Raw genomic sequence first — 288,358 nt, 5'->3', positions numbered from 1 at the left:
GGTGGCAGGCTTTACAAGAGGTCTGGTAAAATTCCGCCTCAAGCACTGGAGTACCCTGAGGATTTAGAAGGATGTGCCAGTCTCAAATACAATTGTGACTGTGCTTCACCCAGTCAGTTTAGGGTGAGTGATGTAGGTATTAGAGGCCAAAGTGGTTTAGGACCTGGGAGTCTTTCTCAGGGTCTGCCCAGTGCAGGACTCTTTTCTACATGGTAGGATGTGACTTCCCCTTTGGCCTCAGGGATGAACATGCAAAAAGAGAAAACAAGGAAGACAGAGCTTCTGGGCTATTGTTCATTAGAAAAGTCAACTTTATATTTCCAAGAAGATTTATCCTGACAGTTTTTCTTTCCCACTGAACTCAAGCCCCTGTCTGGGAGATATGAAGTCCAAATTGGGTCTCAGAGCAGTTTGATCCCTAACAGATGGACTGCTATTCCTCTACACCACCCTGTTCAGTTTCTTGCAGAAAAAGATTCTTGCTCTGACCATTTTGCTGCTGGCCAGAGATGATATTTTGTTCTTAATTTCGGAGTAGCTGCCTTTGGGTGATTCAGGATTGGATGAAGAGGAGAAATGCTGTCAGGCTCCCACTGGAGCATGGTTTGGACAGCCCATTGCTGTGGAGACTGAGGAGCCAGGCAGAGGCAATTGTGGGCAGAAGCAGGGGCTGCATATGTTGGGTGGGAGGGTAAGGGAGTGATCAGGGACAGTGCTTGAGCTTAGGGGTCTTGAGGAATGAAAGGACAGCACAGTAAGTCTGGCCAGATCCTATCTGTGAACTCAAACTAAAGGGAAGGGAATTCACTCTTCCTGAGCCAGGCTCTGTATACATGTCATGCTACTTCACTCTTTGCAGAAAGTTGAGCACCATGAGGACCTGAAGCCAAAGAGACAAAGTCCTGTTCCTGAGGCCACACAGAAGATGTTGGCCTCAAGTTCAAACTTGGGCCTGCTGATTCCAAAACTGGTACTCTGTCTGCCTCCCTAAGCCCTCTGGGTGGAGAAGAGCCCCCTGATCACCTGCCATTCAGAACAATACCAGTGATGTTGTCCTAGGGCACAGAGGACGAAGACTCAGCTCCCTGCTGCCTTTCTGTCATTCAGGGACTAGTCTCTGGCTGTCAGTTTCTGTTGACTCTTCTCCTGGTGCGGAGAAGGCACTGGCACCCCACTCCAGTACTCTTGCCTGGAAAATCCCATGGACGGAGGAGCCTGGTAGACTGCAGTCCATGGGGTCGCACAGAGTTGGACATGACTGAGCGACTTCACTTTCACTTTTCACTTTCATGCATTGGAGAAGGAAATGGCAACCCACTCCAGTGTTCTTGCCTGGAGAACCCCAGGGATGGGGGAGCCTGGTGGGCTGCCGTCTCTGGGGTTGCACAGAGTCAGACATGACTGAAGTGACTTAGCAGCAGCAGCGGCAGCATCTCCTGGTGTTTTTCTGGCAAGCAGCCAACCCATTCATTCCCTATAGTGGGACCACCATAGGGCCATGTAGGTGCCTAGAAAAAGCGAAATCTTCCAGATCAAGGTTCATTGTCAGACTGTTAAATTAAATCCTCCAATACAAGTGATAGCACTTGGCCTGGTTCACCTCGATTTCAGCAATGTGGCCCCCTCTATCTCTCGCTGTGAGTGCTTGAGTTCTGTAGCTCCGGTCCACACAGAGGAATGGTTCACAGACGATGCTGGCCATACTCGAGGGGCATGGAGGGTGTCAGACGTGGACAGGAGTTGGGAACATGGACAGGCAGTCAGGGAGCCACATCCCACAGCCCCAACATGGATGTCAGCCAGATTTTTGGGGTGTCATGACCAGCTCCTGAGACTGAGCCTCCTGTGGGACCCTTCCTTTCCAGCTGGGATCCACCACTTCCATGGGGCATCATCTCTGTAACAAAGGGAGAGTCAACAGGAAAGAGGAAAGGCAGTCCTTGTGAGTCAGATGCTTAAGAAGGGGTGGGAAGCCAGCTTGGGGATTGGGCAAGGCTTTGGAGATGGTGAAGACCCACAGCTGGGTGATCCTGTCCGCTCTGTGGGTGCAGCACAGTTGATTCTCTTGTGGGCCGATTTTCTTTTCTTTCCTTTTTTTTTAAATAGAACACTTCCCCTGCTAATAAGCTAGCAGAGCTCTGTTCCTCTCTTTATAAGAGGGTGCGGATGACGTAGTTCTATCAACACTTCCCTGTGTATTTTCAACTGTAGCTTTTTCATCTCACACCTTGCAGCTACAGATTTATTCTTCATATTCACTCCTCTCCTGCCTCCTTGTTTAAATAGGTGTTTAAATCCTTCTAAAAAGCTCAGCGCAAACCTGCTGCCATTGATGGAGCCCCAGCTATGTGCCAGGGGTCTGTTTAGCATCACATATGCACTTGCCTCATTTAGTCTTCCCAGCAACTTCAGGTGTACATCTCCAGTTCACAAATGAGAAAATAAGCCCAGAGAGGTTCAGCAACTTGCTCAAGGTTGCACAGCTTCTTATAAGTGGTACAACTGGGATTTGAGCTTAGATCTGTCTCGTCCCAAGGACTGTGCTCCAGGCACCCCCTTCTGGCAGTGTCCTCCTCTGTGAGGTTGAGAGGTGGCTCTTCAGGTCTCACTCTAGTATCTGTGATGTTGGTGGAGGGAAAAGGAACCCTACCCGCAGCAGGGGCTCCCAGGGAGTGGCAGGGCCATGTAACTGGGGGCTCCAGGTCTTGGCTTTTGGCAGAAACTCCTCCAAACCTGTTTGATGCTCCAAGCAGGCAGTCAGGGAGCCTCCTGCCCTCCTCAGGGAGGCAGCTGCTATTTCCAGCTCTGTGATGTGAGCAGGCCCCCCAGAGAAATAATTATTGCAAACCTGGCCTTTTCCCCTCTCTGTTCCAGTGACTGCAACTCCTGGCTGTAGCTGGAGGTCTAGATTGCAAGATATGGAAAGAGTTGGGCCCATTTTTCTGGTTACTTCTTGGCAGCGAGTGCTCATGTTTTTACAGCAGCCACAGGCTGCTTCCTGGAGTCTCCTTCCTGGAGACTCTAAGGTGGAAACAAGCAAACTCACCTCTTCCCACTTTCCCGGCCCCGTCAGGCCACTGTCTGGATTTGCTGTGTTCACAGCCTCCCTTCACTGGGCAGTGTCCCTCGTTAGGAGAGGGTGATTTCAAGGCACTCCTGGAAATGTGGTGCAGGTGGGCTCTAGGGCACTTGGCTTGCCTGCCGCCTCTTCAGCTCTGTTATGCTTTGTCTAATTGTGTTTTCTCTGCTGATTTGTCTGAGTAAAGTTTCTCTTCCCCACTTTGTCTGAGGTGCATCTGGTACCCATTTGGCTGGGGAGGGAGCAGAAGCAGGGTTGTTAATTGACTGCTTGGCACAGGGCTGCAAAAAATAAACTCAGGAGAAAAAAAAGGTCTGAGAGCATGGAGAATGTGGTTGGTTGAAGCCCTTGCACAGAGCAGAAATTCCACAACCTCCATCCTCCTATCTAGGTTCTGTCCAGAAACGGGACCCCAAGAAGGCCAAGTAAAGGACTTTGATGTGATCCTGAAAGTGAGTGGCAACTCCGACTTCAGCAGAAGCCCCAAAGGCGGCCCATCATTCTTTCCAGGGCTTCTGGGTAGGTGGCCAGGGTACCACGAGGCTTTGCTTGCCGGGAGGGGAGAAGGAAAGGGCTAGAGAAGATCACCTGTGTCTCTGTTCCTGCTTTCATCTGGTTTGCAGTTGGGCATCTGGTTCTGCAGCAGGAATTTCGGCTCCCGACCCAGGTCTTGTTACAGGACGCCCGATAGAAGCAAAGGTGAAGCAGAAGCACTTGGAATCCCCATTCCTGGCAGGGACCCAGGGCCAGCCCAGCCACAGCGGGGGCCACTCTCAGCCTGCTCACCTGCCTGCTTGTCTGTGTCTGACTTTGAGAGGCCGAAAGGAGCAGGGGTCTCAGAGTCACACAATTTGGGTTTCAAATTGTGTTCCTACTTTGTGTGTGTCCTCTGATAAGTGCCTGTTCATTTTGGAACCTCAGTTCCCATCTGTAAAATGTGACAAATCACACTTTTCTGAAGAGTAAATGAAATGCTTGAAAACATACCTCTCTAAAGACTTCACACATATGACTTCATTTATTCCATACAAACCTAGGAGGAAGTAGTATCATCATCATCACCATCCTGTTTTATGGAGGAGGAAACTGAGGCAGAGACAGGCTGGGACCTGGGACCCACCACTGAATCGCTTGTACCCGGACAAAGTCTTCTCCAGCAGCAGCATACAAAGAAACGAGTTGTTTATTAACTAAGTAGCATCCAATTCTTTGCAACCCCATGGACTGCAGCATGCCAGACTTCCCTGTCCTTCACTATCTCCCGGAGTTTGCTCAAACTCATGTCCATTGAGTCAGTGATGCCATCCAATCATCTCATCCTCTGCCACCTGTTTCTCCTCTTGCCTTCAATCTTTCCCAGGATCAGGGTCTTTTCCAGTGAGTCGGCTCTTTGCATCAAGTGGCCAAAGTATTGGAGCTTCAGTTTCAGCATCAGTCCTTCCAATGAATCTTCAGGGTTCAATTCCTTTAGGATTGACTGGTTTGATCTTTCAGTCCAAGGAACTCTATGAGAGACTAAAGAAACTATAAGGGACTCGTGCAGCTGGGGCAATTATGAGCAATAGGATACAAAAAGGCCACAAACCAATCGCTGTTTCTTAGGTGCCTGAAGCAGAAGCAGGGTACTGCACATGATCCCAGCACACAGCACCACCACGGGGGTGGGCAGACCATCCAAGCTAGCCACCTCCTGCCCCACCCAGGGACCTGGCCCGTGTTACCTTATCTAAGGACCTAAGCAGCTCCTCTCCAGGAGCAAGCAAGGATACCTTTTCCTTGTTGTTGCTCTCTCGTGCTGCTGCATGGACCCCAGTGGAGGTGTGACTGCCTGTTACCAATTTCTATTGAGTGAAGAGTCCGAGGGCCCAGGTCGGTAACAGAGAAGCTAGTAGCTTGTGGTCTCACCACCAGGTAGTGGCAGAGCCCAGACCCCAGGCAGCAGTCACGCCCGGAGCCTGCATCCTGAGGCTGTGCTCTTCTGCCTCTGGGAAAGTGGGGAAGCCCCTGGGGCCTGGGCGGGGAAGGCTCACGCTGAACACTGGCCCTTCTTCTTACTGCCTAGGGGCTGCTGGAGCTGCTCAGGGAGTCATCCTGGCCGCTGTCTACAAGGACAATGATGTGGGGCCAGCAAACCGTTCAAGAACATGAGGAGCCTAGGCTGCTGGCTCAGGAAGGACTCGCGAGGCACCAATACAAGCAAGGTCAGTGGGGAGCCTGAGGGGCAGAAGCAGAAACTGGGGAACTGGGACTGCCCAGCCTGTCCGCTTGTGGATGCTCTTGAAATCCACACCGTCTGCTTCTGATAGGCTCTGAGGAGTCGGGAGATCACTTGCCTTGGTGGTGACAGCTGTGTTCTCCAGGCATCCCCAGATTCGGGGTCCCTCTAGCTGGTTGCTCCTGCCTCAGCCACCTTCATGAGAGTCTCCTCCTCGCCTCTTAGCTTTTACCCCAGGCTGATGCTCTTATACTTCTTGTGCCACTCTAGGGCCCTGTTGCCATGAGGCTTGACTGCAGCTCACCAGCCAGGGAGGGCAGGAGGTGTGTGTCTGAAGCCAGGGCATCCATGGAAGTGACTTTCAGTGCTTTCTTACCCAATAGCTACGGTGAACAGGAGACTCAGCAGTCATGACCTGATAGGAGCAAAATATTGAAGATGAGACCTCACAGGGGATAAAGGTTTTTGTCATGGCCTAAATCCATCAACTTACAACAGCTAAGTGCAGCCAGAGCATGAAGAAAGTGGAAAATGGGTGGGAGAAACAGATGATGAGTATCAGTCATGGCCTTGAGATCAGCTGGGGCAGGGGACCAGCACTTGTTTCACTCACCCACTTGCATTAAAGGTCTGTTAAAGGTCACAGACTTGAATAAAGACTCAGTTGGTATACAGAGTGAAGTAAGCCAGAAACAAAAACACCAATACAGTATACTAACACATATATATGGAATTTAGAAAGATGGTAATGATAACCCTGTATGTGAGACAGCAAAAGAGACACAGATGTATAGAATGGACTTTTGGACTCTATGGGAGAGGGAGAGGGTGGGATGATTTGGGAGAATGGCATTGAAACATGTATACTATCATGTAAGAAATGAATTGCCAGTCTATGTTCGATACAGGATACAGGATGCTTGGGGCTGGTGCACAGGGAAGATCCAGAGAGATGATATGGGGTGGGAGGTGGGAGGGGGGTTCAGGATTGGGAACTCATGTACACCCATGGCGGATTCATGTCAATGTATGGCAAAACCAATACAGTATTGTAAAGCAAAATAAAGTAAAAAAAAAAAAAAAAGACTCAGTTGGACTTAGAGGGTCCCTGACATATACGAGAGGTGCAGGGGACATTCCTGTGCCTTCATTCAAATCCCCTCAGCCTCACTCGCTACCTGGCTGACTGTTTCAGGGACCAGGTCTGTTCAGGCTTCAACACAGCTCAGATCCATGGTAGGGTGACTGTGTCCTGCCCCAGGGCTTCCTGGGGCAGCTATGTGAATGTCAAGTTCACTGAGTGCTCACCCAGGGATAACCAGAGATGTAGGGCAGTTAGTGCTGGGGGCTAACCGTGGCCAATGGAAGACAGGAGCCTGTGGGTAAATGCCTTCCCTTTTCATCCCCTGAACAGAGAAGTCTGAGCGGCTTCCCATCAGGCTCTATGGAAAGTCCCACGGGATGAATCTTCTGTTGTCCGTGGGGATGGTCAATTCAGTCATGGGTCTTTGCCTTTCCCGCTGTTCTGTGTCACTTCTCAGGACCAGTATCTGGACCCCTAATGTCACTTCCCATATAAACTACCTTCAGGGAAGCCTGTGTCTCAGGCACCACTTTAGGGGAACTAGAGCTAAGACAGCTATGTGTAAAGTTGTAAGAGGGAGGGAAAGGTGTGGAACAGTCCTTTCACAGAGTGGAAACATGGGAACATTGGGGAAGTAGCACAAAACTGCCAGATGTGCTGGGGTCCTATTTGAGTGTGTGTGTTCAAGGTGAACCCCCAGCTCCTCTGTATTTTCTACCATAGCTTTGAGTATCTCAGTGTAATCACAAAACACATGGCTATGGATTTAATCTGAAATAGGCTCTTGCCAGATGAATTTGAAGAAAAGAGAAAGGCAGGAAAACTAAGAGAATTCCCAAAGTGGTAGTTATAATGGTAACTCATAGAATTAAGTAGATCAAGGAGGAAAGTGAGAATATAAGGGGAATATATATATATATATATATATATATATATATTTAAAGGTGGGTGGTAGGGTGAGTGGATTGATGTCAGAGAGTGGTGATGACAGAGTTTGGGACACAAGCATGAGAGTGTGGGTTATATGGCATAGGGATTAAAGATTGTTAGAGGTGAGGGGTCATGGGTCTCGGAAGGCAAAGTATTGGATGGGTCACTATTCTACAGGGTTGTTAAGTCACCAAGAATGGTGCCAGGAATGGGGTGGAGAGTGGTATGAACTGGGAGAGTAGGATAGACATATATACACTACCATGTGTTAAATAGATAGCTAATGGGAACCTGCTCTAAAGCACAGGGAGCTCAGCTCAGTGCTCTGTGCTGACCTATAGGAGTGGGATGGTGGAGGGGTGGGAGGGGGGCCTAGGAAGGAGGGGATATATGTGTACTTAAAGCTATTTCACTTTGTTGTACAGCAGAAACTAATGCAACATTGTATAGCAATCATACTTCAAAAAAAAATTGTTACTGGAAAAAAAAGGACAGTAGTTTGGGAGCTAACAGTAGCAAGTCCAGATGGCAGGTCATAAAGTCTGGTATGAATTTCAGAGGACCTGGGGGTTTTGAAGGAGGAAGGAAGATAATTGAATTGCAAGTACAACAGGACACCTCCCCTATCCTTGAGCCCCCTGGGATATAGTCTCCTCTACATCCCCGCACTTAGAAGTGAGAATAGGGGTGGGACCAGAATGAACTCCACTTAAGAGGCTGCAGATGAGGTGGCATTTGCAGGGGACAGCCAAATTTCCATTAGGGCAAGATATGAAGGGACCTTACAAAAAACAATGAAAGATACAGGGTACTTGTTGATGACAGATCCCAAGTGTCAGGGTACAGAGTATGTAAAGGTTGGAAACATGGACAGGGAGTGAGAAACAGATAATACTCACCTTGTATTGTAGGAGTAGGATTATTGCAACTTTGAGAGATAGTTTAATGTAAAGGGGCCAGTAGAATGTTTGGGGAAGATGCTGATGGTGATGCTTATGCTGCTGGTGATGACGGTGATTGTCAAAAGTGTTGAAGTTGAATTATAGAGAATGTGAGAAGAAGCACTGGTCTGGGAGACTGTCTTGCACCTCATTCTGGCTCCACTGTTAGTTAACTGTATGACCTTAGACAATCAATCACATTTTCTCTCTGGGTCGGGATTCCTCCATCTATAAAATAACACGGTTGGACAGCATCACTGGTTGTCATACATACAAAACAGATGATAAGTTTTCTGAAACAACTTTTAAAAAACATGTGTATTTGTTCCTCCTCAGCCCCCATCCCCAAGAGGTTGCATCTCATTTTCTGGGGGCAAAGACCCAGAATGTGTATTTTGGAAAAAGCGCCCCCCTCACCCCCCTACCCCCAGCCCCACTGGGTGATTTAATAAGTGCCCATCCCCCCAGCCCTGTTTTCTTTCTTCAGGGAATTGCTTTGCTGAGAAGCTAGTCTTTTCTCTCCCAAATGTCATCGCTCAGAAAGTGATAGTGAGAAAGATGTGGTTAGTCAGAGCTGGGTCAGGGCGTTTATCAGAGGCACCAGATGCCCTGAGCTCTGCCCTTGGTGGGCAGATGGCCAAGAGCTGGCAGCTTTATTTTTACAGCTTCATTCTTTGGGCCTGTCCCCATTCAAATGCATAAGGATGAGAACTGAATCTCAGCTCAGTTTTGTTGCTGTTTTTGGGGGTTTAATATCACGCCACACCATGCTGTTGACCACCCTAAGCATTGGCTCTGCTTGAGAAGGGTGCCCCTTTGGCCAGTAATTGGGAGAAGCACAGGACATATATGCCCAAAGGCTGGGAGTGAACTCAGCACACTGACTCACCCTATATCCATAGCACCTGGAGATGTACTCAGCACATAGTAGGGACTCAACAGATACTTGTTAATCTGAAATCTAAAGGGGAAAAAAAGGGAGTCAGACATGACTGGCTGACTAACATTACTACTACTACTAAGAAAAAGCAGTAAGAGATCAGAGTAAGCCATTTAGGAGAATTCATTAGTTTTCAACCCCAGGAAAGAGAATGGCTTCAGAGAAGTACAATTTTATGCTGAGTCCAGCTAGCATTAGAGCTGAAGGACAGAATAAAATTTAAATCACTGACTTGCAAAGACTTGAGAGTTGACTATCTATAGACCTTCTCTGAGCAAATGTTTCTAGTAAGAAGAAAAATGATTAAGAAAGTGATCAACAAATAACAAAGAAACCATAGACCTGTAAGATTAATAGTTAAATCTGAAAAAAGTTTTATTTAAAAAAATTTTTTTAAAAATTGAAGTATATACCAGTTGCTTTTATTTTGTTTTGTTTCGTATATGATATTATACATGTTTCAATGCCATTCTCCCAAATCATCCCACCCTCGCCCTCTCCCAGGGAGTCCAAAAGACTGTTCTATACATCTGTGTCTCTTTTGCTGTCTCGCATACAGGGTTATCATTATCATCTTTCTAAATTCCATATATATGCATTAGTATACTGTATTGGTGTTGTTGTTTCTGGCTTACTTCACTCTGTATAATCGGCTCCAGTTTCATCCACCTCATTAGAACTGATTCAAATGTATTCTTTTTAATGGCTGAGTAATACTCCATTGTGTATATGTACCAAAGCTTTCTTATCCATTCATCTGCTGATGGACATCTAGGTTGCTTCCATGTCCTGGCTATTATAAACAGTGCTGCAGTGAACACTGGGGTACATGTGTCTCTTTCAATTCTGGTTTTCTCAGTGTGTATGCCCAGCAGTGGGATTGCTGGGTCATAAGGCAGTTCTATTTGCAGTTTTTTAAGGAATCTCCACACTGTTCTCCATAGTGGCTGTACTAGTTTGCATTCCCACCAACAGTGTAAGAGGGTTCCCTTTTGTCCACACCCTCTCCAGCATTTATTGCTTGTAGACTTTTGGATCGCAGCCATTCTGACTGGTGTGAAATGGTACCTCATTGTGGTTTTGATTTGGATTTCTCTAATAATGAGTGATGTTGAGCATCTTTTCATGTGTGTGTTAGCCATCTGTATGTCTTCTTTGGAGAAATGTCTGTTTAGTCCTTTGGCCCATTTTTTTATTGGGTCGTTTATTTTTCTGGAATTGAGCTGTAGGAGTTGCTTGTATATTTTTGAGATTAGTTGTTTGTCAGTTGCTTCATTTGCTATTATTTTCTCCCATTCAGAAGGCTGTCTTTCACCTTGCTTATAGTTTCCTTTGTTGTGCAGAAGCTTTTAATTTTAATTAGGTCCCATTTGTTTATTTTTGCTTTTATTTCCAATATTCTGGGAGATGGATCATAGAGGATCCTGCTGTGATTTATGTCGGAGAGTGTTATGCCTGTGTTTTCCTCTAGGAGTTTTATAGTTTCTGGTCTTATGTTTAGATCTTTAATCCATTTTGAGTTTATTTTTGTGTATGGTGTTAGAAAGTGTTCTAGTTTCATTCTTTTACAAGTGGTTGACCAGTTTTCCCAGCACCACTTGTTAAAGAGATTGTCTTTTCTTCATTGTATATTCTTGCCTCCTTTGTCAAAGATAAGGTGTCCATAGGTGTGTGGATTTATCTCTGCTCTTTCTATTTTGTTCCATTGGTCTATATTTCTGTCTTTGTGCCAGTACCATACTGTCTTGATGACTGTGGCTTTGACGTAGAGCCTGGAGTCAGGCAGGTTGATTCCTCTAGTTCCATTCTTCTTTCTCAAGATTGCTTTGGCTATTCGAGATTTTTTGTATTTCCATACAAATTCTGAAATTATTTGTTCTAGCTCTGTGAAAAATACCATTGGTAGCTTGATAGGGATTGCATTGAATCTGTAGATTGCTTTGGGTAGTATACTCGTTTTCACTCTATTTATTCATCTGATCCATGAACATGGTATATTTCTCCATCTATTAGTGTCCTCTTTGATTTCTTTCACCAGTGTTTTATAGTTTTCTATAAATAGGTCTTTAGTTTCTTTAGGTAGATATATTCCTGAGTATTTTATTCTTTTCATTGCAATGGTGGATGGAATTGTTTCCTTAATTTCTCTTTCTATTTTCTCATTATTAGTGTATAGGAATGCAAGGGATTTCTGTGTGTTGATTTTATTCCTGCAACTTTACTGTATTCATTGATTAGCTCTAGTAATTTTCTGGTGGAGTCTTTGGGGTTTTCTATGTAGAGGATCATGTCATCTGCAAACAGTGAGAGTTTTACTTCTTCTTTTCCAATTTGGATTCCTTTTATTTCTTTTTCTGCTCTGATTGCTGTGGCCAAAACTTCCAGAACTATGTTGAATAGTAGTGGTGAGAGTGGGCACCCTTGGGCACACTTTAGGGGAAATGCTTTCAATTTTTCACCATTGAGGATGATGTTTGCTGTGGGTTTGTCATATATAGCTTTTATTATGTTGAGGTTTGTTCCTTCTATTCCTGCTTTCTGGAGAGTTTTTATCATAAATGCATGTTGAATTTTGTCAAAGGCTTTGTCTACATCTATTGAGATAATCATATGGCTTTTATTTTTCAATTTGTTAATGTGGTGTATTACACTGATTGATTTGCGGATATTGAAGAATCCTTGCATCCCTGGGATAAAGCCCACTTGGTCATGGTGTATGATCTTTTTAATGTGTTGTTGGATTCTGATTGCTAGAATTTTGTTAAGGATTTTTGCATCAGTGATATTGGCCTGTAGTTTTCTTTTTTTGTGGCATCTTTGTCAGGTTTTGGTATTAGGGTGATGGTGGCCTCATAGAATGAGTTTGGAAGTTTACCTTCCTCTGCAATTTTCTGGAAGAGTTTGAGTAGGATAGGTGTTAGCTCTTCTCTAAATTTTTGTTAGAATTCAGCTGTGAAGCCCTCTGGACCTGGGCTTTTGTTTGCTGGAAGATTTCTGATTACAGTTTCAATTTCTGTGCTTGTGATGGGTCTGTTAAGATTTTCTATTTCTTCCTGGTTCAGTTTTGGAAAGTTGTACTTTTCTAATAATTTGTGCATTTCTTCCAAGTTGTCCATTTTATTGGCATATAATTGCTGATAGTAGTCTCTTGTGATCCTTTGTATTTCTGTGTTGTCTGTTGTGATCTCTCCATTTTCATTTCTAATTTTATTGATTTGATTTTTCTCCCTTTGTTCATTGATGAGTCTGGCTAGTGGTTTGGCAACTTTATTTATCCTTTCAAAGAACCAGCTTTTGGCTTTGTTGATTTTTGCTATGGTCTCTTTTGTTTCTTTTGCATTTATTTCTGCCCTAATTTTTAAGATTTCTTTCTTTCTACTAACCCTGGGGTTCTTTATTTCTTCCTTTTCTAGTTGTTTTAGGTGTATAGTTAGGTTATTTATTTGACTTTTTTCTTGTTTCTTGAGGTATGCCTGTATTGCTATGAACCTTCCCCTTAGCACTGCTTATCCAGTGTCCCACAGGTTTTGGGTTGCTGTGTTTTCATTTTCATTCATTTCTATGCATATTTTGATTTCCTTTTAAATTTATTCTGTGATTTGTTGGTTATTCAGCAGCGTGTTGTTCAGCCTCCATATGTTGGAATTTTTAATAGTTTTTCTCCTGTAATTGACATCTAATCTTACTGCATTGTGGTCAGAAAAGATGCTTGGAATGATTTCAATTTTTTTGAATTTACCAAAGCTAGATTTATGGGCCAGGATGTGATCTATCCTGGGGAAGGTTCCATGTGCACTTGAGAAAAAGGTGAAATTCATTGTTTTGGGGTGAAAAGTCCTATAGATATCAATTAGGTCTAACTGGTCTATTGTATCATTTAAAGTTTGTGTTTCCTTGTTAATTTTCTGTTTAGTTGATCTATCCATAGATGTGAGTGGGATATTAAAGTCTCCCACTATTATTGTGTTATTGTTAATTTCCCCTTTCATACTTGTTAGCATTTGTCTTACATATTGTGGTGCTCCTATGTTGGGTGCATATATATTTATAATTGTTATATCTTCTTCTTGGATTGATCCTTTGATCATTATGTAGTGTCCTTCTTTGTCTCTTTTCACAGCCTGTTTTAAAGTCTATTTTATCTGATATGAGTATTGCTACTCCTGCTTTCTTTTGGTCTCTATTTGCATGGAATATCTTTTTCCAGCCCTTCACTTTCAGTATATGTCCCCTGTTTTGAGGTGGGTCTCTTGTAGACAACATATATAGGGGTCTTGTTTTTGTATCCATTCAGCCAGTCTTTGTCTTTTGGTTGGGGCATTCAACCCATTTACGTTTAAGGTAATTATTGATAAGTATGATCCCATTGCCATTTACTTTATTGTTTTGGGTTCGAGTTTACACACCCTTGTTGTGTTTCCTGTCTAGAGAAGATCCTTTAGGATTGTTGGAGAGCTGGTTTGGTGGTGCTGAATTCTCTCAGCTTTTGCTTGTCTGTAAAGTTTTTGATTTCCCCTTCATATTTGAATGAGATCCTTGCTGGGTACAGTAATCTGGGCTGTAGATTATTTTCTTTCATCACTTTAAGTATGTTCTGCCATTCCCTCCTGGCCTGAAGAGTTCTGTTGTTATCCTTATGGGAATCCCCTTGTGTGTTATTTGTTATTTTTCTCTTGCTGCTTTTAATATTTGTTCTTTGTGTTTGATCTTTGTTAATTTGATTAATATGTGTCTTGGGGTGTTTTGCCTTGGGTTTATCCTATTTGGGACTCTCTGGGTTTCCTGGACTTGGGTGATTATTTCCTTCCCCATTCTAGGTAATTTTTCTACTATTATCTCCTGAAGTATTTTCTTATGGTCTTTCTTTTTGTCTTCTTTTTCTGGGACTCCTATGATTCGAATGTTGGGGCATTTAACATGGTCCTGGAGGTCTCTGAGATTGTCCTCATTTCTTTTAATTCGTTTTCTTTTTTCCTCTCTGATTCATTTATTTCTACTATTCTATCTTCTATTTCACTAATCCTATCTTCTGCCTCTGTTATTCTACTATTTGTTCCCTCCAGAGTGTTTCTGATCTCATTTATTGCATTATTCTTTATATACTGACTCTTTTTTATTTCTTCTAGGTCCTTGTTAAACCTTTCTTGCATCTTCCCAATCCTTGTTTCCAGGCTATTTACCTGTGATTCCATTTTGATTTCAAGATTTTAGATCATTTTCACTATCATTATTTGGAATTCTTTATCAGGTAGATTCTCTATCTCTTCCTCTTTTGTTTGGTTTGGTGGGCATTTATCCTGTTCCTTTACCTGCTGGGTATTCCTCTGTCTCTTCATCCTTTTTATATTGCTGTGTTTGGGGTGGCCTTTCTGTATTCTGGCAGTTTGTGTAGTTCTCTTTATTGTGGAGTTTCCTCGCTGTGGGTGGGGTTGTACGGGTGCCTTGTCAAGGTTTCCTGGTTAGGGAAGCTTGTGTTGGTGTTCTGGTGGGTGGAGCTGGATTTCTTCTCTCTGGAGTGCAATGAAGTGTCCAGTAATGAGTTATGAGATGTCAATGGGTTTGGAGTGACTTTGGGCAGCCTGTATATTGAAGCTCAGGGCTGTGTTCCTGTGTTGCTGGAGAATTTGCGTGGTATGTCTTACTGTGGAATTTGTTGGCCCTTGGGTGGTGCTTGGTTTCAGTGTAGGTATGGAGGCGTTTGATGAGCTCTTGTCAATTAATGTTCCCTGGAGTCAGGAGTTCTCTGGTGTTCTCAGGATTTGGACTTTAGCCTCCCGCTTCTGGTTTTCAGTCTTATTATTACAGTAGCCTCAAGACTTCTCCATCTATACAGCACTGTTGATAAAACATCTAGGTTAAAGATGAAAAGTTCCTCCACAGTGAGGGATACCCAGAGAGGTCGCAGAGTTACATGGAGAAGAGAAGAGGGAGGAGGGAGTTAGAGGTGACCCGAATGAGATGAGGTGGAATCAAAAGAGAGGAGAGCAAGCTAGTCAGTAGTCACTTCCTTATGTGTGCTCCACAGTCTGGGCTGCTCAGAGATGTTCACAGAGTTATACAGAGAAGAGAAAAGGGACAAAGGAGACAGAGGTGGCCAGGAGGATAAAGGAGGGGGGGAATCAAAAGGAGAGAGACAGATCTAGCCAGTAAACAGTTCCCTAAGTGTTCTCCAAAATCACTGCAGATGGTGATTGCAGCCATGAAATTAAAAGATGCTTACTCCTTGGAAGAAAAGTTATGACCAACCTAGACAGCATATTCAGAAGCAGAGACATTACTTTGCTGACTAAGGTCCGTCTAGTCAAGGCTATGGTTTTTCCAGTGGTCATGTATGGATATGAGAGTTGGACTGTGAAGAAGGCTGAGCACCAAAAAATTGATGCTTTTGAAGTGTGGTGTTGGAGAAGACTCTTGAGAGTCCCTTGGACTGCAAGGAGATCCAACCAGTCCATTCTGAAGGAGATCAGCCCTGGGATTTCTTTGGAAGGAATGATGCTAAAGCTGAAACTCCAGTACTTTGGCCACCTCATGCGAAGAGTTGACTCATTGGAAAAGACTCTGATGCTGGGAGGGATTGGGGGCAGGAGGAGAAGGTGTTGACAGAGGATGAGATGGCTGGATGGCATCACTGACTCGTTGGATGTGAGTTTGAGTGAACTCTGGGAGTTGGTGATGGACAGGGAGGCCTGGTGTGCTGTGATTCATGGGGTCGCAAAGAGTCAGACACAACTGAGCGACTGAACTGAACTGAACTGAAGTGTTCTCCACTGTCTGGAACACACAAAGAGATTCACAGAGTTGGGTAGAGAAGAGAAGAGGGAGGGAGGAGATAGAGGTGACCTGGTGGAGAAAAAGGAGAGTCCAAAGGGGGAGAGAGCAGTCAAGCCAGTAAAGTAAAAATGGGTACTGAAGATTGGGTTCTTAAAGGTACAAAATTGATAACAAATACCAAGAAGCAAAGATTAAAAATCTAGAGAAGAGGTTGGATTTTCAAAAATACAACATTAAAGAACAGGAAAAAAGTCACAAAAATTATAAAAATATATATATATGAAGTTTCCTTAAAAAAATAGGATTTCTCTTTTTTAACTTTTTTGCAAAGTAATAGTAGGTTATATAAATGAAAATTAAAGAAGTAATAGAGGTCTTAAAAATTAAAAAAATTTTTAAAAAGATAGTAAAAATAGTAAAAATATATCTAGGACTTTCTCTGGTGTTGTTGTGGGCAGTGTCAGGTCAGTTCATTTTCGGTTAGTTCCTTGGTCCGGCTTATATTTCTCAAGATCTATAGGCCTCTTTCTATGTAGTCGGTACTAACTACAGGGTTTTAATCTATTGCAGCTGTCACTTCCAACATGGTTCCCTCTGTTTAGCTTTTTCTGTTTGCTGGTCTCTTCAGTGTCTGATTTCCGCCCTGACACAAAGGAGGGTGGTGGTGGACACTTTTTTTAGGCTCACTTGTTCAGTCGCACTGTGTGTGGGGAGGAAGGGACGCTGCAAACAAATAACACTGGTGTGTGCTTGCAGTGTCTCAGCCACACTGGGCCCGCCCCCGCTCACAGTGCGTGTGTCCTCCCTGCCCACACTGCTCAGGCTCTGGGTTGCTCCGCCGGGAGCCGTCTGGGGCCTGCCCTGGGCTGCATGCACCTCCCAGGTCTAAGCTGTTCAGGTTCAGGCACTCAGATAGTCCTCAGAGGTGCAGACTCGATTGGGCCTGTGTTTTGTGCCCTTCCCAGGTTTGAGGTGTTTGGCGAACGTGATCACTGTGACTTATTGCCTCCCCCGTCCCTGGCGTTCAGTTTTCTGGGTGTACAACCAGCGCACCTTCCTAGGCAGATGATGACCATCCAGAACCCCAGGAAGTCTTAGCAAAGAAGCCTGCTTGCAGTTTGGTAGATAATGCCTCTCTGGGGCATTGCCCCTTTCCGGCTCTGGCTGCCTATCACCGGAGGGGGATGGCCTGCAGCCGGCTATCTCTGTTCAGTCCTTTGTTCTGTGAGTGGACCAGACCTGACGGTGTCTTCAATTCAGTTCAGTTCAGTCGCTCAATTGTGTCTGACGGTCTTAGGTTAGGGCTTTTCCCGTGGTAGCTATCCTACAGTCTGGTTTGCTAGCCCAAGTTAGTTCCCTCAGATTGCCCTTGGGGTGTTCAGGGCTGGTCCTTACTCTAAGCAATGCAGCCCGTGCCTCCCTGCCCAGCCCGCGCTTGCTAGTGGCGGGTGCAGGCATCTGCACTGCTTCTCTGCTGGGGGAGTTATCGTTGGGCTCATAATCTGTGGGTTTTAATTATTTGTTTATTTTTCCTCCCAGTTACGTTGCCCTCTGAGGTTCCAAGGCTCACCACAGACTCGGCAGTGAGAGTGTTTCCTGGTGTTTGGAAACTTCTCTCTCTTTTTAAGACTCCCTTCCTGGGACGGAGCTCCGTCCCTACCTCTTTTGTCTCTCTTTTTGTCTTTTATATTGTTTCCTACCTCCTTTCGAAGACAATGAGCTGCTTTTCTGGGTGCTTGATGTCCTCTGCCGGCATTCAGAAGTTGTTTTGTGGAATTTACCCAGCGTTTAAATGTTCTTTTGATGAATTTGTTGGGGAGAAAGTGGTCTCCCCGTCCTATTCCTCTGCCATCTTAGGAGTGCCCTCTGAAAAAGTTTTAGATTCAAGGTAAAAATCTTCCCAACCAAGGGACTGAATCCACATCTCCTGAATTGCAGGCAGATTTTCTACTGCTGAGCCACCAGGGAAGCCCTACTATAACTAAACTAAAATTAAAATCCCAAATGATTTCAAGATGGTGGGGTTTGGATGGTATCAAATCACTGGATAACTTTCAGGGAAATTATAGAGATATTAACAAACACCATAAGGTCATAGAAAACATATTTAAATATGTGTTAAAACATAAGAATGATCAACAGCAAAATGGAAATAGGTTATATAATGTCCAAAGTATTGGAGGAAAAAAATTCAAAGTATTTAAAATCATTTAAACATATAGTTTAAACACATAGTTTAAAAAAAGAGAAATGAAGATTTTTTAACAGAGTAGGATACATGGAAAAGTTAAGATTGTAGAAATCCATTCAGTCATATTAGTAATCATGATACTTGTAAATGGATTAAATTTCCCCTATTGAAAAAGTTTCACAGATTGGGTAAAATAAAATCCAGTGTGGGTCATGATATGAAAAGATTGGAAAGCACTACTCCCAGGTGCTACTAGTGGTAAAGAACCTGCCTGCCAATGCAGGAGACATGAGACGTAGGTTGGATCCCTGGGTGGGGAAGATCCCCTGGAAGAGGGCATGGCAACCCATTCCAGTATTTTTGCTTGGAGAATCCCATGAACAGAGGAGACTGGTTGGTTACAATCCATGGGGTTGCAAAGAGTTGGACACTACTGAAGTGACTTAGCATGTGTGCAGCACGCACATACTTTCAGGATATATACCCAGGAGTGAAATTTCTGAGTCAGAGAGTATGTGCTTATTTGGTTTTACTAGATGCTGCCTCATTGCTCTCCAAGTTAACTGTATTAATTACCTTTAGAGTCATATTAGAGTTCCCATTGTCAAATCTCCATATTGTTAGGCTTCAAAATTTTTGCCAGTATATTGGGTATAGATTTTATCTCATTATTGTATTTCATGTTACTTTGCTTACTAATGAGGTTGAGCATCTTTGTATGTGTTTTTTTGCTCTTCAAGTTTATTATTTGAATAGCTTGTTCCTATCATGTGTATACACTTTGGCTTGTTCTTCCTGGTTTGTAGGATTTCTTTATAAATTTGGATAGTAGCCTTTTATTAGTCATATGCATTATAGTATCTTCTCTTTGATTTGTCTTTTCATTTTGTTTATGGTATTTTGGAACTCTACAAGTTTTAAATTTTAATGAAATCAAATTCTATAGATTAGCCTTATTGTGATTTGTTAAAAAGTGCTTTTGTTTCCTAAAGTCATAACCAGATTCCAATAAGCCCAAATTTTACTTCCTTAGGAAAGTCTTCTCCAATCCTTCAAAATAAATCATGTTCCATTGTTACGTGCTGTTAGGATTTTTCTTTTTTTTTTTTTTGGTCATACCACGTGTCATGTGGGAATTTAATTCCCTAATCTGGGATCAGACCCATGCCCCCCACAGTGGAAGTACAGAGTCTTAACCACTTACAGAGAAGTCCCTGTTACATGCTTTTATGATACTGTTTTCTCTCTTTTATTATACTTCTCTCAGCTATAATTATACATTTATTTGCATGATTAAACAAAAGTCTAAAACCTCCACAAGGTAAACTCCACGAGGTCTCAGATCATGCCTTATATTCTCACTTTCATTACAGTATCACCAGAATTTAACATAGTTCCTGTCACATAATACCTGACATTTATTAAGTTCTTGCTATATGCAAGCATTTTTCTAGGGCTTAATATGTACTCATTTAATACTTTGGACAAACAACATGAGGTAGTGACTACATTAGCCACATTTTAATGACATAAAAACTGGGGCACAGAGAAATGAGCTGCATATTCAGTATCTCACAGCTAGTAGAGAGCAGGGCCAGGATTCAACCCCAGGTGGTCTGGTTCCACATCTTCTGCTCTCAACCTTTAACGTATAGGGTAAGATCTCAGCAAATGTTTCCTGGATGAAATGAGTGACAAGTCTACAATTTTAGCATGTTTTTATCAGAAATAGAATTAACATTTTAAAAAGAAAAATAGCATATTTGAATAACAAACTACTGGCTGTATCTTAAAAAGTTATTTTTAACAGAATAACACATATTCTTTCAAATATTCATGGAGCAACAACAAAAATAAATATTAAGAAACTGATTGTATTTAAATAAGTTTCCTGGCTAAATGCAATAATAGTATGAACTAATAACAGAAGGAGGGAAAAAAATACACATTTTTATTATTGTACTTGTACTTCTGAGTATGATTTCCGTAGTTAAATGAGTAAGTATTCTGTGTACAACTCAAACAATTTTGATGTGTACACCTAAGTACTAGGTGTGTGCTCAGTCATGTCCAGCTCTTTGCAACCCCATGGACTATAGTCTGCCAGGTTCTTCTGTCCCTGGAATTTTCTAGGCAAGAATACTGGAGTAGGTTTCCATTTCTTTCTCCAGGGGATCTTCCTGATCCAGGGATTGAACATGCATCTCTTGCAGCTCCTGCAATGACAGGCAAATTCTTTACCACTGTACCACCTGGGAAGCCCATAAGTTCAGTTCAGTTGCTCAGTCATGTCCTAGTCTTTGCAACCCCATGGACTGCAACATGCCAGTTCTCCCTGTCCATCACCAACTCCTGGAGCTTGCTCAAACTCATGTCCATTGAGTCAGTGATGCCATCCAACCATCTCATCCTCTGCTGTCCCCTTCTCCTTTTGCCTTCAATCTTTCCCAGGATCAGGGTCTTTTCCAGTGAGTGAATTCATTGCATCAGATAGCCAAAGTATTGGAGTTTCAGCTTTAGCATCAGTCCTTCCAGTGAATATTCAGGACTGATTTCCTTTAAGATTGACTGGTTTAATCTCCTTGCAGTCCAAGGGACTTTCAAGAATCTTTTCCAACACCACAATTCAAAAGCATCAATTCTTTGGTGCTCAGCTTTTTAATAGTGCAACTCTCACGTCTGTACATGACTACTGGAAAAACCATAGCTTTGACTAGATGGACCTTTGTTGGAAAATTAATGTCTCTGCCTTTTAATATGCTGTCTAGGTTGGTCATAGCTTTTCTTCCAAGGAGCAAGTGTCTTTTAATTTCATGGCTGCAGTCCCCATCTACAGTGATTTTGGAGCCCAAGAAAATAAAATCTGTCGCTGTTTCCATTGTTTCCCCATCTGCTTGCTAGGAAGTGATGGGATTGGATACCATGATCTTCGTCTTTTGAGTGTTGAGTTTTAAGCCAGCTTTTTCAGTCTCCTCTTTCACTTTTACCAAGAGGTTCTTTAGTTGCTCTTCACTTCCTGCCATAACGGTGGTGTCATCTGCATGTCTAAGGTTATTGATATTTCTCTCTGCAGACTTGATCCCAACTTGTGCTTCATCCAGCCCAGCATTTCATATGATGTACTCTGCATATAAGCTAAATAAGCAGGGTGACAATATACAGCTGTGTCGTACTCCATTCCCAGTTTGGAACCTGTCTGTTCCATGTCCAGTTCTAACTGTTGCTTCTTGACCTGCATACAGGTTTCTCAGGAGGCAGGTAAGGTGGTCTGGTATTCCCATCTCTTGAAGAATTTTCCACAGTTTGTTGTGATCTACACAGTCAAAGGCTTTGGTGTAATCAATAAAGCAGAATAAATATATAAATTTTATATATAAATATAAAAAATATATAAAGATGAAAGCCCATAAGTACCCATTATTCAAATGAAGATCTAGAACAGTTCCACCACTCCAAAAGGACTTCTCCCACCCTTTTTCAGCCATTCCTCAACCCAGAGACAATCACTGTCTGTTCTTCTTTTTTAAAAAACTTATTTATTATGTATTTCTGACTGTGCTGGGTCTTCATCGCTGTGCTTGGGCTTTGTCTAGTTGTGGCAAGTGGGAGCTACTCTCTAGCTGTGGTGTGTGGGCTTCTCATTGCAGTGGCTTTCCTTGTTTCGGAGCATGGGTTCTGGGGTGTTTAGGTTTCAGCAGTTGTGGCACAGGGACTTGGTTGCTCTGCAGCATGTGGGATCTTCCCTGACCAGGAATTGAACCCATGTCCCCTGCATTGGCAGGCAGATTCTCAACCATGGGACTATCAGGGAAGTCCCACCATCTGTTCTTGAAGTTGACATAAATGGCATCTTGCTGCATGTACTCTTTTGTGTCTGGCTCTTTTCATTCAACATAATGTTTTTGAGATGCATCCCTGTTGTTAATTGTGTGTAGCAGCAGTTCATTCCTTATTTATTTATTCATTTTCTGTGTAGTGTCTCTTTGTGTGGATATATGACTGTTTGGTAACCTGATTTTCAGTTTGGGGTTATTGTAAATAAAGCTAATATAAACATTTGTGTACAGGATTTTTCTGAACATATGCATTCATTTCTCTTAGTTATGTGGCTAGTAATAAAATCTCTGGTTTGTAGGGTGGGGGTATGTTTAGTTTTATAAGAAACTGCCAGAGACTGTCACTCTTTTCCAAAGTGGTTGTGCCATTTTATATCAATACTTCCATCAGAATATACAAGACTTTTTGTTCACTTTCTTACCAACATTTGATATTTGACATCATATAAGTGACAGCCATTGGGTGGATGTCAAGCGGTATTTTACTGTAGTTTTAATTTGCATTTCTCTGATGACTGCTAATGTTGAATACCTTTAACATGTTTATTGGCCATTCAAATATCTCCTTCTCTGAGTTGCCTGTTCAAATTTTGCCCATTGAATAATAGGTTATCTTTTTAATTTATCTTTGCTATGCTGGATCTTTATTGTTGCACAAGGGTTTTCTCTAGTTGCGGTGCACACACAGGCTTTTCATCGCAGCAGCTTCTCATTGTGGAGCATGGGCTCTGGGGTGTGCCATCTTCAGTAGTTGTGGTACAGGGGGTTAGTTGCTCCACAGCATGTGGGATCTTCCTGGACCAGAGATCAAACCGGTCTCCTTTGCATTGCAAGACAGATTCTTAACGTAACCTTGGCAGAGTGAGTGGAGAGTTAGGACCACTGGGCACCCAGAAAATTCCCAAGATTTTTTTAATGAACTTATGAATCAAGAAGCTAGCTTAAAAAAAAAAAAAGTTAAGGTAACACTCCAAAAAAGCAGAAGGAAAGAATTAATAAACATGCAAAAATGTGGAAGTTAATAGAGTAAATGCAAAATTGAAGCCATTCAATCGTGTCTGACTCTTTGCGACCCCATGGACTGTAGCCCACCAGGCTCCTCTGTCCATGGGATTTTCCAGGCAAAAACACTGGAATGGGTTGCCATTTTCTTCTCCAGGAGATCTTCCCAACCCAGGGATTGAACCCAGGTCTCCTGCAGTGTAGGCAGACGCTTTATCGTCTGAGACACCAGGGCATTAAATGCAAAAAAGAATAACTAATCAAGACTTTACAATTCCAATTATGAAAAAAGGAAGAAATTAATAAAACATTAGAAATAAGAAAGCACATATATTCTGTTAGCAGATTTAAAACATAAAAGCATACCATGCTCAACCTCATTAAATAAATTTGAAAAACTAGATTAAAAAACAGGTGGTTTCCTGTTTTTTACAGGTGGTAAACATAAATTCTAAAATTAAAGAGAGATAAATAATTACACAAACATTTAGCAGTTAGTCAAAGTTAGTCATAAAGCTCAGATCATGAAGGCAGATAATTTGAGGGTTATATCACTTCTTTCCAAACACATAATAAACTTGGAAGCTTGTCAACTCATCTGTGAGGCTTGTATAATGATATACCAAGACTAAACAAAGCTATCATGGGAAAAGAAAACTATAGATCAATCACTGTTATGAACAAAGATATAAAAATCCTAAATAAAACATTACTAAATTAAATCCATTAATATACTAAGTGAATAATACATCTTAACTAAGTGCGGTTTATCTTTGGAATGCCAAGACATTTCAACATGGGAAAATCTATTAATGTTAATTCATTTGATCAAGAATTAAGAGAGAAAAATCATAACATCATCTTGATAGATTAACAAAATTTAATTCAACAAAGACCCATTTACGATTTAAAAAACCACTTAACAAAATAGAAATTAAAACAACCCTATTTTAATAAAGGAAAGAAACCCCTCTACAAACATCATATTCAATGGTGAATCACTAGTTTGAAATCAGAAACAAAGAAGTGCCACCAACACTAGCCTAGCAAATGGAATAAAAGAGTAAAAAAGAAAATATAAATAAAAAAAAGTAAAAAAATAAAAATAAAAATTAAAATTAAAAAAAAATAAAAAAATATAAATATTATAAAAGAAGAGACAGTTATTTTTACTTGCAAATAATATAACTATTTAGAAAATCCATGCAAATCAACTGAAAAATGAATTGAACTAAGAAGATAATTCAGCAAATTGTTCAGATACTATACCCCATTAGTAAGCAACTATGAAAATGCCATGAGAAAAAACGATGACATTTATAAAACTCTAAGCCACCCAGGAATGATGAAATGAAAAATGTTTAAGATGTACCTGGGAGAAACAGAGCTGAAACAATTTCCTAAAGATTTAAGAAAGCTTTACTGAAGAACTTCTCAGACGTCTGTGTAGAGGGAGGTATGATAGGGCCCATGTGGGTGAGATGAGTCCACATTATAATATTTGACCAACAAATTCCTATCAAGATTGTGGGTTTACTTTTTTCTTGGATAGATTTTCCAAAATTGAAAGTAACAATTCCTCCTACCTGTCAAAATAAGATGTTATTTTAACCCTTTACCATGACTAATCCAAGCTGTTGTATTTCCTATAATTTGATTTATAGGTTTTGCAGAACTGAAAGCTAACCCTCAAAATGACCTCAAGCCATTTATTCACTGGACGGTTGAAGTATGTCATACAAGAGTTGTATCTTTTGGAAGGGGACTGCAGGGGTGAAGATGGCTCTTGGCTGATCTTTAGACAGCAGGGAAAGACTGGTATTGGCTGCAACATGATTTGGAAAGACCAGTGATCACAGAGCTGTGGCGTTAACCTCATCTAAGAATGCAGCTAGTTTAGAGGAACATCCATCCTCTGGTCACACGGAGATGTTTTTTCAACATGTCTTGAGCACTGAGATCATGTGCTGCTTTGCTCCTTACAGAGGCAGGCTGGCATCAGGAACTGTAGCTGTCAAGCTCTCTTGGGTTTATATGTGTGTGTGATACATTTGAAAGTGGCCTTGCAGACTAATCAAGACCTAACCTTCATGTCCCAGCTGGGAACTCCAAGAAATCAGGGCACACCTTGAGGGTCAGTTGAAGTGTTGGGGGAGAAACAGTAAAAGAGACTTTCATGTTTAAGATTCTGAAACACTGATAATCAAGCAGCCTGGGTAAAGAGGAGATGCATGATAACCACTAGACAGCACAGTAAAAAGCAGAGATATCGTACATGTATACCTGTGGCTGATTCATGTTTTATGGCAAAAACCATCACAATGTTGTAGGGTAATTATTGTCCTATTAAAATAAATTAATTAATGAAAGTAGAGATTTCACTTTGACAACAAAAGTCCACAGAGTCAAAGCTATGGTTTTTCCAGTAGTCATGTGTGGATGTGAGAGTTGGACCATATAGAAGGCCAGGTGCCGAAGAACTGATGCTTTCAAACTGTGGTGTTGGAGAAGACTCTTCAGAGTTCTTTGAACTGCAAGGAGATCAAAAGAGTCAATCCTAAATGAAATCAACCCTGAATATTCATTGGAAGGACTGATGCTGAAACTGAAGCTGCAATACTTTGGCCACCTGATACAAAGAGCCAACTCACTGGAAAAGACCCTGATCCTGGGAAAGATTGAAGGCAAGAGGAGAAACAGGCAGCAGAGGACGAGATGATTGGATGGCAACACTGACTCAATGGACATGAGTTTGAGCAAACTCTGGGAGACAGTGAAGGACAGGGAAGCTGGTGTGCTGCAGTTCATTGCACAGAATTGGACACAACTTAATGACTGAAGAACAAAAACAAAATGGCAGGTTAGAGACATTTTCCAAGAAGCTGGTAGCTTGTCTTGAGCTGATGAAAAGTCATAAAAATAAATGCCTTTCTAGGGCTGGTATGAGGGCTTCCCCAATGTCTCTAGCAGTAAAGAATCCACCTGCAGTACAGCAAATGCAGGTTCAATTCCTGGGTCAGAAAGATCCCCTGAAGGAGGAAATGGCAACCCACTCCAGTATTCTTGTCTGGAAAATACCATGGGCAGATGAGCCTGGCAGGTTACAGTCCATGGGGTCACAAAGAGTCAGACACAACTGAGCTCATGATGGATGGAGGACTGGTATGACCTGAAAAAAAATTAAAACACCCTACATGTAAAAGTTATGACCAACCTAGATAGCATATTAAAAAGCAGAGATATTACTTTGCCAACAAAGGTCTGTCTAGTCAAGGCTATGGTTTTTCCAGTAGTCATGTATGGATGTGAGAGTTGGACTGTAAAGAAAGCTGAGCACCAAAGAATTGATGCTTTTGAACTGTGGTGTTGGACAAGACTCTTGAGAGTTCCTTGGACTGCAAGGAGATCCAACAAGTCCATTCTAAAGGAGATCAGTCCTAGGTGTTCATTAGAAGGACTGACGCTGAAGCTGAAACTCCAATACTTTGGTCACCTCAGGCGGAGAGTTGACTCACTGGAAAAGACTCTGATGCTGGGAGGGGCAGGAGGAGAAGGGGACGACAGAGGATGAGATGGCTGGATGGCATCACCGACTCGATGGACATGAGTTTGGATAAACTCCGGGAGTTGGTGATGGACAGGGAGGCCTGGCATGCTGCAATTCATGGGGTCGCAAAGAGTGCACGAGTGCAAGAGTGCATGGGGTTGCACTCAGTCAGACATGCACTCAGTCAGACATGCAGTCAGTCAAACATGACTGAGTGACTGAAGTGAGCTGAACATGTAAATTAAAATATTCTAACAACTCCTGATTCCAGGGGAGACCATGGTGGCAGGATGGCTCCCATAAGCTTATTTCTTCAGGTGTCAGTTCATCCAGTGAATGTCCATGGCCTGCCTCCCATATTCCAGCCCCAGTGCATAGTCCAGGTTGATAAGTGTAGAAACCAGGTCCCAGCAGGAACAATTAAAACAGCTTTGGGCATTTGCCCATTTTCACAGCCACCTTGCTCTCCATGGTTAATAGAGACTGAGTGTGGAGTAAGTGACTTCCCGCTGGTGGCAGGAGTCCAGAAGCCACAGCTGATCGCTGCCCTACACTCCACTCCAGTCCTGCCCTAGGGCAAAGCAGGAAATCACCTGCCTGCCTCAGGCCCACGTGGGCATCTGGCAGAGGACACGAGCAGCAGCAGCTGTAAGAGCAGTAGGTTGTTTTCTGGTCTCAGCGCAAAGAACAACAAAATATCCTGTTTGATTAAATTGAGGGAAGCTGGCCAGTTCTGAAACAGGTGGGCTGTTGATTTTGCTTCTTGACAACAATTAACTGAGGTTTTGTATCCTGTTCTCAACACCCCACATTGCTGCCTGGGTCCAGTGTAGCCAACAGTCCTGCCTGACAAAGTTCCTTTGGGGACACCAGGAAGCCCTGCATGAACTCCGCTCCACTTCAGGTTTTGCGTCTGATCTTGAGTTCATTCCTCAGTCAACTTAGGATAATGGCATATATTGTCTGGGCTGGAAGGTACCTCGCATCCTGTGGGGAAGGAGGCTGAATAAGTGAGTTTCAAAATAATGATGATGAGGTCCACGCAACAGAAGTTTGAGCCCATTCTTAGGCTGTTCAGGTTCCTTTTTAGGTGAAAGGAAAACCACAGCAACAACCTCCCAAGTAGGAACTTAAACAGTAACATTCAGGTGCTCAGATATTTGAAAGCCACAATTTAAAAATCATATGTGAAACCAACAGGTTCGGGAGCGATGAGCCTTTTTTTTGAATTCTTGTTTTGCATCTGACCCCCACCTGCTTCACCTCTCCTTGGAATATACATTGTCAGGCTGTTTATCGGGTTTGACATCATGTTTATCTGGCTGCAGCCACTCTGGAGAAGGGAGTGAGTTTTGTTTGTTTGGTGTTTGTTTTTAAGTTCTACATTTCTCTGGAGCATTTGGAAAGGGTACTTGAGTGGAATTCAGTACACATATAAGACTTTTAAAAGTCAGATATCATAGGATGAAAAGGAAGGCTGAAAAAAAGGAAATGCTGTTTGCATAAAACTGACATTCCCTGACTTTGCCAAATTTTGTCCCAGAGGTTAGTAACCCTCTGTTTCAAAACAGGAAAGAAGCTGAATCACAGGGAGTCACCTACACACAGACTTTGCTAGATAATTATCCAGCTGACAGTTCAGAGAGCTTAACAAACCCTACTCTGTGGCCTCTGAAGACTGAGTTCATTATGCCTTAAATAAGAGAAAAAAATTCCCATTGGGATTTTCAGATGTTAGTGCTTTCTTTAAATATGTGGTTTACCTGTTTAAGGACTTGGCAAACAGGATAAAATGTCTTTCTTGACAGTTACATCTCAGGCTTTAATTATTCCTATTTTTGATCTTCTAGCTGTGGATCTAGAATTAAACAGTCTTTCTTTAATGTGGGTAGTTGCTGTTTTAAAAAGCCGTTTTCAACTTGCAGACTTTTTTTTCCCCTGCATGAACGGCTGGGCGGAGAGAGAAAAGAAAGTGCCAACTACGACCTTTTTGTTGTCCTGGGAAGCTGATGGGCAATTATCTGGAAATGTCTGGTGTGTCTTGTGCCACACAGATTGGGAAAAAGTGTGAGGAGTGCACAGCACAGAGGTGCCGTGGGCGAGACAGACACAGGGGCACAGGCAAGGTAGCTTCCTCTACCCATGTCCTTCAGCAGCAGTGACCACGGTCTTTGTTCCCACCTGCTTGGTGGGCTGTGAGGTCAGGAGTTGCAGGTGGGGAGAGCCATTATGTGGGGCTTTGGAATTTTATTTTCATAACTTCTATCCAAATGGCCAGAAAGGACATGTTTACCTAAGAGGATTCTCTTTTAATTCTACTCCTCTGTTGTTTTGGCTTAAAAAAAGATGGCTATTAAGAGGGGACCTGTTAAGAAAAATGAAAACAGTCTCCTGTGTGCCACCCACATTTTGGGAGAGTTAGGAACTTAGCAAAACTGCCTTTTGTTCCCCCATGTTGGGTTCTGGGGTGGGGCTATGCGTGGTGATGGTGAGCTTGGGTCTTTTTAAAAAATTATGCATGTATCTGTTTGCAAAATGTAGATATATATTTCTCTGTATGGAAGTGAGGCAGAGTGGGTATACAGAAATGTGAGTAAACAAGATAGTTCCGGAGAAAGAGGAACCGTCGCAAGAACAGGAAGGACTGAGCTCTCTGGGATCACAATAAACAGGCAGAGAGAGTCTGTAGCATGATGGATTAGCTTGGAGTGGAGAGCTGACTGGGCGGTCTCTATTCCTTCTCTCTTGAGACACGAAAGAACCCTGCTAATGACGAGAGGTTACTGAGGCATGAGAAAGCGATAATAAAGCAGTCAGCCACAGTGTGGCTGTGCTTACTATGTTCCAGATACTGTTCTCAGTGCTTTAGACACCTAAACACTGTGTGCAGTGTTTCATCCCCACAGCAACCCTGTAAAGGAGGAGCTATTATGATCCCCATTTTACGGTTGTAGAAACCGAGGCACAGACAGATTGAGAAACTTGGCTAAAGTCACATACACAGTGAGTGGGAAAGCAGTATTTAAACTTAGGTAGTCTGAGACCAGAGTCCATGGTTGTTATTGTTTAATCGCTAAGTCATGTGCAACACTTTGCAACCCAACGGACTGCAGCCCATCAGGTTCTTCTGTCCATGGGATTTTCCAGGCAAGAACCCTGGAGTGGGTTGTCATTTTCTTCTCCAAGGGATCTTCCCAACCCAGGGGTTGAACCTGGTCTCCTGCTCTGGCAGGCAGATGCTTTCTTTACCCCTGAGCCACCAGGGAAACCCAGAGTTCATGCTGTTAATGACTAAAAGTTTACTGGTAAGAAAAAAATTAGGTAAAACAATAAGTCTAGGTAGGAAATGCTGTGACCAGGACTTGAAGGACATCAGAGTGGGGATGGGAAGTTCCACTAGAGGAACTGGAGGTAGTCAAGGGAAGGAGAGATGGAGGAAAATTTTCTGCATCACTTTTCGGAGCCACCACCTCCCTGAGTCATCAGATCCCCACCACATTCCAAGCTGGATGCGGACTGTCTCGAGGAGCATGTGATATCTAGTGGAATCAAGAGAAAGTAGTCCCTGCTCTCCTGGCCCCAGCTTATTCCCAGGCTGGCATGTGAGGGTGAAAGTGTGTAGGATTTAGAATCTCTAGGGGCTGGACTGTCTGTGCCTGTCAGGCAAGTTGAGGACCCGTCCAAGATGGTTGTGGTTGCTGTTGGTGAAGAGACAGCCGATGATTAACAGGGTTGCCTGCCAGCCATCAGTGGGTCTTCGAGAGAAGCTCAGAGGACTCAACAGCAACCAGTACTGAACTCCAGAACAGGGTCTCCAGCATGACTGAGCAAGGAGTCATCACGAGGCTTTTACCTTCTCTTCTTCATAAAGGTGGATACATGGGCTTGGAGAGGTTCAGTGACTTGCCCACAGCTCTGCAGCTGGCAAACAGCAGAGGCAGGATGAGTGAAGCGATGGCCGTGTCCTCTACCCCATGTGTTCAGCCACAGGTATCACACCAAGACCCTGGCTGTGCCTCTGTGTGTGGAATTATACAACCTCCTCTTTTCTGATTCAGCTGGGGTTCATGTGAATGCCCAACCCCCAGCTAAAAGTTTATTTAGTGTTTCCCATGGGACACTAATAAACATAGGTGTGACTGAAATTATCAGGGCTTTGAGGAGGGCGGCAAAAATGACTCATTTCTCACCTCTGTCTATAATGGCAGAGGTGCTGCTTTGGGACCAAGTGCTGTGAAATCACAGGTGCAAAAATCAGAGCTGTTGGCTCATAGCCAGTGAACTGCTCCATGCCCTTCCTAAACCAGAAGGTTCTGCAGCCCCCAGTCCTTCTTCTAGAGGAGGCATGTAGGTCATATCAAATTTAGTTCCCATGATACCCTGTCCTCAGGGGGGTTTTGAGGTGGGGACAAAGAAAGAAGGGGTTTTGAGTGACACCAAACACAAGAGCTACATATTATTAAACACTTCCTACACATCAACGTCCTTGGCGTGAATTATCTCAGTGGATTAACATACCAACCTGATGAAGTGGGGACTGTTTCTAAAACCCATTTTATGGATGAGGAGACTAAAGCTTAAGTAGATGAAATCAGTTGTTCAAGTTACGCGACCTGAAAGAGCCTCAGAGAATAACCATCAGGAATACTGTCACTCTTCGTTTTGATTGTGTGAGATGACGCATCTGTTGCAATAGGTTGAGTTTAGAATCAAACCTGCTGTCTATGGTCTAAAGGGAAACCTGATGCTGCCCTATTTCTCTGGCCCCTGACCTTGGCCTCTAAGGCCGTGGGAGTCCTGAAGAGGGAGTTCACTCAGCTCCAAGAGGAAGGAAGCCCCTCGTCATTTCCCCAGATGAAGCCTCCTACTTCCCCTCTTTCAAACGGACTTGGAAGAACTCCTGAGTCTGGTCTGGGATTAAGGGTCGTAGGGATAGAAAGAAGTCTTCAGAGCTATATAATTTCAAGTCTGGTCAGGAGGTCTCTGGGAGGAAGATATCCTTAAGCATCAAATCTGAGTGACAGGCTGAAAACTTCAAGGTCTTTCTGTATCAAAGAAAGAAGTTTGTTAACTAGAACTAGAACTGGATGTGCAAGGTGGTCATCTCAGGTGGATTTTCCCTCGGGGTGGGGGGCAAAATTATAGTGCAAAGCATGGGATTCAGCCCACTGTATCTCCCTTTACAACTTGCTTTGGGTTTAGGGCTAAAAGGAAGACAAGCAGCCTCTGAGTTCTTTCTCCAACTGTGGTATAGATTTGGGTTTTGTTTTGAGAGGAGTTAGTGTGTGTGTGTGTGTGTGTGTGTGTGTGTGTGTGTGTGTGTGTGGTGTGTTTTCCTAGCATTATTGATTTCAGAAGAAAGATGATCTTTGGAGATAAATCATTTTATACATTAGTAGAGTCTCTCTGTTTTATAGCTGAGAAAAGTGAAACGAGGGGTTCCTAAGGTCATTCCTTGACTGCTAAAGCTAAGGCTCGAACCCGTGTCTCTTGACCCCGTGTCCAGATCCCAAGACTTGCTTATGTCCAATGGCTCACCCATGCCTTTGAGTGCTAGAGGCCCTTGTCTACCTCAGAGGCATTTGGACAAATTCCTCATGATTCCTATTCTCTGAGGACATAATGTTTAAGCTGTTATAGTACAGTCTTAAAAATAATGTTTGGTGTCACAAAGATGGTCATTTAAACGTCCAATGCTGGAGCTTCCCTGGTGGCTCAGTGGTGGGAAGTCTGCCTGCCAGTGCAGGAGACACTGGTTTGATCCCTAGTCTGGGAAAGTCCTACATGCCGCAGAGAAACTAAGCCTGTTTGTCACAAGTATGGAGCCTGTGCTCTAGAGCTCAGGAGGTGCAACTACTAAAACCCATGCGCCCTAAACCCATGCTCTGAGACAAGAGAAGCCACCACAATGAGAGGCCTGAGCACTGCAACTCGAGAGCAGCCCCCACTCGCCACAACTAGAGAAAAGCCTGAGCAGCAGCAAAGGCCCAGAACAGCCAAAATAAATAAATAAATACAAATTAAGCATCTCATGCCCTGCTTCCCTGAGAACAAAATAGCAACTTTTTTTGTTGTTGCAAATCTTCCCAAAATATTTGTGACCATATTTGTGCCTTAGTAATTAGAGTCTGATGAACATAACACATTTTCACATGATTCAAGATACCACAGTACCTCACGGTCACCATTTTAGAGCTCTCTAAGCACAGCTTGTAAGACACCGCCTAGTTTAACACTTTTAAAGTGATATTTTTGGTCATATCACCTTTTATGTTTACAAAAGTAAACATTAAAATGTCTGATTAATTGAGAAGTTTGGGTTACTTGAATTCTGGTTAATGGAGGTCTTTTTACACTATATGGTCTGCGTCACCCTTGCCCTGCCTGCCTCCTCAGACAAGTTGTGAAGAATATTTCATGGCCTAGAAACTTCTTGAATTTTATAAAAATACCATGCATTCTTCCTAGCCTAGAGCGTGCTCACTGTAAATCAAACAGAAAAGAAGATAAAACACCGAAGTAACTGACACCCAGCCTGGAATAGGAATCCACCTAAACTTCCTGTAGCTTCTCATTTGTTGTCAGTCTAAAGGAATCAGGGCTCTGACCCCTTCTCAGGCCACATCTGCTGTGGTGCCTGTCCTAGTGGCCCTGCCCAGAGAGATGTGAGAACTGCCTGGCATGACTGGTGTGTTTTGAATCTCCAAATGGACAGCCGTTCTGACAGGAGAGATCAGATGCCATCTTTCTCCCTCTGAGGCAATCGGGTTATTCAGTCTGTATAAATGGCACTGCCTCTGCCTGCCTGGATCATCCTCGCAGGGTCTGGTGATTGCCTCATAAATCAGGGCTTTTGTTTGCCTTCCTTTAATCAAACAGAGAAGGAATGATTAAATGTGTTCTTAACGTAATCACCCTTTTCTTTTCGGGCCTAGGGAAACAAGTCTCCCCAAGATATCTGTTGTGTTCATCCAGGCGAGTTTTCAGGGAAGGAACAGCGCACCTGGAAGGGGGAACTGATGATGGGCTGTGTGGGGAGCAATGAGGAAGGCCAGAAACCAAGGTCAGAAAATAAGGCATAGCTGGGTCGCCTGGAAATGGTACGGAAGATTCAAAGGGGCTCCAGCAGGGTCCTCACTCAGGTACTCCTGTAGGACAAAATATAATACAATCCACCTCTGAAGATGTGGAACTGGCAGGTGCTGAGGGCTGACTATGGGCGGTGGCCAGAATCAATGCCCGTGATACCAAGGAACAATTGTATCTATATTCAGTGTGATGGCCTCTTTCTCTCTCACTCTCCACCATTAGTGACTCCTGGTGCTCACAGCCCTAGCTCGTCCTTAATTTTGATTTCTTTAGCTCTACATTTACTTCATGACTCTTCAGAAGTCATTTCTTCTGCCAATAGGAAAGTCTTGTCTGATTCATGGTTCATATTAGTGAGACAGAGAAATTTAATTATTACTTTCTCCTTCTTTATGTTTTCTGAAACAGGGGTCATAGGTAATTGGAAAGGTAATTGGATTTTTTGTGTGTGGCAGGTCTCCAAGCCCTGGTCCAGTGAGTTGTGCAGGAGTATGGATGGAGCGAGATGGTTCAAAAGTACACACCTAAACAGCAAGGGTTTTACGTGGACTGGTTTCTCTTTGAACAGAGCATGGTCCAAGCGGGCACCAACTACCCACCAATACAGCCGGCACTTATAGGCATTTGAGAGTCTTTAGAGCAGCCGTAAGCTCTCCCTAAACTGCTACTCCCACTGGAGACCTGGTTCTGTAGGAGGCTGGAAAAAGCTAGGAGAAGGTGAGAAATATGTCCTTGGCTCTAACAGTTACATATACATTTTGAACTCAAGGGCAAAGCCATAGCCGATATGGCTCTTCTAGAGTGGAAGGAAAAGAGCCACACTCACAACCTAGCGGTCTGCCCTGTGCTCCTGGCTCTTAACCTGGCTCTGGAATCAGATTAAGGCTGTCACCCGCACGTGCGCGTCCAGGCGCTCGCGCATGCGCACACCGGGAGGCCGGGGCAGGCGTGGTGGCAGACTGGAAACTCGCCTGCGGTCTTGGTGGGAAGTCTCCCGGTGCCCCTGTCTTGTCGGCCCGAACCGAGAAGCCGGCAGCAGCTCCTGCCCTTTCGGCCAGACGTGCCTACAGAGCTGCTATTGTTTCCCTCAGGTAACAAATGTCACGGGCCTGGGCCAGCCCAGTTGCTTCCACGCCCATCAAATGAGAAGGGTGCTTTGTTTTAATTGTCACATTTGTTGTTTGGAGGGAGGCTCCGACCACGGAGTTTTCTGGGTGACCTTTCTGTTAGAATTGCATGCAAATGGCCCAGCGAAAGGTTGTGATTGGTCTGGAAAGGTTATCTCCGTTTGTCTAGATGGCTTTCTTCACAAAGGAAGAAAGTTCAGGCAGGGAGCCCAGGGCTGGGGTACAGCGGAGGAGAAAGGTCATCTGGTCTACACCCTTCAGTCCACAGGGCCCTGCCTGCAGGTGGCGGCTTCTGTCGGCTTCCGGCCTCCTACTGGTTTTTTACCTCAGCCTGGAGTAACCCTGAGGCCGAGGCTCCCTGCTGCTGCTCCCCCAGGTTGCCTTTTTTCCTCAGAACAGGCTCTGTTTGAACGGATACAGTACATCCTCCAGTCACCCTGAGCTAGGCCATGTAGAGGAAGCACCCCTCTGAACAATCCAGGCTATTAATAGGTTCTTAAAGAGTTTGTTGAGGGGACAATGTATGAAATCTTCACCCTCCAGACAACTCTATTTAAATAACTACCCTTTCTGAACCAAAAAAAAAAAAAAATTCTCTGGAAACTCAGCTGAGATTAATGTGTTCTTTATTACCGCAGAGCCACCTGATAACCCCTTTCCCCTAATTTCAGACTGACATTGGGAGTGAGATCGATTTTAAATGAGACATACTCAGAGTTTAAGCTGCTGAAGAGAAAGATGTCTGCTAGGATTTATGTGTGGGGAGTGGGGCAGATTTCTTGTCCCACACTGGCCAGTCCCTCCCAGGGAAATCAGACTGTTGACTTTCCTGCTGGGTGGAGGCCTGGAGGCAGCGCAATTAACCTTAGAGGTCGCGTTGGGCGAGGGTGGGAGAACGTGAAGCCAGCGACCGAGGCTGTATGTGAGGGCTAGCAGAGAAGGTTCCAGAGGCATGAGGGGATTGCAGTGCAGGAGTGTGAAGGTCTCATGAATCATGTCAGCTGTTGACCGGGGATTCACAACAAAGCAGCTGCTTGTGCAAGCTGTAGCTCAGTCCTTGGGGAAGCAGGTGGTGAGGGCTGTGTGGGGCATGGCCTGCCCCAACCTGTCTCCATTAGCTGTAATTATACTTGTGACTTGTACTCAGGGACAGCAAGGAGCCATCAAGGCCTGCCGGGACTACCGGAGACCTGCCTTTCTAGCCAGTGGTCAGTCAGCTGTAAAAATGGGCCAGAGTTGGCAACAACAGAAGTTGAGGCCTGAAGCAATTTTTCTTTGAAATCAACTTCTAAATTGCAGGGAGTCCAAATAAATTGACACATTTACTGGTTTGCCAGGCTTTCTCATTCCTGCTTCATTGCCTCAGCCTGGCCATTCCTTGCTAGAGCAGTTCTGGGTGGGGGATGGGGGATGTAGGCGATCTCCTCCGCCAACACTGGAGGCAGCAATGAACTGTTTGGAAGGCTGTCACAGGCTGGGAACTTAGATGACAATTTCTGTGTGCAAGCCCAGTTTCATTACAACATTACTGAGTGCTTTTCAACTTATAAACTGAAAACGTGTTCCACAAAAGAAACCTATAATCTACAGGGGAAAACCCTTGTACACTAAAAAGCAAAGAGGTACCAAGTATTCATTCCAAGGTGAATATGTGTTTTACCACGATGTAGGCTGTCTCTTCAGTCCACCCTCCTAGGGAGAGAAAACCACTTTCTTAGCAGAATTTTCTCATTTACCCAGTTTAAATTCTGGCCTATTTCTCTAATCATAACTGAAATTCACGAACAAAAGAAGGCCCTCATGAGTTTTGATTGGTCACTTAGTATTTACAGTAGCATCTTGGTCACTGGAATTTTGAAGTGCTGGCCTGATTGGGCAGCCTAGAAGCACTTAGGGAGGAGTGGTCATTGGCGGTGACAGTCTCTGCGTGGGTGGACAGCTTAGGGACAGGGCTGCAAGCACAGGCATGGATTCAGAATGCATTTCTGCCACTTGATGGTTGGGCACGGAATGTCATCTAAGACTCAGATTCCTCATCCATCAGTGGGGAAAATAGTAGCTACCTAATGGTTAGTTTAGGCTTGAGTGATGTGACAGCCCCGGTACACTGTAGATGCTTAGTGGGTGTTGGCTCTTTTTCATCATCACTGAGAATCAGCAGGGCCTACTTTCTCTTCCCAGTGCTGGACAAGCTCAGGCAGTGAGGTGGGGGGATCACTTCCTGATATCATCCTTGACATGAGCCCTGGCTTTTTATCCTCCTGGTGGCACAGAGGTAAAGAATCCACCTGCCAATGCAAGAGATGCAGGCAACACAGGGTCAGTCCCTAGGTTGGGAAAATCCCCTGGAGGAAGAAATGATAACCCACTCCAGTAAAATCCCATGGACAGAGAAGCCTGGAGAGCTGCAGTTCCTGGGCTAACAAAGAGTTGGACATGACTAAGCAACTGAGCACCTCCACACAAAGTCGAAAAGCCAGCTGGGTTGGGGTCTCCCCCTATTCCAAATAGGCCCTTTGAACTCTGACTTCTGCTTTTTCTCCCTTTTCCTCCATCTATCTTCATGCCCTGACTGAAGTCTCACCTCCTCTAGGAAGGCTTCCTGAAGTCACTTGTCATGATTTATAGAGTAATTTGTTAGCACTCTTTGTCTCCTTATCAAATGTAATGCCATGACATTAATTAGCTTTTGATGAATCTGTGTCACCTCTTAAACCACCTGGCTACTATTCTGAGGTCATGGGTGGCTCTTTCTCTTTCCTTGCATTTCCCCCTGTACCCAGGTTAGTGTCTGGCTCAAAACAGGTGTTGAGCAAATGCTTGTTTACTCATAGATTGATGTAAAAAAAAAAAAAAAAAGTGGGCTGAAGACTTGTGCAAAGATTAGAGTTTGCCTTGATCATCTCTGGCATTGATTCGTTCAGCCAAATTTGAGAACCTACTAGGCTCAGGCATATGGTGGTGAGCAAAACACAAATAGGAGCTGATGAGAACAAATGCGTTGCACTGGGATTGGTATTTCTTCTACAGGTGTGGGGAAGGGGTGTGGAGGTGGAAGGTCACAGCTCTCTTAGCAAGTATTTCACTTGTTTGTACTGTAGCAACTTAGGAACCTGAAGCTGCAGCACCCCGCCCCCCGGCCATCCTCCCTGCCAAATTCCCTGAGCCACATGGTTCTAGGTGAGCCTTGGCCACAGGAGACATTTTGAGTAAAATTTGGAAGGTGGAGGTTAAGCAGGAGCCACAGTTCTTTTTTTAAAATTTATTTTGTTGAGGTATAGTTTATTTACCATGCGTTAATTTTTACTGTGTATCAAAGTGGTTCCGTTTTATATATATACACATATTCTTTTTCATATTCTTTTCCATTATGGTTTATCACAGGATATTGAGTATCGTTCCCTGTGTTATGTAGCAGGGCCTTGTTTATCCATTCTGTATATAACAGTTTGCATCTGCTAATCCCAGCTCCCAGTCCACCCCCCCTGCCCCTCTCCCTTGGCAACCACAGTCTGTTCTCTATGTCTGAGTCTGTTTCTGTCTCATAGATATGTTCATTTGTGTCGTATTTTAGATTTTATATATATGTGATATCATAATGGCTTTTGTCTTTCTCTTTCTGTCTTATTCCACTTAGTATAATAATCACTAGGTTCATCTATGTTGCTCCAAATGGTATTATTTTGTTCCTTTTTTATGGCTGAGTAGTAGTGCATTGCATATATGTACCATATCTTCTTTATTCACCCCTCTGTTGATGGACATTTAGGTGGTTTTCGTGTCTTGGCTATTGTGAATAGTGCTGCTATGAACACTGGGGTACACGTGTCTTTATGAATGGTAACGTTGTCCAGATACATGCCCAAGGAGTGGGATTGCTGGATCCTACAGCAGCTCTGCTTTTAGTTTTGTGAGGGACCTCCATTCCATTTTCCACAGTGGTGGCGCCAGTTTACATTCCTATGGTAGTGTAGGAGGGTTCCCTTTTCCAGGAGCCACAGTTCTTAAGCCCCGAATGTGGCTACAAGGCAAGAGCAAGGTAGCAGCTTGTATACACCCATGCCGATGTGCTGGCTAACCCAGGAGGTGCGGGGCAGCACCCAGCTCTGCAGATCTTCCCACTCCTACCAGATCTCCTTCAGCCTCTCCAAGGCCTAGGCCAGCTCCGTAGAATCCCCGCTTCTGCAGATCACCAAGAGCACCCAGGTGTCGAGACACAGAGCGGCATCCCCCTGGGGTTCCAGACATCGCATGCTATGTATGCTTAGTCGCTCAGTCATGTGCTATGCTTAGTTGCTCAGTCGTGTCCGACTCTTTGTGACCCCGTAGACGGTAGCCTGCCAGGCTCCTCTGTCCGTGAAAATTCTCCAGGCAAGAATACTGGAGTGGGTCATATGAGTCTCAGTATATTGTAGGTTCCAGTTTGCCCTTGCCGTCATCCACATCTGCTTCCTTTTCCGAGGACGGTCTAGCTGACCCAGAGTAACTGCGGATCCAACACTAGACACAGACGCAGAGGCCGTGCAAATGGCACGACTTCACTGAAGGAGGTCTAACTCCCGCCAACTCTGATATCCAAGTGTAAATCATCTAGAATGGTTCTGCTTCTCCAGCCAAACCCTGCCTGATCCAGTGTCTACAGCGCGTAACATTTGTGGAGCTTCATTGTGTGCAGGTTGGGTGGTCACACTGCGTCTAAGAGAGATTACACGCGAATGATGTGGGGACCCTTCACACCCCAACTTTGGAGGGAGAAACACCTACTACTCCCCCAGCTCCTGGACTATTCAAGCCGGCCTTGGGGTTGATGGAGAGGAGGTAGAATCTGTGCACATGACCACCACTGGAGGAACAACCGGTTCATCACAACATTGGCATGATGGAGATGCAAAGATGCAAAGCAGCTTCGGTGTGTGTGGCTGGAAGTGAGAGAAGCAGCAGCTTGCTTTCAGTTGAGCAGATTATTGCTTGGCTTCTGCCAGCTGGTGGTAGGAAGAGGTACCAGAGAATCCCACTTCCCAGATTTGGGGGATGTGCGTGTGTGCCTTAAGGGACCACAGCCTTACCTGGTCTTTGGATGATATGGGCCAGGGCCGGGTGGGGGCCACACTTGCGTCCCCCTGGTGCAGCCCTAGACCTCCAGCTCTGACATCACATACGGGCCAGCACAACCATCACCCAGCAGCACAGCTGTGGGAATCTAGGGCAGGACAAGATGAGCAGAAACACCCAAATTCAAAGTCAAATACACGACAGTGTACATATTCATGTGCAGAAAACACAGGGACGTGGAGAAGGAAGTGGAGTGGAATAAGGGAGCCTCCCGGGGGGCACACTTTATTATCTAGTGATGAACCGAAGCCTTGCTGTCTGTCACTGTTCAGAGCGCCGTCGTTTTTTTTTAAATCCCTTCCACGCAGCGCTGTGCTATTTTGGGTTCTGTTATTTTTTTCCCCTCTCTCTCACCTCAGTCTGCTTGAGATGCTTGACAAATGAATGTGGAAGAAATGCTTTATTTTCCCCAATTTGGATGAGGGGTTTATTCCAGGGTAGCTGCCTTCTTCTTTGTGTCATCATGCTCTGCCTGGGCGGAAGGTGCCTGCTGAGAGCAGAGCCCATGGTGGTCTGCTCCTGTGGTCTCCTGGCCCAGCTCTGAAGCCCTGTTTGCTAGTGAGAGGCCTTCCTTTAGCCAGGATCCAAGCAGAACAGAAAAGAATGCCAGGTACCCTTTTGCAAAGACCACATACCTCTCCTCTATCTCACACATGGTGTGCCGAAGATTTGTTTAATTTCCCTTTTAAAAAGCAAAACAAGGTCCCATTTGTTTATTTTTGTTTTTTATTTCCATTACTCTGGGAGTTGGGTTCATAGAGGATCTTGCTGCGATTTATGTCAGAGTGTTCTGCCTATGTTTTCTTCTCAGAGTTTTATAGTTTCTGGTCTTGTATTTAGGTCTTTAATTCATTTTGAGTTTGTTTTAGACATGTGAAATAGGTAGCTAGTGGGAAGTTGCTGTATAACATAGGGAGCTCAACCTGGTGCTCTGTGACAACCTAGAGAAGTGGGATGGGGTGGGGGTGGGAGGGAGGTTCAAGAGGGAGGGGACACACGTATGCTTATGGCTGATTCACATTGTTGTACGGCAGAAACCAACACAACATTGTAAAGCAATTAGCCTCCAATTAAAAAAGAAATAAAACACAAAACCAGGGAAAAAAAACCCCCGAAACATGAAACTTGGAACTCTTTTGAGGACAAGAAGGAGATACCAGAGGAAGTAGAAGCACTTGATGTTATCTTCTTACTGCCTGTTCACCTAAGTTAGCTATTTAATCAAATGAACAGTTGAGGGCCTGTGTAAACCAGGAGACCAGTGAGCACCTCATTCATCCCACTCTTTCTCTCACTGCCCTTGCTGGCCAGGCCTCCTCAGTGTCAGGATGGTGGAAACCTGCATCCCTCGTGTACATCCTCTGCTCTGGGTGAGGACCGAGTTGCGGGCTGGCCCTGCTGTTGCTTGACCTCTTGACCTGCGTTGTCCAGGCCAGGGAGGCGCCAGCTCTCCTCAGAGTAAATTGCTGTGCCCAGAACCGTGGGGATGGGGCTGCCCTCAGCAGTGCACCAGAGGCTTCATTACTTGGAGAAGACTATTTTCAGCTGGGGGACAAACCATTAAACTTAAGAAGCTGCCAGCCGTCTCCAGCAGAGCATGCATCTGAGACTCTGGGCACAGGATGTGGCCAGCTTGCGCAGCCATCTGCGGAGATCAAGCCCTTTCTCTCTGGAGCTTGGTGACACTTCACCTTAAAAAGGGAACGGAGCCAATTTGGGGCATCAGCTTGGGCTTCATCTAAGTGTGCTAATAAAAAGTTATGTTTCCCTAGGAGAGTTTGCAGTGACAGCAGAGAGGTGACTGCCTGGGTTTAATACTCCACTGACAGGTGCCTCCAGCCCCCCTCATTTTCCTAGCACCCCCAGGCAGATGCTCCTCCATCCTGCCATTTATATGCTTCTTTATATGGAAATCCTAAAGCCCTGTAAATGGAAGTTAGAGGACTTGGTGAAAATTTCTGAGAGAGCTTCCCTGGTGGCAAGAGTCTGCTCGACAGTGCAGAAGACCTGGGTTCAATTTCTGGTTCGGGAAGATCCCCTGGAGAAGGAAATGGCAACCTACTCCAATATTCTTGCCTGGAGAATCCCATGGACAGAAGAGCCTGGTGAGCCCCAGTCCATGGGGTTGCAGAGAGTTGGACATGATTGAGCAACTAACACTTACGTGGAATCAGACCTAAATGAATCCTATAGTACTTGGAAAATTTATTTTACAGTATACAATACATGGCCTTGTCTCTCTAAACTGTTTTCAGTTCTGCCTCACATAACTCACTTAACTCTTTAGCGGAATGTTTTACCGTTCCTGTGTTTCTTTGTCACTTCCAAGGCCACGTCAACCACATCATTTCTACCTGAAAATCTCCCCTGCTTAGTACCAGTTTTCCAAACTCATCCATTCTTAAATTTGCACACAAATGCCAGATCCTCTGTGAAGCCTTGACTGAGACCCCAGTGCCCCTGTTCCCCACCCAGAGGGGCTCTCTATCTCCTCTGGATTCCCACAGCTTTTTTTTTTTTTTTTGGCCACACCACATGGCATGTGGGACCTTAGTTCCCTGTCCAAGGATTGAACCTGTGCCCCCAGTGGTGGAAACACAGAGTCTCAACCACTGGACCACCGGGGAAGACCCTCCCATAGCTATTTACTGTGACATGTTTTATGTATCCTGTTCATTTATGCATCAGTTAATGGTTGTCTAGCTTCCTGGTATGGTGGTTAAGTATGCGGATTTAAGGGGCTTCCCAGGTGGATCACTGGTGAGGAATCTCCCTGCCAATGCAGGAGCTGTAAGAGATTTGGGTTTGATCCCTGGGTCGGGAAGATCCCCTGCAGGAGGAAATGGCAACCTGCTCCAGTATTCTTGTCTGGAAAATCCCATGGACAGAGGAGCCTGGAGGGCTACAGTCCATAAGATTGCAGAGTCAGGCTCAGCTGAGCAACTGAGCAGACGTGCGTGTGGATTCAGGAGGCAGGTTTTCTGGAAACAAACCTTGGTTGGGGTGTTTGTTGTGTGACTTCGGGCAAATTAACTAGACCTTCTGTGCATCAACTTCTTCATCTATGAGATGGGATAATGATTAAATACTGTATGGGACTGTTGTGCAAATCAATTGAGCAAATCCATGTGGAACAGCAGTGACTGGCAATATTTAGCAATGTTAGCTGTTTATTATTATTAATTGTTACTATTGTTATCATTACGATTCTGTCTTCTTTAAACTTTCTGATGGCAGGGTCCCATCTTGTCTATCTTTCTGCTTCACCACATGACTTTGTATATTGAGACATGTTGATTTACTTTGTATATTGATAATGTTTATTTATAAATAAATAGATGGCCACAGGGGTTTCCCAGGTGGCTCCATGGTAAAGAATCTGCCTGCCAGTGCAGGAGATATGGGTTTGGTCCTTCGGTTGGGAAGATCCCCTGGAGGAAGAAATGGCAACCCACTCCAGTATTCTTGCCTGGAGAATCCTGTGGACAGAGGAGTCTGATGGGCTACAGTCCATGGGGTTGCAAAGAGTCAGACACAACTGAGTGAATGAGCACATATACATGGCCAAAGAATAAATAAGACCGCCATTCTTAGCAAACTGATCCCATTTTCCTTCATTGGTTTTAAGTTATAGGGACTTAATAAAATTGACTTAGGCTTCAGAAGACGGTATTGAGATACTTTGTTAAACATAATACATCAGATGAGCATCCTTTCCATCTCAGTACGTCAGCCCACACTGTTGTCACTCAGAAGCAGTATCAAGAGTCCATAGCCCAAACCAAGACTTCTAGCAATGGACCGTTAAGAAATAACACACTGCTGGGCTGAGGCCTGTCTGCAAGTGCCTGGCATCTGGTGGTATTCCCTGGCCACTATGCAGAGATTGACCCTGGAAAGCCAGAGGTGTGACTAAAAGTAGAATTTGGAGTTTCAGATACATCTGGCATCAGGGAAGGGCCTTGGAGAAGAGCCATGGAACGTTTCTCATACACATAGTGCTCCATTGCTCACTCATGTCTGACTCTTTGTGGCACCATGGACTGTAGCCCACTGGTCTCCTCTGTCTATGGGATTTTCCACATAGGAATATTGGAGTGGGTTGCCATTTCCTACTCCAGGGGATATTCCCGACCTGGGGATTGAACCTGTGTCGCTTGCATCTCCTGCATTGGCAGGATGATTTTTTCCCGCTGAGCCACCTGAGAAGCCCATAGACGTAGTGTAACCCCTAAAATTTTGAGAGGTATCCTCGCACCCTGCTGTCCATAAACCTCACAATCATTTTATAAAAGGACCTGGTGGTGGTTTGCGAAGTCTAGGCCATGCTCGGAGAAGGCAATGGCACCCCACTCCAGTACTCTCACCTGGAAAATCCCGTGGACAGAGGAGCCTGGTAGGCTGCAGTCCAGGCGGTAGCAAAGAGTTGGACATGACTAAGCGACTTCACTTTCACTTTTCACTTTCATGCATTGGAGAAAGAAATGGCAGCCCACTCCAGTGTTCTTGCCTGGAGAATCCCAGGGACGGGGGAGCCTGGTGGGCTGCCATCTATGGGGTGGCACAGAGTCGTACACAACTGAAGCGACTTAGCAGCAGCAGGCCATGCTAGTTTCTGTCCTGCCTGTTTCTGAGATTCTTGAGCAAGTGAGAGAAAATGTAGTGCTAGAAAAGAGAGGATAGAGAGAGAGAAATTGGAGAAAAATAGCCACAGTGGAAATTACCAGGGAGTAGAAGGAGCGATTTCTATTTTGACATCTTTTCCTACTCTTGTGACCACGAATGAAACAATGATGGAAGCTGTCTGAAATGTTGATCAACTGAAAGAAAGTGAGGAATGTGTGTGCCCACACTGGCCCTGCCAGTGGCACCCCACAGATTGCTCTGCAGGGGGCAGAGGTGGCCGGTACCAGGTGAATGTGGGTGATGGAAGTGTCAGGGCAGCTGGGCTATACTGACTAGCTCAGAGTTCTTCTTTCTTGATGAAAAATATGTAATTTTTACAGTGTGTCGAAGCAAATGGGAGAGTGACTATTCACAACTGATGCAGTTTGGCATGCCTAGCATACTTCTCAGTGGCACAAAACTCTGTTGCTCTCAGCTTCATGGAGAGAAGCAGCAGGCGGGAGGGGAGGCACTGTTCCCACTTCATCCTTGTCATGTTGGTGGCTGATGTTTGTTTATTTGAATTCATTCAACTCAACCAAAAAGTCATCTTGGAAGAGCTAGATGGCTGTTCTGAGTTTCTTATAAAACTGTGCAGGAAAGACCAGGTGGATTTGGGAGTCTGACTGGGAAATAAGGAAGAAGAGAAAGTTCTTGAATAAATTAGTCAAGATCCTGCCCAGCAATAGCTTAGACGTGAGAAATGCCACAGAAAATGTCGGTAAGGGATGTGTGTCCCTCGATGAGATGACGTGTCCAGGAGGGGATTCGGATAGAGCCTCAAGCAGCAGCCAGCCACATGCCTCACTTAATCCACTTTCAAACCTGTGAATGCAGTGGATTTCTGTTGAAAGCAAATATGATTAAGTTGGTTTAAATAATTTAAGGACCAAATAAAATCTTCACAGAGTCGATTGAGGTGTGAAGCACAAATGTCTCTTGAGCTGCAGATTAAAGTGGGAGCAGGGCTCGAATCACGGACTCGATGGACATGAGTTTGAGCAAACTCTGGGATATGGTGAAGGACAGGGAAGCCTGGCGTGTTGCAGTCCATGGGGTTGCAAAGAGTCAGACACGACTGAGCGACTGAACAACAGCAACAACAAAGAGCCAGTGTGTGTGATGGAGGAGGTGTGATTCCCCACAGTGTCTGGGGACAGTGAAGCCATGGAGTGTGACTTCCCTTCCTGCACTGGATGGCCGGAGGGGAATTGTGTCAGAACTGAAATGTGTGGGAGTCTGAACACTCCGTGTAACTTCCCTGCGCAGGCCCTCTGCTCCCAGGCTAGGAAGTCAAGGTTAGGCTGTGTTCAGCTTGTGCTGGGAGCTGCCTACTCACAGGTTGGAGGCAGAAAGTCCCACACCATGGCCTGACGTCATCCCAGGAAATAACCTCTTTGACTGCCTGAAACCTCCTGCATCATCTGCGATGCAGTGTTCCCTTCCTGGCCCGAAGCATGGTCACAAAGGACCCCTCTCTGCTTAGCCAAGGGTACACTGGGCTTCTTTGGGACTGGGGACACCCTGGTCACAGTACAACCAAGAGAAGACCCCGGACCTCTGTGGCCTCCTTGCCCATAGTCCAATAGCCACTTACAGGACCCTCAGGAGGTATGGGACAAAGCCGTGGACAGAGTAGCTGAACTGTTTCTGGCTCGTCAGATGACAGAATTACAAAATGGTGGGGCATATGGCAATGTCCATCTGCATTTTATTTTTTAAAGATTTCTTTTCATGTGGACCATTTTCTTAAAGTTATTACTGAATTTGTTTCAGTGTTGCTGCTGTTTGTTTATTATTTTTGGTTGTGCTGGGTCTGTGTTGCGAGATGTGGGCTTTCTCTAGCTGTGGCGAGTGGGCCACTCTGCCTTGCATTGCAGTGGCTTCTTTTGTTGCACCGCGTGGGCTCTAGGGCCCTCAGGAAGTAGCTGTGGCTCCTGAGCTCTAGAGCACAGGCTCAATAGTTGTGGCACATGGGCTCATCTGCTCCATGGCGTGTGGGATCTTCCTGGACCAGGGATCAAGCCTGTGTCCCCTGCATTGGTGGGAAGATTCTTATCCAGTGTACCACCAGGGAAGTCTTTGCTTCTGTTTTTATATTTTGTTTTTTTTTTGGCAGAGGCATGTGGATCTTAGCTCCCTGGCCAGGGATTGAACATGCACGCCTTGCACTGGAAGGTGGAGTCCTAACCGCTAGACCACCAGGGATGTCCCCTCCACCTGCATTTTAGAGGAATTTACCCTGGGACCTGGCAACCCCACTTTTAGGCATCTATAAATTGATACACCTATACATACATTCAGTAGACGCAGAAAGCTGTTCACTGCGATAGTACAATAGCCAAAGATTAGAATCAACTCAAGTATTTATTAATAGGGAACTGGTCAAACAAATACTGGTACATCTGCACAATGGAATACTACATCACGATAAAAAAGAACGAGGTAAATCTGTATGAATCAACATGGAAAGATCTCTAGGATATATTGTAAAGTGAAAAAAAAACCAAGGTGTAGATCAGTATCTGTTGTATACTACTTTCTGTAACAATCGTTTTCTTCATTATCCCCCTCCCAAGCCTTTTTTAAGACATTTTTTTCCTAATTGCCACCGCTATGAAATTTTAATATCATGTATAATCAGTTTATGTGCTGTATGTATATTGTATATCTGTGATTTATACGTAAAAAGAGTAAGAATTTTTCACTTCTGAAAACCAGTTGTCACCTGTTGAGAATGCCTATTCAGTAAGAAAGGCGGGAAATAAATATATGTAACCAACTGGAAGGACACTTAAAAAACAGGTGTGGGCAAGCTTTCTTCAGGTGTTCATTTTCATATTATTTTTGTTTTTGAACTATCTAAATATGTGGCCTGTTCAAAAAATTAAATTGAAAGACATGACTTCATTTTTTATAAAGTGAAACGAACAGTAAAGAACGTCTGAGGAATGGCCAAACAAAACACACAAGCAAGTGGAACGTGCTGCTCCACTGATTGCTCTTCCCTGGACCCTGCAGGGTCCTGCCGGCTGGAGGCTGCCTCTGGCAGAGCCAGCATCCGGTTCCCCCCGGGGACCTCCGCCCCTCAGCAAAGGACTCCTGTCCTCCCAGGGTTAGGGTTCAGCACAAAAGGAGCCCGGGAGTACTCTCTGCTCTCTTTTAAGCGCTGTTTGGGTTAGTCTTTAAGATCATAGCTTCTACTTTAAAAGCATCAGGATGTCTCAGAGCCTTCGACATAGGGGCTGGAAGGAAGCACGCACCTCCTGGCCTTTTGGAGAGAATGGGAAATGAAGGGGGTAATCACTCACACCCTCTCTTCCTCTTGTGGCCCACTAAAGCTCTTGCCAAGAAGGGCCTGGGATGGGGCAACACAGCCCTGGCAGTGAGAGAGGGATAAAAGGGCCACTCTGGTTCCCAGTCTCCGGGACCAAGGCCGGGTCAGCTTCCTCCAACAGTGTGCTTCCTCCTCCCAGAGAGATGGCTCCGGAGGAGGAAAGGCCATGCTTCAGGTTGATTAGGAGACCAGACATTCCACTGAGGGCCTAACAAAACAAAATCCAACAAAAACTTGTGTGTACACTTTAAGGTATCAGCAACTTTCATTTGATTGTATAAGGAGACAAGATGATAAATTCGATTTGTGTGATTGCACCCTTTCCTCTGCTTAAATATCAAACATTGCCATGCATATTTGGAATAACTGGCTGCTGGTGAATGAGTTTTGTTTTTAGATTGCTACAGTAATGTACCTGGAGAAGAGAGTCAGTTCATTTAGGTCAAGTCCTGGCTGTGTCCCTCAGCGTCACTTTCTCCGTTGGTAGAATGAGTATGATAATAATCATATCTGCATGATAATGCTGTTGTAGAGAGTGAACAGTTGATATAAGAATTGTTTTGCAAGAGCAAGATATTGTCATTGTTGACATTGTTATTTCTAGAAGATTGGGGGAGGGTCTTGCTTTTTAGAACTCAGCTGGGGACACTTAAGGGGCTTCCCAGGTAGCTCAGTGGTAAAGAATCTGCATGATAATGCAGGAGATGCAGGAGACATGGGTTCAATCCCTGGGTTGGGAAGATCCCTTGGAGAAGAGAATGGCCACCCACTCCAGTATTCTTGCCAGGATAATCCCCTGGACAGGAGCCTGGTGGGTCAGACATGACTGAGTGATTGAGCACACACAGACATACACACACACACACAGGGTACACTTAACCAACTTGTTGAGCTGAATCGTTGTGCTGAATTCAAATGTCTCTGCTCCACTGAAGGAGATTGTAGATTCTGCCTTCTATAATGTGGATTCATTTCTCAGCATTTTTGGAACCATCGAGTCCACTTACGAGTGGGTGGTTCGGATAGCTAGGGTGTTGTGTGGGAAATGGCAGCTTTTGATGATTTGCCTTATGCCTTCTCACCACATCTCCCTGTGGGGCCTCAGGTTTGTCACTTAACTTTTCTGTTTTGTCTCCTTTCTGTGTCTGAGGGGTTGCTGTTTGAAATACACACAGGGAAACGAATCTGCCTCAGGCCACACCAGTGCTGAGTGCTAGACTATAAATGTTAGAATGCTCCTCTCAGAATTGCGTGGACCCCCAGCACCAGTTTTTATCCTAGTGAATTACCCTCGCACCTGTCCACCTTACTAACATGTATTCCTGGCAGAAGTGGCTGAGCATTTTTTACTTTTAATTTAAAAAAATTGTTATATGCTTATTGTAGATGAAGTTCTAAAACATAAAATGTATGGAGAAAAAGGCATTACTCATAATCCTACTACTTAGAGTTATGCGATGTTAACCTCTAGGCACATAATAATCTATGTATTTGTTTGTATATATGCATGATGTGTATATACATATAGAAATATAGACTATGCATATGTATGTACATATTTATATGCATGGATTTGGGTTTAGACAATTTTGTTTGCTCATTTTTCTTTTGAGGGGCTGCACTGGGTTTTAGTTGCAGCACGTGGGATCTTCGGTCTTCACTGCGGCATTTGGGATCTTTAGTTGTGGCACGTGGGCTCTAGTTCACTGAACAGGGATTGAACCCAGGCTGAGTGCATGGGAGCACGGGACCACCAGGGAAGTCCCTGCTCACCTTACTTTTATACGCAAATGGAATCACAGTGACTCGACTATTGTGTGGTCTACTCTATTCCTTTTCGAAAATTTGATAATATACCGCAAACAACTTTCAATATTAATAAACCTATCGTATACATTATTCTTAGCAGAAGAATAAACTCCCAACTCGCCTTCAAGAAAAAGAGCCAGCAGCAAGTCTCATGTCTAAAAACATAGGGAACCGGTAGGAAAAGTAGTTCTCCACACTCCCTCTTCCTCCAAAAAAGCGGCGTGTGTGCGTTCTCAGTCACTCATTCATGTCTGACTCTTTGCAAACCTGTGGACTGTGGCCTGCCAGGCTCCTCTATCTATGGAATTCTCTAGGCAAGAATACTGGAGTTGCCATTTCCTTCTCCAGGGAATCTTTCTGGCCCAGGGGTCAAATGCATGTCTCCTGCATCGGCAGGTGGATTCGTTACCTCTGACCACCTGGAAGCCATCAAAGAAGCAGGTGACTGCAGTAAGGATGTGCTGAACTGCTGAGAAGAGAGATTTCCTCTAGTACGTGTGAGTCCCATGGGAATGACATGGACCTGAAGCTTTTCTTAACGGCAGACTTTCCCGGGTTTGGGTTCCCAAGTGGGTAGCAGCACGGCCACGATGTGGCAGGGCTCCCGGGCTTGCACTGAATCCCGCCCCCACCCCCTTCCACCCCCAGAGAGTCCTCCTGGTTTCCAAGGACCCTCAGGACATCTCTTCAGGACAGACAGAAGGAGAGGTGTTCCGAGGGCTTTTTTGTGTTTCTATTGCCCAGATCTCCCTGGCTTCTGATTTTTTGTTTGTTTGGAGGTTTTGTTTTTGCACCGAAAATGTTTTCCATCTGGGTACATCCTTGTGCTGTTTTCAGCCAGCTCTTTACCATTCTCCTGTTACCATGTCTGTCCTGGCTAGGGTGGCTGCTGTCGCTGCCGTCTTCTGATAGTTCTTGTTTACCTCAGGGGGTATTCTTTCTTTTAAGACAGGGCTCTGTAGCACACTCAGCTCGGTGCAAACTGCTCCCTTCCTTTCCTGGGGCTAGTCAGGAGCAGAATCCAGCTCTGGGGCTTCTTGGCAGACCGCACTCTCTGTCCCTGAGAAGGCCCCCTGCAGCTACCCCATCCGGTCCATACCTCCTCTATGAGGTAACTGAGTGTGTCCACTCTTGTAGAAACCTGTTTTCTGAGGGAGAAGGGGAACAGTGTTCCATAAGAATCAGGGAGAAAGCCCTGCCCATTTCTGAAGAGGTAAATGCCAATTCCAGAGAGCCATGGCATAGACCCTGTCTGCAGGTAATGCTCCAGGCAGTCGAGAATGGTTCTTGGAGGTTTGGACACAAAGGGCCCTGCTTCTCAGAAAGGAAGAACAGAGGAGGTTTACCTTTCTGGAGCAACAGTTCTTAACTATTTTGGGGTCATTGAAACTGTTCGTCTCTCAGTCATGTCTGACTCTGCAACTCTATGAACCATAGCCTGCCAGGCTCCTCTGTCCACAGGATTCTCCAGGCAAGAATACTGGAGTGGGTGGCTGTTCCCTTCTCCATGGGATTTTCCCAACCCAGAGATCGAACCCAGGTCTCCTGCATTGCAGGCAGATTCTTTACCATCTGAGCCACCAGGGAAGCACTCAAGAAATAAGACCAATAGAGCCTGATAGGGGGCCAGCAGGTGTCCTCCTTGCTATGTACACATACAGTACAGACACACCACAGACAATCTCAGGAAGTTCACGGACCTGCTAACACCCAGTGAAAGGCCTGCTGGGAGTTAAGTCCAGGAAAAGTCTGGTTAGAGCTTTTAGTGGAGGAAACCCAAAGCTGTGGAGAGCGATTCTCCATCCCCAAGCTGAGCAGAAGGCAGAGGCTGTTTTCGGGGTAACTTAGGTTGAGCCCCTCCTGACCTTCCCCCATTGTTTCTTTACAGGGGAAAGTCAACCTCCAGATTTGTGCTTTGCTGGGTATGTAGTACCTTCTCTGTCAGCCCCAGACTCGGCCTGGAGACCATGGCCGAGGCTTCAGGCCCAGCTCTTCCTAAAGAACATCCAGCGGGGCTGGGAGAACAGGCTCTGGATCAACCAGGGTTTACTAACCAGAAGATAAACCCTGCGGCACCAGCTTTGGGTTTGGCCTCTGATAACAGGGACCCCTATTGGCCTTGAAGCTGGTGGACTGATTTATTGTGCCAACTGTGGGAAGCCACTGAGCCCCTCTGCTAGCTGAGAAAGGAGGGCTTCCTGGCATCTGTTTGGATATGTTTTTGGTGGCAGGACAGCCTCGTGGACCCAGGCCCCATTCCTTGGCAAGATGGCTGGTGGTAGTCTTGCTCTGACCCATCCGTCAGACCCCGCACCTGGCTGGAGGCCTGGGACTAGGCCAGTGAGGGTGGCGGTGTTATTACAGGGGTTCTGCTGGTTGAGCCCTTGCTCATGGAGCCCTGTGGGACCAGAGGCAACCTTGGACAAAACTGGAGAACCTGAGGAGTATTTTTCCTCCTCCAGCTTGTTTCAGGGCCACTTCCTTCCGCCACCCCCTTGAAGGTGTGTCCTTCCCGTGAGGTCCCAGAGGTGCCAATTCTGCTTTTGGAGAAGAGCCCAGGTTTTGCACAGCTCCTGCGCTGCTCTCATCTCTTCATCAAAGCATGCCTGTTAATAAAGTCCTTCCTTCAGAGCTGAAAAGCTGCTTTCTCCTTTGAACTTCAGAATGGCCCTGTGAGATGAGCAGACTTATCTCTTGCTCCCTCATTTACAGAGAAAGGACCCAAGATCCTGAGGAAGTGGGGAGTTGGTGTTTATTAAAAAATTTTTTAAAAAATATTTATTTATTTGGCTGTGCCAGGTTGGCATGTAGAATCTAGTTCCCTGATGAGAGATCAAACCCAGGCCCCCTGCTTTTGGGACTGCAGAGTCTTAGCTACTGGACTGCCAGGCAAGTCCCAGGAGCTGGTGTTTTTTGAACAAAGGTGTGACTTCTGTGGAGCCCTGGGTTTGAGGTAAAAAGGATCTGGATTCAAATTAAGGTCCTTTTGCCCGACATTATGCCTGGGGTTGATAGGAAAATTGAAGGGAACTGGTAGCAGGTGTTCAGTCCTGGTGGAAATACTGGCTGTGATCTGTGGAAAGCCCAGGCATCGTGTTTTGTTGTTGACTTGCTCATGTGCCACTCATGTGGCGGCATCTCTTTGGAGCCAGTTTCCATGAATGATGACGCAGTGTGAGGTTGACATAATATGGCCAGGACATTTCCCAGTGTCCTCACACTGAAATGACACAGCTCATTAATTTTGTTCCGATGCTGTTTTAAACAGCCTGAATCCAAAGGGCACTTTCCGTTCTCATTTCCTTGGCAAATCGCTTGGTGCATTTGCCAGGATTTCTTTGGTTACTCTCAGGTATGGGTTAGTGGAGCATTTTAATAGTGCAGCAGACAGAGCCAAACTGAGAATTTCACATTTTCAACATACACGTTTATTTTTTTTAACTTGGAACTCTCCATTAAAGCTTCTTATAAACTCCCGTTTGATGAGTTTGCCGCTGACACACCCACTGTCACTGGCTGCTCCCTGGTCAGTCCTCTGGTCCCTCGCTTTGACTAACAGAGTCAAGTCCCAGATCTCGGCTGCCGGATGTTACAAACACACTCAAATGTCTTAACATAATGACCCAGGGTGCCCAGAAGATGATGCTCTTTCCTCCTGCTATTTCTTCCCTTCCTCACCAACAGCCTGTCTCCCCAGATAGAATTCCAGACAGAAAAGCATCTCTCATCCCACAGCTGGAAGCAACCTCCCTTCCTCAGAAGTCCCTAGTGCTTGTCTTTGTCTTTCATATACCACTTATCACGTTCTCCTTTGAAGAATATTCATTTAATCTCATCCACCTGGATTAGCACCTCTTATAGAAATCTCCTTGGAGGCACATTCCCTCTCAATTCATCTTTGTAGCCCCATGATACCAAGCACAATATCTTTCACAGATTTTCAAATGAATTAGTGCATTGAATGGGTAGATTAAAACCTTTAAGTATGGAAGAAAGTGATAAGAAGTAGCTTGAATTATTGAAAAGTTAGAAAGTAGTTGAGGCCATGCAGTCATATTACTTTCAAGTATATATCTCCAACTAGGCTAATCTAGTCTTGCATCACAGATATCATGAGGGAACCTATTTTAATGAATAATTGAATTATTATTAATATTCTCTGAATTACTAATATTTATATGTACTTGGTGTTTCTGAAATACTTTTCAGGTCTTTAGAAACAGTTCTTTTTCCTGCTAAGTATTTTACTGTTTCTACTTTGAAATCTGGGGCTTCGCTGGTGGCACAGATAGTAAAGAATCCACCTTCTATGCGCGAGACCCGGGTTTGATCCCTGAGTCGAGAAGATTCCCTGGAGAAGGGAATGGCAGCCCACTCCAGTATTCTTGCCTGGTAAATCCCAAGGACAGAGGAGCCTGGCGGGCTACAGTCCATGAGGTCGCAAAGAGTCGGACATGTCTGAGCGACTAAGCACACACACATACCTTGAAATCTAGTTTACACTATTAATTTCTTGTTTGTAGATGTGCATAGATATATTTTAGCTCAACTCCTGTCTGAATGACCAAAATATATTTCTGGGAAACACCAGTCCTGGGAGATGTTCCATGAAAACAACACATTTAGTCGTCTAATACTTTTAGGATATACTGTATCCTGTTCCTTCCTCTGTAAGATTCCTAGCTAGGTACTAGTTCTCCACAGGTACACTGTATTATTGAGTAGGCATCTGCTGTATTCAGTCACCCTTTACTGGAGCCTCCACTGGTGTCAGGCGCCCAGGTAGGGTCTAGGAATGCACAGCAGACTGACACTGTCCCTGCCCTCTGGAGGCACCTTTAAAACAAATCATTGCAAGGCAGGGTGATGAGGGCAATGGTGATATGGAGGCAATGCAAAGTAATAGCCCCCCTGGTCACTCAGAGGGACAGGGTCACTTGTGAACTCCACTCCTGCCCCGATTGTCTACAGTCTCCCTTGCAGCTCGGCTTCTCTGTTCACCACCATCCACACACCCACCTCCTACCACAGGCAAATTTTGGAGGCTTCTATGTCCTCAGCCTCTTCATTCCTTCCTGTTTCTCTGCTCTTATCCAGTAACATATTGGATACCTATTGACCTGGGGAGTTCATTTTTCAGTGTCATATCTTTTTGTCTTTTCATGCCGTTCACGGGGTTCTCAAGGCAAGAATGCTGAAGTGGTTTGCCATCCCCTTCTCCAGTGGACCACGTTTTGTTAGAATTCTCCACCTGACCTGTCCATCTTGGGTGGCCCTACATGGCATGGCTCATAGTTTCATTGAATTAGACAGGCTGTGATCCATGTGATCAGTTTGGTTAGTTTTCTGTGATTGTGGTTTTCCGCTCAGTTGCGGATGTGTGTCTGGTGATGAAAGTAAAGTCCGATTCTGTAAAGAACAGGATTGCATAGGAACCTGGAATGTTAGGTCCATGAATCAAGGTAAATTGAAAGTGATCAAACAGAAGATGGAAAGAGTAAACACTGACATTTTAGGAATCAGTGAACTAAAGTGAACAAGAATGGGTGGATTTAAATCAGATGACTATTCTATCTGTTACGGTGGACAAGAATCCTTTAGAAGCAATGAAGTAGCCCTCATAGTCAAAAAAAGAATCTGAAATGCAGTTCTTGGGTACAATCTCAAAACCAACAGAATGATCTCTGTTTGTTTCCATGGCAAACCATTCAATATCACAGTAATCCAAGTCTGTGCCCCAACCAGTAATGCTGAAGAAGCTGAACGGTTCTGTGAAGACCTACAAGACCTTCTAGAACTAACACCAAAAAAAGGTGTTCTTTTCATCATAGCAGGCTGGAATGCAAAAGTAGGAAGCCAAGTGATACCTGGAGTAACAGGCCAATTTGGCATTGGAGTACAAAATGAAGCAGAGTAACAGAGTTTTGCCAAGAGAACACATGCGTCATAGCAAACACCCTCTTCCAACATATAAGGGATGACTCTACACATGGACATCACCAGGTGTTCAATACTGAAATCAGATTGATTATATCCTTTGCAGCCAAAGATGGAGAAGCTCTCTACAGTCTGCAAAAACAAGACCGGGAACTGACTGTGGCTAAGATCATGAACTCCTTATTGCAAAATTCAGATTTAAATGGAATAAAGTAGGGAAAACTACTAGGCCATTCAGGTATGACCTAAATCAGATCCATTATGATTATACAGTTGAAGTGACAAGTAGATTCAAGGGATTAGGTCTGATAGACAGAGTGCCTGAAGAACTATGGACAGAGATTCATAACAGGAGGCAGTGATCAAAAGCATCCCCAAGAAAAAAAAATGCAAAAAGGCAAAATGGTTGTCTGAGGAGGCCTTCCAAATAGCTGAGAAAGAAGAGAAGCGAAAGGCAAAGGACAAAAGGAAGGACATACTCATCTGAATGTAGAGTTCCAAAAAAGAGCAAGGAGAGATAAGAAAGCCTTCTTTAGCGATCAGTGCAAAGAAATAGAGGAAAACAACAGAATGGGAAAGACTAGATATCTCTTCAAGAAAATCAGAGATACTAAGGGAACATTTCATGCAAAGATGGTCACAATAAATGACAGAAATGGTATCGACCTAGTAGAAGTAGAAGATACTAAGAGGAAGTGACAAGAATACACAGAAGAATTATACAAAAAAGATCTTAATGACCTGGATAACCGTGGTGGTGTGATCACTCACCTAGAGCCAGACATCCTGGAGTGTGAAGTCAAGCGGGCCTTAGGAGGCATCACTATGAACAAAGCAAGTGAAGGTGGCAGAATTCCAGCTGAGCTATTTCAAATCCTAAAAGATGATGCTGTGAAAGTGCTGCACTAAATATGCCAGCAAATTTGCAAAACCCAGCTGTGGCTACAGGACTGGAAAAGATCAGTTTTCATTCCAATCTCAAAGAAAGGCAGTGCCAAAGAATGTTCAAACTACTGCACAATTGCACTCATCTCATATGCTAGCAAAGTAATGCTCAAAATTCACCAAGCTAGGCTTCAGCAGTATGTGAACCAAGAACTTCTAGATGTTCACGCTGGATTTAGAAAAGGCAGAGGAACTAGAGATTAAATTGCCAACATCCATTGGATCATAGAAAAAGCAAGAGAATTCCAATATTTCTGCTTCTTTGACTATGCTAAAGCCTTTGACTGTATGGATCACAACAAACTGGAAAATTCTTCATGAGATAGGAATACCAGACCACCTTATGTACCTCCTGAGAAGTCTGTATGCAGGTCAAAAAGCAACAGTTAGAACCAGACCTGGAAAAATGGACTGGTTCCAAATTGGGAAAGGAGTACATCAAGGTAGTGTATTGTCAACTTGCTTATTTAACTTCTATGCAGAGTACATCATGAGAAATGCTGGGCTGGATGGAGCACAAGCTGGAATCAAGGCTGCAGGGAGAAATATCAATAACCTCAGATATGCAGATGACACCACCCTTATGGCAGAAAGTGAAGAGGAACTAAAGAGCCTCTTGATGAAAGTGAAAGAAGAGAGTGAAAATGGCATCCAGTCCCATCACTTCATGGCAAATGGATGGGGAAAAAATGGCAACTGTGACAGACGATTTTCTTGGGCTCCAAAATCACTGCAGATGGTGACTGAGTCATGAAACTAAAAGGCGCTTGCTCCTTGGAAGAAAAGCTCTGACAAATATAGATAGCATGTTAAAAAGCAGAGACATTACTTCCCAACAAAGGTCTGTATAGTCAAAGCTATGGTTTTCCTAGTAATCATATTTGGGTGTGAGAGTTGGACTATGAAGAAAGCTGAGTGCCGAAGAATTGATGCCTTTGAACTATGGTTCAAGACTCTCAAGGGGACTCTAGAGAGTCTCTTGGACAGCAAGGAGATCAAACCAGTCAATCTTAAAGGAAATCAGTCCTAAATATTCATTGGAAGGACTGATGCTGAAGGTCCAATACTTTGGCCACCTGATGTAAAGAACTGACTCCTTAGAAAAGACCTTGATGCTGGGAAAGATTGAAGGCAGGAGGAGAAGGGGGCGACAGAGGATGAGATGGTTGGATGGCATCACCAACTCAATGGACGTGAGTTTGAGCAAGCTCCAGGAGATGGTGAAGGACAGGGAGGCCTGACGTGCTGCAGTCCATGGGATTGCAAAGAGTTGGACTCGACTGAGCGACTGAACAACAACAACAACAACCCATGTCCTCCCTCTCGAACCTTCCCATCAGGTAGTTTTAGATTAAATTGTATGAAGTTGCCCACAGTCAACCATTTTGTGCCTAGAAATGGCAGTGTCATGTGGTTCAACTCTGTACTTCTCTGTTGGCCTCTTGACCCTCCTTCCGGGTGGGGACGGAGGAGGAGTTTGCACAAGAGCAGCAGAAAGGCTGTCCCATTCAGGCTGCTATCACCCCACCTCCCAGATTAGCTTTTAGTCTTCCCCCTCTTGACCCGAGGCAGTGTCTCCCATCTTCAGCCTCCATCCGCTGTTTCCTCTTAATACCCAGAGCTTATCACTCACAATTTCAACCTGCCACTTCCGGAAGAGACCCCAGAGCAGATCCTCCCTGTCTCCCGAGTTCCAGCCCTGTGTATCCGCTGCTGGAGAGACAAGTACATGTCTCACAGTGGGAGAAAGAATGGGGCAACTGTGTCTACCTGTGATGCCTCCCTCCACCCCTGGGATGAGAGTGGGCACAGAAGTGTGGGTGGACGTATACACCCTTTCCCACTGCTGGAGACATAACTGAGGCCCCTGCCCTCCTTGCTTCTGAAGGGCACCATCTGTACCCTTCATAGAGCTCTCTCCAAGCAACGACTTTCAGCTGGGGACCAATCTCTTTGCAAAGATGGGAAACTGAGGCACCAGTAAAACACCCATCTGGCTGAGCAGACAGGAGTCCTGCTCAAAGCTAGAAGTCAAAAGTATTATCAGCCTGGATTAAAAAACAACAGCAAAGAATGAATTACAAACCAACTCTCTTGGTGGCAATTAGCATGTTATTGGATGTCTACTATGTGCGACACAGTGTGGGTATGTGGGTGTGTGGGTGGGTGGAGGGAGGTCCCAGGGCACAGATGGAGACTGTGAGGCCTCCTCTCCCAGCAGAGGAGATGAGTTCTAGAACCTAGGAGAGAAATCACATTAGACACATCAGGATGCATTTTTGGCTTCAGGGACCTGAGGAGTGAAATATTCTCATATATGTCACGGTCACATTTTATGCTTCCCGTGCTTTTATGAAGATCCTGCATAATTCAGGACAACTTTTCCCATAGCAGCAAATGTGAAGTCAGGGGGCTGTGTTCCAGGAGCACATAAATCTGTAATTACTATGTTGTCCTCTCGCTTTCAAGCTGCCTCCCCACCCCCAGCATTATCTTTAATATTTGGCAGAGCCTTTTCTTGCATTAACAGCATGTCAGAGTGTATGGATGGGTTTTATCATGGCATTTTGCCACATCTAACTTCTCTTGCCAAGATTTTGATTTGGGGGCCCCTATTATCAGCCCCCATTAACATCCCCATTCAGGGCTCTTTTAAGTGGTACTTCTATATCAGATTTTCTTAAGATAATAAATTCTATCAGTAATGATTAATATTACCAAAATAGTCACCAATATACTAACAGACTCTTTCATATATATAAACATTAAGAAGGTTCACAGATTACAGATCCTGAAAAAGCATGGCAGACATTTCTATTGCCTGACATGTGGGAAAAATGCAGATGGTTTCCAAGGGTCTCTGCTGGTCTTAAAATTATGCAGTTCCTGATGGATTTTTTTGGGGGTGGATTCATATTCTGATTTTGTATATAACATGAGACTGTTAAGTCCATACTACTTTATATCACCTGGTTTGGATATTCTGCAATTATGTTGTGATAATTAACTGGGACCCTCTCCTGTGTACCTGACAGTTTTGGCTGGAAATCCTGTAGGCAGAAAGACAGGCCTGAGCAGTGTGAGAGGAGGTGCAGGGGATGTGGGATGCAGGAGAGGCTGGATCTGGGTGACAGCTGATAGCAATGAATGGGAATGAGTTTTCCACCCCGAGTGTACTGCCCTGCAGGTTGGTCACCTCTGTCAGCAAGGAAATGAGAGCTCATTTACTGCCTCTTCAACCCCCATTGGAAAACACCCCAGGGGAAACTCAAGGGGTGTTGATTCCCTGACTAGTTCTTAGGCAGTAGCTCTCAAACAGTGGGCCCCGATCAGTGCCATCAGCACCACCTGGGGGTCTTGTTACAGTGCATATTCCCATCCAGTTCAGCTGCTGGAGCCTGAGCATCTGCATTCCTAACAAGCTCCCAGGGGATGCAGATTCTGCTGGTCCAGGGACCACATTTTGGGTCATAAGGCTGTTGAGGTCTTTTAGGGCACATCAGCTCTGTCCCCTAATACCTCTTCACCCACTTGTGTGTGTGTACTCAGTCACCAAGTCGTGTCCAGCTCTTTGTGACCCCATGGACTGTAGGCCACCAGACTCCTCTGTCCATGGAATTTTCCAGGCAAGAATACTGGAGTGGGTTGCCATTTCCTTCTCCAGGGAATCTTCCTGAACCAGGGATCAAACCTGTGTGTCTTGTGTTTCCTGCATTGGCAGATGGATTATTTATCACTCTGCCACCTTGGGAAGTCCCTTCACTCACTTTTAAGTGCCTAAAATGCACCTTGATTATACAGTTAGAGGAAAGGTTAAACACTGTTGAAGCCACAGTGTCAGTGATGAATTCTTTCACGGGATGCAACGACTGGTTCACCTTTTGCTGGTGGAGTGAGGATGAGGGCCCCAGCTTTGACCTGGGAGAGAGGACAGAGGAAGGAATCTGGAAAGCCAGAATCATATCAGAGACTTGATGGTTCTGCACAGGACGGGCCAAAGGGGTCCTGGGAGCCTCCATCTCTCAGAGCAGCTCTGGCTCCACGCTGCTTCAGCTATATTTATTAGGTCTGACTTTACAGAAAGGGGCTTTGTTTAGGGGGTGAGCTAACTGAAGCATCAAGGTATATGAGGTAGACCTTGTCATCCAGGAGTATAATGTTGGATTTTTAACTGTTTCCAGAACGAGACATAAGCACCCCAACTCTGCACAAATAAGCACTTTCTTATTCCGGACAGAGAGGCGGACAATCCTGAAAGAGCCTGCTTTCTTCTCCAGAAGCCAGAGGTCTCTCATACATGTCAAAATATATTCAGCGTTGGGTGGAAATGACATGACAACTCATTTTCCCATAAAATTCATCTTCACAAAGGACAGCAGGCAATGTGCAAGAGCATGCATGGGATTCCTGAGATTTATTTTTCTTCTTTAAACACACCTTTTACTGTGACTCTGATGATGTGCATACAATAAAAACATTCATTTTAGAAGGCAGAGGAGTCTCTGAACTGTTTCTATTGTGCATTATATTGGTCAGGAGAGAATAAGCTCATTATTCCCATACAGGCAGGAGAGCAGGAAGTGATTAAACCTTTTGATAAGAAGATAAATGATAGGAAATCCATCTGAAAGCCAGTCAGCATTTCCACACGGGGCCAGCACAAAGCCTGCCTTCTGTGTGGGGCAGCCCTCTCCTTCCAGCTGTTGTCCGCCGTTGGCTGTGACCCTCTTTGAGCCCCACACCTGGGGCAGTAGTGGTTCCTGAAAGCAGGACCCGGAGACGTGGGCACGCCCCTGGCCCTTCACTCCTGTCATCCTCAGCACCCTTGGAACCGTTTGCTGTTCAGTGTGTGCTTCCCTGATGCTTGATGCTTCCAGATGTTGGAGATCAGGTCTCACGTGCACAGCCTGGGATACACGGGAACTTGGGAAGATTCGTTAGGTGGATGGACATATAGATGGATAGATGGAAGCTGATCAAACTTTAAAGTGGCCTTCACTGAACGCTTGGCCTTAGGCCAGACTGTTGTATGAATTGGTAACTGAGAGACCATATGTTTGCATCACCTATCCATCTAGGGGGGCATCTCTGGTGGCACTAGTGGTAAAGAACCCAGCCACCAATGCAGGAGACTTAAGAAATGCTGGTTTGACCTCTGGGTGGAGAAGATCCCCTGGAAAAGGGTTTGGCAACCCACTCCAGTATTCTTGCCTGGAGAATCCCATGGATAGAAGAGCCTGGCGGGCTATGGTACATAGGGTCACAAAGAGTGGGACAAGGAAGCGACTTAGCGTGCATGCACCCCTCTAAGGGGCAGGTTTCTTCTTGGGGAGATCAAGGGGCACCCATCTTTCTCAGGGATTTTGCGTGCATGCAATGATTTGCTTTATTTTATTTTTAAATATTTATTTACTTACTTATTTGGCTGTACCGGGTCTTAGTTGTGGCACGTGGGGTCTTTGATCTTTGTTGTGGCATGCAAACTCTTAGTTAGAGTATGCAGAATCTAGTTCCCCAACCAGGGACCAAACCCAGGTTTCCTGTGTTGGGAGCATGGAGTATTAGCCAGTTGACCACCAGGGAAGTCTCTGATTTAAGTGCATCAAAAATTGTATCCACTGATGTCCAGGCTCTTAAATAACATGAACCATCTTCAGTTAGTCTGCTTCAGATGTCATAGCTCACATTCAGGGCCTTGAAGGCACTCTGGACATAGGACCCTCCAACTCTCAGCTGCCTCTCATTTCATCTCAGGTCGTGGCCCAGCAGGGTCTGGACTTCCAGTCCCAGGTTTAACATTCAGGAAGAAAGGAGTCACTGAGAGATTATGGAAATACCACTCCATGGCCCACCTTTCTCCCATTTTTGTGCCTCCGTGCTTCAGGTAAAGCATCGCATGTTTAGAATTAGTGACTTGCCTGACTGCTAGCCAGAATCCACTCATTTAATTGATGCGTCTGAACGTCTGTGTAGCAAAGATAAGGATTAAAAATAGTCTAGGTGTTGTTTCTATGCAAAAAAAAAAAAAAGCTTCCTTTTCTTATGTGCAGGTAAATATAAACAAAAGAAAACTCCAGACTTCCCATTAGACATCCTATTTATGCTCTTGATCTCTTCTGACAAATTAACAGCTCTGTCCCTTCCACAAGCCATATTCATCTCTTCACGTTTGGACCTCACAGTGATGGGTTGACAACTCCCAAGAGCACTGAAGAATACATTTGGCTGTGTTGTCAGAAAGCAAGGAGATCCAACCAGTCCATTCTGAAGGAGATCAGCCCTGGGATTTCTTTGGAGGGAATCATGCTGAAGCTGAAACTCCAGTACTTTGGCCATCCATGCAGAGAGTTGACTCATTGGAAAAGACTCTGATGCTGGGAGGGATTGAGGGCAGGAGGAGAAGGGGACGACAGAGGATGAGATGGCTGGATGGCCTCGCTGACTCGATGGACGTGAGTCTGAGTGAACTCCAGGAGTTGGTGATGGACAGGGAGGCCTGGCATGCTGTGATTCAAGGGGTCGCAAAGAGTCGGACACGACTGAGCGACTGAACTGAACTGAACTGAACTGAACTGATGTGAAAGCAACAGTGCTTTGTAATCCTGAATCAGGAGTTTATCAAATTAGAGCTTTCTCAAGTGTCAGAGTCAATTAGAGGACAAATTATTTTCTGGAACAATACTAATACAATGAGGCCAGTGATCTCATTTGCTGTCTTGTGTGTGAAATGATATTTTTTACATGGATGTATTTTTAACAGGTCCTTCTTGAGTTTTTGGATTACCTATTAATACTAGTGAATTTATTAATTTACCTATTAATACTAGTGAATAATATAAATTTATAAAAAATATAAATTTCAGTGAAATTTCTTTGGACCGACAAAAATCTTTGGTTTAGGAATCAAAACATGTACATTCTGATCCACGCTTTGCCATTTACTTACTAGCTTTCTGTCCAGAGTGAACATCTGTTGTTTTTGCCTGCCCATCACCCATGTCCTCATCTTCAAGTACCAGCAGCTCTTTCTCACTTACCATGTTTTCCCTGGGACTGATCCCAAATCCCAGCCCTGAGGAATGTTCTAGGCCAGGACATTCAGACTTATGGTGATTAGTTCAGCATTGGGCATGCAATTTAAACCAGGTCAATGAAATTCAAGCTGTGACGTCTGTTAGAACTACTCCTTTTCATTGGGATTGCCCAGTTGGTAGAATACTAGAGCTACTGGTGGCCATCTTTGTTCACAGGAAAGCAAATGCATTGTCAAGAAATGGAAAAAACATACATGTTTGGGATAATGTTAATTGAGCACCTAGATACAGCCTTGAAAGGGAAAGTGTTAGTCGCTCAGTCGTGTCTGACTCTTTGCTCCTCTGCCCATGGAATCCTCTAGGCAAGAATACTGGAGGAGGTTGCCATGCCCTTCTCCAGGAGATCTTTCTGACCCAGGGATCGAACTGGGATCTTCCACATTGCAGGCAGATTCTTTACCATCTGAGCCACCAAGGAAGCCCCAGATACAGCCTTACCTGTGCAAATAATGCCTCAGATACAAAAGCTAATAAACGTTCTACATATTTGCCTTTCTCTTTTCCTTCACTCCCTGCTGTCCTTTCCTTCCTTCCTGGCTTGGTTTTTGTCATTTGCAACAAAAAGAACGGTGATTTTAGCAAAGGCCTTAACCCCTTTGGTCTTTACTGTACAACTGATAAATGAAATGAGATTCCCCACCTGTCAATGCAGGAGACATAAACGACAAAGGTTCAATCCCTGGGTTGGGAAGATCCCCTGAAGGAGGGCACAGGAACCTTCTCCAGTACTCTTGCCTGTAGAACCCATGGACAGAGGAGCCTGGTGGGCTATAGTCCATAGGTTTGCACAGAGTTGGACATGGCTGAAGCGACTAAGCACACGTGCTTTTATGACTCAAACATCCATTATAGAGATGGTGAAGCACCTTTGGAAATGGATTTATCCTGGGACACCAACTAAACATTCGGGGACTGGGAAGAGTCAGTGTACCCCAAAACCTTTCTAAGCTCTGGCTCCCGGGAGCAGTGGCTGCATCGTGGCACTGGCCGTCTTATCTGCCCTCCTGGGTTGGTGAATGAGGTGATCGCTCCCACCAAGTCAGACCTGTCCAGGGGGTGAAAACCATTGAAAGCACATGGCTGTCCCTGCAGTATGTGTGACTGGCACATGGACTGACCCAGACTTGGGGGGTGCAGGTAGAAAACAATTTTATTGTTGTTCAGTAACTCAGTCATGTCTGACTTTGCAGCCCCATGGACTGCAACACACCAGGCTCCTTTGTCCTTCACCATCTCCTGGAGTTTGCTCAAACCCACGTCCATTGGGTTGATGATGCCATCTAACCATCTCATCCTCTGTCATCCCCTTCTCCTCCTGCCCCTAATCTTTCCCAGCATCAGGGTCTTTTGCAGTGAGTTTGCTCTTTGCATCAGGTGACGTAAGTATTGGAGCTTCAGCTTTAGCACCAGCCCTTTCTCATTGTTGACTCTCCAGAAACATTCTCTGTACCAATTTTTATCCATCCATGATAAAATTTCTTGTGAATTCCCTGAATGGTCCAGTAGTTAGGACTCTGTGCTTTCACTGCCATGGCCTGAGTTCAATACCTGGTTGGGGAACTGAGATTCTGCAAGCCACATGGTGAGGCCACACACACACAAATTCTGGTCGTTTTAAGAATAGTTACAGTTCAGTAATTAAAAGTACCCAGTCTGCTGTAATAATGAAAAGCAAACTTGACTGAAACAGGAAAGCTCTGTCCTCCCAGCTTAGGTTTGAGCAGTGGGAGATGGATGAAGGTTGGCTGGATTCTCTTCCATCCCCACTGTCCTGTTCGCCTCCTCTTCACTTTACCAGGCTGCTTCTGGCTCCTCCAGAGCCTGGAGAGGGTGGAGAGAGCAGAGATGGGGGTAGGAAAACTCATATTTGGCTGGTGTCACTATAACCCATACTGTTGCCTCTTAGGTAGACAGGTTCCCATCAGGCCTCATGTGGGGTTTATGGGGGGACATTCTTGGGAGCCTTCAACTGCCATGGGTATCACCTTTTCTCCTTCAGCCCCTGTAGTCCACTGGCCCTGTTGGCTCTACTTTCCTTCCAGGTGGCCCATATGGGCTGGGTCTTAGATGTTTTGCTAGGCCAGGTCCCTTCCTGTGGTCCCACATCTCATCCTGGGGAGATGGCCATTGTGGATGTATAGTCAGTTTTCAGGAACCCTCTCTGCTCCACCACCAGGCTGGTTCAGCATGCCTCTGCCTGTGGACTTCTTGAGCAGTGAGCCAGACTTAGCCTCTATCCCCCAAGCATTCCAGGGGACACAGATCAGACTTTCCAAGTGATTTTTTTTGAAGCTGTTATCAGCTGAATTGAAAAGGGAGAAAGCCTCAGCCCTCCTTCACGACCCCAGTGAAGGATGTAGACTTGCAGACTCAGGGCACACTCTCATGCCTCTCCAAAGAAAACCTGGAAGCTTCCTTCACCGCAACCCTCTGGAGTCCTCCAGGTAGATGACGGCTGGTGGACATCTTCACAATGGCCTGCGTAATGGTCGAGCACCCCACTTTGGCCTGGAGCTTCCTTGACTCCTAGTGTTCTCTTATACTTCTCTGCCTCTGGGATCTTAACCAAAACTGAGATGACATAAAGAGCCCCCTGTTAATTTCCTGTCCAGGAACTTCCCTGGTGGTCCAGCGGCTAAGCTTCTATGCTCCCCGTGCAGGAGCCCAGGTTTGATCCCTGGTCAGGGAACTGGATCCCACATGCTACTACTAAGAGTTCACATCTGTAATTAAAGATCCCATGTGCCACAACTAAGACCCAGTGCAGCCAAATAAATAAATAAAATTAAAAATATATTTCCTGTCCATGCCTTGGGGTCACTGTCAGAATTTTCTAGTTCCAAGTCCAAGTGGAATCTTCTTGGTAGAGGGGTCTCCAATCCTATCCTTGGATTCTTCCCCCAAATTATCTCTCTGTCCAGGAATCAGTAGGATCTGGGCCACCGTGGCCCCAGGAGTGAAGGGGGCCCACCTTTGCACAGGACGGTTCATTCTGATTTCTTGCTGCCTTGCTCATTTGGAAGGATTTCAATCACACCTGATGAGTCTTCAAGCACTCTTCCCGATGATTTGCATCATTATTTAGATTCTAACATATATCGCTTATCTGAACACCTTTGTGAGTTAGACTCCTAAAAGGAGACCAGAGAGGTTAAGTACCTCACCCAAGGTCACATCATTGCTCTGACCTCTACACCTTGCTAGCACCCTCTTAAGCTCATTATCATCTGTTAAAAATCCCTCCTCCCATTTTTACACACAGCCTCCGAGATGTCTGCAGATTCATTTTAAACAGAATGCAAACATTTCCAGAATTCATTTCCATTTCCAGCTCTGAGGAGTGTTAACATCGGAGTACTTGGCTGATCATTTTTCCTCTAGCAGCAATAATTGTTTTGAAGAACTTGACACACATTTCACCAGGGCTCAGTGCTACTGGGCGGGCAGGGAGCTGTGAGCAACTGAATTCCAAGAGCTAAATTTACATGGTACGGGTGTCCGGAGAATGAGCTGAACACCCAGGTCCCATTAACAATAATGAGAGGTGTGCATTAAGCTCTTCCTCGTTGCCAGAAATATATCTCATCCTTTGGGGATCTGTTCTGATCCTTGGCCCTTCTGTACACCCAGCCTCCACAGCATTTGCTCTGTAATTTATAAAAGATGTGTGTTGCACCTGGGTGCCTCCGAAAATTTAACATAATTTAAAAGCATTCAACACCAGCCTTAAATTAAATCACCCCAAATCCCTTGCCAGACAAGTATAATTAAACTCAGACCCACACAGGTGAGTCTATTAATACATTTGAGGGATCAGGAGACCTGGGCTGGGTCTAAGACAGGAGCAGTTCCAGAGACTGGAGGGGGGAGGAGGATCGTTGCACAGGTGGTGTGGCATCCTGAGGGCAGATCCCAGAGCTTGGGAGGGCGCCATTGTTCCCAGACACTCTGCACCGCAACAGACACCATCTTACTCATCTGGCTCCGCCCATCAAGGAGAATAGCTTTGACTTCCCACTCAACACCTTCCCACTCAAAACACCAGGCTGGCCTGACCCCAGGCTTCTCAGCAGAGCAGGAGGGTAAAGTAATCAGAGTTTCTCCCAGTACTGGGATCACTTGCTCACTGCGAGGTAGAAGGGTACCCCATGGACAAAGTGCTTGAGCTTAGGAGCTGAATGATCTGCTACTACACCGATAACAACAACACTTTCCACTTTACCATAGATTTTATTTTCTAAAACACTTATTTTTAAACCCAAGTCCCTGGAACCTTGGGTAGCAAGAGTGAGTGAAGTCGCTCAATCGTGTCCAACTCTTTGCGACCCCATGGACTGTAGCCTACCAAGCTCCTCTGTCCATGGGATTTTCCAGGCAATAGTACTGGAGTGGATTGCCGTTTCCTTCTCCAGGGGATCTTCCCGACCCAGGGATTGAACCCCGGTCTCCCGCATTGTAGACAGATGCGTTGCCGTCTGAGCCACCAGGGAAGTCAGGGCAGCATGCACAGTACCACTTTGGGAATTAGAGGGAACTGGTTTGAGTCCTGGCTCTTACTACCCACTAGTGAGTGACCTTCAATAAGTCATGTCACCTCTCAGCTTCATTGTCCTCATCTGTAAGGGGGAAGGGGATAACAGAGTCCACTCTACCATCGCTTCCTTTTTTTTTGAAAGATGTTATCAGTTGGGGAATCTGGATAAAAGGTACACAGGAGTTCTTTCTGTTATTCTTCTTTTTAACTTAGGACTTCATTGTTTATGATAAAATTTATTAAGAAATAAAATATATGTAAATAACATTTTTGAGGACTCAAATACATGTTATTTAATTTTCTTTACCCTTGACCAATATTTTCTTTTTTAATTTTTAACTTTTATTGGAGTATAGTTGCCTTAGTGGCACAGATGGTAAAGAATCTGCCTACAATGCAAGAGACCTGGGTTTGACCCCTGGGTCAAGAAGATCCCCTGTAGAAGGACATGGGAGAAGAATACCCACTTCAGTATTCTTGCCTGGAGATGAGGAACCTGGAGGGCTGTAGTCCATGGGGTTGCAAAAGAGTAGGACACGACTGAGCGACTAACACTTTCACACTTTTGCCTCGACAATGTTGTGTTGGTGTCTGCTTGGGAATCAGTCACATATACATATATCCACTTTGTTTAGATTTCCTTCCCATTAGGTCGCCACAGAGCACCGAGTCGAGCTCCTTGTGCTCTAGGAGTTTCTCATGAGTTACCTATTTTATACACAGTAGTGTGTGTGTGTCACTCCCGATCTCCCAGAGCATCGCACCAGCCCCCTTCCTTGGTATCCGTATGGTTGTCCTTTGCATCTGTGTCTCTTCTGCTTTGGTTCCTCTCTAACATTTTTCCCGATTCCACATATAAGAGATAGTATACAATCTTTGCTTTTCTGACTTCACTCCGTATGGTAGTCTCTAGATCTATCCACATCTCTGCAAATGACGGTGTTTTGGTACTTTTTATGGCTAATTTTCCCTTGCATATATGTACCACATCTTCCTTATCCTTTCCTCCATTGATAGGCATTTAGTTTGATGCTGCAACGAACATTGGAGTGCATGGATCTTTTTGAATTATGGCTTTCTTCAGGTATATGCTCAGGAGTGGGATTGCTGGGTCATACGGTGGATCTTTTTTAGTTTTTTGAGGAACCTCCATACTGTTATCTGTAGTGGTTGTGGCAATTTACATTCCCACTAACAGTGTAGAAGGGTTCCCTCATTTTTATTTTTATTTTTGGCTGTACCGCACGGGATGTAGAACTTCCCCAACCAGGGGTCAAACCTGTGTCCCCTGCTTTGGAAGTGCAGAGTCTTAACCCGTGGACCACCAAGGAAGTCCTGCTGCAGCTTTCTTAACAGACAAACCTGGATGCTGTATTTCCAGAGTTGCCCTACCTCCATGGTGCAAACTGGATAAATTCACATGATGCTGAATCCCTGGCACTTTATCCCAGACTGCAAATCATCTCAATATTCTCTTATTTCCAAATCTAAAAGCAAGGGTGCTCCATAAGCTCCTAAGTAAATATGTCCTTGTGCTCCACTCTAGATGGGATTCTAGAGAAACAGAATCACTCAATTGAGACAATAAAGAAAAAGCCAAATTTAGGACCTGAGCAATCCATGTAATGGCTTTACCTATGTACTTGGTGGGGTTGGAGGCCCCAACTGGGATTGTGCCTTAGAATTGCATAGTCCAGAGTATGTGTGTGTGTGGGTATGTATGTATGTATGTATGTATGTCTCTGTGTATAATACATTATATATATGTGCTGTGCTTAGTCAGTCATGTCTGGCTCTTTTTGACCCTTTGGACTGTAGCCTGCCAGGCCCCTCTGTCCATGGGATTCTCCAGGCAATCCTGGAGTGAACATTATATATATATATATATGCACATGCATTCTCATTAACCTTTTTTATATTGATTACATGTTGAAATGATAATATTTTGAACTTAATCGGTTAGATAAAATATTTATTTAAATTTTACTGACTTCTTTTACATTTTTTTAATATGGCTATCAGAAAGTTAAAAATTACATATATGCTTTGTATTATATCTATACTATCCTGGAGGTATCTTTTGTTGCCGTTGTTAGAGGTAGATACATAGCAACAAGGGGTTTTATTTTTTGGATCCTTGTGTAATTGTTCAGAAACCTCAAAACCCAAACCCCAGTGTGGACATTGCTCTGGGCAACTGGGTCTGGGAGGTATTTCTGTGTCCCCAGTGGCTCAAAGGCTTCCAGCAGTGGAGTCAGAAGTCATCTTCAGCCTGCGTGGTTCACCAACTCCTGTTCATGCGTGTTCTCTCGCCTTCCATGACCAGTGGGCAGCCTCTCTCCAGATTTTGTGTTTATATTCCTGAGAGAAGGGGAAGCATACTGGCCTAGCTAATGTCTCTCTTCTCCATCAGCTCTCATGGTCAGTCCCAACAGCATCCAGCTAGTGTTTGGATTCAGATGAAGCACGGGAAGCAGCTCAGGTGAGGGTCGAACAGCAGAGTGAGAGGAAATCTAGAGAGAGAAGGCCTTTGTTATGTGCTGAGTTTTGAAGTGAAGTGAAAATCGCTCAGTTGTGTCCGACTCTTTGCGACCTCACGGACTGTACAGTCATGGAATTCTCTAGGCAAGAATACTGGAGTGGGTAGCCTTTCCCTTCTCCAGGAGATCTTCCTAACCCAGGGATCAAACCCAGGGATCAAACCCAGGTCTCTTGCATTGCAGGCTGATTCTTTACAAGCTGAGCTGCAAGGGAAGCCTGTGCTGAGTTTTGTTCCCCTTCAAATTCAGACATTAAAATCCTAACCTCCTGAATGTGACTGTATTTGTAGGATCTTTGGAAATGTACTTAATATAAAAAGAGGTCATGAGTTGGGCCCTAATGATTTGCAGCCTAATAAAAGGCTTGGGATGCAGACCTATGAGGGCAAAGATCGTGTGAAGACACAGGAGAAGGTGGTCACTTACAAGTGAAAGCAGGGGGCCTCAGAGGAGACTGACCCTGGTGGCACCTTGATCTCAAATTTCTAGCCCCGAGAGTTGTGAGGAAGTAGGTTTCTGTTGTTTGAGCCACTTCATCTGCAGTACAGTTTTATAGTAGCCCTAGAACACTAAAGTGGAAACAGGGGCAAACTTTATTTTCTTGGGCTCCAAACCACTGCAGTTGGTGACTGCAGTCATGAAATTTAAAGACGCTTGCTCCTGGGAAGAAAAGCTATGACAAACTTAGACAGCATATTAAAAAGCAGAGACCTTACTTTGCCAACAAAGGTCCGTCTAGTCAAAGCTGTGGTTTTTCCAGTAGTCATGTATGGATGTGAGAGTTGGACTATAAAGAAAGCTGAGCGCAGAAGAATCGATACGTTTGAACCGTGGTGTTGGAGAAGACTCTTGAGAGTCCCTTGGACTGCAAGGAGATCCAACCAGTCCATCCTAAAGGAGATCAGTCCTGAATATTCATTGGAAGGACTGATGCTGAAGCTAAAGCTTCAATACTTTGGCCACCTAATGCGAAGAGCCGACTCATTGGAAAAGACCCTGATGCTGGGAAAGATTGAAGGCAGGAGGAGAAGGGGAGAACAGAGGATGAGATGGCTGGATGGTCATTACCGACTCAATGAACATGAATTTGAGCAAGCTCCGGGAGTTGAGCAGACTCCAAACAGAGGAGCCTGGTGTGCTGCAGTCCATGGGGTCGCGAAGAGTCAGACACGATTCAGTGACTGAACAGCAGCAACAAGCAAACTCACACAGCCTCAAAGATGAACTTGCCCCAGGCTCAGGTTTTCTGTCAACTCGGCCTGCCTGGGCTGCAGACTTGTGACTGGTGAAGGCAGCCAAGGAGATTTCCCGACAGGAAGTCAGCCCATCCAGGTGCTCGCGACTCCCTGACTCTGTGGCTGGAGGCACCAGCCGTGGGGGGAGCCCTCCCCTCACCCCCGCTGTGGTGCACTCCAACCAGCCGCTCCTTTCTGCTCTGTTGGCTCCTGGAGGACGAGGTCTGCTTTCCACACCTGCTGCTGTCTTTCCCTCCTGAGTTGGCAGCAGGAAGACAAGGACTTGCCCTGGCTTCTCAGCAGCTGCGAGGCAGCTGTTTTTGCTTTGAAAGTCACCAACCTGGGAGCTCCCAGAACTGCTACCCTCTTCAGTGGAACAGGCCCCGAAAGAACACATGGCAGGACGCCGAGTGCCTGGAGAAAGTGTAGTTGTCATCCAAGGCCTTGAAACTTTTAAAGTGATTCAGCAAAGCTGTGTACCCAAAACTTTATCAATTATGCATCATAAAGAAGTCGTTTAAATGCTCAACGTACTAATTAAATAGTACTTTAATTCATACCAATATGGAGTCATTATGAACCCCACTCCACCCCTTTGCAAAATGCAGAGGCGCGCAGAATGGACAGCCCTTGAGAAGACTTGCCTTTGGAGAAAAATACTCAGGCTGTATTAATGGAACACAGTAGAGAGATGCTTCTTTAAGTCCATTTTCTGTACCTGTTTTTGCCTGTCATCCTGTGATTGCAGAAATCTGCAGCCTGAAATCTCTACTCCTCCTGTCTGCTAAGTTTTTGAGTTCAAGAAAGGGGCAGCTGTTTGGTTCCTGACAGTGTGTGATTTACCTCACTAGCACTGGGCTCTGAAGGTCACACTTGAACCTGGGACATGTGTGGATGTGGCCAGCACCACCCTTCAGAGAGGCTCCACCTTTACCTCCAGAACTTGGGGTTCCTCCAGAACCTATAGCCTTGGATTGTCTCAGGATGCTCCTTATCGCAGCCACTTGCCAGATGCATTGTTATATTGAGAGAAAATGGTTTATGAGAAATCAGAGTGACAGTAATTTAGTTTTTAACAGGGGAAAATTGAAATGCTTCCAGATAAAATTCACTTCCAGTGGTTATCTCGGGAAACTTTTCAGTTTTCTGCTCCATCTTTTGTTAGTGACATTATATTCATTTAAAAAATAATAATAAAGGAGACAAAGCATCTAAATGTCTCCTCTCTACAGTTGAATCACATGCCCCACATCGTGGCTGTGGCAGACCATCCATCCAGACTGCACAGAGTCTGGGATGACATCCAAGCCGTGTGACCCACCAACAGTCTAGCCCATCACTGGGAGTTTGATTGCCAAACCGGCTGGTGTGTTGGAGAGAGCATCCACGAGAGAGAAAATCCAGAATGTAGCCGCTGGCAAAGGAGAGGCCCTGGGCAGAGCCCACTAGGAAGCACAGCCTTGGCTGCGTGTCTTAGCCCAGCATTCTCTGCCCTTGCCTGACCCATCTCCCCTTTTAGGTTCTGCCCTCCAAAGCCAGATGGTGTGAAAGGAGCTGGTTTCCCTGAGAACACAACAGAGTGGCCCTGTCTTTAGGGCTGGAGGGACAGGGGCGAGAGAGTAGAGCTGCAGCTTTCTGCCTGCAAAACCCACATGTCAGTGTCCCGCCAGCCGCCTCCTGGCGGTCCCCTCTCCTTCCTCCCATGGGCTTTCCACGGAAAGGAAGGAGGGGGAGGAACCAGGCAACGAGCAGTCAGTATTTGTCAACCATGAGCCAACTGCTCTATGTGAATTAATCCATCTGAGTTGTCACAAGGACTTGGAGAGATTGGGGTGGTAATCTACATTTTCTTTTTTAAAAACCGTTTGTTCTTGGCTGTGCTGGGTCTCCGTTGCTGCACTGGCTCTTCTCTAGTTGCAGTGAGTAGGGGCTACTCTCTAGTGGCCATGCACAGGCTTCTCATTGTGGTGGCTTCCCTTGTAGTGGAACACAAGTTCTAGGGTCTGTGAGCTTCAGTCATTATGGCACATGGGCTCAGTAGTTGCAGTTCCCAGGCTCTAGAGCAGAGGCTCCATAGTTGTGGTGCACAAGCTTAGTTGTTCTGTGGCATATAGGATCTTCCCGGACCAGGGATTGAACCTGTGTCTCCTGCACTGGCAGGCGGATTCTTTACCACTGAGCCACAAGCCCTCTACCTTTATAAAATGAGGAAACTGGGGCTAATGACCTAAGAAATGAGTCAACTAACATCATGCAGCCAATAAGACAGGTGATCAAGACTTGATTCCAGATTTTCTGATATTGAAATTCAGGCTCCTGGCTTGATTTCTGGTGCATCTTGCAGGGTGAACAACTAGTTCCAAGACTCCAAGTCTATTTTTTTCCCCCAAATTTATTGCTATGGACTGAGTTTCTTTTGCCTAGCTTAGCAATATGTGTAGATTAGAGATGCAGGTACAGGGTCCATAGAATGGAAAACTGGAAGCTGACCACACTAGGCGAGAAAATTGTGGATGCAATAGGTTGTGTGGCTTGGCCATCGTTCCTCCTGTGAACACCGAGCTTGCAGAGTGTAGTCTCCCCGGCTCACCCCCCACTCCTCTTCCACCACAGCACCCAGCACCGTTCTTCATTTAGTACAAGTTTAAAAAGTGTTGAACCACAGTCAGAATAAAGTTGTGAGCAGATGAGCCTTTTATTATGTGCCCCAGTGTGAAGTCTGTATGTGAAGTGTGTACTAGGATCACCTAATCACTAGGGCTCAAAATTGGGTAAGGAGTACATCAAGGCTGTATAGTGTCACCTTGCTTGTTGAATTTCTATGTAGGGTACATCATGTGAAATGCCAGGCTGGATGAAGCTCAAGCTGGAATCAAGATTGCCAGGAGAAATATCAATAACCTCAGATATGCAGATGATACCACCCTAATGGCAGAAAGCAGAGAGGAACTAAAGAACTTCTTGATGAAGGTGAAAGAGGAGAGTGAAAAAGTTGGCTTAAAACAACATTCAAAAAACTAAAATCATGGCATTTGGTTCTGTCACTTCATGGCAAATAGATGGGGAAAAAATGGAAACAGTGGCAGGTTTTATTTTCCTGGGCTCCAAAATCACTGCAGATGGTGACTGCAGTCATGAAATTAAAAGACGCTTGCTCCTTGGAAGAAAAGCTATGACAAATCTAGACAGCATATTAAAAAGCAGAGACATTACTTTGCTGACAGAGGTCCATCTAGTCAAAGCTATGGTTTTTCCAGTGGTCATGTACGGATGTGAGAGTTGGACTGTAAAGACAACTGAGCGCCAAAGTACTGATGCTTCTGACCTGTGGTGTTGGAGAAGACTCTTGAGAGTCCCCTGGACTGCAAGGAGATTGAACCAGTCCATCCTAAAGGAAATCAGCCCTGAATATTCATTGGAAGGATTGATGCTGAAGCTGAAGCTCCAATACTTTGGTCACCTGATGCGAAGAGCTGACTCACTGGAAAAGACCCTGATGGTGGGACAGATTGAGGGCAAGACAAGAAGGGGGCAACAGAGCATCAGATGGTTTGATGGCATCACTCACTTGATGGACATGAGTTTGAGCCAACTCTGGGGAATAGTGAAGAACATGGAAGCCTGGCGTGCTGTAGTTCATGGGGTCGCAAAGAGTCAGACACGACTGAGCAACTGAAAAGAACAGCCACTACTGGGGCACACTTCATCATGCAATTCATTGTTCTTTCCGCAGAGCGGAGAGATTCCTGTAAGCCTAGTAGCCTGGTCACTGTTCTTATGTAGCCAAATGCGACATTTCTCTGCTCTGTGGGGAGGTGGGTGAGGGTTGAAGGCAAGAAAAACAAGACAAAATACTCTGAAGAAATGTGGTCCAGAGAAATAGACTCCTCTGAAGACATTAGAGTGACAACTAAGGGCAGAGTTTGCTAGATGTCTTTCCTTTCTCTGCCACCTTTATGATTTTTGTCATTACAATAGATCACTGAGCTATTATTTATTTTATATTTTGACTTGACTCATTTGTATTTTGGCCACCTCTCAGGCAATCATATCCATCAAATTACTTTCTAGTTATATAGTTTTCTAAAATCTCCTTAAATTAGGATAATTGGAATAAAAAGTATTTGTGTGGCCTTTATAAATCATCCGAGGGCCAGACTATGGCAATCAAGGCCCAAGGGGACCAAGAACGCTTTCCTCCTCTGCATGGGGCTGTCTGTACTTGGGGTCCTGAGAGCTGGAATCTGCCAGCACCCACCCCTCGCCCTGGTGTTAGAAAGGACAGTGACAACACAGGCCCTGAGTGACACTGGGGCAGTGCCTGTCTGTCATGAGAGGTGTGTTTCCTGAGAACCCAGACTGCTCAGTTGTTGCAATGTGAGCAGTAGCCATGCTTCCAGAACCCCAAATCAAGATACATGGTTTGGTCACAAGATAGAATATATATTTTATTATCAGAGTATAATTGCTTTACAACGTTGTGTTAGTTTCTGCGCTACAACAAAGTGAATCAGCTGCATGTATACATATACCCCCTCCCTCTTAGACCTCCCTCCACCCCACCCCCATCCTGCCCCTATAGATCATCACAGAGCTCTGAGCTGAGGTTCCTGTGCTTTAGCAGGTTCCCGCCAGCTATCTATTTTACCCGTGGTAGTGTGTATGTATACATGCATGGGCTTCCCTGGTGGCTCAGAGGTAAAGAATCGCTTGAGATGCAGGAGACCATCTGGAGTGCAGGAGATGAACCCTTCCCTGGGTTGGGAAGGTCCCCTGGAGAAGGAAATGGCTGCCCACTCTAGTATTCTTGCCTGGAGAATTCCATGAGCAGAGGAAACTGATGGTCTACAGTCCAAGGGGATCACTAAGAGTTGGGCACAACTTAACAACTAAACCATCACCACCGCTGTTTTGTCAATCCTAACCTCCCAATTCGCCTCGCGCTTCCCCTCCCCTCCTGAGTCCACATTCTGTTCTCTGCATCTGCATCTCTGTTCCTGCCCTGGAAATAGGTTCATCTGTACCATTTTTCTAGATTCCATACATATGCATTCATATACAATATTTATTCTTTTCTTTCTGATGTACTTCCATCTTTATGGCAGACTCTTGGTCCATCCACATCACTACAAATGACCCAATTTCATTCCTTTTTGTGGCTGAGTAATATCCCATTGGATATATGTACCACATCTTCTTTGTTCATTCACCTGTCAATGGACATCTAGGTTGCTTCCATGTCCTAGCTATTGTAAAAAGTGCTGCAGTGAACATTGGGGTCCATGTGTTTTTTTGAATTATGGTTTTCTCAGGGTGTATGCCCAGGAATGGGATTGCTGGGTCATAGGGTGGTTTTATTCCTAGTTTTTAAAGGAATCTCCATCCTGTTATCTGTAGTGACTGTGTCAGTTTACATTCCCACCAATAGTGCAAAAACATTCTCTTTTCTCCACACCCTCTCCAGCATTTATTAATCATAGACTTTTTGATGATGGCCATTCTAACTGGTGGAGAAGGTGATGGCACCCCACTCCAGAACTCTTGCCTGGAAAATCTCATGGATTGAGGAGCCTGGTAGGCTGAAGTCCATGGGGTCACTAAGAGTCAGACACGACTGAGGGACATCACTTTCACTTTTCACTTTTATGCACTGGAGAAGGAAATGGCAACTCACTCCAGTGTTCTTGCCTGAGAATCCCAGGGATTGAGGGAGCTTGGTGGGCTGCTGTCTGTGGGGTCGCATAGAGTCGGACACGACTGAAGCGACTTAGCAGCATTCTAACTGGCATAAAGTGATACCTCACTGTAGTTTTGATTTGCATTTCTCTAATAATGAATGATATTGAGCATCTTTTCATGTGACTCTTGGCCATCTGTGTGTCTTCTTTTGAGAAATGTCTATTTAGGTCTTCCACCCATTTTTAATTTTTTTATATTGAGCTGCATGAGCTGCTTGTATATTTTGGGATAGAATATTTTTAAATGAAACATTTCCCCAAAATATGGAGAGCGAGGTTGTTGTAGCCACAGTGCTTTTGGAGTGGGGTGGGGTGGCTGCTCTCCTGCTCCTTCATGGGTCTGGTGCTTAGAGTAAAAGTGGACTCACCTGGAGGCAGCTTGTGCCCTTTGCTGCCTTGCTGGGTTTTATGAGCTGGCTTGAATGCAGCTGTACGTTTTCCAAAACTTTAATCCCTTGTATCTTATTACTTGAAACCCTCAGACTCTTTCATGAGCATGCGTTGCTGTGGTCCAAACTAACTGGAGAAAGAAAGAGAGGAGAGAAGGGGGTGGCAAGGCTAGAGATTGACAGAAAGGATGAGAGCAGGTGAACTGATGTGATGTGAGGAGCAGGAGGCCCAGCACTGAGAAGGAAAATAAAGTGGAAGCCCAAGGGTCTCCTACCAGGGCCCTTTTCTGGCCCAGAGAAGGTGGCTGGAAGGCAAAATAAAAGAGCTCCCGCTGGGATGGGGGTCTTTATAATATTTGGGCAGAGAGACCTATTCACCATGTGGTTTTCCTGCCTCAGTCACCTCAGGAAATTTTCTTTGTGTGTGTTGATTGGTTAGGGCTCTTTCTTTAAATTTGGTTAATTTTAATTTATTTATTATCTTTGGCTCTGCCGGGTCTTCACTGCTCCGTGGGCTTTTTTCTAGTTGCAGAGAGCAGGGGCTGCTCTCCAGCTGTGGTGCACGGGCTTCTCGCTGTGGGGGCTGCTCTCGTTGCGGAGCACAGGCTGTAGGGCGTGTGGGCTCAGTAGGTGCAGCTCCTACTCTAGAGCACTGGTTCAAGAGCTGTGGTGCATGGGCTTAGCTTTTCTGTGGTATGTGGGATCTTCCCGGACCAGGAATCGAACCCATGTCTTCAGCACTGGCAAGCAGATTCTTTATCACTGAGCCACCAGGAGAACCCTCATTAGGGCTCTTAATTGCAAGTGACACACGAAACAGCTCAAAGAGTTTTCAGCAAAACTAGAAGGTATTGACTCTTGTAGGCTACACTGCACTTCCTTGGCGGTGCTTCCCTGGTGGCTCAGAGGGCAAAGTGTCTGCCTGCAATGCGGGAGACCGGGGTTCAACCCCTGGGTCGGGAGGATCCCCTGGAGAAGGAAATGGCAACCCCCTCCAGTAATCATGCCTGGAAAATTCCACAGACAGAGGAGCCTGGTAGGCTGCAGTGTATGGGATCGCAAAGAGTCACACACAGCTGAGCAACTTCACTTCTCAGGCTACACTGCACAGGGGTAGGGCTGGTTTTGGGTATGGCTGAGCACAAACCTCAGACAGTGTCCTCAAAACTCAATTTTCCTTTCATTTTCAGCACTATTTACCAAGTTGGCTTCTGTCTTTTTAAAATGCAATTTTTATTTTATACTGGAGTATAGTTGATTTACAGTGTCATGTTAGTTTCAGGTATATAGCAAAGTGATTCAGTTACACGTATACCCATTCTTTTTCAGATTCTTTTCCTATATAGGTTGCATGAGTCGAGTTCCCTGTGTTATACAGTAGGTCCTTGTTGATTATCTGTTTTTGTCTTTATTTTTTGACCATGCCATGTGGCATGCAGGATCTTAATTCCCCGACCCCCTGTATTGGAAGTGCAGAGTCTTAACCACTGGACCAGCAGGGAAGTCTCAGTTATCTATAGATAGTAGTAGTATGTATATATACTATGTATATATACTATGTAGTAGTATGTATATATACTATAACATGTATGTATATGTTAATCCCAAACTCCTAATTTACCTCCTACCTTTCCCCTTTGGGAACCATAAGTCTGTTTTCGAAGTCTGTGGCTCTGTTTCCATTTTGTGAATAAGTCCATTTGCTTTGTCTTGACTTTACACAGTCCTAACATGGCTGCAGGAGCACCGCTGCTGACACCGTGTTTGATTTCCAGAACATATTCGGCTGCAACTCACTCCTCTGCAGCGTTTCAGCAGATCCAGGGTTGTAGGAAGGTCAAAGGCCATTTCTGCCAAACTCAGGCCTAACTGAATCGCAAAGGAAAAAAACTGAAGGGCAACAACCAGGCAATGAATTTGATTCAGAAAGATCTCTTTGGTGGTTTTTACACCTTGATGTACAAAGTAAGTTATTGATTTCCGTCATTAAATTGGGACTTGGATTATCAGATTTCTGCTCAGTGTGTGAAATAGACTTTAAAAAGATAAGGAAAATATTTTTTAAAAAGATAGCCATACAACCGCCCTTTGCAAAGATTGAGACTTTTGGAAGCACTCTCTGCGCCAGACTCACTGTGGCCAAGGACGTCCTTGAAGGCACAGGTGCCCGCTGAACCGGGCTGATTTTTTGGCTCCTCTCTCTGAATTATTTCCCCTTCAGACTTTCTAGTTTTGCTCCATAATGTAACTGACACCATAATCCAAAGGTATGGGTCCAAAAGGAAACCAGAGGGACTTGGTTTAGAATTTCCTGACAGAGAGTACAGAATAACTCAAACTTACCGTTAGACACTGACATTTGTTTCCTCATAGCACCTTTAAAATAAGATCGATATTCTTCATGTATCTGTCTGGAGGAAGGGTCTCAGACAGCCTCCCCAGGTCACCTTCAGCCCTGAGATGATAAACGGCAGCATCCCGTCCCATCCTGGCCTGTGTTCTTCCTTCCCCACGCCCGCTCCTCCTCCATCCTACCTTCTGTACTTGCTGCCCTTCGCAACCACCTCCTCTTCCCTGAACTCGGGCCAAAGCTGACTTGGCTGAGAACCACAGCACTGCTGCCTGTTTACCTTGGAATAATACAAAATAAAAGCTGTGCTGACACTCTTTGAGTTTATGGAGAATTTTCAGTTTTCATGCTTTCTCTCTCATTCGAGTGCCGTAACACTTCCACAAGGAAGGCTGAGGATATGCAAGGGCTCTGGGTCATTGCTGCATCTCAGCCCAGTCCAAACATGGGCCCACAACACCGATAAGCAGATCCTAACCACATGAGTCTGCAATCTGAGAAGTGCTCTGTGGGGCAGGCTCGCCTCTGCTCCACGAGGGATAAGCTGAGACAATTTGATGGGAAGCTGTAGGTTGAATTTCTAAGATGGCTCACTCAGCTGGCTGGCCAAGTGGTGCTGGCCATTCCATTGGGCTTCTCCAGGGGCTAGTTGGATTTCGTCACAGCATGGTGGCTGGGTCCTGAGAATGAGTATCCCAAGAGACATAGAGTGAAATTCTGTTGTGTTTTAAAAGGCCTGGGTTCGGACACTGGAAAAGCAGAATTTGTGCTAGATTCTGCTGGCGCAGCTGTCACAAAGCCCAGATTGCAGGGGAGGCACAGAGGCCTGTGCCTCTCAGTGGGAAGAGTGGTGAGGAACTGGGGGGACATGTTATAAAACTGCCAAGTTGAGATGAGGGAATTGAAGCCCCAAGACATCTAGTGACTTTCTGGAGGTCACTTCAGTAGACACCTTCTGGGGTGCTTGTCCAGTTTGTTACCACCTTGTCTTGAGATTTGCTCTTCATCCTTGTGGTGCCCTCTGAAGCCCTATTCATGCTAGAAAACCAGGGGCCGTAGGAGTTTGCTGGTCTGCGTGAATAGTGTCCTCTGGAGTTTCTCAGTGCCGCCATCCTGAAAGCCCCACTGTGATTTGCTCCCAGGAATTTGGAATTGGGATGCAGACAGATGAGGACTGTAATTGGCAGACAGACCCAGAGTCCTGTCTCTGGGTCAGAGGAAGCCCAAAGCAGGGGCACCCCAATACATGTTCAAGATAGGGGAAGTTACTTCTTTTCTCTGGGCCTCGTCCCTCTGTGAATGATGCTAATGATCTGTGTTGATTCACTGCAGAAGGGAAATGTACAAACTTGGCTCCCCAAAGCACTTTCAATGTCATATTTCCTGTTTTTTTTAATTTTTAACTTGAAGTGTAATTAATTCAAAATGTTGTGTTAGTTGTGGGTATGTAGCAAAGTGATTCAGTTATACATACTTATACATACATATATTGTTGTCTAGTCTCTTAGTCCAGTTCAGTTCAGTCACTCAGTCGTGTCTGACTTTTTGCGACCCCATGAATCACAGCACTCCAGGCCTCCCTGTCCATCACCAAGTCCCAGAGTTCACTCAAACTCACGTCCATCAAGTCCGTGATGCCATCCAGCCATCTCATCCTCTGTTGTTCCCTTCTCCTCCTGCCCCCAATCCCTCCCAACATCATGGTCTTTTTCAGTGAGTCAACTCTTCACATGAGGTGGCCAAAGTACTGGAGTTTCAGCTTTAGCATCATTCCTTCCAAAGAACACCCAGGACTGATCTCCTTCAGAATGGACTGGTTGGATTTCCTTGCAGTCTAAGGGACTCTCAAGAGTCTTCTCCAACACCACAGTTCAAAAGCATCAATTTTTCGGCACTCAGCCTTCTTCACAGTCCAACTCTCACATCCATACATGACCACAGGAAAAACCATAGCCTTGACTAGACGGACCTTTGTTGGCAAAGTAATGTCTCTGCATTTTAATATGCTATCTAGGTTGGTCATAACTTTCCTTCAAAGGAGTAAGTATCTTTTAATTTCATGGCTGCAATCAGCATCTACAGTGATTATGGAGCCCCCCAAAATGAAATCTGACACTGTTTCCACTGTTTCCCCATCTATTTGCCATGAAGTGATGGGACCAGATGCCATGATCTTCGTTTTCTGAATGTTGAGCTTTAAGCCAACTTTTTCACTCTCCTCTTTCACTTTCATCAAGAGGCTTTTTAGTTCCTCTTCACTTTTTGCCATAAGGGTGGTGTTATCTGCATATCTGAGGTTATTGATATTTCTCCTGGCAATCTTGATTCCAGCTTGTGCTTCTTCCAGCCCAGCGTTTCTCATCATGTGCTCTGCATATAAGTTAAATAAGCAGGGTGACAATATACAGCCTTGATGTACTCCTTTTCCTACTTGGAACCAGTCTGTTGTTCCATGTCCAGTTCTAACTGTTGCTTCCTGACCTGCATACAGGTTTCTCAAGAGGCGGGTCAGGTGGTCTGGTTTTCCCATCTCTTTCAGAATTTTCCACAGTTTATTGTGATCCACAAGGCTTTGGCATGATCAATAAAGCAGAAATAGATGTTTTTCTGGAACTCTCTTGCTTTTTCCATGATCCAGCAGATGTTGGCAATTTGATCTCTGTTTCCTTTGCCTTTTCTCAAACCAGCTTGAACATCAGGAAGTTCATGGGTCACGTATTGCTGAAGCCTGGCTTGGAGAATTTTGAGCATTACTTTACTAGCATGTGAGATGAGTGCAATTGTGCGGTAGTTTGAACATTGTTTGGCATTGCCTTTCTTTGGAATTGGGGTGAAAACTGACCTTTTCCAGTCCTGTGCCCACTGCTGAGTTTTCCAAATTTGCTGGCATATTGAGTGCAGCATTTTCACAGCATCATCTTTCAGGATTTGAAATAGCTCTACTGGAATTCCATCATCTCCACTAGCTTTGTTCACAGTGATGCTTTCTAAGGCCCACTTGACTTCACATTCCAGGATGTCTGGCTCTAGGTGAGTGATCTCACCATCATGATTATCTTGGTCATTAAGATCTTTTTTGTACAGTTCTTCTGTGTATTCTTGCCACTTCTTCTTAATATCTTCTGCTTCTGTTAGGTCCATACCATTTCTGTCCTTTATCGAGCCCATCTTTGCATGAAATGTTCCCTTGGTATCTCTAATTTTCTTGAAGAGATCTCTAGTCTTTCCCATTCTGTTGTTTTCCTCTATTTCTTTGCACTGATCAGTGAGGAAGGCTTTCTTATCTCTTCTTGCTAGTCTTTGGAACTCTGCATTCAAATGCTTATATCTTTCCTTTTCTCCTTTGCTTTTCACCTCTCTTCTTTTCACAGCTATTTGTAAGGCCTCCCCAGACAGCCATTTTGCTGTTTTGCATTTCTTTTCCATGGGAATGGTCTTGATCCCTGTCTCCTGTGCAATGTCACGAACCTCTGTCCATAGTTCATCAGGCACTCTATCAGATCTAGCCCTTAAATCTATTTCTCACTTTCACTGTATAATCATAAGGGATTTGATTTAGGTCATACCTGAATGGTCTAGTGGTTTCCCCTACTTTCTTCAATTTAAGTCTGAATTTGGCAATAAGGAGTTCATGATCTGAGCCACAGTCACTTAAATCATGTCCAGTTCTTTGCAATCCCATGAACTGTAGCCTGCCTCTGTAGGCTCCTCTGTCCATGGCATTTCCCAGAGAAGAATACTGAAGTGGGTTGCCATTTCCTTCTCCAGGGGATCTTCCTGGATCAGGGATCAAACCCACACCTCCTGTATTGCAGGTGGATTTTTTACCAGTGCACCACCAGGGAAGCCCATATATATACATACAACATACATGTGTATATATATTATTTTTCAGATTCTTTTTCTTTATTGGTTATTACAAGATATTGAATATAGTCCTCTGTGCTATACAGTAGGACTTTGTTGGTTATCTGTTTTGTATATAATAGTGTGTATATGTTAATCCCAAACTCTTCTTTATCTCTGCTCCCCCATCTCCTTTGGTAACCATAAATTTGTTTTCTAAATCTGTGAATCTATTTCTGTTTTGTAAATAAGTTCATTTGTATTATTTTTTTAGATTCCACATATAATCTGTCTCACATGATATCTATCTTTGTCTGACTTACTTCACTTGTCTTTAGGTTCATCCATATTGCTGCAAATGACATAATTTCATTCATTTTTGTGACTTTGTAATGTTTCATTATATATATATACATATATATATATACATATATATATATACATATATATATACCACATCTTTATTCATTCATCTGTCTATGGACATTTAGGTTGCTTCCGTGTCCTGACAGTTGTAATAGTGCTGCTATGAACATTGGGGTGTATGAGTCTTTTTGAATGAGAGTTCTGCTTGGATATATGCCTAGCAGTGGGGTTATTAGATCATATGATAGCTCTAGTTCTAGTTTTTTAAGGAACCTCCCTACCGCTCTCCATAGTGGCTGCACTGATTTAGATTCCTATAAACATTGTCGTTTCCTGGTATTTTGATTCTCATCTCAGCATTGCTGGAAGACTGAGAATAGGGTAAGGAGTGGCTCATTTTGTGATTGACTCAACTACATGAAGTCACAGATTGTCTGCTTCAGAGTAGAAAGACTGAGGCTGAGATTCCAAGAGCACTGAGGTGCCCCAGGCAGGGGGGCAATGGTACGTTCCTGTGGGGCCTGTCTTACTCCCCAGGTCTGCTATGTGGGCCAGAAGAAATCATGCATGGAAAGGTGCTTATCACCCATGAGACACTTCATGACATTGTTTTTATACCATCATCATATATCAGTGGTTCTCAGTTGGGGTGAATTTGTTGGCAGTGTCTGAGACAGTTTCAGTGGTCACAAGTGGGGAAGGATTATGTTACTGGCATCTAGTTGATGGAGGCCAGAGATGCTGCACCCCTTTTCCCCAATAAAAAATTATCCAACCCCAAATGTCTATAGTACCCCAGGTTGACAAGTCCTGCTATATCCAGTGGCCCAAGGGAAAATTTGAATTTACAGTCTACATTGGGTCAAAATTTAGATTATGGCTTGAGTTTTTAACATTGGGCTTTGTTTTTTTTTCTGGGTTATGACTCAGGTAACAGGAGAAATCTGCCTGCATCTTGAATTAATTTCATGAAGTTAATTCAAATTCCAAGTCCATACCTCCTTGCCTAAGATTTCTGCAAACTCCCATGTTTGTGCTTCTGATCACCTTCCATAACCACATGTGGTGTCTGTTCTGTTCCATATCAGCTCATGTGTGAAACTTACCTTTTGTGTCAATTTCCATTCAAGTGTGAGCATGCACACACACCTTGTGTGCACTAGACAGTTCATATGTGTGTGCAGTACAGTATTGTGTGTGTGTGTGTTTCAGAGGGGACAGGATGGACTAGGAGATTTTCAATGGGGCATTATTCCTGTTCTTAAGTTTCTTACCTGCCATGCTCATGGGTCACATGGAAGCAAAAGAGTTGCGGCAATGAGTGTATGAAGAGTAGAGAACGAGATATAATAACTGGTGGCTATGAGAGAGTGATATTTTAAAAATGGAATGTTCTGTGAATGAAAAGCCAAGGGAAGCATTTCTCAAACTTGTTTGACCATAACTCTCAGGAAAAAAAATCTGACACCACAATTCTGTATGCCTATCAAGTATGTATAATTCAAGCAAAAGTTTCTTGAGATATGCCCTTATTACATGCAATGATCTTGGATGTTTTCTTTTCTATTTTGTAAAAATGCTACAGCTCACTACATTGCCTTCATGACTCACCATTGGCTCTGATCGGCAGTTTGAAAATGTGGTGAGGGTGATGCCCTAGGTTTAAAGCCTGAGTAATGGAGATGGATGGATGTGGGGAAGTGTAAGGCTGCTAGTGTGGACAGAGTTGGGAGCTGCAAAGCTCGGGTACTATGTGGTCTTTCGCAGTTGCACCCAAGTTCTCCAGGAGAATGATGGGACTTGTGGATCAGGGAAGGTTCTAACACATGAGCCCAAGTCATCAGTAAATATGGAGGAACCATCAGAATGTCATTCCATGTTTAAAAGGACAAGAATGAGAAAGCAGGTTGGAAAAAAACCTCAGAGGTAGTGTTTCTCTTTGAATGGTAGCATATTCACCCAGTCATGTCTGACTCTTTGCGACCCCATCAACTATAGCCCACCAGGCTCCTCTGTCCATGGAATTCTGCAGGCAAGAATACTGGAATGGGTAGCTGTCCCCTTCTCCAGGGGATCTTCCCCACCCTGGGATCAAACCAGAGTCTCCTACATTGCAGGCAGATTCTTCAGTGTCTGAGCCATCAGGGAAGACTGCTGGTGGTTTAGACGAATTCTAAACATCCTTCCAGTCACCAGCACCCATGGTACAATACAGCTGGACTGCACAGGTAGATAATCTTTGTTGATAGATTAATTTTTTTGGCAATATTTATTTAGCACCAACTAACTCACCACCAGACCCCTGCACTTCTGTGACCTGCTTTGTTCTCCCTGAGAGCATCCTAGAGACTCACAGCTACACCTGTGAATGCTGGCTGAAATGTCATCCTGTTCCTCCTATACCGTCTTCTGCATTGATACATGAGTCAAATGTAAGGAAGCAATTAGAACATGTAAAAGTCTGAACTCGTAACTTGAAAATGACTCCTGACCCTTTTATAGCATAGAATTTAGGGCAAGATTGTATGATTCATACAGTCTAGGACTAACTTCGATGCCTGCAAGAGGGTTGGAATGAGCAAACAGTGACTCTACAGTGTAGATGATGAAAGATTCAGCCACTGGACTCTAATTATTACTTCAAACACACTGTTCCTGCTTCAGGCTCTTTGGGAGAAGCCTGGGTTTGAAAAGATCACCGTTTATTTACCTCTCTCCTCGCTCAGCATCCATCTGTGTTCCTGCAAGAGTAAGATAGAGGTTGATGCCTCCAGCTCTCTAACCCTTGGCAGAGTCTGGGGTCTGTTGGACCCATGTGTGAATCCAGGCTCAGTTGCTCACCAGCGTTCCCATCTAGATGTCTGTTTTCTATTTATAATATGGGCTTCTTGTGCCTGAAACACATAGGACAATACCTGGCACAAAATAGATCTCTAAAATATTATTTATTTTGCCATCCTTCCCTTTACCCTCCCTCCTTATGGTAGATGGTTTCTCAGTTCTTCACCCCTTACTGTGTGCCATTTCCCATGTCCCTTCTATGAGAGGCAGAATATATTTTTCTGCCCTACTGATACTGGGCTTGCCCTAGTTAGTTTTTTCTTGGCCATGCGACTTGCTATGGCTGTTGGCATATAAGCAGACATGACGTAAGTGGAGGCTTGAAATGTGTTTTCATGGTTGAGCTTGCACTCCTACTTTTTTTTTTTTAAACCATGAGAATAACATGTCTCAAAAAGCTGCTGGGCCAAGGAGGGTGGAAAACCTGTGGAGAGATCTGGACCCAGCCTGCAGGTTGGTGTAAAGTCCAGCTGAACCCAGGCTGATCTTCAGAGGGAGAAATACACGCTTCTGGTCATAGGCCTGTGAGTTAATGCAACATTATTGTGGCAATAGCTAACTGATAACTACCTTATAAATTTCATCATCCATAATAAATGTAGAACAAAGTGAATTACTGGTGCAGAAAAGGGACTAAAGGTCCATTGGTGTCAGTGGCTAAGACTCCACATTCCCAACACAGGGGTCCTGGGTTAGATCCCCGGTCAGGAAACTAGATCCCACACGCCACAAGTAAGAGTTCACATGCTGCAACTGAAGATGCTGAGTACCTCCGCTAAGACCCAGCACAGCCAAATAAGTAAATAAAAATAATCAAAGGGACTAGAGCTTTATTTTTCTGCTGAGCCTGGAAAACATGTTGGAGTGTCACATGCTGCAGTTTCCCCTCCATCTGTGTCTGTGGGTAGGGTATTTCATATCAAGATGAAACTGGAGATGGCTCCATTTTCTTGAAGATAATAGTGCCAGGATTATTTTTCTCTGAGACTAGACCCAAACTATTGAAAAAAAAAAAAAAAGGCATACTTTACATGAAGCTAGATTTTGTTGACTTCAGGAGAAAGCAGATTCTTACTGGGTGAAGTTGTCTGCTCCTAGGTAGTCATAAGGGGACCTGAGCCGTCATGGTGGAGAAGCTAAAGGAGGTTCCTGTTGAACCGGAGACAGAGTCCTTTTCTGTCCACTCTGCAGCCTCTGAAGAAAGCAGAGGAGAAGGTGTACCACCTCACATAACTCCTGGAGGCCTGCAGACTTGTCTCCCATGGGGAAGGTGAAAGTGTTAGTCACTCAGTTGTGTCCAACTCTTTGTGACCCCGTGGACTGTAGCCCACTAGGGATTCTCCAGGCAAGAATATTGGAGTGGGTTGCCATTCCCTTCTCCAGGGGATCTTCCCGACCCAGGGATTGAACCCAGTTCTCCTGCATGTGGGCACATTCTTTACCAGCTGAGCTACCAGGGAAGTCCAAGAATACTGGAATGGGTAGCCTATCCCTTCTCTGGGGGATTTTCCTGAGCCAGGAATCAAATCAGGGTCTCCTGCATTGCAGGCAGATTCTTTACCAGCTGAGCTACCAGGGAAGCCCATGGGGAAGGTAGACTCCAAACAGATGGGGGCAGGGGCTGGGAAGCAGCAGGGCTCAGAGAAGGGCTATAGGAGAAGAGGGATGGAGGCTCCTGGGGACAGGGGCCCTACCCGGGCGCCCCGGGGCAGGGAGCGTTAGGGAGCTGGTAGGTGGGTGAGGACTGGAATCCCGGGTGTGCCCCACTCCCCAGGCCAGGAATCAGGCACGGACCATCGTCTGCCTGGCGCACCATCAAGACAGAAGCAGGGAACTTTCTGATTCTTCTGATTCTCACGGGAGCTCAGCATAAACTGGCAGCTGTTCTGGATAAGAACAAAGCACCGCTTCTGTGGGACTGTCCGTGGGAGACATCCTCTGAAGACCTAAACTCTGAGGTCTGTTCTCCCAGCCCCGAGTGTGTCTGGGACAAGGAACCATGCTGATTAAATAAAGCTGCTTCTTCCTGCCCATTCACCGTATCTGCCGTAGGCTACCTTTCTTTCAGTAAAGTGTCCTGCTGAGTTCAGAGAGAGCTCCTGCCGAGGAAGACGGGTGCGGCGCCCCTTTCAGAGAGGAAGCACCTGTTTCCTGGTTACCTGGTAGTTCCCGGCCCTTCTGCATCGGCCTTTAATTCCTTTGGCCCCAGGGACCATCATGCGTATTCCTCTGCTTGCCCACGGTCCCCATGAAGTACTGAGGGACATCTCCCTGTGATACAGAAAGAAGGGTGGGGCCTGCTACACCCTGCTTGCCATTCTCTTCTATTTCTTCTGTGCAGAGAACTCCCACTGATGAGTTTCCTCTTTTCATTGCTCTTTCCTCTATTTGTATCCCACTGGGGATAGAGCCAGGTTTCGTGGGGGTCTGTGCTTACATGATGTGAAGGGCCTACTTTATGGGAAAAATAAAAAGTGGAAAAGAACATTGTGGGATTGGGTGTAGAAGTGGAGTTTTACTTGTATGAGACTGGAAGGGTCTGGTGTAAGGACTTGATCCTGAAGTTGGGGTGTTCTTTGTTTCCTGGGAGTCTGCCTCTGAGCACAGCTGATTTAATTTCTCCCGCTTTGGTCTAGGAGGATGGGAGCCAGGAGCCAGAGCTTCCTCAGGGAGGGTAGGAGAGCTGGTTTCTTCCTGGACTCCCTGTGGGGATGTCCTCCAGTTTAAGCTGGGCCTGCACTGCTGGCAGGGGTGCCCTGAAAACACAGCTGCCCGCGTGTCCAGGGGTGTCATCCTCAGGAGGGCTCCAGCAAGGGCCCAGCCAGGGTTTGGCGGCAGAGTCATCCCCCCTGACCAGAAAACAAGTGAGATCCTCATGCCAAGGTCTTCGCACATGTCAAATGTCACCCCCAGCCCTTTGAATGTCCCCTCAATGGAATCTGCTGGTGGAGAGGCTAGGCTACACCAGAAATATCCACTGGGATTTTGTCTTTTCTCAAGGAGCGCACCTGGCCTCTCCTGAGGCCACTTTCTCTGAAATAGTCTCTTCCAAGGCTTCCTTTTCTTAAAATGTCCACAGTTGACCATTCCTTCAGGTAAGAAATGGGATTAGGGCTTTGTGCCTTGTGAACGAATCTAAGAGAGAATAAAAAAGCTGAGGTGTGGTTGGACTTTTCCTGGGTAATTATTCAGGCCTGAGAAAGGACAAGAAAGGAAACAGGGCAGGCCTGGAACTCTAAATAGCCAGCGCACAGAACCCTACTTTTGGGTCAGCTGGTTCCAGCTGTTGAGTTATCCTCAGGTCACTTTTGTCAAGGAAAGCCAGACTGGCCTGGTTATGGTCTCGTGTCCACCTCTTGTTCCTGACAGATCGGGTCATCCTGAGCGAACATCCTGTTAAGATGGCACACATTGCGGAGATGAGGTTCTGCAAAGGGAACCTGAGCATGGGGGAGGGGTGCAGAGTGGCACAGGCACTAAAGGTGTGCTCTAGGGCGGAAACAGCAGTCTGCCATTGGAAGGAGCTTTTGCAGCAGCGCCACTCCACCATTAGATGAATTAGAGTTCAGGGTGTAAGGAGATGGGACACAGGGTGTTTTGATGGAAAGCTGGGCTTCAGGAAAGATCTGGAACATGGAAACTGATAAGAGTCAAATCTGGGTAAAGGATTCAAGAGGAAAAGAAGACCCTGAGCCCTGGAGAGTGTAGGGTCAGTGCTAAATGAGATAAGGTTGCTAAAAGGAGGATGGGTCCTAACCAGAAACTGTATTGAGTTCACCAGTTTGTCCGGGGAGAACTCTAAGGTTTTCCTGTAATGAAGCACTATCCTTTTACAGGGCTTCCCTGGTGGCTCAGTGGTAAAGAATCTGCCTGCAGTTCAGGAGCTGCAGGATACACGGGTTCAATCCCTGGATCGGAAGGATCCCCTGGAGGAGGAAATGGCAACCCACTTCAGTATTCTTGCCTGTAGAATCCCATGGACAGAGGAGTCCGGCAGGCTATAGTCCATGGGGTCATAAAGAGTCAGACATGACTGAAGCAACTTAGCATGCATCCTTTTACAGTAGCCATTTTTCAAAATGGTATCCAGGCATCTCAGCCCAAATGGGGGTCAGAGGGTAAAAGAGACAGGCTTGGAGAAGCAAGCAATTTTGTATTTACTGGCTGAGACTAAGGCTCCAAGCAGCATCTCTGCAAGGGGATTCTGGGAGCTCTGAGGTGTTGAATGGTCGTTGGCAAAGCTGTCTGGGAGCTCTCATAAAGCCATGGGAGACTGTGACAGGCTGCTTCTCAGAAAGAGCAGAGGACAAATAACATCATTTTGGAATTTAAAAAGGCAAACAAACTTACGACATCACAGAGCCCTGTGGAAGGACTTACTGTTTCAAATAGTGGGTCACAATTAATGCTCAGGATCTATGCAGTGAGGTCTCGATAGTCACAAAATGAGAGTGTCATGACTGGAATGCAGCCTGCTCCTACTTCAGGGTCCCTGGGATCATAAATTACTTGTCTGTTCAAACTGTGGAAATAAGTCCTTGTCCCATCAGATTCCTTGGGCTCAGAACATATGCTGTGAGCTCATCTGTAGAGTGGCTGTCCCAGTGAAGGATGGTGGGCTCTCAAGGGGAGGCTGGCCATCGAGACGCAGGGAATGTGGTCATTGTCAGAGGCAGAAGAGATGAGTGGCCCCATCTCTCTCCCCGCAAAGAGCAGGGACACCTGTGCTTTGTGACGTCTTGCCTCTTCTTGGCTTCCTTGGTAGCCCCCTACACTTTTAAAACAGGTATGTTTCCTGTCCACATGCCCCCAGAACCACTGGTCTTTGCCTAGAAGCCCAGTGTTGGCCCCTAACCCATTCTGAGCTCCCATCCCTCCTTCAGCTGTGCTGCACTTGGCTTTTTGTCCCACTGGAAGCTGCTGTATGAAGGGGAAACAGGCTATTGCTTTTGTTCCTTTAACTACACAGAGGAGCGGAAAGTACCTGTGTGTCCTTCTCCAAGGAACAGTTGTTGGATGGTTCCCAATTCGGCTTTTCTATTTTTCTTCCAAAATGCCTAGATTTATTCTTGGAAGTAGCCCCCTGCTGCTGATGTGATACCTCTTCTTGGTTATGCCTGAGCAGGATCACTGAGCCAGAATCCCTGGTTATCTGTTTTATGAGGAAGGACACGCAGTTCTGCTTCACAAAAGAACACCAAGCTTTCAGGCAATGCCCTCATTTGGTTCTTGGTTGTTGCAGGTGGGGTTTTGTTGGCCAATTTTAGACTCTCCATCAGCCTTGTGGGCTTTGAGGATCTTAAGCAAATAGAGGAAACCCATGATCTGAATTCGTTGCTCCCTGCTTAAACATCTTTGATGGTTCTTATGCCAAGCCCCAGATTCTTTAGCCTCACATAAAAGGCCCTTCATGATTTAACTGCAGCCAAAATTTGAAGCCTCCTCTTGTTCCGCCATGACCATGCACTCCACACCCTAGGTGTGCCACCCTGCTCCTTTCCCATAAAACTGGTTGCCTGCCTCTGTACCTCCTCTGCCTGGAGGAGGCCCTCAGCTGGGAAGCCTCCTGTTCCCTCCTCCTAGTTTCCTGAATGCTGGCCTTCCTCCCAAGTAAAGTTCATGTCTCTCTTCTGTGTTTCCATGTTGATGGTCATCTGTCTTTCAGGACACATATCAAGGTTCGTTCTAATTATTTGCTCACATCTACCTTCCCTGACCATGAGATCCTTGAACGAAGGCACCAGGTTCTTATTCTCAACATTAAAGTGTTAGTCTGGAGTCTGGCCAGAGCTCAGTTCAGTCACTCAGTTGTGTCTGACTCTTTACGACCCAATGGACTGCAGCATGCCAGGCCTCCCTGTCCATAACCAACTCCCAGAGCTTACTCAAACTCATGTCCATCGAATCAGTGATGGCATCCAACTATCTCATCCTCTGTTGTCCCCTACTCCTCCTGCCTTCGATCTTTCCCAGCATCAGGGTCTTTTCCAATGAGTCAGTTCTTCAAGTCAGGTGGCCAAAGGATTGGAGTTTCAGCTTCAGCATCAGTCCTTCCAATGAATATTCAGGACTGATCTCCTTTAGGATGGACTGGTTGGATCTCCTTGCAGTCCAGGGGACTCTCAAGAGTCTTCTCCAACACCACAGTTCAGAAGTATCAATTCTTTGGCACTCAGCTTTCTTTATAGTTCAATTCTCACATCCATACATGACTCCTGGAAAAATCATAGCTTTGACTAGATGAACCTTTTTTGGCAAAGTAATGTCTCTGCTTTTTAATATGCTATATAGGTTGGTCATAGTTTTTCTTCCAAGGAGCAAGTGTCTTTTAATTTTGTGGCTGCAGTCACCATCTGCAGTGATTTTGGAGCCCCCCAAAATAAAGTCTGTCACTGTTTCCATTTTTTTCCCATCTATTTACCATGAAGTGATAGGATCAGATGCCATGTTTTTAGTTTTCTGAATGTTGAGCTTTAAGCCAACTATTTCACTCTCCTCTTTCACTTTCATCAAGAGGCTCTTTAGGTCTTCACTTTCTGCCATAAGGGTGGTGTTATCTGCATATCTGAGGTTATTGATATTTCTCCCAGCAGTCTTGATTCCAGCTTGTGCTTCATCCAGCTCGACATTTTGCGTGACGTACTCTACATATAAGTTAAATAAGCAGGGTGACAATATACAGCCTTGACATACTCCTTTCCCAATTTGGAACCAGTCTGTTATTCAGTAAATATTTGATGAGCAGAATTAACAGTTTGACAAGGGCAGCTTTTCTTTAGATACCAGAAACAACCCTTTTTAAATGGACACATGTCATCCCTGCAGGAGCCGGATGTTCGGGGAGGGACTCACCTCCATTCTCCTCCCCTTCCTTAGGTTTCCACTGGCCAAACGGGCCACAATTCCCAGGGGATGGCTAACGCCTCTCCTGATGGTCTGTTTCCTGTTACTAGCTAAAGGAAACGATATACCATTGTGTTTGCCTTCTTTTTTCTCTCTTGGAGGACAGGAAGTTCAGAGCAAAGCCAGTGCTTCCTGATATAATTATTCTACAGACTGCCTCCTTCTTTTGCCTTTTTGCTTTCTTGGCTCTCACCTCCTAAGTTTAGTTTTAGAGGTTGCATGATTCTTTCATATCTGTGCTTTTCACTGAAAGCCATGTCACATCCTTTTGGAAGCAGGTGGGACGTAAATAATAAATGGGAGGTGAGGACACGATATGGTGTTCGTATGTTGCTCCACAACAGCCTTGCTGCTAACACCAGAGGTTTCCCACCCCATCTGTGGATGTATGCTCCTGCCTTCCTCCAAGGCACACCCGGGATTCTTGGTCACACTTGCAAGGCAGTGTCACTGCTTACATCATCCCTCGCTGGAATAAAGTCCGTTGACTTGTCCTTTCACTAGAGCACCTGTCACAGATTTCAGAGAATAGGTTCTGTGCATGCAAGGCCTTGATCTTTTTTTAAACGATCTGTATGTATGTATTTGGCTGTGTTGTGTCCTAGTTTCAGCACATGGAGTTTTTGTTCCATCATGAGGAATCTTTCATTGTGGCACGTGGGATCAGTAGTGGCCCTGTGGTATGTGGGGTCTTGGTTCCCTGAGCAGGGATCAAATCTGCAAATCTTTTCCATTGCAAGGCAGATTCGTAACCACTGAATCACCTGGGACCACTGGATCTCCAGGGAAGGCCCCTGCATTCATCTTTTTTATTTTTTGTATTTTTGGGGGCTGTGCTGGGTCTTCACTGCTACTTGGGCTTTTTTCTAGTTGTGGTGAGTGGGGGCTGCTCTCTAGTTGTGGTGTGCCGGCTTCTCAGTGCAGCGGCTTCTCTTGTGAAGCTTGGGCTTTAGGGCTGAAAGGGCTTCAGGAGTTGTGGCACAGGGGCTCGGTAGCTGTGGTTCCTGGCTCTGGAGCATAGCCTCAAAAGTTGTGGTGCGTGGGCCTAGCCGCTCCTTGGCACGTGGGGTCTGCCCGACTTATGGATTGAACCCGTGTCTCCTGCATTGGCAAGTGGATTCTCTACCACTGAGCCACCAGGGAAGAAGCCCTCCTGCATCCGTCTTTACCGTGGATGGATCTCCCTGACTTGCCTGCCATGTGCTTTGTAGGAGATTCTGAAAAGGTAGGGTGATTAGAAAAATATTACGCTTAAGAGTGATCACCTTTCATAGCATCTCTGGACACACACAAAGACACACATGTACACATGTAATTTTACATACAACTTCAAGGGGGTCAGGAACTCTGGTTTAAACACCCATTCTCTACAGGATGGCTTCAATGGGATGTTGTTCCCGGTCAGAGATGTCTACGTCATATGTGGGTGAATAAATACGTGATAAATGCCGAGGAAAGGTTGACAAGAGAACTGTACGATGGTTTTGCTTTACCTGCTTTAAAACTACCATAACTAATGCAGGCATAGTACTGACCCAAATGCACAGCCTGATGAACAGAAGAGAACAAGGAAGGAGATCCTGAAGACGGTGTATGATAAAGATGACGACCACACTCTGGGTTCAATCACAGAAGCAGAACCACTATCAGTGACATGGAGTGGCAGTTCTCAAGAGAGGTGATTTGACCCCAAGGTACATTTGGCAATGTGTGGAGACCTTATTATTATGTTTTTGTAGCTGCAACTAAGGGACAAGTGCTACAGTGTGTAGCAGAGGGCAGGGAGCTACTGATATCCCAATGCACAGGACAGCCTTGCATAACACAGTGATGTGTTAGAGAACTCCAACCCAGTGTTAATACCGTTGAAGTTGAGAAGCCCTGATATAAAGGATCTATTATTTACTATAGATTATACCTGGTGCTTCTCAGGTGGCACTAGTGGTAGAGAATCCCCCTGCCAGTGCAGGAAACCTGAGACATGGGTTCAACCCTTGGGTTGGAAAGATTCCCTGGAGGAGGTTGTAGCCTGGCAACCCACTCCAGTATTCTTGCCTGGAGAATACCATGGACAGAGGAGCCTAGCAGGGTACAGTCCATAGGGTCTCAAAGAGTCAGACATGATTGAAGAAATTTAGCATGCATGCAGGGTGTACACTTAAAATTTTACCAGTATTCAGGGACCCTAAAAGCAATGAACCTTTTTGCCCACAAGATCGACTCAACTTAAAAAGACAGAGACCTTACAAGGGTGGTCACGGTGTGGGGAGAGGGAGAACTACCTTTGTGATTGGTTGTTTTGAGCTGAACATTTGTGTCCCCCGAAAGTTCCTATGTCAAAACCTTATGCCCCGTGATGTGGTAGTTTTAGAAGATGGGGCCTTTGGGAAATAATTAGGGTTAGAAGGGCTCCAGATGAGTTTTCTCATCCAGGATTCATGTTCTTGTCAGGGTTACCAGCGAGCTGTGCCCTCTCTCTGCTCTCTGCCACGTGAGCCTATAACACAGAGCTGGAGGTCAGCACCGGAAGAGGCTCCTCATCAGAACCTGATCATTCTGGCACCTGATCTGTTATTTATAAGCCACCTAAATTATGGTATTTTGTTATAGCAGCCCAAAGTAAGACATTAGTGTTATTGTGAATTAGAGGCTCATTTTTGAGTAATTTTTAGAAATAATCATTAATACCAAAATATGCACAACTTTTAATTTAGGCTTCCCTGGTAGCCCAGCTGGGAAAGAATCTGCCTGCAGTGTGGGAGACCTGGGTTCGATCCCTGGATTGGGAAGATCCACTGGAGAAGGGGTAGGCTACCCACTCCAGTATTCTTGGGCTTCCCTGGTGGCTCAGCTGGTAAAGAATCTACCTGCAGTGTGGGAGATCTGGGTTCGATCCCTGGGTTGGGAAGATCCCCTGGAGAAGGGAAAGGCTACCCATGATCGCAAAGACTCAGACACGATTGAGCAACTTTCACTTTTAAAATAGTAACCCAACTTCTGGGAATCTAATAAACAAAAATAATGTCAATTTTTAATGATGAGCTTCCAGTTTATGTATTATAGCTGTGTTGACATGCGAACAAGTAAATACATAATGCGATATACTATGTTTAAAATATCGTGAAGTTCAATATCACTATTCACTTGGAGATCTAGTGAATGTAATTACTGCGATTAGCAGTATATGAACAATGGAAATATAGATAGATTCCATATTTGAAAAGAATCCTGCCAAAGAGAAAGTACGTGAGAGCACAGGTCAGATTGTTAACACTGGTTACAATGTATGCGTGCCTGTGTGTACAAGAGGAAGAGACTGCTCAGGGAAAAACAGCACTGTGTGTAGAAATTGACTGTGTAATGTGTGCTGACTTCAGAGACCTAAGCATCTGAAGAAATGTGTCTGTCTTAGATTTGAAGACGGATGCTTGTGGATTTCTACAGGAGGTTTATTCTGCTGGGCCTTTGTTAAGACACGCTGTCTCTTTCTCATGGAACAACCCCTCTATGCCACCATCGTGAGATCCAACTGTCAGCCCCACTCACTCAGCTCATTTCTACTCACCTTTGACGACCCAGCTTGGGGGCCACCTCCTCCAGGAAGCCCTCTCGAAGGCCCCTCCAGCCCCACAATCCAGGTGGGGGCCCCTCCTCTGGTCTCTCCTTGGGCCCCGCATCACCAGATCTTGCCCACTTTTCCAGCCGCTAGAATAGAAGCCAGCAGCATGATGTGTAATCTGTTTGCTCACTAATGAATCAGTTTCAGATTTTCTGACAGACATTTTGGGGAAAGGCCTCTGTTTCCAAGTGGTCATTAGAATTAGGCCACAATGCTTGTCAACGTAACACTAAAGCAGAGTGAGGCTTAGCCAAGAGGAGAGATTTTATTATTTAATGTCCCATCCCTCCCCTACTGGGCCCCATCTCTGAATACCAGGCACTTGTTGAGAATCTCCCTCTTCATCTGACATCTGGGGCTATGATATCCTGGGAAAACTCTATTTCTGTTTTTAATGTTTAAAGAGTAAAAATATACCGAGCACCTGTGGAGTCCCATTATCCACATGGGATGTCATGTTTGTTCAAACACATTCAGGGCCCAGAGACTGCTTACAGCATTGCCACTCAGCCTAATGCGTTCACATGCGGAGTCAGGATGTTAGCGCAAGCCCAGTGAACTTGTATTTACAGTCGAAACAGACCCTTGAAAAGGCTAAGGAAAATCCAGCAGTCCCTACCTGTGTCTGAAACCTCAGGGCCATGAAAAAATCATAGGAGAAGGCCCCTGTCCTCTGATACCCCTGTGCAGCAAGGCAAGGGGGGTAGATGGATGCTGTTTATCGGGAATTGTTGTGTGCCAGCATTTTCTTAAATTCTCTGATTTAATTCTTTCCTAAAAACTTACTTTTTAAAAATGAGGAAATTTGGGCTCAGAAAGGCTGAGTAATTTTCCCCAAACTTAAAAATAGTGATCATCAAACTGAAAAATCAGACTATGCTCCTTCCTTCTATCCTTAAATGGTACCCAAGACATTCTTCAGTGGGCAGCTAACTCCTGAATCAGCACAGAGGCTCCAGGGAATGCAGCAAGGCTCTGATCTGGCCAGAGAGGATGGCTGCTGGGCCTCCACGACACGGCACCCCCCAGCTGTGGGCTTCAGCCATGAGTTCCAAGGCGGAGACTCAGAGAGCGTGGTCAGTCTCTTGCCAAGTGTTTGAATCCAGAAGTCATGTGTGTTGGGGGCTCATGTGCCTTTGTGGAGTGGCCACTTTAGATCTGTGTGAAGAGAGTCAGAGATTGCAGAGCAATCTCTGCCAATAAACTAAGACAGAGCACCAGAGACTGAGGGGCTCCTGAGACACAGAGAGCACGCTGCTTCTTGACTTTCTAGTTTTGGGGACTGGGCGTTCACATGGCATCTGGGATTTGTGATACCCTGCTATCCTGTTAACAAACTCCTGCTTTACTTAATTGAATCTATGTCAGGTTGAGCTTCCCAGGTGGCACAGTGGTAAAAAATCTGCCTACCAATGCAGGAGACATGAATTTGACCCTGGATTGGGAAGATCCCCTGGAGAAGGAAATAGCAACCCACTCCAGTATTCTTGCCTAGAGAATCACATGGACAGAGAATCCTGGCGGGCTACAGTCCATGAGGTCACAAAGAGTCAGACATGACTTAGCACTAAGCACAGCCCAGCACAGCCAGGATTCTTGCCTGGAAAATCCCATGGACAGAGGAACCTGGTGGATGATAGTCCATGGGGTCACAAAGGGTTGGGTACAGCTTAGTGGCTAAACAACAACGACACCTACATGTCATGTCAGTTTGGTCCCCAAGTTGTATGCTTTGTCCAGAAGGCTCCCTATCCCAGCCCCGCAATTAACCAAAGCTGACTAAACACTGCCTTTATTCAACATGCCTTCCAAGAGGCCTTCCAGGAGGATACAGCTGACTGACGCCGCCTGTAGGCCCACCTGCTGTAGATGGAGGGCTCAAACAGTGGCTTCTGCTTCCTGTTTTACCACATGCTCTCCCCTTCAAGCTGCACTTATCCTAGACTTTACAGCACAGGGGTATTTTCCTGTCGACATCTGAAGCAGCTGGCAGCTGTTGGGGGTACACCACAGTGATGGACTTTCAAGGGTGCATCTGGTGACGCTCCTTTCATTCAGGCATCGGTGCCGACCACGGAGAACATCCTTCTCCTTAAGATTCTGGGAAGAAGGCTTTGGTCTAGCCTGGGTCACCTGTCTACCTCCTGGTTGTTGTTGTTGTTCAGTCGCCCAGTCGTCCAACTCTTTGCGCCCCCATGGACCACAGCACACCAGGCCTCCCTGTCCCTCACCATTTCCCGGAGTTTGCCCAGATTCATGTTCATTGCATCAGTGATGCCATCCAACCACTCATCCTCTGACACCCTCTTCCCCATCTGCCCTACAGTCTTTCCCATCAGGGTCTTTTCCAATGAGTTGGCTGTTTGCATCAGGTGACCAAAATACTGGAGCTTCAGTTCCCCTTGTTTAGAGGAGGACAAACAACCTTAATGTATGGTCCCATCAAGACCGTAACAAAGGGGGCATTAGCTCTCCAAAAGGAAAGTAGGATGCTATTATCAGAAAAAAAAAAAAAAAGAAGCAAACAAGCAGGACATCTAAATATCTACACTACCCAAGGCTACGATGTGTGGCCTCTGTTCATTTTCACCTGCGTTTTCCATGTACGAAGGCAAATGGGAGGGCTGCTTTGTCCCCTCCCCATGTATCTCCATAAGCTCTATGGGTCAGGGGAGAAGGAAATGGCAACCCACTCCAGTATTCTTGCCTGGAGAATCCCATGGACGGAGGAGCCTGGCGGGCTACAGTCAGTGGGATCACAGAGAGTCAGATATGACTGCAGTGACTGAGCAATGTGATTCTTTATATTTACTATAAACCAATTCAACCTGCATTTGAAAGTTATAGAGTGGGGTTGTAGGGTCCCCTCTGGGGCCTGCCTTGTCTTTTAGCATGGGTTGAGTCCCACGAAACCTTAAGGAGAAGCATTGTGCATGTCGGGTTGCTTCTGTTGGTTGAGCAGCCTACAGCTTCTTATCTTAGTGAGAGGCCTCAGATTCTGGGTCCTTCCCTTTCCCTGGGGAAGCCGTCACACTATTCTGTTTGCAAAGGCAGTTACTCTGTATCTGGATGAGCCTCAAGACTGTCACACCAGTTCTCCTTAAAGATCCTGAAAGGAAGACAGTTGTGTTGTTTTCAACTTGAAGAGGTTTCCTCCCAGAGTGTCACCCTTTCCCCGACTCAGGGGATGTGAAGAAAGGTGGGGTGTAGGTGGCCTGCTGATGCTGGAAGGGGCTCCACCAGCACCCGCCATCCTCCTGCCCCATTGCCTTCTCTGGGCTTTCTGCAGGTCTTTGAAGGAGGCATTGGGGTGAGGGCACTCCTAAGTGAGGAAGTTCTTATGAGGCTGTGTCCCCCTCTCCCCTTTGCCCACCCACAAAAAGATCTGAAACTTCTTTAAGCCAACATTTTCGCCTTCAGTTTTTGAATAAGTGAAACTTGAAGCTTTGATACCTTATTTATTTTAAAATCAAATGTAACTCCTTCCCACACAGCCCAGATGTTCCTTCACTTTTCCTATTTTGACTTCCGCTTGACATGAGTGATGACTGATGGAAATGAGGGCCAGCGAAGGTGTCACTGCAAACCACCCCCTGCCCCTTGAAAGGCTCCTGACCTGTGGATTCTCCCAACTCTTCACCCAGAGCTTCTCTGCCCCCTCAAGACCCTGGTTGATCTTGTGTCTGAACTTGGGAAATGTGTGAGCCTGCTAATTCAGGCTCACTCTGTCAGCTTGCCTATGCTGGCACATCACAGAGATGGATGAAGAGCCAGAGTAAAAATGAACCTAAAATAAATGGTATTTGAAGACCTTGAAACAGATTAATTTAGATGTGATTTGAAAAAGAGTGGGTTGGCTTCCCCCCGTGATTAATTTCTTAGTTGGGATTTGGAGATTTTCTTTTTTTAATGGTAGAGCAAAAGATTCAAGTTCTATCCCTTTAATTTCTTCACATTGCTGCAGAGAGTAATGAAGGCTCAACTTGGCTCAAATATTTTTCCTTTGTGTAGAGCGGGCACTCAATTAATGAGAGGACACTTGGGCTTCTGGGTACGAGAGAGCTTCTTCTACCCTCCCAGCTCCCACTGCAGAGAGAGGGAGAGGCAGATATTAAACATGGCTCAAAAAAAAAAAGAAAAAAAAATAAGTAAAGAAGAGCCCTGGTCCTTGAACTACCTCTAAAAGATATCCTATTACATTTTTTTCAGTGTTTCCTAGGAAACCAGTTCAGTGTAAAAACGTATTCTTTGTCTTCTGCTCTTTGCAAAATTGTTTGAACCATCATATCTCATAAAAGGTTGCTCCACCGGCAATTTGAACAGCATTTAAAAAAAAAAAAAAAGCTTAATCTGCAGTTTGCTGCACCAATGAAGGTGATACACCTTTATCAAAGGCTTGAATGCTTCAGATTGTATTTGCTGAAAACGGATAAGATTATGCCATTATTTCTGAAGTGTCTGTGGAATCAAATCTCGTTGTCTTTTCCCCTCCAAATCATGTCTCCCACCCCCCAGACTCAAGTTGCTTAAAAAAAAAAACAAACTCCTAAGATGGTTTTAGGAGATTCTTCTTACTACTTACATAGAACATCAAAAAAGAAAAGCAAACCTGCCTCCTTTCTTCATGCCATCCTTTCTTCCTCTTCCATCATCTTTCCCTCCCTCCCTCTCCCACCTCCTTCTCCCTAATATTCAGCAGGTGTGTGCTTGGTGTCCGCAGCTGATGTACTTGTGTGTCTCCAGGGTCATTGCAGACTCACAGTCCCCTCATGCCCACTCTGCCGTCTGGGGTAATCTCTGATTTCTATTCCACTATCATTGCGTGTTTAGTTCTTACTGTGATTTGGCAGACAATGTAAGTATTTGAGTGTGTACTGGGGTGGGGCTCTCATGAGGCTCCAGGGTTCAGGGTATTGGAAGATTTGTTTGTTTTGGACATGTGAAATTTCAGTTGCTAACTTCATCTCACATGCAAAAGCCCTTTGGAAAATGGGACCAGCGTCCCTGCAGCACTGGCGTGGGCGTGAGCATATGGTGTAGCTGCGGGATGGGCTGCTCGGTGTTGTCTGTACCGTTGGAAGAGTGTTGCTGAGGGATTAGTCTGACTCCCATCCCTTGTGTCATTAATCACTTAGTTTCCTGCAGAGTTGGCTGTCTCTTGGAGTCTGGTGTGTGTGTGTAAGTCGCTCAGTCATGTCCGACTCTTTGCGGCCCCACTGACTGTACCCCCCAGGCTTCTCTGTCCATGGGATTCTCCAGGCAAGAATACTGGAGTGAGTTGCTGTGTCCTCCTCTGGGGGATCTTCCTGACCCAGGGATCGAACCCAGGTCTTCTGCATTGCAGGTGGATTCTTTACTATCTGAGCCACCAGAGAAGCCCAAGAATACTGGAGTGGGTAGCCTATCCCTTCCCAGGAATCGAACTGGGTTCTCCTGCATTGCAGGTGGATTATTTTTACCAACCGAGCTACCCAGGAAGCCCTGGTGTCTGATAAGCACTCTTTATCATGTTAAAAAAGTATCTCTTAGCCCACCTCAGCTCATAAGACATAAGATAATTAAAAGCACTGGCTATGGGGTTATCTACCCATCACCAGCTCAGTGAGTATGGAGGTTCTTTAATTTTTCGGTGCTTCACTTGGCTTATCTGTCATATGGCACTGACAAAGGCAGGGTTCTTGTGAGGATTCAGTGAGCTAAAGTTGGGAAACGGAGAAGGCAATGGCACCCCACTCCAGTACTCTTGCCTGGAAAATCCCATGGACAGAGGAGCCTGGTGGGCTGCAGTCCATGGGGTCGCGAAGAGTCGGACACGACTGAGCGATTTCACTTTGACTTTTCACTTTCATGCATTGGAGAAGGAAATGGCAACCCACGCCAGTGTTCTTGTCTGGAGAATCCCAGGGACGGGGGAGCCTGGTGGGCTGCCGTCTCTGGGGTCGCAAGAGTCGGACACGACTGAAGCGACTTAGCAGTAGCAGCAGCAAAGTTGGGAAAACACATAACCCAGGGTCTGGTACCTGGTGAGTGTGTGATCAGTGCTGCTGCTGTTATGACAACCGTGGTAACTGCTAGCAGTAACTTTGTTCCTGCGTGGATGTGTGTGGAGACTCAACTCTTACTGTCTTATCTCTGATGATAACTTAGTTTAGCAAATAATTTCTTGTGTACCTACAATTTATCAGGCTCAATTGTTGACTGTGGACTTACAAAGGTGAAAAAGATTCAGTTCCTGCCCTTTGGTGTGTTTACAGTCTAATGGAGAATTAAATCTTTCCAATGGGTTTGTGGTACAAATGAGAAGTTACAGGCTGCCTTGGGGGACAAGAGAAGGAAAGCCCGCTTCTGCGTGAGAACTCAGGAAGGCTTGGTGGATGCACGCTACCTAAACCAAGTGTTGATGTGGCAGTTCGTGGTTGATTATGTTTCATTTCCACTGGGTCTTAGCTGTGGCATGTGGGATCTAGTTCCCTGACTAGGGATTGAACCTGGGCCTGTTGAATTGGGAGCAGAGTCTTAGCCACTAGACCACCAGGGAAGTCCCTTCCCCTTCTTTTTTAAAGTCCCAGCACACTTCTGAGTTTTTGCTGAGCACAAGCCTCTGAAGTCTACATTTCCTAGTTTCCATCACTTGTGTTGCTCTGCAGTTACATTCCTGTCCCTGCCTGGGATGTGCTGAAGAGCTCCTTGCAACTATTGGGATGAGCTCTTAAAAACGGCTGGGAATGCTCCAGCATGCCTTCTACTCTCCTTTGCTCTTCCTGTTGACTGAGAAAATGGCACGATTAGAAGAGCTGCTCAGATCCAAAGAAAGAAAGAGCATGTTGAAACCTGCAGAGCTGCTGGATCGTGTGTTTTGGGGCTTTTCTGTGAGAGTGAAATGAACTTCTGTCTTTTTTTTCAGCCTCCAAGTTCTGCTGTTACTTTTTTTTTCCAGAAGTTAAATTTGTACTTCACAGCGTATGGTGTCAGGCAGTGAATTAGGAATTGGGACGCCTGCTTCCTGCCCTCAGCTCTAGACACGGACAAGCAGTGTATCACTGAGCCACCGCTTCTGATTTCATCTTCTCCAAGGGAAGGGTGTCGCACTACATCTTCAGCACCACGAGACACGTGATACTGACTCTCACTGACACTTCTGGCACAATGCTTTACAGGGTAACGAAGCAGTTTTTCTCTTGGAACAAATGTCACAAACTCTTGGGATGTGGCTCAGGGATGGGCTGGGGACTGAGTGAGCAGTTCCTCCATCCAGGCCAACTGGAGCCGAGATTGGAAATGCTTTGGACCTGGACAGGGCAGCACTGCAGGTGTGCCCAGGGAATGAGGCTATGGGGGTGTTGGCAGAAAGTACAAGACTCATTGGAAAAGACCCTGATGCTGGGAAAGATTGAAGACAGGAGGAGAAGGGGAAGACAGAGGATGGTTGGATGGCATCACTGACTTGATGGACCTGAGTTTGAGCAAGCTCCAGGAGTTGGTGATGGACAGGGAAGCCTGGCATGCTGCAGTCCATGGGGTCACAAAGAGTTGTATACGACTGAGCAACTGAACAACAACAACAACAAGTCACCATAGCGGACAGGTGATCCAGGGCCACCAGGCATCATAGGATGCTGTGAACATTGCCTCAACACCCAAGGCGGTGAGTGAACTTGCAGCTCTGTTCCTTGCAGTGCATTCTGGGGCCTGTTCTGGAGGCCAGGCTGTCTAGCCCAGAGACTGCACTGGGGCCAAGCAGAGAGGAAGAGTCCTGGGAGCAGCAAAGGCAGGATTCAGTGATAGGACTACCGGTTCCCCCCAGCCAGCCATCTAGGAATGGAGAAGGAGAACAGCACTGTAGGCTGGGGAGGCCCTGGCCTCTCAGCAGGTGTCATGTGGCTGAGATGGCCACACCAGTAAGAAAGAGCCCGCGCTCTCTCCGGCCAAGCAGGGCTTTTGTTTAAACAGGTCCGGCTGGCTGCTTTTGTTTTCAGATAAGTAGTGTTAGGGGAGAGAGAAAAAAGAGACGTTTCCATTATCAGCAGGATGGGGACTCAAAGTCATTTATTAATCGGAAGATTTAAAGGACTGGGACCTCATTTTGGATGCCACGTTGGGGAAGAAGAATGCAGCAGGATTTTGCATTTTGTCAGCACCAGTAAACATTTACCTTGGGTGACTTTAACGCGCTCCTGCGAAGTAGACAGGGGCACTGTCATCGTCCACTTCGCAGATGGGAAGAGGAAGATGCCAAGAGTTTGAATGACCACCCCACAACTGGGGAGGCAGGCTTAGAGTAGGCCCACAGACTCACAATGCGAGGCACTTTCTTCTCAGCTGCTTTGCCTGGTGAGAAGTGAGAACTCTAAGTCACCAAATGAGGGCTGACTGTCCCTACAAGCCCCCAGGGGCTGGCCTTTGTGGGGCATCTCATCCTCCTGACACCACCCCCACTGAGCCCTGCTCTGTCCCTGGGCCCAGGCTCTTCAGCTGCTCTGGCCAGGTAATTAGAGAGGATCTTTTAGGGTCACTCTTTCCTGCGGACAAAACAAGCCCTTTGGTTTCTCAATTAGAAAGCTCAACAGATTGAGTGACAAGGAAAAGTTTTTGATCTTGCTATTACAGTCACCTAATTAAAATGAGAGGCAGATGTTCTAACACCTAGTAATTTTCACCTCACTTTACTCTGGCTCCAATTACAGCCCTTCCCTACTGACTTACACTGTTTAAATTACAAAGTCAGAAGGAAATATGAGTATTTACCTGTTTCTATTCATTCATGTAAGTCTAACACATTATCTTTTCTCCCCAAGACAGAAATGTGATCATAGGCCTTCTCCCTGGAAGCAGAGAGGGACACGTCTTTGGTTCTTAAAATTAAACACCAATAAGAATTTGAATCAGCCCGCACCTAGTCAGACTTCTATAGACAACTTTGTTTCACAAAAGAAATGTACTCTTTCCCCAGGGATGGAGGAGGCACGTCTCTACAACAATTGCAGTCGGTATTGTCCTGGAATACACACTTTGGAATAGAAAAACTCCCTTTACAAAGTCACCTATTATTGGTTCAGACCCTCTAGATCAGGGAAAGTTAATTGCTTCAAAGGTCATTCTGTTTTTTGAGTACATAATTAAGTAAAGAGCACCCCGCAGCAGTTGGAATTATGTATATATTTTGTACCAGAGCTACCAGAGGTGGTGCCAGCCAAGCCTTCATCTTTGCTGAAAGCATAGTTGTGTACTGAGAAAAGGCTTGTGGGTTGGGATCAGGGTTTTAACTGGTAAATAAACATAGCAAGCCATCAACCAAGCAGAAAGGTAACAGTGGGGTAAAGAAGAAGGGTGATTTTCCTCTCCCTCTAAGTGGAATCTGTCTGAGGTTGCAAGTCAGGAGGTGAGTGAAGATGCCGGCTTCTTCAGAGTGCTGTAGAACAGCCCTGCATAGTGACTGGCTGGGTCACGCTGCCCCCAGGGCAGGAGGGAGGCCAGCCATCCATTCCGGACGAGATGGACCTGGCCCTTGTGCACCACGTACCCTATGAACTCCAGGGTGGCCATGGGCAGTGATGTGAGAGAGGAAGATGGGTACCTAGGTGGAGGCCATCACCTTCTGTCTCCTTTTGGGAGAATTGTCTAGGTGTTCAACTGAATCATCCCACCACTGACATCAGAAATGGAGTCAAATTGTTTAGCTGATATCCATAGTGCTGAAGTGGCCAAAGGGGCTTACGTGAGAAGTCAACAGGGATTTTTTTTTTTTTTAAAGAAAACCATTTACTTATTTTTTTGTTTAGTCTGGGTCTTAATTGTGTCATGTGTGCGTGCTAAGTCGCTTCAGTCATATCCAACTGTGTGCTACCTTATGGACCAGAGACCACCAGGCTCCCCTGTCCATGGGATTCTCCAGCCAGGAATACTGGAGTGGGTTGCCATGCCCTCTTCCAGGGGATCTTCTTGACCCAGGGGTCAAATATGCATCTCTCATGTCTCTTACGTCTCCTGAATTGGCAGGTAGGTTCTTTACCACCAGCGCCACCTGTGAAGCCCTAATTGCAGCATGCAGTATCATTTTTTTCAGTTGTGATGTGTGGGATCTGGTTCCCTGACCAGGAATTGAGCCCAGGCCCCCTGCATTGGGAGCACAGATTCGTAACCACTGTCCCGCCAGGGCCGCCCCCCAGCTGAGCTATTTCTTACTAACCTCTTCCTCTATACGTAATTCTCCTCATTCTTCTATGGAAGGAAGGGTAAGCAGAGTCTTTATCCTTCTACATACGGGACATTTCTTCTGTGTTTTGAATTAATCCTGCGTTCTCTTAAGCTTCTTGAATTTCTCTTGTGCTCTTGGGGTTTGGATAGGAAGAAGAAGCTATAACAGCCGGGTCTTTCATCCTTTTCTTCCACTGAGGCGGCCCGCGTCACCGCCCCTGAAGTGGCAGGGTGCGTCTCCAGAAGGGAGGTCAGAGAATTTGGCTTCAGCTCTTTCTTTTCCTGCTTTGTGGACAGTTCCTTATAACCCGGCTGGCATCAGGACTTTGCAGACGCAGGAAGGAAGAGATGTGTTCTTTAATGATGGAAAAATATTAGAGCACAATGCCCTCAAAATAGAACGTGTGCACCTCGCCTTTATTTTGGGGACTTTTATTGTTGTAACCATCTCTCCTGGGAAATGCTGTGGGAGGCTTTCCCCCTTTGGTGAAGCAGAATAATTGTGTAACCTGAGATGTCCCCGAGAGAGCTGAGGAGATGATGTCAACACACAGGTTTTAGAAACATGACTGCATTTTTTTTTAAATGTCAATCACTGCTCCAGTAACATCCCTTGTCTCCAAAGTCCAATTTCTGTAAAACGAAGATAATCATATATGTGGCTGCCCACCCCACTAGGCCGTGATGAAGATCAAATGATATAATGGATAAGATTATGTCTGCAGACTATAAAATGCCCCAATGTAAATTGTCATTTTCATCAGCAGTCAGAAGACCTGCTTCTTTTGGGTTGGTGCCATTCCACATCTTTTATGAAGCAAGCATTAGCCTTATTTTTGAGATTTGTGCTTCTGCGCTGACACGGATCAGGCCTGCAAAATGTTCAGTGTCCATACCTAAGAAAGAAGTTTGTTGAGATCACCCACTTTCTCATCACCCTGTAACGTGGTCAGGGCAGGTGTCATGATGAACAGGATAAAAGAGAGCGTTTCATTCTCAGACAGAGTTTTCATCATCTTTCTCCTCCTAGGAGACCCCTGGGAATCCTGCCAGAGTTTCTTTTCGTGTTGGTTGCCTGGCACTGGTGTCGTGTCCAATGTCACCTTCATCTGTTTTTTTTTTTTTTTTAACTGAAAATCATCAATGAGAAAAATGCCTTCAATTTCATGGTGTCCTACTTTCACCTTCATTAACATCCCCTTATTTGAACCATTATTGCAGCTCCGTCAGTGGGACCAATAATGTGGGACCAATCACTTGATGTTAGTGATTCTCGAGAGAGAATCTCCTTCTATTTGAAGCAGATTAGGAAGAATAAAAAAACCCTGCCAGTGCCTGTGGGCTGCCGGTGACCCATGTCCAGGCCACTCTGCAAAGGTCTTGGCCCCCAGTCCTGTGACTATGGTTTATGACAGTTTGTGTGTACATGCTTAGTCAGTCATGTCTGACTCTTGGTGACCCCATGGGTTGCAGTCCGCCAGGCTCCTCTGCCCACGGGGTTCTCCAGGCAAGAGTACTGGAGTAGGTTGCCATTTCCTGTTCCCAGGGATCTTCCCAGACCAGGGATCGAACCCACATCTCCTGCACTGCATGTGGATTCTTTTACTGCTGAGCCACCTGGGAAGCCCCTTATGACTGTTCACTTTTGACTACAAAGTGCTGAGATGGAACGCATGTTTTATCAGGAAAAGGGAGGAAAGCCTTCCCAAAGGGTCCACGTTCAGTAGGCACTGGTTCTGACCCCGGTGCCACGTTTGGTTTTAGACACCAAGAGGGGAAAAGCCTTGTCACAGCAGCTGTGTGCACATGTGTGCAGGGATGTGTTTACCGAGGGGGTTGGGGAACTCCCCACCACTCAGCTGCCTCTCTGGATTGGCTCGGATTTCATTTCCATTTGCCAGAGGGACATCTGCACGTTTTTCTGCCCAGTCATATCTAATGTGCATCAGTTCAGCCCTAACCCTCTGTTGAGGTTAACCACCCCCACCTCCAGGCATCCCCTAGGGGTTAGAGCTGAGGATACACAATAGTCTAAATGGAATATTGAAGATCCCCATCTGTCTGGCAGGCCCGATCAATAATTGTGAGCCCTTCCTTCCCAATTCTGTACAAGAGACACGTCACCATCTGGGTTTCAGAAGGGTGTGAGATGCAGGTTTCTAAGAGTTACTGAGTCCAAACACCCAGCTGTCACAGTGTTCAGCCTGGACAAGGATTAAGCTCTTAATTGTGTATTTTGTTACTAAAGGGTTCTTTGAAATATCCCTCACCCTTTCCCTCATGCAAAATATCCCAGAGTCTGAAACTGTAGGTGCCCTTCTGACAACTTCTATTTCACTTGCTGAATGATTTTTCTGGAAAGAGCTTTTGTTCTGGCAGTCAGACCTAGGCCTTGTGGATTCTGTGAGTCTTGTATGTCTTCTGCCAACTTACAAGACTGAACAATGAGACACATTTGTGCTTGCTTGACACTGTACTTAAGGGAAGCAGGCACGTCTAAGACACCATGAAATACCTAGCCTGGCCCCATGAAATACTTAGCCTGTACTGGGACAGCCACTCCTGGGAGCTGGCTATCTAAAAACTTTTGGCAGAAGCCACCAACCCTATAACAGGCAAGCAAGCAAACACAATTAAGAAGCTAGGTTACCTGATGCACATCTCAGGTCTGAGCAGGGACATCCTCAGGGCCTAAAATGCAGCTAAAATATAGGCTGCATCTGGTCAGCGTTGGTCACCTCTTCACCACCAGAACAAAGCCGACTTCAGTGAAAGTCACCATCTCAAGTTTCAGGTTGCACAGTAGGCAGGACTTGTCTACCTACTTGTCAGTGTGGTCTGAACCTCAGCCTATCCCTTTGCCTCAACCTGGAGGAAGGAATTAGGGATGCTCAGCTGGGGAAGAGTGAGGTGTGTCCAGATGGCTTCCAGAAGGATGGCTGAGTGATTTGGAGATGCAGTTTGGGAGTAGTAGGTGTCAGGTCTTTTAAGCTAGAATTACTCTAATGATGAAGGTGAAAGAGGAGAGTGAAAAAGCTGGCTTAAAACTCAACATTCAGAAAACTAAGATCATGGCATCTGGTCCCATCACTTCATGGCAAATAGAAGGGGAAAAAAGGAAACGGTGACAGATTTTATTTTCTTGGGTTCCAGAATCACTGTGGACGGTGACTGTAGCCATGAAATTAAAAGACTATGACCAACCTAGACAGCATACTAAAAAGCAGAGACATTGCCAACAAAGGTCTCTCTAGTCAAGCTATGGTTTTTCCAGGAGTCATGTATAGATGTGAGAGTTGGACCATAAAGAAAGCTGAGCACTGAAAAAATTGACGCTTTTGAACTGCGGCGTTGGAGAAGACTCTAGAGAGTCCTGTGGACTGCAAGGAGATCCAACCAGTCAATCCTAAAGGAAATCAGTCCTGAATATTCATTGGAAGGACTGATGCTGAGGCTGAAACTCCAATACTTTGACCACCTGATGCAAAGAACTTTTCATTGGAAAAGACCATGATGCTGGGAAAGATTGAAGTAGTAGAAGGGGTTGACAGAGGATGAAATGGTTGGATGGCATCACCAACTCAATGGACATGAGTTTGAGTAAGCTCCAGGAGTTGGTAATAGACAGGGAAGCCTGGTGTGCTGCAGTTCATGGGGTTGCAAAGAGTTGGACACGACTGAGTGGCTGAACTGAACTGAATAGTAAAAGGCAATAAATTTGTGTTTTTACCACCAGCTTTAGGATCATGGGCAAATCCTTTTACTCAATGGACTACAGCTTCCTCATTTTTTAAAGCAGAAGGGTCCGATAAGCTGTTGGTCTCCATTTGACATTTGTGTTAAACTGGACAGGACAAACCTGTCAGTCACAGAAGGAGAAGGAAGCGCTTCTGACCAGCCAAGGAAGGAATGGTCACAGAGCTGAGTCAGTTCTGTTTCCAAAAGAATCCAAAACTGGATGTGGGGTTTTCATGCATTGCTCCTACCAACTTGGCATGCCGCTTGGCACACTGCCTGACAGTCAGTAGCCTCTTCCTGAACCAGTCCATTTTCCACATTACTGCCAGGTAGCTTTCTAAACACAAACACATGTGCTTGCAGCTTCATAGACTTCTAATGCGCTCCATTGCCCATCAGCTACACAGGCCTCTCCTGATCTGACCCCTTTCCCAGCCCTGCCCTGGCCAGGCTTTTTCACAGATCCTGCTCAAGGTTCACGCAACTTTCTGTGTTGCAATCACAGCGCCCTTGGCACCTTTGTACAAGTTAGCCCTTCTGTCCAGGTCAGATGTCCAGAGAACTGATTCTATAAGGACCAGCTGATATGCAGAGCCCCAGATCTCTGGGCCCTTCCCTCAGCACTTTCTTCCCATCGTTCAGTCTTAGAGGCCATGTCCACCCCTCCTTATAAATTAGGAAGCAGGGACTATATTCTAGTCAACTTTGTGTCTGATAGCACTTGACCCAGTGGGTGGGATTCAAGTAAAATAATTGGAAATAACTTAGTAAAAGGTGACCAGACCACTGAGGGGTGTAAACTGAGGTCCAGCCACAGCTTTTCACATTCAAACTGACCCAAAACACTTGAAAAAAATAATTTCAGAAGGTCAACAGTAAACTACTACAGCTGAAGACTTATTTAAATAACTATTTTAAAAATACGCCAGAAGGGGGAAAAAACCTGATCTAGGCATTTCAAAATGCTACCCTGCAAAATAAAAACCAAGTGCTGCGCTGCAATATACCTCCAGCCGTGTCTTCTGGCTTATAAGAGATAGATGCTAACAAGGAGTAAAATCTGGCACCCTCTACCTTATTAATATGTAAAAAGGCTGAAGTCACATCTGTGCAAAGATCTATTTTTAGTGGACCTTACATACTAAAATCCTAGCCTTGATCTCTTAAACTATCAAGCCTACCATAAATGTTTGATGATGAACAAGCCCATAAAAAGAAAATGCATAAAATGAATCGAGGGAGTCAACGTGTGCTCTGCCTTTTAATTACTGATGGCTTCTGCTCCAATCCTGCTCCGGGCTGGGTGCAGGCAGAGAAAACACACCAATAATTTGGGGAGCAGGGTGTGGGTACTGCAAACAAATGGGCCTAACTACATTGTGATTTATGCTTTGGAAGCCAAATAAAGATGGAAAGAGAAGCATCTGAGCCCACAAGGGGAGGGGCGAAAAAGGAGGAAATTATGAGATAAACAAAAGCATTCAGGACACAAAAGAGAATGCAGAACAGTCTTGTTTTATTACTTTTAAGTAATAAAGAGCCTTTTCCTTGCCTTTTTGTCTTTTTTTCCTTTTTTTCTCTTCTTTTTTTTAACTTTTTTACAACATACATTAAGTCATGAATCAGATGTTAGGGGATGTGGAGATGGAAGGAAAATTGGTGACATCACAATATTTTTACAACTTTACAACAAATATAAATCTGAGTTGGTTGCATCTACCAGTGTCTAGCAAGGGTGGAGAGCAAAGGCACACTCAGGCTTAGGGACCCTCCCCCCACACGCTGTGGGGAACGAAAGAAAACGGGAAAAATACTTCAATGCAGAAGACCACCTCAATACCTGTGGGCATTTTAGGGTTAACACCATGAGTGATGGGTTGTGGGAGGCAGGGAGGGGTGGAGGCAGACACGGGTCTCTGTAACACAGCTGAGGCATCGATGCCCACACATGGGGACCAGAGAGAGCAGTGGGTGCTGCACCTCATTTCTAGTGGGAGTGAAGCTTGGGGAAGAAGGCAGCAGGGTTGATCTATACCCATCATCTTCCTAAGTTCCCCATTTCTAAAGAAAATAGATGGAAAGAGACAATATCTCTTTGCAGCGAAGTTTCATGGTTTCAGGGCACAGAGTTCACAGGGTGTGAATATGGATCCCATTAACAAAACAAAAGCATAACCACACAAGAACAACAAACACCTATTCCAAACGAGAGCAAAACTGAAGGGATGTCTGGAATAAAAAGGTCGTGCATGTCTTCTGGCTGCACACCCAGGTCTCACTCTGATTCTGGAGGTACCACTCTTCACTGGCCAATTCAAAGTTATCCCAGATTGTCTTTTTCAGAAGTTTTCTTTTTGAGACAAAACTAAACCCAGAGATTGAACTGGAAATGAAAACGAGACAAAGAGGCCACCAGATATACTGTTAAGCGGTTTAAAAAAACAATAACAACCAACAACAATACTCACAGTTTACAGTATGTTGACAGTTCTTTGCAACAGAGTAAGTAAACAAAAGTCCCTTGTGTGTGCTTGAGCTAATGAAAACCAAGGGGAAAAACACACCCCCCACCCCCTCCCCCTACAAACAACAGCCACAAAAGGATAATGAAATAAAAAAAACTTTAAAACCTTTTGCCCCAGTCAACGTTTTTGCAGCATCCATTGTGGTTGGCCTTGTACTTGGAGTTACTCATTAATCAAAGCAGGGACCGGCCTGCCTGCATCTATTTCCATGTTATTTCTTTGTGTGCATTGCACATGTGTGCCTAGCACATGGCTTGGAGACTACCCCCAGGTGCCTGCCCAGCCTTACACAGCATGTTCTCCTGGCAGTGGACACAGCAGAAATGAGGACTGGGACATTAGTCCCTTTTCTGCTGGCTAATGAGGACATCATCATGTTGAAATGATCTGAGAATACAAGGGAAGCAGGGAGCTCTGGAGGAAGAAAGAGGATTTGCCACCCACAATACTGGGATCCATGCTTGGCAGCATGGCCAAGGGGTGGTTGGGGTTGGCACCACTAGATGGAAGTGTGAATCGGGCTGCAGTGCCACCTGGCTCTCCTGTAACCATCACTACTGCATCCTCCTCCTCTCAGCTGGATGCTAATCTTCCAGAGGACTGCAGTGGGGGTGGGGGGAGGGAGGATCAAATAAATATCTGCATTTATTCAAAAGAGGGAAAAGATTATCAGAATGACAGTTTACAAGTATACACAACTCAGGGTGTAAGGCACAAATTTACATGTGGAAAACAGGCTATTCACAGATGTAACCCCACGAAAAACCTGTGTGATCAAACCATTAATTTATGCAAGGTAGCAGCCAGCATATTAATTAGTTCACACCATTGGTAGATTTTGTTTGCTGTCTCACATGCAAGGTGAAATGAGATGGTGTTTCACAGGCTGGTGCCTTCACAGAAAGTAGGAACCCTTGACAAAGCTATGTTGGCAGCAATGGGACACGAGGTGCCATTCTCAAAGTTCCTCTCCTGGTTGCTTTAGAAGTTAGGATCTGGAAGGACTTTTAAACAAAATATTCTTTTGCCTGTTATAGGCCAGGGACCTGACCAGAAAATTAAGCTGGTAGATTTAAATAAATATTCCCCTCTTAAAGTGTTTTTTCTTTAGCTAGAGATCAGACAGTCCAAACACAAAGCTCAGAATTCCAGCTCCGACTTATTTACTCAGTGAATTTATTGTAAAAATAAAGAAACTCAATTATTCCAGTTAATGGATTTCACGTTAAATAGTTTTAACTATCAAGGGGGCTTTCTGAAGAGCTGTTCAGAGGATGGTATGTGGAAGAGTCCTTTCCTTATGGAAAAAAAAAAGTGAACAATAAATAAAGAGTTATTTGCGTTAACGGTCACGTTATTTCATTAAAAGAGAGGAGCAGAAATCTATGACATAGTTGCCCAGCATGGCATTCATCTGTTATAACAGAAAGCTGTAACTGGTGGGCATTTCACAGTATCTGCGCATAGTAAACTTCTGCCATTGTTACAGTCTGAGTTAGAATTATCAATGAATTCTTTTTTTTTTTGTCTTTTTAATTCTCATTTTTTAAAAAATGTGTTTTGCAGGTGGGAATGCTAGCCCAGTTGGGCAGCGCCCCGTGCAGTCATGGACAGGATGTTGCCGTTGCTATCCACGTGTGTGTGTGTGTGTGTGTGTGTGTGTGTGTGTGTGTGTGTGTGTGTGTGTGTGTGTGTGTGTGTGTGTGTGTGTGTGTGTGTGTGTGTGTGTGTGTGTGTGTGTGTGTGTGTGTGTGTGTGTGTGTGTGTGTGTGTGTGTGTGTGTGTGTGTGTGTGTGTGTGTGTTCGCGCGCGCATGCGCGCGCGCAGGCGCACTCGGTAGGCGTGGGTGGAGGGGCGGGTATGTGTGCTTTTGGCTCATGTTTGTGATGCTGATTGCAGTCTTTCGTGAGTCCAACCTGTTGCAGGGCGTGGGGGAAGAGCGAAGGAAGAGAAATGGAGGTGAGTCCCGCGTCGCGTCGCGAACCTTCACCGAACCGCACGGCCCAATTGTCGACAGTCCCTTCCCCGCGCTGCGTCCCAGGGAGGGACTCAGAGTCCCGGGCGCCGCCGCGGCCGTCTTGGTCGGGTGGGTACTCAGCCGTGGAGAACCTTGCCGAGCTGAGCGGGCGGGCGCCTCGCCTTTTCCTGCTGGTTCGACACCTGCCCCCTCCCCACCCCGGGGATTATGTACACGCGTCGTTGGGCTTCATGGATGTGGAAAGAGGGGCAAAGGAGGGTTTGGGGGGCACGTCCGGCTTTAGCGAGGGCGTGCGCTTCAGCCCCGCCCGGGTCAGTGAGTTGTAGGCGCTGTTGAGGCTGGGCTGCCTCGACACAGTCACGGCCTGGCCTGAGGGCTGCGGCGAGCTGTGCGCCTGGATGGAGTCCACCCTCTGTGGGGCGGGGGGCGGGTTGTCTCCCCGGCCAAAGCTCTGGTTCCTGGAGAGGTGGGAGGAATTGGAGGAGTTAGTATTGTTTCTTTTGAGGGTGGCGGCCTGATGGCTTCTGGTAAGCGAGTTCGTGGGGTAGCTCCTCTTATAGTCCAACCCGTAGGACGAGGAGGGACGCATCTCCAGCCGCTTGCTCAGGCCGTTCTGCGACAGGGAGGCTCCGGGAGGGCCCAGGGAGGCCTCCCGCTGGGGGACTTTGGGGGGCAGGCTGTCCAGGTTCTCCACCAGGTTCACCCCGTGGTTGGGACTCTTGCTGCTGAGATGTTCCTTGATGGTCTTATACTCCAGGGTGGCCGCCTGGTCCTCCAGCGCCATCTGCGCCACCTCGCTCATTTTGGGCTGGTCCACGTACTCGTGCTGGTAGCCCTGCCGTGTGGTGGGCAGCACGACCACGCTGGGGATGTGGCTGGGGGAGGCCCGCAGGGGCAGGTCAGTGGGGATCACCGGGGAGCCCATGGGGGGCATGTCCTTGGTGCACGCGTTGATAAGGTTCTGATTCCGTTCCCACTCGCGGCTGCCGCGGCTGGGCTTGCGTTTCTGCTGCAGCGTTGGCGTGGACTCCGGGGTGGGCAGGGCGGCCAGGTCCAGGTGGTGCTGATCGGCCTTGATGAGCATCTTGGCTGTGTTGCTGGGGGTGGAGAGCTTGCCGTTGTGCATGAGTGGCGTGAGGATGGCCTCTGGCTTGGGGTCTTTGGACTGGGTGTCCCCGAAGAGGCCGCTGAGCTTGGTGACGCTGCTCATGGAGCCGCGGCGCGAGTGGGTGAGCTCCTTCTCCTTGCGCTGCACGGAGGACACGTCTTTGCGCCGGTGATCGCAGACGCAGTAGACGATGATGCCCGAGAACACGGCCCCCATGACAAAAGCCAGAATGACCGCGATGGCCAGGAGGGTGACAGGAACGAGCTGGTCGTGGCCTTTGAGATAGCTCTCCCGAATCACTCCTGCAAAAGACATCGCATATGGTGTGAAGAAATGAGAGCACACCCCGAGGATTAACTTTGTTTGGCATTCACCCTGTTAATTAATAACTAATAAGTGACAATGGCACCTCTGCAGAACTTGTCTTTGAGGCTCCCTCTTGCCAAACATTAACTCATTAATCCTCCCCCCCCCCACCCCCCAGGATGTAAATAGACTTCCCTTATTGTCTTCTCTGTGTTTTGAAAAGGTGCATTCCCCTCTTTTCAAGTAATGGGCTCTTTCTAAGTTGGTTCAGTCCATGGAATATGGCGGTTTTTTCCTTTCCAAAATCTAATCCTCTTTCCCTTTTCATCTTTTTTTCAATCTTCCCCATCATAAAAGTGCCAGTGAGGTATTTTGAGTCTGGGGAAATAGGCAATACTTTTATGCATGTTAAATGAACAAATGGCACACTGCTCCAGGCTTCCAGGGAATTTGCTGGTGACTTACTTCCTGGTGAGCCTCATGGCCTCTGTCTGGAGAACAGCTAGGTTAGCATTTCAAGCAACAGGGAGAAAGACAGTGGGTATCACTTATAATGAAAGAGAGTAGCTAAAGCCCATAGATTACAAATGTTTATGCTGATTTTGCATCACTTCTCCAAAAACAAACAAACCCATGTAAAAAAACTCAATTTTAGGTAAATAGGCTGAATATTTGAATGAAGCTCTTCCTCTACTTGAGCTGAAAGAATATTTCAAAGTAGGACCATTTGGGGTCCTGTAGTGGGTTTGAGAAATGTCAGGTCTCATTATTACAGCTTGAGTTTGCTGTCACGGTGAGATTCTTCAGCAGAGCTAATCTCTTCAATTTAATAAAAATTATGTGACTCTGCCCGTCAATAATCTTACACTACATTAACCAAGATGCTGTGTTTCTGAAGAAAGTGGCTTTCCCTGTTCCTGCTTAATCAGCCACCAAGCTGAGAGACTCTAATCAAATGCAAACACTGAGGCTTTTATTTTTTAATGCCAAGTGAGAATACACATCACAATTGTCAGATCTTAAGTGCTTGATGCAGTAGCTGAAAAAAATAAAATCTCAAATACCTCAATTCCTGCCTCTGGAGAGTGAAAGAACATGAATACATTAGAGGCTCTAACATGGGCTGAGGAAATGTAAACATTGTTCCTATTATGGAAATGATAGTAAGACAGAAAATGTACCTTCTCTGGTCTCAGGAGACACATTTTTCATCAACTAAATCAACTCTTTCTGGAATATGTTTAATGTATTTTACTGGCAGATATCAGTAGTACAGAATGAGAATAAAATGAAATAAAAATCTCTACCCTTTCCCAAACCCACAACACACAACCCTTACACGGAAATGCTTTGTGTGTGACACCTGAGACCCTGAGGAAATGCAGCTTTGTCATGAAGTTTTTCTGTTAAAATATTTTGATTGGTGAAGCGATGGTTTTAAAACTCAGAAAACTCAGCCTGGAGAAGAAAGCATTCTCTTTCTCTTTTCTTTGTGTACTTCCTCATCCCCTCAGTCGTGACATCACAGTTGGTTGCTGGGGAAATGACTGTCCTGTGACAAAGGATTGCAGCTGCAGGTAGGGGAATAAATATTATAGAAACAGCAAATATCTCTTGAGAAACAAAGATTCTGTGATTAAACAAATGCTCTTGGTGTTGAAGGGCAAGGGAGGAAACTCAACCAGGGAAAATACCGGTCAGACACTGACTAATTTCCAAATGTGACACTTGTCAAATATTTCACGATTTATCTTCATGAACTTTTAAAGGGTAGAAACGGAGAGGCAAAAAACCAGCAGGAAATTCAGCTAAAACTCACACCTTTTTAGGTTGTGGAGCTCCCCAAACAGTGGGGTGTCTTGCATCCAAATATGTTTTAATACTAAGGAAGTGTGCTAATGAGAATTTCTTCCTTGTAATAGCAACCAATTTTCTTTCAACTTTGGTTTTGCATGGTGTTCTACTGAACATCATTTTTAACCACCTACATATGATGGCACAGAAATGCACACCTGTGAATAAAATGGGCTTAATTTCACTTATTGACTTGGTGATGTCAGTGGGGTGTAACACAGGCTAGGCCCCACCCAATATAGATATTAGGTAGATTGTTTCATAGCAGTGGGCATTTCTTGGGTCCCTTCTGGCAACTGTATTTATGGGGGCTTCCCAATAAATTCATACTTGTGATAGGTAGTGATCTACAATTGACTGTCAATTTACAGTTTAACTTAACATCTCAGTTTAAGAGGATCACAGAAGGCTAGAGCAATCCATTTGTTTCATTTATTGTTTAACTGGGAAAACTGCAAAATTTTAAAGTATATACATTGCGTCTTACCTTTGCTTTTAGTTCCCAAATAGTCTTTCATGTCTGAAGGTCCTTAACTATCCGAGTCTCTTGAACCCCCTTTGCTCTTTCACTGGGAAAAACTCTTAGTGCATGATATTTGAGTTCAGGTGTTTGGTTGTTAACAAATCAAGCAGGGTCTGACCTTTGAGAAAAATAGTCTCAGACAGCTTTCCTTGGCTCATTTTGTTATGTAAATAGTGTCTTTAAAAACCTTTCTGCATTTCTTGGGCTTTGAGATAGCTACCTTGAAACAGGTGGCTTCCCTCCTCTGCTTGTGCAAATTCAGAAACCCCATGTCCAAAGTTAGAAACAGATCAGAGATTAAGTTGAAAGCAAAGTCAAGAAGATAAGACGTGAAAAGTTATTTTTGGAAGATGCCTTCCAAACTTTAAGCTTTCTGATTATATCATAAGAAAAGGGCAAAGCAGCATCTGTGGAAATGATTAAATCAGCTTTGTACAGATGGTCATTGTGAAGACTTGAACACACCAGACCTGTCAGTTAGGCTGAGGGTAATATAACACTAGAGATCTCCAAAGGCCTGGAGTTGCAGGCTCCCACTTACTGCTGGGTGACCCAGCAAGTGCCAATGTCTCTGGGCCTCAGTTTTTTCCATCTGTAATGTGGGCTGAACAGCCTTAATCTTGATGCCTTACTGCGTAGTTACAAGAATCAGTTGAAATAATGATTAAGAAAGAGCTTAAGTACAGCAGTCTGCTGGACACATCTAAAGATCGGAGGAAGCCACCAAAGAGAGATGAGGGGTTAGTAGCTCACGGAGGGCTTAAGAGTGACAGTCACAGCTTTGCCATTAGATTCCATTTGCTGTGGGTCTCCCAGAGGAGGGGTAGATGTGTTCTTCCTAGCTCCAAACCTTGGGCCGTGCAAATGTTGCCAAAAGGTTGATATGTTGAGGCAACATCAGGGAACATGTACCTCTGTTTCAGGATTGCCTATAGGCCCTGAATTTTGAAATAAGTGACACAACAACAACAGTGGGAAATGTTGAGCAAAACACAGTGATTATATTAATAGTTGGGCTTCCCAGGTGGCACTAGTGGTAAAGAACCTTCCTGCCAGTGCAGGAGATGTAAAGAGACACAGGTTTGATCCCTGGGTTGAGAAGATCCCCTGGAGGAGGGCTTGGCAACTCACTCCAGTATTCTTGCCTAGAGAATCCCTTGCACAGAAGAGCCTGGTGGGCTACAGTCCATGGGGTTGCAAAGAGTCTGACATTACTGAAATGACTTAGGACTCATGCATATTACTAGTTAGACTCCTGGTGGGGTAATAATCCTATAATCAGCTCCTTGAGGGTAGGGTACATATTTTATATGCATTTATAATCCTCACCATCCCCAGGGCTCTTGGTCGGGCACTTACTAAGTAATTATTAAATAAACGAGTTTGCAACACATTTAGAGACAGTTTTTAAATAGACTTCTAAACTTGGTGGGTCATCTTTGAAGTGATTTGCTTTTGAAATCACATAACTATATCTCCATATAACAATATAATCATACAAACAACCATTAAATGAAAGAAATCTATAAAGGTGCTCAATATGTATTCAAAGTAACAATAGGATAAACTGTTTTTAAAGTAAAAAGATACTTGTTCTGGGATAATTCCAAAAGAGAGGATGAAGGTAAATGGGTTATTTGTAACAACTGAGTGCTCCAGCGAAATCAGCTAATACAAAACCAGTGCGTCTTTGCAAAGGGCTCAGGCCTGGGGCTGGAGGAACATCATTGCTCCAGGAGTGGCAGGGAAACCCTAGGCAAGTAGAAGGGCCTTTGTAGGGTGATGCCTTTTCCACCCTGGGCTGTTGGAATACCATCCTCTACCAACCCCTGGGCCTTCTGGTCTCACCAGTTGAAAATGGGGCATTAGTAATGAAAACAGTATCTGAGAAACCCTTTGCATTGATTCATTAACCGCCAGCTATTTCTCACCAGTCATGAGGTGCTAAATGGTTATTCTTTCCACCTTCCTATTGCAGGAAGCTAGACACACAATGGCTCAAAGATTTCTCTGAAATCATGCCTTAAATTGGCAGAACTGAGAAAGAATAGAATCTCCACTTTTTTTTTTTTTCCTGAGCTGAGAGAGTTTTCAGAGGCTGCTGGAAGGAGGTCTCAGAGGGGCAGTGTGAAGCTCTTTAGAGGCTGAAAAGATTATGAACAACCCCGCCCTCCAGGCCCTACAATATGGAATTCACAATAAGAGCAGTTATAAATGGCAAAATAAAAGGAAACCCAACACAGTTCTGATTTTTCCTATGATGACAATGTCCATGCACTTTGAAATGTCAAACATCAAGTTTCTTACTTAAATAATGTTTTTTGGTAGCTCAAAGATTCTCTCCCATTGCCTCTAGTCTGCACAGGATGCCCAGTGCCAGGCTTGGGAACAACATGCCTCAGAAAAGATACTCTCCTAACTCAGGGCTGGATTGTGATGTTGCTGGCACCTTGACTGTCCTCTCCTGGACTAACAAGGTTTTGAGCAAATGCACCTTGTGGCTGTCTTCAGCAAACAATTACTGAGCATGGATGAAAGTCCCTTGGTGGGCTTTGGGGAGACAAAGATGAAGGAGGCACAAAGTCTGTGATCCAGTACGGGAGAAGATAGGTGTGTGCACATGAACTACATCCAAAGCCCAGAAGCATCATGAGATGATTGCTTCTACCTAATATGGATGGGTCACTTCATGGGAAATAGATGGGGAAACAGTGGAAAGTGTCAGACTTTATTTTTCTGGGCTCCAAAATCACTGCAGATGGTGATTGCAGCCATGAGATTAAAAGACGCTTACTCCTTGGAAGAAAAGTTATGACCAACCTAGATAGTATATTCAAAAGCAGAGACATTATTTTGCCGACTAAGGTCCGTCTAGTCAAGGCTCTGGTTTTTCCAGTGGTCATGTATGGATGTGAGAGTTGGACTGTGAAGAAGGCTGAGTGCTGAAGAATTGATGCTTTTGAACTGCGATGTTGGAGAAGACTCTTGAGAGTCCCTTGGACTGCAAAGAGATCCAACCAGTCCATTCTGAAGGAGATCAGCCCTGGGATTTCTTTGGAAGGAATGATGCTAAAGCTGAAACTCCAGTACTTTGGCCACCTCATGCAAAGAGTTGACTCATTGGAAAAGACTCTGATGCTGGGAGGGATTGAGGGCAGGAGGAGAAGGGGACGACAGAGGATGAGATGGCTGGATGGCATCACTGACTCGATGGACGTGAGTCTGAGTGAACTCCAGGAGTTGGTGATGGACAGGGAGGCTTGGCATGCTGCGATTCATGGGGTCGCAGAGAGTCGGACACGACTGAGCGACTGAACTGAACTGAACTGAACATGGGTGGGCAAAGGCTTTATATAGGAGCTGACGTTTGAGCTAAGTCTTTAAGTGCATGGGATGTCAACCCAAGTGGAGAAAGCAACAAGAACCAAGGCATGGAGGGGAGGAACGTGAAGGCTGTGTTCAGTGATGGCCAGTGGTCCAGCTGCCTTCTAGCCTCCTAGCTCTAGGCACCACCTCTCTGCTGCATTCTCATTGCTTCTGGGCTTTCACACAGGCTGTTCCCTCTGCCCAGAAAACCCCTGCTCACCTCCCAGCCCTCCGACCTCCTTCAGGTCTCAGCTGACATGAAGAAACTGTCTCTAATTCCCTCAAGCCAGTGTAGCTCTTCCTTCTGTTAAGGGTTCCTGGACCTCTGTACCTCTCTCCCTTAAAGTCATCACTCTTATGATGCTCTGTTTTTTACATCTAAATTGCTCCAGACAGCTCCAGGAAGGGGAGATTTTCTGCTCGGCTGCACCCCCAGGTATACAGGTGCTCAGTAAAGAGCTGTTAAATAAATAGTAAACGAATGCATGACTGAATGAGTACTTGGAGGGGAAGATAGGAGTGAGAGCTGAACCCCATTTGGAAGCAGGCTGTGAAAAGCCTTGAAATTCTGAAAAAGATGTTTAGAAGACATGTCCGTTTGGAAGGAAAATTACTGATTAATTTACCTGTGATTTCAAGGGTCTTCTTGCCTGAGAAAGCTGACTTTCAGCTTATCTGTTCCACACTGAATCCATTATTGAGAAACTACAGGCTTCAAAGAGTCAGTACCTTTGCATCAAAAGCACAGCCAGCCTACTTGAATTTATTATCACTGTTATTAAAATTAAGACTCTGTCTTGAACTATACTTATCCCCTGCACCATACAGACATGGCTGGGAGATGTTACCTGTCCTATCAAAAAAATGAAGCCAAACAAAGAGAAATACATTTACTCTATCGCACCTATTAAACTAAGTACCAAAGGAAAAGCCTTACCCATCCCCGCTCCAGTTACCTTGCTAAGTACATGAGGCCTTCGACTGTCAGAACCTTGAAATGGTTAAGTGCACGCTTTCCCCTCTCACCCCTGTTCACTGGACTGCCTGTGTCGGAGCTGCTGTGATATGATGGATGTGTCTGTCTCCATAGTGAAGTGATTAATAGGCATCTGTGTGAAGCGGACCCGGTGACCACAAAGACAACAAAGCCTCTCTGTGTCCTTTAGAGAAACATGCAAAGGCAAAAAGGAGGATGGACATTTCCTCCACCACTGAGCCAGAGCGGGGTTCGTGTTGGGCCTGAGAGCTAAGAAAGATGGCAAAATACCAAGAAAAGCTCTGGAGTGGGATCCCCTAAAAATAGACTCTTGCTTCTGCTTTATAGCAAGACAAGCCTGTAATTTCCTTGAAATCTTCATAACAACTTGGGTGAATGGAATCCAACAACCCAATTTTTCTTGTTTGAAAATCTTAAGTGCACCAAAATGCCAGCCTCAGAGTCCTGCAAGGCAGCATGAATGAATGAACGAGTCACGGGCCAAGCATCGCGGCCGCTAACCAGAGGACCCGCTGTAATCCCTGCTAAGAGAGAAAAAAACAAATAGGGGAAAAACCTAACTGCAGATAATTTATTCTCAGAGCCACACCCCGGCCCATGGAGATGACCACACGGAAAGTGCAGGGGGAGCTCTCTGTGGTTATCTCGGCAGGAAGCAGCCTTCTCCTAGTCTTACACGGCATAATGCGAACCAGATGGCTTAGGAATAACCGGACCCGCCAGCAGCCATGGAAATGGGCTCAGAGTTTATAACTCAAACTTTCCCTTTTTCTTTTATTTTCAAATCTTTTTTTCTTCCCCCGCTGGCAGGCCGAAGATTAGGTACTAGAAGGGGCCATGGTCTGTCTTCCAGAGGTATCAAGTTAATGACTGACCACGCCACAGTAGAGACAGCTTCCTGGCTGTTTAATATCCTCAGTTCAGAGGCTATTTTAAAACTCCTATATTGAAATGATGCTGCCTGTGGTCGTCTGCGGATGAATCCACTTCCAGTCCTATCACCTCTGAAACTGATGCATTTTTATTTGTTGTGGGGATGCCATCGCAGGAAGAAAAGGGAGGATGAGCATAGCACTTCATTTTCCCCTCCGTGCCAGGGGGAGTGCTTGCTTGGCTCCTCCTCCTCAGCCGCACTAGTTTAGACTCGGCCCTGCCCCTGGGAGGACTGCACCCAGAGCAGAGATGAGGTCTAGAATGGGGGTCATGATCAGATCATTTTTAAAAGCCATGCTTTGGAATGTTGACCTGTGGTTCCATGTATTGAAACTGCCACTGTCTTTGTAAAGGTAATGACTATTTCAGATGGGCCAAGTTTTAAAGCAGAATTTGCCTGGTTTACTTTCCTTCTTTTTGAGGTTTTCTTTCTTGGAAGACTAGAAACCCAACATCTAAAGTTTTGGAAACCAGACAAAGCATTTCTGTTTTCCAGCTTCCCGGTTCCATCTTCCTTTGTTCTCTTAAGAGACATCAAAGCTACAAAATAAGGAAGTAAATCATCTTATAAAATTGCGGAATTTGGGTCGTTCTTTGGGACTTTTTTGTAGCACTGATTTTTTTTTCTCTGCAATGCAAAGATAAAACAAATCTGAGGAAACAGGTTTGTTTAAATACTCTTAAAACTTAAACTCACTGTTAAGGAAACAGGTTTGTTTGAATACTCTTAAAACTTAAACTTACTGGGAATATAGTTCGTGGAATGTGGGTTATAGATGAGTCTGGGTATTGGTTAAGAATGTAAATCTTGAGATCATAAAGACCTGGATATCAGTCTTGGATCTATAACTAACTAGTTGTGTTCCTAGGCAAGTCACTCAATCTCTCTAAGCCCCAGTAGTATTGACTCTGAGATGGGTGTTGTGGATGGATTAAATAGATTGAATAAACAAATTCATGTAAAGCGTTTAGCACGGTGCAGGACACATTTAATGCTCAATTAATAATGTAAGGCGAGTGTTTCCAGCTGACAAGTTACCTGCTTTCTGTGTGGTTCCAGATAAACTGTTTTGATGCAAAACGTTGTTTGGGTTCACGTGTGTTAGCCAAGAATGGAGAAATAAGGATTTAAAAATATAACAGAATCTTGGAGAGAGACCTTAAATAAGATAGCCCATACAATTTGAAAAGTGTCCTAAATTAGGGTGACTCCGTATTCGTAACTTGTTGGAAATAAATCCTTGGGTCCTACTCGAACTTTTGAATCAGAATCTCTGGAGATTGGGTTCAGAAATCTGTGTTTTAACAAGGCCTCCAGATGATTCATACATTCGCTAAAGCTTGAGAGGCACTGCCCTAAATGATAGGAATAATATTCCAGAGAACAACATCAAAGTGTTTCACTTTGAAGTCCAACCCCAGACAGCACTGAGGCAATGTATAGCCAGACCTGCTAAATTATTTGTAAAATAAAAAATATAATAATGCAATCTTCCTTGATGTTCACAAGAGTATGAATCTGTAGTGGGTCTTGTGTATGACATTTCCTTGCAGTTGCCACATTCTGACAAAGAATACAAAATCGATGTGATTTTATTGGCGAGAACAGCGCCTCCCTAACACGTCCCCTTGGCACCTGACCAAAGCTTGATGCATGGCCTAAAACAGTGCACCACTTCTTCTGTAACAGAGTCAGCCCCTTCTGCTAGAGCCAGAAGCTGCTGGGAGAACGCCCGCCGTCTCTTTAACTGCCCCGCCATAAAGTCACAGGAATTTCTCATGCTCCCCATCTCTGTCCCAGGAGCCTTCAGTTAGTGGATAGTACAAGAGAGCCCAGTCAGGACTGGGTCTCAGGGACAGAGGAAAGAGAAGCTTGGTAGGAACTCACTACTAAATAGTTGCATAGAGCATCCTCCTTTAAAGCTTGCATCCCATGTCACCTGGAAATCTCCTCCACTCAAACAATGCACGGCCATCAAGGGACGTCTGGTTCAGGGGATCTTTTCCCCTACCTCGCCACGATCAGACCAGAGAATAAAAAACTCAGGAAGATTCTTTTCCTTTCTTTTCTGGATAGAAGTAGGGGACCTGAGCTCATGCTCTATTCCTCAAATGAAGGTCCTGCTTTACAACAGTGCACTCAGCAGAGCTCGGTGCTTACACATCTGCTGAGCTGAACTGAATCTGCAAACCCATAGAATTATATAAGACATTTTAAGTTACATTAAATTTCTGCTGTGTGCTTTTAAATCACGGAGTGCAAGACCCGTCAGCACTTAGGGTATATTTATTACCTTAACAAATGTCAGATGATTGTGTCCAGTGTTATCTATTATTTATGAATAACAAGAGGCGGTAGGACTGGAAATGACAGGCTCTAATATGTCCAAAAGGTTAGGCATAACGCAGTGTGCTGCCCTGTAAATTTCTTGACATCATTTTCTCTCCTAATGAGAGCTGTCTGTGGTGATTGTACTGAACTTCCATTATCTCTATACAGTTCCTAATGGCTGCGCCTTCCTTCAGTGGAGAAATCTAATTGCAGATACATATTTGAAAAAGAGTGCATCTTTTTTAAAAACACAAATTTTAAAAATAATTGCAGTAGAAAATTCCTATTGTCCCATTAAAAAGGAATCTCTTTACAAAGATAACACTCAGCTATAGACTTACAAGAGCTTAAGAAATACTAATTAAGGATGACAAACCTTCATATCACCCGTAATTAGCTTTCTGACACAGATGAGGAGCCCGTGTTCTCTGTACCCAATATATGTGAATTTATCAACTGTGTCTCACTGGTTGACTCTAGAGTCTTTCTGTGGCTGAAGTGCTGGGAGACTGATGTCTGATGGGGTTCTTGTGGGTCTGCTCAGGCCTGCAGCACAGTCAAACGCTTGGCAGGACTTTACCTATTATGACTTGCATAGCCTGAGTCTCCCTGCAACCACCGAGTGGATACAGCGCTTCCATCCTCTTTCCTTCTATAGCAATGGCATGAATTATGTATTTATTCTGAGCAACTCTTGCAGCTTTTGAGGCCATTCTCATGTATAACGTCAAGAAAAGAGAGGCTATCCTCAAGAAATTTCCCTGTTTCCACCATTTTGCCCTTGCTAGACTACTTTGTCTGTGGAGCAGTGAGGTTTGCAAAGTCAAACCTGTATATAACAAGCATTTTTTTTTTAACTCCAAGAAACGAGGCTATCAGAAAGAGTTCTGAGACAAAGCTAGTATTATTTTCCCATTAGTATATGTGCTCCAAAATACACACTGACTCTTCCCAATTTTATTGTGAGGACAAAACAAATTTTAGCTGAACACAGTGCAGTTGAGCCAATTAAAGAGCACATTTTTAACTACACCAGATGTTCAGTTAATATGATCATGCCTAACCTAGTCCCTGTAGTCCTTGAAAGTTCCATTAAGCTGTCAGAAAACTTTGTCATTTGTGTGTGTTTTTGTGCAAAAGATAGGAGAGAAAGGGGGGAAAAAGACTGAAGGAAAAGATGGGGCAAAATGAATTCATGTCAAGGGTGATGTGGCTTAAAAAAGTAGCTACAGATTAAAGTAAGTAGCACTTTTAGAGATGAACTGATTTTTTTTAACACCCCAAGATTTAAGTTGCTGATTTTAAAATAAAAAATTAAAGTCTCTCTAATCATAATTTGAGTCCTTTTTTTTTTTGAGAAAATGATGTTAGGTGAAGATAAAAGGATTAATTGGTATCTCTAGAAAAGAAAATTCAAATATTGGTGTGCACTTTCAGGCAGGCAGGGAGACGAAACAGCTTTCTACATGGCTGACATTTAACTTCTTTTCCTTCTACCCTTTCCACAATAATCTCATCAAGACCCCAGATAAATTTAGCAAGTTGTCAAGAGGATACAAAATTAATTAGATCAAATCTACATCTCTGCCTGTGCGGCTGAAAGAACAATTACAGTTGACCACGTGGGTATCTTGCTGCCCCACCCCCAAACGCCCATGCTCACAGGGAACCTTCCAGGTCGTCCAGTAGAGAGCCCAGTGCCTGGCTGGCTCACAATAAATCATTTTCCTTGGTGCCTCAAAGAAACATCAGAGACTACCAATAGATTCCTTTTCTGGCAGGTGGGTTCTTTACCACTAGTGCCACCTGGGAAGCCCCAAATGGTGGCACCCTGAATTATATTATCATTTCTTTCTCAGTCTCCCCTTGACCCCCCATTTCAAAATCTGTTCTGGATGAAGTCTGGCGTGTCCCCTGAGCCCCAGTGTTTTACCCAGTGACAGAGAAGGCGGAGTCTGGGGCTCAGCTTTACCAGCACAGAGGTCTTAGTTCAGCATGAAACAGCTGTAGAAAGTAATACTATAGATTCAAAACTGATGCAAAATTCCATTTTCCAAATATATTGTGTATGTGTAATTAACAATCTGTAGGACTTAATAATCAATTTATTATTTATCTATCATCTGTCAGTCTCTTTGATCTCTGTGCTTCCCTCCCTCCCACCCACTGCCTACAGGTAAAGCGAAAACCCCTGGGCGTGACTTTTAAGGTTGCAGACTAGCATTTCAATATCAGCTCCCTTTCTGACCCTTTATATGCTTCTCTGAACTCAGCCTTTGCCATGCCACACTGCTAGCCAGGAGGCCGCCTGTGGGCCCCTGCTAATCTGCAGGCTCCTTGCGTATAGGCTCCGTGAGTCAGATCAGCCTGTACTGTAGCACTCAGCAGAAGGCTCCCATATGGCACACATGTCTGCTGAATGTTTTGAGTGCATGAAGAAAGGAATGAAGGAAAGTTGCTGTTTTCCCTTTCTTTGATACTAGGGTTGGTGGTTTAGTCGCTAAGTCGTGTCTTGACTCTTGTGGCCCCATGGACTGTAGCCCGCCAGGCTCCTCTGTCCATGGATTCTCCAGGCAAGAACACTCGAGTGGGTTGCCATTTCCTTCTCCAGGGGATTTTCCCGATCCAGGAATTGAACCTGGGTCTCCTGCATTGCAGGCAGGTCCTTTACCAACTGAGCTAGGGTTAATGTTACCAAAGTGTAGTTAAATTACTACATCTTTGGGGCCTCCCAGCTGGCTCAGTGGTAAAGAATCTGCCTGCCAGTGCAAGAGCTGCAGGGGACTCGGGTTCAATCCCTGGGTTGGAAAGATCCCCTGAAGGAGGAAATGGCAACCCACTCCAGTATTCCTGCCTGGAGAATCCTATGGACAGAGGGTTGCAAAAAATCGCTCACGACTGAGTGACTGAAACGCATGTCTTTCTTTGCGACTAGGGTTAGTGTCACCATTATACCATTTTCTGTTAGATTAAATTAACTGTGAAATTGACTATTATTTTCTAGTGCTCTCTGGATTCTAGTTCATCTCCTTCAAAGTCATGGAAATGAGAAATGAAAAAAAAAAGGCATCCAAATAATTATAGAAAAAAACCCCATATAGTTACATAATAGTTGATAAAAAACCTGAGGTTAAATTAAAATTAGAAACAGTGGTTTTAATCTTGTCTTTGTTTAGGAACAATTTGATTTCTGAGCCTTCTTCACTTAAAAGTGACACTTGAAAGCTTACTTTTAGTGATAATTTTTTCAATTACCCTAATATCCAAACACATATACAACTTTTAGTGATGTTTCTCTGGAATTAGATATAATGAAAATATTTTTTCCCAGAATGAAATTTTTACTTTAATTGCTCTTATGTAGGTTACTATAAATTTCCTAAGAGTTAAAGGGCAAATGTAGACTACAGATTAAATCTTATATACTTACTGAATAAATTATCAGCAGCCTCTTCAATAGAATTGCTAAGGTAGCAAATCAATATGCAGAACTCTTGGCTAAATTTCAGCATCAGATAAATAATAATGTTTTAGTGTAAGCATGTCCCATGAAACAGGTGGGGCACACTTATACTAAAAAGTTATTAATGGTTTCTCTGAAATTCACATTTAACTGAGTACTCTGTATTTAATGTTAGCAGCCCTACTCTTCCACCCCCAGCTGATGCACATCTATTCGTTACCCATCACTATTCTTCAGACTTTAAACTTTTGGAGATTAAAACAGTTTAACAGAGCATAATAACAATGATAGTAAATCTTTAAGGGGCAGGTATAGCACAGTTTACAAATTTAAAACTATACGAATGGACTACATTTCATGAATTGTATTTTTCTTTATCAGCAACCACGTAGATGCCAAATTTCTTATGAATTTTGAAGGATACCTTTCCTCTCCCTCTCAAAACCAGAAATAAGTGAAGTCTTACTCAAAAGCATTGTGGGGAAAACAGCCACCGGTCCCCCATCTCCCTGGGCCTCGCCAGGCATGCTTCCACCTGGCTGAGTTAGTTGTTGGTTGTTAAGTGGAAGTTGCAGCCCTTTGTCTCCCCACTGGCAGCCCCCTCCCCATCAAACAGAACCCCCCCCGAAGCCCTTTTGCTTCCAAGACTGTCCTGTTCTATCACATTTAAAAATGGCTGTGATACTACAGGTTTTATTAGTAAAAACTCTGAAAATTACTGTTGAGCTTTTAGGTTTTTTTTTTTTTGAAATAAAGCTCAGAGTGTTCAAAAAGAGCCCACCTTTGCCAGCATTTCCACAAAAATTTTAAATATGAGTTCTGTACCAAAGACACCTCCTTTCCCTCATCCTCCCTGTCAAGTGCTATATGACTGCTATAATACTGGTACTGAAGGGGGCGACTAGAGAAAAGGGGCTGGGAAACTGTTCCCAAGTCCTGTGTCCTTGATGTGTCCAGCCAAGTTATCTTCAGTTGTCTAATATCTTTTTCTAAAGCTGCTGTGCACCATTTTGCCTTGTGAACAAGGATAACAGTGGTCGTAAAGACTTTCTGGTGCATTTTTGTGTCTGTGTGTGCTTCATCTGTCTGGCGGTTTGATATTTCTTGGACAAGAACTCTGTCTATCTCCAGTTTAGCCTCTAACTCCTTATTGGCATCCACTACTGTACAGTGGAGCCAGTAATAAATTTTGCTTGAAGACTCCTCAGAAAACATTTTTGTTATGTTAATGTTACTGAAGAAATGGCAGAAAAAAAGCGCAGTCCAAGTTTACGAGTCAGGAAAAGATGCTTATTTTTCTGCCTTTATTACCTTCATCAGCAATAATTTTCTGTGTATATATGATCACCTGCATATGACTTGCTAGGAGCCAAGAGATCTCTTTCCCCATTGGGAGAAATGAGATGTTTTAAAAGCTTCATCCCTTAGATTTTAAGCATTGTTGTTCAGTCACTAAGTCATGTCGGACTCTTTGCCACCCCGTGGAGTCCTCTGTCCTCCACTGTGTCCTGGAGTTTCCTCAAAGTCTTGTCCATTGAGTCGGCGATCCTATCTAACCATCTCATCCTCTGCTGCCCCCTCTTCCTTTGCCTTCAGTCTTCCCCAGCATCAGGGTCTTTTCCAATGAGTTGCCTCTTTACACCAGGTGGCCAAAGTATTGGAGCCTCAGCTTCAGCATCAGGCCTTCCAATGAACATTCTGTGTTGATTTCCTTTAGGACTGACTGGTTTGAATTCCTTGCTGCCCAAGGGACTCTCAAGGGTCTTCTTCAGCATCACAGTGTGAAAGCATCAATTCTTTGGCACTTAGCCTTCTATATGATCCAACTCTCACACCTGTACATTACATGATTACCTGAAGAGCCATAGCTTTGACTATATGGACCTTTGTTGGCATTTTAAGCATTACAGATGGTTAAAATGCAGAAGCAGTTGGGCTAGACTCTGTTACCAAACATGCTGTCTGAAAATGGGGTTTCTTAGTCTGTTCACGATGAAACTCTGACTCTAGGGTTTGGGACTCACAGTAGGTAAAGTTTGAAAGAGAGAAAAGGGAAAGAAAAGGTCAAGGAAAGGTTATTGCCAGGCCAACGGGATGCGCTGTAGCACAAGAGTCCTTACAGATCTTGGAAAAGTGCAAGTGCTGGAGGTACACTGTCCCTGGGCCGCAATTAGGGAAGTAACGAGCTGTTGTCTATACTTGGATGCTCACTGCTGGTCTGGAAAGGATCTCTCCAGATGCTTAACAAGCCTAGGATGACTAATTTTTTAGTCTAAATCCATCGCGCTCTCGATTCCTTCTTGACCAAACTTCTCATCTCTAATCACAAAGCTCTGTAGTTGGAAGAGAAATCAGAAGAGCACTAGACTGTATAATTGAAGCGGTCAGAGCCCAGCCAGTATAAGGTAAGCATCCTCATTCAATCTCGTTCTTCCAAATGCCAGAAGCACAGTTTTGGTGGTAATTTAATCCTCTCTGTACTCTGTTAATTGCTCCAGGCCAGAGGTACCCACAGTTTGCTGCTGCTGCTGCTAAGTCGCTTCAGTCGTGTCTGACTCAGTGCGACCCCATTCCTGGGATTTTCTAGGCAAGAGTACTGAAGTGGCTTGCCATTGCCTTCTCTGACCCACAGTTTAGTCGTCAGCTAATAGTGCTGCAAATCAAGGAGTCTCACCTACAGTGTTATTTACTTTTAGTATTCCTGTATCCCTCTACTTCCTACATCCGCATTTACTTAGTATTTTATTTAAATTGCCTTTAAAATGTGTTTCAGGTAGAAAGTTTATATCATTATCATAAATGGGAAAAAGTGTCACTTTTCATAACTAGAAGGTAACCACAGAAATGAAACTGCATGCTCAGTCACTAAGCTGTGTCTGACTCTTTTCGACCCCATGGACTATAGCTCACCAGGCTCTTCCATTCATGGGATTCTCCAGACAAGAATACTGGAGTGGGTTGCCATTTCCCACTCCAGAGGATCTCCCTGACCTGAGATCGAACTTGAGTCTCCTGTGTCTCCTGCCTTGGCGGGTGGATTCTTTACCACTGAGCCACCTGGGAAGCCCCCAAATCAAATTAACTGAAAGTAAAACAGAGTTAGTTCCAGCTAGCTTCAGCTGCATGGCAAAGCCATCTAAAGCCTGTTCTTCCTTCTCGAAAGCGTAGTAGTGAGTTTCTGGAGTTGTTAAAGCACCAAACAGACTTTTGTTTTGACAGAACGAAGAAGATGGAAGGAGAAATGACAAGGGCATTGACTTTCCACCGTATGATTCGGTATTGAAGGCCGTGATGTCTCTGAGTCATTTAAACCATCTCTTCTAAGATGTGACCTGTCCTCCTTGGAGGCTATGATGTACTTGAGGAATAAAGAATTGGCTGTAAAGAGGATTGTTGATAAACTCTATGATTTATGCAATTCCATTCAGGATTGTTAGAAAGTGTGGACAGTATACTCAGCAGCCTTTATAGACCTTCTGAATCTTAAGGGAATATTATTTCCCAGACTAAAAATTGCTTACAAAACAGCTTGTACATTGATTAAAATATATTCATCATTTGCTGTACATTTTAGTTTAAATTATTCATTTGATCTCTAATTTAAATTCTGTTTCTACATCTTTTCCTGGTCTGAATTGAGCACATCTTCTTGACTAAATATAATAATGTGATAATAACTTGTTTCAAAGATTTCCCAAAATATATATGCATACTACAGCTCTGGCACTTCCAATCCAATGGGAACATTTTTCTACATATCGACTATTTCATCAGCTTTCTGAGAACTCATGAGAACTCTAGAAAATAAGCTCTGAAGGAGATTTTCTTCTCATCTGGCTTATTCCTGTGTCCTGAGGGCAGTGGTCCCTGTGTCCATCAGACATTTATGCTCCACAGCGCTCTTGGCAGAGCTGTCCTGGCTACTCCCCTCACCTATCTTGCAGTCTTCTTAGAAATCAGGTTTTAGAGGACTGTTACTTTGGGTCAGAAACGAGGCACAAGAGTGGCTATTACTTCTCACTATTGCTCAACCTAAAAAAGAAAGCTCTTATTTCTTTTGCTGTGGGAAGGGGGGGCTGGTGAGGGGAGACAAGCCAAATCTAAAAATAAACTGGATTTTCTTTCTTATTCATAGGTAGTTAGAGCCTCTTTGTAACTACCCATTACCACCTCAATAGTTATAGGATGAATAAATAATATATATTTTTAAATGTGGCAAAACCAAGAAAGAAGTAGCCAGGGCTGCTTCTAATTTATCAGCTTGGTGATTAAAGGGCTGGCTAGTAGAGGCTCCAGACATCTAGGGAGCCAGAGATAAAACAGGGCAGTTGGCTGTGTTTTTTCCTAATGAATCTAGGGCTTGAAAGATATCAGGCAATTTTAAAGAAAAGCAACAAGGACAAGTGACATTAGACAAGGCCAGTAGGGTAATGAAGGGCAAGGCCAGTTACTGAGAGAGAAAATTACTTCATTTTCTGTGATAATGCTTCTGTGTGCTTTGCGGGTCTCTTCTCACACTTTGTTGGCATGACTGTATATACACAAACAGTGTCAGAACACTACCCCCCAGTGTAGAAGGAAAGAGCCTTGGAACGGTCCGCAGAGGGGCAGAGGGCTTGCATCTATTATTAATATTTTGAAAAGGGGAGGCTGAGAACAATGGTAGCAGAAGGGGGTTAGATTGCAAGGTGCGGAACGGTGCTTTGACAGAATGTGGGGGACGCACAGAATTAAATCAAGACGAAAGACACAGCAAGGGAAAGAAAGAAAAAGGCAAGCAAACATACTCTGGAAATGCAGAACTGTTTGGAAGATGAAGCGAGACCAGGAGGGGACCAGCCCAGTGGTGCTCAGCATTTCTGCAGAGCAGAGCTCCGGGCTCATCTGCTCACTGGCTTTTTCCCCCCACTGCCCAGCAGCCAAAGTAAAAAGGGCACCAGACACTTGATTCCTCTTCAGCTAACTGGTCAGCAGATACCATTTTCTGCTTAGCGGGGAAATGTGTGGTATTTTAGAAACAATTCCAGAGTATATTTAGCTCCTAAAGCCAGGGCACACAAATGTCACATTCCCATGAGACAATCGGCCCAGTGAAAAGAGGACCCATCAGAGGCCCGCAGAAAACCCACAAAACTCTTGCATCCCAGGAGATGCTGCACGCACGGATGTGACATCATTAAGGCGCCCACATCAGGGAATGAAAAGAAGCAAGGGGATCACAGATTGGGTCAAGTTAAAGGACGTCATCATGAGTCAGAAAAGAAACAAGACTTTTCCAACAGAGTCACGCCATCACCAAGTCATACCACACAGCGCTTGGCAAAACCAAAGAAAAGTTGGAAATAAATCATGAACATTAAGTTGGAAATAAATCATGAACATTCAACAGAAAAAAAACACTTCAGAGCAAAATGGAAATCAAAATCATAAAAAATCATGGTAAAAGGAACATTAAGCTACATCACATTTTTATTTTTTCAATTTCGGCATAACAACTCGTTGTCGTTGCCCCATCAAATACATAATCAGTTGTCAAAAAATGAAGTTCCAATTTGACAGGGCAAGGCAAAGAGCTAACAGCACGAGAACAGTGATCACGTTAAACACCCATGCAATCACCTCTGCCACCATTGTTTGACAATCTGTAGACTGCTTCCAGCTTTGTCAATATTCATAATAAGACCCAAGAGAATGAACAATGCCGAATTTTCAAATGATCTGTCAAAGTGTTAATTGGACTCTTTGATAACCTCCGTCCCCCGGGAGAGTTAACGACTGGAGAAAATTCTCGCCATCCATCTCGGGGAAGTGAGGAGGAAATGACTATAACCAACTGCTAGATATTTGGTTGACATATTTAATGCTTTACTGGAAAGGCTGTTTGGTTTTTCAGCAAGTTGCAGTGGGCAAACACAATGTGATTTTTACTGTGTTGTCTCTTCTTGAGTAGTCGGCCAAGACTAACACATCTATGGTCGGGAGCCACACAAAACAAATAGCGGCACATGTTAGGGCTGGTATAGCCTGCGGTGATAGCGCTGCCCTGTCACAAATGGATATGGTGGTGTCTTGAGATGATGAAGAGCAGGGGTCCCACCAACTTAAGTGGCTGCCGAGACACCAGCTTCTTTAAAAAAAAATTGGGGGGCAGGACATATTAGCAGTAAGAAGTTACAGGAGAATAATGAAATCGATTAAGGGAGTAAGTTCACAAGTTAAAAGGACTGCATCGTCCCACGTGGGCTTGGCATGTAGCAGCTGAGTGTACGGCATTCTCAGGAGAGGAGCCGCCAGGAAAAAAAAAAAAGGATGAAAATTTAGTGTGAATCTGCCGAGCAAACATTCTCTAAAAGCAGAGATGGAAGTATGTATACAGAAACCTGTGGGGGAGGACAGGACAGAGACTGTCTTCCAAAGGTCACCAGAGCTGGTCTGTCCTCGACACTCAAACCCCCGCTTGGATGAAACTCTTGAAAACATATAGAAGTAAACAATGCTGAATGGGGAGAAACAGCTCACAACATAACTGAGCTTTTCAGTCTCTGATTTACAGGACTGGTTTTTGGACAAGTAAAGGCCTCTTTGGTTGCAGCTGCGACTAAAGTAGGATGTGTTACCAGAAGCAGCAAATGGCGAGAAAAGAGATGACATTTCCTGTCTCTAGTTTCTAGCAAAGAAAGCCGGGGAGAATTTAGGACAGTTCACAGCAGAGTCCCTTTCATTTAGCACGGCCTCCTTTCCATTTTAAATGCATAGCAATTCTGCTTGATTAAATAACATATTTTTTGTTTTAGCTGTTGTCCTCTAAGGGCAATTAAGTGCGTCTCAGAACCTCGGCTCTGTTCAGATTCAGCCCCCTGTAAGGGTGAGGGATGGGACCAGCCAGAAAAGACTTCACTCTGCTACTCCTCCATTCATGATTAAACGGGCTTTGACTGCAATTACATGTACTTGCCAAAGCCCGCATTGCACTCCATCTTATTATGGGGGAAAAAAAGAGGATCCAGAAATCACTGGATGAACTAAGAGGAGTGGAAAGGGACTTTAGGAGCCAGTGTCCACTTTGGGCCAAGCCATGCTTCTCTCGGGTGGAGGAAGCTGAGAGGATGTGTTATTTGTTTTGTGTGGTTTCTCCTTGGTTGGGGAATCATTTCGGATCAAGCCTAGCACAGAGGATTGGGTTGCAGTCTTTTCTGAGATGCTTTCCATCAGAGTATGTTGGAGGTCCGTTCCTTAAACGCTGCTGCGGTTCAGCTGGAAGCAGTTACACAGTCCTCCCCGCTCCTCCCTCCCTCTCCCCGCAGAGGAAGAGGTGCTTCCAAGGCCTTACCCTTCTTGTCTTGGTGATTATGGGAAGACACTGCCCCCAAAGAGTCTGTGCTGTCGGGTGACTCCTTCCAGTCCATCATTCCTCCCCTAGACTCATACCCCTCTTGAGCCGCCGAATCGGACGTGGTGGTGCTGGGCAGGAGGGAACTGGAGTGCCCTGTTTTCATCACAAATACAGTTAGGGAAGACATCACCGGAGACCCCTGCTTTTTCTTTGCTCAGAGGCCAGGAGGTGGGACACCCAAGCTCGCGGTAAAAGACTCAAAGGGGGTTGCCCTAGACCTAATAAGGCGGGTGGTAGGATTCGGCAGAAGGGCCCTTGAACTTGCAGTTAGGGGGTGAAGGGCCAGGTCTTGTCTCTCCTGCTTGAGGGAATCACTTAACCTCCCTGGGCCTTGGTTTTCCTTGTGCACAAAATAGAGGCCTCCAGTGTTTGGAAGATAAAGTGGCATCATGCTGGAAGTACCTAGCAGTGTCTGACACATAGTAGGTGCTCAGGAAATATCAGAGTCCCTCGGTATTCCCTTAGCAGCACTAAGGCAGAATGTGTCCACTCAGGGGGTGACATTCATGATGATGGGGCAGGTGTATGGTAGTGGGTGAGTCTCTGCCCTGTCACAGACAACGCAGCTGCCCTGAGCCTTTCCCATGGAGGATGTGTTGGGTATTTGGCAGCAGCGCAGCCTCACAGGCATTCCGCTTTCTAAAGGGAGCTGCTCTAGCCCTCCTGTCTGGAATACAGGGCTCAACTGTTCTGCCTTGTTATGGCTTTGCCTTTTGTGTCTTACTCAAACCAAGTTAAGTTTCATGGTCTCCTGACTCATACCCGTGAGAGGTGGGTTTTGAGGCCACCATGACTAATACGATTCAGACTAGAAAGGGAGAGCTTCCTGAGATCCAGAGTCGCCTACTGCAGGATAATGCTAGAAGAAGGATGGCCAGGTTGGGAGTTATGGCAGAAATTGGACATTTCCTGTAAATACATTTCTAAGCCTTCCTTTCCATCATCCCACAAGGTTAAATGCAGATCGCATCTGGCGCTTTGATCTAAACTGTCACAATGATTTAAAGAAGCCCCACTACCTGTTCTCTCTGGTGGAAATAAAAAATAACCTCTCTATGATTTTCAAGTGGAGTCTTTGGCTTATTAAACCATCTTACCTATAGAAGCAACCTCTTGAACAATTTTAAAAAAGACATCAGGGAACTACTGTGAATGTGTACTTGATGCCTTTGGTAGAAAGTAGGACAGATTTCACAAGTGACTGCAGCCTTGGGCTGTGATCACCACACATGTGATAAATAAAATGCCGGCCACCAGAAAGAAAGATTCTAGTGAATGCACTGCATTCTTCTTTTTCACAATTATTATTGCAAGTTGGATTTTCAGGAGACTTTAATACTGTAAATTACAAACCATGTAACCATATACATACATGGTTATATATATAACGTGTGTGTGTGAATAAAGCAAGGAAAAGCAAGCAAGCCAAGTGAGTATCTAAGCTATAGGATTTCCGTGGGAGCTCTACATTTAAAACGTTACCACAAAGCTTTGGTAACATTTAAGAGGCCTCTTTCTGTGTAGGGCTTGTTTGGCTTCTACACAGCTTCAAATATCTGCTTTGCTGCAAAGAGTCTAGTTCATATCCAACCGCTAAAAACATGTTCATTTAAAACTCAAGAATGCTTGCATCTAGCTTGTTTGTTTTTTACATTTCTGGGTTTCACATTTCATCTCCCAGTACTGATAAGAGAACATGAGTAGGAAAATTAATAACCTGGAATTGGAAATACAGACTTTCTTTTACTTCCTTTATGCTTATATTGAGGTCTAAAATACAGCCTCTATTTTCTGCTGTTGAATTAACCATGCTCTCATGAAACATAGTGTCAACCTAAGAGAGACTTCAGCACCCAAACAGTGAGAAATAGCTTAGTAGTGAGTCAGAAAGAGGGGGGAGGAAAAATGAAGCCTTTCCTCCAAGTAGCAAGAACTTCTTTTACCTGAATTGATATGCATTTTGAGCGCTTTCAATTTAACTGTGTTCAAGGGGCAATTTTATGGTAATGCCATAAGTATGGTTTAGGCAGAACATTTCTTAATACGGTAATCTAGGGGAAATATATGCCTAAGGGACACATTCTCTGTAGAAAAGAGTTCCTGGACCATATGCTGCAAATACACGGAAAAGTCATTGGTAATGGAAAGCTATGGCTATGAGAGGAAATTAGTATGGACCAGATGGTAGTTAGGTAGGAAAATGTTGCACGCAAATGTGAGAAATCAGCTTCTGCCTATTGCTGAAATGTTAGTTTAATACCCACCACATCTCCGTTTTCTCCATGTAAATCTAGAGAAACCATGCATCGTATATACTCAAATGGAAGAGAAAAATAGAGCAGCATGAGGCTTGTAATCTTTGAAACGTATGCTCGAGGACAGACAGTGTGTGTCAGTGGTGGAAGTAGATAGTCGGAGAAAGCAGTGCCTGATTCTCAGGAATTTTAGAACTACCATGTGAAAGCACCCGTAAGCAGCCGTCCTTCATTTGAAATCAAAGAAGTGTATTATTATGACCTTGTTATTACGACCTCTCCAACTGTTAAATAGGTATCACTCATGTTTCTTCTTAGAGTCTGATTCTATGGGCTATGTTGTTTTTGTGCATTCCCTAAGAGACTGTAACCAAAATCATGCAACAAAAATAGGCAATCATTTGTGGATATGGTATTACAGGTCAACAATTTGGAACCTATAATTTTGTCTTGTTAATCCAATACGAAAAGTCATAATTTTAATCAGTGGAGCTAATTATGTATTATTCTTACAATATACCAAGAAATAGATTTTAAAAGTTAACTCCAGTATGCATCAAATTGTTTCTCTATATCTACAAGTCTTTGTATTAATAATTCCAGAGGTTAGAGACCCTTCAAACTACTCTAACCTATTAACGGTGATGGTAGCCAATTAGACACAGAGGAGGCACTAAATCAGTACAAGAGAGGATGAGAGAAGAAGACAGTCAGGGTCCAATTCACTAAAAAGGGGTTCTTGTATATGTAATCGGTATTGCAGAGAGCTTCTACCATGCAGAGTTTGCATGGGTTATTGAATGATTCTTTTTTTCAGAGTTAGGCAGTACTTGTTCTGTGGGTCACTCTATGAGTCTGTACTCAGCCACTGGGCTTCAGTATTATGGGAACATGTAAAGGACATGGCTAGACACAGTGGGTGCACTTTGGACTTTGGGGTTGGCTTCCTTGTTTATATCTGGGCTCATAAAAACAGCTATTTGGTTTTTCTTTTGATGGTACAAAAAGAGTACCTAGTCTAGTGCCTGGCACATAGTAGGCCCTAAGCAGATGTCTGCAAATGAATGAATTAAATCTCTTCTAGGTTTATTAGATTCAAAATAAGCATCTTTTGCAGTAGTTGGTGTAAATAAAGTCTCCTGTGCTTTTGTAAGTACTGACTGAATCAGCCCTCATTTTGATGGTCAGTTAATCATCTAACCACTTTACACTGGAGAGACTGGGCCTGAAATGGACAGAATTATTAGCTGAAAGGAAAATTCCAACTCTTTAGTGTCATCACAGAAACCACTGATGGAGCGAATGGGGATTGTCCTTTAAAGTGTTAATGTGGAGGAATTAATAAGTTCCTTTCCTTTTGTAAAGGCAGGAAGAGGGATCCATAAATCGAAGAGCATCCCATGCTTTAATTATTCTATCTATATGAGAAACTACCTGGGAGTTAAAGTTGGCCTTAGTCCGACTGATGAATGCTGGGGAGCCTGCTGGTTCAAGGAGATTTAAGACCTGAATTTCTCAACATCTGATAAATATTATTCAATTACAGGAAATGATTGCAAAGTATGATATTGAAAAGAGCAGATGCTAACTGGGTTCTCTTTCTGAAGGGCACACTGAGCTACAAGACACTCGCCTCCTGAGGAATGTTTCTCCTAGTTGTTGGGGTTCAGTATTCTGGCTTGAATCAGAGATGAGAGAAGGTTAAAGGTGGATGAATTCAGTGGGCTTATTGACTCCACACTGCCTCACTTCATGACAGGAGAGACTGGGTGTTGTTTTCTGTATCTGTACAGCCGCCATTTATAAGATAAACTTTAGGACTTTCAAAGAGGCGTTTTATTGACGCTAGTTAGACACAGGAGTGACAGTTTCCACAGAGCTATTAAACACATTTGCAGCCATTAGGAACTGTTTTTCTGAATCCTAAATCTACCTTGCTTTCTTTTCCTCCCTCTTTTTTCTTTCCTTTATTTTGTTCTTTTCCTCTGTTACCTACCTCTACGTTGAAAGACTGACCTGGAGCTGTTACTGTTATGTATTTCAAAACATAAAAATGATAAAATGTCTGCATACCAATGAAACTTGTAGTCCCCGGTATAATACAGAAGCTTAAATTTGCCATTACATATGTGCTGTTCATTATCTTTAAAAATAAAACCACATGAATAGTTTACCTTAATAAACATTTGGGGAAGCTTTGAGAAAAGGAACTGGAACATTTCAGCTACATATTCACTCTCCTTATAAAGAGCTCAGAATATCTGTTTATGGACTTGCGGGCTTTATTTAGTATAGTGTCTGTGTATTTCAGAGCAGGAACAATGGGATAGATCCTGTTTGCACATCATTTTGACTGCATAACTCTTCCTTATATACATTTAAAGAAATGTCACTGAAGATAGGTCTACAAATTCATACTCCAGGTATGATTAAATTTTGATGGCTATATTGAAAAGTTTTGCCTGTTAAGAACTTGGTATCTGCATTCTGTATGGACTTTTCCTGCAGAGGATGTTGTTCTGAAAGTCAGCATTTTGGGGAATCAGGTAGGGAGCTGTGGCCTATTACTTATAAGCACTGTTCTTCTATCTTGGATGTACTTATGTCCAAAAGCAATTTCTTCTCCCTCAAGAACTCACTGAATGCATTCACCAAACTCCCTAAGGTTGGCATATTTCCTGTTACGTGGATTATATTTCATGTTACGTGGATTAAAAATGTAAGACTCCTTCTCACACGTCAGTTGTCTCATACATGTAGAGAAATTTTTGAAGCATCATGAAAGCTATGAATAATTTTAGTGAATTGGGGCCCTGAAGTAGCAAAGTATCTGGTCCATGATGTTTGGGAATGAAACTCTAAACTACCACAGGGTGAGTGGCTCGAAGAATAAGAAAACCAAACCAAACCATAAACTGACCATAGACTGTGTTGTAAGACATTTCATGATCTGGTAGAGGAGTCGAAATGTCTATAAAAAATAATGAGAATTTAAAAGTTAACTGAAAAAGAAACATAAGATTCGGAAATACTCAAGAGGGTTAGTGAAACAGGATTTCACAAATAGATTTCCATTGCCATTACATTATCAGTAACATCTTCCTTACCATTCAGTGCCACGAAGGAATCTGAAAGACAGAAGGGAGGAGTGAGTGAGTTAATGTTTAACACGCTGCTCAGTGTGACTTTTGTAATCAGTGGGAATGAGCTGATACAGAGCTGCGCTGACATACAAGGCCTAGACTAAAGAAGTGCTTTTTAGTTTCTGCTTGTAATAGAAGATGCTTCCTATCTGGTTCAGTTTCATACCCCTGTGTCTCTTTACCAAGTGGGCCTCCTCAAAGTCATGCCTTTGTTGCCAAGAGGCAGAGAAAAAGCAAGCGTGAGTGCAGAGAAGGGTAACTGCGATTATACATAAGCCCTGCTCCATCAGGAGGGACGTGTACGTGGATAAGATGAGTCCCTTCTGGACCACACTTATGAAACACTTGTTCTTTATGGTCCCTCTCATTTCATCCTCCCAACTGTGCTGTGAGGAGCTGTCCGGTATCACAATGGTCTGACCTCAGCAGGGGTTTAAGTTAGGAAATTAACAAAAATAAAAATCACACATAGAGGTAACATCCTGTTTGTGTGCACGCACGCATGTATATATGTGCTGTGTATCTGAGTCATGTCACTGGTTCACTCAGCCTGCTCCTCAGCCTCTGATACTGGCTCTTTATGGTTTCCTCATTTCCCCTAAAACTTCTGTGCGAGAGTCATTGTGCACCAGATATCTAAGTCCTATGAATGCCTGTGTGTGACTAGGTAACAACTCACAGAAGTAGGTCATGCTCCAGTGAGCGCCCAGGATGAGAGATGCCACTAGAAAAGTCACTACCTGCTGCCTGGAGCAGGCACCCTATGTGCCTCAGTGGGAATGGGGTGTCAGGTTATGGGGAACACGAAAACATGGAGCCTGGACCCCTGAGACTAAAGGGCAAATCTCCAACCTTGGACCTGAAGGCCCGCCTGGAGCTCTGCGCTGGGACTCGGGTACGGTGTAGTTTGCACCTCAGGGAGCCAGTAACATGATCCCACTTTTCATTTGTGCACCGATTCAACCCACATCGATACCCCTGTTTTTTCTACAGATGCTTTTATCATCAACTCATAAGAAAACATTCACTGATGTCAGCTAATTAAGTTCACTCACATAGACACACATACAGACCAAAGCCTGTTTTCCCTAAAAATGACTCTGGAAAGCGTCAACTTGACTAAGGTCCACCAATCAAACATCACATTGTTTAGCTGTACACACCTAACAGATGTTTCGGTGATGCCACTGTCTCCTATGTCTACTTCTTAGTTCAGATTTTGTGTGTGAGGACATAGTAAGAAAAAGACAAAGGAAGAAGCTTTTGCCAATATATATTTGCAAACCCAAAATATATATGACCAAGAATTTGGAGATGAGGCTGTCTATAGCCCTCTTTATTTAATTATGTCTCTTCTCCAGAAAAGATAAGGTATTAAATGGCACCTTAGAGTCCATCATTTCAGGACTCATGGCTCAAAGATGGAGAGTTATATCCATGATTTTCATTATCGAATCAAGTATCAGAAGTAATATAGTTTCATTCCCCTAGGAGCTATTTCTGGTGCCATTCTGAATACAAGCTTCTTGAAAATTCATCACATATAACATTTTGAAACATGGCAAACTAAACATTATTCAAGGGTATGGCATTCTCTAAATTAGTGTTAATAAAGCATTTTCAAGAGAATATGGATATTAATCAGATCACTGAACAGCTGGGCAGAGTTTTGACTAGGATCCTTTATATACAGTTCTAACTACAATATTAACATCCAACCAGTCCATCCTAAAGGAGATCAGTCCTGAATGTTCATTGGAAGGACTGATGTTGAAGCTGAAACTCCAATACTTTGGCCACCTGATGTGAAGAGCTGACTCATTTGAAAAGACACTGATACTGGGAAAGATTGAAGGCGGGAGGAGAAGGGGATGACAGGGCGAGATGGTTGGATGGCATCACCGACTCAACGGACATGAGTTTGGGTAAACTCTGGGCATTGGTGATGGACAGGGAGGCCTGGCATGCTGCAGTTCATGGGGTCGCAAAGAGTCGAACCCAACTGAGTTACTGAATTGAATAACTTTTGAAATGAACCCTGAGATTTAGCATAGTAGGTCAGTTCTTATAAAAAGGGTATTTTGAATCACTTTGTACTTAGTGGGTTCTTTCTGAACATTTGTTTTTATTGCAAGTGGTAATAAACGTAAGTCTAATTAAAAAATAATTACTTTTGTTTGCCAATATGTTCAAGAAAAGTAAATAGTGTCCCACTCAACTGAAAAAACAGAGTTCAGTGATCAACCTTTTAAATCATTTGTCTAAAGATTGTGCCAATATTGTATTTTTAAAGACAACAAAACTAGTGTTATTTTGGTTTTTTTTTTATAGTTTTTTATTCTTTAATTGGAGGAAAATTGCTTTACAGTGTTGTGTTGGTAAAACTGGTTTTTAAGTGGAAATGCTGATATAGCTGACTGTTCTGCTACAGGTTCATCCTCATGAGGGAATTTGTTTCACATTTATGATAACGAACTAGGTGCCAGCATTTTCAGCTACAGCATTGACAACTGTGGCTTCAAAAGACACTATTTTCTCTGATATTTAGAAGGTGATTTATGTTATTTTTGCATGTTTTAGAGGCAGCTGCACTCAATTTCACATGTGGGGTCATGTTTCTAGGCCATTCTATAAAAGCATCTTTTATCGACTAAATATCCAAAAACAAGCATGGATAAAAACTCCACTTACTGTGACAATCCCCCAGGCCATCGGTATTGCCACGCTCTATGTCCTGTTCAAAAGTCAGTCTTCAAAAGGAAGGAAGGAGAAGAAGATAGAAACAGATTCAATGATATGAGTCTTTATTCCAGCATGCATCTTAAATTTCACTAAAGCAACTAACACAGTTTGAAAAACTGAGTGCCAGGTATAAAAAGAAGTAGATAAAACAGCTTGAAAATTTATCTCCGAAGTTTATAGAAATGAGTCCTTTGTGAATCTCCAAGGAGAAGCCATGGCTTGGGCAGTCAATTCAGGTTTTATTCAGGGGGTAAACAAGTTTGTGGATTACCTATATCACTCTTTGCTGCTAATGCCCTGAGCATTTTTGAAACATCTGAAAATTTTAAATGTTAACCAACATCCTGATGTAAGTGATACAGAAGTCTACACCTTAAGAAAAGCGTTTTCCTCTCTCCGTTCTCTTTCACCCCAACTCTTGCCTCCCTAGACCTTTACCTATTTCTTTGTTTAGAAATGGCTTTGTACAGCAACGTGTTCCCAGCAGTCGGTGGCTCTAAGGGGCCTCTGAGAGGACACAGGACATGGTGGTGTGTTTTGCTGAGCCCATGTGGGTACGTGGCTCACACCTGGCCCCACGTCCCGTCTTCAGGGGCACTGCGGTCATGCTTCTCTACAGGTTCACTCTCCTTTCAAGTCCACCAGGTCACCTCTGGGCTGCATAAACTCTGTACCCCAAAAGGACTGATCTTAATAGAATCTAATTTGATTTTTTAAAATAAATTCATTTATTTTAATTGGAGGTTAATTACTTTACAATATTGTATTGGTTTTGCCATACATCAACGTGTATCAATAAACACATTGGAAGAGTCCAAAGGAGTCTTGTTTTTTTGGGGGGAACTCTGCTCTTCTTTCTGCAACATACTCAAAACTCGGATTTTGCAACCGCCTTCAGAGTTTACTTATGAGCCATCTCGGAAAACTACTTTGACAGTCACACCTTGATCTAATAATCTGCCGTGTTTGTATCTAGTGTTTTTATGCTGTGTCAAAAATCAAATTCAGCCTCAAAGGATAAAGATTTCTAGTTGTAATGAAAGCCAGGATTCACCCGGTCCTGAGGCCACATTCCAAGGAGAGTTGCACATGTTTTGAACAACTGGGTTCTCATGCTGACTTAAAAATGATTCTTAAAATTCAGCCTTATTACCTTTGTTGTGCCTTGACTAAAGAAAGGAGGTAGGCCATTTCTCAGCTTCCCTCACTGTGCGCTTCTGAGGTCCCTCCTCCGTCACTTCAAGGTCCCCGTGAAAAGCTATAAAGCTCTCACCCCGTAGTGTGTCAGTATTGCTACTTGCAAGGCTGACCTAATACTGCATGGTGAGTCAACCCTTTGCATCAGCCAGATTTCCAGGTCAGACTTTACAGTTCCCGTCAGCTCTGTTTATGGGAATACTTCCCCTCAAATTATGCAGGTGGTGGTCAATCAGCTATCCTATCGGTTTAAGTTGCTATTCTCAAATGGGAGAGGGGGCTCTCCCATTGTGTTAGGGGGACAATTCCTTTTGCCTGGTGGATTGGGGGAAGTGAAGAAATGACTATGAAAGAACTGTGCTGGCATCTGGCATCTTCCTTGAAATGCCATAACCTGTCAAGGACATGCACTGAATATTTCTCCAAATGTTATTTTGGATTGAAATCCACAGAAGTAAAAGCATAAAGCCTTTGAACTGACACCATCCAAGCACTGGAAGTCAGGGTAACAATTCTCAGCACCAAAATCACATGCGTGATAGACTGGCTTGGTATAGCTGATCTGCTGGAGGAATGCCAAGAATTGATTTCCTCCCTAATGAGGAATAGGGTCAGCTGTTCTCTGGTGCAGGAGAAAGGTTTATTGGATGTGTACACCATGCTTGCAGCACAAATGCATTGCTTATTAACAAATGCCCTGCAGTTTGTTCTCAGCCCTGGATGGTCAATTACAGGAGCCGCTTTTGCTATGGCTGGGACAGACCACATCACTAACCTAATCGGTACCCTCATGCTCCCTTTCTCTGCCGTTCTTGCACTGTGATGAGCAAGGCACGTACCCTCTTGTCCCTTTCCCCAGGGAATACTTAAAGTCCACTGTGCTGTTTTTCTCTGTTTTTACCCAGTTTGAGGATGGATGATTAATCAATTGGAAGTCTGCCACGTGTGATGTTGGGGTATTATGTGAAATGGGGAAAGGAAGGAGAACGGCCGGCAGTCGCAATGATGAGGTATGTGCACAGAAGGCCAAGCGGCAGTGCTGTGTGTGAGCACAGTCAATCCTACGTTTAGGCCACTTTAAACTCTCCCACGCCTCGGGCTCCTTACCTGCTGCTGGGCGACAGATGGGCACACGCACCTGCTTCCTTTACCCACCCACAGTAGGGGTCTCTGGAAGCAATACAGGTTCTGCAGGAAGAGAATGACTGTGAGCTTACCTAGGACTCTTCCCTAAGCACCGTGAACATACGATGATCAATGAGGCAAATACATACTTTTTACACTTGCCGTGCCGCTCACACCGGCCGACGGGAACCTTGATCACACAAGTGGAGAATGCAACGTACAGAGAGCTGCTGGCTTTGTCCAGCTGCATGCCCATGATCCTCTTGTCTTCGACTCCGTCATAGCTGCACCTAAATTTTTAAGGCAGGATAATATCATTCATAGTCTCTCTTGGGTTAGTTCTTTTCTTCCTGCCACCACCTGCCACACCCGCGCCACCCCCCCAAGCCTGTGAGGTTAGATCTCTTCATCTGACCTAACTGGAGAAGCAATGGATCCTTATGTGTGCACCCACATACACACACATAAATACACAATATATGTGCTTACCTATATAAACGCACACATTAGCAGCAAGGAGAAAATAATGCTTTTAATGTATGAAAGAATTTTTACAAATACTGTTAAAAGTCACCTAAATTGCATAAAATCTAAGTCTACCATGACTTCTCTGAATGGAAAAGATTATAACGTGACAAATAATTACCAGGAGAAGAACCAAACATTCTACGCACTTTTCAGGATTGTAAACGCTCATCTCCTCCAGGAAAAGGCTGTCATTTAGGAAACCACTGTTTCCCGTCCTGGCCAAGAACTTCAAGATGATTCCCTTCTCCGATCCCAGGAAAACCACAGTGTGATTCTGATACGGGCCAGCAGCGGTGTCCACCGCAATTTTGGTCAGGCGGTATCTAAAATGACAGGATCACAGTTTTTATATCTTTGTTGTCTTTCATTAACGTGTCCCCGTTTTCCACTTCAAACAATTGTGATCGAGCTTTCTAGTAAGAACCTCAAGAAAAATATATGCATATAAATAATGCTCTCAAGCTGTTCTGCTCCTTTAATTCCATATGTAGAGCATTAGTGTGGCTCCAAGGGGAGGAAAGAGGTATGTATCTGCAGAGGCCAAGTTACACAATAAATACGTAGCCATACCATCTGAAACCACTCAGCAATTATCCCTTCCATAAGCAACAAGGGGAGACTGATGTCTCCTATGAAGAGGGGAAGAAATAAGTGAACTCATTTAATATTTCGCACTAACCACTAATGCTTCACTGAATACGGAAAAGAAAAGCCCTGGCTACCATTTTCCCACACTCTTCCTCTGAGGTGCCAAGACTTCTCAACAAAACGTCAGGTTGGGAAGATTTTGGCTTGTGTACAGAGGGGTTGAGAATTCTGAAGGATGCGGGGGTGGGGTAGAGTGCGAATGGCACTGTTAATAAATAAAAGGATATATAAGCCAAACAAAATTCATGTAAAGCCAAAGGTAAAGAGCGGTAGTCCTTATCATCCTCTTAGGTAAGTCCTACACGGCATCTTCCTTCTCTAAAATCCCATAGCAGTTCAGCAGTCCATGGATACCCTTTTCTCTTTAAGCAGTGTGGCAGGAAATGGAAAACGGACTCTCCTGCAAGTTATGTACCATGGTTTCCATCTTAGGGGCAAGAACCATTATAGTACTTTGTGCGTGCAAAGTCGCTTCAGTGGTGTCTGACTCTTTGCGACCCCATGGACTGTAGCCTGCCAGGCTCCTTTGTCCATGGGATTCTCCAGGAAAGAATACTGGAGTGGGCTGCCATGTCCTCCTCCAGGGGGTCTTCCTGACCCAGGGGTTGAACCCAGGTCTCCTGCATTGTAGACAGATTCTTTACTGTTTGAGCTGTCAGGGAGGCCTGTTGTGACAGCTAACAATTCAGAGACAGTGCTCAGATGGAATCTGCACCATGTTTTGCAACCACAACAAACAAACAGGTGTGTACATCCACTGACTGACTTCATGCTCCTCTACTTGAACACACCTGGAATTAACCAGCTAAGGCAAAGGAGACATGTTTGCTTCCTCTAAGTGCTGGTCTGGGTCCAGTTAACCTGAAACTCTCTGATCTGTGTTTTCACTGGGAATGTGGTTATGGGGGTTTGGTGGCATCCACCCAACCACCCGGGACTTCAGAACTGAACCCAGGCCAGGATGACAGAAGGGGTTCATGGCACTTCAAATCACGATCCGCCGATGACAGGTCCAATGATCACGGGTGGCAACGGGAAATCCATTAAGGATGCGGTCTGCCTGACACCCACCTGACCATCGTCCTCAGGAACCACGGCCTGTTGATGACGGACGGCACGGCCTCATCCATGAGTGGGTGCGTTTTGATGAAATTCAAGGTGTCGTCAGGAAATTCATTGGAGGTGGTGTATTTTTCTAAGGAGGTGGAGCCGGCACAGCAGCCTGGCCTACAAAGAAACAAAGGGAGGGAGCTTCTATCATGCTTTATGGCAAATTCTTTGAATGAACTGCTTCTCTGTGCAACTTGCATGAGGGAGAATAGATTGGAGGCTGAGAATAGGAAGCTGAACAGTGCATAACGCCACCAAAAAATATGCTTAGATTGCCTCGGGGCCGCCTCCATGCTCCATAGAGAAGCCTGAGCCAGGACGGTTCAGCCTTGGCTGAGAGCAGCTGGGTTTCCCCGCTAGAAACACAAACAAACTCCACAGACAGTGATGGAGCTCAAAACAAGTGAGAGTTTTGAAACAAGTGAGACGTTTGCACGTCCCTGGGACTGCTCTGCCTGTCTTAAAACCCTGCTAGGAGTTCTGGAGGCATTTGTTTCACAGAAGGAGACAACTGGGCTGACTTTTTCACAAATATAGCAAACAAAGGTGTTCAGAAAGTTGCTGGCCTTATGTAACCCGCTTTGTGGTAGTGGTTTAGTTACTAAGCCATGTCCGTCTCTTTTGCGACCCCATGGACTGTAGCCCACCAGACTCCTCTGTCCATGGGATTTCTCAGACAAGATTATTGGAGTGGGTTGCCATTTCCTTCTCCAGGGGATCTTCCCGACCCAGGGACTGACCCTGCCTCTCCTGCTTGGCAGGTGGATTCTTTACCACTGAACCTACCTGCTAGACTCAGTGTAACCCTCTCTCATTACCAGGAGGTCAGGGAACCTTTTGTTTTTTATTGCTTTCATTTGATTTGGGTAGGCGTGAAAAGCCAGTTACACTGAAATTCTTGTCTGAAAAGTCATTTTAAAACACGCTGAACAATGACACTGAAGATTGGTTTCTAGAAGAAATGACATCGTTTCAGGAGTCAAGGGACATCTCAGCAAAGTCAGATCAGGGAGACACTAGCAGCAGTCTTGTCCAGACTCCTGGCCTCCCCTCTGGTGCAGGAGGGGAAAGTGGGCCCTGACAGCAGTGGCAGGACCTAGCCCTGGGCACATGCTTTCACGGCACTAACCCAGCCAGCCAGGGAGAGCATCCTGCTGTCTGTAAGAGAGACAGGCCTGCACGTGGAGTGATGACCAGTGGAAGGCCACTTAAAGTATGCGTCCTGCTTGCCTGGAAGGTAGTCAACACTCCTTTAGAGAATCCACCTGACTTAGAGCCTTTGAGAATTCACCTGAGGTTGCCAGGGAATGTTTTTTACAATTAGCCTGTTCTCCTTTAGTAACAGAGAAGGCACATGCCAGATGGTTCAGGGGATGAAAAAGGATGGATCATAGGGGTTTCTGCCTGGGTACAGTGATTCATATCATCTAAGGTCATTCAATTCAGTGAATTGGGTTAGGTATTTTTTGGGGGGATGGAATTGGATATTGGAGGAAAGAGTTGGAAATCAAAAACGTTTAAAAGACATTGGGTTTCCTTCCACAGATTAAGTGGAGGAAGCGAACACACAGGGATGTTTCTGTATATTCATAATGCAGGTTTCAAATGCTGTAGGAGTCAGACACGACTGAGTGACTGAACAACAAAGGGAGGTATGCCGCGAGTGGAACATAAAGAGGGCAGGCACAGGGCTGGGAGAGGGTTTCATCCCGTCCCAGTTAGAGAAATGAATGAACTGGTTTGTTGTTCAGTCACTCAGTTGTGTCCGACTCTGCGACCCCATGGACTGCAGCGTGCTAGGCTTCTCCATCCTTCACCATCTCCTGGAGTTTGCTCAAACTCACATCTGTTGAGTCAGTGATGCCATCCAACCATCCCATCCTCTGTTGCCCCCTCCTCCTGCTCTCATATTTCCCAGCATCATGGCCTTTTCCAATGAGTTGGCTGTTCATATCAGGTGGACAGAGTATTGGACTGGTTTAGTGTGCAGATTTGACGGAAATTACACAGGACCAAAAGTCTCTAGATAGTCTCTGGACAATAGGTTCCCCGTGAGAGCACTTTTGGGGCATGTTTTGAGGATGAGGGAATCCACAGTATATCCAGACCCCAAACAGACTAGAACCCTCAGATCAGAGACATCCTAATAATGGCCCACTGCTCCTGCTGATCCCTACCTGCCCTTAGCTCGGGATTAGCTCTGATCCAGTCTAGTCACAGAATCCACCCAACACCGTTTATATTTTACATTTTATTAAGGCTGGAAGACATGGGTCTCCATGAAACTGAAGGGAAGCAGGGAGGAGTGGTGGAAGTCATCTCCCCAGAAACTTGCACAGCACCCTCTCTACCTCTCTGGGCCTCAGTTTCCTCAGCTATCGACTACTGGGGCTGCCGGGGCAGATGTCTCCTGTCATCCAAGGATTACAGTGGATAATCCACAGATACATAGTCTAAGTGAAAGACTAGAGAGTCCCTGTTTTGAATATAACTTGGGTAATCTGGCGTTTTGCTTAAGGGAATGAAGGTAAATGGCCTCACAATCCTTTCTGTTGTGTTGGCATTTGTATCTGCCAGCATGGAAGGCCCTGGTGTGCAGTTGATAAGATGCTCATTGCGTGTGTGCTAAGTTGCTTCAGTTGTGTCTGACTCTTTGTGGCCCTGTGGACTGCAGCCGTCCAGGCTCCTTTGTCCATGGGATTCTCCAGGCAAGAATACTGGAGTGAGTTGCCATACCCTCTTCCAGGGGCTCTTCCCAACCCAGGGATTGAACCCACGTCTCTTACATCTCCTGCATTTGCAGGCGGGTTCTTTACCACTAGAGTCACCTGGGAAGCCCAAGATACTCATTATCATGGGAGCTAAGTGCACCACTTCTGGATTTTTAAAAGAGCCTGATAAACATGGGCACATACCTGGGCTTAGGCACGCGTTCATCAGGAACTGGCGTCCATGTGGAATCTGGAGACTTCTGTTCTTTGAATCTCCCAGTAAAGACATTGGCAATGTCATGCATGTCATAGGCACACACTGCAGACCCAGGGATGCTGCGATGGGACATTTCATACAAAGTGTTACTTACGCAACAGTTCTGCATGCAGTTTGGAAAACAATACCAAAGAAGCTTCCCTAGTACTGGCAGTTGAAATTTAATGTTCATACTCTGAACACTCTAAATGTAAGGGATCCTAGTGCATAAGAATGTTTCAGTGAATCAAATCTGCCTCACTGGTCTTAAAGAAAGGGCTAGTTAAAGCAAAATCATAGGGAAAAAAACCCCTTGTTTTGGTCTTGTGTCTGGCACTGCTTTTGTTTATAGAGGAGGAATGGTTGACCTGGTGATTTTCAAGTTTCATGAATTCCCTGAAATTAATTACCAGACTCTAAACCAAAGATAAAATGTTTGGACAACACTCTGCATCTCCGATATTCGTAAAAGTTTGAAGTGAGAGTGTCCCTGCTGTCCACAGATTCCTTCTCTGAATTTGGCTCCTCAAGTCAAGCACGTCAGTAGTGAGAATGAATGTGTGAGGAACCCAAACATGTTTTATGTTAGTCACTGTACACTGCAAATTTTACTTCCTGTTTATTTGCATAAGACTAAACAGTTTAAATCTCTAAAGCACCAATGCTTTGCAAATAAAATGCCCGATTAAGTGCTAAATAATAATAACACCAGTAATCTCTACCTATAATTACATTCTTGCCTGGCGCTCCTGGAAGGACTTTGGGGTTGTTTTTCATCAATGGTGAGAAGACATGAATTATTCATTCATCTAGGTACACTACTTGAACCTGTGTTTGTTTCTATGGTTGTTCCTTGATTTTGATCAAATAAATTTCAGGCACTGGCTGGCCAACAGTTTGAATCAGGCTTTGAGATAGTGGGTCACTGCACACAGAAGCACCCAGGGCAAGACACAGGTGCTTGGCAGCATCAGCGTCATACAGGGCAGAGAGAATGATTTGGCCCAGATTTTGCACATGTCAAAAGGATATGGAAAATACTCCATGTATGATTAGGAGAATTTTATGCCATCTTTAATTTCACAAAATAATTACTGAATTATTACTAAGAAAGTGAGAAATGGGGGAGGATTAGAAAGCTTATTTAAAACAGTGGCAGGATGAATTTTAAAGTATGTAGCGTGTGTGTGTGTATGTACTATTCACAATATTAAGTCTATAATAAGACAGTGATCTCCATTTGTTTTGAAACTTCAGCGCCCCTAATATTATTTAATTTTGTAAGACTCTTTTCACATCTTGCTCTCCTAAAAGTAAGAGGTGTACACATTTACTTTAAATATTAAGAAAAATAGGATAAATTTTGAAGTATTTTATGAGGCACTTCATAATTGCTAAAGATACCATAGGGTTTGTAATCTTCCTAATGTTAGAAACATGTGTAAAATCCTTTCTTTTCTCTTTCCTACTTTATCCCCTCCCTTTATTCCCACCTTCTGTTCATTCAACATATATTTATGGAATCCCCAATCTCAAGCCGTGAATGCTCAGTAAATAACAAATCATGCTCTCAGCTGATTGATAATTCAGTGTGGCGGCAAGCAACAACAGCAGTGATAATAATAACAACAACAACTTTTCCAAGACCATCTGATAAAGGCAGTATATATGAAAGGCACGTGCAGAGTTCCAGGGGATGTGATTGGAACTGAGCCTTGGAGCATGCGCAGGGGCTCAGTGGGCAAGCAGATAGGTTGGGGGAGCAGACTGGGCAAGACAGCAGGGCATGAGCGGTTCAGTCAACCCTCTGCACCGGAGGAGGAGCTGACACCTGACCACGATGGGCTTCCATGCCATGCCAACAAGGGAGCTGGGCTTTATCTTCAGGGCAAGAGGAGCCCCTAAAGGATTTGAGACAGCCTGACATGATGGAGTGGGAATGTGTGGAGAATGGGGTGGAAAGGGATGAAACCAGAAGGAGTAATGAGAGAGGGACTGTCATTTGTAGATGACTGGTCTGCATACTTTTGCCATTTTCTGATCTTACTGACCAAATATAGTTTCTGAGACTGCATTAGTATGCACTTATTGAATGTCTCCTAGGGACCTTTAAAGAAAATTCTTTAAATGGAGTATGTGTAATATTTCGGAGAAGGCAGTGGCACCCCACTCCAGTACTCTTGGACTCTCCTACTTTGTTGTAATCACAGAGTAACTCATTTTCTCAAAAAACATTAAAAAAAAATTAGAAATGTGCTCTGAAATTCCACTGGCACTTACATTCCTATGTTCCAGAACAGTCTTCTTTTTCAACACTGCTAGATACATGGGTTCCAAAGTACAAGCAGTCAAGGCCTGAATTTTTACATCTTTCCTATTCTCAAGTCTAAAAATTCCTTCGGATGGTCACAACTTACTTAAACCTAACTAAATACTGGCTGCAATATAGGTTTATGTTTTCTTACGTCTTCAGTGGGGGACTCTTGACTCTTGCCCTCTGTATAACTGAGGAACGTTATTTCATCTTTCAGCTTGCTCTGTTTAGACTTGACCCAGTTCTTAGGCATTTTTTCCTAACTCTTGTCCTCCAGTCTCATCAGGTCTGTTCCTGTCATCTAGCCTTTCATCAGGTTCTTCAAAGTCTTTGTAAAAAGTATAATCCAAAACAAGACAGTGTATTCCTAGCAGAAGATCAGAGAGAACAGGCAGAATTGTACACAGTCTAGTACGCGCACTTCAGTTTCTTGGCCGCGGCCAGAGCGGGGATCATTTCCACAGGACGGTGCTAGGACTCCGAGGTCTGGCAGAGCCGAGTACCAGGGAACATAGTGTCCCTCTTCCTCTATTCTTTAGTCTCCACATGTGTCCACTGCTCCAGGGACAGTTTTTAGTGTGTCATTTAATACCTCGGTGTCTTAGCTTAAATAAATACAAAAATAGGAATGAATGGGCTGAGACTCAGTATTTCTCAGTACAATGTTTGATGACTTGTAAATCCTCAATGGAGGTGGTGGTGGTGTCGCTCAGTCAGGTCCAACTCTTGTGACTCCATGGACTGTAGGCCACTAGGGTCCTCTGTCCATGGGATTTCCCAGGCAAGAATACTGGAGTGGGTTGCCATTTCTTTCTCCAGGGGATCTTCCAGGCCCAGGGGTCAAACCTGCATCTCTTGCATTGTGTTGGATTCTTTAGTACTGAACCACCAGGGAAACCTAAATCCTCAATAAACCCCCCCAGAATCAGACAATGGTGCTGTGGTTGGGATTCTGGTTCCTCGGACAGGATGATAGCCAGGTGGGATGCAAGATGGACTCATTTGCTTCCTAAATTTCACCCTGTAGCATTTTAATACATATCTAGGATTTTTCAAAAATTACTGATCTAGTCATAGAAGTATTAAAAGTCAAATAAAATGTTAGGTGACCTAGAAAAGAGGAACATTCTGGAATGCCAAAGCTGCTGCTTCTATCTGTGGACTACCTGGATCGGAGAGTATAATTGAACTCAGTTTCCTCAAGTGTAAAAAGAAGGCAACAGTATTCACTTTTCAAGATAACTAGAGGGATCGAGAAATAACACATGAATAGTATTTCTGTCCCAGACATCTGAAAAGATATTGGAATAATTTATCTCATTACTTTCTCTAAAATTCTCTAACAGCGCTTATACTGACTGTTCATTTGTGGATGAGAACTGAGTGTTAAGTGCTTGTTAGTTACAAATAGCGAATGGCAGTGTTTCCATCGGTTGCAAATCTTGTGTATTAGACAAGAACCCCTTGGGAAAAGGAAGCCGGGAAGGACCGATGAAGTCCGCACCGCCAGGGCATGGTTACCTGTTATAAGGTGTGGAGAAGGTTGCCAGGACAACATCACGGCCATGAATATGAATCACGTCGGTAACTGCCTGCAGGATGTTGAAATAAAAATGGGAGTCCCCGGGGACGGAGCAATTGAGGCGAGCCTTCAGGAAAGACGTCCACTGCTTCTCCAGCACTCTCTGAGACCCTCCCATGTCATTCTTACAAACCTGAGCCACCCTTGGGAAAACTACCTGCAGAGGGAAAACACGGAGAAGATGAAATGCACTTACTCTTCATGGAGATCTTGGTAGAATTTACCTTTCTTAGAAAAATGAAAACAGAACAACAAGATGCTTCATTTAATCCTGTGTTTCTAAAATCAGTGGCAAAAAAAAAGGGAGAAACTCAGCATTGGAACAGCATGTTTTGAAAGATAAGGCTGTGGCATTTAATACAGAACTATAAATCCTTCAGGGGATCAGCTCCCAGGCACATACACTCATTTCCATACAGACTGCTTAGCTTTTTATTTCCTCAAACAAAAGCGTACTTTGTATGCGCCATCTCTGCCATCCTCCCTGGCTGCCTCTGGGCTCTGCCTCTCATGCTCTGAATTCCTCTAACTGTGCAAGCCACCCTGGTATTGAATTTGTGCCCTCCAACTCAGTGGTCTTGATCCACTCTCTGGTAAAAACAATTGAAATAGACATCCCCTAAGTCTTCTATTGCTTTTTGCAATGAATACAGTCAAGACCCTGGGTTTGCTTATAGGTATTGAATAGTTACTTTCTCTCTGTAGAGCAGCTCAGTTTAAAACAAATCAAAACAAAAACAAACTTGATGAGTAGACCTGGAAACCACGTCTTTCTTAAGATACTTGAAACTCATCTGTTCATTAAGTTTTCAATGTATTTAAGAGGTTTCCCTGTATTCTGTTACTAATCAGAAAAAGCATATAGGGGTTCAAGGAAGCAAAATGTTTGACTTCCACCAGTCTTTGCTGGGTCTTCTCAAAATGATAACCTTGTCCTTAGATTTATGGTTTTATTTCAAAGCCATTCATCACCACATTGGCCCCGTATTAAGACATCCTCCCCTCTTACCTTTCCCATGCTGTTGTACTCCACCGCTATTTCCCTGAAGAAGAAGTAGATGTAGTCTCCATAATCTACCGCTTGGACAAAATACGGTTCTGTGGACAAACGGGCACTTTACTTGGGGGCGTGTCACACAGAGTTAAAAGAACTGCAGTCAGTTGCAACCAAAGACATATTATGAAATGAAATTGTAGGGCCATTAGACATTTGGTTAACACTAACCGTTTCTAGTGACTTTACACATGCACGTGCTTAATGATTTCCAAAAGCATTTAAGCCTACAGATTTAATCTTTCAGAAGCAGTTGCAATGAACAATGAAGAATAAATGAGTTTTGCATATCTCTGTAATTTTATTTTCTATAATACAAGGCTCATATTACAGAATAGATTTTGTACACATTGCCTTGTCAACCCTGACTCATTCCGGTTGTGAACTGCTTTTTTCCTGTCCCCCACCACCTCGAATTCCCCGTTCCCTTCTATGAATGAAGTGTTTTGTTTAGTTGGTTTCATGTGGGACTTTGAAATGAGAGCTTGAGGCAGGAAAGATGAATGTGATGTATTCTATTATAGTGGTGTTGGTAGTTTTGATAATACTCCAGAAACTCATGGGAAGTGAAAAGGGGAGGTAATAAATCAACTCGGGGCAAGAGATGCAATTCCCACCTTCCTGTCCGTGAGAAGCCATTACTAAAGTGAAACTACAGTCTGGACCATTCAGACGCTAAATCTCCTTCAAGGTGTATATCTCCCCCACCACACCTCCTTTCTTTTTTCAATTGTTTGTTCACCTTTTAACCATTTTGAATCATGCTTGACGGTCCGTAGGGTTGGGCTGTCTCCAAGACTCCGGTAGATGACTGCATCAATGGCAAGGAAGTCTGTGACTGTAGCAGAGTATAGTTTTCCATCTTTGAAGAGAAAGAGGAGAGGAGAATAGGGTTGGAGCAAGATGGTGGGCATGGGGGAATAACAGAGACATCCCCACCTGGCTTTCCTATATCAGACAAATAAGATAGGACAACCGGGACAAATCCAAGAGTCGCTAGGAAAATACTTGACCCACATTCCTAACCATTTTAAACTGGGATCACAAGAGATGAAACATTTTTCATTTTTAAACTGCATGGCAATTTCTAAGCAGCAGCAGCTTAGGGAACAGGGTAAATGAAAAATGTTGTTTGCTTCACTCCATTAGATGGACCTTGACTGAAATCTCAAGGCCAAGGCCGCTTGGACACTCCTGCCACCACCATACCATGGTAAACTGGATTAGGTAGGAGCCCCGGGAAAGATAGAGGCTGATTGTATCACCAGAAAAATTTAAGTACAAGCAGAAGTAAGAAAGTCCACAGCCTAAGCAAGTGAAGAAAGAGGATTTGTAAGCAAAAAAGAGCTGACTAAAATTGCTACATGTAATCATACTCCGATTAAAAAAAAGAAAAAAAAGAAGATTGGTATATGTATCCTTTTTGAGTCTCTGCTCCTCTTTACCTCAATCAGGAGAGCCACTAAGTTCTACTGATCTAGCTTTCCATTTAAGAGATACTTGTTTCAGTATTTCCGAAGTCTCAAACTGAGAACATTCTGATATACAAAAAGCCAAAATAAAGAGGGGGAAGGGATGATGCTGAGTTCAAACTGGACTTTTCTTTAAGAATTCATGCTCTTTGGGACATCTGCTTGAGGATACATCCAAGGCAAAAGAGAGACAAAATGATTAAAGATGAATCCTTAAAATTTGTGGTTCTTTTCTTGGATTAGCAAGCATTCTTTACACAGATAATCAAATGGGCTGTTCTGGAATAGTAAAATCTGTGTAGATGAAATGGAAACAGGAATTATATTCAATATAAAAAATAGCTTCCTTGGCTCAGCTTTAATGGGTTACCTGTCTTCATTAATTGTGGTTCCCAGAGCATCTTCAGAAGTGGCTTACATACATCACAGTTCTCTTTAAGCTCTAGCCCTCGTGGGATAAGCATATGGTTCTGTTTTAAATAAACATACCAAAGCAAAGTCTTTGAGGTCTACTTTTGGTCCCTGGTGGCTCAGAGGGTAAAGCGTCTGCCTGCAATGCCAGAGACCTGGGTTCAATCCCTGGGTCAGGAAGATCCCCTGGAGAAGGCAATGGCACCCCACTCCAGTACTCTTGCCTGGAAAATCCCATGGACAGGGAAGTCTGGTAGACTACAGTCCATGGGATCGCAAAGAGTCGGACACCACTGAGCGACTTCACTTTCTTTCACTTTCACTTTCTTTGGTCTTAACTGGTATTTGCTGTTTCAGGTAGAGCTGTCTTCATATCTACATTACTGACAGTCATGTATCTGTACGTGTTGACCTTCTGGGTTAGATTTTGGCTGCAGATGGCAAACCTTTCTGTTGATACACATGAGTTTGCAAAAATCACAATTTTTCTTACAGAATCATAGTCCCGGATCATATGGATATACCTGAGGAGGAGAGGACAGTGGGGTGTGTATGTGGTTACTGCTGTTGAACACTCCTCCATACTCTTTGTCTTACATTTTAAACTGGATATCTTGCCAGAACTTTTACTCGTAAAATAGAGTACTATTTTGTCACTCTTGGTAATACAACAACTATTCAGGGGCAACAAGTATCCTCTGTTTATAATGGTGGAAGTTTTAAGAGCTTTCAAGCATTTCAGTGAACATGGATTCAGATACACCTCCTGGAGAGGAGGAGTGGCAGCCACAAGATGGTTTCATGGGGCTTGCTCTTGGAAGGTTGGTGGCCTCGGAAAGCACTCTGCTCATTCTCCTCTTTCTACCTTGGGCTGCCTCTTTTTCCTTATTAAATTTACATTCTCCACTGCAGTCCACAACCTCCATTGCTCTATTCCTAATGCAGGTTCCACGGGTCAGAAAAGTGCTGCAGCAGAAGTTAGGCACTTAAGAATATAATCCTCAAGCACTCTTTCCAGTGGCCTTGTCCCTACTCATGCTTACAAATAGGTTTACCTGACTTTGTGTTTCTTACAAGGCTGCTTGCTAGGAATGCTCTACCTTTGGAGGAGCTCCTATACCAATACTTCTCCCTACACCCACCTCAATGAGCACAGCTGGCAATGAATTCCTAAATAAATTTCTAATTATCAATAAAACACCCACACACATACACAAAAACCCCCATCTGAAAGTCATGGCTTATTTGCTTTCATTCTATATCCTTTGCAATGGAAGGAAGGAGCAGCAATGGGGACTGTTGGTCAACCTTTGATCATCAGCATCATCCCTTCGGCCACTATAGTTCTATCATGAGCATGTAAGCTCATGAGGTCATGATATTTGAGAAGATGTGCTGGTAACCGAGAGAGCTTACAGAAGCTTCCTTTTGTCTCTTTCCTTCTCCCTTCTACATGTAGACAAGGGGATGTGTGTATGTGCCAAGTTGCTTCAGTCACGTCCGACTCTATGCAACCTTATGGACTGTAGCCTGCCAGGCTCCTCTGTCCAGGGGATTCTCCAGGCTAGAATACTGGAGTCAGTTGCCATGCCCTCCTCCAGGGGAACCTTCAAAACCCAGGGATCAAACCCACGGCATGTGAGTTCTTTACCACTAGTTCCACCTGAGAAGCCCAGACGAAAGGACATGTAGCCCTAATTGAGACCCAACAGCCATCCTATGACTGTGAGAACAGCCAGTCTCCCTCCGAGAAAGAAAGAAAACTGAACAGAGAAATGAAAAGGACCTACGTCCTGGATGAGATGAATGAGTTGTTGAATCAAAACAACCCCAAAGTCTACCCCACCTTAAATACTCAGTTCACACTGGGGGTTAGAGGTGGGATTTTCTGTTACTTCAGCCCAGACACGCCCTAACCAGTATGCCGCATGTTCAGTGCAAAGTTGTTACTCTTTCTGAAGGCAGAGAAGCATGGGTAAGCATGGCAAAGACTTGTCTAAGAAGCGAGGAGAGGAGAAAAAAAAAAAAAAGCAAGGAGATCAAACCAGTCAATCCTAAAGGAATCTACCCTGAGTATTCATTGGAAGGACTGATGCTCAAGCTGAAGCTCTAATACTTTCCCACTTGATGTGAAGAGCCAACTCATTGGAAATGACCCCGATGCTGGGAAAGATTGAAGGCAGGAGGAAAAGGGGATGACAGAGGATGAGATGGTTGGATGGCATCACTGACTCAATGGACATGAGTTTGAGCAAACTCCAGGAGATAGTGAAGGACAGGGAAGCCTGGTGTGTTGCAGTCCATAGGTTCGCAAAGAGTCGGACACAACTGAGTGACCGAACAACAACAAAAAAACAAAAGTACAATTTCCATATGATTTCCAATGGAAAAGGCATGCTTAGTTACAGTAGTCACCAGAGAATCAAAGTACAACTGTGACTCTGCAAATCCTGCAGGGCCACAGGCTGAGCCCACGAAAACAAAGGCAATGAGGAGAAATCAGGAAATCAGGTCATTTACCTGCAAACAGTGCAATATTGGCATGTTTGGCATCGTAAGGGCACCTGGCCATTCCGCTAAATTCATCACCCACAGGTTCCAAAGTATCCATCTAAATGAAATAATAGGACTAAATTAGGAACAACAACCGACAGATAATAACAGCAACTAATATTTACAGAGCACTTAATTTTTTGAGCAATTTATATGCCTGGTGCAAATAATAGTCAAATACCCTCTAAGGTTAAGTCTTTTGGTTTCAGATGGGGAAGCTGACGTTGAGAGAGATTAAGTCATTTGACCAAGATTCTGTAGCTAGGAGAGTCAGAAGAATCAGTCATGTCTGCTTGACTCAGAACCATGACAATAAAGAGATTCCCATATCCTCCTGGAATGCTAGAGAAATAAGCATCTTTCTCCTTGGAAAAGGGATTTCTGAGGTATTCACCAGGAAAACATATTCCCCCATCCCCTAGAATTATCTGCTAAGTCATGAACTCTACAGAGAATGACCTCAGTTTTTGTTTTGTTTTGCCAGAGGAGTCTTGCCTTTGTGGGTTAAATTCTAGGAGAAGACTCTGGAATTCTTTCTCAGGTTACCTGCGAGAATAGTATGGCATCAGCAAGCATGAACAAAAACACAGATGCAAGCAGAGCTCAGGTGGCCTTTGCACCTACTTCAGAAACATGTCTGATCTTCAGATTACGTAGATGAGAAAGAGTGGCCCAGAAGCTGAGAGGCTCCCATGGGCCCCAGATATGAGCAGTGTGGTTGTAACTTGACTCCCATCTCCTCCTGCCCAACCCAGGCTTGTTCCTGTACCCTAGAGGTTATTACTAGCCTGCCTCTTTGGTCATCTGAGTATGTTTAGAAAAAGAAAAAGGAAAACTAACTCTCTCTTAAAAAGGCAGATTGCATATGAAAACTTGGGATTTCTTGCATCTTTTGAACATGTGGGTAAGTCAATTCCGGCCCTTCTTAGCCAAGGGGCAGCAAGCTATAGTTGAGTAATGGCCACCCCTGCCATTTTCTTCAGATCGGCATATAGTCTCTTAACACCAAGACCCCTTTACCCACAGATTGTATTGACATGCTGCTTGCTTCACTCTTACAAGTTACCTGCCTGGCTCATAGGCATTTGCAGGTGAGGCAAAGCCTTACTAGCTGTTCAACAAATTCATTTCCCTTTCCTCCATATCACACTAAACTACATTTCCCATCCTCCCTTGCAGTCAGGTGTGATCACATGACTGAGCTCTGGCCAATGGGGTGTGAGTATAAGGCTCTGCCCCACCTCTAGGTCTTGCCCCTGAAAACCTCCCCAGATCCTCCACTCTTGTTCTCTTTCCACACTCTTCCCTTCTCTTTCCATCTTCTTCACTGGATCCTAGAGAGGATCCAGTGGAGAATTCCAAGATCCTAGGAGATCGCAAGAGATGGCAGACATATAAGCAGGACAGAGCCGGCTTTCTGAATAACCTCTCAGAATAGAAACTCACTGACTGACCCACACTTGACTGTGATGTGAGCAGGAAATGAACCTCTGTTGATCAGCCAACTGTCAGTGCTTGGCCCATCTAGACCAATAATTCAGGGGTTCCTCCCACTCTCCCTTCCTGACACCATGAGAGCTTCCTAGCATTTAAGTCTCGGCATCACAGAGACCAAACAGTGATATCTTCCACAGTGCTAATGTTCTGACTCCTCTGTATTTCAGTCTTCTTGATGGTTTTAGGGTGTTTTGTTTATCATCTGGCAGTGGCACGGTTTGACTCCATGTATGAAAACGGAAAGAAGACAAACCCAAGACAGCACTGAGGAAGGATCTGTGAAATGCTCTTTAGCATTAAAATCGAAGTGCCTGAATCAAGGAGCCTGGAGTCGCTGCCCAGGAGGAAAGAGTGAGATCCTTACTGAGCAGTCGCTAGTATAGTCCAATCATTTGTGCCCTTTGCCCTCAACCCACAGAAACTTTTCAAGGATAGGACAGGCCTTTTCTATGTGCAACCACTTTGGGATCTCCCCCATCAAAGCCATAATGCTTGTTTAAACTGTGGCTGAGAATCACATAAAGCAGTTGTGTTAGAAATACATTTTTAGGAGAAAGATGTTCAAGTCAGACACCCTTTAAAGCAAATGTACTCTTCCCCGGCACATTTTTATGAAAGTCTTTTCCTAGTATTTTATCCCAACAAGAGCTTCTTGTTTAACTGCGACAGACTTTGCAGTCTGTGACAAGTATTCAGAGCGATACCCGCTATACAGTGATGCAACAGAAATGCTGTTATCCCAAGCAGTTGCACGCTGTAATCCTGCCCATGGGGAAACAATAATATACGAGGGGGATATATTTTTTAAAATGTACCTACTTCTAAAAGAGTGGCCACAGCTATAGCTAGTCATGGATGGGAAGCAATGAGGAATTAATGTATTGGTTTGTGAACTTGGAAAGTCCAGAGACAAGACAATGCCATGGTGAAATCCTCTTTCCCTGAAGTAAGAACTAATCCTTGTAGCAGTCATCAAATCTGAGACTTAACAACAGCCCCTGGGAAATTAAATCACCGTGGGGTAGAGATAATTATACTAAGAACCAGCCTGACTTGTGCAGAAGTTCAAGAGGTTTAGAAAACAGGAGGGAAAAGGTATGGAGTGTAGTTGTAGATTTATAATGGACAGCCTTCAGAATTCTTCCCTGGATAATCTTATTTGGGGCTCTAATCTCTCTAATATATTCAGCTTACTTCTGTTATAAAACTTGTGGAAGTCAGGGCACGGTGCAGAAGCAGAGACCAAAATTTTGTCACTTTCCTGCTTCAAAGTAGTTTCACTTGATGCTTCTGAACTCTGTGATTTGGGTCTTTCAGTGGAAGACTGGCTATTGTTTTTGGTCCTGATCTGGTGATTAAAAAGCACTTATGAGATAGGCTGTCCATTTTCTCTGAAACCAAATACATTATGTCCCATGTCCTCGGGAAAGTCCCAGTCTGCCCGGAGAGTCTGAAAACACTTTTCTGAGCAATGCCAAGAGTTCTCACTGCCATTCTCCATGCTAGGTATATCCTGTCGTTCCTGAGAGGCCCTGGGGTCCTGGAACATGTCTCAGCAGGTGTGGCTAGAACAAGGGGGAGGTGAAGGCACCTCTTAGAGGTGGAGCACCCTGGGGAATGAAACACGTGCGGGAAGAAGGAGCTGGATCCCTTGCAGGCTGGGTAACACAGTGCCAAGGAAACCTGTAATTTGTCATAGGAGATAGGTCTCCAGCTAGGGAATTCGTTCGGATTTGTTCAAAGCATTCATCTTAATGAGTCCTAAACAATGACACACAGGGATGGAATATTAAGTGGCAGAATTAAAGTCAGAGCTCCAGTATACCGTTACTGGCTGAATGTTTGACTTGACGGGCTGCCTCTTAGCACCTGAATTAGCTCCTGTCATTATGTGAAATTTTAATATCTAGTGATAGTATTTTTTTGCATTGTTGTTCAGTCCTGTGTCCAACTTTGTGACCCCATGGACTGCAGAATGCTAGGCTTCCCTGTCTTTCACCATCTCCTGGAGTTTGCCCAAACTCATGTTCATTGAGTCGGTGATGCCATCCAACCATCTCATCCTCTGCTTCCCTCAGATGGTAAAGAATCTGCTTGCAAAGCAGGAGACCCGGGTTCGATCCCTGGGTTGGGAAGATCTGCTGGAGAAGGGAATGGCTGCCTACTCCAGTATTCTTGCCTGGAGAATTCCATGGACAGAGGAGCCTGGTGGGCTACAGTCCATGAAGTTGCAAAGAGTCAGACACAACTGAGTGACTAACACTTTCACATTTTGGGCATTCGTTTAGACTTATAAAAATGCCACGTTGGAAATATCATGTATCTTGATTAGTAAATTTTATAAAAAAATCATTTACTTATGTATTGGCTCTGGTGGGTCCTATTGCTGCAAGTGGGCTTTCTCCATTTACTAAGAGCCAGCGGGAGGGGGTAGTCTCCAGTTGCGGTGTGCACTTCTCGCTGCAGCGGCTTCTCCTATTACGACTCATGGCCTCAGCAGTTGTACACAGTTGCTCTGTAGCGTGTGGGATCTTCCCGCACCAGGGACTGAGCCCATGCCGCTTGGATTGCAAGGCAGATTCCTCGCCACTGCCGCCCAGGAAGCCCCATTACTGAATTGTTTTTGGTGTGCCCTCGCATGTTGCTCCTGATTGGAGTGCTTCCCTTGCCTCACCCTAATGCTGGCCCTGCCGGTGCCCATTTCCAAACATACGTGGAAGATGAGCATGAGGGTAAAATAGATTCTCCCTCTGTCTGTGCCAAGGCAAAGTCTTTTAAAACTGTCCAACTCAGGCTGGTGAGCCCTCTGGTCCTGACAGCTGCCCATCATTTCTTTTCTCATCCCTAAGGTTTTACTTTATGCGGGTGAAACCAAAATCTAGACATCCCTGTGTCTCTCCCTAAATCAAGGCTGAGCCGTCCATCTTTTTGTTGGAGCTCTCTATTCATGTCCTGTAGGCATTGCCATCTGTGGTGCCAGGCACACTCAGCATATGCAAAATGGAACCCCCCATGTTCTCACCACCCCACCGCTCTTCTGTCCTCCCTGTCCACATTGATGGCCGCCCCATCCACCCAACCAGGAGATGGTCTCACAGTAGTTCTTAACTCCTCTCTCTCTTTATCCTGTGCTTCTTATTAATTAGTAAATCCTTTTTTTTTTTTTAAATAGAAGGATAATTGCCTTACAGTGCTGTGTTGGTTTCTGCCGTACAACAACAACATAAATCCTCCTGGTTTTGGCCACTTCAGTATCTCCTGAATCTCTTCTCTTCCCTTCATCCCTGGGGCCACCTACCTCTGCAGACTCTTGTTGACTGTCACCTGTCACTTCAAGGTCCAACACTTTGGCACCAAATGAAGTTTCTCAAGCTCAGTAGACAGTTTCTTACTCCAGGCCTTTGTTCATGCTGTTCCCCTACGTGGAATGCCCCGCTGCCTTCATTTGGTTACTTCTTCTTTAAGACTGAGGTTAGGCATTATCTCATTCACTATTTACCCCACAAAAAATGAACTGAACACCTGTTTGGAGACACTATGTCAGGTTCTGGGCAATCACAGATGCTCGGGTCTCTCCTGGGCTGGGGTGTTCATGTTCCATATGTCCTGACAACAGGAGGGAGCACTCGAAGAGAGGGGTTGTCCACCTCCTTGACTGCTTGTCTCAGGCTGAAGTAAGCACTTTTCTGCGATGCTTCCATCATGCTCTGTATTATGCCACCATGGCAGCAAACCCATGGGCTGAAGTTTTCTTCTCCCTGAGTTTTCTTAGTGTCTGGCTTCACTAAGAATGGACGCCTCCTATCTGTCTTTACAGTGTCAGTTCCTAGTCATGGGAGCACGTATTTGCTGAACAAGAGGCTACTGCCGGAAGAGGGACAAGGAAAGGTAAACATGTAGGGTCAAGACCTCAGGTCATTTTTACCTCCACTCCTGCAGCGACACCATTATCAGATGAACTAACTTGATTTATTAATGCTGCAAGGGTTAATCTTTTTCCCCTTTGCATGAAGGCCAAGATAAGTCAGACCATGGTCAAGTAAGCCGAGTTCTGAATGGAATTAAATTCCTTTGTTCTTGAAAATCTTACCTAGAGGAATGTCTACAGGTTCCAATGGCATGCTTTTGAGATCCCTTTTAAAATAGAAATCGTTCACAGTGTAAGTGTGTTTTTGTGCTCAGAGAGGAGATGGTGGGATGGGAGGGAAAAGGAGAAAGGGAGAGAGAGGAAACCCACATGGTCTATGGGGTACACTGGCTGACATTCTGAACAATAGAGAATAGGGTCTTAACAGAAACATACTTTGCCGGGTCGGCTCTTTAAAGCCACGTCAGTCAATCCTGAACAAACAGGAAGCTTAGAAGCCTGCTGAGGATCGGTCATGTGGAGCACTACATTAAGTGGAACGAGCAAGAGGAACCCAGGCGGTGTTGAATTAACCCTCTTAGGTGACTGCGGGCACAATCACAGTAAATTATGAAATACCTCCGGGCTGTGTGGTTCCAACAGACAAAACATCATTTACCTTATAGTTTCTGCAGGAAGGGTTGAAGGCATTAGTTCCACAGACGAACAAAGTCTCATCATTTTTCTTCAGCAGAACTTTAATAAAGTTGTGACACTCATCCTGAAAAACAGTTCAAACTTTTGGGTGTCCAGCTCAGGGTAGAAACCCATTCAACCATGGGCCATGATGTGCTGAGAGCCAGGTGAAAATGCAGGGGCTGGGGCGTTCTCCTGGGAAAGTCCCGGCTCCTCCTTGTGTTTTTACCCCCAAGATGATGCTGACAGTAACAACTGCTTTTCAACAGTAAATAAGAACAGGAGGTGTGTGTTTGTGCCACCAAAGGAAAGCAAGCCAGGACATAGCAGCACCCCGTCACATTAGTTTTAATGCCAGAGGCTCCAGAGTCCCTTGATACACGAGGTCTGCCGCTGGAGTGTGTTTTTATGCTGCTCTATGGCGGGAGGCGCAGACCCCTTGTGTCTGCGGCAGCCTTTCTGGGCTCTCCTGCAGACTTTCTGAGGGCTATGGACCACGAGGCAGGCTCCCGGCAAGTGTACTCAGAAGACTCAGCACAAGCCAGTTTGGGGTCCAAAGTCCCTGGTGCCCCCTAAATAGTTCATGATGCAGCCCTTGCAGCTGTCATACTGTTTCATCACATTAAAAGCAAACTGTTTTTTGCAAATTAAAGCCTTCAATAAGTTGACGGAAGAAGCAATTACTGGGGGAAAAGGGACTAGTGTGAGCCATTCCACATCACGGTCTGCGGCTGGAGATAACAGTCAAGAACTTAACCCAAAGTGGCAGCTGCAGAAGAAATGAAAATTGCCTACCTTATGTTTTCCCTTCATTCTGCATGTGTCTACATCAGCCTGTCTAGATTTCCATGTCAGTTTCTGCAGGGATCAAGAAAGAAATCAATTAGAGCCCAGACGCTGTTGCATTTGATTTTAGAAGTAAGAGTTCCCTGGGGGAGACTAGAAGCTGAACATATATTTATTGAAAGCTTTCCACACCCTTTCTCCGTGATTAACTCACCATAACAACAAAAGATTAGAAATGGAAGTGTTCATTTAATTTTGAACCCCTATCTATTCATTAGACTATGAAATGATCTTCTCTTTGAGAAAAAGATGAAGGAGAAAGGAAAGAAGAATAAACAACAGTGTGGAAATTTCACATAAAATATCCGCATTAACTTGCTAAATTATGCTCATTTTGATAAAATACATGTCGTTGCCCTTTCCTTTCACTTGATAAATCAGTTTCCATAAAGCAGGCCTTTTCCTTAAAATATGGAAGTCATTTTCTTAAACATAAAGGGGACATTCACCTTAGGTGGACAAAGATTTAATTCAGGTTACACTCCTTCACATAAATTCATGTGCTGAAGGGATCATCTACTTCTGGGGCAGACTTTATTAACTTAAAATACCTCCATGTGGAGTTATAAGAAAGCGTTGGTTATATTTTATATCTGTCTGAAATGGATAATGATCAAATTCCTGAACCACAACAGTGAAGTCAAACTTAATATTGCAAGATATGGAAACATAACAGTGAAACACTTGTGGGACAAAAGTTTACGTATGGAAACTGATCTTTTCCTGGACAAATATCCAATATTGTATCCAACGAATTTAGGAATTACCTACAATTCCAATGTGTTTATGTGCATGTAATTGATGCATAAAATATGAAGTACATAACCATTTCATATTAAGCCCTAACTCATCTCCAAATTAAAATTTCATAAAATGTTCCCAATTATTCTAAGCCATGTCATCTCAGGCAATGCATTTACAATACATATTCTCTCCAAGAACCATCCTAAGATCCTTCATTTCTGAAAGAAGGTTTCAAAACTACTTACTTTGCTACAATAAATTTCTTCTGTGTGTGAGGTGTCTATGTCAACAGTATAAATATGGTCCCTATAAACAAAGAAGAATTAAGACAATGTTAGACGCAAGAGTCAAGCCAGTGCGTTTTCTCCTGAATGAGTCCGTGTCTCATTCAAGGCAGAGAAATCCACATCCATGTTATTAAAAACAAGATCAGAGGGCAAGAAGAAGGGGAGGGTTCAGCTTCTAAGAGATGCTTCAGGAACACATTCAGCACCTTCAGACAAATCATGGGATCTTGCCACCTTTTATGAAAACTTTCCAGTAGTCTCTCGCATCCCGTAACAGTAACATCTGTATGTACGTCCGTAGTTTAGGTGGGAGATGTCTGAAAGTTAAACAGGCTTCCAAACTAGCACACAGATGAGCTCACATGCCCTCTCACTTGGCATTCAACATGCTAGAGTTGTTCATCAAGAGAGCTAACAAAAAGCTAATGTCTGTCTCCATCACTTTTTCGAAAACATATTTTCAGCTTTACCTTTGATGATTTGATTGACAAGACTGAAGACGATAAAGGTAAAATTATTTCCAGAAGCCACTCTTTTACACACAGTGATGGTCAATTAAGGTTAAGATGTACTTGAGCTAAAGTTTACATTTCTTGCTTCTGTTCACCTTCCTGTTTTGCTGAGAACTTGGTTGTCTTTATGATTCGCTGCCAATCTCCCCTTGGAAGGGGAGAAACAGAATGAGCAGCTCAGGTGTGGGGCTATATTTAAACATCCCCTTCTGTGTGAGCTGAGTACAAGGGCGTTTTTGTCTGGAATTCAGAAGAAAGAAAAGAAAAGCGCTACATTCAACTGAGGAGATGGGGGGCTAGTGAGGGAAAGCAAAACAGCTCATTTTCCCTTGAAATAACATTGACTTTTTCTAAAATGCAGGAAGTCCTGGGGCTGGAAAATTACCCACAGCTTTAAAGCAAGACCTCAAGGCTCCCGTGCAGACTTTCAGGGCCCCTCATTACTTAAAAGAAAGGGAAAGGGGAGAAGGGAAGAAAGAAAAAAGAAAGGAATTATCTGCTGTCAGGGTTTACTTCCATTTTTCCCCCCAGTTCTTTGGAAATCTGTTTGCTACTACTTTTAGGGAAAGAACAACAGCGAAAAACAGAAATAAAAACAGGCTTTCTCCTATGAAAATAAAAGGAGGGGGTAAGGCAGTTGGCCTGTAAAATTCCCTTGCCCTTGTGTGTGTGTGTGAGTGTGTGTGTGTGTGTGTGTAAGAGTGGTGAGGGGGAGAGAGAGCCTGTTTTGTAAACTGCTGAATTGGAAAGTTCTTCAGACTCCAGTAGGGTGCCAGGACTGCTCTGCCCTTTAATTCCGAGGCAGTTTTACGGCATTCCTTTATTGCTTGTTTGACTTTATTGGCGGTGCTGTGGGTCAGGTTCATTATTGGAGTGGAATTGCCTATTACTTTGGTATCAGCTTTGAGATGACTCGAGATTTTTTCTGGCCCTGCCTCTCCTCAAAACTTTTAAGTAGGAGCTGAACGTATGAACTGTAAATTAACATCTGATTAATATGCACTGGCAATTCCTCAGAAAGCTCTTGATTGCCACTTCCCCCCCAGCCCTTTGGCATGGCCTGTTTATGTTAATTAGCAGTTCAGAGATTAAACAACAAAAAAAGAATTTACAAAATGGATAATAATAAAGCAGAACTGAAAAGGGGCATTGCTCATCAGGCTTCACTCAGTCCCTGGGTTCTGGTTGGGGACATGGCTTCTGATAGCTGACACCCATTGTCTAGAAGAACCGGGGACCCTTTTAAAAATCAAAATTCTATGAATGAAATCTCCCTTGGACAGTGGCAATATTTTTCAGTCTCCAAGAGATCACATTGCCCAACACACAGAACGATGCATTATGCTAAACCACATATCAAGGGTCAAGGGTTTTTCCCCAGCACCGTGTGTGCACCCCGGGTTTGTACACTGCTCTTACTTGAACACAAACTGACTCAATCCTAGGACTTCCTCTTCCCCTCTCTGGTGAGCACCACTGAACTATGTTGGCATGACTTGAGTCTGGGGAAAGATTTCACTTTAAATCATGTTAGTGGCTGCCTGGGAACGTGGATCTCTTGGGGCTCTGTTGGGAAATGTGAAATTAAAGAGAGAGGAGAGACCCTAAATATGCAAACCGCAGAAATCATTTAGGAATTTTTCCAGGGGTGCGTACTCCAGGGAAGTGACTGCACAAAGTGAAAACCAACATGTCAGTACTAGGCTGTTACAGATTTGACTTTTAACCAAGGTCAAGATTTGACCTTTAACCAAAGATGAGTCTGTCTTATCGTGTTACAAAGTGAATCTGTTTCTCCTTTTTTCCTTCTTCCCTTTCTCCTTTTCTTGGGGTCAGGAGTTAGGATGAAACAGTCTTGGTTGTAACAAGGTGTAATATTGGTCACCTTGAAGTCTGCACAGCACCTTGTTCCTAACTCTGGTGCCCCCTGGACTGTTTTACAGCCAAGTTAAAGTCATCAGGTAGTCGGTTATGTTTCTTTTCCCCTAAAGACTGGGTTGCAAAGTGAACAATTCATAGAAGAGTCTTGAGTCAGCCTATTTCTCACAGATATAATGTTTAATCATTTGTTTTGACCAGCCTTTAGCTAACTGGGTACAAATGTAATCTTCCATCCCTGTTACATATAGGAAACTGAAAATGGTATTTAAGAGGGAGCTAATACTTTCCAGTGGTCATGTATGGATGTGAGAGTTGGACTGTGAAGAAAGCTGAGCGCTGAAGAATTGATGCTTTTGAACTGTGGTTTTGGAGAAGACTCTTGACAGTCCCTTGGACTGCAAGGAGATCCAACCAGTCCATCCTAAAGGAGATCAGTCCTGGGTGTTCTTTGGAAGGAATGATGCTGAAGCTGAAACTCCAATACTTTGGCCACCTCATGCGAAGAGTTGACTCACTGGAAAAGACTCTGTTGCTGGGAGAGATTGGGGGCAGGAGGAGAAGGGGACAACAGAGGATGAGATGGCTGGATGGCATCACCAACTCGATGGACATGAGTTTGGGTGAACTCTGGGAGTTGGTGATGGACAGGGAGGCCTGGCATGCTGCAATTCATGGGGTCGCAAAGAGTCGGACACGACTGAGCGACTGAACTGAACTGAATACTCTCCCAGAGAGGTGGCTACTGGGGACTCATTGGAATGTTTTTAATGAATACCCACAGTGGCTACTGTTCTTGGGGAAAAGCTATTAGCAGGTTATTACCAGGACAAGTAGGCCTTCTATGGCTCAGTAGGCTGCAGAGCACAGAGAGTAGTGACCTAGACTCTAGAGAAAGACTATTCCAGTTCAAATCCTGCCTGTGTCATTCTGACCCAGTCATTCCACCTTTGTGTACCTTGGTTTCCTCCTGGTATACACGGGGATGAAAATAGCTCTAACTCAAAGGGGTTGTTCTTTTTTTGGCCCCAGGATTGAATGAATTAACATTTATAAAGAACTTACAACCATATTTGCAATTTATATAGCACATACAAGAAGTATGTACTCAGTGTTTGTGAAGTAGAATTTTTAGAAAGTGCTTTGGCATTGCTCCCTGGGACCAAAATGTAGGGTACTCGTAGGATATTTTAATCTAGCCAGTGGTTTTTTTTTTTTAACTTGACATTGTATAGCTTGTATTTTCAGAACATCTAAGTGCTTTGAAGGAACCAGCACTGTTGTTATTTACTTTACTTGTGTGCACAGCCAGACAGGTACTAAAAACATAATCTTTATTTTTCCTTCCCAGTGTAAAACTATTCATCAGTCTAGACCCAGGTTATACCACAGTGGACCCCACAAGATAGTGCTCCTTGTTGCTGTTTATTTAGAAATATTTTGAATAAGCCACAACCCCTGTCCCCAATGGCAGATCATGTATTTTTAGAATCCCAGGGGACACCATTAAGAAATTCTACTCTAGTGTCTTATTTAACAGAGGACACTGAACAGCCAGAGAAGTTGTGGTCCAGGTAAGTTTAGAGTTGAAACAAAACCTAAATCCATATGAACCCTGTCTGGGTAGTATTCTTGCCAGGCTATTTATCCTTAAGTCATGGTCTGTTTGAATAACATTTCTCCAGTGGATGAGTATTTTCTGAACTAGATTCCTATCAAAAACTTCTACGGGGTGGCTGCTGCCATTCTGCTAAAGTAATATTATATACTATATATTATCTGCAAAAATACAGGTTTAACATACACCCACCCACACACACATTCAACTTAATTTGATGCATGTTGACACGTTCAACTTAATTTAGCAAGTATCAAGGAGAGAACACTTTACCCTATGCTTGAGTAAATATCTGTGTATACTGTATGTGTGTATATATACATATATATGTATATATACACAATGTTCAAGATAAACAGTGGATTATTTGAGTTTAAACTCCAAAATATGCAATTATTTCTATCCAAATCCACACCATCAAGTTAAAAGGACACAGGAAATCTTAAAAGAATGGTTGCTTGACAAATGAAAGTAGCCTTTAAGTGAAGTAACACTCTCTTTGGGAATGCCACGATCTTTACTATGAGGCAGAGTGTGGACATTTAGGTATTAGGACCGTTGGATGCTCCCAGGGCAAACATGGGGAAAGGGGGCTCACCTGGCGGCAATCCAGGGACGGGGGAGCCTGGTGGGCTGCCGTCTATGGGGTCACACAGAGTCGGACATGACTGAAGTGACTTAGCTTAGCTTAGAGTGTGGACATTTAGGTATTAGGACCATTGGATGTGCCAAAGGCAAACATGGGGAAAGGGGGCTCACCTGGCGGCAATGTAGAGGGTTCTGTTCATGATCACGATCATCTGGATGTCCAGCCTGTGCCTCTGCGTGGTGTTCCGTCCTGGCTTGTGACCCACAAACACCGGATACTGTTTTGTATCTGTGAAAAGAGGACATGGGGCAAGAGAGGGAAGAGGAAATCAAGCCAAGAATTGACAGCGCCGGGGCGGGCGGAAGTGGGTGGCCGCCGAACAAAACCATTTTGAAGTCCAACCATGCCACCGTTTTCCATTTCCACGCAGGTCTGTTATTTTAGGAAATGTTGTGATAGAAAAGTGCTCTTTAAGGATAATTGAGTTACAGTTTCATTTCCTGATGCTAATAAGCCTGGGCTTAGGTTTCTGAGTGTCACTCTTTCTGACTTGTCCCTCTTTCTGGGGGGGGTGGGGATTAAACTTGCCAGTGAACCCTTTACATGAAGGTGCTCTTTTCTTCCCCAGTTTTCTTTTCATCTCCTTTAGAGTGCTAAGCCTGAGGGGCAGTCTGCCAAAGATCTTGTCTCCGGACAAAACTATTTCAAAGCAGCCTTCCCATCAATCACCGCAAAGGCAATGTGGTCTGGAGGCAAGAGCCCTCGTCCAGGAGCCAGAAGGAAAATACAGTCTCCACAGGCGTCCAGCTGGAATAATCTACTATTGAAGGCAGCTCCGCTAGGTCGGCTGGCATTCTAGGAACTGTGGGAAGTTCACTCTCAAGTTAAGCAATTGGCTAATCTCATAGAAATGGAGACTTTGACAGGACAGGGTCAAACTGAGTGTAGCCAGTCGGGTGATCTGGAATTTTCCCTGACCTGCAGAGTCAGCGAGCGTATTTCTCCTTTTCTGCAGTTCTCCTCAGTGGAGAATAGGCAATTTGTAATAATACCTGACCTTTGGAAATACCTACATCTCAAAAATCTCTCTGCCTTTAAACCTATGATCTCCAGAGCACTGGCGGTCCTTCAGAGAAACTAAGGGGGGGAAAAAGATGAGTCACATTTAAGAGGCAGTTGTTTTGAGGGGTGAGAGGTATAAGTAATGACTCAAAATCCATTCATAGATTAATGCTCTGACCCACACACCTTAAACCGCTGTAGCCTCTGACTTTGACTCACTCTTAGAGCATCAGTATATCTTACTCACAACCATGCTTGGTATGGGATTATCTTGTACTTTCCCTTCCACTGCTCTGAAATTTTATCCACCCATTCATCAAGGAAGTTGCTAAAACAATTAATTCCTGTCTCTGTCCTGTCAAAGATTTGAGTGTCCACTGAAGTATGGTTTTCAGCAGCATATTTGGGGTCTCTTTCTTCATTTTTTTTCCTGGGGTCTCTTCTGCACAGGGCCACCGAAGATAGAATACTTATCTCAAATGGAGATAAACGCTTATTAAGGTTTAGTACCTTGAGTTAGGTGGAGGAAGGAAATGGCAAGCCACTCCAGTGTTCTTGCCTAGAGAATCCCCATGAACAGAGGAGCCTGGTGGGCTACAGTCCACGGGATCACAAAAGAGCTGGACATGACTGAGGCGACTTGGCATGCACACACGCCACTTCAAGAATGATGATTTCAAGCTACACAGTTTGGTCCTTAGTCATACCCTAACTTTTGTTCTTAATTAGAGGTGTAAAGCCTTGCCACCTCACCTTCATGTAAAATTACTTCTTTTTACAACCTAGACCTTCCGGCAGAAAGCTGGATGGACGGCGTTAGTATCCTAATATTTCTGTCAAATACCTTTTTAATGGTTCATTCAATGTTTGAGGATAACCACTGTGAAGATAGATATTTGGGTAAAATGCTTTCCCCTTTACTGTGATAAAATATTTTATCTTTTGGAGAAAAGGGAAAAAAGTAGTTAATTGTCTATTTCATTCCACACGCAGGTAGAATTACCCTCTTTTGAGGAGTCACCTGACCTTTTCATCATGGTGCTTTCTACCCTCAATACTGAAGCAGAGATCAAAAAAAAGTTATGAACAGTTAAACTAGGTCCCCTGGGAACTCAGAAGCACTTTAAGTCTTGCAATGATATACTTCTGGGTCTAAACAGAAGTTAATTTTTGTCCCAGTCTTCTTTTCTGTTGTAACAATGCCTCTGTATTAGTTACCCTATGAAAATGGGCAGTCCTGGCAACACCCAGAAGACCATGATGTTCTCCCACAGCTGGTTTCTAGGCGTGATCACAGCCTCCTTGTAGTAACTGAGACTTCACTGGAGGTACTGAGGGATGTTTTAAATCCTCACACAAGTGTATCCCCGCAACCTTGTTTATTGGAGTCATAGAACAGTCATCCCACCAGTTTGACTAGACTTGAATTATCCACCTTCCCAGGTGGCAGTCCCTGGGTGGGGAAGATCCCCTGGAGGAGGGCACGGCGACCCACTCCAGTGTTCTTGCCTGGAGAATCCCATGGACAGAGGAGCCTGGAGGGCTACAGTCCATGGGATCGCAAAGAGTTGGACACGACTGAAGAGACTTAGCACGCCCCCATGCATGCCATCCACACAAGTTTAAGTGACTAACAAGTCTCTTCTATGAAATGTTTACTGTGTGAGCTTTGCTGGTTGACACAGGCACAAGTGCCCACAGAGGGAGAGAGTGAGAGAGAGGTGGATACTTACAGTTGCCATGCGAAATACTGATTGGCTCAGAATCTTCTGGGAAAGCAGCCCCAGCGCAGTGTAGCAGTGTGAAATATAGCAGCAAGGCTTCTGACCTCATAGTAGTTCAGCGGGGAGACTTGACTTCTCTACTTCACCCTGCCAAAGAGCAAAGAAGGGAGTTTTATTCTTTTCTTTTATTTTTTTGCAAGTCAGTTTTATTCCACTCCATAAAATCAAATGGCCTTGAAGATAAATTTTAGAGAAAGGGGCCTCTGTGTTCTATCTTTCTCATTGTGGATACACTCGTGATGGTATTTTGCAGAAGGAACCTGTGTCTTATCACCCATTGCACCCTCCTCCCTTATGCATAGGAGCCCTTTTGCAAAATTTCTCCCAAACCAGTGACTCAGAGTCTTGGTTCTTTTGCCCTGAGCCATCGTGAGGCCATTATGTGTGACTATCTCACAATCATGAAATGACGTTCTGAAAAAATGTGGATAATTGAGAATGCTTTTTTCCCCCCCTTTTAATGTAAACACATTTTTTTTTTTTTCCTTCTCAGCAGGTTTAGAGCAGCATGCCATCCCCAGACATGTTTTGTGTGGCCAGCCCAGGATCTTTCAGAATTTTGAAATAGTTCCCCAATATTGAAAAATTAGAAGGTTTCCACCCTTCTTTATAAAAATCAGAATATCTGACATACTGACCTAAATGACAGTTTCCTTCAAGCATTATGCTCTCAGCCACAAACACCACCACCCCACCTGACCCCCAACACCTGTACTGGCCCAGTTCAATGATTTCCATTACCCATTTGACCCCTTAGTTGAGATTTTCACTCCTGGTTATGTAATTCTACAGTAATTCTATAGTGACCTTAGACATAAATAAAATCACACAGTCTATGTTTAGAAAGAAAGAAATGGATCCTTTCCGACTCTGTGGAGAACGTTACAGGCAGCATCTGAATCCACATCCTGAATAGTATTGTGGACTTCGAAAAAACCCTATCTTTGTATATTTTAGTGTCAGATGCTGCCATGTGGTGAAATGGTAGTGAATAAAAATGCTAGATATACTGTTCTACCCATCTGCATTTTCTTAAAGATGCTCTTTATGTGTAGAAAAAAAATCTAAATCATTAGAAGTAGAAACACTCCCATGTGGGGCTGCTGGATACAGTGAGAGGAAAGTCGTAAGACAGAACATATTGCATAATTCTCAGGCATATTTCAAATGACTGCTGATCTATCAGGGAAATTAATGTGAAATGGGGGTATCTTTTTATCTTCGTAACGTCTTTGAAGTAGCCTGCCAAAGACTGTCTTTTTTGAACAAAGTTATTGCACAGTAGTCCATCAATCATTTAAGATTTGGGTGTAACATAGTCAAACTTAGCAACTTACATGTCTTTGACAGTTAATTTGGCAAACAAACTGCTAACTGACGCTTTCTGGAACACACTTAATATTAGATACCTGTGTGTCTCTTCTTCACACTCAAAAAAAGCATTAACAAGCCCCAAGTGTTGCATCGCAACTGATAATTTCACAGACACAGCTGGGTCTTAATCATTTGTTCAGTCGAAAAGTGCACATTAATTAATTTGCCTTACCTTGAAAATCAAAGAGGGAGAGAGGTTGAGAGAAAAGCCTAAGCCTTTCCATATCTCCATTGCTGATGTGTAGGTTAAAATTAAACTTTAACTAATTACTTGTTCACAGGGCAGTGCATTACCCAGAGATGCAAATGTGTATTTACAGACAGGTGAAAAGCACTGCTCTAGCCATTCATTCATTTGCCAGTTCTTCCTAATCTGGAGAATCTAAACCCAAAGGGAAGCTCTGAGATGCCCTGATTTGGCTTGTCAGGGCTTCTGTTCAGTATAACATTAAGGAGGAGAAATCAATCACAGGAGTAAGTAAAACATAAAGCAGACCCCAGTCAGAAAGTATTCGGGTAAGAGGAAGTGGCAACCTTTACCAAGGGCTCAAGAGCAATATCATAATATTGTACAGAAGCCTTCACCTCTGATAGGTTGCAGCACACCGCGGAAGAATAATGGAGACTCAACAACCGATTCTCGATCCTTTAGAAATCTTTAAGAATATCTGTATCCTTTTACAGATTAACTTTTCTTGACATGACAAAGGAGTCTGTATCCTCCCACAATTACATCCATCTTTGTACAGATGTCCTCCAGCTAATGAGACGAAGTCCCACTATTTTAATCTGTCTCCCAATTTTAATTTTTTCCATCTTAACAACTGCATGGATTGATGCAACACTCTCAAACACAGATGCTGGCAGGAAGAGCAACACATGAAGAGGAAATCTCTTATGCAATCCAATGGCTTTTTTTTTTCAATCCTTACATCTTGCCCCAATCATGGTTGAGATGGGTTATTTAAATATCTCCAGATTTACAGGAGGGCTCTATACCAGGAAAAATGTCTGTTTTATGTGTCTTCCTCTCATCATATCATCAGGTTTTCAACATGTACATCATATGGGTGAAAGTGTTCTGGCAGTCCCGGTTAATCTTGTCTAGTCCACGTGAATCTTTATAATTTTCTTCAGCTGAGGTTTTGATGTATCATTCCCTTCGTACACAACTTTGGGCTCTAACCCTTGTAAATAAGTAGACAATATATTTTCCTGTTGAAACAATGACTTTGTGGAGAGATCCCAATTCAATTACATTGTCATTTTCTATCCTGCTGAACACGGGCTGAGTCTCCCTGTTAAGACCACATAGCCCAGGAGAATAAAAACAAATAAGAACTTTCCACTGCTTTTCAACAGCTTGAGCTAGCTGAGGTGCTGCTATGGGGTTGTTTAAGTGATCTGGAAACTCTGTAAAGTGTAGCATGGGGTTTCCCAGGTGGCACAGTGGTAGAGCAGGAGACAAGGGTTTGATCCCTGAGTCAGGAAGATCCCCTGGAGAAGGAAATGGCAACCCACTCCAGTATGCCTTCCTGGGAGATGCCATGGACAGAGGAGCCTGGTGGGCTACAGTCCATGGGGTTGCAAGAGTCAGACACAACTGAGCAACTAAACAACAACATACAGCATATTTATAGGCATCTGTAGACTCTTGTTAGTGTCCCTCTCTGTGACTGTGCTTGTTTAGGCTGAAAATGACTTAGACTTGATCAGCTACCCAGAATATTAGCTCCTGGGAAGACTATTAATATGAGGATTCTAAACAAAAACATTTACTTCAAAAATAAGCTTATTATGCTTGAATTTTCCATCTACATCATCTCAGCCTTCCATTATTCTTAGCCAGAAGTGAAATGACCCCTGTAAAATATACCATCCCTAAAACATGATATTCCAACACTTTTCTAACCCACAAAATTCACTGGAAAACTGCCTTAAGAATAGGCAGACGAAGTTAATGGATATAAAAGACATTCTTAAGACAATGGTGGGAATGTTTCCACTGGGGGAGGGCTGGCCCCTCTCCCGTGGACAGCAGCCACGCAGCTCCAGAGTGCTGGCCTGGTGCAGTGTTGGCCCACAAATCCAGCTCTCTGGTTTCTTCTTTTCCTTAAGAAGCCAGAAATCTCAAGTTGTATGTTAAATCTCCTATTTTTTTTCTTCTAAATGTTGGCAACTAATTTAGTGTTTTTCTTCTCTGTGAGTCAGTTTGTCCAAATCCTACAAGTTTGTGAGCCCAAGTAGAATTTTCTGGGGCAGGATTTGGGGAGTAGTGGGTAGAGGATTGGAACTAGTATTGGGCAAAGTGTGAGCCATTCTCTGGCTGGGTGGGGTTATCATGGCACTTGTGGCACTCAGTCATGTAGCACTTGTGAAATTAACCTGATAATAAGCAAGATGTGACCACTCGTGATCTCATTCTTTGACTTCATAACCATTTCTGGTTCTTGTGACATCCCCTTCACTTCATGCTTTTACTGACACAATGACTTCTGTATGACAAGGGCGGGGGTGTAAATAGAAACCCCAGGTATTGTTGAGACATGCAAGTCAATGGGCATGGCTGTTTCTAAAGACCCAAGTGGGCTGTTCCACGTACTATCTATGTGTTCAGCTGTAGCATCATTGTACTTGGACTTGGCTGTATGGATACAGCTTGCATCTGATTTGTTACAACCATTCTTCCAGAATGTTGGTACCCAGTGAACATTTTAATAGTAAGTGGTAATATGAGAAAATAATTTTTCTGGAAACATGCAAATGCAAAATGCTCTTGATGAGAACTCAAGTGTAGCCTAGAAATGAAGAGGAAATGATGGTAGTAGCCCTTTATTTTTCCTGTGAGGAAAAGCATTTGCTAACGTTTCTTTTAAAAAGCGCATTTTCTACTAATGTCATAGGAAGTTTAAAAGGTAATCATTAGTTCACGCCATCGTTAATAGACAGAAGGTGTGACGCTGGGTAAGTGTCATAGCCTCGCTGACTCCTGCCTTCCTCGCCTGCACAGTGAAGGGATATGAAATATAATGGCCTATCCAAACTGCTCTGAGACTAGAGCAATTACAATTCTAGGTGGTTCTGCCAGTACGCGATGGTGATTTGACCCTGAACTGGAATGCTGCAAGGCCACGGACACCTTGTGGAGGTGTGGGGCTCGGATGGGAGGAGCAGGAGTCCAGGCAGAGTGGGCACTGGGGCTCCAGGCAGCGGGAGAGGCAGCTGGGCTCCGGGGGCGATTGTGCTGGCCCCGCTCTGAGATGACCACAGAGGTGGGAACAGAACAAACTCCACGCACCTAGCAGATGCTCTTTCCAAAGAGAATAGGGCTGGGTTTTTTCTGTATTCTTTCCTGAAAGTGAACGTCACTCAGTCACGTCCGACTCTTTGCGACCCCATGGACTATAGAGTCCATGGAATTCTCCAGGCCAGAATACTGGAGTGGGTAGCCTTTCCCTCCTCCAGAGGATCTTCCCGACCCAGGAATTGCACTGGGGTCTCCTGCATTGCAGGCGGATTCTTTACCAGCTGAGTTACCAGGGATGCCAGTATCCTTTCCTGGTTGCCCCTAAATTGCATATGGTTTGGAAACTCAAGGGGCCATATTTTGTCACTGGTTCTGTCTGTGGCAAACGGGAGGAATGCAACAGGCTGTCTTCAGCTTTGCTCACCGAGGACTGCAGTAGACAACACGCCAACTGTGGAAAGTTCCTCACGCTGGGGCAAAAGAACTGTGACGCTGCCTACTGTCAACATCAGGACAAAGTTCAAGGCCCATAGCTAGTTCTGACCTGGTTGACGAGATCGCTGTTGTTACTACTGAGTCACATTTGGAGTCTAGCCAGGTTTTACTCTAAGGATGGCATTTTCATGTTTACTGCCCAGCTTTCTGCCCTCTTCATCTTTGGCTTGAACATGACTATCTTGAAAAAATCTGAAGTGAAGCTGGCGTAAAGCTTTTCCTTGAAATGAAATGATGGCTAATAATATAGGGAGGCGGTGGGAGCAAAGGGCAGGAACACAGGACTTGAATGCCTTTGCTCTACTCATGAGTTGGGACCTCTGGAGAGAGGCTGAAGATCTCTGAGCTTCATCACGAAAGTGGCTAAAATCGCTTCTCAAGATTGTGAGGGAACGCACATAAAAACTGGTAGCCCTCCACAAACATCTGCTCATTTCTTCAGTTGAGATACTAAAAATTGCCTTTTAACAGCTTTTCTTGGGATTCTTTGAATTCCCAGATTAACAGCTGGAGTTCTATGTCTTCAGTGGGAGAAGCAGTTCTCTCTTCTTTCTCCTTCCCTCCATCACTCCCATCCTCCTTCCAGCCCTTAAGCTTCCTCTCTGGAGGGAGAGTCTGTCTCACATGACAGCTCACGTTGTGTGATTTAAAAAATGGGATCACAACACTCTCACAAGTGCAAAGGAAAACATTGGTGTGGACACTGGGGAAGGTGGGGCGGAAGTGAACGTTTACTGAGCACCTTCTATGTGTGACACACTTGTATGTTATTTTATTTAAATATCACAGCAAGCCAGAGAGACAGGCCATGTCCTCTCCATTGTGCAGACAGGGAAACTGAGGCTCACAAAGGATAAGTAACATGTCCAGTCAATATTTACAGCCCATCAGTAAAAAGGGAAAGCCAGGAAACCAAGCCAGGGCTCATGCATAGTGGCTGAGTCATGTCCGACTCTTCGTGACCCCGTAGCCTGCCAGGCTCCTCTGTCTGTGGGACTTTTCAGGCAAGAATACTGGAGTGGGCTGCCATTTCCTCCTCCAGGGCATCTCCCCCACCCAGGGATCAAACCTGTGTCTCTTGCATCTTCTTGCATTCTTTACCATTAGCACCACCTGGGTTGAGCCAGGGCTCTGTGATGCCAAAGTGGATGTCCTTCCTAGCATGTCAAAGAAAGGGGAACAGACGGAAGGTTGGAAAGAGAGAGAGGCTGGCATAAATGGAAACTGCACTTAATGATCACAGTTGGATATAGGTTGATACGTCTGTGCTTAGGTGGACAGAGTGGCTGAAAGTCCCTAATAGCTTCAGTAATAAAAAAAAAAAAATCAATAAAAGGAGTACCCAGTCGCTTGCAAAGGTGTAGGCATGCAAAGGCTCATTCTACTTTATGGCCTGGTGATTGCAGGCTGAAGGTGGTAGAAAGATTCAAATGCTTCTCGACCACAGTTTTAAGAGGTATAGATGAGCTCGTGACACCTCTGTGTTAAGTAGAACCACTTGCTTGCTGGCAGCCCCCTCAAGAGTGATGTTTTAAAATAAATACATCATGGAGAACATTGTCTGTGATGAAGGGTGAAAACAAAGCTGCCTGTTTCAGGAGCTGAGAGGATAAATAGATTTGGACACTCTTCAAGTCCAAGTAGGGAACCTCCGCTCAGAGAAAAGGTGGGGAGCAGCTGTCAGTGCAGAAAATCCAGTTTGCTGAATGTTGGAGATTGAAGGTTATTCCTGTACCAAGGTGACAGTTCAAGAATCAAAGAGTGTTTAAACAGCAGGTGTCCTTCCCTGGCCTGGGCCTCCCTCTTCCAAGGGATGCAGCGTGACAGGGATGGCCGCGGAAGAGCCCCTCCCACATGGAGGTAGGGACGACTGGGACCTGCTGGTCTGGTTGAAATGTCTACTGTACCCAGTCTTCACAGGTCATGTTGGCCACCTGCTGGGCGATGTTGCATGAAGATACAAGTTTTATGCACGTGAGAAAAACAGCTCTAGCCTTCAAGTAAAGCATCTGATCTTTTTCTCCTCCTCTTCTCAGCCATTAACAGAGACATAAAAGCTCCCGTGTCAGGGGAAAGGGAAGTGGCACAGACTGAACTTCAACACATTTTGAAGAAGGATGATGGCATTCAGTGGAGTGCAGTAATAAATATCGACTGTGTTTAATAAGTGTCCTATTTTAGATCTGAAACCAGTCACAAAGGAGCAGGAAAACAGCTGTGAATTCAGAAGTCCTTTTAGAAAAATCTTTTTTTTTTTTTTTTTAAGAAAAATAAAGGTTGGTTGTAAACCTATGATACTTTGGAGGAGAGAAGGCAAGTCTGGTCTTTCAGGTAATAAAGTCTTCATTATGCTCATTTTCTTCCTTTCTACCAAGGCTCTCCCCACCCCACCAATGCTTGAGGCAGTGTATTTAGTGCACTTTTTCTTGGCTGTTTCAGATACAGTCTCGTGACTCGTTAGGGCTCCGCAGTTATAAGCATGATCTTGGCAGTCTACGCAGAAAAGACTGTGGCAGACTCCCTTGATCTCAGAAAGCTGCCTCCATCCCAACCATGTTTACCCACATCACACCCTAGCTCCCTGCCATTTCCGTGCTTCTCGACTTTTATAATACTGCTGCCCTCAAACATCTGCTCCAGAGATAGGAACAGATACCTGCTTTGTTTTGCTGTTGAGGAAACTGAGGCCCTGAGAAGTGAGATCATTTTGGCAAATGTAATGCAGCGGAGAATTGGCAATGCTGAGCAGCCACTGAGGACTCCGGACGCCAGCCCCAAGCTCGGTCCCTATGTTACGTGGCTTTCGGAAAGGAAGCCAAGGCTCATTCATTTCTCCTTGGCTTTCTGCCTGATGTTCATTACTTCCATCACTTGCTCTCCCTCTTACTGGTTCCCTGCTTTCTGCCAGGAGCCAGGCTCTGTGGTGGATGCTGTGTCTCAGCCAGAGATGGAAAAAACTAGATCTCTTCGCCTCCTCAGGACCTTGCTGTCCTAGTAGGTGGGCCTGACAGTTCTAGATCATTGTCCAAAAATAGAACACCTAGACAATCATTTTTACAAAAGAAATTAAAATTCTGTTGGGGAGAATACTATCTGGAGGGTGCAGGTGTTGCAGAGGAACGTGGGCGGGATGCTCAGCGAGACCTCTGGAGAAAGCCTTGGCAGGTTGCATGACTGTTCACCGTGGATGGTGGGGGTTAGAGGAGAGGCAGGTTGGAGGACATTTCTGGTCTAAGGGCTGGGTCTGGAGAGCAGGGCATTGAAATGGGTGATTCCATGCTGATCAGACTTTCAGATGCTTTCAGATGGGGCCGTTTCACTCTCTGCTTAAGGAATTTCAAATATTTGTCTGAAGTATTGAATGGATTCTTTTTTTTCCAAAGTTCAGTTTAAAGAACGTAGCTCAGAAGATGGTATCTGATTATTTTTTCCTTCTAAGAATATGACAGAAGAAGAAAAAGTGGTGTCGGGGGAAACTCTGAGGGAATAGCTGAGAATATTGGTGTTTATTCTTTCAAGGTGCTGAGTATATGAGTTATTGTCATATTACTCTCACTGGTTTTCTACACATTTGTGATTTCATTAAAAATGAAAGAGGGCAAAACTAACATGCCTAAATTGAAGGCAATTTTGGCCAGCCCTTAGAAAGATATTTGCAGAGTAACTTTAAAGGGAACAAACGAAGGATATTACTGACTGGAGTTTTCCAGTCATGAACCTTTGTCAAAACCCTGAGTTGATTTAAATCAAAACAGAGCAATGGCTGCCCTTTGTCAAGATGATTCTCCCTAGTAATTACTCCTGTGTTTGCTCTCAGTATAATTTACAGAAAACAGAATCTCCCAGCCATACCTGTGAGGCTCAGGTGGCTGAGGGATTGTGATCATGCCCGTTTTTGGAGTGAAAGTCCACCGCAGATGTGAGAGCGAATTAAGAAGAACTTGCAAGTTTCTCCTTTTGAGCTCCGAATAACAGTCCCAAATAACAAAATCACCAAGCACAAAAGACTGAGGCCGACAGAATCCTATACATGCTTACTGCTGTTTTTGGTAAGGAGTTTAAGATCAGGGAGTAAAAACCATTTCCTTAAACTAAACTTTTGAAATAGATTCTCTGGTGTTTACTGCATGCCATCTTTCATCGTATTTCTTGTCTCTTTCAGTGAACGCTGATGCTCTCCCAGTACCCTGGAAGCCAAAAGTGGAGTTTATATCTGACTGCAAGCTTCTGATTTTAGACCCGCGATAATTTCAGGATCTGTTCCATCACATAGCATGATACTGCTGACCAGTACTTATCGGCAGTAGAAATCTCCATATGCAGCGGACTATCTGTCTCTCTGTGTAGACACATCCAGAACAGAAATGAGATGAAAGCATTGTCTCTTGAATTTCCATAATTCTCTTATATTCTTTAGGAAATTCATTTCATTTATGAAAAGGAAAAAAAAAACAGTCCACTTTATGTCCCATTAAACTAGAGGGAAATTGCAAAGCCATACATTTAAACCTATTTCAGGTTATTATGGTATCTGGTAGATATCGCTGTACTTTTCTGGAGTAAATATCTTTACTGGCTTTGTTCATGTTCTTTACACATATGAAATGACTCATTAGTCCAGCTTGATTTACTTAGGACAGGATCAGTTTGGACTGGGGTCGAGAGAGTACTACTTACCCACTTACTACATACCCACTCCCTAAAGTGTTTATCTGTTTTTAATGTGAAATCCTACCTTCAAAATGAAGAACTGTTTCTAAACATCCTGAAAATAGGCTTCCTTAAGGCCACTGAGAGTCAGTTCCAGGAAATTATGAGTTTGTCTAAATGCTTCTACCACTTAGTGACTCGATTCCTTATATAGGTGGCCTAAAGGTCACTGCACAGAACCATCTGAAATCCCATCCACTGAGATGAAGGCGGTAAAATGCCTCATTTCTCCCTTAGTTTATAGAAAGACAAGCAAATTTAGTGTTTGAAATACAGGTATACAATCCTTTATTTGCAATTACAAAACAATAACAATGCCCCCCCCCACCAAATCAAGAGGTTTTTTTTTTTTTTTTCCTATTCATTTGGTGACAAAACTTGACTTCCAGTGGCTTGACACTCTATCTCTCTTAGGATGAATATTTATACATTTCACTGCAAAAACACTAATAAGCTGATTACTAGATATTGCCTGCACTGGGAGATATGTCCCAAGTTACCTTTCTGAAATCTGAAAAATTTTAAATTTTCTGACGCACACCTGTTTCAAAGGTTTTGATAAAGAGACTATAGAATTATATTCCTCTGTCTCGAAGAGATTTAAAAACAAGAAAAAAAAAGGGGGTAGGGGGAAGGAGATCTTTTAGAGCAGAATCCGCCTGCCAGTGCAGTAGATGAGGATTCAATCCCTGGGTCAGGAAGATCCCCTGGAGAGGGAAATGGCAACCCAGTCCAGTATTCTTGCCTGGATAATCCAATGGACAGAGAAGCCTGGCGGGCTACAGTCCATGGGGGTCACAAAGGGTCAGACATGATTGAGCAACTGAGCACACACATAATCACGCATGGAGCTCTAGGTGTATTGTCAGATTCTCACAGAATTTAAAAAATGCAATCTGATTTCATTTTTTGAAAAAACTGTATATCTTGTTATACTTTGCTTGCAAGAATAATTCAGAGATTAGGAACTGCTGACGGAGTTGTCTAGTCTCAATTTCCTCTGTTCTGTGCTCATCACGACAGGCTTCCAGGCTCCCAGCCATACCAGGGACTGGGCAGGCTTGCGCAGATGAGTGATGCTCACAGAGCAGGGCTGATCTTGGTAGAGATGGGCTCCAAGGCTCTCGTGAGCGAGTGGTGACATCCAGCAGTAGCAGAAGGTGACAGGCTCACCTGGCGAGGACGTTCCTCCCATTGAACAGCCAACCTCAGGCGGTGCCATACACCTTCCTCTCTGAGTTAAACGCTCAGTCGTGTCCGACTCTTTGGGATCCCATGGACTGTATAGTCCATGGAATTCTCCAGGCCTGGAGTGGGTAGCCTTTTCATTCTCCAGGGGATCTTCCCAACCCAGGGATCAAACCCAGGTCTTCCCCATTGCAGGCAGATTCTTTACCAGCTAAGCCACCAGGGAAGCCCAAGAATACTGGAGTAGGTAGCCTATCCCTTCTCCAGCAGATCTTCCTGACCCAGGAATTGAACTGGGGTCTCCTGCATTAAAGGCAGATTCTTTACCAACTGAGCTATGAGGGAAGCCCAAATGGAAAGACCTCAAAGGCTTTTTTTGTGCATTTGTTGGTGGTTTCTCCAAAGGATTGTCTGCAGCCTGTAATTTTTCTCTTCCCCATGGAATGACGCTGGTAATGGCTTTCTCCAGTCCCTGTAATCAGTGGGAACCGTGGGCTGGCAGGGCCTGCCCTCTGCTTTGTTAAATGTGCATGCATGCTAAGTCACTCAGTCGTGTCCGACGCTTTTGCAACTCCATGGACCGTAGCCCACCAGGCTCCTCTGTCCATGGGATTCTCCAGGCAAGAATACTGGAGTGGGTTGACATGCCCTCCTCTGGGGGTCTTCCCAACCCAGGGGATTGAACCTGCATTACTTGCAATTCTTTTTTCATGGAGAATACAACTAGGTTGCAGGATTAATGAATACAATGAAGATGCTGAATTTCAAAAATATTTTGGGAGGACAACTCTTATCTTGGGCAGTGGGCAGGGGGGCAGAGGAGGAAGTCATTCTCTCCTGCCCTCCTGTCTGAGGGGCTCCTCTACACACTGTTCTCTCCTTTCTTCCTCACGGAAGGGATGCTGGGCATTGGGCACAATGGTAATCAGTTCTAACTCTGGGATAAAATGGAGGCAGATGGTTAATAGCAGGTAACCTGGACACCAGGTTAATCACTGCAGTCCAAATTATCTGGGGGTGGAAAACAGCACATGGCCATCAGCAATTAGCCTCTGAGTCTAAAAATAAATAAATAAGCCACAATTCCCGTAATTAATAGCCCAGCAGACAAATCGGTATAATTACCATCTCTGTGAGAGAGACCAGAATCAGGAGGAAAAGTGAAATTATTCAATAAGCTTGAGGGTGACAGGCAGAAACCAAATTAAAGTGCTGAGGGTTAGACGAAAGGGATGTGATAAATCAGAGAGAAAGCGAATGTGTGACCTGGGCTGAGCCCAGCAGGCGTGCCAGGGCGGCTGGTCACTCAGGAACCCTGCACGTGCGGGCTCACCTTTCAAGGGAGGAAGTGGAGGAGGTGAAGGAAATACACAGATGGTTCTGAAAGCTCCTCATTGCCTGGTTACTGGAAAGCACAGAGGTGCCTCTGGGTCACCCAGGCTTTCCCTGGTGAGGACTCTAAGGTCTGAGCAGTGAGATGGAAAGAAATACCGCCATTGAACACAAGGAGAGGGCATAATGCATGAACTTCTTGAAAGAGAGAGTCGACCGTTCACTCTGAATAACTAAAGTGAAGTCTAAAGCAGAGTGATTTCCTACCCTAATAGCAATAGTCTTCCTGCTCAGTTAACACAATTGTCATCTCTCCGAAGAGCAGAAACAGAAAAGTCATTCCGAAGTGTTAGGTAGAGCAGGCAGTGTGCTCCTCGAGTTAACTGATTTAATAATCGGTCCTTTCCAGCAGCACTGAGACAGGAAAGGCCGAATCGCCTCTGGAATCTTCAGTGAGGAGGGAGCAAGGTGCTCCCGAGCAGGAGGGCAAGATGATCCCTGCCCCCTGGGCATTGCTACCTCATCTGGAAGTGGGGGGCATTCGGATGCCTCCCCCTCTACTCACACAGAAGGTGTATTCAAAGGTTGAGGGTCGTGATTCATCCTTTTCCTATGTTATGCAAATAATTTTACTTCAAAGGAGCATAGCTTTTGTACATCATGGATTATCTCTTTAATGTTTTGGGGGTTACCAGTAAGAACACGAGGCACGAGGAAAGTATCGTACAAGTGTGTAGGCACCAAAGGCAAAATGAGAAACTGCCTTTGTTGGTGATTCCACCTCAACTCACTCATCCCTTCATTCCCTCAGGAGTCTGATACGAGCAACCAAGGCACTGTGCAGGGGTGGCAGGGGAGACCCCGGCCATAGGTCAGTTGCGGGTTCTGCCCTTGAGGAGCCCCACGACTACACAGAAGATACACGGGCAGCTGTAGCAAAGTAGAGAGCATGTACACGGAAAAGGAGATGATGAGCGTTCACAGCACTGAGAGGCAACATCCAGGTTCCCTGGCGGCTCGGTGGTGAAGAATCTACCTGCCGATGCAGCAGACGAGGGTCCAACCCCTGGGTTGGGAAGACCCCCTGGAGAAGGAAACAGCAACTCACTCCAGTGTTCTTGCCTGGGAAGTCCCATGGACAGAGGAGCCTGGCCCGCTGGGGTCGCAAAAGAGTCGGACATGACTTGGTGACTAAACAACAACGACGTTGATTCTACAACCAAAGCACCTGTCGAATCTGCCCTCTTCTCTGTGTACAACCTACGATCATCTAACCCCCCGTCAGCTCCTGCCTGGACTACTGCAGTAGCTTCCTAATTAACCTCCCTGCTTCCACTTGGTTCTCCATCCTTTCACTCTCCATACAGCAACAGATGGTCTTTTAAAAACATGGATCAGATCATGTCCTCCTCTGCATAAAACTCTAGTAGTCCCTATTGCTTTAACAACAGAGCTGAAACCCTCTATCCTGGGTGCAAACGGCGTCACCCATCTCCCAGACCCAGTCTTGTTCCTTCTCACCATGGCCCACTTTGTTCCAACCTCTCAGTTTGGATTTCCTCAAATGCACAGCTCTCACTCCTGTTTCTAGACTTGCCGCTCCCTGCTCCCAGAATCTCCAGTGTTCTTGCCTGGAGAATCCCAGGGACGGAGGGAGCCTGGTGGGCTGCCGTCTGTGGGGTTGCACAGAGTCAGACACGACTGAAGCGACTTAGCAGCAGCAGCAGCTCCTAGAATAATCTTCCCCTATCCCAGTCTTTATGTAGCTGGTTCACTTTCGTCCTTCAGAACTCAGTTGAATATGCCATATCCTTCAACAGGCTTTCCCTGACCCTGAAAACAGCCCAGAGCCTTTTCTTCTATCCCTTTGTTCTAAATCTCTGTAATGGATTTGTCTCTCACTGATGTTCCTACATTTATATTCTTATTTGTTTCTGTCCGTCCCTTCCCTCCATGAGAATGGAAGCTTTGTATGGGCAAGTTTGTTTTTTGTTAATCACAGTATCCACATCCAGGAACAGGGAATTCCCAACAATTATTCATTGAATAATGAATAAATGTTAATCCAAGGAAGAGGTCAGAACAGTTTCTGACAGATCAGTGTTAAAAACAAAGAAAAGAGGAGATGCCAGGGGCAAGGAGAGGTATTTCCAGATATCTGAAGGAACACCTAGGAGACAGTTACGAGGACAGAACTAAGATCAGTGGACAGAAATTATGAGGAGATAACTTCTGCTGAAAATAAGGAGGAACCTTCTAGTAGTCCTAGTAACACAAACGTGGACTGGCTCCCCTAAGGGACCAGAAGGCCAGAGGAAGGCTGGGACAGAAGAAATATTGTGCATGGAGTCAGACATCGGATGTGGGGCTAGACTAGACAATATCGAAGGTCCCAGTGGGGAGGCTGACTGTTGATGATTCTTGGACCCTCTGATAAGTCCTTCCTCCCACATACTAAGGAAGCACTGCTTACAGCAGGAAATCACAGGTGGTCCAGCACAATCCTCCTGTTGACTCAAGCTCTTAAGATGAAATAACGTGCCTGCAATCAAAGGATCAAAGAGGATGTTGTTGGGCTTTGACCAGGCTTCATTCATTCAGGATCCCAGCTTGAACAGCTTGTAGAGGCTACGGGTTAGTAGCCAAAAAGTATATGCAAGGAGAGAGATGGTCACAACCTAATGACCAGAAGCCTTCTGGGCTGGGAATATTCCGTGTGCATACTGCCCAGCCTCTTCCATCTCTGTAAGGCTCACAGAAAATCCTGAAGTGTGGGATACAGTTAAGTTCTGGTGTGTGGCCTTCCTAGGGATGCATGTCATCCACTGGCTTGTTACTAAGGCTCAATTGCCAATGACACACAGACCCCAAGAGATGATTTAACTCCACTCTTGTCTCAAATCCCTTACCAGTGACTCATAACTTTCTCCTGACAACACAGCAGCTGGGCCAGCCAGCTGGAGAGAAGACAGACAGATGTTGCTGGCTGGAGTCAGAGAGGGCTGGGGGTCTCCCATCTTCAGTCAGCCCAGAGTGCTCCCGTGGGGTAGAGAGTGGGGGGCTGTTTCCCCCTCTGCAGACGAGAGGTGGATGGGGACATCAGCTCTGTCATGGACCATCTCCCATCCTCCAACACGTATGTGTGTTTGAGCACAAAACTCTGCAGCTCCTCTTTTTCTTCAACTTGGAAAAGTTTTATTTCTTTGGGGAATATTAGATCCTTGAGCCAGTCCATCCGGAGAAGGTATGAGAGATAGTACTCTGGCCATGAATGAACCACCCACTCAGATGTCTGGCCTTAAAACAGATCTCCAATCAAAGAACGTGTGAAAGGATGAGAAGATAAACGAGAGGGTAGAGGTGGGGGGCAAGACAGCGTTGATCTTGATTTCTGAGAAAAGGATTTAGTACAAAGACATTAAATTAGATTAGTTGATTATACACCAGAAAACTAGGAAATATATATGTGTGAAATCCTCATTCGAAATGGCTTGCTTAGGCAATGTTTGGTACACTGAAAGCACTTGTTAAATATTTGTTGATATTGATCCCAAGTGGCTTTGACTGTTTTTATATATCAGTGCATTGCGTTCTGTAGTGTTTGTAAAAGGGGCAAAATTTTCAGTGAAAACTGAAACACAAGTCAGACTGACTAATTTTTTAAAACTGTGGTGAATATTTCAGCTTGGTTACATATGCAACTACAGTGGTTGTCTCTGAGAGGGGGAAGGACTGGGGGTCAGATGTGGGGAAGAACTCACTTTTTATGCTGTGTCCTTTCAGGTTTTTTTCTTTTTTTCCCCTTATGTATGTGTTTCATTTTTGGAACAAAACAAAACTAGTTATTTTTTAAAATCTGTGTCTCCAAAGGCAAACCTGGAACACAGGCCTGGTGCCACCTGCCAGTTCCCACAGTTTTCCCCAGGATCCCGTGCCCTCACAGCATGTTCAGCCAGTGGTGATGTTCTGGGATACAGGAGGAGGGTGAGGTACGTTTACAGGCCCTGTAGGGTCAGCGGTCGTCACTCCATCTGTGACACAGATGAATGTCTATGGCGGCTGGTCGTTTATATAACACCACAATCACCCCCTGTGTGCCATATGAATGGCTGCCTAATTTATTAACTTTCAAATAAAAATGTAACCAAGTCAGAAAGGCAGGACGTGATGAAGTCGAATACCAAGCATCAGATGAACTCAAAGCAAATGCACTTCATCTTTAAAATTTTACTTTCTGTAAGCAAGATTACAGGGCTGTGTATGGGAGCTGATGTTCTGCTTGTTCACTTCTGGCAGCTCCTGGCCGCATGTTCTCTGGCATGATTGCCCTTTCTTGGCGTTCATATCCCATGGCAGAGCCTGCTTCCAAAGCATCTCCAGACGATGCCCAGTTTTTTACAAGTGGAATGAGTGTTCTCTTCTGTGAACAATCTCCAGAGACTCTCCCAGAATGCCTTCTCCCAGAGAAGAGGGGTCACTGACTAGAGAAAGAATGAAACTTCATGAGAAGAGCGAAGGGGGATGAGTGGGGATATGGTGGGTGAGGAGTGTCCCTCCCCCTCCCCCAGCATCCCTCTGCAGGAGGGCAGCTACGAGGGACAGCCTCTTCCTTGCTCCTCTTCTCACTTGTTTACTCAGCAAACACTGAGCTCCGTGCTGAGATGGGGGCAAAGGCTGATTGCTTCCTTCCTTGGTTTGCATTCTCCTAAAAGTCCATTTCAATCACTGAGTTGCTTCTCTTGCCAGGTGGGCCACATACTGCTCTTCTTGGGGCTCTAGGTCTCTCAGTGGGAGACAGTAGTTTCTGATTTGAATTTCAACTCCAACTTGAACCTTGGAGGCAAGGCTGCCTATTGGAACATGAATGTTCTCTTTTCCACACTCCACCAGTACCTGCCGCCCTGTGCATGCATGCTCAGTTCAGTTCAGTTCAGTCGCTCAGTCGTGTCCGACTCTCTGCGACCCCATGAATCGCAGCACACCAGGCCTCCCTGTCCATCACCAACACCCGGAGTTCACTCAGACTCACGTCCATCGAGTCAGTGATGCCATCCAGCCATCTCATCCTCTGTCATCCCCTTCTCCTCCTGCCCCCAATCCCTCCCAGCATCAAAGTCTTTTCCAATGAGTCAACTCTTCGCATGAGGTGGCCAAAGTACTGGAGTTGCAGCTTTAGCATCATTCCCTCCAAAGAAATCCCAGGGCTGATCTCCTTCAGAATGGATTTGTTGGATCTCCTTGCAGTCCAAGGGACTCTCAAGAGTCTTCTCCAACACCACAGTTCAAAAGCATCAATTCTTCGGCGCTCAGCTTTCTTCACAGTCCAACTCTCACATCCATACATGACCACAGGAAAAACCATAGCCTTGACTAGACGAACCTTAGTCGGCAAAGTAATGTCTCTGCTTTTGAATATGCTATCTAGGTTGTCTAATTCTTTGCAACCCCTTGGACTGTAGTCCATCAGGCTCCTCTGCCCATGGAATTCCCCAGGCAAGAATACTGGAGTGGGTTGGCATTTCCTCCTCCAGGGGCTATTTCCAACCCAGTAATCGAACCCGCTTCTCCTGTGTCTCCTGCATTGGCAGGCGGATTCTTTACCACTGGGAAGCCCTATCCACTGCTAAATGTGAAAATAGACCACACTGTGGGCATAAAACAGTGCTTTCCACACTTGCCTGTACACTGGAGTTGCCTGGGAAGCTTTAAACATTAAGGATGCCTGTGTCTTACACCCAGAGATTGTGACCCAGGGGTGTGACCTGGACTTCGGAAATTTTAGTAGATCCCCAGGTGACTCAAGTGAGCAGACAAGTTTGGGAACTGCTGATATAAACACAAATGGCTTCCAAATTACAATCTGAATCCCTTTCATTGCAATGCCTTCAGCTTCAGCCAGGGATAATTAATCATGATTCAGAGAACTTGTATTTGTGCCAGCCACATGGAGTGGCTTTTCAAATATCCAAGCGTATTTCATGCCCACCCACCCTCATGCCAAACCACTAGCAAAATATAATTTAATCCATTCAAAATTACAGGGAGCCCTGCAGAAACTTCTTTTCTAGCACGGGGCTTGCAAAGTATTTCTAATGTAAACACAGACAATAGGTACGTTCTCTTCTATGACAAGAGTTGAAATAAAGCAGATCTAATTAACCCACCCAGATGCTATGGAGTAGAGGCCACGTGAACACTGGATTAGAACCCTATCTCGCAGCCTTATCAGGACGGCTTTTCTTTTCGACAGTGCCCTGGTAACCTGCGAAATATAAATTTTGATTACTGATTGCTGCATTGTTAGTAAGTGACTATATATCATCAGGAGCTGGTCACCAGTGTCAGCCCAGACTTAATTATCTCAGCTGAAGAGAAAGTAACCCCCTGAAAAGAACTGTTTTCCAATTAAAGCAGCATAGAATATGTGATTTGTCTCTCTGGCGATAAGCAATTCATCTCCCCTTTTCATGTTATTTGTATTGTCTTCTTTCCCTCATTACAAGCTCACAGTTGTGCATCTTGGGCTCCCTAACAAGAAACACATAAATATCAAGAGGGCAGCTGTCAGAACTTTGAACAAAAATCACGGCCACCACCAAAAACACAACACTTATTACAGAGTTTCCACTAGCAAATGCTACAGCTAGGGTTAAAGACAGCTTTCAGTGTGTCTACTTATTTTCACAGATTTCTAACCTCAATGGAATGTGTGTATGACTACTTGTACTCACATAAAGACACACACACACACTTAATTTTTAGAAGCTGTTCTTTAGGGGTCAGAGGTTCTATGCTTTGTCTTGGCTATTGTTGCAATAACAACATTTTTATACTAGTATAAGAAAAAAATATTTTGGGTAACAATCCAGACAGTACTCTCGCTTTCACTCCTCCTTAGTTAGTAAAAACTAACTCATCTTCCTAATCATGTTAGTTTTTACTGCTGTTACTTTGTTATATATTCCCATTGAATGTCTGCCCCCTTGCCTAACCCTAACCCTAACCCTTGATATGCAGTTCTTTTTCCCAGGAGAACGTATGTTTCTCTCTGTGACTGACTCAACCTTGCCCATGCCATAAACAAAGGCTTAGAAGTCTGGGCTGTTTCAGAAAAGATTTGCTGAGCACCTACTGTGTGCCAGGCATGTCCTAGGCACTGAGGATTCCTCTGCTTTCAGGTAATTCTAGTGGGCTTCCAGCTGATTCCTTCTGTTCATGGCTCTGTGGCCTTGGGTGGGCTATTTAATATTTGTAAGCTTCCTGTATGGCTCAGACGGTAAAGCGTCTGTCTACAGTGCGGGAGACCCGGGTTCGATCCCTGGGTTGGGAAGATCCCCTGGAGAAGGTAATGGCAATCCACTCCAGTACTATTGCCTGGAAAATCCCATGAACAGAGGAGCCTGGTAGGCTACAGTCCATGGGGTCGCAAAGAGTCAGACACGACTGAGCGACTTCACTTTCACTTTCACTTGTCAAGCTTCCTGTAAAGTAGATAGTAATACTTTCTCTTCGTCTGGTTATTTTTAGGACTAAAAGCCCTTGGACCCTGAAGAGGTGTTTAATATATGCCTCCATTTTCTTCTCCATTCCCCTTTGTGCTTGGGGTTGGCATAAGGAAACTCCATCTTCATGCTTCAGCATTTTGAATTTTGTATACTGTACTTACACATCACTCGTTTCCTAAAAATACTTCCTCACTGTAGGTCCTATTTTGCCTCTTGTCCCCAAACTTCCCAACCGCATATAACCTTCTGTGTCTTGCCTTGGAGTCACCCACATCTTGATTGACTTATGCATCGCTGCCACTCTGAGAAGATGGCGAATGCAGTCTGGTGCTTAACCGAACTGTCATGGCGGTTTAATGACTTCTCCAGGGGAGGGAGTGCTGTACTGCTTTGGATGCACGGGGCCATGACATTATGAAAAGGAGGGAGAGCCTATGGTCCTTGGTGTTAGTCATTATCTGCTAGGCTCACAACCCTCTTTCCAGCTACTTTACAAACACCTCAAAGGAAAAAACTCTTTTATAACAGACAATACATTGAGTATTTATTGTCTATATTGATGAGCATGGTACTGTGGCTAGTATACTGATGAGGGCTGGCTGATGTATAAGAACTTGAGAAGGAAGCAGCCCTAAGAACCTTCCTGAAGGGGACTTCCCTGGCCGTCCAGTGGTTAAGATTATGTGCTTGCACTGCAGTAAGTGCAGGCTTGGTCCCTGACCAGGGAGCTAAGATCCTGACATGCACAGCATGGGGCCAAAATGATTAAAAAAAAATTTTTTTTTTTTAAGATTTCTTTCTGGAATCTTTTCACTTAGTATTCCTTGGTGAGGGCCCTGCCCTAGTACCTTAGCTTTCCTACCTGTGCCCAGGATTAAGAATATACACCAGGGTTTTACTGAACGGCTCCTAACAATAGGATGAGAATCCTCACAATTCAGTTAATTGAACTGGCCATTATTGGTCTTTCTTTGCCTTCTTTACTCCTCATCTATCCATCCTTTGTATCTGTCTTGCACTGCTCTCCCCTCTACTGAAGTGAAAGTTGCTCAGTCATGTCTGACTCTTTGAGACCCCATGGACTGTATAGTCCATGGAATTCTCCAGGCCAGAATACTGGAGTGGGTAGCCTTCCCCCTCTGCAGTGGATTTTCCCAACCCAGGAATTAAACCAGGGTCTCCTGCATTGCAGGCAGATTCTTTACCAACTGATCTATGAGGGAAGGGGGATTTTCTTCCCCAATATTTTCTTCATTGCCATCCCCCCAGCCCAGCCTACTTCTCCATCCCATTCTTTTTTCTGCCTTTGGAATTCCTCCCTTCCCTAAGACACTCTTCAAACATCACCTCCTCTGTGAGGTCTTTCCCGATCCCCACTGACAGTTAATCACTAATGTCTCTCTTCTTTCTTCCACTTGAAAGAGTTCTATCATAACAGTCAGACTGGCATTATTTGTTTACTGATCTGCCCACACCACTGGACAGTGAACCCAGTAGGCAAGGGCTAACAAAGTAACAAAGGTTTGGTAGATAGATAAATGCATCAATGAATGAATAATCAAATACACAATCTCTGTCCCCAGAGGATTTCCAATTTATGGGGGAGACATATGTCAATAACACAAACTGCAAGGTAAAGTCCAAATACAAATGTACTATAAGGAAAATGCCACACATTCGAGTTTTTCCAGAAAGGCTTAGATTTACCTGCTTATTTCACTTCATAATGGATTGGAGCCATGAAGCAGTTACTATAGACTGAACCCAACCTCCTTTTTTAAAGACTTTCATGCAAACTGGCCTCAGAAACCCTATTATGTATGCATGCCCTGGTAACACACAGCAGCAGACTAACACAGGCTTGGCCTTTCTATTTGCAAATACAGGCTCTTGAAATATACATGAAATGTAAGACACTGGTATTCACATAATGACAAGAACACCTCCATAGTATACGAAATCCCTGACCTAGTTACACTGCTGAAAGCACAGCTTAAGTGCATGTAATGCCTGGCACGTGGAAGAAATTGTTATCTTGAGAAAAGTAAATTTTGCATTCCCCAAGTTCTGTATTATTAAATCTGTGATCTTAATATTACATTAGAGTATATATTTTATTCAATTACATGGACAATGAAATAAGAACTGGGAAAGAGGTAGCTGGCCCAGATTCCCCTGGGTGTGAAACGAAGATATTTATTTTATCTACTCCTGACAATGAAGTTTAAATTGTTGCTTCAAGCTCCTACCAGAAAAATATCATTCAAACAGAGGTTAATTCTTCACAGTCATACTTGGCTTTCAACATTTTGTCATCAGAACGAAGCAGTTGACCATTTCTGCCCTAGAAATGGGTGGAGTTGGATCTTCCAATATGTTGGCTCAAGAAGATTGAACATGGCCAAAAGATGATTATTGCCAGATTAAACAAATGGATTTGGGACTTGCTCAATAAAAATAAACTGTTTATAATGATCCAAAGCATGGAAATATAAGGTGTTTTTTTTTTTTTTTCTATATGGAGGGGAAAATGTTTCTCACCAAAGCACTGTCAGAAAGTGATCTTTTATAATCAGCAGGCCAGGGAAAGATGAAAGTATGAATGAGGTTGGAGAAGGAATTCTTCTCCATCTTTCTCCTGAGAGCTGATATTCTTGCTCCGTGCTAGGAGAAAGGGGTAGGGAACATGGACTGTTTCATCTGTCCTTGTCAACCAGTTGTGGTTCTAATGAAGTCTAATGATTAGTCTTAGATGGTCTGTTAACTGCATGGTGTGAAAGTTGATGGGCACTTTCAGTTAAAAGTCAACCCTGAGACCACAAAACCTTAGATAAGATTAAATTTTAACATCCAAACAGCTCTCAACTAATCTGTCTAACAGGCTGAAATCCAACTCAAGTGTCATTAATATAATAACACTCAAGTCTAAATACCACAAAGCAAAAGCTTATTAAAAATGAACAACTTAGAGAACCAACAAAGGGAGGGGAATGTGGATTTTTAATTAACAGGTTCTTACAGGACATAAGTTGGAGATATCATTTCCTTTAGGCCATATCATTTCAGTGAATCTAGCTGTAAAACAATTTACTCTCTCCAGGATCACTGGAGGTTAAACACCTAATCAACAAAAGCATAGCCCGCCCCCCCCCCCTTTTTTTTTTTTACTGCTTCCCTTTCCTTTCTTCATTTCCTTTCTTAACAATTGGATACTATTCTTAAGCGATTAACATAGCACATGCTCTTGTTCTCATTTTCCAACTTCATCCTTTGAAACCAAAAGCAAATAGCAAGCCGTGGTAAACTTCCTGCCACCGTTCTTGCTTGCTTAGGGACACGATGTGAATTTCTGGAAGTGTCCCATGAAAGGCAAGTGCATGTACGCAGACCCCAGTACCCTGCACATCAGTCCTCTCACCTCATCCCATCCTTGTTTGTCTTTAGAATTGAGCGAATACCGCAGAAGCTGTATTATCATTGAGCTGATTATCAGGAAAGCCTGCTCAGGTAAATTAACTTAATGAAACAGATGACTCTGTATTGAAGTACACCTTTGAAACAAGGCTCAAATATCCACTCAGCTAATGAGCCTGAGATAGGACCCAGGCAGAGGTGCACTTCCGCCACTAATAAGCCTTTCCATAGCCCTGCGTCCTATCTTTCTGGCCAAAAACTAGGCAGGAACTTGACAGCTGCCAAGCTTCCAAAATGCAAACAGCAGCAGCAGCCTATCTAAGTCGTGACTGATGGTGCATGAAAATACATAGCTCCTTCATAGATGTTCTGGCTGGCAACAGATTTAAGGATCTAAACCTTTGTGCTGGGCAGATAGCCAGTGTATTGTAGGGGACTGCTGTGGCTGTACAATTATATCCCTCCTGATAATCATCCATCCCACCGCTGTCAATGGCCGGGACCCACAGACTTTAATTTCGCTGTCCCCCTCCACCAGATAAGGCCTGACCCCGTGTCACTCTGAGTATGAATTGCACTGAAGGAGACAAATGAGTTTTGCTCTGTGTTAAATTAACTAATGGATTCTGATTGTAAAACTGCCTTCATCATAATAATCCAAGCTCTGCCACGTACTAGGTGGACACATAGACAGTCTCTGAGGGTGGTTATTAACTGCAGGCATTAAAATAAAACATCAACAAAACTGAAAAATAATCTGGTGAATGTGAACAAAGAACCTAGGTAGTGTGAATAGTGATTCATGGACTACTTTATATTTCAACCCGTTATTTTGATATCTGGAGAGACATCCATGAGAGAGCTGTTGTATGGCCTAAAACTAGGGATTAAGTGAGCATTTAAAATCAGCATTTCCCCCTTTTTTTTCAGTGCTTTTATTTTCCTAATCACGAGGTGCTTCTGATTCAATATGGCTGCACATCCATTTGAGCTAAATGTACATCCTGAATACCTTAGAATGAAAATTTTCATTGCTTTCATTCTAATATTAAAGGCACTACCTTACCAGCAACTGGTAAAGGACATTATAATAGCCTAACTATCCGAATTTCAATGTTGTAGTTATATAGACACTCCCTGTTACACATGGTCTTAATTTTTAATATATACTTCTCGTTTAGTTCACTCAAATATTGTGGGTTTCATTTTCATGCAGCTGAAAAGATAAATGTCCTTTCCCATGTTCCCATCACAAGTGTGTGTGTTCTGGGAGGTTAAAATTTACAACTCAGCTGTTCCATACCGTATTAAGAGTGAAATTTGGCAATCTAGACGTGAATCTGTTTCCAAAGAGAATCTGCTAAGTTTTTGTATTTTAGAGGAAAAATTATTTTAGAAGCTTAACTTATTTTTTAAAAAGGCTCATACTGATTTTTTTTAAAGATAAAATTGTATATAATTTATTTAAACCCTTTGGTCTTCTGAAGAGTAAAATCTCATATTAATCTGAGAATTTTACCTTTAGGAACAGGGTAATGAAAATGCAGAAGTTGTAGAATCTTTCTTAATCAGTGACCAAACACGTAAAATACATGTTTACTTTTATTATAGGTGGTATATTTCAGAAGGGTTCCCTCTGCCCAAGAGGAATTTCGTTTTGCAAAATAATAATATTTTATTGTGTTTACCATGCACCAGGCTCAGCACTCTTTGTGTGTAATGACTCATTTAATCCTCACAACATCTCCAGGCACATGCTATTATTATCCCCACTTTACAGGCCAGGAGACTTCCCAGGGTCACACACTGGATTTGAACCCTGGGCAAGCTGACTCCAAAACTTCCTCTTAACTACTACATATACTGCCCTCTGATCATAGTCATTTCCTGAATCTTAAATCTGCTAAACATTTAATAAGTGCCTATTAGTTCAGGTGTAGGGCATTGTACTGGAGACTGGGGGTCAGAAACGGGAGGGTCTGGAGTGGAGAAACCTGGGGGACAAAGTTTTTAAAAAACAATTCTTCCTACAATTTTGTGGGTCAGATAGACATGACTTAATGACTTTTTTCCCCCCTGAGCACCACGAGGTGTCTCTAGGTCCCTGGTCCCTAGGCTGTTGAGATCCCGCTGGCCAGTCCACCTCTGTATCTCCTTTTCTTAAAAAAATAATTAGGCTGTGTCGGATCTTTGTGTTATGTGGGAGCTTTTGTTGCAGCTCATGGACCTGCGGTGCATGGGCTTAACTGCCCACAGGAGGGATCTTAGTTCCCCAACCAGGGATAGAACTCATGTCCTTTGCATTGCAAGGCAGAGTTTTAACCACTGGACCACCAGAGAAGTCCTCAAATGACGATAGTTTGCTATTATAAATCCTGCCTTTTCCAGCTGACCTTTCCAGCTTGGAGAACTGTGGGACCTGGAGGCTAGTGCGGGAGACACTTGGGTGCCTCAGAATGGTATACCTGCATGCCTGGCCCAGTCAGCCTGTGGAAAGGCCCTGCTTTGCCCCTGGAGACATTTACCGCGTTACTCTCCTAAAGGCACCCACAGCCTGGTGGTAAAGGTCATCACCCCTGTCACATCACGGCGCCTTGTGATCTTCCCCCAAGCTCCAGCGGACATCACTCAGAATGCCCCGAGACGCGGTTACTCTGACACTGCTGGCTCGGCACGCTCTGTCACACATAAGCCAATTGTTAAAAAGTGTCCCAGACTGAGATGACAAGTGTAAACAGTTTATAATTTACAAAGTGCAGGATCGGGTTTCTCCGTGCCCTCTGCCAACAGCTCACTGGCACACCTTAACTGGGCTCCAATCTGCATGCTACACATTTTTACAGGACTGTTTCTAGATAAATCCTGTGTCACACCTACTTAGTAACCTTTTGGCCATCAGAATCCCTGACTGTTCATGCACACTGTGCAGAGCTAGTGGTTAATTTTGAAGTCAATATTGCAGAATGCCTGGTCCACAAAATAAACACACAGGTCTTGAAATGCTCCGAATGGACACTCTTTCTACTCTGAGCTGTGGATTTCTTTCTTTTCTTTTTCCTCTTTGAACCTGTGGTGCCCTTATGCATTAGAGATGGCAGGTTTGAAACAGTTAGCCTTTAAAGAGACTGGCCATTGTTGCTCTGTGATTTCTGACGCCTTTTCAGTCAGTTCCTACTTAGATGCCTTCGGCATTTTTCAATGCTGACATGTCTCAGTGAAACTTTGACTAACTGGAATACTTGGCGGTGGGGGGGGCAGTGCTGGTTGAATGATTTCCTGGTTAAGCTGAAAGTTATTTAGAAAGCCCTTGTTATTGAAAATCTTTCCAAAGTACATCAGCTGCTTTTCTCTGGAGTGAAGCAATACTGCCGGAGAAAAATTGTACATAGCTGTTTGCAGCGGCTGCAAAACAAATTTAGCAATGCTGCTCCGTGCTCTCCAGTCCTTTCTCTTGCTCGAAAGCTGCCCCTCTCTGGATTGGCGAGGCAGTCGGGATTCCAGACCCTTCCTACCCTCTTCCCCTGTCTAGGTGGAGGCCCTACTTCCTTTGTTTTGTTGTTCGGTCGCTAAGTTGTGTCTGACTGTGATCCCATGAACTGCAGCACACCAGGCTTCCCTGTCCTTCACCATCTCCTGGAGTTTGCTCAAATTCATGTCCACTGAGTTGGTGATGCCATCAAGCCATCTTATCCTCTGTTACCCCCTTCTTCTCCTGCCTTCAATCTTTTCCAGCATCAGGGTCTTTTCCAATGAGTTGGCTCTTCCCATCAGGTAGCCAAAGATTAGAGCTTCAGCTTCAATCCTCCCGCTTGCTACTGGGGGCATAAAACCAAGGCCAGGTGGCCACTGGCTCTCTCTTCCCTTCCTCACACACCCCCAGGCTTCCCTCTTTCCAGTCTCCACTTGCTTCAAGACTTGCCCGCCCCTGTTCCGGATTCATTCTCTCCACCCTCCCCAAGAAGGCGGCCATCTCTTTGCCCTTTCTCTGGAAGTTTCGCCTCTTCCAACCCACTGACATGCCCATAGGCACTCCTGTCTCCCTGCTGCAAACAAACCTTTCTCTCCCTCTGTCCTTCCCTTGAAGGCCTTAACCTTTGTTGCCAGACCCCTCAACAGGGTGAGTACAGCTCTGACCCACCTGTAAACATCCCAACCTCCATCACTCACAGAGGTATGTGTCCCCCTACCTGGAACTACACCAAAGCTGCCCTCGCAAAGGCCATCAGAGACTAACTCTGGAATCCAGTGGCTCTGTGTCTGCCAGCCTTGCTGATTCTTCTACACAGCTAGAATTTCTTCCCTCCTCTCCACCTCTGCAGCCACCCTCTTTCTGCCGATGGAGTATGGAGTATGAGTCAGGTTCCTCATCACCCCCTTCACGGCTCCCATTGCACCTGGAACAAAATACAGACTTCCTGAACCCACACACCTGCACACTCAGCTCCTGGGAGCCCTGTTCCGTTCTTCAACACATTCCAGTCAAGCTGGCTTCAAGGGTCCTTACATATCCTGGAGCTCCTTCTTGCATGGCGCTGTTTTTACCTGTGGTTCTGTCAACCTGTAGAGCTCATCCCTCTGTCTCCCCTGGCTTGCTCCTTCTCCTCCAGGTCTTTGTTCCAATTCTACCTCCTTCAAGACTTCTGTGACCAAACCGTCTATGTGGGTTCCCAACACCCCTCCTTATCACCTTGATCTTTTTCATGGAACCCCCTTCTTTCCCTTCACACTGCTGACCACGGGCAGTCATGGGCAGTGAACTCACTTGCTCACTGGTTGGGTTCATCTTTTGTGGCCACTAGGCTGTGAGCTCCTAAATCCGCAGATCATGGTCTTTTCATTTACCACTTGACACCCAGTGCTGAGCTTGTGCTGGGCATGTAGTTACTGAATGAGCAGATAGACCTTCTACGCTTACAACAAAGGGCCTGTTTAGAAGATTACTGAAACCTAACCGGAGATACAACTCCATGAAGAGCAACTGAAGAAATTCACCTTTTCAGCTTTCTAGGCTTGGAATTGCCTACTCGCATTTACCTGTAGGTAAATCAGGCCATGGGGCCTCCGTGGTGGTTCAACAGCAAAGGATCCGCCTGCCAGTGCAGGAGACCCAGGTTTGATACTTGGGTTTGGGAAGACGCTCTGGAGAAGGAAATGGCAACCTACCCCAGTATGCTTGCCTGGGAAATCCCATGGACAGAGGAGTGTGATGGGCTACAGACCGTGGGTCACAGAGAGTTGGCCATGACTTAGCGACTAAACAACAACAAATCGGGCCACACAGCCAGGAGGGTAAAAGCACTCAGCATCATATAAACACATGTACTGTTATAAGGAAATGAGAGTCCAAAGAAAAGCACAGACATTGTGTCAAGAGCAGGGACTAGGGTGGCCTGAAGAAGGAAGAAGGGCAAATTGGTGGCAGGATAGCTGTGAGCACAGGGGGTTGGGGGTGGGAGGGGCAGGGAGGCCAAAGTCAGAACAAGTAATAAGGTCTTGACCTTGTCAGGAAACAGGCAAGCTGGGTAGCTGGGGGGTGCAGAACTGCAAGTCTGCACAAATGCAAAGTTGGCTTTGCGATGGTTAGAGGCAGAGGACAGGAAGGATCTGGGTGGAGATGAATAGAAACTGCAGTGATGAGCAAAAGCCCGTGGCAGTAGGATGCTGTTGTGAGCACATGAGTGAGCAGCAGGAGTTTCGTGGTAGGCACGTGATCACTGGATTCTGAACAAGGTGAAACTGTGATCCAGGTAATATCTCGGTTATCCTGACTTTGTATCCAATCAGAAACACAGGTAATTGGATTGATGATGTTTTGAGTATTAGATGGGAATGTAAACCAGGAATCAAGGCTGCTGTCAACCCAAGGGGGCTGATGAGAGCAGCCTGTCAGCTGGGGCTCAGCTGGAGTCATAAAAGCATCACTGTGCATATGGATATCCTACTAGGTTCAGGGGGCCCGGACACCCTGAAGTGTGGGGCTGATGCTGAGCTGAAGCAGAAGCTGGAAATATGTACATAGCACCTTTCAACGAATGTTCAGCTTTTTAAAAGTCATGTAGCTATGGGAGCAGAACTGCTGAAGACCTATAATGATTTTGTGAAACAGGTTACACCCACTCCCTTGATTGTTCTCCAGTCTGGATTTTCCTATACAGAGACTCCTGACAGCAGGGGACTTCTGCATCATTCAAAAATAAGAAGATACGGTAATCATTTTGCATAGCCCTTTAGTTTTTAGGCACTAAAAAATACTATTTAAAAATGAAATGCTGACACTAAATAACTCAATTAACTCAATCCTGTATATCCCAAAGGAAATGATTTCAAATAAAGATGCCTGTCTGGCTTTGAGTTCACTCAGCCCTGTCTACCTGCAGGGAACACAGTCATTTCCTCTGCATTAAAGAATTCTCCAGAATCATCACTTAGAAAACTCACTGTAGGCAGCATGGGGGAACAGCAACCAGCACCAGTAAATTTGCCTTCCTCTTCCTCCACCCCACTATTGCAATCAGATTTGTTTTTTGCTATTATTTTAAGAGTGATTGGAATTTAATTTTAGTAAGGAAGATCGGGCCCATTGTTTACTTACAAACAAAAGAATCCTCTCCCCGCAATAGAATGCCTGCTTGGCTGGTTTTAAATAGATGAGGCCATCCAGATATTTACCATCAGCTTGGGGGAAGAAAGAGACATTGTCCTAGGGAGGCTGAGTCCTGGGAACTCAGTTCACACAGTGATGCATTGCTAACTGGGCATGGACTATGACCAATCAAAGCCTCGCTGTACATTTCACGGAGGTGGGACCGAAACAGGAAAAGAAAAAGTCCCCAAGTGTCAGCACATTGGGAAGACAGGGTGGCAATAAAATTGTGAAACAAATGTTGGCTGGCAGGCCATGACCAGCAACAAACTGCAAATGCTTATCGGGGCTGGACCAAGAAAAAGGCCCTCTGTGTTCCGAGGACACTGGCAGAAATCCCAGGTCCTGCAACTCCTGAGCGGCGTCTCCTTCAGGTAGCGCACTGTCAGCGGGGCCCTGTTCTCAGCAGTCAAGAAGCAGCCGTACAATGCAAGCGGCCTCTGAATGGCTCAAGAGCTTTCTATTCAGGCCTTGTGTGATTAAAAAAAAAAAAAAACCCAAACTGGTGTTCTTTTGTGCTTTACAAAGGCAGTACTTTTCTGGCTCCAAGTTCAAGACTCATGGCCTATTAGGAGAGGCAAGACGGTGTATTAGCATGTGTGAAAAAGAATAGGCGTTCCTAAAAAACCCGAGTCCATAATAAGAGCAGCCCAGTATTTGGAATACCTACCTAGCCAGAAGCAGCTTGAGCAGCAGTTAGAAGGTAGGGATGTTGATTCCTTTGCTTTTGATGAAAATCTTTTGGCAGCAATGACATACACACACACACGCTCACTCAGAGACCAACTGATTGGAAACTACAGCTTGTGTTCATAGTAAGTGCATTTCTTATGTAAGATGGTAATAGAAGTTATGTACCGTAATGCAATCTATAGTAGTCATGTACGGATGTGAGAGTTGGACCATAAAGAAGGCTGAGTGCCAAAGAATTCATGCTTTTGAACTGTGGTGTTGGAGAAGATTCTTGAGAGTCCCTTGGACAGCAAGGAGATCAAACTAGTCAATCCTAAAGGAAATCAGTCCTGAATGTTCATTGGAGGGACTGATGCTGAAGCTGAAGCTGTAATACTTTGGCCATCTGATGTGAAGAGCCAACCCATTGGAAAAGACCCTGATGCTGGGAAAGATTGAGGGAAAGAGGAGACGGGGACAACAGAGAATGAGATGGGTGGATGGCATCATTCAATGGACATGAGTTTGAGCAAACTCCAGGAGATGGTGAAGGGCAGGGAAGCCTGGTGTGCTGCAGTTCATGGGGTTGTAAAGAATTGGACACGACTGAGCAACTGAACAACAACAAATAGAAGCTAAAACCACAGAAAACATCTAATCCAGTACCTCTGCTGCAGGGAGGAAGCCTTCTTCCTGAAGAGCAGGCTTCTGGAGAGATTAAATGACCTGCCCAAAGACAGTGATACTTGACAGAGAAACTTCCACAAGCCTCACATGTAAGACGGTGTTTGAGTCAGTGGAGACCAGATCATGGGTTTTGCCAGCAGTCCAGTCTGGGCTTGGACACCTAGCACTGCTGATTTCCTGTTGTGTGACCTAGGGAAACATCCTTTTACTCTTCAAAATCTCAACTCATTGAACTAAAAAATGGGGATCATAGTCACAAGTACCTTTAAGGGTGCTGTACAGATTACGTGAGCAAATAGCACGTACTAAAACTATATTGGTTGTTAATGATTGTTGCTATTATTAACAGTAGTCATATTTTCACCTTCTTGGAAATTTTAGTATATTTAGAAAAAAATATTAGGAAAAATTTTTTAAAAAAGTATATGAGTTGGCATATGGGAATAAATACAGGTAGGCCACATTAGCAGGATGTTTAGTTGCTTTGTGTGTGTGTGTGTTAATTGCTCAGTCATGCCCGACTCTTTGCGACCCCATGGACTGTAGCCCGCCAGGCTCCTCTGTCCATGGGATTCCCCCGGCAAGAATACTGGAGTGGGTTGCCACACACACACATATATATACACATACATACATATATTCTATTTTGATTGGGGAAAGTATCCATTATCATTCTTTTGATTCACCATCAGTTCAAATACCACTTGTAAAGTAGGTGAGTGAACAATTATTATAGTAAGTGCAGGCCAAACTGGGCTGCGTCATCACTACACGCTGCAGCACAGAGGCCATTTCCTGCCCTGTGCCCTCCATCCCTGGATGAACTCCTGCTGCAGGTGTTCATGAAGATCCCCTACTGTCTGGCTATGGCTCTGTTCCACTTCTACTAGAAGAGGCTAGCCCCTTGTTGTTCCCTGAAGCAAAAGAAATGAATTTCCCCATCTTTGGCACAGATCATGCTAATCTCTCACTGTCAGAACCATGATATGGCAAGATAAGGGGGAGGGGCATGAGGGGACACTAGAGTTTTGTCCCAAGAGTCCCTGTTTGCTTGTGATCAGACGTCCCTCCTGTTTTAGAGACTGACGTTGTATGTCATATACCTAACGTCAAGAGTGAGAGAGAGAGAAACAAACTTGGCCCAAGTTAACATTTTGTACTTGTGTCTTCCCTGGCAGTTTATTCTCATCTGACTGGCACCCATACCAGCCAACAAATTCTTCAGATCAGCATCTTTTGGCATTTAGATGACAGTATATTTCTGCACAACAGAAAGCAGACAGGAAAAAGTCTTGTGTAAATAATAGTTTCCTTTAACAACACTGAAAGCTCTCGATCCATCCCAAGACAATAAAAAATCATGAGCACATTAATAGGAAGATGACAATGAAAATGGCTTACAGGGGAGGTGGCTCCCCCCACCCCAACCCCGATTCTAACTGGGGCAGATCAAGATCACGTCTTTCTCAAGCTGCAGTTGCTTGACAGCTTTCATGTGGATCAGTGTCGATGGGTGGCCCAGGTGGGGAGCAAACACACAAACAGTTGAATCACATGCCAGCCTGGCTACACAGAATGCTAATTAGTGATGATCACTGTGTCTGGTGCGTGTTACATATTCAAAATAAGAATCCAAATTCATCCTGCAGGTCTTTGATCTAAACTTGTGTTTGTTTTCAGAAGTCCTATTGTGATTATTGTGTGGGGGGGAGAAGGAAGGTAGAGTCACCAAAATTATTATTATATATATATTTTAAGTGATAACTAGTATTCCAGGACATTTGAAAGTGGTATTCTTAAAAGGTAGGAACCCTGGACTAATGTAACTAAACAAAGGATAAATTACTGTGTGTGATCCTGTGCTAAACCCACACAAGTTCCTCCTGTCGGTACCAAGCTCACATTGTTGTCATTGTAAGTTCAAATGCTAATTAATAGTTAGAGGAACTTGGTAACATCTTATACATGAATGGATATCTAGGGCAGAAGAAACTTAACTTTTTCAAGATGCTTTCTTATCCAATTTCTCCCATGTAGAAACACATGTTGTATCTTGGGAAATGCATGGGGGTTTGCCCACTCCATTGCTTCCCCATGTTTTCTGAAAATTCTGTCCCTGCTGCTGGGAGGGTAGTTGGTTCCTGCGTCATGCTTGGAGAAACAGGAAGCGTCTGTGGCTAAACTGTCCCAGGAGCAAGGAAGTGAGGGCGTCAGAGCCTCTTCTGCTCGGTTCTGCTTCGTTCACTTCTCCATCTCTTCACTCCTTTAGGCTGGAAACCGCTTCCTTTACTCCAGAGCCTACGGCTTTAGCACCACTTGAAACATTTCCCTGACTTTTTCTGTCCTGTCAGAGATAGCATCATTTTCCACTTATAACACTGAGATTCTGTGAATGTCGGTCTATTTGAATACTCACAAAGCCCAGGCAGCATATCATGAAGATGAAGCTTTTTTTACCCCCTAAGCCCTGAAAATACTAGCCTTTTCCTTTCAAGATGATGTCAACTTCATTTTTCAAATATTAGGGGTTGTGATTGGTTTTTCGGTTATGACTAAACCTGAATTCACTTAAGCCATAGAAGTCCAGCCTTTGTATTTCATAACTAGTTAAAATTTCCTTCATGTTTTTAGAAAGTCCTTACAAGTTCCCTTGGTTCGGTAAGACCCCCCCACCCCTTGTGCCCTTCCACACATGGAGCCCAAGTACCAGGTGACCCAGGTCAGGAGAGGTTCTCTTCCATTCGGAACCCCTTTCACCTCTTCTGAGATCATCTTTGCAATTGGAGATGGGTCTCAGTCTTGTTTTTCTCTTGACCTACCTTCTGCTGAAAATACGTCTTTCTTCCTAGAGTAATTCTCATTACTCTTGAACCCTCACAGGCTCTACTATAGAATACTATATATAATGTTACCCACTAATCTTAAAACAAAGCTTCTCTTTAATCTCTGGACTTACTAACCTTTTAAATAAGACTAAGAATTTCATTTCCTAATTCTGAGTGGTCAAGACTGGCCAACATGTGGTAACTTTTTGATCTTCTCCGAAGGTTTATAATCCAACTAGTCTGCTGCCTTCCCAGGGCTATCATATCCGGACTAGCCAGCAGAGATCCTGCCCCCACTACTGACACGAGTTTAGGCTGGAAGAAGAAAACAGAAATGGGACACTACGATAAAGTGGACAGATGTGTGCAGATGATGCGGTTAAGCCTCCACACTCTTGGTGGAGTCTCCAGTGTGGTCAGATCCACACCCAACTAATGCTTTTCCCATTTGTGGTCAACTTCGTAGATTGTCTCTTCTCCTTCTCTTGTCACGAAACTCTTTAACGTTTTGGGCAGCTCCTGAAATCCATTTGGTCAGTCTTTGATGATGTGGCACTTAGTATCCTCCGCAGAATTTATCATGCAGAGTAAATGCACGTTGGTAGAGATGGGGGAAAAAAGAGAATTCTCTTTGGTTCCTCATGTTTCCAAGAAATGATCTGTCTATTGGAAAAGCTGGGAGTAGACTTTAGTCCTTCTTCCAGCAAGATGTTTACACTTCTGGTTTATTACTGTTGAAGGCATTTCTTCCAACCTTTGTCACTAGGGGTGGCCCTTTCTTTTCAGAGTTTGTTTGTGAGCTCACTGAGGAATCACCTTGCTGAGCTTGGAGCCAGGCAGCACCAGGGCATGGATGCAATGTGCAGTCTCCTTGTGTACCTCTCTGCAGAGACCTCCTGTGACTCTCAGAATGGATTCTGCCTGCCAAACAGGACTGAGATAATTACATCAAAATGTTGCAAGGACAAAACAATAGATCTGCAATTACTGTGATATCGTCATTTCTAGTCAATATTTCTCTAGTGCTGTATTTATTGCTTTTAGACTTTGACATACAAGGTGAAGTGGCAAGCGTTTATCTGCAGCCTCACCCTCCACTGTTACAGGAAACTGTTTAAGAGTTACCACCTAATCACTTGATTGCTCTGGAAAATGGTGGCCCAGAGTGGGAAGGTAAGAGAGAAGGTCTGATCTCGTCTCCCCATGTGGGCGTGAAGAGGCTATTCAGATGTGGGAACAGACTGCTCTAAAGAGGGGCATCGCTTTCTCCTGACATCTTCACAGCCTCATCTGGTTCCTCTGTTCCGCAAAATTGTGGAAGTGATGGCAGAAATCCTCATTTGACTTAGGATCAGGGAACACAGTGCTGAGTTACCCAGCGAGGTTATTATGATGACGAAGACTGTCTTTAAAGGGCTGGAAAGCATTTTGGAGGCAGGAAGTTTTAATAAAATAATAAGTCATTTCAGTAATAAGTACTTGCTGGAAACCAAAGGGGGAGTCTTGTTTCTGAGTCAAAGCTCTGAAACCTAATAACAGCCATAATCCTAAAGATCATGGAGATTAGCATCACTCTTATCATCCAGTGCTTTGACCGCACTTCTATTTGCCCACGTGGCCTTGGGGCTATTAGACAAATACTGGGCCCTCATGACTCCACGGGTACAAGTACGTCAAAGTCCAAGTTAACTTCCTCAAGACAATCTGCTTTATATCCTGAAAGATATATATTACCAATAAATACCATCATATCCCTACAATGTAGTTAGCTGTCTAGCTAAAACTGTTCCTCCCTTTTCTAAGAGTCCCATTTTTGCACCCCACATTCCACTGTGTCCTCATACCTCTTGTCCACATATACTTCAGGCCTGTAGCTCTGAAACATCATTGAGTGCCTCTGTTACAGTGCAGAATCCTCTCCAGACAGTTTGGCCAGGGGTGAGGGTGGGGTAGCTGCTGCTGCTGCTGCTGCTAAGTCGCTTCAGTCGTGTCCGACTCTGTGTGACCCCATAGACGGCAGCCCACCAGGCTCCCCCGTCCCTGGGATTCTCCAGGCAAGAACACTGGAGTGGGTTGCCATTTCCTTCTCCAATGCATGAAAGTGAAAAGTGAAAGTGAAGTCGCTCAGTCGTGTCCGACTCTAGCGACCCCATGGACTGCAGCCTACCAGGCTCCTCTGTCCATGGGATTTTCCAGGCAAGAGTACTGAAGTGGGGTAGAGAGGCCTGAGAACCTGCAGTTCTGATAAGCTTGCAGGTGATGCTAATTCTGCTGGTCTCTTGGCCACACTTCCAGGAGCAAGGCTGTAGGTCACCTGTCAACTGGATCATAGGGCTGGAAGTAGATGATGACTGATAGTTCTTGCCTGCAGCCAGAAGACTATCCAGACTGCCTGGGAAGCCCCCATCCAATTACAAAGATCCTTATCCTATTACACAGATCCTTATCCTAACCTCTTCCAGTGACCATCACAGCACAAGGGAGAATTAAAGAGCTTTCAAAACTCACATCCCGAGTGGACCCATTTTCCCTGATTTCATTTCCCTGCGTGTTAGCCATGCCCACCTCTTTTTATTGCTCATTATCACTAGTCTGAACAAACACAAGCTTCAACTTGATAAGCAATCAGCTGACTTTTCCATAAATATAGATTCTCATGAAAAACAAAAAGAAAAGGGAACAGAATGGAGAGGTGTTATGTGTTCAATTTATTTTCAGTTCCAAACCTACTTTTTTCCTGAGGCTTGCTGCCTGATTTCCATTAAGTCATCCTGTTTGCTGCCTCTGCATCAGTTTTTCCTGCTACTCTATAAAGATATTGAAAAGGATTTTGGAAAAAAAAGAAACTATTAGCTTAAAAAAAAATCTATCCTTTTTATTCTACTGGCATTAAAGAAATGGACATGTGTACCGAATATCCTAGTGAGGTAGAGCCCTGATACGGCTGAAAAACCTCACATTCAATTTTCTGGAAATATTTGCCTTGATCCTTTTCCTTTTGGTCATCCCAATTGGACCCCCAGTCAAGGAATCCAAGGTGCTAAACCCTCTAAATATATTCACACTCCATTTATGTTTGTTTATTTTTTCCATATTCAAACATGAAGTTAACACTTAGGAATTACCTCCTCAAACACCAGCCAATCTGGAATGTGTTATCAGAAATAAGTGGTTTTTATATATTCTTAAGGTGAAAAGTTTTAAAAGCATTTATTTTTTCTCATTATTGAACTATTTGACTAGTATTCTGTTAAGTCATATGCTGATTAAGAAAAGGCCTTTGTTTTATCTCTTTGTGAAGCCTCTGTAACAGAAGATTTTATTCATAACAGTAGTACCAAGAAGCAAGCATTCAGACTGACTAATGTCTTTGGATCTAAACCAGAGAAGAAAATCCAGTGATGTAAACGCCTATACATCTGATATTTAGTAAAAGAAGCCGAATGATCCTTTGAGTCAACATCATGAATGTAAAGCATTCTGCAAACAAGGAGGGAACATGATTCAAGTCTATTAATTAAGGTGTATTCCACCCAGAACCTTGCAATACATACGCTCTTCTTTGGGAGAAGTGAAAAGCACTTTCAGGGGCTACAGATCAATACCATCTCCAAAAGGGCTAAACTTTATCCCTGGACATACATACCTTTTGTGCTGGAAGACTCTGGCCCCATGGCTATCGTAGTTATCGTGTAAGACTGTCTACCCTATCACTTACATTCACACCCGCAGGCAGGGATGTCTGACAGCGCTGGACTTATTGTCTAGCTGGTGGCTGACTGGTCTCGAATTGACCCCAAAGCTCTGTGGGCATCAGCACAGCTGGGCACTACAGAACAGTGAGAGCCAGTTATGAAGCCTCCGCCCCCCCCTTGACAACTTTCTTTTCTTTCTTTCTTTTCCATACTTGAGATTTGATTTATGGACCTTGCTTCCAAGGAGGATTGGCACACTCCCTATGGTGCCTACTGAGCTGCCATGTCCAGGTCAGCTCAACAATGGTTCTCAAGGCTCCTGGGGTGTTTCAGTAAATATCACACTGTTGTCACATTGGAGCAGAAAACTTCCTTTGGGGTGGTGTGTGGAGAAAAGTTTCAAGCTCCTGCCATGCAGGGCAGAAACTGTGTGTGTCATTCTAACACAGACTGCTTTGAAAATGGGTTCTAGAGGGTTAATACAGCTCCTAATACATCTCTAGGTTTTTTTTGATGGTCAAGAATCATTAAGCCGGCCTCCTACTATCTGTTTTACATTTTGTTCAATTTAATCTAGAGACATAATGGTATATACAGATGGTGCAGTGGTAAAGAATCTGCCTGCCAAAGCAGGAGGTACAGGAGACGTGGGTTCAATCCCTGGGTTGAGAAGATCCCCTGGACTAGGAAATGGCAACCCATTCCAGTATTCTTGCTTGGAGAATCCCATGGACAGAGGAGCCTGGTGGGCTATAGTCACAAAGAGTCGGACACGTCTGAACACACACACACACACACACACACACACACACACACACACACACTATCCAAAAGCTACTGCTATGCTTAAATAATACATTTTTCATTAATACAGCTTCTTCAGCCAAATAAAGGGTTTTAAGATCTATTTCCAAAAAAGTCCCCCTTTCCATGGGAAAACTGAGGCGAGGGAACCAACAGGCTTGCTCACAGATTTTACCAAGTCAACAGAAGATATACAAAAGCAATTCTACTCTCTTTGCTTATACAGCTTCAGTTCACCGTAAGACAGTACTGCTCTGCACAGTTCCATTCTGTGATCCGTGGTTCATAACCAAACGGGTTTTTGTCACTATCCAAAACACTTTAAAGCTCTGTTCTTACATGAATGCTGTCTTGAAAATGAAGGGAATAATGGGACAGGCCTGGCATTCTCTGTTGGCAGTTCTTACTTCTAGAAAAACATGTACAATAACTAAAGCATTATCTTATAGATACAGTATTGTAAGCCATGAATTTAAAGGCTCTCAGAACTAACTGATGGGAAGACCAAATAAGCACTTTTCAAGCTCTTGATGAATCAACTAAAAATACAATTAAAAGTCATTATAAGCAAATAAGAAAATAGACCTGATAAATCATCTCTTAAATGTCTCTGAAAATTAGGAGGGGGGAATCACATGCTATAATCCCTTAATATAAGGGCCTAGTAAGAGGATACTTTATAAGCCTCTATTTGAGGACTATATCAAGAAATAAAAGTTTCCCTTGGAGTCCAAGAGGTTAGCCTTAACGATAGGATACATTCTGTTCTGCACCATCCCATGGCATATGGAGATTTCAGATACTAGAACACAACTCAGGCTAAAGCCTGGACAGAGATAAGAAGCAGAAGGATCTTGGTGATTATGTGTATTTCCCGGAGGAGCCCAGACTACTGTGAAACCCTTGTGACATTCAGAAGGGGAGGATAAGGATGGGCAGCTGACCCAGCAGGGCTCCAGCTGGAACCCCCTGTGACCCATTTTGCTTACCCTCTGATTGAGGGTTAGAGAGGTTAATTTTCTTGTCACCTCTGCCAACATTGACCAGAGAAATAAAATGTAAAGAGATGGAAACTGGAGACAGGAAATAAAAATGATTTTTATTTATAATAAGTGATAAATTATACTACCCAGGGTTTCCCTGATAGCTCAGTTGATAAAGAATCCACCTGCAATGCAGGAGACCCCAGTTCGATTCCTGGGTTGGGAAGATCCGCTGGAGAAGGGAAAAGCTACCCACTCCAGTATTCTGGCCTGGAGAATTCCATGGACTGCATAGTCCATGGGGTCTCAAAGAGCTGGACACGACTGAATGACTTTCATTTCACTTTCAATGAGGCATAGATATCCAATTCTTGTTCACAGAATCTCTTCTGCCGACAAATGGGATGTGAAGTGGGCAAGAGAGTTTTCCCTCATGTCACTTATACCGTGTGTAAATTATACATTTTCAGAGCATATAGAAGTATACACACAATAACCAGAACTCTTAACCAATATTCATACACTATCACAAATTCTTCTTGCCAAAGGTCAATGCCACTACCTTTGGTGAGAGCAAACATTCAAGGTCACTTGGTTGTGAATGGGTTCCTTGGTCATGGGTCTTCTCCCATCCATACTAACCAGGCCCAACCCTGCTTAGCTTCGAATACCAGACAAGATCAGTGCATTCAGGGTGGTATGGCCGTAGACGGTCACAAGCCTTCTCAACAGGCATCTTATGATCATGTTTAACTTAGTGATGGATCCTAGCTTTGTACAGATAGACAATAAGGAACTCTCTCTCTTTAGGGTTTGTATAGAAAGGGGTCCATGGTTAACAGTTTACTTTTTTTAAGGCATTTTAAATAGAGATGTTCTTATAAATACCCCTCAGTTATTTCAGGTAATTAATTTCCTGATATTTCCTTCTATGACTACTTCTAAGCCACTTTAACTGTGTTTTAAAAGCAAAACAAATGTGCCTACTGAAGGTTAGTCACAAATTTCATGCCGTCAGCAGTGTCTGAATTATTTTTAAGAAAGGAGAGATTACCAAGAGAATGATCCCCTCCGAGGTTATCTGACACTGTTACTCTACCATTTAATTCTTGAATTTGAAACCAGCTCTGTGAAATGATACTCTAAAAAGTGCTAATGTTAACAATATCGATGATCCACAGAACCCCATGTCCGGCTCCATGGGCTTGAAATCTTGGCTTTCAGTGGGTTTACTGAATCATAGCGAAAGCAAAGGATTCTCTCCAATGACCAGCCTTTGACGGGCCGGTGTGTCAGTGTGCCTAGCAGACATTTCTGGGCCCTGTGGCCCAAGCACCATCACAGCTCCCAGGGACTCAGAATCTAACAGTAAGAAGAGTGCCTTAAGTTTACCAGGGACTTCACCCTGTGTAAACACAGATATGACATCTGCAGCAAACCCTGGGAGGGAAGTTTGACTCTAATCCTCTCACACCACAGGGAACATTATTCTTAGAACAGTTCACTAAATCAGGGCTCCGCAAACGGGCAGGTCCTCACAAACATCTGAGGGACATTTGACTCCTGCTGCTCCCCAGGCCTTTACCCTGGCGACTCTGGTTAGGTAGGTAGGTCTTTGGCAACCTAGTTTCCCAAAAAATGTCATGCCTAAAATTCTCACCTTTAAGGTCAGCTATCCAGTATCATCAAAAGAGGCCTCGGGTTAGCTTAGTATTTAAAATATTAGTATCAGTTAGCTCATTCAACAAGTAACTGAAGGCAAAAATGATTAGGGTTTAATGTCTGTTCTTGGGGACCTCAAAGTTGAGTGGCTTGATGGAGTTCATAAAAGGTCACTTAGATGAGAGACGGACCGTGACTGAGGAGAACGTGGGTGAAGGAATCGGAAGGAGGAAGGGAGGGAGGGAGGGGAGTGAAGCAGGGACCTTGGGTGCAGGGAAGGTGTTAAAGCGGATGAGGTCGGCCAGGCCAGAAAGGGCAGACTTGCTCATGTTGCCATTTGTGTCAATTCAATTCTATATCCCATTCTACAGCGCATGTGAATGTGATACAGAATACACACACACACACACACACACACACACTCTTTGTAGCTTATGCCTCATCAGTATGCTTATATAAACAAGATTTGGGCAGGTGGTGATGTAAAAATAGCAAAAAAAAAAAACCAAAAAACCCCAAAACACCCCCAAAACCACTTATCTACTTGGGAAGATCCCTTGGAGAAGGGAAACGCTACCCACTCCAGTATTCTGGCCTGGAGAGTTCCATGGATTGTATAGTCCATGGAGCTGCAGAGTCAGACACGACTGAACGACTTTCACTTTCACTGCTTAGTATATAATAGACCCTTAAGGCAATTTACACATATTGACTCATTTAATCCTCACAGTAACCCTGAAGCACACACCATTAGTATTCCATTATACAGAGGAGTGAACTGAGGCACAGGGAGGCTGAGACTTTTTTCTGAGGTCACACAGCTCAGTGAGTGATGAACTTTGACTCTGTACCCAAGCTCCAGCCTCTCTGCCAGTGACCACTGACATGATGCCTCTCTTCTCTCCAGCACATGCTTTTTTTTGCTAAAGTCATTTCCCTCCCACCCAGCCCTAAGTTTTGACCTGGTTATTGGGTTCAGATACAATAAGTATCTTGGAGGATGTAATCAGAGCAAGCTTGATCTATCAGCTTCCTCTTTGCAATTACATGCAGACATGCTACAACAACATCAATAATCCCTCTAAGGAATAGAATGTCTGAATTGACAAAGTATCAGGAGCCATCAACTTTCTGACAGCTCATACAGGGCTTTAAAAACACCTGCCTGATGTTTGCCACAAGGACTCTCCTTAGAGTCTGTCACAGGATTCTGTCCATAGAGCCTGACTCAGTGATCTACATGAACCTGAAAAAAAAATGATGACAAAAAAACATAGGCAGGCCACCACCATCCACTGCATGTCACCGACAACAGTCAGAGAATTACTGATTAACCTGGAGAGCACCTCGAGGTGAGCCACAGTCTTTGTTCCTACTCTTGAAAATTTCCCAGAACGTGTCAAATAACTGTAGTCCCGGCCCCAGGTTTCCTCTGATGTTCACATTTCTGTTTAAAAAAGGATTCTGTAGCCAACCATCCTTTTCAACATGTTTCACTTTGCCGAGCTAAAGATTACAAAGCACAAGAGTTGGCCAAACCGTAAGCACATCTAACTTTACACGGACTGTCTTTTTATTCAAGAGGAGAAGGTTTCTTCCCTTTTTTCCAAACCAAGGCAAAGACAAGTGCCACAGAGTATTGTGAGAGTCAATGAGATGGCGGATAGAAAAGAGCGTTGACAGCCTTGCACTAATTACTGGGTCATTGTCTGGGCCCATTACTGGCTTGGTACGAAGTGAAATTCTCCCAGGCTGGGCTTGTTAGGATGGTGCTCTTCCCCATCTCTCAGCTCAGTTGCTTAGGGCCCTGGAGCAAGTCAGGTAAGCTCCTGAGGAGTTGGAAGGTGAGAAAGTGAGCTGGTCTCCATTTTAGGTGGGGCCGGGCTTCCCGGGTGGCGCTAGTGGTAAAGAACTTGTCTGCCAACGCAGGAGGCATGAGAGACCCGGGTTCGATCCCTGGGTTGGGAAGATCCCCTGGAGAAGAAAATGGCAACCTGCTCCAGTATGCTTGTCTAGAAACTCCCCATGGACAGGGGAGCCTGGCAGGTACAGTCCATAGGGTTACAAAGAGTTGGACAAGACTGCAGCGACTTAGCACTCTGCACTGATGGGAGGGGCATTTGCGCCTGTCATTCAGGTGCAGCTCCCATCCTCTCTCAAAGGCTTTTCTATCAGTGGCAGATAACCGCTTATACTCATGCTTACTTACAGCAAGTGTTACTTTTAAAAGTATTTAATTTATTTATTTGTCTAGGCCAGGTTTTAGGTGTGACACATGGGCTCTTCAATCTTTGTTAAGGCATGTGGGATCTAGTACCCTGGTGAGGGATTGAACCCGGGCTCCCTGGGTTGGGAGTGTGGAGTTTTAGCCACTGCACCACCAGAAAAGTCCCCAGGGAGTGTTATTAAAAGGGCAGTTCTACACCTCCAATAGAAAATTATTTCATAAGTGGTACCATATGCTGCCAGAGGTGACAAAAATGAAAACATTTTCATCCAGTGTATTCCTTGCCAAAATCCACTAGAAAGTCGAAAGGGTGAAACTATATGTGGATAGGATGTAGGGATAAATAAGAAAGGATGGAGACCCTATCTCCAGGAGGAGAGCCTCTTCCTGGCAGACGAGGATGCAGCGTGAGTGGACTCTCAAGAGCATCCCTTCTTCCCAAGAATCCTTGTGAGGCACCAAAGGACACATCTCCATTGGGAAAATGAGGACAATATTATGAGTTTGCAAACTGCTTTGACAATGTAGATTATAAATGCATACAGTACATTCAAATAACACATTATGCAACTGTGTATCAGGCTCATTTTTTGTGACTGTATTGGGAAGACCTTTTTTTTAAATATGTTCAATTTAAACACACACAGCCAGCCACCTCACTGACTGTTAAGCACTTGAAAATCCAACGGTAATTTTAGCCAGATTTCTTATGAACCTCCGGGTAACCACTATAGGGAGACCACCTCTGAACTCCAAGTTCAGTCCCTCAAAGGGATGAAATCTTAAACGCACCATCACGTCGACTGCTGTAGCTGATCACACTCAGTGTCATTAGCGTCTGCTTAATATGGCAGCTGATGCCTCGTGGTCCCTGCCAATGAGGGTGAGCGGAGCCTTGGAGAGAAGTGAATTATAATTGTCGGCCTCGGGGCTGTGTGGCGCTGCCGGTGACAGTGGCAAATGGGGAAAAGAGGCAAGCGTTAGAGAAGGTCTGTTGTACTGATGAAGTGGAATTCCTAGAACACACTGTGCTATCAAATGAGATTTGGCTCCACAGTACTGGGAGCGAACAATGGGCTCAATAGGACCCAGCACCGGTTGCTGGGCATATTCTAGCTGCTTTAGTCGAGCCGCCTTTCATTCAAGGGAGCAGGAGCTATGCTAAAGAATGGAAAGGAAGGGAGTGTAGTTTTGGTCCAGAGCAATCCGGAGGATAAGATGTTAGAGGGGGAAAAACTAGAGAATTTCAACCAGGATGAATACAATAATAAGATATTTTCCCACACTCAACCAAGTCTCTCTCTCTCTCTATATATATACATATATATAATAAACAGCTATAGAAAGGACTAGCAGAATAGCTCAGCCTCTTTAGCTGGGTTAGTACAGGGCATGCTTTAGAAAGATCTGGGTAAAGGATGAGTCTTTCTTAGATCTTTAGTTCTGGAAAAGGGTGGGGGAAAGAAGGCTTTCATGTGTAGGGAGTGGGCTACCGAGTTTCAAGAGTTAGGGAGGGTCTCTATTCTGAGTACTCATCGGTATACAATCTGAATCCAGGGAAAACAAGCAATGAACAGTAACATCAGAAAAAGATGCTCTAAATCACTTATTATAAAACTACATCCTGCCTCCTCCTCCTTGATGTGCTCAGTCATGTCCACCCCTTTGCGACCCCGTGGACTGTAGCCCACCAGGCCCTTCGGTCCATGGGATTTCCCAGGCAAGAATACTGGAGTGGGTTGCCATTTCCTTCTCCAGGGGATGTTTCCAACCCAGGGATCCAATACGTCTCCTACACTGGCAGGCGGATCCTTCGCTGCAGCACCACATCCTGCCTTATATAAAGAATTATTTATCAGTCTCAAGATAGGTAACATTCTGTTATTAACAAGCCAGGAGTTAGTTTGTGCCCAACTTGCAAAATGGAGAGAAGAGAGGGGAGAATTCCTATTCAAAAAGGGCCCCAGGCACTTAAAAGACAGTTGAACTGTTGAAATCAAAGACAGTTAATTGTAGTCTGTACGAGTAGGAACAACTCCACCTAATTATGAATGAGGCATTGTCAAACCAGTTTGACCCTGAAATACTCACTTTCAACTAACTTACTTTTTTAAAAACCATTTTATCCAAAACATTTGAACAAAAGTACGCTGCAGCTAACCAGGTAAACCAGAGGTGTGAGCGCACACATTCTGTTTGAGGATTCCCATGAAGGTAATAATTTTTGTAAAGTATCAAAAACTGCTGCACAGAAACCAAATTTGTGGAGAAAATTCTCCACCCTTAGACTTGCCTTGGTGAGTGATGCAGTCTGAACAACCTGATCTGCCCACTTTCTAGAAAGGTTTGGATTCTAAGTACCTACATACAGGCCTCCGTACACACAAAGCAGACACTGACTATCCCCGTGGAGGTATTATATCACAGGGTCCAGGGACCCCAAATCCCTGAGGCTGGAGAGAGCCGGGTTTCCCAACAAAGCCTCGTGCACAAGCCGGGAAAGGTGGGCGTGGGCCCCAGGAGGGTCACGGCAGATCCAGCCCATTCCTGCCTTATTTGTTCGGATCATTAGGAGGGCCCCAATTAGCGCCTAGTGGGTGACGGGTTTGTGTTGTGAACATCTGTCCACTAGCATCTGGCCAGGGCCCAAGTCCATTTCACAGGAAACACCAGACAGCTGTCAGATGGTCCTGCGTTTAGGTGGACCAAACACAGAGTCTACTCTGCCACAGGGGCGGAGGGGCCGACATCTCCATTATCTGTCTCAGGAAGTACCCTGCCGCTAATGCATTACCTAACTGACCAGCAACTCCCGTATTTGTGAGTTAGGCTTTGCCCACTGGAGTAAGTACTTTGAATGGATAAAGCCAGAAGTAACTTGGCATTTGCTTGAGAGCTAATGAGCAGCGTGGCCCGTGTGTTTATGCTTTAACCACCCAGCCTCCTTTCGGTCTTCTCATTGCACCTCAGGGAGGCAGGGGTGAAGACTGGGTTGGATTGGGGATTCACTTTTCAATCCATCCACTCTGCGGTTCAGTGCTCAGTTCTTGGGTTTTGTGAAAAACAACCACTTAAAGCCAATGGATCAATTTGGCATTTTCAGTTTACTGGGGTAGGCAGTTAATGCCATATATATCTTAAAGTTTTGTTGGATAAAGTATAAACTTTTTGTATTTACACACTGATTTTTGAGTCAGGTTAGAGTACCAGAGACCTTTGGGCTCTCTCTGGAATACTGTGATTCCAAACGTAACACTAACTACAATCTCTAACACAGAAAACTCTCTCAGTGAGAAAAGCCCTCAGTATTACTCCCTTGGAGTTCCTACACAGTCTGTTCCCAGAGTGCAGGAAGGTTTGTGGCATAAGCCTGATAAATACAGGCTCCCTGCGGAACACCAGACCCAACGAAGAATTAAAATGGGATAAAAACCTACCCACCTAACTTCTCATCCCATAGGAACTAATATATAATATAGCTGGATGCATATTGCAGGTACGCACTAAAATATTTCCTAAATGAAGTGAAGAAATGAAGGATTATTCAATCAACCATTTAAAATCACGCCCCGACACACAAAAGTACATAGAAAAAGAGACGGCAACAGAAGCAGAGAGGGAGACTCATCGGGACGCTGCCATCTCGTCATCATCTTGTCTTCTCAGTTTAACTTACAATGTCAGCGATGCCCTCCTAGTGACATCAAGCACTGAATTTCCCCAATTCCATCGGGAGAACTTGGTGTCAAATTATAATAGGTAATTTTTGTGCATGCTAAGTTGTTTTAGCTGTGTTCGACTCTTTGCGACCCTATGGACTGTAGCTCGCCAGGCTCCTTTGTCCATAAGATTCTCCAGGCAAGAATATTGGAGTGGGTCACCATGCCCACCTCCAGGGGATCTTCTCAACCCAGGGATCCAACCCACATCTCCTGCGGTTCCTGCATTGCAGGCAGATTCTTTACCGCTGAGCCACTGGGGAAGACCCAGATAATTCTTAATGCTGGTGCTGCTAAGTCGCTTCAGTTGTGTCTGACTCTGTGTGACCTCATAGATGGCAGCCCACCAGGCTCTACCGCCCCTGGGATTCTCCAGGCAAGAACACTGGAGTGGGTTGCCATTTCCTTCTCCAATGCATGAAAGTGAAAGTGAAGTCACTGAGTCGTGTCCAACTCTCAGCGACCCCATGGACTGCAGCCTACCAGGCTCCTCTGTCCATGGGATTTTCCAGGCAAGAGTACTGGAGTGGGGTGCCATTGCCTTCTCCGAATTCTTACTGAGTGCTTATTATATACCAGACAATCTTCTGGTACATATAGCCTGATTTAGTCATCAGAATTGCTTCATGAGGTTGGTACTATTAGTATTCCCATTTTACAGATGAGGCAAACAAGGCACAGAGAGGTGAAGTGACTTAACCAAGTTCTCACAGCCAACAGAACGGGAAAGTCCAGGGTTCACACTTTTAACTGCTTCGTCATGATACCCCTCTGGAAGAAAAGTTGACTCCTAAATGCACTTTTAACCCTCAGCTTCTTTCTGTGTGTTTCCAGCAGTAATGGGATCTCAGTTATTCTTCCTGATCTTAGCCTCAAACTTTAGGCACATGATCATCACCATTGTCATCAGTCAGCATTTCTATCAAATTCGTGTCCATCACTCTGCTTCTATCAGCTCGATGCACCCGGAACGTTGTAACGTTACCTCCATAACCCACTGAGAATGCCAAGGTTACACATGCAAAATATAGCCACCGAGGCTGAAATTTACTCTCCACTTACTGCCGACTCTGGAGTACGCTTGCTCTTCATCCGAGAAAAAGCAGAGCTGGCAGTGCTGTCAGAAAGTACTTAATGCCATGGTTTAGGCTGCAGTGCGTGCTTCTCTTCTTAATATCTGCAGAGGATAATCTATAAAGTGCTGAAATGTACTCTTTGAAGGTCTGTAATAGGATAGTGTATTGAAGTTAGAGAACCTTTCCCTGAGGGCTAATTATGCCAGAGACTTTGAGGTGAGTCTCTCTGGTCAAACATCTCCCACCCAGGGGTGGTTGAAAATTCTTCCTTGACATTTGTAATTTTAGTTAAACTTGTTAAAGGTCTTGTAGACTTATTTGACAGAGCTTATGTTATCATATATTGCTCTTCTGCATGACATAAAAGAAAAATATCAGTGAAATTGGATAACATAGTCCTAAAACTTCTCGTCCGATGATTAATGTCGTAATGGAGTCGGACTTGCATTCCCAGTCATCAGTGTGTGTGTGTTTTCCACACAATATTGTCCTCTTTGCTATCAAGAGCTTTGGTGATGGGCGTATTTAAATATGTTTACCACGTTTCAAACCAGGCCTCAAACTTTTTAACACTGTATTTGGAGACAGTCTCTAGGTGGGCTAGGTTAGCTGCTAACTGGCTGGTAAGATTTGTATGTTTTTTCACCTTGCCTGGGATCTGAACAAAAGTGGATGTGCTGAGATTAAGTAACACTAGAGGGCAGCCTACAAGTTAGAAACAAGTCAGCCTACACAGGCGCAGTCTTTTGGCATTGCACAACAGCTCAAATATGGCATCCCAGTGAAAAGCAAAAAATCATCGTATCATTCCTTAGTGTTTAATTTGCATATGCCTTTAAAAGACTTCAAATAACTTCATAAATGTTTTTTTCCTTCTAGAAAGTCACTCATTTGTTAAACCTTCCTGAAGATGCTTGATGTTTCTAGTCCTGTTTTATTTCACGTCTGTTATTCAACCTCTTTTTAAAATAACAAACAAAACTTTAATAGAGAATAAAACTCTTCTCTTACAAGTTTTATTCAGAAACCTCTGAAATAAAAATGCAATGTGAAGGGTAAAGACAGACTATCCATCTTTTTAGGGTTCCTTGTTATAGCATAAATATTAGTTATTTTCAACCATTAAAGGCATTGGAGGACTCTTGTGGACAACTATATGGTATCAGTACTTATCCAAAGGTTGAAACCATAAAGTGAAATCTGTAATGTGTCATTCACCTGTGAGTTGAAGGTTGGTTTCTTCCTAAATAAAATATTACTCAACACATTTTTCTTAGCACCATGCAGCAGGAAAGGCCTAGCTGTATGCTAACACTGTCTTATTAAACAAACAACACAATTTAGGTGTTATTTGTGTTTTGTGAATTACGTCACCTGTAACATTTCAGTTGCACAAGGCAACTTAAGAGATAAATGCTCATATAAATATGCCCACAGCAGTGTGGGGAGGAGGGAGGGAAGGAAGGGGTGAACACATGTACATTTAATTTCAGAATTCAAAGACTTGCATACTGTTCAGAATGGAAAAAATAGGAAACAGGTGGCTTGATGTGGGCCCTGATTCTTCCATGAGTGAATCACAAGCTTCTTGCTTGCCCTGCACTTTGCAGCCAGTCTGTATAGATGCGCTCGATGGTGCTTCAGTCTTTCTCGTTATTATCCACCTCGGCTCATGGTATTAACCTCCCTAATGTTGGAGAAAGTGGTACCAGCTGCCAGACCAAATGCAACAGTTTAAGTGCTCTTAATTTGAGAATCTTTAGCACTCATTTTACAAAGCTGGGTATGAGCACAATAGAACTTAAGTCCCAGGCTTTGGTGTTTGGCTTCTTACGTGTCATTTACATGTGGTTTCTGATAGCCGTTAAAAATGAACAATTTTTGTCTCTAAACCTGGCCTGTCTTGGCCAATGTCACCACCATCCACTCAGCTCCGCAGATGTGACATCTTGGAACCATTTTTTTTCACTCCTCCACCCCCTTACCCCACACGTCCAACTGGCCCCTAAGTCCTGAAGGCTAAACTTTGTCACTGCACCCAGAATCCATTTCTTTTTTCCACTCACAGCACGAGCAGGTTTATATTTCTAAAACACGTGTCTGATGACATCAACATTTGGCTGAAAAGCTTTAATTGCCCACAGCTTGGAGTCCTACCTCTTAAGCAGGGCTGAGACCTCCACGGGCTGTTCTCCATCCTTCTTTCTGTCTGCGGGGCTTCCAGCCATATCCCCAGTCACCAGGAGTTTCCCTTGCTGCTCTGTGGCCAAATCTTGGATTTCTCTGCCTCTGGCCTTTGCTCCTGCCTCTCTCTTAGCCCCACTGCTCCTCTGCCCCTTGCCAACTAAGTACTAAAATCTTGTCCACTCCTTAGGTGCAGCTCAAGTGCTTCCTCCCAGACTGGACAGAGCACTCCTTTCTGTCCTCAGCATCCTTACCACACTGCTTTGGACATTGAGAACAGTCAGCCCTCAGACACTGTAGTATTTTTTTCTGCACATCTACCTTCCTGGATAGTATGTGGGCCCAACGTCTGGCCTTGAGTGTTGTTTTTGTTGTTCAGTTGCTATGTCCACGTCTGACTCTTTGCAGCCTCATGGACTGCAGCACACCAGGCTTCCCTGTCCTTCACCATCTCCCGGAGTTTGCTCAAATTCATGTCCATTCAGTCAGGGATGCCATCCAACCATCTCATCCTCTGTCACCCCCTTCTTCTGTCTTCAATCTTTCCCAGCATCACAGTCTTTTCCAGTGAGTAGGCTCTTTGCATCAGGTGGCCAAAGTATTAGAGCTTCAGTTTCAGCATCAGTCCTTCCATTGAATATTCAGGGTTGATTTCCTTTAGGATTGACTGGTTTGATCTTGCTGTCCAAGGGACTCTCAAGAGTCTATTCCAACTCCACAGTTCAAAAGCATCAATTCTTTGGCCCTCAGCCATCTTTACGGTCCAGCTCTCACATCTGCACATGACTATTGGGAAAACCATAGTTTTGACTATATGGACCTCTGTTGGCAAAGTGATGTCCGTGCTTTTTAATATGCTGTCTAGGCCCTGAGTGGTTATGCCACAATTGATCAATAGATTCTGAACTAGCTCATCACTGTGTCTCTGCAGTATCTTGCCTAGAATAGGCGCTAAATATGTATCTGCTGAATTAAATGGACCTGATGCTTTCACTGCATCCAGCAGTGTGGACCAGAGGAGTAAAATGACCTTGGCTGGAGGGAAAATCCATTTATGTTGAGCCATGTGGCCTACTTTATTCCTCGCTAAAAGCATGTTTCTGTTTCATAGGTACAGGTTGCAAGCCCTAGGAGGATATTCCTGCAGGAATATCTGGTTGAGCCCTCTGTCCCTCCAGTTGTACCCTGCACCAGGGTCAAAGTTTCCACCTTTGCTTTTATTCCTACTATCAAACAGGGCTAGAATCCTAAATAACAACATCCTCCATTCAAATGATGTCTTTTTGTATGACAGACTCAAGAGCCGCTGGAGACAAAGACCTGCACTGGCATGCATCGAGAAGCAGGAGTTTAAGTCCTGAGCCCTTGGGTGGAGTCCTCGGAAAGCTACTTCTAAGGTTTTCCTGTGGCAGGAGTCAATCTGCATAGTAGGCATAAGGTGAAAACATCTTCTGTTGGAAGACTAAATTATTTCCAAGTTCTTTTTAAACTATTCAGCAAACTGTAATGTCATGGACTGTAAAAAAAACTCAGTTTCAGAAGGCTTCAGACCTTGTCTCAAGCCCTTCCCTTCCCAGAGGCATATACAGTCAGGCCAATGATTTGACCTCTCTGAACCTCAGTTATCTCATCTTTAAATTGGGGATAATAATACCCGCCCTGGGTAACCTAGGTTGTAATGATTTTAAACGAGGCAATGTTTGTAAACATACTTAGAAAAATATAAGGACTATACAATGAGGTCTTTATTAATAGTAATAACACTGTTAAATACTGTTGATTCTGATCATCATCGGTAAGCCTGACTTCTAAATCTGAGCAGCATGATTCTTCCTGGGCAGACCAGTCCTGGGTGTGCACCTCACTGCTGCAAGTCAGTCTGTCCTCTCCCTGAAAGATACCATTCCAGGGAGGTGTGTCGAGCTCTTCAAACATAGGCAATGAGAAACAATGAAAAACTGCAAATGCACTGTGATTAGTTTTATTAGAATAAGCCCTCCAGTGAAGGCTGGGTATCGTTGACAATAAGCGAGAATAGACATCGCCTATGTTGAAAACCTTTGCAAGTTGTGCTGGAGAATTTGCATTTCAATAACAACGTGATAATGTCAAGCTATTCACAACATTTTAAAGCCTCCGCTGGCACACCTGGCGTGTGGTAGGATCTGCTTGGGGAACTGGAAGTGGCTGTTTTCTAACAGTACTGGCAGTGATGTTGTCCTTTTCATTCTTGGGAACGGATGTGTTTGAGTAGTATTAACACGTCTTGTTTCTGGACAGGACAAAATATGAAAACGAAAGCTCCACCCTCCATGATCTCCCAGGAGAATTAATTAATCAGCATATTCAACATGTTGAACTTCCCCTCATCACAAATGAGCGGAAACATCTTGTAGATAAAAGTTGCCTTTTTAATAGAAAACTTTTCCCTGTAGGCCAAACATCCCTTTAAGAGAGAAAAGTATCCAAAAGATGTTTTCTTCCCCTTGGCTACAGAGGAAACTACTCTGCTTTCTAGATGATACTAGTAGCATATCCTCTTGTCTGGGCAAACATGGGATCATGACACTGGGTCGACTTTACTTCTGTTAAAAGTAAAACCATATTGCATGCAGGGGGGACAACCATCTTGCCTATATTTTAGGTAAACACTATCCTAGAACACAGTACAGCAAATAATATCAATCAGTTTAACTTAGGTAATTTCTCATGAAAGATGCTTCTAGATTGGTAAGCTTAATTGTAAAAGCTAGGCATTTGTAATTCATAAGCACAAGTTATGCTCAACCAGATAGGTTATATGCTATTAAGAGTTTCAGATAAGCTGCAAAAATGATTATTCACACAGAAACTTAACTCATAAGTTGGCATGAATATATTATACCTAACTTTCACTAGGCCCTCTGGTTAACAGTTGAATGTAAATAGTGTGTTAACATTATAGCTCAGTTCCTTGACATCTGTCCTAAAACGCATGACACAAGGAAAAATACTATAAACCAAAAGCACGGTCAGTTTCTCCAGCGCTTATAGTGTTTCAATCACTATGGTTAGCACACAGGAAAGAGTATTTTGTTGTTGTCGTTTAGTTGCCAAGTTGTGTCCGACTCTTTGTGACTCGGTGGACTATAGCCCACCAGGCTCCTCTGTCCATGGAATTCTCCAGGCAAGAATACTGGAGTGGGTTGCCATTTCCTTCTCCAGGGGATCTTCCCAACGGAGGGATCGAACCCAAGTCTCCTGCACTAGCGAGTGGATTCTTTACAGCAGACAAAGGAAATACCACTTGATCCCGCACCACCAGCATACAATGCTTTCATTTGAAAGACCTGGGGCACCACCACTCAGAAAGAAAGTCGCTCAGTCGTGTCCAACTGTTTGGGACCCCATGGACTGTAGCCTACCAGGCTCTTCTGTCCATGGGATTTTCCAGGCCAGAATACTGGAGTGGGTTGCCATTTCCTTCTCCAAGAGATCTTCCCGACCCAGGGATTGAACTCCGGTCTCCCACATTGTAGACAGACGCTTTACCATCTGAGCCACCAGGAAGTCCACCACTCAAAGGCTCATTCTATTTTTGTAAAGCATGGCCTCAAATCCAGCTAGGTGCCAGTAAATATCAACCAATTTGTTAAGTTAAAATAAAAAATGGTTCCTCTAAAGATTCAAAACACTTTGCACCACTTATCAGTTTGAACTCTCACTCAAGTGATATTTTATTCTTTACATGACTATTCTGCAAATGATACAGAATCATGTTTCTCATAAAGTAAGAACCTCATGCAGTCTGCACGGCAAGATAATGGAAGCATGCTCATGTCCCTGCTGTCCGAAAATGTTCCAACAGAATGCCGCCTCCAAGGTATTGATGCCTTGGAGGCACCAAAAAAAAAAAATCTGTAATCAGAAATCATTAATTAAGGTTAATTAAAGTCTACATTGTATTTGACTGACAGCCTCACAAAAGCCCTGTGACTTTTCTTCAGGCTCTGGTGTGCGATGGTGTGCAATGTTGTGTCTGACTGGATACTGAAGAGTAATCACATCTTGGATTATCGAGAGGACAGCAAAGTCAATTCCCAGAAACTCTCCTTGGAGCAGAAAAAGCTCCTGATCTGAAATATGAATCCCTTTGTCCTTCCCACTCTATGCCTTTTGTAAAAACAACAACAGTAACAACAACTATCTTATAAGAACACCACAGAAGGAGCAGGACCTGTTTTCTGACCCTATCAAATAATCAAGAGTCTGTAATACTGAATTTACACACGCATGTTTTCTTTGCTTCTCCAGGGATGTTGGAGGGAGGTGGGGAAGGGCTGGGGGATAATTGCGGCCTATGGGTAAGGCCAGACCACATGATCAAAAACTGCTGTGACACTTAAAAGTGTTTTTCCACAAGGAATTCTGGTGCCCAGAAGCCTGGTGAAGCCAGTAGCAATTAAGGCCATGTTATCCTTTTCACTTACTTCAAATTATTGGCCTCTAAAATCAATCGTTGAGTGTGGCTGAGTAAGGGAGGGGTCAATTTAATAGGCACATGCATTACAAATGCTTGTTGATCGTAAGTAAAAATTTTGGCAGGCCGGATCTGTGGAAATTTAAAACGGCTGCTTTGAAGCTCGCCCTGTCATTTCCTAGTTTTTTAAAAAAATGACTAATTTTCGAGATTAAGCCCATTTATAATGAATTCAAAGTTTTCTTCTTCTGAACCCACCTGGATTTTCATGTGCTGTGTCGCACGTCCTGAATCCAGTGCTGTGTGCTTCAAGTGTGAGATAGTTTTATGTTTTAATCTACAAAGGAATGAAATGGCTGGGCTTAGATGGGTAGGAATCCCTGAAAGTCCACTTGGAGTATGGGAACTAAAACGGGAAGACATGTACCCGTATCTGTCATATGAGGCCAGATTTACCTAAAAAAGGAAAGCTGTGTTCTCCATTGCACATGAAGCCTGTAAATTGTGGTGTATCTCCCTCTTGCACCAATTTACTCCTCCACATCTTCTCTTGACTGGGTCACTCACACAGTGTCCCAGAGGAGAGCTTTTCCTCATCACCCATACATAGTAAGATATTATAATTATAGGAAGAAAAAAAATCGCTCATGCACTCAAGAACTGGCAAAGCAGTAGACCTCTGGGCCAGGGTTGCAAAATGCAATCAAATGGTCCCTAGCCCTTCAGTAATGTGTGTCGAACCTGAAAAAATGAAGGTGAAACCTGAAGGAAAGGACTAAGTGCTTACACGGCCATACCAAAGCACAGCATTCAACACTCCTGAAGTCACTTTATTTATTTAGCCATCTGCAGAGCCAAAACCCAATTATGAGACTGAAACGTGAGTGAAGTCAGGACTGGCCTCATTTACCTCCATGTGTAGGAACAGCCTAACGAAGGGTTTGCACCCTTTGGCTTGTCCAAGGATGAAAGTGACACCAGCCCCTGGACCGTAATTTTTTACCAGCAACACTGAGTGAGAGACAGATCCTGGAGTAAATATCAGCTGGATGCACACATAACAAGGTCCAGAGAGACACTCTCAGAAGTCGCCTCTTTTAATTCAATACTGAATTATACGAGAAGTTGTTTTCAGCGCTTTCAGAAGACCATGGCTGCCAAAATCACTGCGAGGCTCGCAAGCCTAGTCTATCTCAAACCTTTCCCAAGACACCCCAACACTATCTGAGGCCCTGAAACTATGGCAACCGAATAAGAAAGCAGCCTCCATGATTAATAGATGAAGATCTCAGCAACAGTGTCTAGCTAGGGCCATCATTCATGATGTGAGAAGAATTAGCACAGAATCCATCTCAGAAACCATTAACGAGTATTTATAAAAATCCACCCAACTGCCATCCTGCCTGCTACGTAGACTCCAGTTTAGAATGCTGTAAACAGTTTTCTATTTAGCGCTCACTCTACAGAAAATGTTCTTAAAGTAACTCAGAGCTCACGTTTTTAGAATAATGCAAGGCTTTATAGGCTGGTTTTCCACCTGGGTTTCTGAGGCCTGAGAACAAATGCATTCATACACCAAAATACATGAATGAAGTCAAGTGGCTCTTAGGGTGAAAAGGAGAGACCGTCGCTGGACTGTTGTGTGTCTTTTACGGAGTGCAATTTTTTCATAAAGCATTCCATTTTCAGGAAAGGAACCTTTCCATTCACCAGCTCCATCAGTATTCTCTTAGTTTCCTCATTCAAGGGCAGTTAGAGTCTCGGGGGCAGGAGTCAGGGGAGCATTGGAATCGCTGCAATATTAATGAAAAGGTTGAATATGCTCCTGAAAAAAAAGACTCAGGAATAGGATAAAGGAAAAAAGAATGGATCCACAGACAGCTTGTCTTTAAAATTCTCATATAACATGAAACCATAATTAACAGATTCTTTATTTCCCAGTCCCTCAAATGCTTATTTTCCAGTGGTGTGTTTTCATTGTGTTTCAATGCCAGATGCTATTCTCTTTTATAAATGCTTCAAATCAAACGATGGCCAAAGGCTTGGTCTTAAACACGTGTGAGGGCAGAAGGGATAAGAGAGGGATAAATAACATCAATTTTAGAAATTCATTGGCTAAGGTTTTCAAATTGGCTTGGATTCTTTGAATTAAAGTTTCTGCAGATGGCAATTACTGGTTAGTTGGAAACCACTCGAAAGTGCTGAGTCATACTAAATGAAAGCCTCAGGTCTGAAGGCTGTACGTGGAAACATCTATTACTAACAATACTTTCAAAGCACTGGTCATCGCACGGGCTGCTCCGCTGGAGCTGGTCCTTCAGTCTTTGGGTCCTGTGGATTGCTGATTTATTCTGCTCTCTGTACATCCTCTTTCCGCTTACAAAATTTAAGAGAAAAATTTTGTCCTAGATGAAAATAACTGTAATTCTAAGCCGTGGAGGGATTCTTACTCCTTCAGGGAACTGGAGTGATAAAAACAATTTATTGCCCCTTTTGCTATGCTCTTGAGGAGTGAGCGTCTTCTCACTGATAAGGACATCTATGGCTATCGTTTGAATCAAATTTCAGGTTGTGTATCAGCATATCAGCAGTAGCGTAATTCCTGTCTGCCCTGGGGTCAGCTGACTATTTTCTGCATTTGGTGGGGAAGGTGTGCTCAGTCTCCAAGTCATGTCCAACTCTTTGCGACCCCATAGACTGTAGCCCGCCAGGCTCCTCTGTCCATGGGATTTCCCTGTCAAAAATACTGGAGTGGGTTGCCATTTCCTTCTCCAAGGGATCCTCCCGAGCCAGGGATCAAACCGGTGTCTCCTGCATTGGCAGGTGGATTCTTTACCACGGCACCACCTCGTGGGAAAGTAGTGGTTTGCTTCGGCATGGAGATCCAGGCACTCCCAAACTGTCACTATGTCAGGTTTGGCCATGGAAGAGTGATCTGGCAAGTATACGTCCACCATGAAGAAACTCATGCAGATCCCAGCCATAGCTTCCTGGAGGAGTTGATTGACAGCCAAGCTTCTCCTCTGTGACACGTGTGTGGTCCTTGGGGTCAATTCAGCTCATCCCTGGATGGTCATTATGGGCAGCTCTCAGATTCTAAATGTGGGTGCTCTCAGATTCCTTAGTGGATACAGGCTGTGTATTTTACAGTGTTGGTGACAGCTATCATTTTTTAAAAACAACTGTCCTTTGGGTACTTAGTTGATATACAGACCTTAGCTGTTTGCTGCTGTTTTCCTTGTACAGTGTTTTCTTCTTCCCTGTTTTGGGTGTGATGTTTCTACTTCCAAAGTTAGGCAAAGGATCCCAGCTCTTCTTCTCACGCAAGTGACCCTTTCACACACTCCTCTGCTTAGAACCCCTGACATCGTGGCCAGCTTACGGTGTGAATGTTCTTTTCCAGTCTGAAGGTCATTTCCTTTGCATCCTCTCCTCATGTTGCAGACATGAAAGGCTGTTTCCTTTGGTCCTCTCCCCACCAGGGCACTCTCCATGACAACTGTCACCCAAATAAAAATAACACCTCATATTTAATGAGTGTGTGTAGTGTGTCAGGCACTGCGCCATGAATCCTACAGATGTTGTCATATTTCCTCTCCTCAACAACTGTGACACCACCAGCATTTGACAAATGGAAACTGAGACAGAGATGTAGCTTTCTCAAAGTCACGGCTATTTGTAAATGGCAAAAAAAAAAAAGGGGGGGTGCAGATCTGTGTTTTGTCTGCCTAAGACTGTGACCTCTGCATCACCTCCCAAGCTGTCTACAGTCCCTCCACATTTTTAGAAACTATACGCCACAAAACCTAATGAATTTGCCCTGCCTTTGATGGGGAAGATAGTATATAGCAGAGATCAAAACTTTACCCTGGTGTGTCTGTTCTGCATTAATGCTTTCATTTTATTTTGTCTGTAATTTTGTTTGTTTATCTTTTGGTGGTGCCTCACAGCATGTGGCATCTCAGCTCCCTGACCAGGGATGGAACCCATGCCCCACCCCACCCCCCACACTGGCAGCAAGGAATCTTAACCACTGAACCACAGGGAGGTCCCAGTACTTTCATTGATGTGAACTATTTAAAACTTACCTGAGCAAAAAAAATGCCCTTAAAAAAAATAATGCCTGGCAAAGTGATAGTCCTATGACCTTGCCTAATTTAATGGTCACATTGAAAACAATCACTAGTTAAAATGGTTGGCATCTGATTCATAAATTTGCCATCCATACACTAACTAGATTATTTTCAGTGAGTCTGAGGACCTTACTTAATTTCATCATGTGGTTAACATTAAAATGATATCCACAAGGTATAATCTTTCTTTTGTTCTATAAATGACAATGAAGCAGGGTCTCTGCTAGGCCTGGGGTCTCTGGAGATGAGAAGGGAGTTAGCATCAAACTTGTCAAACCACAGTGCATTTTATATTTTACCAAATACAATCACACTCATGATTTTATATTATTCTCCTTATACTTCTACTAGATAGAAAGCATGCATTTTTACTCTTTACAGTTTTTATTTACAATATCGACCTTCAGAAGAGTTAAGGGGCTTGTCCGTGGTAATGAGTCCGGAACTCAGGTCATCTGACTTCAAGCATGGGATCTTCAACAATAGTCATCACTGCACTGGGACCGGGCAGAAATGTGAGTTAATGGGCATGCTTATTCCTCCTGGTGGAAAGGTGAATTTTGAAAACTACTCTGAGCAAACTCCTAAAAGGCAAGAAGGTTCTGTGGCCAGCGGTTAGAATGCAGAACAAATGAGTCCAAGGTTAAAAGCTCAAGCCCCGTAAGTGCTGGCTGTCTTCTTAGCTCTGTTTTTTCGAAGGCTGATTCTACCTAACTCACAGCCCCTCCAGCTTCAACCAGGTGTCCCACAGATGTGCACTCTGAACTACAGAACAGGGACTGATGGGCGCGAGTGTGGGAATGGGCAGGCTCCAATCCATCACCAAGACTGAGAAAACAACCGAAAAGGGATGCTCCACTGATGGCATATGAGACACATCACCTGTGTACATGGAAGACAGTGCTACACACACACACACACACACACACACACACACACTCATCAAGGCATAGAGACGTCTCATTTGATGGGCACACAGAGAAACAGGAGCAGGCAAAAGAGACAAAGATTGGCTGTTCACAAAACGATTCCCTCTTCATTCATTCAACAAGTACTTGTTATGAAAGGCCTGTGATGTGACAGGCACAGGTGTAGGTGCTGGAGACAGTAGGGAGACATGAGAATGTCTACCCTTGTGGCGTTATGTTCTAGCGAAAGACAGAAAATAAACGGGGACAACCGACAGTCTGTCAGGATGTGAAAAGTCCTAAGGAAAAAAAAGAAACCCTGAGGCTGTCCACTGGGATAGGGAGTGTTGGGGGGGAAATGGTGAAGTAAGAAAGATGATCAGGAAAGGCTTCACTGAGATAGCGACATGTGAGCAGAGAACCTGCAGGAGGAGAGGAGAAGCAAATTCTTCAGCTTTCTGGGCAAAGGCATGCCCTAAGCCTTTGAAAGGGCAAGACACTGCAAAGGGCCAGATTAGGAGGGGGCATGCTCAAGTGACCCCAAGGAAGAGTGGAGGTCAGAAAGGTGGGGCCCCAGTGCAGATCATGTGGGTCCACAAAGACCATAAGAAGGACTCTGGCTTTGATGGAATAAGATGGGAAAGCATTTGAGAACACATAACCTGATGAGATTTTGCTTTAAAAAATATATATGACTTTGGCTGCTGTGTTGAGAAAAGACTGTAGGGGACATAGACCAAAGGTGAGAGACTAGCTGGGAGGTTAGCCCAGTAGATCCCCCGGCAGGCAGATGGAGACAGGGGTTTGGCCAGTGTGAGGGCCACTGAGGTGGAAGGCCTGGAAGGAGTCTGCATGCTTTCTGCAGGTGGGGCCAACAACATGGCAGTGAGGTGACGACATCAGAGAGAGGCCAGTCAAGCGTAACTCTTGAGTTTCTTGGCCTAAGCAATTCAGAGGCTAGGACTGCCATTTATCAAGATGGAGAAGATGATAAGAAAGGCCTATGTGGAGGAGGAAGATCTGTGCTGAAGGAGTTATTTGGGAAAGATCAGAGTATTGATAGTTGTATATGACATTCTCCATTAGTGTCATTAGAATTATTGTAATAAAAAGGTTTTGCAAGCACTCATCTGCTTGGAAATGAGTGTATACCCTACTCTTGTGTATAAACTATACTGCAATAGTCCCAGGCTAAGAAGTATCCTCATCTCCCTTCCCTCCTTGAGGTTTGTGTGGTATGACATCTTACTTGCTCATTTCAAAGGGATTAAATGCCTCCCTCCCTTCCCTCCCTTCCCATATCCCCAAGAGGCAGCTGTGTGGTTGCCAGTAGAGAAATAGCTCAGTTGCTCTTGTAGCATATTTTAAGGCAGAGGAGAAAAGCCTTCACTCTGGAATAGAAATCTCTCAGAGACAACTTGGCTCCAGGGCACCCCAAGAGAGTGGGGGACACTGGGAGGTCCCAACAGGAGGCTTCCAGGCTTCGCCTGGAGATGTGAACACCCAGGAACACTCGCTCTGGGAGGAGGGCGATGAACTTAAAAGTGTGTGTGGAGGGCGGGAAGCAGTGCAGGGATTCGTGCAGACTTTCCTAGACTTTCTACTGCTGCAAATGGCAGATGCCTAATTAAAGCATTTGCAATTAGTTTGGCTTGTTCTGTGATTCCTTTCTGCAAACAAATATGATGGGAGAATATATTAGTTCTTGGCAATCTAGTTCTAAAAAAAATTTTTCTCCCATCATTACTCTTTTGTCCTGCTCAGAAGAGAGCTGAAGCACTATGTACACAACCTTAAGTGTCTGACTTACCTCCTTGTCCAAAACAGTATTTTTCCTTCCATTTCATAAAGGAATGCAACTACCCACTAGCCTTTATAAGCAGGAAGATTTATTCCGAATTTAATACAAGTTCTTAATTTGGGTGTCTTATTTGTATTCAATGATGATAGCAGTCTTCCTAATTCTTGCCATCCTTCTGATTCAACACACTTGGCTGGCGATCTTATCCACCTCCTCGAAATGCAAATGCTATATTTTTTTAATGATGGGAAAAGCAGTCACTAGACTTTGAAAGAACTTGAGGGGTGTATGTTTGTGTGTGTGTGTCTGTGTGTGTAAATAAAGAGTTGCACTTTCTGCCACTTTATTATAACCACTTACTTAAAGGCACAGATTTTTTTTTTTCTTTTTCACTGCAGGGAAAAAGACGTGCCCAGGTCTCCTTCAAGTGGAGACACGTGACCCATTTGGGACTGTTTCTTTCCTTTACTCATTCAACATTTACTTGAGTTTCTATACTGGTTCTTATGAAATTTTAACTTATTTAAACTTAGATGGCTTTATCCAATGAGTATACTTTGCAAGTAGCCCCTGAGATAATGATCTTAGGTGTCTGTTGAACATTAAATGCATTATGAGACTGTGGCCCATCTCTAAAGGGTAATAACTGCAAAACAGAACATTTAGGGAAGATTGCCATCACAGTGTAGATAAGAAAAATGAACTAGAATGCCTAACACAAAAAAGGTTTAAATCTGATGGTTATTCATTTCTGCTTTCAGATTGGCTCGCAAAGCACCTCATTTAAGAAGGTCCTAAAACCAACATAATAGAGAGTAGTGGTTACTCAAGAGTCAAATAAAAGTTACCATATAAACAAGCATGGGTAAGCCAAATTCAAATAGTGCAATTATTTTTTAACAGATAGTTTAGGTTAATAGGTGGCGACATACAGTGTTGCCACTATATTTAAGGTTAGGTTAATAATTAACTTTGATGCCTGGAGTAGTTTAATCAAAGCTTACTATAAAAACTGCTCCATGCAGACTGAAAGGGTACTAAAAAACCATACAAAATACTTGCAATCTTGACCTCTGTAGTCATTTGGAAAGGGTGTGAAAAATCAGATGTTCTATTCAGAAATATGTACCAGCATCTTTACTTTGGGGGAAAAAAAATCTTAATAAAGATTCATATTATCTGGAACCAACAATCCTCTCGCTGTCATCAGAATGGCAGTCTATGGACTTAATGCCCAAGAGGTATGTTGAAAGAAGACCAGACAATTATCAGGATTAGAGAAAGGCAAGGCAAAGGCACTCGACCTTCCTACCCGGAAAGACTTAAGAGTCAGCGCTGGGGGGCATTAAATAGCTTTCCTGAGACCTGCTGGCAGGACACTGCCGCTGATGGTTAAACGTCTTTTCAGATTGGAGGCAAAGAAAGTTGGGCGTACATGTGAGAGAGTCTGTGTCTGTACGTGTGTGTGTTCACACGCCTGTGTTTTCAGCCTTTCATGGATCACACTCAGCTGCTACTTAATTTCCATCCAGCCCAAGCAGAGAGCGATCCCACGATCCCACCGTGATCTCCTCTGGTGACCACATTCATTAAGCAGCCGCCTTTCTCCCAAGGACCGACGCGGACTGGCTGGAGGGGCTGCTCCTTGCAATACAGGCACGGGGAGGCCCCTTGGAAGTGCTTGCCTTGGCTGCGAAAACAGCGGGGCCTCCCTGGCTCCACGCACACCTGACTCCCGGCTCTGCTCCTCCCTGAACACCCGCCGGCTGGAAAACGGCGAGCTGGGTGCAGGACACTGGAGATGCTGTGCTTGGAGCCAGCGATCCCCGGCCGGTGTCGACACGCACCCTCGCGCCAGCCGCTGTCCACAGTGGCCGGACCAGCTTCCGAGTCCTGCTGGGAAACTTCCCCTTCTCGCCCCTCCCCACGCTCTCCCCTTGTTCGACTGCTTGAGAGACCAGTCCAGCAAGTGCCGCACCGCGACCCCAACCAAGCTGACCATCGGCTGAGGTGCCACTCTCCGAAGGGTTGGCTCCTGCCTCCTAGCCATATCCTGGGCAGTCTGTCCACCTCCCTAGGGGTTCGTTTTCCCGCGGGTTGCACGTGCTGAGCCCGAAATCGGTCGTGCCCCCCATCCCTGGCTTTCAGAGAAACTTTCCAGAAGTGCCTGGTCGAGTGACCCCGTGCAGGGGGGGAAAAAAAAGAGAGGGGGAGACGCTGGGCGGAGGGTGGTGGCGGCGAGGGAGCGGGAAAGACAGCGGAATCCTGTTTCCTTTCCCGATACCCACAAGTCTAGGCCAGGACTGCTCCCTGGCTCCCCCTGTACCGCTCCGGTCGTGGAAGGAGGGACCGGACTACGGGATCCTGCTATGCACCGTGTAATACGGTGGGGAGCCGAGAAAAAAAGCAGAGCATCTGGGAGAAGGGGGAGAGACACTTCCCATCCCAGCGGGGTCATGCAGAGTGGGTGGGCGCTGTCGGGCTGGGTTGGCAGTGGAGCGCCCCACTGCCAGCGAGGCAGCGCTCTAGACGCAGCAAGTAGTCCGGACAATCGAGAACCCCGGGCCCCTGCAGAGGTCTTGTCTGGTTAGCAAGTACTGAGCCATTTCTAGCCAGGTCTTCCCACCCTTCCCCCTCCCGGGACACCTCCTTTCCAAAGAGGGACCACGTAGTATTTGGAAGAGGGCTCAGCGGGCGCCAGCCCCCGACACGGGGTTCTGTGCCCGAGGGGGACGCAGACGCTACAGATGCTGTCTTCGCCGCCCAGGAGGGAGCTGCGGCGGGGAATAGGACCCAGGGCGGGGAAGCCGCGCCACACCGGGAGGAGGCCACTCATTCGAGCAAACAAAGCCCGGAACCTCTGGTGCCCAGCGGCCGCGGGAGCCGGGATGTCACCAAGTGGCAGGGTGCGCGGGTGCCAGGGCCATTACAAGTTTCCCGCACTCCACTGAGCCCAGCCCCGACCCCGCGCCGACAACAAAAGACTCTCTTTGCTTCCCGCCCCCCATTTCCCCGTGTCTGTGGAACCCCTCCTCCCACCTCGAACCCAAACCTAGTGTCGAGCGAAAACAGCGCTCTTGGACCGAACCTCCTCCAGCCCTCGAGGGTAGAACCCCTTCCCCTGCCTTCGCACCAGGACCGGGCGCTTCCGAAAATCTCACCCTTTCTTGGCCTTTCTGCTGCCTGCTGGCCCGAAAGTGAGGACGAGCCCCCAGGGATACTGCACACACCTCCCAGGGCCAGGCAGCTATCCGCGCGGTTGGGGTCCCGGGCGGCGCCTGGCGTGTGCGCGACGCGAGTGGGGAAGCTCAGAACGCGTCGCCAGGAGGTCTCTGGGGCGCAGGGCGGAGAGGAGCGGCGGACAGGGCTCGCGACTGCTCCCCCAGGGCCGGGCAACGCTCGGAAGACAGACACAAGCCAAAATAAAACGCAAGCACCACAAAGCCGAGACGGTGTGCGGACCGCGGCCCCGGGACCCGCAGGAGGGAGCGGAACCGCCCGGGAGGTGGGGCGCACCAGGGCGCCCCAGCCGTACCTTTTCGGTGCATCGACGGGCAGGCGGCCGGGGCTCGGAGCGGACTGGTACAGAGTGTATCCCATTTAGTAATCCATTATCGAGGGGATCTCTCCGGGCCGCGAGCTGCGCTCTCTCCTTCGCAAGCCTTTGTCATTCCTACATGGGTGCTCGTCTCTGTGGGGGTACAGTCGCAGCGACTACTTTCTGGGATGCAAACGCGCCGTATTCATTTCCAATGACAGGCGGAGAAGGGGAGATGAAAAAAGAAAGAAAAAAAACCAACAAGAAAGGAGGAAATGTTCAAGAAAGTCTTCTCCAAATCCAAATTTCACTTGGATTCCACTCCGGCGAGTCCCTTCGGTGGTGTTTGCGCCGATTAACAAGTCATTTCAGGGTGGGGGGCGGGGTGGGGGCTGGGGCAGGGGTGCGCGCTCTAGCCCCGCTTCAAGAGCGGGAGCGCTACGCCGCGGGTGTGGCGGTGCCGGACGCTACCGCCGCTCCTAAGCGGGCATCGCGGGCGGTCGGCTCCGCGGAGAAGCGCTGCTGCTGCGTCCGGAGCGCCTGGGCAGCCGAGTGCGCGGGGAGCGGAGTTGGCTGCAGCCTCACCCCGTGCCGCTCACTACTCCTCTGTCACTGGAGAGGCCGCCGCTCCAGGGCGGAGCCAAGTCCCGGACTGGATTGCGCAAAGCGGACTCTCCTCCTGCAACCCCGCCTACTTTGGCTGGCGTCTTCTCCGACCCGAAGGAGGGCTGCGGTCTCTGTGTGTGAACCGGAGCGAGCGAGGCGGAGGGAGAAACTACGCGCTGTGGCCGCAGGTGGAGCCTTGACCGACTGGTGAGCGCCGCTTCCTTCTACCACTATTGCCCGCCCGCGGCGCGTTCGGTGAAGGTCCCGGCGGAGGCGACACCCGCAGAAGCCCAGCCCGTGCCTCCCCTCACCCCCGCATTTGTTCTTGCTGGGGGGAAAAAATCTCAGACAGCATTGCCGAGCCCTGCCAAATCAAAAATATAAATAAAAATAGACGTAGTGCAGCAGCAAGTTACAAGAAAGGATTTGTTCATCGATTTTTTTAAATGGAAAAGTTTTAAAGGATGAGGGTAAGTGAACGGCGAGCCTTTCTGATTACTGTATCAAGAGGTAAATTCCAGAACTGACGGACGCTCTGCGCACCCAGATGAGTTGAATAGAAACCGGTACACTTAAAAATTCACTTCGACGATATGAACTCAGCTATTAGTTAACGTACATACAACACACGTTAATAAAGCATGTTAAGTAAGCAAATTAACTATAGTGCAAGGAATGCTGGTAGCGACTATCAGCTTTTAAACTTAGAAACTGTGTACACTGTTCTTAGAAATAATTATGTAAACTTCAGAAATAACACACAATCCCAATGAGTATCGAGCAGCTTCATGGAATAACTAAATCGCAACTTCTTCCAAGGCGTTTTTGTGTTACCATCAAGAGGAGAATGGAAGACACAGCCTTCCTCCGTTCGCTTGAAAGTTAAGTAGCCCAAAAGTCCTACAGTTACAAGGCTTGTGCCCACTGGGCAGGCCACACGACGTCCCCCTGTCCCGGCCGTTGCGCGCTCCCTGCCTGCTGGCGCAAAGACCGCAAAGAACCACGTTGCTCCCCGCCCCCCACCCCACCCCAGGGGGCTTCTCACTTGGTTCGCGCGGGGGGTCAAGCAGTTCTCGGATCACTATTTACTAGTTATGGGGTCGGCCGAGGAAAGCACTGGGAAGGAGATCAGGGTCTCAGTCCCCCTTAGGCCGAGTTCCCTTAAATAAATGCATTAGAAACTGTACCTGTTCCCTAACTGGGGCTAGGGCCACTAATAACACCCCCTTCCCCCATTTTTTTTTTTTTTTTTGCCTTTCGTACAGGCAACTAAAATACGCACAAGCATGCTAATGAGGGCTCATGAAGAATAAAATAAGTGCACTCGTGACAACAGTATCGATATTGTCCACAAACCATTTAGAAAAGGTGAGGAAAATGGTTTGAGGGAAAAAGGTCCGTCTCCTTGCTGTTCGCCAAAACTGCCAGCAGGGGCCGCTATCCCCACCTTTCGCAGGCAAAAGCCGCTAGAGATCCGCGGTGGTGGGGGCTGGGGTGCCCCGGCCGTAGGTGCGCGCGCAGCCCCCGCCTCAGGAGGCGCCAGCTCCCGGAGGGGCTGGGGCGTGGGGGCGTGGGGGCGGCGGGCATGTCTGCGCGTTTCTGCGGTTCGGATGGCAACTGGCTCGCGGACATCCCTTTCGAATCCAGTCCGGGCACGGGGGAAGGATCCCGGCTAGCCGTGACCGCTCAATCCTCTGCCGCGACTATTTAACGCCCATGATTTCGACGTTCAATCCCGAGCTCGTCTGTGCGTCCTTGGCGCGGTCCCTCATGTCTGGCCCAAGACGTCCCCGGGGTTCTCCGCCGGCAGTCTCCATCCGGGCGGGATCGCAGAGGCCCCTTCTTCCTTTTCTGCCCCTGGTTTACATGCTAATTGTGTCTGGGAAAAGTTCTTTAATTGGCAGAATGAGGCAGAGCAAACGAATTGTTTCACAGGCTGAACCAAATTAATTCCGGGTTTAGCTTCTTCCCTTGGAGAAACAAACAATTAAACTGTCTTGTTTGTTTTATGGATATATTGGAAATGCCCCACATCGACTTTCAAGATATGTTTTTAAAGAGGAATTATTTTCATTATTAATATTTGCATGTTTAATTTGCAGTAATGCTGAGCCAAGAAGCAAGAGATTAAATTTACGTAATTTAAAACTAGAGAATACAGGAAGAAAAGAATTTGAGTTAACTTTTTGCGTGGCTGAGAAATACCGCCCAGAATCTTCCTGGCAAGGACTAGATCTGGAGTCTCACCATCCAATTAGGCACCCGTGGTCCTGACCAGGTGAGATGGCATTTCCACCTGCCAGGGGAGAGATGCTCCCTGGGAGCTGGCAGAAAAGCCAGCTATTGTGTCTCTGCCTGAAGCCCTCGGGGTAGCACCTGTGGGGAGCTGCCCTGAGAAACCTCATGACGTCATTTCCCCTTCTGCGCTCCGCGGACTGACTCGCAGAAGTCTGCCTTAACTTTTAAGTAAAACCGCTGCCTTTCCAGGGCCTTTGAAGTCTGCTGTCTACCCTGTCCCTTCAGGGAAAGAAAGTTAACGGGAGTTAAAGAATCACCAAGCGTTAGGACGAGAAGAAATCCTGGACTGTTTAGTAGTTAAGTGGCCTGGAGTGAGAACAGCCTTAGTCTCTGGAGGCCAGAGGTTTTTAGGTAACTTACTAGCTGGTGGTGACCTTGGGGGCAGTCACTTTTTTCTGGAGCAATGGATTCACTTGTTAATGGGGATTCGCTATTACTTTCTTCCCAGAGATTGTGTGATTTAAATGAGATGGAGAGTGTAAACCGTGGGGGTGTAGAGATAAAGGTTAACTAGCATCATTGTCATCCTTGCCATCCTCCACTTCAAACCTCCCACCACCGTTTCACAGGGGTCAGACGGAGGTGGAGGAAAGAAGGGGCTTGCTTTGTGTCAGTGCTGGGAGCTAGCCCATCATAACTCCTCTTCAGTGCTCAAAAGGCCACACCTGCTTTCCCCCACATCACCTGGAAAAAGTATGATGGAGGAAGAGGAAATGAAAAGGCGAACTCAATCAGGATTCTTTTAAAGATCACATCTAGCTATTTGATCTGATCTCTGCTAATCCTGGTGGCTGAGTGGTGAATAACTCACCTGTCAGTGTGGGAGTGGTGGGTCCCATTCCTGGGTCTGGGAAGATTCCCCTGAGAAGCAAATGGCAGTCCTCTCTAGTATTCTTGCCTGGGAAGTCCCATGAACAGAGGAGCCTGGCGGGCTACAGTCTGAAGGGTCACAAGAGGCGCACAGCTTAGCGACTAAACCACAGCAGCTTTACCACAGAATGGAGTAGTGAATTTGGAGGAAATGTCTGCTGGTGCTTACTTATTGCTCAACTCCATGTGGATGTTCCTGGAAGTTACATGAGAAGTACAGTTCGTACAAATAGGCTGTTATCACAAAGTGAAGTTAGTATCATGAAAGGAAGTTAGCGTCTTTGGTGCTTGTCAGACGATTCCTCCTTCTTCCCAAAACTCTTGGACCTTTGGAGGCTGTGCCCTATGAATACGTTGGTACTACTGTCCACAGATCTTGTTTTACCCCACTTTTTAAAGATTTTAGCACCAGGCTTACTGTCCTCTCATCTGTCCCACCGCGTGTCACCATTCATGCCATCCACCTAACCACGCCTCTGCATTCTCAGCTTTTTGCCTTCCTCATCTACTCTGCCCTTGGTTCTTCCTCACCTCTACCTCCCACTCCAGGACTTCATTATTATCAGAAGAGGCTCCAGGTTCTAAATCACTAATTCTGACATCCTCTCTTTAATCACAATGGACTCTCCTTCCAGCTTACTTGCCTACGCACCTCCTCACACTCACCCTAATTGCAGGAAGCCGCCTGCCATTCTTTCCGTCCATCCAGTCCCTGCTTCTTTCATTCCCCTCTGTGTCCAGGAGAGCTTCATAATAACTGTCTCTCTGGCGAACGCTTTCAACTCCCTGACTCCTCTTTCTTCTGGTCACACCCATCCGAGTGAAAACCAGTCCTAAATTACAGAAATACCTTCCTTTTCTGCTCTTGCGTCTGGCAGCTGAAACCTACTAGAAAAACATTTCAAGCACACATCTAAGCAGGCTGTACGCTCTGTCGTGAACCTGACTTGCTTCATGAACCTGCTTCATCATCATCTTCCCTTTCTTTGTGTTAGTCTGTAACTTTTTCCTCTAATTTCCCCTCAGTGTCTTCTACTTCCCTGAAAAAGAGTCCATCGCGTGGGTGCTTCTTTCTTCTGTACTTATCATTTCCTGCTTATCTCCTCTTAGAGTGGAGGCAGTTCCTTCCTCCAATCTGAGGACAAACCCTCCACCTGTTTTCAGATCGTTTACGCAGTCTCAGAAATTCTGCCCCACTGTCTCCATCTCTTCTGCATCTCCCCAGCTGCATGTAAACAGGCTTTAGTCTCTCTCGCCTTAGAAACAAGCCTTCCTTGGGTCTTCTGTGCTTTTCAGTATCCTCTCCTCTCTGCCAAAGATGAAGGACTGTTGATGATCACCATTGCCACTGTGTTCTCTCTCATTTGTTGTTCCTGTCTGGCTTCTATTCCAAGCACTCCATTGCCAGGGCTTTTGCTTATGTCTTCAGTGACATCCATGACAGTAAATCCAGTGGACACTTTAAAGTTTTCATTGTATTTGAAGTCTTAGCAGCCATGCACACGACCACTCCTTCCTTTGGGAAATAGCCTTTGCTCTCTCCTGGTTCTCTTCCTGCCTCCTTTTTTTTTATAAAACTTTTGAGGCCATTGAAAGATCCAGAAAATTTTGAGGAATAATAAAACATCCCGGTTTTTACTATCCCAGAATTAGCAACTGTTCATATTCTTTCATATTTGTTTCTTGTCTTTATTGCAAGGAATAAAACATGGTGTATAAAGCTTAGCGTCCATAGAATCAATACTATCTTTCCACTTCTTCATATTACTCACGGTCTTGAGTTTCCTGTGCATCTTTATAGTTCCTTTTTCTATACTTATATATAGATCATATGTACCCAGAACCAATATATAGAGAAATATTTTTGGTGGGGTTATCCCCCAAATTAACATAAATAATATCCTGTTCACTCTTGTCCTCCACCTTGTAGCTAAAGCGATCTGTGAAAGTTGCGTATCTGATCACGTCACTCCCTGGCTTAAAACACTGTGATGTCCCAAAACCTTAATAGGACCTTCAAGCCTGTACAGGACTCACTTCTAGCCTACCTCCCTGGTCTCATCTCTCTGCCAGGATCCCATCCCTTTCTTCCCTCACAGGATCACTGGTGTGGAAAGTTCCAAGCTGCTTTGTAACTACACCCCTACTCTGCAACACTATCATCTTCCCCTCTTTACCTGGCTAACTCCTACCCATCCTTCAAGTTTCAGCCCAAATGTTTCTTGCTTGAAACAGACTTTCCTGATACTCCAGAAGGCATCATAACCCCTCCACTATGTGTTCTTAAAGTACCCTGCCCAATCAGTCCATCTGTCACAGCTAGAGGTAATTTTTGGTCCAGTAGCTTATTGAATGCTTCTCTTTCCTGCCAGATCACAAACTCCTTGAGTCATAAGACTACATATCTTTCATTTCTCTTATACCTCTAGCACCTAGCAGACAGTAGGGGCCTGGTACCTAAAAGACAGGGTGAATTAGTGAAAGCAGTGAGTTCTTTTTCAGGGATTCAGTTGGAAAAGAAATAGATGGTTGGATGGGACCACTTTTAAGCACCACTTAAAAAGGGAGAGAAAAAAAAACCAAGAAAATTATTTTGAGATTTCAGGTCTCAAGATGAACAAAATCTAGGCTTTCCCCCCATCATAGAACTTTCAGTGTATGATGTCTGACTTGTTTTTTGAATGAGGATAAAAGGGCTTACAGATGTGAGTGATGAGTAAATATCACAGTTACATAACAAGATACTTGAAAATAAGGTGCAATAAGAATAGAAATGTAACCCTAAAAGACCACTGGTGGAATGAGGTAAAACTATAGTTTGAATCCCCTGGGGACGATGTAAGAACATCTCTGGGGACCACTGTCCCAGCAGGCTGGAGTCTGCTAACAGTGATTTACTGTCTGCCCATCGTGAATAGCTTCACGGGTGGCACCCTCTCCGTATGTAACAATTGTGCCACTGTCCCAGAGGGCCGCTTGACCTCCATTCCCTCCTGATATCAAATCATTGTTTGGGAAGTGAAGAGAATGGTAGATTAGAAAGAAGGCCATGAATGAACAATAAATGTTAAGTAAACCAGAACTCTGTTTTTGTCCCTCACAAGAGCTCTTTACATTTAATCAAAGTGTTTAGTTATGTAACACAGAGCCAAAGCTATGTCTGACTTTATTTTCGTCTTTCTATTCTACTATTCTAACCTCTTTTAATTGTCCCTCCTCCTACCGTTTAGATTTTTAAAAGTATCTGCTTTAAATATGAGTTTGTTTAAACATTCAGTTTGCTAAGTATAATTTAAAATTTTCATAACCAGATAAACCAGATGATGAAACAACACTTTGAAATTTGCTGTTTAGCCAAAAGAATGATGAAAAGTAAAATATACTTATTTTTTGAGAATTGTTTTCAAAGCCTTTGCTTCCAGGTAGTAGAAGGCCTCTGGAAGCTCTGCACTGGCCTGTGCTTAGCTTAATATCAAATTATTAATAGGTTCAAATTCACTCCAAATCTAGCTTTTAGATTATGTGAGAAAACAGTGAATTGATATCAACTGAAATATTTTTTTCCAGGCTGTTTATGATGAATGCGTATTTAAGATAAATTTTATAACTAGAGAGATGGAGACAACCAAGGGTATTTTGTTTGTTTTAACATCAAAATCTTAGAAGACAGCTGTTTTAAATGTCGAACTTAGGCTGGATGATTGCGGACAATGAAAGAGCTTTTTAAAAATGATATACTTGGATCTAATGTAAATTTTTAAATGAAGTATAAAAAAAATGATGTCTTTGAATACAAAATGATCCTCTGAAAATGCCTCTATACTTATAAGTATAAAATATAAGCATGGTTTCCTAAAGTCTTAAGCTGACTTTGGATTTTGTACCTGGGCAAGTCTCTAGTTAATAGTCCTATAAGACACTGACAACATGTAACTAGCTATATTTACTAATGTTTCCAGAGATAAGTTTTTGGTGGAAATGAGCTTAAATATTACCTTTTAAAATAAGTAGCATACTGTTCAGCACTTCCCCAGAGTTTTAAATGACTCAGTCACAAGGTACTAGCGCTTAATTGGTACTTCAGAATTTAAGACAAGTGGAACAATTGATGTCATGTTCTTTGTGAAACCTCTTAAATATACCTTTATTCATAACCAGGTGCTTATTAATTTAAACTAGAATGCTCCATTTTAACATTTGAACTGAAAACCTACCCATCCATTTTCTTAAGAAATATTGTGTCATGAACTGTATTATTAAGACTTCTAAAAACACACACACGTCGATTTCCCCCAGCTCCCCTCCCTTTCTTTCCATGCTTCAAAGCGATTGAGTCATTTCTGTTTTCCAAATGGCCCTTTACAGCCTCTTTCTTGTTTAAGCAAACTTTTGAAAGGCCCTAATTCTGAGTGCAAGCTGGAATCAAGATTGCTGGGAGAAATATCAATAACCTCAGATATGCAGATGACACCACCCTTATGGCAGAAAGTGAAGAGGAACTAAAAAGCCTCTTGATGAAAGTGAAAGAGGAGAGTGAAAAAGTTGGCTTAAAACTCAACATTCAGAAAATGAAGATCATGGCATCTGGTCCCATCACTTCATGGGAAATAGATGGGGAAACAGTGGAAACAGTGTCAGGCTTTATTTTTGGGAGCTCCAAAATCACTGCAGATGGTGACTGCAGCCATGAAATTAAAAGACTCTTACTCCTTGGAAGGAAAGTTATGACCAACCTATATAGCATATTGAAAAGCAGAGACATACTTTGCCAACAAAGGTCCATCTAGTCAAGGCTATGGTATTTCCAGTAGTCATGTATGGATGTGAGAGTTGGACTGTGAAGAAAGCTGAGCGCCAAAGAATTGATGCTTTTGAACTGTGGTGTTGGAGAAGACCTCTTGAGAGTCCCTTGGACTGCAAGGAGATCAGTCCTGGGATTTCTTTGGAAGGATTGAGGCTAAAGCTGAAACTCCAGTACTTTGGTCACCTCATGTGAAGAGTTGACTCATTGGAAAAAACTTTGATGCTGGGAGGGATTGGGGGCAGGAGGAGAAGGGGACAACAGAGGATGAGATGGCTGGATGGCATCACTGACTCGATGGACGTGATTTTGAGTGAACTCCAGGAGTTGGTGATGGACAGAGAGGCCTGGCGTGCTGCGATTCATGGGGTCGCAAAGAGTCAGACATGACTGAGCGACTGAACTGAACTGAACTGAGTGTATCTCAGTTGGTAAAGAATCCACCTATAATGCAGGAAACCCTAGTTTGATTCCTGGGTTGGGAAGATCCCCTGGAGAAGGGAACAGCTACCCACTCCAGTATTCTGGCCTGGAGAATTCCATGGACAGAGGAGCCTGGCATGCTATTGTCCATGGGGTTGCAAGGAATTGGACGTGACTGAGCGAGTTTCACTTTCACTTTTCTTTAGTCAATACATTTTCTGGTCACTTTTTTAGGAGAAGGAGAGGAGAAAGCTGTTTAGCTATTTTTCTTACAAAACACACCATGTAAGCTGTAATAATAACATTACATAATAATGATATAATAATAATGTTGAATGGTAGTATTGACCCACTCACGTGGCGGGAGAGTCGTCCTTGGGCTCTCAGGTTTCTACTGATGCGTTATTGAAGGATGGTGAATCAGATGCTGTGGTGCCTTTGTTATCAGCTTGCTCTCTGTGGATCACATTAGGTCATCGTCATCCTTCCAGCTGCTCAGGCCAAGCGACTGAGAGTCATCTTGACTCCTCTCGTTCTCCCATGTTTTTCACCCATTCGTCAGCAGACCTTGTTGGCTCTGCCTTCGGAATATATCCAGAGTCTGACAACTTCCCCTTTTCCCCATTATCACACTGGTCCACGCCACCATCATTTTCATCTGGAGTCTTCTCTTAACTGGCCTTCCTGCTCCTGAATGTGCTATACTCTGTACTCTACAGCCTAGTCTCCACATGGCCATCAGAAAGATCCATTAAGTTGATGTTTTCAGTAAAGTCTGTCCACTCCTCTGCTCCAGAGCATCCAGTGCTTTCTCTCCCACCTCCTCAGGGTGAAAGTCAAAATCCACGCCCGGTGGTCTGCTCTCTACCTGTCCTCCTCAGCTCCTCTTAGCCACCTCTCTCCCGCCACATCACGCCCTATGCTCATTTCTCCACCAGAAACACTGTTTCCTAATATATCCCTTGTGCTCACTCCTTCACCTTGCTCGGGTCTTTGCTCAAATGTCAGACATCCCTGACCACCATATATAATGTTACAAATCCTCAACCTATTATACTTCCTCTGATACCCCTTAACCTAATTCATTTTCCTCATGGCCATTATTGCCCTGTGACCGTGTATGTATTTACTTGCTTATTCGTTTAGCGTCCATTGGGCTTCCCTGGTGGCTCAGATGGCAAAGAATCTGCCTGCAATGCAGGAGACCTGGGTTCAGTCCCTGGATTGGGAAGATCCCCTGGAGGAGGGCATGGCAACCCACTGCAGTATTCTTGCCTGGAGAATCACCATGGACAGAGGAGCTTGGAGGGCTACAGTCCATAAGGTCGAAAAGAGTCGGACACAACTGAGTGACTAACAGTGTCTATTTCCTGCCACTCAGACTAAGCTTCAATAGGGCAGGAACAGACTTTCATGTACCAGTGTATCCCCAGCACTTATAACAGTGCCTGCCACATCCTAGAAATGCAATCCCTATTTGTTGAGTGACTGAATGAATAGCCACACCTTAACATGTGTGTAGTCATCATGTTAGAACCACTGGTTTCAGGGACTATGCTAGGTAACTTTTAAAGCAAAGTGAGTAGGTCTCTGTGGAGAAATGCTCCCAAATACATAGTTCCCTTTAGCAGTTTCTCTGTCTAATGTTATAGTAGGCAGCGCTTGGTACATTTTTGTTTTTTGCTCTTAATACAGTGCTGCTGTTTGGCGGTCAGAGTAGAAGTAGGGCATGCTGAGCTAGAAGGTTCTGAATGAGAAATACCTGGTATGATGATGAGGCAGTTTCTGGCTACTACTTGCTGGTTACTTCAGATGATCACTTTCACAGGCCAAGAGGTAAAGGACAGCTGGCCTCACATCACAGCCTTCCCGTAGGCCTTAGTATTAGCTTGGGCGGCCATAATAAAATGTCACAGACCATATGTCGTACACAATAAAAGTATGTTCTCTCCTGATTCTGGAGGCTAGAAATCGGAGATCATGGTTCTGGCTGGTTTGGTTTCTGAGGACTCTCTTCCTGGCTTGCAGATGTTTCCCTCTCACCGTGTCCCTGCATGGCCTTTCCTGGGGATGTGTGAGCAGAGAACAGAGACAGTGAGCTCTCATGTCTCATCTTATAAAGACACTAATCCTGTTGGGTCAGGGTCCCAATCTTATGACCTCATTTAACCCGAGTTACCTCTTTACTCCAAATAGAGCTCCGCTGAGGGTTAGGGCTTTAACAAAGGGACTCTGGGGGAACACAAGTATTTAATTCCTAAAAACCTCCCTTCCAGGTTGAGCTGAATACTAGGAAATTTCATGCTTACTGTCTTCCAGGCAGGCTTATATAAAGGAGTGCCCAGCAGAACCCTTGGGTTTTGGTCTCATGTTTCGAGAAGTTCTCACATGATCTTATATAATTTTGTCTTCAAATAATGTCCATATACATACATATACCACATGAATAAAAATAACCATGCGCATTAAAATATATTAATCAGTTCAGTTCAGTTCAGTCACTCAGTTGTGTCCGTCTCTTTGCGACCCCATGAATTTCAGCATGCCAGGCCTCCCTGTCCATCACCAACTCCCAGAGTTCACCCAAACTCATGTCCATTGAGTCGGTGATGCCATCTAACCATCTCATCCTTTGTTGTCCCCTTTTCCTCCTGCCTTCAATCCTTCCCAGTACTAGGGTCTTTTCAAATGAGTCAGCTCTTCGTATCAGGTGGCCAAAGTATTGCAGTTTCAGCTTCAACATCAATCCTTCCAATGGACACCCAAGACTGATCTCCTTTTGGATGGACTGGTTGGATCTCCTTGCTGTCCAAGGGACTCTCAAGAGTCTTCTGCAACACCACAGTTCAAAAGCATCAGTTCTGTGCTCAGCTTTCTTTATAGTCCCACTCTCACATCCATGCATGACTACTGGTAAAACTATAGCCTTAATATGTATATGTATATAAGATATATGTAGTTTATTAAATATATATAACATATAAAACTACTGTTTATTATTTTATTTTATTGAACTATAGTTAATTTATAATATTAGTTTCAACTGTACAACATAGTGATCCCATATTCTTATGCCATGTACTCAATTTAAAGTTAATATAAAATGTTGGCTATATTCCCTGTGCTGTACAATATATCCTTGTAGTTTATTTTATATGTAGTCATATGTATCTTTTAATCCCCTACCCCTATCTTGCCCCTCCCCCTTCCCTCTCTACACTGATAACCACTGTTTGTTCTCTGTAAGTCTGTTTTAGTTTTATTATATTGATTAATTTGCTTCATTTTTGATATGTAACATGCAAATAATCACATATAGTATTTGTCTTTCTGTGTCTGACTTATTTCACTGAGCATAATACCTACCAGATCCATGTTGTTGCAAATGGCTAATTTTCATTCTTTTTTCTGGCTTGTTAATATTCCATTACATATATATGTCACAGGTTCTTTATGTATTCATCTGTTGATGGACACTAAAGTCACTTCCATATCTTGGCTATTGTAAATAATGCTGCTATGAACAATGGGTGCATGTATCTTTTTAAATTAGTGTTTTCATTTTCTTTGAATCTATACCTAGGAGGGGAAATGCTCAATCATATGGTAGTTCTATTTTCAATCTCTGAGGAGGCTTTATACCATTTTCCATAGTGGTTGCACCAATTTAGGTCCCTACCAACAGTGTACAAAGGTTCCTTCTTTTCTGTATCCTTACCAACATTGATAATTTATGGTCTTTTTGAAGATAGCCATTTTAACAGGTGTGAGCTGATATTTCATTTTGGTTTTGATTTGCCCTTCTTTAATGATTAGTGACCTTGAATAATTTTTCATTTGCCTGTTGCCATCAGTATGTCTTCTTCAAAAAACTAGCTATTCAGGTCTTCTGTCTCTTTTTTTTTTTCAATTGAATTGTATGAGCTATTTCTGTATTTGGATATCTCTTTTCTGTCCTGTCAATAGCAAATATTTTCTCCCATTTCATAGGCTGTCTTTTAATTTTGTCAGTGGTCTTCATTGCTGTGCAAAAGCTTTAAAGTTTAATTATGTCCCATTTGTTTATTTTTGCTTTTTTCCCCTTTCGCTTCAATTGTTGTTCAGTCACTCAGTTGTGTCTGACTCTTTGCGACCCCTTGGACTGCAGCACGCCAAGCTTCCCTATCCTTCACTGTCTCCTAGAATTTGCTCACATTCATGTCCATTGAGTCAGTGATGCCATCTAACCATCTTATCCTCTGTCCCCGCCTTGTCCTCCTGCCCTCAATCTTTCTCAGCATCAGAGTCTTTTCCAATGAGTCAGTCTTCAGAGAAAGAGCCCCCAGAAATTTTCAATTTATATAAAAAAATGTCCTGTGTTTTATTCTAGGAATTTTATGGCTTCTGGTCTTGCATGTATGTCTAGACGGTCGTGAGTCTCTTTGGGTTCATCTTATTTGGGACCCTCTGTACTTCTTGTACCTGGATGTCTTTGGGTTTGTGAAGTTTTCAGCCATAATTTAATCAAATACATTTTCAACCTCTTACTCTTTCTTCTCCTTTTGAGACCCTTAATATGTGAATTTTAGTATGATGTTGACAAAGAGGCCCTTTTAAGTATATTTGTTTTTACAAATTTGCTTTCTTTTTAGTGCTTTGAGTGGTTTTCATTGTTCTGTCTTCCAGATCACTCATGTGTTCTTCTGTGTCCCCTATTCTGTTGGTTGTTTCTTCTAGTGTGTTTTTCATTTTGTGTATCATATTCTTCAGCTCCGACTGTTTCTTTTTTATATTTCATATTTCTTTGTTACAATTTTCATCTGTTCATCTATTCTTTTCTCAAATTCAGGTAGCATTCTCATTATGAATGCTTTGAACTCTATCTGGTAAATTATTCACCTGTTTCATTAATCGTCTTTAGGGTTTTTTTTTTGTTTGTTTTGTTTATAGCAAATCCTCTGTTTTCTTATTATGTTTAACTTTCTCTATCTCTATGAAATTAGAAGAACCAGTTACTTATCCCTGTCTTGAAGGGATGTCCTTGTGAGGGAACGTTCTTATGAAGTCTCTGTCTGCCCAGTGGCTGTGGTGGGAAAGCTGGGTCTGAGTTGAACACAAGTCATGTCTTTCTCCAGGGTGTGCTGGCAGTTACTGCCTTGGTGGGAGGTGGGGCTGGAGGTGGAGGGGTAGTGCCAGGGCCAGGTATGAACCAGGTCTTCCCCTGCGTTCAGTGGCTATCAGTGCCCTGTTAGGGGTAGGGGGAGAGCCCAGGATACTGGAAGAGCAGCCCTGAGGGTCAGGTCAGAGCTGATTCTATTCCTGCGAAGCGTGTATTCTCCCATCTCGAGGCAGTGGTCTTTTTGCCCCAGAGGGAAGCAGTGCTGAAGCCTGAGGACCCAGAGCAGGTGCCAGATGGGATCCAGGGAGCCCGCTGGGTTGGTCTTGGTGTGCCAGTCAAAGTTCTAGGTGTTTCCTCATCCATTGCCTTCGTGAGCAGCAGTACTGGCTTCCCTCGCATGTTCAGAGGCAGAACTAGATCTGAGCCAGCTCTGTCTTCCCTGAGTTTGCACTCCTCTTGGCAATGGCAGCCTTCACCCTGGTGGGGGGCTGTAATCTGGAGCTAGAGGGGCCAGGGCAGGTGCTGGGATGGTTGCAGGAAACCAGCTAGAGCCCAGGAAGTGTCCGTCTGCTTCTTCAGCCTTGTTCCTGGGAGTAAGCAAGCATATGAACACTCTTCACAAGCTCTTTTACAGCCCTCTTGTGAGATCCCCTCGTTTTCAGACCAGCTAAGGGGACTGTCTTCCCAGGGTCAGCCTCTAGGGCTGGCGTGCCCACTCTGTGGTTTGAACCCCTCACTCTCTGGGGAGGATCTCTGAATCTATGTAATCCTCTCCTTTTCTGTATCCACTCCAAGGAGCAGGGTTGCTGTGATCAGTCGCTTCTCTTCCCTTCTTCCTTGACTCTGTGTGAATTTTTTCTTTACAAGCTTGGTGGCAAAAGAGTCTTCCAGTCTCTAGTTTGTTTTCAGTGAGAATTGCTCTACAAGTAAATATATCTTTTTAGCTTGAATTTTTTGATTGAAGTATAGATGATTAATAATATTTCAGGTGTACAGCAAAGTGATTCCATTATGTGTATTATTTATTCTTTAAAGATTCTTTTCCATTGTAGGTTATTTTAAGATATTGAATATAGTTCCCTGTACTATATGGTAAGTCCTTAGTGTTTATTTTATATATAGTAGTGTGTATCTGTTCATTGAAATTACAAATTTATCCCTTTCCCAGGTGGTGATGGTAGTAAAGAACCTGCCTGCCACTGTAGGAGACATAAAAGATGCGGGTTCCATCCCTGGGTCAGGAAGATCCCCTGGAGGAGGGCATGGCAACCCACTCCAGTATTCTTGCCTAGAGAATCTCATGGACAGAAGTGCCTGGTGGGCTACAGTCCATAGGGTTGCAAAAAGCTGGACATGACTGAAGTGACTTAGCGCACACGCACACTCTTCCCCCTTAGGTAACTATAGCTTCGTTTTCTCTGTCTCTGATGGATGGATTTTTGATATGTTTGGGGGGGGGGGAGATGAGCTCTGCAAACTTGATCTCTTCCCTCTATATTGTTATTTTACAAATCAAATATTTGCACAGTGCTTATGAGCCTGGTTTGGCACGCCTTATCTTTTGGTGTATGGAGCACCTTGCCTCTGCCAACATCAGAGGGGCTGCCTTCTAGATCTGGGGGACTGTATCCGCCTTGCTGGGCATCTCTATTACTCTTAGTTGTCGTCCAATATTGGCTCTTCCTCCCAGCATTTCTTTCTTGGGGCTTAGTGGGCGGGTCTCCCCTGCTCTCCTCCCATCCGTATTTCCCTTGATTGTCCTTGTCTCATTCCAGGACTTCTGCAGAATGAGCAGTGCCCTGTGTCCTCAGCCTCTTCAGTGACTAATCTTTCTGCCTCTGGTTCTCCTCTGATATGGCATACCAAAGGACCCTGGGTGCTTTAAGGCCGTTCTTAGGTTTCAGGGTAGAGCCCCAAACATACAGAGGTTTCCCCCAAATTGACCATCCCCCAGGGTGGGGTTGACAGGGGAGCCTCTGAATTCACACTAAAGCCTAGATTCTATAAAATGAGGGCCTCTGTGAGAGGGGGAGAAAGCCTGGGTGGTAAAAGAGCACTGGGGTGGGACGCAGGACACCTAGGTGACCCCAGAGATCCTGAGCCTTCGTTTTTAAAATCTGGGCTAGATACCTGAAATCTCCTAGCAAAGTGCCTCTCATGAAAAGCTCCTTGGACAGTAAACATGGCGAGATGCTCGCAGTGTCATGAGGGAGCAGGGGTGCTGGGACCTGGAGCTAGGGTGACTATGGAAGGGTCCGGGGCTGGATCACACATCCCCTGGGATCTAGCTGCGTGTGGGGATCAAGGTGCTTTCCTCCTCAGGCTGGCAGCAAAGACATTTTCCAACTTGCCTCGACAATACATTCGGGACAAAGACTCTGTTTTTGAAAGTGAACAAGAAAGTCCTTGATCATGGGAAAGGGAAGTGAATCTGACAACACACAAAGTTTAAGAAGGAGAAAATTGAGTGGGGCGTCATGAAAGCAGCAGGCCTGAAACCTTCCTCTGCCGTAGATCACTGGTCTTGCTGCAGACTTTTCTAAGAGCTTTGTGGGTACTAGCCCATTTTGTCTTTATAATAATTCTAATATCTGAGTAGTGTTATTATCCCCATTCAACAGATGAAACATAGAAACCAGTGAAAACATGGCCAGCGTCTTGCAGTTGCGATGTGGCTGAGGCAGCATTCAGAGCCAGGCCTTTGGTGGTGGCCACCAGCTGCACTGGGCAGTCAGGCCAAGGAAGGATGTGAGTTATATTCAGCTGGTGTCTTGTGCCAACCCTTGCGAGAAACACATGGAAGTCCAAAACATCCTCGAGGTGTGTGGTGTTTAATGCTGCTGCTCACTCGATGAAATAGAGCCTGACTGTAACTTGTGTCATCTTCTGGCGAATCTGCCCCTAACACCATTTCAGAAAGCTGTTTAAATGTGTGCTCACTCAATCAAAACCAAATTAGAGGAAAATCTTAACTGTAAAAGAGATAAAGCAGGGGTTGATAATTTGATTTATAGAAACACTGGTGTCCTTTTGAGAGGCACTGATATTTTAGTCAGCTCTCAGTTCAGATTTCAGAGAAGGAAATGGCAACTTACTCCAGTACTCTTGCCTGGAAACTCCCATGGATGGGGGAGCCTGGTGGGCTGCCGTCTATGGGGTCGCACAGAGTCGGAGACGACTGAAGCGACTTAGCAATTCAGCAGCGACTGAATTGCTGCTTAGCGACTCAGCAGCAGCAATTCAGGTTTAATGTTTAGCCTTACTGAAGTATCACCTACTTAACCTGTGTTAGTTGCATGAAGCGTGGATGCACCCCGGGGTCTGTGCTTCCACGGGTGTGGTCTTGTTCTTCTGGGCCCTGTTGGGAATGTCATTGCACACCAGTATATTTTCCTCTTGAGCTGCATCCAGAAACAGTGAGGCACAAAAGTGTTTTCTCTTTTTAGAGCTTGAGCTTCTAACAAAAAGAGTCAAGTCTCTACATGCGAACAACTGGCTGTCCATTCAGACAATAGTAGCATTAGTTCCTACCTCACACCACTTTCAAAAATAAATTCGAGATGGATTAGAGATCTAAAAGCAAAACATACACAAATGTTAGCGAGCTGGATGAGCACGTAAGAGAGCGGACTGATCTTGGGACAGAAAAGGCCTTCTACGGCCCTAAGAGCAAGATCTCTAAGCGAAAAAATCAGAAATTTTGACCATTTTCAAAGTATATAAATTAAAAGGCCAATGGCAAATTGGGAGACAGTATCTGCCATCTAACTAACATATAAAGGAGCCAGACAAATTGAGAGTAAGAAAGTGATAAATAATTTGATAACAAGAAATGGACAAAACACATAAAAAGCAGAACTTTGGAAGGAATGCAATTGGCCGATATATATCTCAGAGAGTGCTCGACTTCACATTAATCGAGGAAGTACAAATTTACACAATGAGATAACTTCGTACTCATCTGCTTGGCAGAGAATATTAAAGTTTGATACTCTCACATGGTGACAAGTATGTTCGAGCAGCCTCATAAATTACTAGTGAGAATGTAAATTAGGATAGCCATGCCTTGGAGGACTGTTTGACAGTGTCTATTAAAACTGATAATGTGTATATTCCATGATCCAGCAGTTCAGCTTCTGGGTATCTCTGCTAGAAAAATATTCATTCACCTTTGTGCACAGAGAGGCAGGTACAAAAGTTTTTTTATTGCAGGGTAGACTGTAATCAGGAAAATATCCTAGAAATGACTAAAATGTTTATCAGTATGGTGGCAGTTATTTAAAATAGCTGATAGGATCAGGTAATCATATTTTAGAATATCATGCAGCAGTTAAAAATAATATAGTAGCTAACTACTTGTATAGCAGTCTGAGAATTCACCCAGGCATATTTTATAAAAAACAAGTTGAAGAGGTCTACACACAAGATTTAAAAACTGGTCAGAATTAATGGCTCAGAGGGTAAAGCGTCTGCCTGCAATGCGGGAGACCTGGGTTTGATCCCTGGGTTGGGAAGATCTCCTGGAGAAGGAAATGGAAACCCACTCCAGTATTCTTGCCTGGAGAATCCCATGGACAGAGGAGCCTGGTGGGCTACAGTCCACAGGGTCGCAAAGAGTCGGACACAACTGAGCGACTTCACTTTCTTTCTTTCTTTCTTTATAAAACCTGCAAGTCTATAGTTTTTTTTTTTTTTAAAGAAAAAAGTCTAGAATGTCCTTGTACCTGAGAACTGATAATAGAAAACATAACTGGGGAAGCATTTAGGTGTGGGATGGAGGGGATGATATTATTATGAATTGAATGTCCATGTCCCCAGAATTTATATGCTGAAGCCCTAACCCCTAGGGCGGCTATATTTGGAATTAAATAATTAAGGTAAATTGAAGCCAGAAAGGCAGGGCCTACTTTTATGGGATTAATGTCCTTGTAAGAAGAGACAGGTGGCTCAGTGGTAAAGAATACACCTGGCAATGCAGGAGCCGCAGGAGATGTGGGTTTGGTCTCTGGGTCAGGAAGATTACCTGGAGGAAGTAATTGAAGCCCATTCCAGCGATCTTGTTTGGAGAAGCCTGTAGACAGAGGAGCCTGGAGGGCTATAGCCCATGGGGGTCACAAAAGAATTGGACACGTCTGAGTGACTGAGCATGCACGCAAGAAGGGACACCAGAGAGCCACCTGGTATCCCCACCCTCATCTCTATCTCTGTCTTCACCATGTGAGGACAGTCTGAGAAGGTGGCCGTCTACAAGTCAGAAGAAGAGATATCACCAGGAACCACACCCTATAAACCTGTAGGAACCTTGATCTTGAACTTCTAGCCTCCAAACTGTGAGCAAATAAATGGTTTCGTTTTAGGCCACTCAGTCTGGTATTTTGCCATGCAGCTCAAGCTGACTAAGACAGTTGTTTTAGACTTAACCGACATGTTAGCTATAATGTTCTAATATTTTAGAATAAGGATGTATTAACATATTATAACCAGAGATCAAATTGCCAACATCCGCTGGATCATGGAAAAAGCAAGAGAGTTCCAGAAGAATATCTATTTCTGCTTTATTGACTATGCCAAAGCCTTTGACTATGTGGATCACGATAAACTGTGGAAAATTCTGAAAGAGATGGGAATACCAGACCACCTGACCTGCCTCTTGAGAAACCTGTATGCAGGTCAGGAAGCAACAGTTAGAACTGGACATGGAACAACAGACTGGTTTCAAATAGGAAAAGGAGTACGTCAAGGCTGTATATTGTCACCCTGTTTATTTAACTTATATGCGGAGTACATCATGAGAAACGCTGGACTGGAAGAAACACAAGCTGGAATCAGGATTGCTGGGAGAAATATCAATAACCTCAGATATGCAGATGACACCACCCTTATGGCAGAAAGTGAAGAGGAACTAAAAAGCCTCTTGATGAGAGTGAAAGAGGAGAGCGAAAAAGTTGGCTTAAAGCTCAGCATTCAGAAAACAAAGATCATGGCATCCGGTCCCATCACTTCATGGGAAATAGATGAGGAAACAGTGGAAACAGTGTCAGACTTTATTTTTTTGGGCTCCAAAATCACTGCAGATGGTGACTGCAGCCATGAAATTAAAAGATCCTTGCTCCTTGGAAGAAAAGTTATGAGCAACCTAGATAGTATTTTCAAAAGCAGAGACATTACTTTGCTGACTAAGGTCCATCTAGTCAAGGCTATGGTTTTTCCAGTGGTCATGTATGGATGTGAGAGTTGGACTGTGAAGAAGGCTGAACGCCAAAGAATTGATGCTTTTGAACTGTAGTGTTGGAGAAGACTCTTGAGAGTCCCTTGGACTGCAGGAAGATCCCACCAGTCCATTCTGAAGGATATCAACCCTGGGATTTCTTTGGAAGGAATGATGCTAAAGCTGAAACTCCAGTACTTTGGCCACCTCACACGAAGAGTTGACTCATTGGAAAAGACTGATGCTGGGAGGGATTGGGGGCAGGAGGAGAAGGGGACAACAGAGGATGAGATGGCTGGATGGCATCACTGACTCAATGGACGTGAGTCTGAGTGAACTCCGAGAGTTGGTGATGGACAGGGTGGCCTGGCGTGCTGCGATTCATGGGGTTGCAAAGAGTCGGACACGACTGAGCGACTGAACTGAACTGAACTGAACATATTATATATGTAATTAAAACTTTGACTTTTAAAGTTGAAGTATAGTTGATTTACAATGTTGTGTTAGTTTCAGGTGTATAGCAAAGTGATACAGATATATATTGAATATAGTTCCCTGTGCTTTGCAATAGGATCTTGTTCTTTTTCTATTTTATATATAGTAGGTAAAACATTGACTTTTTTTTTCTTTTTTAAATCTATTTTTAAAATCTTTTTATTTTTTATTGGAGTATAGCCGATTAACAAATAATGTTGTGATAGTTCCAAGTGAACAGTCAAGGGACACAGCTATCCATATACATGTATCCATTCTCCCCAGGCGCCTCTGTCCATGGGATTTCCCAGGAAAGAACCCTGGAGTAGGTTGTCATTTCCTCCTCTCAAGGTTCTTCCCGATCCATGGATTGAACCTGGGTCTCACTCATTGCAGGCAGATTCTTTACTGTCTGAGTCACCAAGAAAGCTCAACTGAGTGACTAACATTCTCCCCCAAATTCCCCTCCCACCCAGGCTGCCACATAGCATTGTGCAGAGTTCCATGTGCTATATAAAACACTGAATTTTTAGAGGCAATTCTTTCCCTCTTCACCTGTAACTGCCCTTCTCTTCTTCTCACCACCTTCCTCTGTATCACCTTAATACTGATGGCTAACATTTATTTCATCTCAGTATGTGGCAGGCACTCAGTAAATATTTTATATATTATCTCATTTAATCCTCACAAAACCCCCTATGAGAAAATTGAGATAATTATTCTTGCAGAATTTTCTCACTAAATTTTATTTATTGTAAAACAATATGTCAAAATTGCAAAAAACTTAGACAAACTAGTTTTCGATTACCCTCCACTGCAAACAAAACATGGTTTCCATTTGTAGGTAAGGTATTTCTTTCTAGGCTTCATCTATATGCTTATATATTTTCTGTTGTCACTAAAGGGTTATATAATTTTGTACATACCTTCTTTCACTTATCAGAATTGTTATATATGCTTCATATTGTCACTTTAATGGCATCTCAATATTTCATTCAGTTGGAATTATGTTGTGTTGGAATTTACTTATCTGTTCCCCTGTGGTTGGCATCTAAGCCATTTCCAGCTTACCACAGATAATGTTGAGTAAACATTTTCACACAGTGCATTTTTAAATTTGAGTTAGTTCTCTTGGATAAGTTTTCAAAGGCATTGCTAATGGCCAGATGATACAAGCAGTTTTTATTCTTATTGATTAAAATTGTTCAATAGCTTTCCAAAGCCTTGTGCCAATTAATGATGGCCCCAGCGATGCACAAATATACCAGGTCCACCTCAGTATTGTTGACATCAGCTGACATCATTTCAAGCTTTCTGCTGATGTAATAAGTTGAGGAGCTGCTCAACTCTTTGAAGACTACTTGGTGAGCTGATTAAAAATTCTTGAGTTGCATAAAAGCCCAGGGATTATTTTTCCCAGCTCAGCATCCATGCCCTTTCTCTAGGAACAGCACCCTGAGTTCCTCTGCTTTCTCAGTCCATGTGGCTTGATGGCACCTCCCCACCTTCAGATCCCCAAATCAGCACATGACAGTGTGCTTCCACATATATCTTCTCTCACATGCATATGCGCAGAGGAACGGGTTCAACAAAAGGCAAGCAGAGCCAGGAAGAATAAGTGAGACTAAGTCCTGGTGACAGTGTTGGAGCCCCTTGGTCAGCTGGCCCTGACACCAGTTTCTCCTTGGATTTGGAGTCATTGTAGGGAACTTGTGAATTGCAAAGGGTTCCCAGCCAAAGCAAGGAAGGGGGCCAAAGTCCATTTTGTGGGTCCGGGAGCCAGTCAGCATCTACCTAGAGGAAGGGCCTTGTTGTTGTTGTTGTTGTTTTCACACAAAGGCCTGTCGAGCCACATCCTCACACAGGAGTCCCTCTTTCCCTTTCTCAGAAGGTGCTTAGTGGGCTCTCAGTAGCTTTGCAGTTACTTATGTGAACCAATAAATCTCCCCTTTTATTTAAATCCGTTTGAGGTCTGCCTCTGTCACTTGAAACCCAACTAGGTCAAGGGATTTTTAAAACTGGGATAGACCTTAAAAGTTCCCGAGGAACTGCAGATGAAGAACTGCAGAATTTCCCGAGAACTTTACAGATGAAATAATAGGGAGTTTAGTAACTTGCCCCAAGTCACTATGGGCAGGTGGCCGGCCACTTCCTAGTGGCAGAGTGTTATACCACGGTGGGAGTGGCGGGCCAGCACTGAAAACCTGATTCCCAAGTAAGCGTTCTTTACAACTCAGTATACTGCGCCTATGTTTACTTCCTGCAATGCTATTTTATGAGCTGGAGTTTGAGAGCCCAGCCCTGCAGGAGGGCTTAGCTCCTCTGGGCTACTCTGCCCACCACACTGTTGCTCCAGGTCAGTGTTGGCCTCTTGTTTATGACTTTGTGTTCCACCTACCTCTCCATGGCATAAAGATCAGAAAAACAGGATGTGATTCAGTAAATTTATTGCTGTGTATAAGAAGTCAACGCAGAAGGTGCCAGAATGCTATGAATGCTATGCCTAGGAAAATTAAACAGTTGTACTCTTGAGCCTATGATTTAAAGAAAGAAATACATTTAGATATATTTGCACCTATCCTTTAGCTGCTATTAAATCCTGTTTAATTTGTGTGTAGTCTCTTCAAAGGTCTAAGTGAAAATGTCCTCACAGGTCCTCTCAGACTCACAGATAAGGTCTTAGAGGGAACTTCCTCTTGGTCTGTGCCCAGCGAATGCTGGAAGGGGTTCAAGTGTTTTCAGACCACCATCCACTGGGTTCATCATTCTGCCTGCTCATTCTGGTATTCCTGAATTTTACTTACCGTGGACAGTCTATCTTCTGCTCTGTATGTCTCTTTAAGCTGGAAAAAGAAGGGAGCTTTCAGCTTTTTGACAGACACAAGGAACGGCTGCATGGTTTCTCTGGGTTCCTGTCGAGGCCTGTTATGGTCTCCCCCCAGACAGAAGAGGGTCATTGGTTTCTACCAGACAGCCTCTTCCTACCCAGATTTGCCCTGTGACAATGTAAAATCAGAGTCTCTGCCGGGTTCTATAGACGTTTTCTCGCTTTGAGGCCTAGTTTCTCTGACAGTGACCTTTGAGCAAATTGCTTTTCAAGGAGGCCCCTTTTCTTCTGCTCATTGTGAAACGCATTCAAGCAGAGTTCTCAAGCTGGCCCCTCCTCTTACCACATTTCGTCCACGCAGTAGCACCCAGGACAAGGTGCGCGACAGGTGCCATCCAACAGGAGCTGCCGCTCCCCTCCCCAGCAGCCTGAGTCTACCCATGGACATGGGTTCCAACTCCAGACTTTCAGCAGCTTTCCGCTTTCAATTATCCTGTGCATCTGTGTGTCATGTTCTAATTATGCTCAAGTCTTATCCACCTAAATAAGTCCTTTTGTCAATCCAGAATTCCCTCCCAGATATCACTCTGCCTTCTTTTGTCCCCTTTATCCCCACGTTCTTGAAAGATTTGTCTGCATGCACCATCTCTGCTTCCTAACTGTCACTTACTCTTATACACCACTCTCCAAGCAAAGAGGAGCTAAAGAACCTTTTGATGAAGGTGACAGAGGAGAGTGAAGAAGCTGGCTTGAAACTCAACATTCAAAAAACTAAGATCATGGCATTTGGCATCCAGTACCGTCACTTCCTGGCAAATAGATGGGGAAAAAATGGAAAACAGTGGAGATTTTATTTTCTTGGGCTCCAAAATCCCTGTGGACAGTGACTGCAGTCATGAAATTTGAAAAAAGGCTTCCTCCTTGGAAGAAAAGCTATGACAAACCTTGATAGCATATTATAAAGCAGACACATCACTTTGCTGACAAAGGTCCATATAGTCAAAGCTATGGTTTTTCTAGTAGTCATGTATAGATGTGGGAGGTGAACCATAAAGAAGGCTCAGGGCTGAAGAATTGATGCTTTTGAACTGTGGTACTGGAGAAGACTCTTGAAAGTCCCTTAGACAGCAGGAAGATCAAACCAGTCCATCCTAAAGGAAATCAACCCTGACTATTCACTGGAAGGACTGATGCTGAAGCTGAAGCTCTAATACTTTAGCCACCTGATGGGAATAGCTGACTCATTGGAAAAGACCCTGATGCAGGAAATATTGAGGACAGAAGGAGAAGGGGGCAGCAGAGGATGGGTGGTTGGATGGCATCACTGACTCAATGGACATGAGTTTGAGCCAACTCTGGGAGATGATGAACAGGGAAGCCTGACATGTTGCAATCTATGGGGTCGGAAAGAGTCAGACATGACTGAGCAACTGAATAACAACAACTACAGCATCCTTCCCCAGCTCTCCACCGAAAGAGATTGGGCTCAAGGCACTCGCTGGGGAAACATGTAGGCATCTAAGTGGCTCGAACACAGGAGACCCCTCGAGTGCTCCATCATCAATTCCTGCTGACCTTTTCCTCCTCCATCCAGTCTGTAAATATTGGGATTCATTTCGGCTTTATAATACCCCCCTCCTGTTTTTGATGATTCTGTCTTCATTTCTGTGATTTTAAAGACCATTCATATGTGATGACTCCTGAGTATGCATCTTCAGTCCATAGCTCTGCTCTGGAAATCAGATTGACACACTCAACTGCTGCTTGACGCCTCCATTGAGATGCCGCACAAGCATGACCCAGATAGGGCTTTGCTTTTCTCACTAATCTCAGGTCGCACTCAGTCTTCCTCATCTCACATGTCAGACTAGAGACCAAGGATCCTTCTTGATTCTTCCTCACCTCTCACAGGTAATTCGTTTGCAAATGTTGTCTTCTAGCTCCAATATCTGTCATATCCCTCTCTTCTTTCCTGTTCTACTGCCACCACACCCGCTGAAGCTGCTGTTGTTTCTTAACCGTTTCGCTGCAACAGCCTCCTAACTAGTTTCTCTGAACCCCATCTTGTGTGTGTGTGTGTTGATCACTCGGTCGTGTCCAACTCTTTGCGACTACATGGACTGTAGCCAGCGAGGCTTCTCTGTCCATGGAATTCTCCAGGCAAGAATACTAGAGTGGGTTGCCATTTCCTCCTCTAGGGGATCTTCCCAACCCAGGGATCAAACCCAGGTCTCTTGCACTGAAGGCAGATTCCTTACCACCACGGAGGACCATGCATCCCATCTTGGTTCCCTCTAATCTATTATTCCTAATACTGCACCTGGAATAAAGATACAAATGGCATCATATCATTCTGTTGCAGAGAACCACTTAACCATTTGCTATTGACCTTAAATCCTTACCACCATCTGCAAGTCTTGGCTAATCCTCTGGAATGTAAGCTTCATGAGGGCAAGTGTCTCTTCTGTCTCATTCTCTTAGGGCTTCACATCATATTTAGCACATGAAGGCATTTAATAAATACATATTGAAAAAAATGAATGATGAACACTTTACTATACCATGTGTGTTTATTTCCTTGAAGTCTACTCTCCCAAGTAGAATGCAGGCTCTGTGGAAGCAGGAACCATGAGTTTTCTTGCTTGACTCTTTATACCTAATAACTAGAAAAAAAGGCTCCACCATTAATATACAAGAATTGGGAAGAGTAGACTGACTCTGTATATGGCATCGTGTCTGCTTAATCGCTCAGTCAAGTCCAACTCTGCTACCCTGCAGACTGTAGCCCGCCAGGCTCCTCTGTCTATGGGGATTCTCCAGGCAAGAATACTGGAGTGGGTTGTCATGCCTTCCTCCAGGGGATCTTCCCAACCCAGGCATTGAACCCAGGTCTCCTGCATTGCAGGCAGATTTTTTATCATGTGAGCCACCAGGGAAGCCCAAGAATATCTGAAAACATGGTGCTGAGTGATAGTGGGGTAAAAGAAAAGTTGATATATAATACAAGGCCACTTAAAAAATAGCACATATATGCAGAACAGCAATGCATATTCTAGGGTACAAATAAAAAGGCATACGTTAAACATCTCAGAATGGCTGCTTATAGAAGGGAGGGATGGCCATGGATTGTTGTTATTTAGTCACTAAGTTATCTCCACCTCTTTTGCGACCCCATGGACTAGTGTGCCAAGCTCCTCTGTCCATGTTATTTCCTAGGCAGGAATACTGGAGTGGGTTGTCATTTCCTTCTCCAAAATGTATCAGAATGGCTGCTTATACAAGGGAGGGATGGGCATGGGAAATAAAATCAAATAGAAAAATATCTAAAGTAAGAGAGGGCAAATGTGTTTGTTAAATGATTGATGAATGGAATCTGCAAGTGATATGAAACTCCAAGTTGAGAAAATGTGGGTTTTTAAGGACTAGCAAAATAGGGTTTCGAAGATGTTATAATAATCCATTTGTTAGTTGGGGATTCTGTCCAACATTTTGAGAATAGTGATGGAAATGTGACAATCATAGCCGTTATCAATACTTAAAAAAGAGAAAATTCCTTAGTACAGCTGAAATAGAAATATTCTGATTCCCACTAGCATCAAACATTTCAAATAAGTGTACAAAATTGTCCTTTAATTCTTAAAGAGTCCTTGAGGAGAAAATTCCATTGTTGTTGCTCTTGTGTGTGCTACTTAAGAATGGTTAAGTTTCAGTACCCTCAGAAATGTGGTTTTAAAATCTGATTCTGCTGATCTTTGGGAAATCTCCATGGGTGCCAGCAAATTCTTCAAACAAAATTTGCTTTAATTCATTTTTAATAAGGACAAATAATTATGTGTTATTCAGTACTTTTAAGAGAAAAATGGATTGTCACATCAAATTAATGAGGCTGGGCATGATAAGTGAGACATTATCATCTTGGAATCAAAACCATAGGCTCTGTACAACATAGTGTAAAGATTTTAGGCTATTTAAAAATGTCCAAGGTCATCACAAGACAGATTCATGGCTCAGCCTGAGCACATAAAACTTGCTTTTTTTCAGTTGAGAATCACAGGCTGCTTATTCCAGCACCTAAAGCGATGGTGCGGCCAAAACAAGATGTAAAGTCTGAACAGACATTAATGAATAAAGAAAAGGTGAGAAGGAAAAACTAAAAATAAATCTCCTAGTTAAATTTAAGTATTATCAAAGAAGGTCAGCTTCACTGAAACAGACACGCACACTCACACTTTGTCGTGAAATCTAGAGAGCTGAAATTCTGAAACACCATACAACTGCAACTTTTCTTATGAGTTTACTATTTGGTAATTTCAGCTGTGTTGCATAATATAAATATTATGAAATATTTATAAACTTAGGGGATTTCATTTCCACATTTTACCAAGGGATCTCACATATCAACTTGATTATACTCATACAGGGCTTCCCCAGGGGCTCAGATGATAAAGAATCTGCCTGCAGTGCGAGAGGCCTGAGTTTGATCCCTGGGTTGGGAAGACCCCTTGGAGGAGAGCATGGCAATGCACTTCAGTATTCTTGCCTGGAGAATCCCCATGGACAGAGGAGCCTGCTGGGATGCAATCCACAGGGTCACAAAGAGTCGACACGACTGAGCAACTAAGCATGCACACATGATGATAAACTTGACTTTTGCAATGGGATTATGACATCCCAAATTCTGGAGCATTTTAAGAATCCCCCCATCTTCATTTCCAAATAGAGGAAGGAGCATGTATTAACTGGGAATCAAGATTCCATTTATAAAATATAACCCACATATTTTGTCATGAGGAATATAACCTGGAGTGTTTTTACTTAGTTGTAATAGCTGGTTTTCATCAAGAGGCTCTTTAGTTCTTCTTTGCTTTCTGCCATAAGGATAGTGTCCTCTGTGTATCTGAGGTTAGTGATATTTCTCCCGGCAATCTTGATTCCAGCTTGTGCTTCATCCAGCCCTGCATTTCACATGATGTACTCTGCATATAAGTTAAATAAACAGGATGACAATATACAGCCTTGACATACTCCTTTCCCAATTTGGAGCCAGCCTGTTGTTCCATGTCTGGTTCTAACTGTTGCTTCTTGATACTTCAGGAGAAAGATCAATAACCTTAATAATCAATACCAAATAATCAATAATCAAATATTAATAACCTCAGATATGCAGATGACACCACCCTTATGGCAGAAAGTGAAGAACTAAAGAGCCTTTTGATGAAAGTGAAAGAGAAGAGTGAAAAAGCCAGCTTAAAACTCAACATTCAAAAAACTAAGATCATGGCATCCAGTCCCATAACTTCATGACAAATAGATGGGGAAACAATGGAAACAGTGAGAGACTTAATTTTTTTTTGGCTCCAAAGTCACTGTAGATGGTGACTGCAGCCATGAAATTAAAAGACACTTGCTCCTTGGAAGAAAAGCTATGACCAACCTAGACAGCATATTAAAAAGCAGAGACATTACTTTGCTGACAAAGGTCCATTTAGTCAAAGCTATGGTTTTTCCAGTAGTCATGTATGGATGTGAGAGTTAGACTATAAAGAAAGCCGAGTGCCAGTGAATTGATGCTTTGAACTGTGGTGCTGGAAAAGACTCTTGAGGGTCCCTTGGACAGCAGGGAGATCCAACCAGTCCATCCTAAAGGAAATCAGTTCTAAATGTTTATTGGAAGGACTGATGCTGAAGCTGAAACTCTAATACTTTGGCCACCTGATGCGAAGAACTGACTCCTTGGAAAAGATCCTGATGCTGGGAAAGATTGAAGGTAGGAGGAAAAGGGGATGACAGAGGATCAGATGGTTGGATGGCATCGCCCACTTGATGGACATGAGTTTGAGCAAGCTCTGGGAGCTGGTGGTGGCAGCGAAGCCTGGTGTGCTACAGTCCATGGGGTCTCAAAGAGTCGGATACGACTGAGTGACTGAACTGAACTGAATGGCTGGTTTGTCTCCAGTCATGTGACTTAACCAATATAATTTCTGCCATAGTCACTATGTGCTGGATTGGGTTAGTCAGCATGTCTATGCAATGGTTATCAAACTTGAGAGTATGTCAAAATCACCTTGAGAGCTTGTTCCAACACAGATTCCTGGGCTCCATCTCCAGATTTTCTGAGTTAGCAGGCCAGGGGTGGGGTCTGACAGTGTGCCTTTCAAGCCCGTACCCAGATGATACAGCAGTAGAAAGTAAACTCCCGGATTTCAGGAGCTGAAGATCACAAAGCTTCGTCTCTTGCTTTCGCACAGTCCCACGTGAGTGAGCAGCCCTCGTCCACCTTGTGGCTGTGCCATCTGCCTACACGGCCTCCAGGGATGGCAGAAGCACTGAACGTCCTCAACCCACTTGGGACTCGAATGCATGCTCCCCAGGCACTGACTGGAGCTGGATTCCAGGAGCACTCCTTCTGCCAAACAGGTACTTGACATTGACTGTCCTTGCTGTGCACCTCAGAGCTGAAAGGCAGTGTGTGCACAGGGGATTCAGAGATAAGAAAATGGAAACTCAGGAAGATTAGCTGCCTTCACAGGGGGAAGGCCTAGAGCTAGGATGCAGAGCTCCTGGGCTGACTTCTTTAGAAAACCACTGAACGTGCTGAAGTGGTAAGTTACTTCAGTCAAGGGTTTTCATAGAGCTGGCTGTTCTATTGAGGTTGGGTAAAAAATTTGTTCAGTCTCAACAGAACAGACCCATAATTGCAGGCCTGTGGCAGGCTCTTTCCACAGCTCCCTCTCTCCATATAGTTTGGAACCTGAGAGCCCCTCAGAGTCACATGAAATAGCCATGTATTTTCACAGCAGTGTATGTCCCTGTGGTAGCTAGATATTTTGAGGAAATGTATCCTAAAGAGGAGATAGAGAAAGAAGTATTTAAGCAAGAAGCCTCTAGAATATGGCAGAGGAAAGGTCATCACAGGTTGTTACAGAGTCATTTCTCCGTTGGAAACATGAAGGAGAAACTGAGTCTGCCCAGCTCTTCATTTAATCTGTCATTCTAAGAAACTTTCAGCCATGCATCTCTTTCTTGCCATCCAAGCTTTATCTCAACATAAATATTACAGTTTTATGTTTTAAGTTCAAATCTTTTTTAAATTTAAAAAGTATAGTTGATTTACAATGTTGGTTTCAGGTGTACAGCATGATTATTCAATGTTTTTTTATAGATTATACTCTATCTAAAATTGTTATAACATGTTGGCTATATCCTCTGTGGTGTATAATGTATCCCTGTAGCTTATTTATTTTATACATAGTAGTTGGTGCCTCTTAATTGCCTACCCTTATCTGGCCTCTCACCCCTCCCTCTCCCCACTGGTAACCCTTAGTTTGCTCTCTATATCTGTGAGTCGGTTTTGTTTTGTTACACTCATTCATTTATTTTTTAAATTCCATATGTAAGTGATAACACAATACTTGTCTTTCTCTTGACTTATTTCACTAAGCATTATATACTTGAGATCCATCCATGTTTTTGCAAATGGCAGAATTCATTTTTTACGGCTGAGCAGTATTCCACTGTGTGTATATATGCATATATGTATACATCTATTGTTTATCTGTTGATAGGCCTTTGGTTGCTTCCATATCTTAGTTATGCTGCTATGAACTTTGGGGTGCATGGTTATTTTCAAATTAGTGTTTTCATTCGTTTTCTTCAGATATATACCCAGGAGCAGAATTCCTTGATCATATGGTAGTTCTGTTTTTGGCTCTATTTGAGGAACCTCCATACTGTTTGCCATACTGGCTGCATCAATTTACATTCCCACCAATTGTGTAAAAGGGTTTTCTTGTCTTCACATCCTCACCAATATTTTTCATTTGTGGCCTTCATGGTGACTGCCACTCTGACTGTGTGAGGTGTGAGGTGATATCTCATGGTGGTTTTGATGTGCATTTCTCTGATGGTTAGTGATGCTGAACATCTTTTTGTGTGGCCGGTGGCCATCTGTAAATACAAATCTTAACTGAGTGAAGCAGAGCATAGTGACGCCTGTGTGTTCAAGCCCTCCCACAGATGGTATTAACTAGTTCTTCAATTCTAGATACAGGTATATCTATACTGCTTTAAAACTTAAGGTTTCAGGAGCTAACGATCCTATATGTAGTCTTCATCTGCCTTTTGCCAGTTCACTCCTGTTTTGGGCTTGTTATGCTCTGCAGAAGAGCCTTTAAAAGAAACTGGTACACTAACAAAGATAAAACAAAGCTCATTCCTTCCACCCACCCACCATGTGTGTTTTGAGTCTAAGTAGTTCTCACTAGAGACTCAGTGGACAAAGGGGTCTGAAATACAGACTGAAAATGAACACTTCTTGTGGATTTACTTTATATAGTGACAAACTGGGAATTGAAAATATATCTTGACCAATTCTCCTTATTCTAAAGGTTAAATTTCATGTTGATTATTCTGTGTCACTTACTTGCATCTATTTCCTTGAGGGAGGGTCTGTAGACATTTCTGGTGTGATAATCTTTTAGATAGGCTTTAAAAAGCATTGTTTAAACATTGCCAGGGAAATTGAAAGATTCTGTTATCTGCAGTATTTTACTTCATTTTTGCTTAATGCCAGAAAATTTGATTTCTTCTGGTCTATATGCTTGTTACATATTAATCAAATGAAGTCAGTGCTAACATATGCCATTTTAAAAGAACCATGATGATCATTTCTTGCCATTTTGGCTAAGATCAAGTGTACTAAAAAGAACTGCTGTTGTGGTATAAGAAAAATTAATTCAGTATGGGAACTTGTTACTTTTTGATTCAGAAAGTAAAATTAGCCACATTCTAAGAAAAATTAAGTATTGGATTTTTTTTCAAGCAGATGTCATTAACCTGCTGAAAATGAATGTGCTAATGTAGAAAGAATATTAAGATTTTTTGAAAATTACTGCAAATAAATAAGCACATTTTAACTATATGCTGAAAATATAGTGATTAAGCTTTAGGGAAAATCACTTTACTAAATGTTGAGATGTCTTATTCATGGTCCAGTTAGAACTCTTTTACAAAGGGCACTTCTGCTTCATAAGTCTAGTAATGCTAAAAATAATTTGAATCTGTAACAAGATTCTCTGACAGTGAGGCCAAAATATATGTGTGTATGTTTTCCAATGAGCTAATTTTAATGGATATATGACTTATTAAACAGGTTCATTTTAAAGAACAACGGTGAAGAAAAATATATAGATAAAAAATAATATGAAACATTATGAAGTTAAAATGGACTAGCAGGAGTATATATCATATAATAAAGGCTGAATTGATATCCAGAATATAGTTTATAACAATGTCTTTAAATCAATAAGAAAAGACTAAAAAGTAGAAGTCTGTAAAGGTTGTAAGCAGATCATTATCAAAAGAAGTTCAAAAGAAATAAACAGGTATTGAAAAAAAAGATTCAACTTCATCAATGACCAGAATTCTACAAATTGAAACAAAAGTGATATGCCATTTATGACTCCTCATAATTATAAAATGACATTAGGACTGGAGAAAGTGTGAGCAAACAATATACCAATGAAGAGGGAATACAACCATTTTGGAAAGCATTCTGGAATTATCTAGTAAATTTGAATTTTTACATGCACTAAAACTTAACATTTTCACTCCTAGATGTGTTGCTTATAAAATATCTCTCACAAGTGGATAAGGAGGAGTGGTAAGAATGTTTACAGCAGCATTGTTTTAACAGCAGAAATAATACCCGAACAATGGAAATGGTTTAAATGTCTGTAAATAGAGAAAAAGATAAATAAAAAATGGTTGGCCCTCAGTATCCTAGAATGTGGAATCCTTGGGTACAAGAGCCAAGGTAACTATGCTATTTTGTGTAAGGGACTTGAGCATCCCTGGATTTGGGTGTCTTCTTGTCTGAGGGGATCCTGGAACTGATATCCTACCCATAGGCAGGGAGGACGTACTGAGATGCCAAAATAATAACAACACTTGGAGTGAGTGTGCTGCACCTATATATATTAACACAGATCTTAAAAGAATACATTATAGCCTAGTGTATTGTTAGTAGAGGGGGAATAATCAGAAGTACAAATTGAAGAGTGTTATTGGGCGTCTCCCACTATGTTCCCAGCCTTCCCTGAATGTCTCTTAACCCTACCCCCTTTCCAGCATAGTTTGTGCTTCCTGTTGTTCTTGTTCAGTCACTGAGTTGTGTCCAGCTCTTTGTGACCCCATGGTGCAGCACGCCAGACTTCCCTATCCTTCACTATCTCCCTGAGTTTGCTCAAATTCATGTCCCTTGAGTCGGTGATGCCGTCCAACCATCTCATCCTCTGTCGTCCCCTTCTCCCCATGCCTTCAATCTTTCCCAGCATCAGGGTCTTTTCTAATGAGTTGGTTTTTTGCATCAGGTGGCCGAAATATTGGAGTTTCAGCTTGAGCATGAGTCCTTCCAATGAATGTTCAGGATTGATTTCCTTTAGGACTGACTGGTTTGATCTCCTTGTAGTCCAAGGGACTCTCAAGTGTCTTCTTCAGCACCACAGTGGGAAAGCGTCAGTTCTTCAGCCCTCAGCACTTCTTAATGGTCCAACTCTCACATCTGTACATGACTACTGGAAAAAGCATAGCTTTGACTAGAAGGACTTTTGTTGGCAAAGTGATGTCTCTGCTTTTGCATATGCTGTCTAGGTCTGTCATAGCTTTTCTTCCAAGGAGCAAGTATCTTTTAATTTCATTGCATTCATTGTCCGCAGTGATTATGCAGTCCAAGAAAATAAAATCTGTCACTATTTCCTGCTTCTTAATTCCTGGAAAAAGCCTGTTTACTCCACGCATCCCACCATCACCTTCTTCCTTCCACTACCCCAGGGCTGGGCTGCTCTGTCCAGCTCATCTGTATCACACTATTATCATAGTGGCTGTATTATTTATGAGATCTGGAAAAGCAGGGTCTGTACCTTTTAATTCTAAATCCCTAGCAATGAGCACCGGAGAAGGTGATGGCACTCCACTCCAGTACTCTTGCCTGGAAAATCCCATGGATGGAGGAGCCTGGCGGGCTGCAGTCCATGGGGTCGCTAAGAGTTGGACACGACTGAGCGACTTCACTTTCACCTTTCACTTTCATACATTGGAGAAGGAAATGAATGGCAACCCACTCCAGTGTTCTTGCCTGGAGCATCTCAGGGACAGGGGAGCCTGGTGGGCTGCCCTCTATGGGGTCGCACAGAGTCAGACACGACTGAAGCGACTTAGCTGCAGCAGCAGCAGCAGCAGCAGCAGCACTGAGCACACTGCCCAGAACATGGAATAGTGAGTAAATGAAGCAGCTTGGTTTAACTGATGGCACCAGGGTTCATTTGAGGCAGCAGGAACAGAGACACAGTGCACACGGGAGAAGAAAGTTACACATTATTCTTTTATTTCTTTGAAGGATCATCAATAGTTTATAGAAATTTGTTGTTTTCCAAGTGCAAAGAATGTCTGAAGATAGTTAAATAAATACATCATTATACTGGAAACAGAAATGTGAACTGAGACCCAGTTTTCTAATTGGACCTATAATTCTTTTAGGTCTGTTTTTAATACAAATTAAATTCTCAACTATTGACCTCCCTTTTACACTATTCTTTTTTCATATGGGAACCATCTTTTAGTTTAAAAATTGAGGGTTTAAATATTGACCTACATTTTTCTTGGAGCTGGCTTTTCTTTACAGCTTTGATCACAACTATGTAGTTTGGGAAGATTCTTCAAAGTATTCAATCTACATGTGGGCACTGAACTACTGATAACTGTCCTGGGGGCGGGACTATGATTCGAGAGTATTATCTAAATAGGAGTAACAACATAGTCCAGAACAGTTCTGAACTTTCACATGGAGGACATTTTCTTATGGGAGTTGAATCAAAAGTCTTCTTGAAATATTGATGCATTTTAATTGTTATCAATCAGAGTCATTGCTCCATCAAGAATTAGGTCAAATTCCACAATTTTACCATTTCCACTGTTTAGCTGCTGCTATCACTGATATTAGCATTGCTGCTGTTTGCTTGTTCTTCTTTTCCACTCTGTCTGCTCACACACACAACTCTACAGGCATCCAGATTATGTTTCAGTGGGGTCTGACTTTAGTGGGTGGGAGTCTGACTCTAGTAAGTGCTGGAAGGCAATTTAGCTATACAGAAATGTTTTGTAATGGCATAATTTGCCATGTAATTTTACCTGCAAGTTAAAGTGGTCTTCCTTGAGTTTCCTGTTATACAACCAGATTGGTTGCTTTTTCATCATCACTATTTACATTCTTCTAGGAGTTTTGTATTTAGTGTTTTCTATGATCTTGGTCAACATTAAAATTAAGCTGACCAATTTAGCATTGTAAGCATAATTTTTTCTTCTTTAAATATAGAGGATTTCAGGAAAATTGTATTTTTCATAGTGATCTTTAAGCAGAAGTGAAATCAAGTGTTTGTATGAACATAACACACCTCACCACCTTCAGAAATCATGCAATAATTATTTAAAAATTATTTTCAATTTTCTTTTGTTGCTCTTTTTCTTTAAACATGAAGTTGGCAACTTAGGAGCAAAGACAATAAAATTCACAGTTTTGCAGCTGCTATCCCTGTTTATGTGATCTGGAGCTACAGTTAACCCTACAGTGTTGTTTGGAGATGCAAAAGCTGTCACTGGGAATGTGCAAAAGGCATCCTGACAGCAGCGTCATGGATTAAATGCTGTGTTCACAGCAAGACTTCATAAAGGCAGAGCATCAATCAAGAATTTAGGGGAGCAGTGGGAGAGGGTTGCGTTTGTCTTGGCAAGGTCCATGTTATCACAAAAGAAGACTGTGGGCCAGTGTAGACCCTTACCACCTCCTGAACTAGCCAAAGTCAAGGAAAGGGTGTAATTGCCATAATTGGGAATAAGTGGCCCAGAGAAGCCTGTTTTATATCATAGAGGTATTATATACACTTACAACATGGAACAGACTATTAAAAATCATATGAAAATAATATAAAAATTATGAATGGGTAAATAAAAGGCTGTTTCTATGACCTTGGATCCTTCCATGGATGAAGTCTAGTCAACTGGACACAAAACAGTCTCTGGCAGTTGAAAAGTCATGTACACCTTCAGAGACTTGAGCTCTGAGTTTGAATGGCTAATTTCAATTATTATGAAGCCAGTCGTTTTTGTTCTTGGGATAAAAGGAACTGAAGATGGGGAAAGAAGGTGATACTCTGTAAGTTTTGCAGTAGAGGTTGTGCTAGAAAGAAAGTCAGGGCCAAAAAATAAAAAAGATCTGGAAAGAAGGTAAGAAACAAAGAGGGAAATAGTGGATGCGCTAAAAAGCATGAAGCCAAATAGGAATCTTATCTTGGAAAAGCTGGGGAGAAAGTGGGCTGTTTCCCGATGTTAGTGTCTAGAGTACAGCTCTTGATAATATTTGGCTCTTCTCATTAGCTGAAATAGGCTGACTGCCTAATCCTGATGAAAAGTGAAATGTTGCCAGTTATCCAGATGTTTCCAAATATCTGGAAACATTGAATAAAGCATCTCAATGATCAGTTGAATTTTTTTCCACTTTGCTTATATAGATGTTTGCATCATGTGGCAGCTGAAGTTTGCTTGGCACCTGTCTGCGTAGACTATAAAACAGGTTTCAAACTTGAACCTGTTTAACATATAGTGAATCCTTAGGCAGCCACTATGGGCACATGTTTGCTCTGACTCCAACACAGTGCTGCAGCTATCTTTGTATATCGGAAGGCGAATTAATGTTAAGCACGTTGTCATTACCCATGAAAAGAGGTGACAGTGTTTTGAAAGATAAGAAGAATGCTTCTTTTTCAACATGATATTCAACTGGTGCTCCAGAATTTGGAAAATCATTTTGATTTAATTCTAATCCTTGGGAACGATTGAAGAGCAAATCCTGGAGTGGATTAAAAAAACAGCATAAATCGGAGTTTGGCACATCCTTTCTGTAAAGGACCAGAGGAGAATCCCATGGACAGAGAAGCCTGGTAGGCTACAGTCCATGGGGTTGCAAAGAGTCAGACAGGACTGAGCAACTTCATTTTCACTTTCACTTTTACTTTTCCATATAGCTCAGTGGTAAAGAATCCACCTGCCGAGTAGGAGACGTGGGTTCGCTCCCTGGGTCGGGAAGATCCCCTGGAAGAGGGAACGGCTACCTGCTCCAGTATTCTTAACTGGAGAATTCCATGGGCAGAGGAGCCTGACGGGCCACAGTTCATGGGGTTGCAGTGTTGGACATGACTTAACGACTAAACAGCAATGATTTTCATGTCAGAAAATACTCTTCTTTTGTTTCTGACCACTGAAAACTATAAGAACAATTCTTACCTGTCCAACTCTAGAAAAGCAGGTGGTGGGCTGGTTAGTTTGCTCACCTCTGCCCTAAAATAGGAAAGATTTAGATGAATAAAAATGAATAATAATAGTAAAGACTTGCAGCACACTTTCTGTGTTTGCTCTGTAGCAATGTAATCCTCCAAACAGCCCCATAAGATTCTTTCAGCAGATAAAGAGGAAATGAAAATTCTGAGATTTCGGGTCATAGAGCCACTATGTACAGCTGTGTGGATTGCTCATTGCACGTGGGTACCTAGTCATGTGAGTGGGAGGGTGTGGGTCGAAAATGGGCCCTCTGCCGTCTTGGGAGTTTCATCTGCCTAGAGGGCCACCTGTTTCTAATTTTCCCGAGGTCATAAGGGCCAGTCTTGCAAGTAACATACTCAAGGCTATCCGTGGTCTTTAAGTGACTGATCAGGATTTGAACCCGGGACTCTCCTTCTAAAGACTGCTATATTTTGAAGCAATTCCTTGAATCCTTTTGAATACATTTCATGTTCCAGAGGTAATTTTTGCACAACTCTTGCTTGTTTCGGTATGAATTCTCTCTTCCTTCCCTAACAGATGCAAGCACTCTGAGGTGGCTTTGTTCCTGCAATTAGCTCTGTTTGTCTTCCTAGCTGCCTTGTGCAGCAGTGCGTCAAAGTGTCAGAAGACATAAAACAGCAGTAGCTCCGAACGTTACAAGAATGAAGCATTCTGAGGATGGAAACGCTTGTTTTCTTTTCACTCCTGTAATTCTTTCCCAGCCCAAACCAAGACAACCCATTTCCAGTGGGACTGAGGTGAAGAGCAGCTTAAAATAGCAAGGCACAATGTATTACATGATTTGGGCCTGTAACATTACTTGTGCGTGCTAAGTCACTTCAGTTGTGTCCGACTCTTTGTGACCCCATGGACTGTATCCTGCCAGGCTCCTCTGTCCATGGGATTTCCCGGACAAGAATACTGGAGTGGATTGCCGTGCTCTCCTTCGGGAGATCTTCCTGACCCAGGGATTACGTCTCCTGCATTGCAGGCAGATGCTTTACTGTTGAGCCACCAGGGAAGCCCCGTTTTGACTATCAATAACCTTTTATATCAATTTCACGTTCATCTTAAAATATAAATCTTAAAATATTCATATATTTATTTGGTTGTATTGTGTCTTAGTTGCGTCATGCGGGATCTTTCACTGCAGTGCACCATACTTAGTTGCTCCACTGCAGGTGGGATCTTAGTTCATCCACGAGGGATTGAAGCCATGTCCCCTGCATTGCAAGGTGGATTCTTAACCACTGGCCCACCAGGGAAGTTCTTAGAATATAATTTTTAAAAAAGATTTCACAGTCTAGTTGGAGACTTTTGTTGCCTGTGTTGTACAGACTTGAGCCAGGCTCTCAAGACCTTCTACAGGACTGCCCACCTTTATTTTTCTAGTTATCCACTATTCCCTCAACTTATTTGGTTAGATTATCTCCTTTTCATTGACGCTGTTGGATGTATATGCTCACTCTCCATCCTGGCTCCTTCTGCCCCATGGCCTGGAGAGTCTGCCCCCAGCCCTGCACATCCTGCTGTGACACCCTCTGCTGAGTTACCATGTCAGCTACCCACCTTCTCCAGAGAGCTTCTTTTGGGTGCCTAGCTCCAAATCACATCTCCTACCCCACATTGTCATCATGTAAGCTACGTTCTGTGTTATTGGTCTCGGTATTCTGGGTACTAGAAGATTATAAACTCTTAGGGCAGGGGATTGAGTTCTCTTTAGCAGCCACGGGGTCCACACCCCGAACTCTGCTGCACAAGTAATACTTCTCACTTTCTGTAGCTCAACTTGAGAACTGACTATGATGTGCCCATTCTGGGAAGCCTGTGGAAAAACGAGCCAACAAGCAAAACACAACTAAATTTTAGTTCTCCGTGGGCTTCTCTCACCCCTCCTCTGGCACCGTGCCACGGTTCTGGGAGCTTCCGCAGAGCCGAGGATTGGGGAGGCAGGGGACACTGGGCCCTCTGTTAGCGCTCCAGACAGGGTAAGCCTGAGAGCCTGTCGCCTCTGTCCTCAGCTTTAATGGTCTGCTGTTCCCATGTCATGCTGGGAGCCCAGGAATCTTCATGAAGGCTGCTTATATTTCTGTCAGTGTGCACAATGTAGCCATCCCTCTGGGGGCTGGCAGCCTTCCTAGAGGACTGCTTAATGCAAGGCGCAGCTCTCTGCCCTTGGGACGGATCCTGGGCCTCCGCCTCTTCTACGCTTCCCCAAGCCCCGGGAACTGGGAGAATTGAGAGGAATGGCTCCATTCTTATTTCTTCAGGATATGAATAGAGAATCTCTCCCCATAGGTTGGGGCTTTTACAAAACAAAGACACAAAAGCTTGTGGCTTGCCCTGTTTTCTCCTCTATTGTGTGCTTCTCCTGAATGAATGGAGATCTGATCTGGTGTTGGAATGGGGTGGGATGGGAGAGATTTACTGGGATAAAATGAGAAACAAAGAGAAAAAAATATAAGTGAATATTTTAAAAGAGTAACCATCCACAGACATGTTTTGTTGTTTTCTCTAGTCCCTTACCCAGGATTACTGATGATGCAGAAAGAGCTTAATAAAGACTGTCTCATGTAACTCATGGAGTTCATGGTTTACATGTACAAAGAAAACAATGAGAGCATCCATTTCTACCATCAGACATTTTAATGCATTATTTTGTTTTGTTAACTTTTTTAGCTAGATTAGATTTAACTAACAAGGTTACCATGTAAGCAAAAAAAAAAATATATATATATATATCCTCTTCCAAATAAGTGCTTTTTTGTCCTCATATCCTTGTCTGTAAAGAGGAATGAGAAAGAGAGGTCGGATCTGTTTACAGAGAAAAACTTTGGCTCTCAGTGACATCAACAGGTTAGTAGGTGGTGGCGAAGTCTGTGCAAGTAACTGTTAGGAGAACTCCCTCTGTTTACCTAATTCCTTGGCATGAATCACTTCAAACACTGTCTACTTAGCTCTGCCAGGTATGTCCCTGTCTGAACATTGTGCTTCGTTCAGATGAACCCTAGTTATGTCTCATGCTGAGTTTCAAAGGAAGTTGCAAACAAAGAGTACACAGAGAACACCCAGGATCGTAGTGGGAAATCTCAATGACAGCTTTAAATTAAGGACTGAAAAGGCAAGAGCAGCAGAGGTGGTGGGCCAGCACTGGAGCCAGCTTCTGGCTTGAGCTGCAGCATTTAAAAACAAATTTTACTTATTTATGTCGGGTGTGTTGGGCCTTTGTTGCTGCACGGACTTTTCTTTGGTTGCAGTGAGCTCGGGCTGCTCTTCATGGCAGTGCGGGGGCCTCTCATTGCAGTGGCTTCTCTTACTGTGGGCTCTAGGCTGCACCAGCTTCAGTAGTTGCGGTTCCTGGGCTCTAGAGAACAGGCTCAGCGGTGTGGCACACGGGTTTAGTTGCTCCAAGGCATGTAAAATCTTTCTGGGCCAGGGATCGAACCCGTGTCTCTTGCATTGGCAGGTGGATTCTTCACCTTTGAGCCACCAGGGAAGCCCTTGAGTTGCAGCTCTTATGAGCTATGGGACCTGGGACGGGGCACCATGCTTAACCTCTGAAGGTTCTGTTTTCTTCTCTGAAAAAAATGGAGATAAATGTAATAGCATTATGCAATTATTATGAAGAGCAAGTGAGTTAATTTGTCTACTGCCTAGGATACTGGCAGACATACGGTAAGCAAAATGTGTTGTTTTTATTGCCAGATCTATATTCTTTTTTTTAAATCTCTTATTCTCTTCCTGATCACACCTTTTTACTCAAAAGCCACTAGAAAGACCACGTCTAAAATTATTCACAGTTTACCATTTTGTTCAAAATAATTGGAACTGCAAGAGTAACTTACTATGATCTGTCATCTTAGAAAGCTTAGACTTTTCTGCTTAAAGCCATTGCTTTGAAATGGGCAACTACTTTATGATTTTGGGGTTTCATCTAGGTCTTTGGGCAGCTGGGTTTCCAATCAATTTGTAATTATATTTGCTTAAGTGTGTGTTAGATACAAGGACTCCAAAGCCTGACAAAAGCTTGCTTCAGGAAACATTAGAAGCATATTCGTTGGCCTGTAGAGCTGGCAGCCTACAGGTAAGACAGAACTCTGAGGGATTCTTTAATTCAGTGGTTCATTAACGTCATCAGGTTTCTCACCACTTCTTCTCTTTGCCCACCAGTATGGTGGATTTATCCTGGAGCTGGTCTTGCCTCGTGGTGGTAGTTGAGCTGCTGACAAATTCATAGGATGCTTGCTTTAACATGTATCCTTGGAAACAGCCAGATAGATGGTCATATTCAGAAGCTCTCAGAAAAGGGCAAGGATGCTTCTCTCTTGGAAGGTGCAGAAAGCATCTCCCCTGGTCTTACTGACTCCCATATTGTCCATCCATGCTGCTGCTGCTAAGTCACTTCAGTCGTGTCCGACTCTGTGTGACCCCATAGATGGCAGCCTATCAGGCTCTGCTGTCCCTGGGATTCTCCAGGCAAGAACACTGGAGTGGGTTGCCATTTCCTTCTCCAATGCATGAAAGTGAAAAGTGAAAGTGAAGTTGCTCAGCCGTGTCCAATTCTTAGCAACCCCATGGACTGCAGCCTACCAGGCTCCTCCATCCATGGGATTTTCCAGGCAAGAGTACTGGAGTGGGGTGCCATTGCCTTCTCCTTACCTGAGCCAATTACTGTAGCCAGGGAAGGGGATCACACTGATTATTTTAGGCCTGAGCTATATACCTAGTAGGAGCAGGGCGCATTCACTCCTTCAAAGCACAAGGGCTCATGGGAAAAGATCAGAAAGGTGAGACAAAAGAGAGGGGATGGATGCTGGGGGCAGGTGCTGAGTTCATTATCCCATACAATACTGTGCCACCTGACTAGAATCTAGATTGTGGTTTGTCTAAAAGCACTCTTTCTGCTCTCTGCTAAAAATCTCATCTCTCCTCATTATGTTAAAAAGAACTGGTTTTGTTCTGGGTTTTTGTTTGTTTGTACCTGTTTTCTTTTTATATTAATAGCAAATATCATGATTCATACCTGTCTTGGCCACCTGGAATTGTAACTGGCCACAGCAGTAAGTTAGGAGACTCTACCCTTTGCTAATTAAATTAGACATAACTTCAAAGGGCTAATTAAATGTACATAAAGACTTACTCATGTATTTTTAAAGTCATTTTTTAATGCTGTCCTACTTTGAAGGGTGAATGCTGGTGGAGTTAGACTTTCACAGCTTGGATATGTGTTGAGATACATTCATTTTCAGATCCTAACTAAGCTGACAAATTAGCAGTGGGTACACACTTACTGAGGGGGACGGGCACTTCAGCTCTTCCTCCTGCCAGCCCCAGTGTGATAGTCTGCTGTTCTCAACTTTTTTTTTTTCTACCAAGTCACACGTGAAGGAAGACATTCACTCCGAGGACAGGCTCCCGTGTGCACCATTCAGTACATCCACGTTTCCTTTCCCTACTCCCTTCCATTGGAACAAAAACACATCAGAATGCAAGTTAGTGGGAGAGGTATTTTAATAGGCATGAGCTTGAATCTGCTCCAATGTACAAAAATAAAAAAGTTCTTCTCACATTTTACCTTTTGTATTATTCAGGTAAGGCTAGATTATGCTGCAGTAGGAAACAACCCTTGGTGGCTTCATACAGCATTTCATTTCTGTTTTTAGAAATTCATTTATTTATTTGGCTGCACCAGGTCTTATTTGTGACACTCACGATCTGTAGTTGCGACACTCAAACTCTTTATTGCGGCATGTGGGATCTAGTTCCCTGACCAGGGATCGAACCCCAGTCCCTTGCCCTGGGAGTGCAGAATCCTAGCCACTGGACCACCAGGGAAGTCCCCAACATTTAGTTCCTTGGGCAGTGTGAGCTTACAGGGGAGGGCATGCTCTGCTAGTCGTCCAGGGACCCTGCTGACAC

General features: G+C 44.3%; 1 protein-coding gene across 3 annotated transcripts; it reads right to left on the bottom strand.

The window, feature by feature from the left end:
• Nucleotides 1-116,281: 116,281 nt before the first annotated feature.
• Nucleotides 116,282-244,589, bottom strand: SEMA6A (semaphorin 6A). Of its 3 annotated transcripts, XM_068979765.1 has the most exons (20): nucleotides 244,462-244,589; nucleotides 179,133-179,270; nucleotides 176,508-176,625; nucleotides 171,699-171,759; nucleotides 170,659-170,721; nucleotides 169,847-169,948; nucleotides 163,791-163,881; nucleotides 160,130-160,249; nucleotides 159,343-159,431; nucleotides 158,273-158,490; nucleotides 154,386-154,517; nucleotides 151,432-151,587; nucleotides 149,859-150,035; nucleotides 149,334-149,474; nucleotides 149,167-149,247; nucleotides 146,812-146,870; nucleotides 144,085-144,105; nucleotides 143,898-143,948; nucleotides 138,660-138,815; nucleotides 116,282-117,857 (listed from the first exon to the last, which is right to left on the bottom strand). In XM_068979765.1, the coding sequence occupies exons 2-20, from the start codon at nucleotides 179,230-179,232 to the stop codon at nucleotides 116,653-116,655; spliced, it is 3,141 nt and encodes a 1,046-aa protein (XP_068835866.1). In that variant the 5' UTR covers nucleotides 179,233-179,270; nucleotides 244,462-244,589; the 3' UTR covers nucleotides 116,282-116,652. The 3 variants fall into 3 exon arrangements, with proteins under 3 accessions (XP_068835866.1, XP_068835867.1, XP_068835868.1); XM_068979766.1 differs by lacking the exon at nucleotides 143,898-143,948; XM_068979767.1 differs by lacking the exons at nucleotides 138,660-138,815; nucleotides 143,898-143,948.
• Nucleotides 244,590-288,358: the final 43,769 nt, after the last annotated feature.

This window comes from Capricornis sumatraensis, chromosome 9, assembly GCF_032405125.1.
Source record: "Capricornis sumatraensis isolate serow.1 chromosome 9, serow.2, whole genome shotgun sequence".
In the NCBI taxonomy this organism is placed as follows: Eukaryota; Metazoa; Chordata; class Mammalia; order Artiodactyla; family Bovidae; genus Capricornis; species Capricornis sumatraensis.
Note: the sequence above shows the minus strand (reverse complement) of the source record. Positions and strands in the feature narration are given on the sequence as shown.

What these genes read in the sequence shown, in the direction of transcription:
- SEMA6A (XM_068979765.1), bottom strand. Translation starts at nt 179,232, where the DNA reads ATGAGGTCAGAAGCCTTGCTGCTATATTTCACACTGCTACACTGCGCT. An exon ending in CAGTATTTCGCATGGCAACT is followed by an intron (nt 176,626 to 179,132) that starts GTAAGTATCCAC and finishes CTCTTTTCACAG; the next exon opens with ATACAAAACAGTATCCGGTG. An exon ending in TTCTCCACACCTTATAACAG is followed by an intron (nt 154,518 to 158,272) that starts GTAACCATGCCC and finishes GTCCCATCGCAG; the next exon opens with CATCCCTGGGTCTGCAGTGT.